Consider the following 245,381-nt stretch of genomic DNA (forward strand, 5'->3'; position numbering starts at 1 on the left):
TATTTGCCTAGATGTGGGGTGGTTAGATAAGTGACCTTGAAGTCAACAAGAAATGGATTCAGATCCCACTCCAGATATTTATGAAATGTGAGCCCCTGGACAAGTTACTTAACCTCTGTAAACCTTAGGTACCTCGTCTATGAAATGAAGAGGACTAGAATTATCCCTCCTGGAGAAAGAGTTCTTTGCCTTTTTTGGTATCAAGGACCCTTTTGGACAGTCAGGGGAAGTCTTCTTAGACTCCTCCAAATGAGAGGTGATGTTTTTAAAATATAAAGCAAAATATATTAGGATTGCAAAGGAAATCAATTTTATTAGAATAGTTATCAAAATCTTTTTTAAAATCAGGTTCACATACCCCTTTCTTAGGGTTATGAGAATGAAATAAGATAATATATGTGAAATGTTTCACAAATTTTAAAATTCTCTATAAATGTTGAGTATTATGCACAAAATGCATCCCAGAAGGGCAAGCCAGATGTTCTGTGAAGGACTGAAGGAATGGCTTTTGAGTGAGGTCTTAAAGAATGGGTAGAAGTTCCACATGGGAAGAGAAGAGCAAGCATCCTAGGAGGAGGGAATAGCATGAGCAAAGGTAGGAAGTGGGAGATGTGCGAGCCTTGATGATGGTTGGAATGAAAAAAAGACTGCTACTGAGGAGGAAATAGTATAAGTACATTAAAAAATTATAGTTTCTCAAACATCATAAAGAACAAAACCACCAAACCAGGCAAAGCAAGGCTTTCTCTGTTCCCAATTTCCTCTGAGAATTTATAGTCATACTGGGAACGTGACCCAAGGGACATGGGATAGGGAAGCCTAAAAGTCTACTTCTCTGTCTCTGTCTCTATCTCTGTCTGTCTGTCTGTCTCTGTATCTCTCTCTTTCTCTGCCTCTGTCTCTGTCTCAATGTCTGCCTGTCTGTCTCCGACTTTCTGTGTCTCTGTCTCTGTCCCTCTCTGTATCTGTCTCTCTGTTTCTGTGTCTCTTTGTGTTACCCTCTCTTGTCACAGTCTCTGTCTCTCTCTCCCTCTGTCGCTTTCTCTGTGCATGTGTCTGTCTCTGTCATATGTCTCTGATTATCTCTGTCTCTCTGAATCTTTCTGTGTCTGTCTCTTTGCTTCTGTCTCTCTGTCTCTCTCTCTCTGCCTCACTGTCTGTCTGTCTGTGTCTTTTTTCTCTGTCTCTGTCTCTCGTCTGTCTGTCTTTGTTTCTCTCTTGCTGTCCTTCAAATTAGCCCCACAGTAAAGGATTCATTCACGTGGTGCCAGTTAATCACAGGGAGCTAGTTTTATTTCATCTTGCTCCCACTCAGAAGGGATTCTCTACTCTTGCATTGCAATGTAGTTTAATGGGGCTTTCTGCTTCATTAACATGTGATCTTTAAGTGGCCATCCAAGTCCTAATGAGGTATCCTCCTTGTCTTTGCTATGTAGTAGAGAAAGAGCCATAGAGAAGTTTTTGCCTCCGTTTATAGCACAGGGGCTTCCTCTAAGACTTTCTTTCAAGTGTCCTTTCTTAGCAGCTTAGATTTCGAACTGTACAAAAGATCATTTAATATTACTGACTTACAAATGAGGAAACTGAGGCTAGACAAGTGACTGGTCACCAGGAAAGAATTGGTAGAGCCCGAATTAGAAGCCAAGTCCTGTTTCTACGACTTCCAAGTTCATCAGCCTTTCTATTGGGTCATTTTATTTCTATCAGAGGCAGCTCTCTGTGCAGTAGATAGAACACTGAACCTGAAGGTGGGAAAATCCGAATTTAAATCTGATCTCAAACAATGGACAAATCATTTCACTTCTAACTGCTTCAGTTTCCTTAACTGTAACATGAGGACAATAATAGCATCCACTTGCAGAATTGTTATGAAGATAAAATGAGATAATACTTGTAATGCACTTTGAAAACCTCAACATTATATATAGGTAGCATTGTATAGTATATTATCATTATTATATATCATAACACCATTATTTTACCCTATCTATATATCATATTTATTCTATAGCCCAATAATAATATTATTATTAATAATTAAATTAATGTTGTTAATAAATTAGTAAATAGAAAATAAGAATAAAATGGAATTGAATAAATAAAACCAATATAATAACATTACTAAATTAAATAACTAAATAAATAATGATAATATTAGAGTAAACCCATCTTGTTCTTCATAAGGAACAAATTTCCTTAGCAATATTGTTCCTCACATTGCTCCTAGAATGATACAATTTGACAATAATCACAATTATTTATGATTACATTATAGAGCCATGTCGTTCTTGCTAGAAGTTACAAAAAGATCATCTTCAAAGATCCTGACCTTGATTGATTGACTGATGCAGACTTTTCAAGTGTAGTTTTTGTACTGTCTATGTTTGAAGGTCTGGTAGTTTATGGTAATAATGAAAGGGGTACATATTCCTTTCTGTACCCCCCCCTTGGAATGAGACTGATCTAAAAAATCAGTTTGCCCTTCTCTTTCCTGATTTCCTTCAATACTAGCGCCTTATCAATATTATTCTTGTATTCTTTAATGTGCACAATTGTTTGTATATTGTCTCCCTTGGGAGCAGGAGCTGGTTGTTTTGCCTTTCATTGTGTTGTCAGTGCTTTGGTACATTGCTTAGCACATAGTAGGCACTTCATGGCTGCTGAATGACTTACTGACCATGACCTTCTCTCCTGTCACCATCTTCAAATCTGCCCCTACAGAGATTTGTCTGCATATGAATAGGAGGAGAGAGGAAAAAGGAGCCAGAATTCTATCAAATAGTAATACTTTCAACAAAAAGCTCCTTACATAGCTTTAACTACTTTTGGGGTGTTTGCAAAAAAGAATAAATAAATGTCATTTTTTTCCCTCAAAACTTTCCTGAACCCCTGACAATATCCAGATTACCAATGATTTACTTTAACTTGTAAATCAAGACCAGTCATTGTTCTTTTCCTTCATACAGAATGAAACTTGCACACCTCAAAAGTTGTTATGATACAATTATATTTTTTATCTAGAATATGTCACTGTTAAAGTAGGAATTAAATTAGGAATTATGAGCAATCCTGGCACATGTCATGAGTGTTTCTTGATGGGTTGATTGAATTGCACCTCCAGAATAGAATGGGAAGGGCAGGTACTTTACCAGCTAGAGAAATTCTGAAAAAATTCATCAATTATTGAAATAGCATCTTGCTTGAGTTTCAGTTGTGCCATCTGGCCACAGAGAACAAAGGCAGCCAAAACCACTTGTTAGTGTTCAGTGTCAGTCATGGTAGTCTGCCATTCTGTCTTCCATCTCTCCATTATCCATCATCTCTTCATTCTATTTTACTTGACTTCAATCAAACTGTGTACCCAGGCTCTTCTCAGGCTTCTAAGAAGGCTGCTTTAGCAGTAGTGGCCATGGGCCTCTCTACCTCCTTTCTAACATCTCTCTTTTATATTCTATGTTGATATCAAACATTCTACACATGTACAAACCTTATTCCAGAGATCCATACACCCCACCTTTCTTGATAACATCTTTATTTGGGGAAACAATGCTATCTCTGATAATTAGCACCACTTTGGGCCATGGCTATGTCAAGTCAAAGATTTCCCTTCTTGTCTTCATGACTTCATACCATAATGTAAAATTCTTCATGCCCGAGACAAACCATGGGTTACACAAAGCTATGGGGAAAATTGGACAGGTTACCAAAAAAAAAAAAACATAGCTCCCATCAAATCTCTAGAAATTTCCAATCAAAATTATTGAGTCAAAGTATACTTCCCTTCAGAAACAGTTGACAAAACTCTTTTTTAACAAATATACATCCCAAATGTCCTGCCAACTCAACAAATAAACTATACTGGAACTGGAGAAGCATTACAGAAAAACTGCTGCATATGACAGCCAGGACATAGCATTTGTCCTTAAAATTTTTTAACTTTATATGTCTATCAAATATTCATCATCTCCATGTTAAAAGTTTTTACATGTACAGACCTAGTAGAAGAAATCTAAATCATATGAAAATGAGATACACATTTACCCCACTATCATTTATTTATTTAATTACAAAGAAATAACAAAAATAAAGAAACAAAACTCTTATCCACTTATAAAATAATCTATGAAACATTATCATTGAAGAAAAATCAGAGCATTATCTTGGGTCTTAAGACTATGATCCAAGATGAGACTGAGAATAGCAATAATGATAATAACTACAAAACTGCTATAATAACAAATGATTATAACTGATATGAATATATAAGGATAAAATAACATGTGAACATATATATATATTTCCTTTTTAGGTTTTTGCAAGGCAAATGGAGCTAAATGGCTTGCCCAAGGCCACACAGCTAGGTCATTATTAAATATCTGAAGTCAGATTTGAACTCAGGTACTCCTGACTTCAGGGCCAAGCTCTATCCACTGAGCCACCTAGCTGCCCCATGTGAATATATTTTGTATTTTGGTTTTAAAACTGGAAGGGCCCTTCAGAATCATCAACAAGAATTCTCTCATTTCACAGAGAAGGAAGTTGATACTCTTTCCCCAAACCCAGATTGTAACTTCCCCAAGGTTATTAGGGAAAAAATACTAGACCTGGTATTTGGACCTATTTCTTGTGATTCCATATTCATGGATCATTTCATTATATTCTCTTTTTTATACCTCTCTCTCTCTCTCTCTTTCTCTTTTAAGTATTTCATTTTATTAACAAGCTTTTAATCTTCCCCTATCCTCATCCCACCGCCAAATTTGGTGATATTTTTTAATGAACAAAAATCTATTTTCTCTCCCATTTACCTCCCTAGCCTCCCAAATCATATGTGTATAATCAAGTCAAACAAACCTCTACCTTAGTCATATTTTAAAAAATATTCACCTCATTCCTCTCCAGGAGTTCATTACCTCTATCTACCACCAATTCTAAAAATGCATAGAACCAGAGAAGAAACAGGGAGAGGGAGAGGGAGACAAAGAACAAAGAACAATGTCTTTGTCTTCTGTTTCCTTCCTATCGCTGCCCAAATTCCCAATTTCCCAGAGGTCAGAATTGAAAGTTGCTCTTCAGAGGCCAATCCATTAAGATGTATGCCCAAAATCTGTCCAGGAAAAATAGTATGGATCCAACTTGTTCAGACTGAGGCATAGGAGTGGGAGGGGAGATTACTTTAGCACTGTCTTAATTAGCAATTAAAATCCCAAACCCCAATGCACCCAATATGACTTTTATACTTTCCCTCTCTCTATTTTTTCTGGTCTTGAGCTTGGCCAACAAAATGAGAAGAACCTCTCTATATTGTTGTCCTTCAACCTTTCATTTCTAAGCCCAGTCAAGGGGGGAGGGGTTACACGTTGGTGGGGGACATTTTTTACAGGGATTCTTTTGTCTGCATCCATCAGTCCTGAGCAAATATCTCTGTGGGAAAGCTGGCCCCTCTTGAAGTGGCCTCTGGCCCCTGTTGTCTAGGCCTCTGGGTACAAGGAGAAAAAGAACAGGAGACACTTTTAAAGGAAATAAAATCTGGGGCCAAGCTCTTTGTCTCCTCCATGGTCTCTCATATCAGGACTGAGGCTGAGCAGAGCCCCGGGCTGCCCATGAGACAATGGCAAAATACAGAAGAAAGAGAGAGGAAGAGAGGGAATGGGTGAGAAGAGGAAGGAGAAAGTTAAGAGGTGAGAGAAAATGAGATAAGAGATTAAATATTCCCTAAGGCTTTCTTGCAGTTCTGACATTCTCTGTTCAAATTCTCAGGTTCTTTCCAGCTTTAATACTCTGAAATACATCCATCTTAAGTTCCTTTCTGGTTCTGATGCATTACAATCCCTTTCAGGTGTTTTTCAAGGCCAGGCATTTTCTCAGGCTTTCCATCTATGATATATTTCTGTATACAATCTCAGATTTAGAGCTGGAAGGGACCTCTGAAGTTATCTAATCCAGGCTCCTTCTTCATAGAAAAGGGATTTGATACTCAGGAAGGCTAAAAGACCTGAGACAGAGAGATGGAAATCAAAGCCAAGTGCTCTCTTCTCAATGCAGCTTTCAGTTACAGACTGTGAGATTACAAAAAAATTGTTCCTTACAACAATCTTGTTATGTAGATGGTGTTCATAGCACTATACCTGTTCTACAGATGAGAAAACTGAATCTCAAAGAGGTCGAATAAATAAACCGAGGTCATTCTGCTAGGAACTTAGAGATTTGATTTGAGTCCCAAGTTTCTGCTCCTGAATCAATAAATCAATATGGAGGAATGGAGGCGGAGGGAGAGGGAGAGAGTGAGGAGGGAGAGAGGAGAGAGGAGAGAGAGAGAGAGAGAGAGAGAGAGAGAGAGAGAGAGAGAGAGAGAGAGAGAAATATAGAGAGAGATAGAGAGATGGAGGGAGAGAGTTGGGAGAGAGACAGAGAGACAGAGAGACAGAGAGACAAAGATTCAGAGAAAGTCAGAAATAGAGACAAAGAGATAGGGACAGAGACAAAGAGATAGAGACAGAGAAAGAGACAGAGATGGTAAGAGATACAGAGATGCAGAAGAATGAGAGAGATTGAGAGATAGACAGAGATAGAGAAAGACAATCCACAGACACACCCTCCATTTTTGACCAAAAATGGAACATGCCTCCCCTAGAGTAAGCTGAGTACCTGCAATCTCACCCCCATGATTATTGACTCAGTTTTTGATACTCAGTACCTCCCTCAGTTTCTTTTCTCCTTCCCTCCTCTCCTTATTGGTGGGATGCAAGGCAAATCATTAAATTCCTCTCCAAACTGTCCTTTTAGAGGGCTCATAACTATCCAGGTGATTTCCCATGTTCTATCAATAGTTAGGCTTGGTCTGACCCCTTGGAATATCATGTCTCACTACTGCTTTACTTTTTTCTAGCTTTCTCTTATGTATTATCTTCCCCAATTCGACTATAAATGAAGAAAGGGACTACTTTTTTTTTCTTATTTACGTCTCAATACTTAGTATATAATGTCTACCTTAGCAGAGTAGCACCTCTGCTCTGAGGGCTTGCCAAGCCCTTTGTAGGGTTGCTCATCTACCTTTGATGTCCATCCAACACTCAACTCTCACTGGAGGATTCAAGGAACTGTAGCCTAAGTATTGGCCACCCCCTGGTAAAAGCCATCACGACCGATGGGCTAAACCAGGTTGAGGACCACTGACAGACCTCAAACCCACTGGTGAGTATCCCAACCGTGTGAAGAATTCCCCCAGCAGAATGGGTGAATGTTTTCCAACAGCCAGGAAGGGGTTAAACCAGGTGTTTTGGAGCACTTAGAGCTTGGTCAGCCATGGAAGACACCAAGGTCATCCCGGCTCATTGTCAGTCACCCTGGTTTTTGTCTTGCTATTGGACTTTGACTCAGGAAGACAAAGTGAGGCTAATAACTTTATTCAGCTCTGTCTCCTTTAAATCCAGTTCCCACAGGAGTCAAGACAGGGGTCTTATGAAAATGAAGGACACCAAATCAAATTTTATTGTGTTGAATTGGGCAGAGATGGACAAAGAGAAAGAGAAATATTTATTAAGTATTTTCTTTGTGACAGACACTACTTCCTTGGTATATAGATAACAAGGAAGCAAAACATTCTAATAGGAGAAGATAACATATTTAGAAAGAAGACAAAAGGGGAGGAAGCATGGCAGGTTGGATGGGATGCCTTTGCTGATGTAAGAGTGGTGATGAGGAGGTGGAAAAGGACATTTGTTAAGTCTAACACATCAGAGGAGTGTTTTAGTGACTTGGAGCAAATCATTGATGAATGTGAAATATGCTGCTCTGAGAAAATACAACTTGGACCTAGGAGCAGCAAAACTGGAAAAACAGGAGGAGGAAATCAAACTGAAGAAACCCTGGGGTAGCGAGACTTCTTGCTACTTGCTACACACCATCTCCAAGATGCTCCTGAGTTCTTTTCCAGCATCCTTTGTCTTCAGAAGCCTGGGTGTGGGCTCAAGATACCAGTGTGGGATTAGAAGAGAGGGGAGGGAGGCACTGGCACAGGAAGACATAGATTCAAGGTTTCCCTGTGAGTTAGAGATAGGGTTAGTCCAAATATTCACATCGCACTCTTATTGCTTGGTTTGGTAGATAGGACCTTCACCATTATCTTCCATGGGTGTCTGAGACAATCTGACACAAAGTTCTTTTAATTCAAATGCATGAATGACCTCTCCTCATAGCACAGATTCTCAGGATCTTAGACCTGGAAAACATCCAGTCCATAGCTGAGCAAAAATCCCCTCTCCAACATACCTGACAGGTGGTCATCCAGTCTCCGCTGGAACACAGCCAAGGAGGGAGAACGTGCTGCTCCCAAAGACAGCCCATTTAAGCCAATTTGAGAAACTACTTTTAGATAGCTCAGATTATTTAGGCTTTTTTTCCCAAAGCCCAGATCTTTTTCTTTCTAACTTTTTTTTTATTGCTCAGAATTTTCCTTTCTGGGCCATGCAGAACAAACTTGAATCCTCTTTCATACAAAGATTTGAAGTCAGCTACACTCTTAGCATTGTATCACTGTTTGTGATTGTTGGAAATGTGGAAATGTTTGTGACTGTTGACCAGAAATCCACCTGGCATTCCTTGTTCTGTTTTCCTGGAGCTATATTAGAGCAAGCATGTTCCTTTATCTATATGGTAGTCTTTGAAATATTTGAAGACAAGTATTATGTCCTCCCCCAAGGACATACTCCCCTCCCCCCTCCCCCCATGGACATTCTATTATCTCTAACCAAATCCCATAAGGATGTCCAGACACCTTGATATCCTGAACATTTCTCTTCAGATGAAAATTACACTACATTTTTGTATATTTGTGTCCCTAATACATAGTGCAGTAAATTCTGCTTAATAAATGCTTGGAGATTAATTGATTGAGTTCCAATCAGCAAATAATTCTCATGAGCCAACAATGTGCTAAGTACTGTGGTGGACTCTGAGCATACCAAGTCCTAAAGAAACCACCCCCTATCTTCAAGAAGCTTACATCCTGCTGGCATGAGTTCAGGTATGTATCAGAAAGAACACAGTCTGAAACACAGAATCAGATACTGGAACTAGAATGCAAAGTCCCACAGAGGACAAAACTTGGGTTCCAAGGGACAAAGAGAGGAACATGTAGTGGAAAGAATCTAGTCTTTGCTCTGTTCCTTATAGTCATAAAACCATGTTTACATCAATTGACATCTTTGAGCCTCAGTTTCCTCATCTAGAAAAATGGGAATGATAATTTGTGCACTATAGTTATCTTGAGTTTGTTGTGAGGAATTTACTTTGTAGATGCTAATATGTCAAGAAAATGTAGGTTATTATTCTGATTCTAGGTTTGACTCTGATCTTTCTGTTTGTTTTTTTCTTTAGGCTTTTGCAAGGCAAATGGGGTTAAGTGGCTTTCCCAAGGCCACACAGCTAGGTAATTATTAAGTGTCTGAGACCAGATTTGAACCCAGGTACTCCTGACTCCAGGACCAGTGCTTTATCCACTGTGCCACCTAGCCTCCCCACCCTTTTTTGTTTTTATTTTTTGCAAGGCAAATGGGGTTAAGTGGCTTGCCCAAGACCACACAGCTAGGTAATTATTAAGTGTCTGAGGCCGGATTTGAACTCAGGTACTCCTGACTCCAGGACCAGTGCTTTATCCACTACACCACCTAGCTGCCCCTGATCTGAACTTTTACAGGAATTTTCTTTATGACTCACTTTTCATTTCAAGGGGGTGCATGGATAGAGAACCAAGGCTAGAATCAAGAAGACTCAATTTCTTGAATGTCAATCTGGCCTCAGACACTTACTAGTTGTGTGACCCTGGGCAAGTCACTTTACTTGTTTGCCTCAGTTTCCTTATCTGTAAAATGAACTGGAGGAGGACATAGCAAACTACCCCAGTATCTTTGCCAAGAAAACATCAAATGCAGTCACTGAGTCAGACATGACTAAAAATGATTCACCACCACCACCACCAATAATTATATCATATTCTTTCCAATTGAGATTTTATTTTATTTTTCCAATTACATGTTATGAAAGTTTCCAACATGTATATGCATATTCATAAGTTAAATAATTTCCTTTCTCCCTCCCTTCCCACCCTCCTTCCCTCAACAGCAAATAGTGGTGAACATTGTACTTATATATTTGTGTTTGCAGAGTGTATATATACAGAGTGTGTATATATTTTGTGTTTACAGAATAGTCATTTTCTGTATGAGGAATTAGGACTAAGGGAAAGAAAGAAAACTATAAGGTAGGAAGGAAAAACAGAATTTTAAAAAAACTGAACCTTAGCATTCATTCAGATTTTGTAGTTTGTTGGTTCGTTTTATTATTTTGTTTTTCTTCCCCTGAATGTGGATAGCATTGTCTGTAGGAGATCTCCCAGAATTGTCCTAGCTCTCTGAGCTTCTAAGAGGAGCTGCATCCATCAAAGTCAAACAACTCACAACGTTGTTTTTAATGTGTACATTGTTCTCTTGGTTCTGCTCCCTTTTCTCAGCATCAATTCCCTTAATTCATTCCATGCTTCTCTAGAGTCCAACCATCCATTTTTATCATATTTTTTCTCATGGCAGCCCTTCAACTACTTGAAGACAGTGATTATAATTTTCTCAGCTTTTCTTCATCTTCTTTCTTTGCCTTCTCCTTTTCTTTCCCCTCCCCTTCTCCTTCTCCTTCTCCTTCTCCTTCCCCTTCCCCTTCCCCTTCCCCTCCTCCTCCTCCTCCTTCTTCTCCTCTTTCTTCTTTTAGGTTCAGGCTAATCTTAACAGTTTCCTTAAACTATTTCTACTATGGCATGACCTCCAGTCCATAAAGCTTCCTGTATTTAATTGGGGATATTTTACTTGTTCTTTTTCTAGTTTTTTTTTAAATTGTATGTCCAATTCATCAATCTGCTCTTTTTTTTCTATTTTATTGATTTGTTTTGAGATATGAATTTTCTCCTAAGTGCCATTTTGGCTGCATCTCACAAATTTAGTCATGTTTCATTGCTGTCATTCTTTTGAATGAAATAGCTGATTGTTCCTATGATTTGTTTTTTTTTTTGATCTACTCATTCTTTAGGATTAGATTATTTAGTTTACAATTATTTACAATTGCAATTATCTATATTTCCATAACCCTTTGTGGTCTGAAAAGGATACATTTAATATTTCTGCTTTTCTGCATTTGTGTATGATGTTTTTATGCCCTAATATGAGCTTGGTTTTGTGAATGTGACATGTACAAATGAGAAAAAGGTATATTCTTTTCTATTTCCATTCAATTTTCTTCAGAAGTCTATTATAGCTAACTTTTTTTCTATTTATCTCCCTAATTTCTTTCTTTTTATGTTTAGATTTATCTAGTTCTGAGAGGGGAAAGTTGAGGTCTCTCACTAATGTAGTTTTACTGTTTTATTTCCTCCTGTAACTCACCTTTTCCTTTAGGAATTTGGATACTGTCATTTGGTACCTATGTGTTTAGTGGTGATATTACTTCATGGTCTACCATACCTTTTAACAAAATATATTTTCCCTGCTTATCTCCTTTAATTAAGTCTATTTTTACTTTTGCTTTGTCTGAGATCTCAGTTGAAGCATAATAGATTCTGTTCCAGCCACTTATTTTTACTCTGTGGGTATTTTTCAAGTATGTTTTTATAAAAGCAACATAATGTTGGATTCTGGTTTATAATTTATTCTGCTATCTGCTTCCATTTTATAAGAGAGTTCACCTCATTCATATTCACACTTACGATTGCTATTTCCCTCCATCCTATTTTCCCTGCTTTTTCCTTCTATCTCTTCTTGTCCCACCTCAAAATTCTGTTGCTTTTGATCATTCCCTCTATTAATCTTCCCTCCCTTTTATTCCCCCCCTCCTTCCTTCTCTTATTCCTTTTCTTTTCTGCTTCCTTGTTGGGAGTGATAGATTATACCCTCTTTGAAATGATTCTGATGAAAGTGAGGTTCACCCATTGTCCACCACCCCATTTTCCTCTCCTCTCTTTTAATTCTTCTTTGCATGCCTCTTTTAGGTGAGATAATTTTCCCCATTCTTTCTCTCCCTTTCTCCTTTACCCAATGTATCCTGCTTTCTCATCCCTGCATAATAAATTAATACCCATGCCATCTGCCTATGTATACTTTTTATAACTGCCCTGATAACAATGAAAATCTTAAGAATTACATGTTTCATCTACCCATATTGGAATGCAAACAGCTTAACCATTTTAAGTCCCTTATGATTTCTCTTTCATGTTTCCTTTTCTATATTTCCTTTGAGTCTTGTTTTTAAATGTCAAATTTTCTACTCAGCTCTGATAATTTCATCAGGAATATTTGAGAGTCCTCTATTTTATTAAATATCTATTTCCCCCTGAAAGATTATAATCAGTTTTACTGAGTAAGTTATTTTTAGTTGTAATCCTAGATTCTTTGTTCTCTGAAATATTTTATTCCAATCCCTTACTCTTTTAACATATAATCTGTTAAATCTTGTGTGATCTTGACCATGGTTCCATAAATTGTTTCTGATTGTTTGCAAAATCTTCTCCTTGATCTGAGAGTTCTGGAATTTGTCTATAATATTCAGAAGTTTTCATTTTTGGATTTTTTTAGGAGGTGAGCAGTAGAATCCTGCAAATTCTGTTTTATCCTTTGGATCTAAGATATCAGGGCACATAATTTCTTGAAATATACCTAAGTTCTTTTTTTTTGATCATGGCTTTCAGGGAATTCAATAATTCTTAAATTATCTGTCTTAGATGTATTTTCTATGTTATTTTTGGATGAGCTATTTCACATTTTCTTCTATTTATTCCTTCTTTGGAATTTGTTTATTGTTATTTGCTGTCTCATGGAATCATTTATTTCTATATGCCCAATTCTAATTTTTATGGAACTATTTTCTTCAATGAGTTTTTATATCTTTTTTTTCATTTGGCCAACTCTTAGTTTTTAAAGAGATCTTTTCTTCAGTGAATTTTTGTGCCTCTTTTTCCATTTGTTCAAATTTTTCAAGGTTTTATTTTCTTCTGTATCTTTTGGTGTCTCTTTTACAAAGCTATTGATTGTCCTTTCGTAATTTTCTTGTAACATTCTCATTTCTTTTACCAATTTTTCCTTTTCTTCCCTTACTTGATTAAAAAAATTTTTTTTAACTTCTTTCAGGAATTCTTGTTGGTTTTGGGTCCAAATCACATTTTTTCTTTGAATATTGTTTTTCCTTGGTAGTTGTTTTGACTTCATTTTCTTTGTCTGGGTTTTCCTTGAATTTTCCTTTCAGAATAATAACTTTGTATGATCAGGTTCTTTTTGTTTCTGTTGTTTGCTCATTTTCCTGACTGTTCTTTAACTTTATATTAAAGTTAAACTCTGCTCCAGGAGAATGGGTGGAGACAGTTTTTTTCTGCTGTTTTCCAGAACTAGCTCTTGAGTCTGTTAGATTTCAGGGCTTCCAAAGTAGTGTGATCTGGAGAGAGGTCTGGTCACTGCTCTCCTGGTCTTTGCCCAGGAAGAGCTTCTGTTTCCCTGCAGTCTCAAGTGCTAGCACTCCTCTTGGCCCTGGACTATGACCAGATCCTCTACTTTTCTGCAGCTGTAAATATTAGTGATCCTTTCTACCTTGGAGATGGGAACCTCTATTCCTTTGTGAGTGACCACAAGCACTCTTCTCCACCCTGGAGCTGTGACCAGGTCCTTTTCTCTCCTGTGGCCATGAACGATAGTTCTTTTTCCAACCCCTGGAAATGCTCCCTGAACTTGAGTATGGGAAATGCAACAGGATATTGTACCAGGGCCTGCAAAAGGGATCTTGTAAATGCTTTCTGACCAGTTCTTTGACCCCCTTATGGTTTCTGAGCTGAGAGATTCTGAAGCTATTGTCGCCACTGTTGTAGCTCTCTACATCCGAGATACTGCTGCCTCATTTTAGGTAATCCTCCACTTAATGTTGAAGATCTCTCCTGCTGATCTCCTTGGGCTGAAAAAAAATCTCATTCTGATGTTTTATTGACTCTGCCATTCCAGAATTCAATTTTTTAAAATAGTTGTTTAGAGGGGAATATTGGGAGAGTTCATCAGGATTGCTGCTGCTTGGTCATCTTGACTCTGCCTCCATTGCCTGGCTTACTTATTGTCAATGACTCCTAGCTTCAAACACCATCTTCCAGGTATTGCCTCACCAGAGCAGATAACAACTGTATTTTTATGTCTCTACTCTTGGGTCCTATGACTCTCTTGGCAGCGATAGTGCCAAATAATTTTTTTGATACTTGATAGGAAACTCCCGGGTGAGGAAATGCCGTCTACAAATATAGGTTGGCAACTTCTCTGATGGTTGCCTAGAGTACTGAGAGGATAAGAGAGTTGCCCAGGTTCACATAGCTATTATGTACCAGAGATAGGATTTTCATGTCTTATTGGTTTTGAGACTGGCGCTCTCTCTCTCTCTCTCTCTCTCTCTCTCTCTCTCTCTCTCTCTCTCCCCCCACTCCTTCCCTCTCTCCCCACCACTTCTGTTTTTCTCTATGTAATTGTATGTCTTTCTCTTCTCTTAACGGAATCTAAAAGTCACACCAGTATTCTTGGTTGCAGTGACATAATATTGCCTCATCTTGAGCTTGTAAGCCACTGAAACTATTTCTTTTTTGGATAACTCTGTTTTCTAATTAGTCTTCTCCCATCTTAAATGTAGAAAGGGAGCAAACAGCAGAGCTAGAATTCAATAGGAAATTCTCTGCTACAAAGTATTCTTTCCATAGTTTACATTGGAGCATCAAAACAAATTCTCAATTCTCCATGGTCAGTAAAGGGATTTGGCCATAGAGAATACGGCTTCTTTTGAATTGGCATTGGGTTGTTTCATTCCCACCTCACCATCCCCAATGGATATTTCTTCCTAATTCTGTTTTTTTCCTTAGCCTAATATTTCTTCAGAGAGGCAGCATAGCATGGTAAATGGAGAGCTGGCCTCAAAGATATAATGAACTGGGTTCACATCCTGCCATTTGCAGACCATTTGCTCCCAAGAAAATCACCTAAACTTTTAGTTCTCTCAGCAACTCTATTAAACGATAAATTTTGGAGAAGGTACTAACCTACATTTGAAAAGGAAACTTCTTTATAGTGGAGTTCTGTCTAAAATGAAATCATAGACCTAGTACATTTCCAAATAATATTCATTTAATCATGGAGAAAACACTGGCCCTGGAGCCTGAAATGCCTGGGTTCGAATCTCACCTTAGATAGTGGCTAGCTACATAACTCCTGGAAAGTCATTGAACCAAGCTGTGCCTCAGTTATTTCATATGAAAAATAAAGGATTGAATTTGGTGACCTCTAAGGTCCCTTTCAACTCTAAATCTGATCTTGAGATATACCCACTGAGCACATACTATGGACAATGGTCATCATTCATCCAAGAAATAGTTCTTGCGTATTTATGGCATTCACAGGGCTGAGCTGAGCACATTAATGTTTTTTAAACTTTTTGAATGCAAAAAATGGTGAACCTATGCATTAGACCAAAGAGGAGTTTCCTGCAACTGTGAATGTTAACAATCAGCTGAAGGCACCCCCTCTAAGGACTAGGGGGCAAAGGTCACACGCTACAAGAATGTAAAGAACTAAGTAAACACTTTATGGAGCATTTGTTAAGTTAAGCTTTATGTTTATGCTGCCAAAGCAGTTTTTTTAAAACTGAACATGGGGCTTTTTATTCACCTTATAATTGGCTATGCATTTCAGCAAAGACAGAAGACCCCAAAGCATCCTTTATAATCAGGTATAAATCAAGGCGAAAGCTCTGTGCTGGCTCATTAAAGGTTTCCATTTTGGGAGTGGAGATTAAGAAATGAGTCAGAAGGAAAAGAGGCAGGAGTCAGGCAACAGGGAGAAACAGGAAAGGATAAACCAATTCCCAAGAGAGAGGGGAGAGGGCACAATTCCAGTGGGAGTGGAAATGGTGGAAATAGAGTCTTTTCTCCAGGCATCTCAAAGTATTTGGTCAAACTTTTCTTAGGATGCTAAAGGAGGAATCCCATTGGGAAGAAACTCCCAAGTGGGAGATTTTAGATGGGGAAGATGAGGCACAGAAGTAAAGAACTACTTTCAATGAGAAGGTTGCTGGCAGTGGGATTCTGTCCTCCTGACTCTGTAAGTGTGAAGCCAGCATTACTCCAGAGGCAGAAGGGATTATTGTTGAAAATGTTTTGGAAATCATTTTTCCTTTTTTTTTGGTTTTATTTTTTAGGTTTTTACAAGGCAAATGAGGTTAAGTGGCTTGCCCAAGGCCACGCAGCTAGGTAATTATTAAGCGTCTGAGACCAGATTTGAACCCAGGTACTCCTGACTCCAGGGCCGGTGCTCTATCCACTGCGCCACCTAGCCGCCCCTATCATTTTTCCTTTTTTCTCACTTTAGTATATACCCTTACAATATTGAGACTGGGAGAGAGGAATAGAAAAGGGAAGAAAACATTTTATGTTAAATAGGAAGCTGTTCCCACTCAGAAAGCCTTTGATAACACCCATCTATAAAAAGAGTTTCTGAAGGAGATCTCTAAAGGCCTTTCCAGTGATAACATCCCATGTTCCTAGTGCTCATGTCCCCTTCAATGTTTTCTGATTTCAGCCCCCATCCTCCTCTAACATTTTATACTCTCCATTCAATCAACTAATCAATAAATCAATCGGCATTAATTAAATGTCCACTTTGTAGATAGAAGCTAGTGGCCCAATGGAGTCAGGATGACATTTCTTTCTGAGATCAAATCTGACCTCAGATGCTTACTAGCTGGGTCACCTTGGGCAAGTCGCTTAACCCTATTTGCCTCAGTTACCTCATTATCAAATGAGATGAAAAAGAAAAAGGCAAACACTGGTATCCTTTCCAAGAAAACTCCAAATGGAATCACGGCTAGTTGGACAAGACTGAAAATGACTCAACCACAACAATGTACACACCGAACTGTGCTAGGTTCTGAATGCACAAAACCAAATTACAACTTCCTCATAAACAAGCATATGCACCAGGCATCCAAACTGATATAAAGCTTTCCCTTCCATATTGCAGTGGTTAAAGGGCTGTGTAAAGATTTTGACTCTCCCTTTGTACCAGAGAAATCGAAGTATTATGGTATTAAAAATAAAATGTTTACATTATACAATGTTTTACATATATTTTATAAATTTCTGAGTCATCTGCTGGCCTTCACATGTTATCTGTGACTTCTGCAAAACTCCCTCCAAATTCCCATTTAATTTCTTATGTCAACCTGTAATATATCAGAACCATATGGAGAAGGAATAACCAGGATGTAAATTTAGGGGAGAAGTAGTAGAAGCCGGCATGGGTGGATCAGGGACAGTTTTGCAAAGAAGGTGGACCTTGAATGGTATTATGATAAAAAGCAAACTGAAGGTTTTCTAAAAGGTGGTATGATGAAAGAGTATATGTCCAGGGAGATAGACTCCAAAGTGGAGTGATAGAAATGAAAGAGTTAGAAAAAAGGCCATTTAAACTAAACCCAGAGTGCAGGAAGGAGGATTTTATTCTAAGCTGTTAGGGGACTGCCTCAGATAGTCTGTTCTGTAAAGTCCTTCCTTATTCTGACATTTATGTTCTCATCTGGCTCCAACTGGTCCTTAAGTCTGAAGTCAGGGAATGTATGACTATTGGTTCAAAATATTCACATATCCTTCATCTTTAATACATCCTCATTAAGTCACTTTCCATCTCCTTTTTCTTCAATGACCCCAATGACCCCAAGAAGAGTTGGTCCTTCATTCCTGATTCCCTGGGGGTGAGGGGGACACCAGGGACAGAAAAGAGAGTTCTGCTGGTGACAAGCAAGAGACTTACAATGGAGTTGCATATGCGTGCAGAGGGTCAGGACAACCCTTCCCAGCAAGGTTTGATGTGTCTCTACTCATGACTATCCTGTGCTTTTCTGACACTAGGAGATAAATCATTGAACAAGGATGATTCTCATTGCCATGGGGAGAAAGTGGGCCATCTGGTTGTCATCTTATTGCTATGTCAAAGAGTCAGGAGAAAGCAATGTCTAAGACTGTCATCCTTGGGATTTTTCATCCTGTAATATTGGGGGCCAGGCTCTGGAGACCAATAGCAGCATCACAGAATTTGAGATTTGGAAGGGACCTGGGACATTATTATATTATCCAACCTTTTCTAGGGAAGGATTCCATCCCTCCATCCATGGCAAAGAGTGGCTTCATTTAGAGACTTTGAGAGACAGCTTAATCTACTTTGGGCAGCTCTAATTGCTAGAGCTTCCTCCTCCCCCTCCAGTCCTTCCCTAAAGCCCCTGCCCTCTTCATCTCCCAGGCAATCTCCCCATCACAAAGCTGCCAGAACATCTGTAGTTCTGTCTGGAGAGTATGTATTCCCCTTTCTCCTGTGTTATTTCTACTTCTGGTAATGAAATTTCTGACAACAAAGTATGTCATTGAGATTGATGTATTTTCTTTGGGAAGTAAATGATTGGGGTGAGGCTGGCTGGGTGTTTCAGACTGGGTTGGCTAAGGGTTCTGCTTCTGCAATGAGATCATATGGTTTTGAGATCAGAGAATGGGAGCTAAAAGATATCTTGAAGGCCAGCAAATCCAACCACCTCCCTTTACAAGTCAGGAAACTGAGACCAGGAGAGATGCTCAGCATCATTCTTCACTTCTCAACTCAGTCTACCTCCTCCACAGTTTCCTTACTAGCCCCCTAAAACCTCACATAGGAATATACCTTGGATCTGAAGAAACTTCAACCCTGGGACTGTTCCCCTTAAAAGGTGTCTGCCTGTTCCAGACAACTGTTTCAGAAAGGGCTCTCTCTCTAGTTAAAGAACCATAATCTTTAAACCAACAAAACCATTTCTGTCACTACTCCTAGATGGAATGTATCAATATAATCCTTTATTGGACTGATTTTTTTCCATACCAAAATACCCCTGCTCTAAGAGTGGTGTCATCTAGGGGCGGCTAGGTGGTGCGGTGGATAGAGCACCGACCCTGGAGTAAGGAGTACCTGACTTCAAATCTGACTTCAGACACTTAATTACCTAGCTGTGTGGCCTTGGGCAAGCCACTTAACCCCATTTGCCTTGCAAAAAAACTAAAAAGAAAAAAATAAGTGTTGTCATCTTGATAAGATTTTTGTTTTGGTGCTCTTCTCTGTTTTTTTCATTTTTAATTATTTTGGTTAGGCAATTAGGGTTAAGTGATTTGCCCAGTGTCAGACTGGATTTAACCTCAGGTCCTCCTGCTTCATATTTCTATCCCCAGCACTTAGCACAATCTTTAGTGCAATCTAAAAATGTAATAAATGCTTTCTCATTCATTCATTTATTCTTTCATTCAAATAACTAGAAAATATCTGGAGCAGTTGGATGCTTCAGTGGATAAAAGCACTGGACCTGAAGTAAGGAAGAGCTGAGTACAAAGCTCACCTCAGATATTTACTAACTCCAGGACCCTGGACAAATCACGTCACCCTATTTGCCTCAGTTTCCTCAAAGCCACCCTTTGCCAAGGATGGAGGGAGGGAATCTTGCCCTGGAAAAGGTTGGATAATATAATAATGTGCCAGGTCCCTTCCAAATCTCAAATTCCCTGAAGAAGGGAATGGCAAATCACTCCAATCCCAAAAGGAGTCATAAAGAATCAGAAATGACTTAATAAAAGTAAGGATATGAAGATAAACCAGTTCTTCCTGACCTGGGGATGAGGATTGTGTTCTGGAATACAGGCGGCATGGTGTGATTGTTTTAGTAGCTGAACCGGGATTTAGAGTCAGGAAGACAAGTTCAAATGCTACTGTGGACATTTACTGGAGAAGCAACATCATCTCTCAGTGTCTCAGCTTGCTCCATGTAAAATGAAAACTAAATGAATTCTCAAGTCCCTTCTAGCTTTAAAGCTAGTAGAATTCATATTTTTCCCAAACCAAAATATCACCCCAAAGCAATTAGACCTTGACACTGACAAATATACAAAAAGGTCCCTTCCCAGGATGTCTGGTCTTTTCCCCTCATTGTGAAGATGAGGAAACTGAGGTCCAAACAGATTAAACTCCTTGCCAAGTTTGCACGAAGAGGAAATGTGAGATAGGATTAGAACCCTACTTTGAGGGAGTCAATTTTAAGACTTCTTCCCAAATACAATTTAGGTCTGAGGCCTTCCCATTTAGACTAACCCTATCTCCAGTTTTCTCATCTTATAAGTAATCAGTATTATTTTTTTAATTAAAGATATTATTTGAATTTCACAATTTTCCCCCCCATCTTAATTCCCTACCCCTACCCCACCCCCACGGAAAGCAATCTGTCAGTCTTTACTTTGTTTCCATGTTGTACATTGAGTAATCAGTATTCTTAAAGATGGAGGAAAAAAACTGTAACTAATCCACTGACCTCCTGCCGAAAATAGTTGTTAATAAGCAAAGAGAATGGACACTTCTCCAAGTACATGGTGTCCTTAGCTAATAAACAACTTATTTAGGGAGGAGTCTGGATCTTTGAGTCAGAAGAAAAGGACCCTAGAATCTGAAGTGTTAGAGCTAAAAGGTTCTTTAGAACCTAAAATATTAGGGGTGGGGGTGGCTAGGTGGCACATTGGATAGAGCACTGGCCCTGGAGTCAGGAGTCCCGGAGTTCAAATCTGACCTCAGACACTTAATAATTACCTAACTGTGTGGCTTTGGGCAAGTCTCTTAACCCCATTGCCTTGCAAAAACTAAAAAAAAAAATATTAGGGGTGAGAGGAGTCTCAGAACATCAAGTGTTAGATCAAAGGTATTTTAGAAGATAGACTGTCAGAGCCAGAAGTGGTCCTTGAATATAGAATGTCAGAGCTGGAGGGACCTTAGAACATAAAATGGTAGATCTGGAGGAACCTTCGAATATCAAATGTTGGGAGGGAACTTAGAGCAGAGAATGTCAAACCTGGGAGGGAACTTAAGGCATTTCAGAGCAGGAGGGACCTTAGAATAAAGAATGTTAGGGATGGATGGGCCTAAGAACATTTATTATCAGTTAGGAAAGACTTTAGAACATAGACTGTCAGTTAGGAAGGAACTTAGAACATAGAATATCAGCGCTGGGAGAAACCTTAGAACATAGAATGTCAGAATTGGGAGGGACCTTAGAACAGAGAATGTCAAAGCTGGGGGCGGGGGTGCTTAGAAAAGAGAATTTCAGAGCTGGAGGGACTTTAGAATAGAGATTGTTAGAGATGGAGGGACCTAAGAACATACTATGTCAGGAGGGACGTTAGAACATAGATTATCAGTTAGGGAAGACCTTAGAACATAGAATGTCAGTGGAAGGACCTTAGAATACCCAATATCAGAGATGGCATGATGTCAACATAGAATGTTAGATCCAGAACATAGAGATACAAATAATAGAGATGTCCTTCTTAAACTCTAGAAGCTTGTTTAAGTCTGATCATTGCACAGATGACAATAATATGACCATGTAAAATTCTATGCCCATCAAAAGGTGTCCAAAAAGTTATCAGGATCTTGGAGAGGGTTATAACCAGGCAATCAGATGGTATTTATTAACTTGGATTTATCAAATGAATTTAAAAGAATAAGAAAGTTTGATTCTAATCTGTAGCCAGTGTCTATGAATGCATATCTATCAGTTGCATAAACACAGATATGGAGAAAATATTGGAAAAAATGTCATAGCTAGATGAAAACTTGGGTCACAGAACATGAAATGTTAAGAACTCAAAGGAATTTTAGATATTGAGTCCAACTCCCTTATTTACAAATGAGAAAACTGAGGCTAAGAAAGTGACTTACCAAAGACTATAGGGGTAGAATTGTGACTAATCCCTTGGATTTATGAACTGTCATTCATGGGATATTTTTTAAATTTCAGTTGAGCAAGAAAAATATGAAAGACTGTTAGTGGATTTCACCCCTTCTGATAGTTATATGACTGATTCTTATCCTGGCATTATATTAAATAAGGAGACCAGTGATAATATCCACATGGTCTGTTAGCACTTTAAGCTATGGAAGTATTTTCATATCTATGATCTCATTTTATCCTCCCACCAAAACTGAGGAGTATCTCAGTCTGTTATTATCATCTCAATTTTCCAGATAAAGAAGTGGAGATTTAGGGAAAAGAGGTGGGGGACCCTGGTGCTTATCCAGACCCTTGGGGTGAAAGGCAAGAGGCAACTGAAGCTTGTGCATGACATTCACCAGAATGATTAGGAATGGATTCACAGCTTTTGTCCAGCACATTCTCTGCATAATGAATGAAACCCTTCACCTGTAGAATCCACACTCATCAGCTGCACAGTCTAAGGCTTTCAATTAGATTCCCCCATTTCACAGCCGGCTGGCACAGGAGCATGAAGTCATAAGAGCACCTGCAAGATGATGAAAATAAGTGTCTTCAAAAGTGTGATCCTGGCTAGCAGCCCCAAGTGGAGTCTTCCAATGTCTTCAACTAAGTCATATTTAAAGCAACCAATGCCCAATTAAAATATCTCTTCCCTGAAGCCTTCCCATATCCTACCCCCTCCCAATATCTTCCTCATCTAATTTCCTGGATCCATCTTCTAAATACTTCTTGCATTAGTAATTAGTATCATCATTACACCAGTGAATTCCTAGCCTTTAGAGCTGGAAGGGTCATCTAATATGCCCCTTTCATTTTAAAGATTAAGAAAAATTAAGACTTGGGATGCTTTATTCAAGTCATATAGGTAGTAAGTGGCAGAACCGGAATTCCAGTCTCTGACGTCCCATCTAGCATCCTTTTCACCACATCAGATAGGAAACCAGATCAAAATGGCTCACTTGATTCTGAACTGGGATGACATCACTAAAGAAAGTTAATGTCTCAAACCTACGAGGTAGTAGATTGTTTCTATAGATGATTTGATTTGCTAATGGAGGGGTTTGAGCAGACTCTGAGCACAACCAGTGAAGAATCCCGAAGAGTAGGAATAAGGATGTCATTAAAGAAAGAAGATGTAGCAGTCACATGACAAGAGCAAAGGATTTCAGGTAGAGAGACAGAGGGTTCTCTTGGGACCTGACTGATATTGGAAGAGATGGATGCCAGGAGAAATGTTGCATATCCTTCATAATGAGCTCCTGGGAGAACAAAAAAAAAAAAGAGTGATCCAGGATGAGCAGGCATGGATGGGTTGGTGGTAGGATGTACTATTGAAAAAACATTCTGGAATTGATGAGATCACATAGCCACTGGAGGAGCTGAGCCTCATACATAAGAAATGTATTGTTGAAAAAGGAAGTGGACCAATTACACAGCAGAGTGAAAAATGGACCCTTTGAAAGTCATACTGGTCACTCTCCAGTATTGTTGAGACATTAACTTTCTTTAGTGATGTCATCCCAGTTCAGAATCAAGTGAGCCATTTTGATCTGGTTTCCTATCTTGCTCTCTCCCTTTGATTTTGATATTTAGAGAATATCTCCAAAAGCAATCTCTATTTCCATCTTCCCCTGGTAAGCCCCCACTTCTACTTAGCAGGTCAGGGAAACTTAAGCTATGTATTTCTATGTATGTATGCACATGTATATGTGAGTATGTATGTGTATGTTCTTAGAATTCATGTGGTGCCTCTTCTTCAGAGGGCTGAAGGAATTTTTATAAAAACAACATTCCATTAGCTTTGGAACCTGGTTTTACTCAAAGTGGGAGATGGAGCCATCCCTCCCCTCCTTCCCCATTCCTAGGTTAGGTATAAACACTAATTAGACTGTAGAGACTATATATTAATACTAGAGATGGGAAGTCTTGCACCAAGTGAAAATTCAGAGTGTGTGTACGTGTGTGTGTGTGTGTGCGTGTGTGTGTATGAAAGAGAGAGGTTGGTACAGAAGACAGTTCATTTTGAGTGTGACTGGTCTAATCTAGGGGTTGGCACAGTGGTCTTCAACAACCCATCTTCTAGAGAAGGAAAGACTGGCACACCATGATATGGGATAGGACTCTGGGGTTGCCAACACAGGAAATGGAACTGATCGACTAGATCCTAAGAAGCAGAATTGTCACCTCAGGGGGAAGTTAAGCATTTCACACATCCGTTCTCGTCACTACAGCTGTTAGGATGTGTCCACTCCTCCCCAATGGCCAGCAAGCTCCCATCACCTCTTCTTACTTTATGACTCCTAGTGATAATGAATTGAGCTGCCTAAACTTAAGATATCTTTCCTGATCCCTATTTCTTCATCCCACCTATCTCATCTTTAAACTTTCCTATGTCCCACTTTAGTTCTGCTCACCCCTTTCATTGCACTCTCTTGGAATTCCTGGTCTACCATTAACAAATTTCCCTTCATTGTCAACATCTTCCTTTCATAAACTTTCCATCTCCTGGAACTTCCAAAGACTTAATCTCCACCCCCCCCCATATCCAGAATGCCTGGCAATCCTTTTAATTATTGGTTACATCTTCTCTCATATCCTTGAAATATTAATTAAGGGAAAGGGAGTCAGACTATTCCTTGTTCTCTATGGTCACTTCCAAATTCACCTTCTTCCATCACTAAAAAATATTTCCTCTTTCAGGGACTAGATTTATCAAATTTCTTCAGATCTTAAATTACTGACCAACCCTGAAGTTATTGCTCCTCCTTTTTCGGTATTCAGTTTGGACTATTTTCTGTCCCTAGGACAGCTAAGTGGTTCAGTGGATCAATATTAGAGTCAGGACGTGAGTTCAAATTTTACTTCAGATACTTGGCACCTACTAATGTGTGACCTTGGGCAAGACATTTAACCCTAACTGTCTCATATCCAAGGTCAACTCCTGTCATCCTGATTTATAACTGGCCACTGGACCCAAATGGCTCTGGAGGAGAAAGTGAAGCTGGTGACTTAGCATAGCCTCCCCCACCCCACTCAAAACCTATTCACTAGTTTGTCATGGCATCAATTCCCTGATGTCATGGCCTTCTTCAACATTATTTTCTGTCCCTATATCATTTTATATCCCTCAAACACCCAAGCTTCTCAGTTTCTCAATCTTCAGAGCTCCCACAACCTCTTTTTCCATTTTATCTTAGCCACACAGAAAATTGGTCATACCCTTATTCTCATCACCAACCACAAGTATTTTACTTTTATAAGTAAAATCTCTGAAATTTTCTCATCAGACCATAATCCCTTGTCACCTCATTTCTCCCTATGCATTGCTTTTCCTAAATCTATGCTTCATCATCACTAAAACCTCCTGACCCTCCATCAGTACTTTGCCAGGTTATCATTCCTCTTCTGGTTTCCCATTCTCTCTTACTTCCATTTCCAATTCCATCCTTATGATTATGATTATTATTATATATTAACATCAATATTATATATTCAGCTCTTGAATTATTGCTTGACTTATTGCTGATCATGGTTTGCCAAGGATTATTCCGACATTTTCTTCCATGTGAGGTTGAATAGTGTTGGAAGAAATCATGAAACTCTGCAAACTATGGTGAATGAAAATTTGTTATCTAATTTAGCTGGGCCTTCACTGCAGCATGACAATGCTGTTACTACTTCCTAATTGATTTTCTCTTCCATTACCCAAACTTCCAAACTGTTCTAAACTTCTCTCTTCATGTTTCCCATGTTACCTCTTCCTTGCCTCACATTATACTGAGAAAGTCAAGGTTCTCTCTTCTCTTCTCTGTGTCCCGTAACTCCTTTGCATTATCCTCCATTCATTATTACATTTTCTGATGAATAGAAAGCTCTTCTCACCAAGACCATTCTTTTTATACTCTTTTTCAAGGTTTTTTCTTAATTTTAAATTTATATACAAAATGTGGGGGGGGGCATTGCCATGTACACAGCAGAATATGAGGATTCAATATAAAACAATAAACATCCATTTTAGAAAATATATATATAATAAATACAACACATTGTTTTCAAAGATGTTCAGTTTTTCTTTATTGTCTTTCTTTTTTCTTTTCTTTGTTGGATACTTTTTAACCTTGCTATTTCCCTTTCCCTTCCCAAAATGACTATAATTAATTATGTCTGGATTTTTATATACATATATACATAAATAGCTATAAACATACACATATATACACATATGTAGTCATACACATCTGTCAGAATATGCTATGATTTTCCCTTCTATCATCTTTTCTCTAAAGATGGAAAGCATCTTTCTTCTTAAATCCAAGTCTCTATATTTTTCTATATCAACCAGCTCATCATATCCTATACCAGAGCAATATTCTGACCCAATCACAATTCTGAGAGATTGTTTACGAGACTTTCCCCCAATTTTTTGCATCCCTTCTGTTCTTAGCTATATAGGTTTTATTTATACAAGAAAATTTTCATTTAAAATATTCAAAATTTTTTTTATACTTCAACAATATTCTCACCTTGTAATATATAGTTTAAGGTCTGATACTGCTGAATCTGTTTCCTTTACATCTTTTTCCTCTGGTTTCTTTGAAGTTCATGACCTTTTGTTCTTCCAAATGAACCTTGTTATTTTTTTTCTGACTCAGTAAAATAAGTTTTTTGCAATTTAATTAGGATGACAATGAATAAATAGTTAATTAGAAAAATTGTCATTTAAAAATTATTGATTTTATCTACCCATGAACAATAAATCTTTCTTAAATTATTTAGACCTGATTTTATTTGTATAAAAATGTTTTATGTTTAAGTTCATATAATTCCTATGTCTATTTTGGCAGGTATATACTCAAGTATTTTGTACTGTCTGGGTATTTTAATGGTCTAAAAATGAATAATATTGCTGACACATAGAAAGTTTTTCTATTTTCACTTTTGATTAAATCTATTTTAACTTTAACATATACTAAATTCCACTCCTGCCCTTTATTTTATCTTTGTAGCTCTCATTTTTGTGTTTCCTGATAGTAACATATTGTTACATCCAAAGTTTTAATCTGCTATCCATTTAAATTTAATGGGTAAATTTGTCCCTTCACATTTTAAGTTACAGTTACTTGTGTATTTTCCACCATTCTATTTCTCCTCTCTGCCCTTCTCACCCTATTTACCCTATCCTTCCCCATTCCTCTGCTTTGCTTCTACTACCTTACCATCTTAGTTCTTAATCTACCCACCACTTTAAGAGTCCTTCCTTTATCTGCTCATCCTTCTCTATTTCCTTGCCTTGCCCTCTTTTCTTCCTGAAGTTAGAAGACTCTTTGTGTGTGTGTGTGTGTGTGTGTGTGTGTGTGTATTTTTGCCTCTTTAACCCATTCCCAGTGAGAATAAGGTTCCAACATTATCCACTCTCACACCTACTACCTTCTTCTGTTTCATTTTTTTATTCTTCATTTGTTGTGCCTTTTTATTTCTCTATGCACAGTTTTATTTTTTAGAATCACTCCATCATACATAAGCCACGACTACCTTTCAAACTACCCAAATAATTAAGACAATTTTAAGAGTACTGCTAAGATTTTCACATATATATGACATAAAAATTTTGACCTTGAGACCTTTATAATTGGTCTTTAATGTTTATTATTATTTTTTTAAAAATATCTCCTGGATGCTATATGCTGAATTTTTCCTTAAGTTCTGGGGTTTTTGCCACACAAAAAAACCCCAAACAAACTGAAAGTCTTTTATTTTGTTAAATACATATTGTTTTCATTTAAGATAAAACAATTTTTCTGCATCAATTACCCTTGATCATAACCCAGTACTTTTGCTCTATGGAATATAGTATTCCAAGACCTACTGTCCTTCGATACAGTTGTTCCTGGGTCTTATACAATCCTTATTGTAGCTTCATGATATTTAAATTGATTTTTCCTTGTTGCTTCCAATATTTTCTCCTTAACCTAGGAACTTTGAAACTTGCCTATGATATTCCTTCTGGGATAAATTTTCCTCCTGTGATCTCTTTCAGGTGCCCTTTTTCTATTTATATTTTGCCTTCTTGTTCTAGAGTTTCAAGACAATTTTCCTTGATAATTTCTTGTCATATTGTATCAAGATTCTTTTTCCAATTGTAATTTTCATGTATTCTTGTCTATTCTATTACAGGAATGATATTATCTGTTATTTTTTTATTTTATATTATATCCGGTCTCCAGATCAGGTGTTTTTCTGACAAGACAGATTGTCACTTTCTCTCTTTTTTTTTAATATGCATTCTTGATCTGTAGGGGTGCACAGAATGTACCAAATATACTCTGCATACTTATACCTTGATCTCCTATTTCATCTATCAGACTTTCCCCAAAGCAATCCTCTCTCTCTCTCTCTCTCTCTCTCTCTCTCTCTCTCTCTCTCTCTCTCTCTCTCTCTCTCTCTCTCTCCCTCCTCCCTCCCTCTCTCATTCTCTGTCTCTCTCCTTCCCTCCTTCCTCCCTCACCTTTCTTTCTTTCTTTCTTTCTTTCTTTCTTCCTTCCTTCTTTCTTCTTTCTTCTTTCTTTCTTTCTTTCTTTCTTTCTTTCTTTCTTTCTTTCTTTCCTTCTTTCTTTCTTTCTTCTCTCTCCTTGTTTGCACTCTCTTTTCTCCTTTTTTTCTCATTTCTCTGTCCCTGTCTCTCTGTCTCTGAGTCTCTGTCTCTGTCTTTCTCTCTGTCTCTCTCTGTCTCTCTCTGTCTCTGTCTCTCTCTCTGTCTCTCTCTGTCTCTCTCTGTCTCTCTCTCTCTTTCTCTCTCTCTCTCTGTCTCTCTCTCTCCCCCCTTCCCCCTCTTTCTCTCTCCATCCTCCTTTCTATTTCCTATCCCCTTACTATATGTGTTACTATATGGGTGCATTGCTTCCTTTCCTGATTCCCCCAGTTGTTAGATTTCTCTCTACCAGCAATACTAAATTAATTTCTATTTATTTTGAAAGCATCTCCTTCTTAGTGTTTTATGCATATGGCATTCTCACCCTCTTCAGTAGAAAAGAAGCTTTTTGAGGACAGGATCTCTTTTACTTTTGCATCTTAGCATCTAGCATAGTGCCTGATGCTTAGCAAATACTTGTCAAATTTAATTAAATTTGAAATATAGTCCAACTGTCTCATTTTGCAGATAAGAAAACTGAGGCTTAGAGAGGGGAATGGAAAGAGAATGGCACAGGGAGGGATCAACTTTGAATCTAGCAAAAAATGGCAATACACATATTTCCAGAGAAAATAGTTCCCCTATCCTAGAAAAGTCAATGTTTGCAGAATCAGGGAATAGTAAAGATGGAGGAGATCTTATACATAACTTTGCCCAAACCCTTCAGTCTACATATGAGGAAGCTGAAGCTCAAAGATGACTTGCCTGAAATCATATACACTAGCAAAAGGCAGAATTGGGATTTGGATAAAGGGTTTCTGAGTCCAAATCCAATATTCTTTCTATCTGTTGAAACTTTGTCCACAGAGCCTGAAAAATCTATTGACTTTTGGGGCAGCTGGGTGACACAGTGATAGAGCACTGGTCCTGGAGCCTAGAGGACAGGAGTTCGAATCCAGCTTCAGACCCTTGAGAACTGGCTGTGTGACCTTGGGCAAATCACTTAACCCTGACTGTCTGCCATTCAGGACCATCTCCCATTGTCCTGATTCATATCTGGCCACTGGTTCCAGATGGTTCTGGAGGAGAAAGTGAGATGGTAACTTAGCACAGCATGTCCCTGACTCAAATCCAAGTCACATGCTTATCATGGCATCACCTCCCTGATGTTAGGGTCCTCTTCTAGAACAAAGGACAAACATTATTATTACTTCTGACCTTCAACTGATGATAACTAGATTAACTCCCAGAGGATAATTGGGCATCTCTGATATAATTTGATATAATCCACATTTTTTAAAATACTTTTCTCAGTATGACAGGGATAGAAGAGAGAGAAAGAACAGAGAGTCCGACTTTGCTCCTCACAACTGGAGGTTTCATCTCATGGCAATTTGTCTGACTCTGGTAAGAAATCTATCAACCCTGAGAGCCATTGGGTCTGATTTTGAATTTCCAATCAGCATTAGCCCTTCAGGGCCTTTAATAATGCCTAGGATAATAACTGCCTCCAATGATGTATTGAAAGATGACTTTCTTCCTTTCTCTTTTTTAAATCTTTTTTAAAAATTTTATATCATCTTAATTTCCCAAAATGTCCCTTGTCCTTCCACCCACCCCAGTGAACCATCCCTCATGACAAGGATTAAAAAGAGAGAGAGAGAGAGAGAGAGAGAGAGAGAGAGAGAGAGAGAGAGAGGTGGGGGATGGGGTAAGCAATTCAGGAAAGTAATCAACATATTCATTGTGTTCATTATATATGCAATGTTGTTCATCCTTCCTTTTTGAAGAGGACCAGTGACATCATGGAGTGATGTCTTGACTCCTTTGTGAACTGGATTTAAATGAGGCAGAGTTGCAGACTCGTCAGCCTCATTCTCTCTTCCAGAATCCAATGGCAAAGTCCAATAGCAAAATGCAATGGCCTGATATGCAGTAGATGACCTTGGAGTCTTTAATGTTTCATCAAGCTCTAAGTAATCATAATACCCACTTCAGTCGCCTGATTGGAACATTGTCATCCTCTCATTTCTCCAAGGGAAGTCTTCACGTGCGTGGGGTAGACACCTCCCTTACTCATCAATGGGTTTGAGGTCCATCAGTTATCTTCAATCTGGTTTAGTTCCTCTTCCAAGACTGTTTACCAGGATGTGGTTGCTATGTAACTACCAAAGTTGAGAGTTGGGTGACAGGTAAACACCAAAGGTGAGTAAGCAACCCTTCCACCAGGAGTGCTTGTCCTTCCTGAACCCCCCACAATGCCTCACTCCACCAAGAGGGGAGAGAAAAGGGGACATTTTCTCAACCGTTTCTTAATTTCCATTTTCCATCAGAAACTTCAAATTTGATTTGGAATCTGAAGACCTGGGTTTGAATTCTGACTCTGCCACTTACATTGTTTCTTTGGATTGGGGTTTCTTTATCTACAAAATGGAGCAATTAGGTGGTGCTAAAGTTCATAAAGAACCAGGACTGGAATAAGAAAGATTCATCTTCCTGAGTTCAAATCTGGCCTCGGACACTTACTAGCTGAGGAACCCTGGACAAGTTACTTTCCCCTGTTTGCCTCAGTTTCCAGCTCAGTAAAATGAGCTGGAAAAGGAAATGGCAATGCTCTCCAGTATCTCTGCCAAGAAAACCTCAAATGGAGTTAGGAAGAGTCAGAAATGACTGAACACCAACAAATCTAGGAAATGAAGATATTGGACTAAAATGTCCATTAAAGCCCTTTCTAGCTCTAAGACATATCTTTTGTAAACCTTATTTTGTTACACAAATGTCAGCTGTTATCAATCTTTGGAAAATTCACTTCTGTGAATTTTCACTCCCACTCCCCTAGCTCTAGATGAGTGCTGAGCTCCTCTGGTGTGAAACTTATCCAAACCAGTTCATTCTCCAAATCCTAACTGGTCCCTCTAATCTTCACTCCACCATTAAGCTCAGGATGCTGGGTGGTCCATTGCCTTCTCATAATCTTTTCAACAAGATTAACAGTCCCTTTAGGCAGTGAAAATGTTTGTAGAATTGATGTGATATAATGGAAAGAGACTAGGGCTGTGAAGCTAGGCTCCTGGGTCTTAGACCCAGCTCTAACCCAAAGTAGCTTCCTGATGATAATCAGGTCACTTCCTGTTTTGAGTCTCTGTCCTCATCTGTAAGAGTGTTGGGCTAGTTTGTTCTCCAAGGTTCTTTTCAGGTGTGACATTTTACATTTTCTGGTCTAAGGTCATCTCTGATATTGGATGCTCTTCATATTCTTAGGTCTCTTAGAGAGAGGCAACCTCTGGTCTAAAATGAGTCAGTCTCAAAGTCAAAATTCCTAGGTTTAAAATCTATTATCTCTGATTTATATTGGCTCTGTGACCCTGGGCAAGTAGCTTACTTACTTCTCAGAGTCCCAGGAAATTTTAAAGAATAAAAGCTGGGGGGGTAGCAATCTGTATTGACTGAGGGAGTTTATTCACTAGAAGTTACCCTCAGCAATGACATCATAAGACCAAAAAAGAAATTACCTTTTGGTTTGAACATTCCGTAGTCAAAGTATCCTACTTTTATTACTCTGTGTTCTAAAGACCTCCCTGTATTCCGGAGACCTATATTATGGTTATTCTTAGTGTTTGGGGTTTTTTTTATGTGTTTGTTTGGTTTTTGTTTTTGCAAGGTAATGGTATTAAGTGACTTGCCTGAGGTCACACAATCAGTATCAAGTGTCTGAGGACAAATTTGAACTCAGCTCCTCCTGACTCCTGGTCTGGTGCTCCATCCACTGCACCACCTAACTACCCCTTAGTTATTCTGTGTTTTTGGTTGTTCTTCATTCTGGAAAAGGACCATGACTTCAGGAAGGTAACACCATGACTGCAAGTGAATTGGATTTAAGTGAGGGAGGGATGTTCAAAGTCAGCAAACTCACTTTTTCCTATAGAACCATCTGGGTTCAGTGCTAAGATATAGATGAGGACATTCTATTTGTAACCCTTGGCTCATAGGTCATTTCCATAAGACGCTCTTCCTTCATGGAGACTGGTTACTCAATGTTCCACTCCTGTGTAGGAGGCAGAATTGTTGAGAGATTGATAGAGAAGAGAGATCCTAGTCATCTGACTTTCAGCCTTGAGAGAAGTCATATGGTAACAGATTCTCTTTCAGGTCCCTGAAGGGAGAGAAAGACTAGGAAGAAGCTGATATGTAGAGGGGGCCAGCAACTTCAATCATGTCTCTGTATCCAGTTTATTACACTAGAAATTTTAGGTAATTTTCCTTTTGGGGGAATCTGGGATTCTCTCTGTCTCTCAGTTGAATTAAAAAATCTCATTCTCAGAGAGAGAGTTCATTCTTCTTGTATATTGTTGGGTAAATGTTCTTTTATGTATACTTTCTCTGATTTTAGTTTTGCTTTTGACTTGGATAAATAGATTTATCTATTATTCATTACACTTTTCTATTTGTGGAAATACCATTTGGTGGTAAGAGAGTCTAGCATTGCATAGATAAGTTGGGGTCTTCCACATTAATTAAAGTCAGGAGCACAGCTTGAACTTAAGAGTTATTTCTTGGAGACTAATAATATTTAAGGGAGCTGATACCTGATAAGCCTGATCCTCTTCTCTTTGAGGAGAACAGAAAGACTCACTTCTGGCCCCAACTTTGTGTTTCCTGTCCTGACTGGAATCAATCTCCCCTGGAAATGGGTGGGTGAAGGAGACTAAAGAGATCTGTCCTTGCCTCTTTGGGAGCCACATTTAGATAGACCCATGTGGCCATATGTAACCTTCAGGGGCAACATATACACAGCACATTACTCTTTTTTTTTACTTTTTTTTAGGTTTTTGCAAGGCAAATGGGGTTAAGTGGCTTGCCCAAGGCCACACAGTTAGGTCATTATTAAGTGTCTGAGGCTGGATTTGAACTCAGGTCTTCCTGACTTTAGGGCCAGTGCTCTATCCACTGCACCCTAGCCACCCCAACACATTACTAATATCCTATTCCTACCTCTTTTATTTGAGTCTTAATTTTTCCTACTTTCTTTAGCTGATACAAGACTAGTTTTAAGGGCTGGGGGGCAGTGTCTATTAACCTACAGGACAGCAACCAGAATTTTGTTGCTCTGATTCTTGCTAAGCACATGTTTGTGTGAGCATTTGATTTTGAATCTCAACTTTGTGATTATGATTACTTTTGTCTGTCCAGGGTCTGCATTCCAGAGGGAATGGGTTGAGTGAAATGTCCTTGGCTGGGGCCCACCGATGTTTGCTTCAGCCTGGACCTTGCAGCCCAAGTATCTGTTCTTTTAGGCTGAACTAGATAATTGAAATAATTGAGATAATTGAAAGCAGTCATTGGGTCGAAGTTCTCTAAAGATGATACTAGGGAAAGAAAGAACAGGTGTTCATCTCAGAAACTCCACATTTCTCTCTCTCTCTCTCTCTCTCTCTCTCTCTCTCTCTCTCATTTTTTGCAAGGCAGTGAGGTTAAGTGACTTGCCCAAGGTCACACAGCTAGGTCATTATTAAGTGTCTGAAATGGGATTTGAACTCAGGTCCTTCTGAATCCAGAGCTGGATCACTGCATCACCTAGGTGCCCCAACTCTACTTTCTCTTTAAGAAACACAAAATGGAATAGTTGGAAGAAACTCTAAAACTGCTCCCACAGACCGCAATCTCCTTGAGGGTGGTGACTGTCTTTTGTCTCTTTTTGCATCCCCCAGAGCTTAGCAGAAGGCTGGACAGGTAGTAAGAGCCTAATAAATGATTTTCAAATCACCAAAGCCCTGGAGAGGAAGAGGAGGAAGAGGAGAAGGAAACCAGGGTCTAGAATAGCTAGTAAGTCAGGGAGTGAAACCCATATTTAAGTGCTTCAAGTCACTAAATTTCTTTGATCTCAGTTTCCTCATATGTTAAAATGAGGGAAATGTGGACTAATATGGACTAATATCTCTTCTTGCTCTAAGATCGGGGCTCATTCTAAAACACCATTAAAAGTTAGTAAATGGGGGCAGTTAGGTGGTGCAGTGGATAGAGCATGGGCTCTGGAGTCAGGCGGACCTGAGTTCAAATCCCACCTCAGACACTTAATAATGACCTAGCTGTGTAAGCAAGTCACTTAACCCCACTGCCTTGCAAAAACCAAAAAAAAAAAAAAAAAAGTGTTAGTAAGCATAGGAAACTAGAGGGTCCCAGGCTCTTTAGGAATCTGTAGTTTAACCCCTCCATTTGAGAGATGATGAGAACCAGAGAGGCTAAGTAACTGCTCCAGATCACACAGCTAAGGGCTGTATAACTTGGACCACAGTCCACGTCCAGGTCCAATCCTGTGCTCCCTTCATGTAAGGGACCTTCCTTTGAGAGAGGAACCATTGAATAGTAAAACAAACAAACAAAACAAAACTGCAGGAGGATCTTTGAGTTCACTTTTTTATGTTATTAAAAAAAGTGCATACTACTTATGATTTGGATGACTTCACAAGGTCGTTTTGAGGAAAATGTCTCGTAAATCTTAAATTGTTATAGAAATGTGAATTCTTATTTAGGTGATTGAAATTAGCTAAGGCTGAGGCAGTGGGGTGTCTTATAGAGCTAGCCTCAGAGTCAGGGAGACAAGTTCATGTCGCCCCTCTCACAGGTGGCCCTGAGGTCACTGACCCCCCACTGGTGGCAGAGGAAAGTCCAGATCAACCCTGGTAGGGGAAGTTGCTGATTGGAAATTCCATTCAATCATGGGCATGACCCAGTACATGTGTATTTACACACATGCAAACTATATAGAAATACATGTGTGTAAGGAGTGTCTATAAGTCACCTGTGTACAGGACATGTGTATGTATGTATGTTACTTGCTGTAGATAAAGGGGATTTGAAAAGTTTTTTTGGAAGCAAGAAGCCCAGAGCCCAGGGGTGTGGAGTCTCTTGGTCCTCAAGCTCGTTTTCGAGTCAGATCGGGTCAGAGCACTGGAGGTCTGGGGCCCTAGGAGGTGAGCTGAGAGCTGGGTGAGAAGGGCCGGGCGGCCAGGAAGCTGGGGCCCTGCCTGCGCTGGGAGACGGATGCTCAGTGGTGAGCGGGGAAGAAGAGGCTGGGGGGGACTGCCTGGAGGAGGGGGCTGGGGGGGAGGAAGAGGAGGCTGGGGGGGACTGCCTGGAGGAGGGGGCTGGGGGAGGAAGAAGAGGCTGGGGGGGACTGCCTGGAGGAGGGGGCTGGGGGGGGAGGAAGAGGAGGCTGGGGGGAGGAAGAGGAGGTGGGGAGGACTGCCTGGAGGAGGGGGCTGGGGAGCACTGCCTGAGCAGGGGAGGGGGCTGGGGTGGGGGGGAGGAAGCAGAGGGGAGGGGGCCCGCGGAGGGGAGGGGGCCGCGGAGGGGAGGGGTCCGCGGAGGGGGGGGCCCGCGGAGGGGAGGGGGCTGGGGTGAGGGGGAGGAAGCAGAGGGGAGGGGGCCGCGGAGGGGAGGGGGCCCGCGGAGGGGAGGGGGCCGCGGAGGGGAGGGGTCCGCGGAGGGGAGGGGGCCCGCGGAGGGGCGGGGGCCGCGGAGGGGAGGGGGCCGCGGAGGGGCGGGGCGGGAGCGGGGGGCGGGCCGGGGCGGGGCTGGCGCGGGGCCGGCCGGCTGCTGCTGCCGCCGCCGCCTGAGCCGCGGCCGCCTGAGCCGCCGCCGCTGGCCGAGGCAGCTGGGTGTCGGGCTGGGGGCGGCCGCGGGGCAGAGCAGCGGCAGCGGCAGCGGCAGCGGCGGCCCGGCCGGCCCAGCTCGGAGGCGGCGGCCCGGGAGAGCCCGGCGGAGGCTGCGGCCGCCCCGCTGCGCCCCGCTCCGCTCGGCTCCGCCGCTTCCCCGGCGGCCCCGGCCCGGCCCCGGCCCCGGCCCCGGCTCCGGCCCGGCCCCGGCCCCGGCCCCGGCCCCGGCCCCGGCGGGGAAAGTTTCCCGGCGGCCCCGGCCCGGCCCGGCTCCGCGGAGGGCAGCGCGCGTCGGCTGCAGGGCGGCCGCTCCGGAAGGTAGGCGGCGGCCGTCCGGGGGCGCCCCCGGGCTGCCCCCCAGCCCCGACGGGGCTCCCCTCGCTCCTCCGCCCGCTCGGGGCGGCTCTGTCCCGGGCCCCGTCCTCCCTCCTCCCCGGCTTCGGCCGGCCCGGGCGGGGGACAGGTGCTCGGGCGGGGGCGCCTGCGGGGGCGCGGGGCGGAAGGGCAGGTGCATTTTTCGGGGGTTCGGGGGCCGCGACCCCTGCTGGGGCGGGAACGCGCCTTGGGGGGCAAGCCTCGGTGGAGGGGGGCCAGGATCCCCGGCAGGAGGGGGAGTGCGCGGGGCGTGTGTGGGGAGGGGGCTAGGGCAGCCCTGGCAGAGCGGCACCCCTCGCCAGGGAGGGGGCACTTGGTGATAGCGGCTCCAACTTTGTTGGGGGCCCGGGAAACAAAAGGGGGGCTCTGTCGGGGGGGCCAGGGCAGAAGCGGCAGCGGCTGTCTGAGGCCGGGATTCATGGGACTGGGGCGGCGCACGGAGGACTGTGCCGAGTGGGGAGCCCAGGGCCAGGGGGCTTTTTAGGAAGGGGCGAGAGGAGCCCGGAGAGGCTCAGATCTGCTCTTGGGCGCTGACTTCGGGGCAGGAAAACCTCCAGTTTTCTGGACTGAGAATCCTTGTGGGTCCCGGGCCACCCCGCGTGGGGAAAAGGAACTTCCGCGGAAGCCCTCCGTGGACCCCCGCTGAGTGCCCCGCGGACCCCCGCTGAGTGCCCCGCGGACTCCTTTAAGCTCCCCTCGGGACCCCCTTAAGGTCTCCGCGTTCCCCTTCTAAGCTCCCTTCCGACCCCTCTAAATTCGGATCCCCTCTAAGTTCCCCCGAACCCTCTCCAAGCTCCCATCGGATCCCCCTCTTAATTCCTTTCAGACCCCCTCTCGTACCCCCGCTACGCTCCCCTGGGATCCCTTTTCTAAGCGCCCCTCGGACCCCCCTCTAAATGCCTTTCAGACCCCCCTCCCGTAGGGCCCTGCCAAGCGCCCCTCGGACCCCTCTGAGCTCCCCGAGATTCTCCACCGACAGCCTGAACTCGGGGCCGAGCAGGGCGGGGGGCGGGGGCCCAGCAGAAGGACTGCGACTCGGGACCTCCCCCCGAGCCCGCGCCCCGGGGCTCCCTGTCCTCGGTGCTGCGCAGCCTCTTGGCCTGAAGCTTATCCAGGAGCCGGCTGGGGCGGGGGGCGGGGAGGCGCGAGAGACCGCATCGCCCGGATTCGTGGAGCCCCCTTTGACACGACCACTTGGCGTGTGTAGACTGCGAGATGCGGCCGAACGAAGGACCCTTCCAAGGTGTCCTGGGGTTGGAACTGTGCCCAAGCCCTCAGTGTCCGGCAAAGTCCCGTTTATCCCAGGCGCCAGGCGTCCTTCCTGGGTCTGCTCAGCCCCCAGCCTTTTGTCAGTGGGGTGTCTCGCAGTCTGCCCTTCCCCACCGCCCCCCTCCCCGCCCCTTTGGGTTAAGTGGCAGACGGGTCCAGTAGGGCTTGGGGAGGAGGGGCTGAGGAGGGTGGGAATTTCCTCTCCCGCTTCAGGGTTCTCTGATAGCCCAGGGCCAGTTTGCCGTGTTCCAGGGCTCAGCCTGGAGCCTTCCCAAAAAGAAGGAAAAAATGGTCGTCTGACTAGGTGACCCGGGATGGTTCCCCTTCCCCAGGCAGTTCGGGGCTAGGAGGACAGCCGGACGAAAGGAGAGTGCCTCAGGTTTCTTTTGAGACACCTGGGGGATCGAGGAGGTTGTTTATATAAACTTTTATTTCTCTTTTAAAGTCATCTTATCCAATTGGAAAAATTTTGCCAGTCCTATTGAGAGCCCCAAACAGATATGTTGTCATCTTTGCCATTTAAGGGACTGTTTAACATTCAAAAGGCTATTCTTCCTGGATTCCCGAATTTCTGTCGATTCCCAAACCCTTGGCCTTTGCCAATGAACAGGTCCTAGGCAGTGTGGTGTCTTCCTTGTTCCAGGAGGCTGCTTTTTTCTTTCTCTTCTCTGGCTTTGTATCCGGATTCCTTCCTCTGCCCTTAGAACTGCTCTTCAGTAAGGGAGGAAATATGAAACAGCCCCTAAAAGATGGTTAATATTCCTGCCTTTCTTGCAGCCAGCTTCATGTTTTCCTTGGATGTCACCAAAATACAACAAAAGTTACCATAAAAAAAGATTATTTTGAATAGATGAGGAGGAGGGAGAGAGAGCAATAGAGAGAAGGGGGAAGGATAGGAACAGAGGGAGAGGAAGGGAGGGAGAGAGGGAGAAAGAGAGAGAGAGAGAGAAAGGGGAAAGAGAGGAAGGGAGAGAGAAAGGGAGGGTAGAGGGAGAAGAGGGGGGGAGAGAAAGGAAGGGAAAGAGAAAAAGGGGGAGAGGAGAGAAGAGAGAGGGAGGGAGGGAAGGAAGGAGGAGAGAGAGAAATGGGAAAGAGGAAGGGAGAGAGAAAGAGGAGGAAGAGACAGAAAGGGAGGGAAGGAGAGAAGAGGGGGAGAGAAAGGAAGGGAAAGAGAAAAAGAGAAAAAGAGAAGGGGAGAAGAGAGAAGGAGGGAGGGAAGGAGAGAGAGAGACAGAGAGAGAAGGAAGAGAGAGAGAGAGAGAGAGAGAGAGAGAGAGAGAGAGAGAGAGAGAGAGAGAGACTGAGAGAGAAAGGGGTGGGAAGAAATACATTTTTTATACTTATTTAAGACATTCCTCTGTACCAGAAAAATAGTGTGGTTTTCATTGACTTTTTCTTGTTTCTCTGCAGTGGAAAAGAGGGGCAATATTATGGGAGGCTGAGAGACAGCCAGACTTAGCAGAAAGCAGATCACTCTTCTTCTCTGTTACCTTGAATCCCAGATTTTTAGAGATGAAGAGGGCTTTAGGGATCACCTTTTGCAAGTAAGGAAACTGAGTCCCAGAGAGAGGGAACCAACTTGGGGGAGGTCACCCAGCTTTCTCTTCCCTACAATTTTGACTTCCAAGGAAGCTTAGTGAAAGTGGAAAAGGGGGAGGGCTCCCTTGAGATGTTGTGAGATTGGTGTTGTGATGAGTGGCATGGAACGTGAGAGGTGGGAGGCCCTTGGACATCAGCTATGGCCACCTTTATGATGCAGTTCTCTGGTGCTGGAGCAGACGGTAGTCATCTGTATTTGTGCCCTGGGGTGCTAGGACCATACATTTTGGGTTGGAAGTGACCTTGGGCACAGTCTAGGCCAGTCGCTTCTTTCGTTTAGAAAGTAGACACGATGTCAGGAAGACCTGGGTTCCAATTCTGCCCCAGACATTTTCCTGTCACCCTGGCAGATCCTGTATTCTCCAGGGGGGCTTCTCTAAGTCTTTCCCCTCAGTATTCTGGTCCTAGAAGGTGCTGATTGAATTCTTTGTACTTTTTCTCCAAGGTTTAGCACACACAGTGAGTATTTAATTAATCAAAGTTGATTGATGGAAGGAAAGAATTGAACCCAGCACCCTCTTTTGCAGATGAGAAACTGAGATCAGATCCATGATGTGTAGTGGAAAGAGTTCTTTATATAACAAGAATCAAAGGATTTGTGTTTGAATCCTAGGGCGGCTTTACCCATGGGTGACCCATGGGCAGTTTCTCCCCCTCCATGGGTCTGCTTTTTCTTTATCTCTAATGTGAAGGGGACTCGACAAAATGGGCTTTAAGGTCCCTTCCAGATCTAAATCCAGTATCCTGATGCCTGAAATCAAACATCCATCTAGGGTCTGAGGCAGGGCTAGGTTTTTCTCCTTGACTCCTTCGCCAAAGTTCTTTCTAGTCCATTTCCTCCTAGGCAAATCTCAGGAGGATCCTGGGAAATTTCAGCTCTCCTTCTCCCACCTCTTCCAGCCTCTCTCCAAGTCCAATCATTCCTTCCCTATTAAAATGACTGAAGTTTTTAATATTCTTTACCTGATGTGAAGTTAAGATGGCAGTGGGTGATTGAAAGACCCCAGTTAATTTCCAGAACTTGAGGTTAATCTGGAGAGGGAGAAGGTTGTCAGCTCATTAGTTTAGGGAGGATCCGGTCCCAAGAGAAATGGAGACTTACATTATAAACCTGGAGAAAAGAGAGGAGGGGAGAGAATGGGACTTGAGAGCAGGGAAAAGAGGAAGGGAGAGGGAGTGGGAAGACAGAAGAGGAGAGAAGAGGGCTTTTACTTTTGATTTAGTCCCACAGTCTCAGATTTGGAGGGATCATGGACCTAGATCTATAATGGATCTCAGAAGTTGTCTAGTTCAGTCTTCTCTTTTGAGAATTGAGAAAACAAAGACCTAAGGAGGGCAAGTGACTTGGCCAAAGTCACACACATAGGAAATGTCAAATAGTATTTGAACTAAAGTCATTTATTTCCATAGCTAGTTTTATTCAAATAGAAATGAAACCCTGAGGATCATATATTGACTTCAAAAACCACAAATTAACTTCATCTATATATTTTTCACTTTTATTCATTTTAAAAAATTAATTTGTATATTTGTTTATTCATCCATCCATTTATTTATTAATTTGTTATTTTCAATTATATTTTAATCAGGTTCAGTAGCCCTGGGGTTGAGAATTTGATGATATCTCTGCTCTGTACTACCCCTCTTTCACTGAATGCTGAGTTGAGAGATCTGGGCCAAAATTCCAGTTTCTGAATCTAAGCCTCAGTTTCCTCTTCTGTACAATATGTAAAATAATAGTTGTCATACTTACCTCAGGAGATAGATAGGCTATGAAGAAAATATACTCTAAATCAGAGATGTTCGATACCTGGCCCATAACGCTCCCAAGCAGACCAGAACAAGATTAAGATGCAATGAACAAAACAAATAAAAATACAATAAAACATAATGTTACGTTTTAAAATTCAGTCAGTTTGCAGTTGGGATCCTTATGTAGTGCTTTAGTGATCTCATTTCTATAGGAATTTTGAAACCACTACTCTGAATGTTCAAGAATGTTAATTATGATGTTTTAACTCTCCTGTCTTCTCTACCCATCTAGACTTTATAGTCTACCTTGAGGGTACAGACTTGCCTCATTTATTTTGGTCTTTGTATTTATCCATCACTAGTTTCAAGTCTGACATATAATAAAGGTTTGTTGACTGACTTATCCCTGCTCTCTTCCCACCCCCTTACCTCTTTACATGCTTCCTTGAGGTGGGGGCCTCAGGTGGGGTATAGGTTAGAAGGGGATCAAATCCCTTCCAAGACTGTATTTTCTCCTCTCCTGCATACACTGGCTAATGGCTATGGGCAGACACCATTTCTCAGAGAGCATCATTGGTCTCCATGCCTTCGCTTCTCTCTCCCAAACCTCAGCTCCCTTCACTATTCTACCCTCACCGACTTGGAAGATGGCAGCTTCCATGTTTGAGATGCAGGTTTGGAGAACATTGCCCATCCTTCTAGCTACCTCAACCCTAATTAACCAAGTTCTTGGAACCATTTGCACTATGGTGACTTAAACTCAGTAGCATTGGTTCATCTTCACCTGAGATCTGATTCCAGACACTTAGTTTGAAAGATTGCTATAGGATTTGAACTCGTTGTTCCCTGAATCTGTACTGCACCACCTAGTGGTGGTGCCCTTATAAGTATCGTAGAAGTTTATGTACATTTTGTGAGAAGGATGGATGGCAGATAGACAGTAAAGGATTTACAAGGACCCAGGATATATTCAAGGCCTCTAGTATATGTGTATGTGAGGGAGTGGGGGAAAGTGGCTATCAGTTCATACAGAGTACTCAGAATATTGGACACCACTGGGCATCCCCATACATATGGAAATAATAATATTTATATGGTGCTAACCATGTGCCAAACATTATATTAAGTGCTTTACATTGTTATCTGATCTTTTAACAACCCTAGGAGGGAGGTGCTTTTATTATTTTCATTTTACAGATAAGGAAACAGAGGCAGACAAGTTAATTGATTTACCCAGAGTCAATTAGAAAATATGTGAAGATGACTTTGAACTCATGTCCTTTAGATTGACTTTGAATTCATATCTTCCTGACTCCAGACTCTGGTTCTTCAGTCCTCCAGGGTCTCATAGTTAACAAGTAAATGAATCTGGATTTGAACTCAGATCCAGTACTGACTCCAGTACTCTATCCAATGAGCCACCAGCTGTCTCTTAGGGGCTCTCATGAATGTACTGAAGTAGAGGTATGCATCTTACCACAAAGAATCAGGGTCAGGGATTATAGAGAATGAGTAAGTTAGTAAATATCTTTTGTAGTACAATGGATAGACACTGGGCCTTGGGTCAGAAAGATCTGAGTTCAAATCCAGCTTCATCTACTTATTAACTATGAGACTCTTGGCAAGTTACTCAAGCTGCCTCAATGTCCAAAACTGCAAAATGGGCATAATAATAATAGCACCTGTCTCCAATAGTTGTATCAAATTAAATAATATTTGTAGAACACTTTACAAATCTTAAATATTTATGTAACTGCTAAATATGGTTATTATTATATCTTTGATCATATATGTATATGTATGTATGTATGAATATATCTACTTAACAAACAAAATTCCTCAGGGGACGGGTGACCATTGTGTCCTCAGGAAACTCACAGAAATGATGACCAAAGACTTAGAGCAGGGAAGGGCCTTAGAAATCATCTGCTCTTTCCCAGTTTTCCAGAGTAGGAAATTGAGTGTTACAGTCACAACCAGGATTAGTCCACTATCTTCATGGCTTTGGAAGCAACTCTCTATCTATTATGCCCCATTACCTTTTCTACTTGAAGGTATTATAGAAATAGGAATTGATGTTTCCATACCCATTTTAAGATTTGCCGAACAGTTGACATGCACAATATCATTTTATATTCATAATAACCCTTTGAGACAGGTGCTTTTATTATTCCCATTCTCTGAGACTCAGAAAGATTAAGGAATTTGTCCAAGGTCACACAGCTAGGATGATACGGCTTTTTTCTCCAAAGGGATAGCTGCCCTTGGGGTTGGGAAGAACTGGGTCAAGTCTTACCAAGGTGACCCCGGGCAGGACATTTAACCTTCTAATGTCCAGCTTCTATGATCATGAGTTTTTAAAAAGAGAGAGTTTTTTTTTTTTTGTTTTTTTGCAAGGCAATGGAGTTAAGTGGCTTGCCCAAGGCCACACAGCTAGGTAATTATTAAGTGTCTTTGGCTGGATTTGAACTCAGGTACTCCTGACTCCAAGGCCAGTGTTCAATCCACTGCGCCACCTAGCCACCCCCAAGAGAGAGTTTTTAATAAGTATTGAATGGATGGAGTTTCATAGGTCATAGGTTTAGAACTGCAAGGGATCTAAGAGGCATGAATTATGATTCCCTCACTTTATAAAGGAGGAAACTGAGGCACGAGTGGTTCATTGACGCACCCAGGGTCACAAAGCTTGTAAATGTCTGAGATGGGATTTAAATTCAGGTCATATACAAGTCCAGTTCTGTGTCCTTAAAATGATGAGACCACAGGACTGACCCTCCCCTTCCCCACTCCCCTGTAGTCCACCATACTGCCTTCGTGTCTTTTTTTACGACTCTACCAGACAGTAGAATCCTTGAGGGCAGAGAATATGCCTCTTTGGTCATGGTAGCATGGTGGTTGGTCAGGAAGCACCTCTTGAATTCTATGGGAGGAGGGGAGTGAGATGAATGCCCTTTCTCTTTGTTTTCTCTCCCCCTCCCCCCTTGGGCCTCCTTGCAGGATTCCTGCAGAGTTAAAATATTATTACTCTCCTTCTGGTAGCCCCTTCGCTCATGGCAGGGTGCCTAATTTGACGTCATTGACAAAAAGCCCTCATTTTTGGCATTTGGTGGATGACATTTCAACAACCAGTGTAGGCCCATTCCTTCCCCCTCTTCTTTTCCCAAACTATAGTGCAAAGACCACATGTGCAGATAATGAGTTTAAGCTGATAAACAATGCACAGATTTACCCAAATAAAGACCTTTCTTCCTAGAAGCCACAGGCAACTTGAAAAGGATTTGTCATTTAAACTCCATCCATACTTTTGTGTTCTTTCTCAGATTGTTGGAGAATTAAATTGACCTGCTGTGTGACTTTGGGGCAGTCCCAGTCTCTCTCTGAGCTATTTCCTCCTCTCTCAAATGAGGGAATTGGATTAGATGGTCTCTCAAGTGTTCTGGCTTGACAATTTATTTTCTAAGTAATACAAACACAGATATTGAATGCAGAGGCCATCTGGTCTAACTTCTTTTTCCAGGTGAGGAATTAAGACCCGATGAGGTTCAATGGGCTCCCTGAAGTCACAGAGACAGGATTTGAACCCAGGTCCAAATCCGCAAACCCTTCCCACTCTATTTGAAAATTAGTTACAGTAGCCTGAGAGACATGGAGGGTTGGTTTATCTTATGGGGTTGCTTCCCTAGCCAGAGCAGGGACCTTTCTGCCTTCAGGAATTCTTCCTTCATCTGAGTTCAGTTTGAAGCTGGAATAAAGGGGGGGGGGTAGGGAGAAGCTTTGGGGGATTGTAGGAATTCAGCTTTATCTGTCCTGCTTCTAACAAAACACTTTAAGGTTCACAGTCAACAAACATTTCCCCAATGCCACCCAGGTGCCAGCCGGGCTTACTTTCTATTGGTGGAAAAACATAAGTAGGGATACAGACCATCCATTGTCAGTGGGACGTCATATTTTTGATTCAGAGCTCTCTAGTTTTACATGGTGGGACACTGAGGCAAAGGGAACACACTGAGCCTTTCCCATGTTCCCACAGGACGTTCCAGCTGAGCTGCCTTCTTCTCACTTGCGTATCATGCCACCCCTTCCCTATCATGCCACCCCTTCCCTCTGGGAGGGAAGGAGCCTATGATTTCATGGGTAGAGGGAGCTATCCTAACAAGAGACTGACACCTGCTTTTTGGTTTGGAGAGCTACCCTGAGAGACTGGATAGTTACAATCCTAGGATCTCTTAGCTAATAATGTGTTTCAGAAGCAGATCTTGAACACTCCCGAAACCATCTTCTTCCTATTCCACACTATCATCAGAGTATCATCATTCCCATTTTATGGGTAGAGAAATTGAGGTTTACTTGTGAGGTCCCACAGCTACTAAGAATTAGAATTGGGAAGAATCACATAGGGTCCAGGAGACTCCCAGCATGATTAGTCCTGTGATGGACTACTGAATATCGACTGGTTGTTTTTTCTTCTCTTTCCCCATCTTCTAAAGTGCCGGCTCCCCCAAGTCTCTTATTGACTCCCTAGCCCACATTAGGAGGGGGAGAAGTCTGGTTTTTTTTTTTCTTTTCACTCTTTAGGACAGGGGAGGACATTCTGTTTCTCCATTCGGGGCTGGTTGCCAGGAAAGGGTCATCTCACAAGGAAGCACCAGTTTATTAAAGTTGACTGTTAGGAGAAATCTAACCAGATCTAGAATTCCAAATGCTGGTCCCCCATCTCCCACACCCCCTCCCCCTTATTTCCAAAGCCTCTAGCTTTGCATCAGACTTCTGGCTGTGTTTCCAAGTGGGAGAAAAAACTTCAGGCCCCTAATGATTTCAGAATGAGGGGCGGAGAAAGATGTTAGGAAGGACAGTTTTAGGCAGTCATGCTGAAAGCTCTAAGAATTCTGGCCAAAACAAAATTGTTTGGGAAGTGCTGTTCATTCTGACTTTTTGGTATCCCCCTGCTCCCCAACCCAGAACGACACATGTTGAAAATTACAAATCTGAATTATCCTTTAGGAAGGGAATTCAGAAATATGAAAAGTCTGTCCTTGGCCAACGTGGCATAATGGAGAATTCTGGGTTTGGAATTGGGGAAAAACTTGGTTTGAATCCCACATTCAACACCAGCTGTGGAACTCTAGGCAAGCTCCTTAACCTCTCTGTCTGTAAGATGGAGGTAATCATACCTGAAATACATGAGCCATAGAATTATGAAGATCTGCCCATCAAAGAGCCTTTCTTAAGCCCCCAGGACCCAAGGCTATAATATTTATGAAATGCTCTGAAAACTTTAAAGCGTTGTGTAAATGGTAGTTATTGCTAATAAAATATTCATTTGAGGGTGGAGCTATAGAGCCAGGATTTCATTGGCATCAGGAATTCCCTGTTAGAATGATCAGCATAAGTCTATGAAACTTACAGTCTTGGAAAGCTGCCCGAGGGCACTTCAGGGCCTTGGCCAGGGACACCAGTCATTCTAAGATGAAGGCAGGACTTGCTTGACTCCAGAGCTTTCTCTCTCTGAAGTGAGCCCTTGATCCTTTATACTGTGCTTTCTTTTGACAACATTATTATTAATATTATGTAACTCTAATGATATTCAGACTGAATGAATTGACTCTAATCACTCCTGGCTCTCCAGTTCAGTTCTTTTGGGTTTGGGCATGAATTATCTACTTTCTCCTGTCTCAGATCTTAAAGAATAGCTTTGTGAATATCTCTTGTTTTTATATTGCTTGTATTTCTCCATATCTCCCTTCCCTCTCAAAGAGTTACCCTTTATGACAAAAGAGAGAGGGAGGTAAGGAAGGATGAAGAGGGAAAGGTGGTGGGGGTGGGGGAGGAAGGAGAGAGAGAGAGAGAGAGAGAGAGAGAAGATAGAAAAAGAGGAGAGGAAAGAAGAATTGGGAAGAGAGAAAAGAGAAAAAGAGGGAGAGAGAAAAAGAAGGGAGAGGAGGGAGAAAGAAGAGAAAAAGGAAGAAAGAAGAAATGAGAAAGGAGACAAGAGAGAAAAAAATAAAAAATAAGATAAAGAGGAGAGAAAAAAGGAAAGAGAAAAGAGGAGAGAGAGAAAGGGAGAGAGAAGAGAGAAAAAGGAGAGAGGAAAAAAGAAATGAAAAGAAGGAAAAGGAGAGAGGAAAAGATAGAAAAAGGGAAAAGAAATGAGAAAAGATGGAGAGAAGAAAAGAGAAAAAGAAGCAGAGAGAAGAAGTGAGAAGGAAAGAGAAGGGAGAGGGGGAGGGGGAAAAGAGAGAGAGAAATAGAAAAAGAAAATTCAGTTATATCAAAATCAACACATTTGTAAAATGTTGTGAACCCTCTCCCTCGGTAAAGGAGATTGGGGAGGTAATTCCTCATATCCTCTCTTTGGGGCCAAGTTTGGTCTTTAAAATTTCGCACCAATGTTCCACTCAGATTTCAGAGTCTTTAGAACTGGAAAGGATCTTGGGAATCTTCTTGTGTGATCCCCTCATTTTATAGAAGAGAAACCTGAGACTCAGAGAATTGAAGGGATGTTCCCCTAAGACACAAAGGTAGTTCGTTGGAAAACTAGCCTTACAAGCAAGGCTGCTTGGAGAGTCCATATGGTTACAGTGGAATGGAGGCTGTTTAGAGTCACACCACGGGTTCAGGTCATGGCTGACAAGCTCACTTCCTTTGTGAACTTGGGTAAGTTTTTAAAATTTTTCCAACTTCATTTTCCTTATCTGTAAAATGGGAGAGTTGGACTTGTCTTCTAAGGCCCCTTTTGACCCTGAATCCACGATTGTAGTATCTAAGGTTTCTCAGGGTGGACCTCCCCAGGGAATGGATTCCTCAGAACAATGGCAACCAGGTTCTGAAGAGTCCCTCACGTCTGTTGGAGGACGCCATCTAAGATGGAAACTGATGGAGTTCTCCTATTCCAAGTCGCCTTTCGGGCTATGGTCCTATAGTAAGCCGTTGTGGTTTCCATTTGAAATGGGAAAGGAATTTAGAACCCGGGACCCCAAATCCAAATTGTCTAATTACTACTCAGTGCTTGGTGAGGAAAGCTCCCTTGTGTCCCTGCCCCCCCCCCCCTTCTTCTTCTTCTCTCTTAGGCTACAGGTTTGGTAGGGAAGGACAGACTGTGGCAAACTCTCTCTGGCCAACTGGCTAAGATTGCCATCCTGATGGAGCAAGTTCCCACCTCCTGGTTTCTGACATTCATCGTCAGTACTCCAGTGGCACCAGACGGAGCCGTCAGACACACTGAACATGCATTATTGAGTTGCTGTGACCACAGTTCTTGAGGCTGTTTGTAGGGGGAGGCTCTAACATCAAAACAGAGACTAAGCAAATGTTTGTCAAAAGAAGTCCCAGAAGGCTCAGAGGAGAAAGGCTTACTGAAAGGGAAGGAGTTGGGACTGAGGGGAAAGCCAGGCTGGGGGGTGGGGTGGAGGCCAGAGGGAGGGCTGCCCCACTGAGCTCCCTCTCCTTCTGGGGCAGAGAGGGTAGGGAAGAGATGCTAATTGTCTGCCTCTCTGAGGCTGGGAAGGAAGGGAAGCAAATCCCTCCCAGTTTGGGATGCATTTATCACAGCCCTACACCATCCTGGGTGCCTGACCCTTCCTTCCAGCTATGAAGTCACCCATTACTTGGTCCTTGTTGGACTGAAAACAGCAGAATTATCACATTCCCCTGGGGAATGGAGGGATGCAATCTCCAGACATCATTGTGCCCAAGCCAGACTGGGGGGGGGGGGGGGAGAATAGAAGAGAATGAGAGGAGAGAATAGTAGAAAGAGAGTGAGGGGAGAGTAGAAAGGGAGAAGGGGGAGAGGGGGAGAGAGAGAGAGAGAGAGAGAGAGAAAGAGAGAGAGAGAGAGAGAAGGGGAGAAAGAGTGCATCTTCTGGATGTCCCTTGGGATGGTTTGGCTAGGCATATACAAGCTCTCTGATCCAGACAGGATGATGAGAATAATAACGGCTGAGGTTGCTAGCACGCTTTCAAGTTGGCAGGGTTTTATAGACATTATCTCATTTGAGATTTCCTTCAGCCTGGGGAATTAGGTACTCTCGATGTCACCTCCATTTTGTCTAGGTGAAGAAACCAAGGCTCAGAAAGGTAGTCTTGATTTTAGGGTTAAAAGGACTTCCTCCTCCTTTCCATGGTCCTCCTCTTCCTCCTGTCCCCCAACAAGTGATCTTCCATAGCTCCCATAACAGGGAGTTCCCAGCATCACCGAAGTTCAAAGAGGGAAGGCACCTTAAGTGCCCCCGCTACCACCTATACTTGCTGAGGTATCCCTACCAGAATTCACTGAGAAACAACCCTCTCTTGACCTCTGCTTAAAGCCCTTCAGCCATCCATTAGTTGATTAGCTTTCTGCGGGCAGGGTCTATCTTTGTCTTTGTATCTTCAGGACTTGGTATAAAGTAGGCACTTAATAAATGTTTGTAGACCCACTGCATCTGTCCAGGTGGGGACAGCTGTAACGTTTAGGAAAATTTGGTGAGAATCAAGCCGAGTCAGTCCCTTTGTAGTTTCTACCCACTCTTATGGATTCTGCCTTCTTTGATTTTCTCTTCTCTCCTCCATGCAGAGGCTCTTCAAGGCCTTCAAATGTTTGAAGACTGAGATCTGGTTATGGTTATACCCTTCTTCTGCCTTCTCCAACCCAAATCCTTCTTCTAGTTCCCTCAGCTGATCTCCATGGGATGTGGATTCAAGGCTCTTTCCCATCCTTGCTATCCATTTCTTGAAAGAGTCAACCTTATTAAAGGCTTTCCTAATCTGTGATGCCCAGAACCCAATACTTTGGCTTGGGTTTGTCCAGGGGTCACAGAGATGACCACAGTTTGATTTCTGGACACAGATCTCTTCCACAGCAGCCTGAGATTGTGTAAGCTTTTTTGGTCGCCATATCACACTATTGCTTCTATTTGGGGAAGGGTCCAGATTGGCCCCCTCAGTACCTTTCCACACTGAATGTTCCCTCTTCTCCCATTGATGAGTTCCTCGTGAGGGCTTCTATTTTTGGAATGGACCCAGGTCAGCCATGATTCATTCCTCTCCTGGCTGTGTTTCTTATTCTCTAGACTTCACCATCATGCCCCATGTTGGTTCCTTTCTATGCCTTTCCCCCAATACCTTCCACTTCCATTTTATGTATTATCTTTCCCTATTAGAATATGAGCTCCTCGAGGGTGTTGTTCAGTCATTTCAGCCCAACTGTTCATGACTTTCATAGGAATTTCCTTGACAAAGATATAGGACTAATTGGCCATTTCCTTCTTCAACTCATTTGACAGGCGAGGAAACTGAGGTAAACAGGATGAAGTGGCTTGTCTGGGGTCATACAGCTAATAAGTATCTGAAGGAGAATCTGAACCCAGTTCTTTCTGACTCCAGGTTCAGTACTATATACTTAACTGCCTAGCTAAGTAGGATAATGCTCAGCACAAAGTAAGCTCATAAGAAATATTTGATGCCCCTGTGTCTATTGATCATATTGAATTTGTAGTCTACCAAGGCCCTTAGATCATTTTCTCAAAGACTATCATGTACTTGTTATATTTATGTCTTTCACTCTGATGGAAAACTTCCACGTTTCCCAGAAATGAGATTGTGTCCAATGTATTTAGTTAGACTGAGAGGTGAAGTGACCTACCCAGGGTCACTCAATCAGTGAATTTCAGAAATGGGATTTGAGCCCATCTCTTGTTGGCTCCAAATCAAACATTCTATTCCCTGAGCCATGACATCTCCCACCACTAAAGTCTAAAGACAAGAAGGGTCAGGAGACTTCTATTTTCCTTCTTTTTGCTTTGCTCTAACCCCTTGAAGCCTTTCTTTGCCATTCTTTGGTTTGACTTGAGTTATTTCACTCGTTCCTTATTGTCTAGAAGGGCTGGTGTTGCTATTGGAGGGTACAGCCACTGGGTGACCAGTTCACTGAGGCTGGCAACCTCTAAGAACCTGTGCTAGCATCACTGAGATTTATCTTTGCCTTGAGAAGGAGTCAATGGGTGTGCTAAGGAAGGCATAGAAGAGATTGAGCTTCCCTCTATCTATTCACAGGAAAGCCTGGTGGTGAAGCATTGGTCCTGGAGTCAAGAAGACCTGAGTTCAAATTTGACTTCAGATATCCATAAATTGAATGACTGGGCAAGTCATTAACTTCTCTTAGCCTCAGTTTCTTCATCTGTAAAATAGGAATAATCATGACACCTACCTCCCAGAGCAGTTAGGTAGGATAGACTATCCAAACTGGAATCAGGAAGACTTCTTTTCCTGAGTTCAAATCTAGCCTCAGACACTTACTGGATGCATGACCCTGGGAAAGTCACTTGAATTTATTTGCCTCCATTTTTATTGGTCAAGTGTGCTGGAGAAAGAAATGGCAAACCATTCCAGTATCTTTGCCAAGAAAACCCCAAATGGAGTCATGAAGAATCAGAAATGATTAAAACACAACTCACCTTCCAGAGTTGTTCAGAGGCTAAAAATATAAGACAATATTTATCAAGTGCTTCTCCATCCTTAAGGAAGTATATGAATGTTAGCCATTTTTAATGATTGCTCATCTTGCTTCTGTTCTTCTCCTTGGTTCTGCCTCCTCCATGTGGCCCTCACTGTCCCTTCTCCCTGGCTGGTGCTGATGGCAGCACAACCTAAGAGCCTTTCCAAGGGAGGCCTGTTCAGGCTCCCATCCCCTGCTCTCTTCATTGGAAATCAACTTGGTTGAAATGAACTTTTCTTATTTGATATTTATTCTGGTTTCACTTCACAATTGAGAGATACAGGGGCTTTGGGGAGGCTCATGAAAAGGTCAGTTTTTCTCTGAGCATCTGAGCTGAGGGGGACTAATGGACTTACCTCAATATCTATTCAAGTGAAACAGGGGATGGGAGGGTGAAATGACTCTTGAACAGGAGCTCTCAAATCTGAGTCCATGGATAGATATCAGGGGGTCTAGGATCTTGGGGAAAAAATTGCATCTTAATTTTCATTAATGGCTAACTCAAGTTAGAACTTCTTTCATTTATTCAATTTAGTTCAATAAACTCTGTTCCAGGCCCTATGGGATATAATCAAGAAACAGAAAGACATCACTATCCTCAAGGAGCTTACAATTGAATGAAAGAAAGCAATTCGGAAAAGAAATTGGAAAGGGGGGGGCATAAATGTTCTGAGCAAAAGACCCTTGACTTCAGGGGACTGCCAAAGGTGCATGATACTAAAGAGGTCAAGAACCCTAGGGTCTTGAAGGCAAGGCTGGGCTGAGGACCTGGGCAATACTTGTCAGAGCTATGAAATTCTGTTCATCTTCTTCATTCTCAGCCTACTGAGACCTTGTTCCTGTAGGAAGTGGAGGGACATCTTTCGGGCTTTGTTCCTGACTGATGCTTCAAATAAATCTCATGAGCCAAAGAAGGTGGGAGACAAATGCTACCTTAGAGGAACTAAGTCGACCAGTCTAGTTAGATTATGGGAAAATCAATCAATCAATCAGTCAATTAATTGATAAAACATGGGAAAGGTAGGAAGGTACCAGTTAATGAAGGACTTAAAAGTATATTTGATCCTGGAACTCTTAGGGAACAATTTATTGATTGAGTGGTGATGGTGCTGTGTGTGTGTGTGTGAGAGAGAGAGAGAGAGAGAGATGGCTACATCTGTGCTTTAGTAAGCTCACTTTAATAATGTTTGTTTTTTATTTTTGAAGCTCATGACACCAGGGAGGTGATGCTATGACAAGCATGCAAATTGGATTTGAGTGGAGGGGGCTGTACTTAGTCACCAGCCTCATTTTCTCCTCCAGTGCCATCTGGATCTAGTGACTAGATAGGAATCAGGACAACTGGAGATGGCCCTGGATGGGGGACAGTCAGGGTTAAGTGATTTGCCCAAGGTCATATAATTAGTAAGTGTCTGAGGTCAGATTTGAACTCAGGGCCTTCTGACTTTGAAGCCAGTGCTCTAGTATCAGATGAGTGGAGACCCTAGGGGCCATCATCCCAGGGTATGGGGTCCCCTGACATCTATCCTTCCGCTTCATTTTATGTTCCTCTGCCATCCTGTACTACCATAGGAAAACTTCACCCCTGGGCCACCCCACCAGGGTCCTGCCATCCTCTAGGTCTGTCCAGACCCCGAATGTCCCTTTGCTATTCTTTTGTCCTAAGTGAAAACATTGCTAGTTAGAGCTCTGGTTTACCTCTCCCATGTTGAGTCAAGACCTTCTCTGCCAGCCTCCTCACTCAGCTACCTTATTACCTGGAATTCTGAGAGTAAAGCAAAATCCTTTTGACTCTTAGTAGCCATTCACCCATGCCCCCTCCTTCTTTGCTAATGAAAACCCAAGAGAACTCCCAAAGTGTGATGGCAGTGCTTCCTCAACTATGGACTACAGATGTAGGAGCTGGGGAAATGTGAGACTTCTTCCCCCAAGAAAAAGCTGAGAAGTTCAGAGCTATAAGGAATCTCAGAGGTCACTGAACCTAATTGTTTTACTGAGGAGAAAACAGAGGCCCAGAGAGGGCCATTGTCTTACCTGCGCTCACACAGCAAGTGAACAGCCAAATAGCTGTGGCCTCAAACTGAGGCTCACCTGCTGCCTATAGGACTATAGGACTCTGGAAGGGGAATTGCCAACTTGGAGGAACTGAAACTCTGTTAGCCAGAAGGAACTAGGCAGCCCCCCCCCCCACACACACTTCCTTTTGATTGTTTTTGGGAGTTTTCCATGAAGTGTCAGAACTTAACTAGTCAGATATTTTAAAACCTTGTGTTGTGTGTGTTTTCTTTCTTCTTCTTTGCCATGGTTGATGTGTATGATGGTTTTTAAATAAGATCCCTTTCTCTCCGCTCTGGTTCAAGGCCTAGAAAGTAGGAGATCCCTTGGGGCCCCAATCTTGTTTGGGTCTCCACAGTGATCATAGCAGGGTCTCTAGAGATCTCATCTCTCCAGGCAGAGATTCTGGGAGACCAGGGAGAGGGTCCTTCCTTTCCCTAAGGATGCCTAAAGTGAGAACCCAGACTTCTCAGGTTCCAGACAGATTTGTATCCTGGCAGCAGGGACAGCCTCTGCCTTGGGAAAAAAGATTTTCCCGGAGTTAGGCCTCCAAAAAGGAAGGCAACAATCCCCAGGGTTGGGCCTCATTCTTTTTTTCCTTTCTCAGGCTTTGCTTGTCTTTATTCTCTTCCCTTTAATAATAACAGGGGCGATGTCATTAAGGAAAACAAAACAAAACCTCCTAACAATTGGAATGATCTGAAAGTGGAATGTTCTGCTTTGAGAGGCAGGAGCAATAATAATAGTTAAATTCACATCACTTATGCCTTGCCTAGGACTTTAGCTAACTAGGGCAGCTAAGATACTGCTGTGGATAAAGTGCTGGGCCCAGAGTTAGTAAGATTCATTTTCATGAGTTCAAATTCAAACTTAGATACTTACTAGCTGAGTGATCTGGGCAAGTCACCCAGTTTGCCTCAATTTCCTCATCTGTAAAATGGAGAAAGAAATAGCAAACACACCACAACACTCCAAATTGGATCATGAAGAGTTGGACAAGACTGAACCTAGAATGTTTATTTTTATTTCCTTGTATGATCTGTATAACAAACCTGTGAGCTTGGTGCTACTATTTATTCGCATTTTATAGATAAGAAAACTGAGGCCAGGAAAGGTCAAATAGTTTGCCTTTTTCTCCTAACCCCCTCATTCTGCTCTCTCTTTTTTTTAATCATCATATATTCTGGAGGTAAGGCAGAATTATTTTGACTTTTGAGCAACTATTCAGCCATACTTCTCTACTAACAAAAAGCCAACAAAAGGGCTTTCCCAACCATAAATTGTGATATGGTAACTGAGAAAATAGTGTCTCCCACTCGTATAAACTGTGAATGTCAGAGATGGAAGGCATCTTAAACTGAGTCCAATCCTTTGACTTGCCCAAGATCAGGTGGCTTGTATGAGTCTGGTGTGGGAATCAAACTCCCGTCTTCTTGATTCATCAACTCCACAGGCAACTGTCTTAAGACCTTGACCCCTGAACCGGAGAGGTCTTAAATAGAAACCTGAGTACTGGGGATGTCTCCTGGATTGAATTTTGTCAAAGGGGATTGGTCAGATTGTTGGAGTCAACAGCCCTTGGACTTTATTCCTACTCTGAGGACTAGCTCATTGCTTTCTGACCTGGAAAGGACCTTAAAAGATCAACCAATTTAACCCCTTAACATTCTTGACCAGAAAATTTGATTTTTCCAAGATTTCCCTGCCAAGAAGTAGCCCGGCCAGTATTTCAACCCAGGTTTTTTGACTCAACATTCAATGCTCTTGCCCCCAGTCAAAGTTTCCCCTTTGATAATAATAGCAATAATCATAGGTCCTATTCCTTAAAAAAAAAAAAAAAAACACTTGAAAAAGTGCTTTCCCCTAGGACTCCTCAGAGGTAATGAGTTCCAAGGATATCACCCCCATTTTACTGATGAGGTTTCCTCATGAAGCTCCAGAGAGGATTGTGGACTTGGAAAGGACTTAAAGAATCATCAAGGCAACCCCCCCCCCCTTAGTTTTCAGAGGAGGAAACTGAGACCCAGGAGGAAGAATTGATCTGCCCAAGGTTGCAAGTAGCAGAGTCTGGATTTAAAGCCGTATCCTTTGCCCTCAGATCCATTACTCTTTTTGCTGTTCGATGCTCTGTGGAGATAGCAATCATCAGAACCAGGTTTTCCTGAGTTTTGTCTCCTGGTCCCTTGGTTTCATTCTACTAGTATTCATCTCCACAGCTGCTCCATCGTGAAGAGAGGAGGCACTTGAAGAGTCCAGAGCAGAGGGGCCCTTTGTGCTCAGCAAGGACAAAAGTGTCTTTGGCTTAGAGCCAGAATCAAGGCTCTTTCTCTCAAGGGGGCTTCTCCAAGGCAATGGCCAGGATGGGCACAACCACATCAGAAATGGATATTATTCTCACTGACCTCAAATTCCACATGAGCTAAAAAGGATCGCTAATAACCCACTGGCTGCCTCTCAGAACACAGTGGCTCTGTCTCTGGCCTTGAAGCGGGCGGTGCTCCCTTGACCTTTCTCTCCCCCTTACCCCATCCCTCCTGGGCTTCTGCAAATGTCTGTTTGACTCTTTCATCCCATTAGAACTGGGGCCATCCAGATGGCTTGTGACCTTGGGAAAAGGGGGCCCGGGGAAGGCCTCGAGCAAGGACCTTTGAAGATGGGAGTCAGGCTTGATAGAGGGGGGTCAGGACTCGGGGATGAGTCTGTTGTCCAAAGCTCTTGTGCTGGAGGAGTGATGATCCACCAACCAAAAGTCTTTAATTCTGTTCTCCCCCCCACCCAATAAAGCTCATATTATCACTCTACAAATTTACAGGAACATTTTCCTTATGTCCTGAGTTTAAATAGTAGGGATTATCATCTATATCTTGGGAGATAAAATAACTTATCCAGGATCAACAGGATAGGCTAGGGACTGGACCTGTGATTGGGCCTAGTCACTGATACAGGAAAATTAAAATTCCCAGTCCTTCCTATGTAGATTGATTCCTTATTTGCCAGATAAAATCTTTGAGAGCTCCTCGAGTCCTCTAAGACTCAAGGAAGTAAGCAAGTCCCAAATGACTTGCTCAGGGTCTCACAGCCAGTATGCATCAGAGGTGGTACTTGAACCCAGCTCCTCGTTTTGAGGACAGCTCTTTATCCACTACTTATAGTGCACAGGTCACAAATTTTGTTGTTGTTATTCAGTCATTTTTCTGTGTATCTGACTTTTGTGACCCCATTTGGGGTTTTCTTGACCAAGATATTAGAGCAGTTTGCCATTGCCTCTTCCAGCTAATTTTATAGAAGAGGAAACTGAGACAAAAAAAGGTTAAGTATTTTGCCCAGGATCACACAGCCAATAAGTGTCTAAGGGCAGATTTGAAATCTTGTTGTAACAGCTATTGAGCTCCCTAGCTGCCACAGGTAGCAAATAGAATAAGAAATATTATTCTGGAACAATTGCTTCTCGAGGAACAATTCCCCCCTTCCCCCATAGGACACCTTCCCTTTAAAAACAAAGAAGTCAAGTTTAGGCACATTGATCTAGTGGTAGAAGGTTTTTCTTGGATTCTCAAGCTTCTCATTTTACAGAGGGGGAAACTGAGGTCCACATGGATGAAGTGTCTTGCCCAGAGTCACATAAGTAGTGGGACAGATGGGATTTCCTAGAATCATGGGAACAAAGCTCTGACACCAACTAATTCAAACACCTCACTTTACAGGTCTGTAAACAGAGGTCCAGGGAAGTGGAGTGATGTGTCCCAGGTCACAAAGCCAGTAAATATTAGAGGTGGGATTTGAATCCATGCCTTTTGATTCAAAACCAAGTTCTCATTTTGCTATGATGTGCAAGTTAAAACTATCAGCCCACTTAAGTTTCCATTCTCAGAGTTTCCATTCAGGAAAAGAAAGGGGCAAAGGGTGAGTTCCCTTCCTTCTCCCAAATTGTTTTTGGCCTTTCTTGCTTTTTCTTGTGTTTATATGATTGAGGTCATTGTGTGTATGGTTCTCCTGGCTCTACTTTCTTCACACTGCATCCCTTACAAGTCTTCCCATGAGTCTATTAACTCTTCCAGGCTGGTCAATGTTCCTTTTGGCCCAGGAATATTCCATTCTGGTCATGCATTTCATAGTAAATGTTTTTAAAAAAAAACTTTTTTTTTTTGAATAATCTGTTTGACACACCAAACTAGGCAAACAGATTCAAACTTTCTGATAGGACTTGTTGTGGGATGAAGGGATGGTAGGTGAGGCAGAACTGAGGCTCATCTCTGATTGAGAAGGGTTGAGTGCATAGACCTGTAGTTTCCAGATGTATACTATCAACCCTTCACAATCAGGTAAGGCTCAACTCGGCTTCACCTGCTTCCCCCTCAACTCACCGTGCTTCCCTATTGTTACTCTTCTGAAGAGCATGGACAGTGACTCTGTATCAAGACTGGGGCCCGAGGAGTGATCCTCAAGCCACAACCATGATTCTTTTTGGCCATGGAGAACCCCAAAGGCGAATGAAAGTGAATTTTCTTTTTGAGAATACATTGAGTTCATTTGTGAAATGAAAGTTGAACTATAATTTATAAGTTTCTTTACCAGTCTTTCCATTGTAGTATTTTGTGAAAAAGCACAGCTATAACTAAGGTAGGGTCATTGGAACTTTGCCTGGGCACTGAAATTTAGAGGTTGCTGATGGTATCCCTTCAGCAGACTAGGCAAAACTGGATTTAACACCTCATTAACCAGAATAATTAATTAAAGTGAGAAGTTATCAGATGACTTCCTTCTCTTAGAAGTTGCATCTCATCAGCCTTTTAAAGTCTTAGGATCTAGGCAGTCAGGTTCTTTAAAATTTCAGAACTCCTTTTATATCCTTAAATATTATTTGGTTTTTTTTTTTTTTGCAATGCAATGCCCAGGATCACACAGATAATTATGAAGTGTTTGAGGCTGGATTTGAACTCAGGTCCTCCTGAGTGCCCTATCTACTGGGCCATATAGTTGCCTCCTACCATTGAATAGTATTAAGGAATCCTCTTCCAAGGAACTTTTGTTTATGTGAGTTATATCTATCAACATTTTTTGAATTATAAAGATTTTATTTATTTTGAGTTTAACAATTTTTCCCCTAATCTTGCTTTCCCCCACTCCCACCCCCCTACAGAAGGCAATTTGCCAGTCTTTACATTGTTTCCATGGTATACATTGATCCAAATTGAATGTGATGTGAGAGAAATTGTACATTTCAGGAAGAAACATAAAGTATAAGAGATAGCAAGATCAGGCAATAAGATATCAGTTTTTTCCTAAATTGAAAGTAATAGTCCTTGGTCTTTGCACAAACTCCACAGTTCTTTCTCTAGATACAGATGGTATTCTCCATTGCAGAAACCCCAAAATTGTCCCTGAATATAGCTATCAACATTATTAGGCATTAAAATATCTTGGTATTATTATGAAAACAGTTTTGAATGTATAGACCTAGGGTACCTTAGTCCATCCTGGATGGAGTTCCAGACTTAAAGTCAGAAAGGTCTGGGTTTAAGTCCTGCCTTAGACATTGCCGAGTTGTGGGATTCTGGGGAAGTCACTTAACCTTTTTTAGTCTGAGTTTCCTTACTTGAAAAATGGATACAATAGCAGGATCTTTCTCTTGGGGTAATTGTGAGGATTTAAGGATATGTGAAGTGTTTTGCCAACCTCAAAGCACCATCTAAATGCTGTTATTATCAACATCATCACCACCATCACCCCTTCTTACATGTTCTGGAGATTAACATTGTTTTTGCCCTTGATTAAGGCACTTTCCTGGAATCTCCTTGCCCTCAATTAAATTTGTCTTAAAGAACTGAGTCAAGGCTTAACTATTTGTCATGGTTCAATTTTGTGCTGCTTACCCTAAGCGTAGAAATTGTTAGTTGAGACTCCAGTGAGGATGAGTTCTGACCTCTTTCTATCAGTAGGAGACAGGTATGTGAGCCTTATAACTTCTTACCCATCTTCATAGACAAGGTTGATCATCTTCCCATTGCCTTCTTTCTTCCTGTGAAAGATGGAAATGTCTCTGCTTTGTACTTTAATGAGAGCTGATTAGATTTATGGCTCTAAGTTTGATGGTCTTTCTGAAAACTGAACTCCAAGTCATCGCTGGCCTTGGACCCAGATGTTAAACTGCGGGGCTCTGGATCTTGGACTGGATGGGAAAGAATGTTGGAGGGTGACTTTGGAGATCTGGGGTGCTATTATTTAATGAATGAATGATGAATTAGATGGCATTTTACATAGGAGATAAAGCACTAGTCTTGGAGTCAGGGAGGACTTTGGTTCAAATTAAGCCTTTGATATTTGCTAGCTTTGTGATCCTGAATAAATGAGTTAACATTTCCAGGTCTCATTTTCCTTGTCTGTTAAGATGAAGGGGTTGGATGAGACAACTTCTTAAGATCCCTTCCAAATCCAAATCTGTGATACTTTGATCCAAAGGCAGAGCAAATCTGAGCTTCAGTTTCCTTGCCTGTAAATTGGAATTCACTAACAGCACCAAATTCCCGGGGTTTTTGAGAGGGCCAAAAGAAATCATTTATGTAACATACTTTGCAAGATTTAAAGAATTACATAAATAAGAGTCATTATTATTATTACGATTTCCTTGTTTTCGTCTTACTTTCTGGTTATTGTTTTTGTTGTCATTATTGGTTTGCTGTGAAAAGAATGGAGCTGCAAGAGAGCCAGCCGGGGGTGTTTCCTCCTGCGACGGTGATAGAAGGACCATTTGCCTATTTCTTTTCATCAGTCAGTTGAAGATAGTGAGCCTGATCATTTTGAGCAGCCCCGCTAGGGAGCTAAAACAAAAACACTCCTTTTAAAGACAAAAAACCCCAGGCTGTTGCTATGTAATCTCATTTAAATAATAGGAATTTTTTATTTTGTTTCCAAGTAGCCCAATGTGCTCACAATGGTCTATTCAAACCTGTTTAGGGAGGGAGGAGGGAGAGAGAGAAAGAGTGAGAGAAAGAGAGAGGGAGAGAGACAGACAGACAGAGAGGAGACACAGGAGGAAAGAGAGAGAGGAGAGAAGGAAGGAGAGAGAGAGAAGAAGAGAAGGAAGGAGAGAAAGAAAGGAGAGGAGAGACAGAAAAGAGAGGAGAGGAGAGAGAGAAAGGAGAGGAGAGAGGGACAGAGAGGAGAGATGAAGAGAAAGGCAGGAGACAGAGACAGAGATGAGAAAAAGATGAGAAAGAGAAGAAAGGAGGAGAGAGAGGAGAGTGAGAGTGGGAGAGAGGAGATTCTTTAAGAAAATTCTCTGCTGAATAAAATCTTTTCCCCCTCAAAAAATCATGTCTGTGCATGTGCACATCCAAGAAAGCCTGCCCATGTATTCACCCCCAGGACAGAATTAGACTGTAACAACAAGCTAGATGGCAGAGAGGAAAAAGGAAGTCAGGGGGCTTGGGTAGCATTTTAATTTGTGGAAAAAGGAAGTGGGGTAGCTGATCTCAGTACTTTCAGGCAATGTGGCCTGCTTTTCTGAGGAGTTCCTGAAAAGAGGTGAAACTTGGTACAACCTCTCTTGCCTTCTAGAAGGGATTTTAGATTCCCTTGAAACCAGAGGCCTTCATTTCCTGGTGAAGTCCAGAGTGACCAAGTATTAGGATTTGAACTCATCACATAAGATCCAAGTTCATAGTGACAGAACTAGAAGGAATCTTTAGAAGTCATCAAGGCTAATTCCTTCCTTTTTCAGATAAGGAGACTAAGGCTCAGAATACTTAAATGACTTATTCAGGGTGACATTTCTAAACAGTCTCTGAGGCAATATTCGATCCTTTGTCCCCCAGATTGGGAATTTTTTCCCATGCTGTTACCTTACAGCTGAAGCTAAAAAGGATCTTAGTCATTGTATCCATCAATCTGACAACTGGCAAGACCTGAGGCTAAACACAACAGTGGACTGGGGCAGGGTGTCCCATGATCTCCATTCTTCTCTGACTGGAATGTGGGTAGAATGGGGAGGACTTTAGAGTGAGGTCAGAGGAGGGAAAAGAAGTTGAGAGTCCTGGGCAAGAGGAAGCTGCCAGCCCTGGAGCTCTTTAGTTTGGAGAAGTAAAGAATGAGGGCTGATGTCTGCAGTCATTAGAAAGATGAAAGGTTGGATGGAGGAAGCCAACTAACCTCTTGCCATCTCCTTTAAGGAAATGGGTGAGAACTGCAATGGGAGGAAATGAAATGTTATGCATGAAAGGGTTTCCTGGCTAGAAGGACCCATGGATAATGCTTAGGGGAATCTCTTCCCATGGACATGCATAAGAGGAGAATAGTTACCACCTAAACTAGAATGACTTGCCCAGAGGCAGAGGGATGACCTAGTTGGACTTCTGGGGACTTTTCTTGCTTTGATTTTATAAAAGCACATAAAAGTTGCCAAACATGTGATTAGTTTTTTTTGCGCCAAAGGTCTCAAGTCTGATATCCTCTCTCTCTCTTCCAGGTTCAATAAAAGGATTCCTTATCCGCTAATCCACTCCAGCTGGAAGTCTTCTCTATTTCCTCTGGGCTCTCAGCACCTTGATCCTTTGTACTGTATTTAATCTGTACATTCCTCAACTTCATTCCTCTCCCCATCCCCTTAAATCTGTAAATTCCTTGAGGCAGCCAAGAGACACAGTGGATAGGGTACTAGGTCTGTAATCAGGAAGACTAGTTTGGGTGACTCTGGACAAGTTGCTTAACCTCTGCCTGCCTTAGTTTCCTCATCTGGAAAAGGAGCTGGAGAAGGAAATGCAAACCACTCCAAGGGTCTTTGCTCCAAAATCCCAAAGAGCCATACGTATGTGACTCAGATGACTGGAACAATAGCCAAAGTTTTCTTCTATTTCTAAATCTGTGATCTGGGATTGCTAAAACCCCTTCTAACTCTAAATCCATGTTCCTACAGCCAATCAATCAATAAATATTTATTAAGTGAAAAAGCCAATCCTTGTCCTTAAGGAGCTTGCAAGCTAATAGAAAAGTTGGAAACAAATATGTACAAAGCAAGCTAAATACAGGATAAACAGGAAATAAATTAACTGAAGGGAGGCATTGGAATTAAGAAGGATTGGGGAAGACATCCTGGAATAGAAGGTGGGATTTTAATTAGGACTTAAAAGGAAACTAGGGTGAGCTGTAAATCAGAGTAGAAGGAAAAGTGTTTCAGGCCTGGGGGACCAGTGCTGCTTTTGGGGAGTAAGTTGTGAGAAGACTGGACAGGTAAGAGTAAGCTTTGAATCATGAGGAAGCAATTTGTATTTGATCTTAGAGGCAATAAGGAGCCTTTGGCTTTATTGAATAGGGAGGGATAGGATTGCACCTATTCTCTAGGAAAATCACTTTTATGACTGAATGGAGGATGGATTGGCCTGGGGAGACATGAGGCTGGCAGACTCTCCTACCAGCTATTGCTGTAGTCCTTATCTGAAGGAATAGGGTCTATACCAAGGGAGGAGTATTAGATGAGAGAAGGGGACCCCTTGGTTAGATAATGTATGTATTTATTGGTGAGATGATGTATGTATTGGTGAGATGATGTATATATTGGTGAGATGATGTATGTATTGGTGAGACGATGTTTGTATTGGTGAGATGATGTATGTATTGGTGAGATGATGTATGGGTGTGTTGCTGAGACAATGAATGGATGTGTTGGTGAGATGGGGCAGAGGTGAAATTGCCAGGTCTTGGCACCAGCATGGGCATGGTGGGTGAGAGAGAGTGGGGAGTCCAGAATGACTCTTAGATTGCCAGTCTGAGGGACCACTTTCTGAGCATGTTGCAGAGATGATACTCATTCATCTTTGGCCTCATTTGCTGAGCTCCAAGACCCTTTCTAACAAAAAGCTTCTGGGATTATCCAGGTCCCCAGACTGACCAATGCAGCTCCCAGCATTCTTGTCTTTGACTTCACTTCCTTCCCCTGTTACTTTAAACCAAGTCCTCATCTAAGATTTAGGATCAGGGGCCACTTGTTAACCTTATTTTAGAAATCCCTTGTTCTAGTTTTTCATGGCCGTTGAGGCCTCATGAAACTTCTGATGCCTCATGGAAAAACTTTTTTTTTTTCTCAGAGAGGCTTCATTTTGCTCTCTTACTCACATCTGTATTTCTCCTCTCTTATTTTTGTTAACAGATTCATTTGAACAGAAATAGCACTTTCTTCCACCCGAGGGAATTCACTGGTTTCTAATGCTTATGTTCCAGCCAGAGATAAAATCCTCTGATTATGACTTCACAGCTGCCTGCCTTAGGAATGAGGATGATGTCACAAACAGAGGAGCCCAGCTTCTTTAGGGGTGAGAGATAGTTAAGAGCAGGTAAAGGTCTCATAAAACCAATTTCAGATGCTGATGGAGAGAGCACTGAACATCAGAGAATGAAAATCCAGACCTTAGAATAGAGAACATAAACTGGTAGATCTGTCAGAGACCTTAGAATATAGCACATTGAAGAACTAGAAGTAACCTTAGAATAGAGATCTTAGAAGACAGAATGTCAGAGCTGGGAGCAACCTTAGAACACAGAATGTCAGAACTGGGAGGGATCTTAGAATAGGGAATGTCAGAGTTCAATTGAAGGAATCCTAGGATAATAGAACATAGAATATCTGAATTGGAAAAGAGCTTAGAACATAGAATGTCAGATTTGTAAGGAACTTAGAGCAGAATATCACATCTGGGAGGGACTTTAGAACAGAATGTCAGAATTGAAGGGACTTTAAGAATATAGAAAATAGAAGTTCTGAGCTGGAAGAAAGCTTGGAACATTAACTGTCAGACCTGGAACAAACTCAGAACATAGAATATCAGAGCTAGAAGGAAGCTTAAGCAATCAATAAGGGCTTTTTCTTCTACTCTATGCCAGTCACTGTATCAGACTCTGGGAATATAAAAACAAGCCAGAGTCTTTCCAGAAGCTTACATTCCATAAGAGGAACAATACAATTCATATAATTAGCTGCAATTTATGCTAAGTAAATATAAACTAATTTTAATGGGCAGAGGGGAAACTAGGCATTAGCAAACGGGAATAAATAAAGGTCTCTTTTGAGAGGAAACATTTCTGCTAACCTTATAAGGAAGAAAAGAATTCTAAAGGTGGAGAGAAGGAAGTAGGGGATTCCAGACTCTGAGGCTTCAGCCTGGACAGAGGCACAAAGATAAACTTAGACCACAGAATATAGAACATTAGCTCATAAAGGGACCTTAAAACCCCTCTAGTCCAAATCCTTCATTTTACAAATGAGAAAAACTCTCCAAGATGTAAAATAATAAATGGGCAGAAAAATTGGGAAATAGGTCATATTAATTCTGAACTATGTTTCCTAATGCACAGAAAAATCAGTTTGGTTTTTGGTAGTGGAAAGAACCCTGAATTTGGAGCAAAAAGCCAAGAACAATTAAGTTCCTTTCCATCAGCTGGTCTCAGTTTCCTTCTATGTGAAATGATAAGATTGGATCAGATCTGCCTTTTTTTTTCTTTTTAGCCTTTGGCAATCTGATTAAACTATGGGGCCTTTCTTAGAACCAAGTTTTGAAGTGCAAAAATAAAATATACAAAATTACAGAGGAAAGCAATTATATTGGAACACAGTTATCAAAATATTAAAAAAAATTTTTTTGAATCTCAGATGAAGAATCCCTGCTCGATGATCTCTAACATCCCTTTGAGTTCTAAATTTTTTGAAGAGGACCTGGTTTAGGTTCTACCTCTGATACTATTTATGGCACCTTAGGGCAATCACTTGCTTAATCTCCCTCAGTCTCAGCTTCCTTGTCAATAAATGGGGGGGGGGGGGTGGACACAGGCTCCAAGGTGCCTTCTAGGCCCAGTGCTATGAAATTATGACCCTCCCTGTTGCTTTGGGGGTGGTCCTTTTTTTGGTTCCCACCCTCTATTCTCCTGGTGCAAAACTTCCCTATTAGTAATTAGGAAAAGCATTCAAAACCTTTCTAGGACCCCTGGATATACTGGCAGATTGTCTTCTCAGTAGAAATCAGAAAGATTCCTATAGAGGAATAGAATTGAGAAAGGCTTGACTAAATCCAGGCTTGGGCAGGAGATGGTGTAGTCACTGGGTCAAAGGACCCTGACTGAGCCCCCAGGCTCATTTCACTAAAAATAATCTGAATCAGGACAGCCTTCAGATACTGAAGGATCTTTTTTTTTTCTTTTTTTTAGCTTGCTTTTTAAGGGTGAGAAGAGAGATCGAAGGGATTTTTCTGGTATGTCTTAGGGAGACAATGAGACTTCTTGGCTTTCATTTGCTATAAAAATACCCTGTGAGTTTTTTCTTGAGTGCTTATAAAGAAAATGAACAGTAAGACAAGCCAGGTCTCGGGGGCCACCCCTGGAAACACCTTGAAATGCAAGTTTTTCTCTGCAGTTTTGCTGGCTTATTATCTATCTCTTTGGAAAAGGGCAATTTTCAAAGATGTCAAGGCCCCAATCTCAGCTGAATTATTGAGGAGCTTGTTCCTCATGGCACTGGGAAGCATCTCAAGAAGGGCGCACACTGCTTCCCACCCCCACTCCCCATCTCTCCTCCGTATCCCCCCCCCCAATTTCCCATCTCCCAGCTCTCCCTGCTGCCTTTGCTTGCCCTCCTGGCTGAGATTCCCAACTTGTACAAAGCTGGGATCTGTCTAGACTGTTTATTGCTTTGTAAGGAAGAAGGAACAGACCTGGTCTCTTTAAGATGAGTGAAGTTACAGTAACTTTCTGCCTATTCTGGCTAATCCTACAATAGCAGGAAGAGAATCCAATTTCTTTGTGGTGTTTAATATCAGTCAAATCAACCCCTAGCTTGGAGGGTGGTCAGTTGTCCCCCCTGCTCGGACCTGGGTACCCAACTAAAGTGGACACACCCAGTCACTAGAAAGTCTAGGGCTATGTTTCTAGTGTTATGGGGGGAAAAGATCAATGTGATTGAGAAGAGACAGGGAAAGTCCTTGAACCCTAGATGGAACTTGAGAGATGAAGGTTCAGATCTGGACTCTATCCTGGGCAAATCATGACTTCTCAGAGGTTTAGTTTCCTGAACCATAAATAGAGGGGTCAGATTAGCTCAGGGACACTGAACCTATTTGGAGTCATGGACCTTTGGAAGTCCAGTGAAGACTATTTTAAATTCGTTTCAAAGTAAACCAATGATATTGACATAGTTATTAACATTTATTTCTAAAAATTCATAGATCCCAGGATTTAAAGTTCTGGACTCATGATGATTTTTTTTTTTTACTTTTTTCAAGGCAATGGGGTTAAGTGACTTGCCCAAGTTCACACAGCTAGGTAATTATTAAGTGTCTGAGGTCAGGTTTGAACTCAGGTCTGACTCCAAGGCTGGTGCCTTGCTGTTGTACCACCTAGCCACTGACTCATGAGGAACTTTAAGGTTCCTTCTAGCTGTAGGGATACATTGGAATAGTGCTTTTCCTTTTTTTTTTCTGACATAACTAACACCATTTTACAATAAGCTTCCATTTCAATAATAATGGAAACTCACATTTATCCTTATGTTTTGCTTCCCTTTCCCCAAAGTATTAACCAAAAGACAAACTTTAGTGCTCACCTTGATTCATCCCCTTTACAGCCAGGTCTATTTTGGACTAGCATGAAGGTTTTCTGAATATCAAGTCTTCTATCACTACATGCCAAATGATGCTTCTCTATGCCTTGACTTGTAACTATGAATGAAATGAAGCCTTTTGCTAAGTTGTATTTTAAATTGTAAGTGGTGGCATTACTGTCTCACAGCACTGACACTCTAAGTTGGAAGACTTCTTATAGTGCTAACATTCTATTTTATAAATATATATATATATATATATATATATATATATATATATATATATATATATATATATCCTGAGATCTTTTCCAACTTTGAAATTCTGTAGTCTAGATCCTTCCACAGTAACATTCCAACTCAGACATTCTGTGTTGTGTGCTATAAAGCATCTTCTATCTGTGGACATTCTGCATCAGGTCTGACTCTCTTTTTTTCTGATATTCTGATTTCCAAGTTCTCTTCTAGGTCTAGTTTCCTGTGTCCTAAAATTCCATCTGCTTCCAAATCTATGTTCTAAGTAACTTCCCAGCTCTGACATTTTGTGATTATAAGATTCCTGCCAGCTCTGACATTTTGTGCTCTAATTTCCCTCCCAGCTCTAATAGTCTAGGTTCTAAGGTCCCTTCTAGTTCTAACATTCTAGTTCAAAGACCCATTCCAGTTCTGACATTCTATGTTTCCAAATTCTCTGCCAGCTCTGACTTTCTAAGTTCTAAGACCCCTTCCAGCTCTGGTATTCCTTGTTCTATGTTTCCTCCCATCCTACGTCCTAAGAGTCCTTCCAGCTCTGACGTTAGGTGTTCAAAGATCCTCTCCAGCTCTGACCTTAAATGATCTATAGTCCCTCCCAGTCTGATTATCCTAGATTCTCAGATCTCTTCCAGCTCTGACATTTAATGTTCTAAGGTCCCTTTCAGTTTTGAAAGTCTTTCCTTCTCCAGGAATACCAGGGTTTAGTTCCCTGTTGTACCTCTAGCATGTGTAGGGAAGAAATAACTTTGTCAGCTTCTCAAACCTTCAAGTCACAACACAATATGCTCCCAGAAAAGAAGTGAGGAGAACACACAACTTCAATTTCCAGGCTTTTAGATTAAGAAAAGATGTCCTCTCATTTCTATGAATGGCAGTAGCCTGATTTTTTTTTTCTCACTGAAAATAAAATGATTTTGGGGAAGGAATATTCCAAATGACTCGAGAGAAATTTTCTCTTTGGAGTGTTACCTTTCACCTTTTTTTTTTTTGCTAGGCAATGGGGTTAAGTGGCTTGCCCAAGGCCACACAGCTAGGTAATTATTAAGTGTCTGAGACCAGATTTGAACCCAGGTACTCCTGACTCCAGGGCCGGTGCTTTATCCACTTCACCACCTAGCTGCCCCTATCTTTCACTTTCTGAGCATTACCATCCACCTCTACAGTAGAGCTTCAAGTTACACTAGAGAATTTGGTTTTTCCACTACAGCTTTTGTTCCCAATGTGGGATAATGGAAAAGCTATTGATCTGGATGGAAGCTGAGCAGCATTTACTATTTCCTAGGTGCTGTCCTCAGGGTTAGGGCTACAACCTAAGGCAAAAATAGCCTCTGTTCTTACTTTTATTTGATCTTTAGCTAATTTTTTTTAATTGATGATCCAAATTCTTTTCCACTTACCTTCCTCTCCCTATAGGAAGAAAAGCAAGAAAAGCAAAATTCTGTTACAAACATATATAGTCAAGCAAAACAAATTCCCACATTGACTGTTCCATGTATACATATAGTATTCACATGTAAATGTGTTCATTCATATATATATATATATATATAATTTATATATGTGAAGTTCATCTATTTGAAGCTCACATATGCATACATATAAATGTAAATGTAGATGTAAATGCATATCTATATAAATAAATATACATATGTTTCCAACTGTATAAAGTCATCAACTCTCTCTCAGGAGGTGGAATAACCTGTTTCATCATGAGTCTTCTGAGAATGTGATCAGGCATTATGTTTACTAGAGTTCCACAGACATTCAAAGTTCATTGTCTTTATAATATTTATAATATTGTTGTTATTGTGTAAATTTTCTCCTGGTTCTTCTCACTTCAGTCTGCATCAGTTCATACAAGTCTTCCCAGATTTCTCTGAAACCTTCCCCTTCATCCTTTCTTATGGCACAGTAGCTTGCTACCACATTCATAAACAACCATTTGTTTCATGGATGAGTATTGTTTTTGTATCCAGTTCTTTGCCCTTGAAAATGAGAACTGTTATCACTATTTTTGTACAAATGGGCCATTTTCCTCTTTTTTAAAAAAAAATCTTGAGGTTATAGATGGAAATTTATATATAATGTATATACATCATATATATGAAAAATATAATTATAGATGGAAGATATCTTAGTAGTTCAGGGGGAGAAATCTCTTATCCTATGTAGGATAAGAGTTTCCCAGCTATTGCAGCTACTTTGGGCAGTTTAGTGGCTAGGAGATAGAGTGCTGGGTCTGGAGTGAGGAAGACCTGAGTTCAAATGTGGCCTCAGACTCTTAACTAGCTGTGCGTCCTTGAACAAGTCACTTAATCTTGAGCTTAGTTTCCTCATCTATAAAATGAGCAGGAGAAGGAAATAGCAAACTACTCCAGTTTCTTTGCCAACCCAGGAGGGTGAGCACTAAGAGGGTGTCAGACACAACTATTGGACAACATCAGTAAGAATCTCTGTTCTGCACCAGCACCTCTGGGGGGAGAAGGAAGGACTTCCTACAGAAAGTAGAAAGCAAAACAAAGGGTAACCAAAAGGTATGTTAAGGTAGATGACAAAGAAGTGTAGGATAAAAGTAGGAATGAGACCACTGGGATGTCTGAGACACTGACTGCTAGGAGAAATTCTGCTTGTTTTCTCTTCTAAGAATACTTTTGGACTGGAAAAGGCTGAACAAAAATGGCTGACAGGGAGTTGACACTCAAGATAGATAAGGTGATACTGGAACAATGGAACTTGGCTGCCCTTGATGTGATTGTCACCTGGCCCAGGACCTAAGGACTGGGAACAAAAACACCAAAACTGGCAGCTTTGATGGCTCTCAGGGATATTTGAACATGCTGATTAAATTATTTGCTTCTAGAGAATTCAAAAATGGAAAGGGAATGTAATCTTCAAGGTAAAGACCAATGAACTTTAGTTCATTTTTTTTGGTTCATTTCCAAATTTGTTTAAGACATGGTTAGTAAATATTTAAAAAAAGAAGTAATAATCAAAGCAATAAACGCTTCCTCAACAATAAGTTATGCCAATTAATTTTCTTTCCTCCCTTTCCCCCCTTCCTCCCTCTCTTCTTTCTTTCCTTCCTTCCTTCTTTCTCTTTCCTTCTCTATTTCTTTCTTTCTCTTCCTCTCTCTCATTACTAAAATACTAAATTAGGGAATGCTATAGCTATAGATTACCTCTAGATTTTAGTAAAATATTTGATAAAAATAGCTCATGAAATTCCCATGAGAGAGTTGGAGCAGAATGACTTCAGAGCTAGCTGGCTTAAAGAATAATTAATGGTTCAGTGTCAGTTTGAACAAAGCTCTCCAGTGGAATGTCCCAGGGCTCTATGATCAGCTTTGTTTGACATATTAATAAAAGACGAGTAAAGATATTTATGACAGCCTTATCAGATTTGCAGAATTCCCCAAACTAGGGAAGGATAGTTACTATTGGAGAGATTTGGGATCAGAATGATCTTGGCAGATTAGAAAGCATTGAGCTGAATCTAGTAAGGAAAAGAAAACTACTACTACTACTACTACTACTACTACTACTACTACTACTACTGCTACTACTGCTACTACTACTGCTACTACTGCTACTACTACTAATATTGTAAAGCTTTAAATGGAGATTCAAGAAATCAACCTTAGTTTGTATGAAAATACCCAACAACATACATTTGGAAATTTTAGTGGACTTAAAGTTCATTTTGAGTCTCCCTTACCTTGAGGTAAGTCTTGGACTACATACATTATGAGAAGACTTTTCTGTGAAACGCCCCCTCTAATAGCTACTACCTTTTGTGACTGAGCAAATTGGTCAACCACTTGGCACCTCATTTCTTCACCTGTGAGACAAGGATAATAATCTGTTTCTTAAAGTGTATGAAGCTCAAACACAAGAAGAATGCTTTGTAAAACTGAAGGATAAAATGTATGTTTTTATATATTTATATATCTTTATTATAATCCATTATTAAAATGTCATACAAAGTTGATCACAGAGACCTGGAACATTCTTCTGGAGACCTTTGGTCAAATTGATATATACATATATCATGGCTCATTCTCATAGACACAGACATGCCCACATGTATTGATACACACATGCACATATGATACATGTGTGTGCATATAGACACACATGACAAACATGATATAACTACTTTAAAATTTTTCTTTTTACAAGACCTGCAACTTTTGCAGGTGTTCTCCTCATGAGAAACTTCCACTATTTTAGATTAAGGAAAAATCACTGATAATTATCATTTAATTGGCTATTGTTTTAATTGAATTAGAAAGAACTTATTCTTGGGGTGGCTAGGTGGCACAGTGGATACAGCACTGGCCCTGGAGTCAGGAGTAGCTGAGTTCAAATCTGGCCTCAGACACTCAATAATTACCTAGCTGTGTGGCCTTGGACAAGCCACTTAACCCCATTTGCCTTGCAAAAAAAAATGAACAGGAAGAACTTTTTCTTGATGCATTTATTTCTAATGTGTACATCTACATTGAGAAAATTTGAAAGAAGAGGTAATGGATGGATGTATTTGTATGTGGGAGTCTTTGTAATTTTGTAGAAAGGACATAGAATTGGGTATCCAAATAGCTGAGATAACTGACCTTGGACAAGTCACATCCTCTGTTAAGGTCTTGATTTCTTTATCTGGACTAAAATAGGGTAGTTATATTTGACAGACTTAAAGTTCTCTGCCAACTCTAGCAGAGCTGGAGTAAAGATGCATTTATTAATCGTCTTTCAGGTACTAGGGTCTATGATAAACCTGCCCTATTCTACAAGGATCTACTCAGCTCTGACATTCCATGTTCTTTGGTGTCTCCTCATCTGAACATTCTGTGTCCTGTGTTCTAAGTCATCATTCCTTAATTCTAATCCTTTCCCAGGTCTAACATTCTACATTCTATATATGTTCTAAAGTTCCTTCTAGCTTTGACACTATATTTTTTAAGTCCCTTCTAGCTGAGATGTTTGAATTTCTGCATTTAAGAGTTCTTTCTGGGATCAGCTAGGTGGCGCAGTGGATAGAGCACCGACCCTGAAGTCAGGAGGACCTAAGTTCAAATCTGACCTCATACACTTAATAATTACCTAGCTGTGTGAACTTGGGCAAGTCAGTTAACCCCATTACCTTAATAAAAATAAAAAAAATATATAAAAAAGTTCTTCTTTGTTTGCCATTCTAGAGTTTTCCCTCTTTGGTGGAATGAAGATTTAGGTTGACCATCTGTTTTTTCTATTCCAGAGACTTTTGACTCCAGTGCTTACTTTTAGTCCTATCTCTGAAATGTATCTCGGGGCTTATCCACAATGCCTGGTATATAGAGTTGGTGCTTAATAAATGCTGATTGATTGATTGATTAACCAACCCCTACTCTATCCCTTTAGTGATGGGCTTGAGAAGAAGCTAAGGTTCATAGAATGGCAGTGATTGATTAGTGGACCCTCCTGATTTTTATTAGACCAGTGTTTTTCTTCTTTCCCAAAGTTGCCTCTTTGAATGCTACAAGGTTGTAGACTTGTCATCTAAGGGACCATGTTTCCTTTTAGGGCAGCCTCACTGCCTCCTGATTTCCAAACCCAAGAGCCATGTTACCCTCAAAAACTTCATTTCCACAGTGGCTGAGCAAGCAGCAACCCCCTAGACAATGAGCTTTATTGAAAATCGATAGCTCTGTTCCCCTAGAGTGGGCATCCCTGCTGTCACAGGCCCTTCCACAGAAGTGAGAAAGAAGCATTTGAATGAATCCCCCAGTCACACTGTCTGATTTTTTATTTCTTCATTGATGACCCAGTCTGTGCATGGGTGCAACTTGGGAATGAGAAACATTAATGTGCTGTTCATTCATTAGAAGTGAGTGGGTAGAAATGTGGCAGTTGATTCTGGCTTAGAGGTGTTGCTGGAAAACAGAAATTTTTACTGAATCAAGTGTGACTCTTTGTGACCCCCATATGGAATTTTTCTTGGCAGAGATTGGCTTGCTATTTCTTTCTCCAACTCAACTACAGGGTTAAGTGACTTGTCTAGAATCATACAGCCAGTAAGTGAACTCAGATCTTTCTGGTCCCAGACTTTATCCAGTATTCACTGCATCACCTTGCTTGCCCAGGGTGAGGGAGATTCTGAACCTAACTGGCTCTGTAGGTACAGGGCCAACTTTGAGTAGTACTCATCCTCTTTGGGCTTCCATTTCTTCTTCTTTAAAATTAAGGGGTTGCATTCCCTTTGTCCCACTTCTAATAAAAGCCCTCATTCTCTCATCCTCAATTAGTCTTTTAGAATATCTGCCTGCCTCAACTCTCCCAAATCCATTCTAATCCTCTGCCAAAGTGATCTTCCTTATAGTACTGGTTTCTCCCTGTGACTGTCCTACTCAGTAAACTTCATTGGCTCCCTATTACCTCTAGGATCAAATATAAAATTCTACTCTCTCATCTGAATCTATGCCTTTGTACTTGCTTTCCCCTCTTGATTGGAGCCTTCCTTCTCACTTTCACTTCCTGGCTTCCCTGGCCTCCTTTAAAACTCAACTTATATGACATGTTCTTCTGAGGTCTTTCCCAGTCCATCCCCCTCCCTTCCTCTTCTCCCTACCTCCCCACTACCCTCAGTACCTTTTCTCTAAGATAATCACCGATTTTTCTTGTAGGTATATTGTATGCACTTAGTTTGCATGTTGCCTCTTCCATTAGACTATGAACTCCTTGAGGGAAGGGACCATGTGTTTACCTTTCTTATCTTCATTCTGGACTTGATATCTAACTGACTAGCTATCTCCTGAGGTCACTTCTAGCTCTCATCTATCGACACTGTCTTCTGGACCATATAATTTAAAGTCCATTTAGTGTTTGCTCCAAGGGCCTGTGGTTGACTTGGAATGGATTCTCCCCTCTCACTGACAGACATAGGTCATACTATGGGATATGCCCCTCTAGGGCCAGGCAAGTAATCTTGGGGAGCTGCTGAGATAAAAAATTCCCAACTTTTGAGATCAAACTGGTGGTTGTGAGTGGCTCCTAACTTACACAGGTTAGCCCTTGACAATCAGAATTTGAACTCCCAAGCTGATTCTCTTTCCATTGTACATGAATGCTCTTTGGCCAATGAATGTCCTTACTCTTTAGACAAGGAAACTATGACCCAGGAGTTTAAGTGACTTACTCAAGGTTACATAATAGTGAAGGGTAGTGGCTTGATTTTTTACTCAAGGTTCATGATTCCTACTCTTTTCATTGTGCCAAAGTAATTCAGTTCTCTCTGCCCATATTAATGACATTATGATGACCAAGACATAACTAAGGCATAGAGTCTTTAAGCTAAAAGAGACCTTGATATCACTTGCCATTAGTTTTATTCCTATGGAGCAGAGGACCAGAGAGAGGCAGCTACTTACTTAGGTTCACACAGCTCCTTAAAAGCAGAACTGGCATTGGAATCCTGTCTCCTAGTCTAAGGTTTTCTGACATCATTCTCTTCTGCATCCTCAGGCATTTTTGACCCTGATGTTGAGAAACCTTGATTCCTTTGGAGACATCTCCACATGATAACAGTCAAATCTTTCCCCAGGCAGCCCCAGAAGGACTATTCCCAAGCTCCTGATCAATCCAGATGTTACATTGTGTGATTGATATGAGGGTCTTCTTTCCTTAGGACTGTGGAGTAGAGTTTTGGGATTTCCGGTAACTTTCTTTTCTTTTTCTTTTTTTTTTTTTTTAAATCTTGTTCTTAAAAAAATGGAAAACTTCTGAGCTGTCTCAAGCTGAGTAAGAAAGTACTGTGTTTGAAGGATTAATCTTGGCACTATGAATTTTAAAGACTTCTTATAAGCTATGTTGTAGAAACCTATCAAAATGCTAATGCTTCTGCTGTCTTACCTCCAGTAGATCTTTTTTTTTCCTGGAATTAGAAATATATGTAGGTAGGGGCAGACAGAGGAGAATTATAGCTAATTGAGGGGATACTCCTTCAGAAGGCGTGTTTTGGAGTCCAGATTAGCAACCTTGAAAATTCAGTTTATTCTGTGTATCAGACACTTAGAATAGAACACAAAGAGGAAAAAAAAATATTTCCCTGCCCTCCATGAGATTCCATTCCTTCAAGGGGAAATATATTAGGTAAAAAGGTGAGTAGATACAAAGTGTATACCAGGATATACAAAGTAGTTTTGAGAGAGACGAATAATGAGGGGAAGAATCCAATGACCTCTGGGAGCTGCTACCTGAGTTGGTCTTTAAAGGGAGCAAGCAAAACTTTGGAAAACTTGGGGTGGGGGGAAGCAGTGAATGAGTTGGAAGCTTCTGACTCCTTAGGGAAATTGGTACTTTGATAAGCCTCCGTCTTGGATTTTCCTGCCAGAGGCTTTTGTATTAGTTTCAGGGTGGTCTTTTTGAAAGTTGTTCCATTTGGCATCACATAGCTTTTTAATAAAGTTACCCCTGAAGGCATAGTATCCTATGTACATATTTTGCTCATTTTCCCAGTCTCATCCACTTACGCAGTCAGTAAGACCCAGAACATTGAGGAATCCATATCCTTCTTTCTGGCCTTTTCCAGAACCAAATCTTTCATTTTTACAGAATTAGAATCTAATTATATTATGGATAGGCAGTCATGGACAGGGAGAGGCTAGAGGAAAAATATAAAATGTATTCAAAGTCATTTTGTGGGGATAGGGACCTTCACAGCTTCAGGGGTTCAAGAAAGGCTTCAAGGAGGAGGCACATGTTGACCTTGTGGATAGCTAAGCACCACAAAAGATGGAAGTAAGGGGTAGGAGTTGTGCATTTCAGATATGAGATTATCAGTGCAGAAGAGATGGAATGTTTTGTACAAAAAACTAACAAGAAGGCAAATCTGGCTGGCATGGAGCCTGGAAAGTTGGACTGAAGTCAGACAATGAAAAGTTTTAAATGCCAAACAGAGGAACTCCTATTTTATCCAAGAGGCAAGAAGGGAGACACTGAAGTTTTCTTAAGTCGGATGGAGTGAAATGGTCACACCTGTGGTTGGAAAAGATAACTTTGGCAGCCATGTGGAAGTTGGATGGAGAGGGGACGGGTAGACTGGAAAAAGGGAGAACAGTTAGGAGGCTGGGATGATAATCCAGGCAAGAGATGACTTCCCTATTATATGGAGAGACTACTTATGTCTCAATTACCCAAACTGCTAACCCATAGTCATCCTCTGCTCCTCCTTCTCATACTACTACCCCTCCCTCTGTCTCCATCTTCAATCACCACGTTCTCTTGTCTTGACTTTGTCAGATCTCTCTCAGGTATGCCCCTTTCTCTCCTCTGACACTGCCAGTACCCTGATCGTGTCTGTCATCATTTCACGTCTAGATTATTGCAGCAGCCTGCCTCAGTTTCCCTGCCTCATATCTCCTCATTGCAGTCCATTCTCCACTCAGTTCTTCCAAGTTCTCTCCCTTCCTCCCACTCAATCCTCTCTCCACTGAAAAGGCAAACAATATAATATTAATCATACAAGTGAAACTATGTAAAATATATTTTCAAATTACCAGTGTTGCAAAAAATAAAATAAAAAAAGAAAAGTTGCATCCATCTGTCCTCAGAGTCCATTGGTTCCATCTCTGGAAATGGCTAGCATTTTTCATCATTGTTGTTGTTCAATCATTTCAGTCAAATCTGATTCTCCTTGACGCTTTTTGAGTTGTTACTCAGTAAAAGTCTGTCAAAAGTAATAAAATTCAGCAGAAACTAGTCTGGAGTGGTCTGCTATTTTCTCTCCAGCTCATTCTACAGATGAGGAAACTGAGGCAAATACAGTAAAGTAACTTGTCCAAGCTGATCCAGGTAGTAAGTGTTTTGAGGCTTGATTTGAACTCAGATCTTCCTGGCTCTAGGGCTAGTGCTTTTTCTATACCACTTTTTCATCATTAGCTTTCTGGAATTGTCTTGGATCATTGTATTGATCTAAATCTTTCACAGTTGATCTTCCCTACAATATTGCAGTTACTGTGTGCAATGTTCTTCTGGTCCTGCTCACTTCACTTTGCATCAGTTCCTCTAAATCTTCCCAGGTGTTTTTGAGAGCGTTCTCCTCATCATTTCTTATAGCACAATAGTATTCCATCACAATCATATGCCACAGCTTGCTGAGCTATTTGCCAATTGATGGACATATATCATTAATTTAATTAACATCTACTTCTGCTGTTTGTTTTTTTTCCCTGTGTTTTGCCTTCTTGACTAGATTGTAAACCCCTTGAGGATAAACATCATGTCATCTATGTCTCCCCTAATTCCTAATACTAACAAACATACAGACATTCTCTTAAAATACCTAGAAGGCGTGACCCTTTAAAGGAAGAGCAGATAGATGAAGAGAAGGATAATAATTATATAATATATAATTATATTATATAATATATTGTATATAATAATTATAGCACCCTGAAGTTTACAAAGTGCATTACATATATTATTTCATTTCATCTTTACCACACTTATTTTCTTGCCTTTTGTATACTGTTTCTCAACTTCTCCACCTTCAGACTAATTCCTGCTGAATTTTATTTTATTCAAAAGACTTTTATTGAAAAACAACCCCCTTTCATTTAAGAATTGAGGAAACAGTCAAGATCGATCTCTCTCTCTCTCTCTCTTCTCTCTCACACACACACACACACACACACACACACACACACACACACACACAGCACCTCTACATAGTTTAGTCCAAACCTTCAACCTCTGAATCCTACAAGCTTTCCATTACATTATCCTGCTGGAAGTTGATTGACAATCCTTCTCTTTGGGGGTCGCATGACCAAGGGGTGAGGGAAGCCATTTCTCTGTTTTAGAGAGAAGGTAAATGAAGGAATGGGCCAAATGCTTGCCAAGGAATGTGGTAATTTCAGGATAATTTCATACAGCATTTTTGTGGCCCTGTTCTGTATAAGTGGCAGGGGGTTGAAGGGAACCAAGCAATACAAGAAATTGAATGCCTTGGCCTCATCATACATATTTTGCTGAATTCATCAGTAATTTGGATAACCTTAGAATTGACTGTTGAGAGGGCTTTTTCTTCTTCTTGGAGAAGGAGCAAGGGGCATTCATCTTCTATTAGGGGACTCTGTGATTACCACTCCAAGTCCTGGTTATCTTCCTTCATTAACCCTCCCTGCATAGCGGCATGGGACCCAGGCATCATTGCACTTATCTGTAATCATGGCCAATTTCAGGCTTCAATAGGAATCTCCCATGGCCCGGTGGAAAAGCTCTGAATGCAGCCAGGGCTTAAACTAAACTTTACTGGCCAAATTCTGTGGAGATGGAAAGAGCCAGCTTCTCATGAAGCCCCAGGTCAGCCTGACTTCTCTTCCAGATGGAATAGAGGAGGGAGGTTATGAGAGAGGAGGCAAGCAGGTGACTCTTATCAAACAACATTGCTCAGGGGACTTGATGCCTTCCATGGGTAATCAGAGTAGGTAGCCCTGGTCCTCAAGGTCAGGGTCCAGAGCTTCTCTCAGGATCAGAACCTGTGGCCAAGGTTGATGCAGGTTTATAGAAGCCTTTTCTTTGAATCTAAGTGGCAAGAGGTCTGAGAACATTTAATGACCCCCCCACATACATACACTTTCTCTCTCTCTCTCTCTCTCTCTCTCTCTCTCTCTCTCACACACACACACACACACACACACACACACACACACGCTTTAAAATCCCCTCTCCAGCATACTTGGACATTGATGATCTTTCTTCTGTCCCAGGAGAACACACAAGCCCCCGAGGCAGCCTGCTCCATTTTGGGAAGATTTTCATTGGTTGGAAGTTTTTCCTTCCATCAGGCAGACATCTGTCTCTGCAGTTATCATAGTTACTGGTTTGGGCCCCTGGGTCCAGTAATTACAATAGCAACACTAATAACAACATATATATATATATAATACAAACACATGTATACACATATACACGTGTGTATGTATATTGATATATGTGTGATATGTGTATATCATGCACATATATAAATGATATATATGAAATTGCAATATAGCATAGCCACAAGTATAACTATGAGGTACATAGGCAGATAAATAAATAGGCAAATAGATAAATTAGGCCAGTAGAAAGAAATATATTGCTATGGGATTGGGATTTTAAGACTCATAATGATCATGTTATCATTGGTATCATTCCTTAATGATGATTATTCCCATTTATAAATATTGAGAGATAGGTTCAGAGAGGATGACTCCTTTTAAACCTAAGGAACAATTCTTTTTCCTGCAGCTACCTGAAGGAAATTTATGATGTGCCCTCTCCAGTGTAAATATTCTCAATTCTTTTAACTGAGGGTCTTATGGTATAATCTTGAGGTCATTCATTCTCATAAATCATCCTCCTGTAGACATCATCCAACTTATCAATATCCTTTCTAAGCTATGATTGGACATGCCAGTGTGAACAGGGAAGAGAGAACACAGAGGAACCATCAACTTTCTTGGATATAAACTCTCTCCTAATGAGTTATCAAAATTAACATTAAATTTATGGGCTCCCAGATAAAATAGTTTCATTGTCTAAAATTCATACACCACCACCATCTAGATATATCTTCCCCCCACTATTGCCATCTTGTATTTGTGAGTTGATCTTTTGTGTCCAAGGACAAAATTTTATGTTTATCCCCATTAAATGTCCCATTATTATAATATTCAACCCAGAACTTTAATCTGTCAGCATCTATTTGGCTCTTGACTCTATTCCCCAGTGTATTAAGCAGTCTCTGGACTTTGGGTGTCTATAGATTTGAGGACAAATTTTTCCCCAGTAGTTCTGTGATGTGGGGAAATAATATATCTCTATCTCTCTATCTCTATCTCTGTCTCTATCACCTCTATCTCTCTCTCTCTCTCTCTCTATCTCTATCTCTAATCTCTCTCTCTATATCTATGTGATTGTCCTTATTTTACCTACGAGGGAACTGAGGCCCAAGGAGAGTCAATGACTTACCTATTGTTTCAAATCTGGTATTGGAGGTAGAATTTGAACCAAAGGTCAGTGCTTTCTCCAGTATCCCCCCAGTTTGGGGCACTTCAAAGTCATCTCATTCAGTTCCCTTATTTTATTATTGAGACATCTAAAGACCTTGAAGAGGGTAATAATTTTGTCCATACAGCTCATAAGTGAATAAGTCAAAATTTGAACATGTCTTCCTTCTTTCCAATCCCAAGACTAGTACTCTTTTTACTTTATGTTATTTCCTAGCCTATTAGTTGAAGGTCCCTAAGAGGTACAATGGATAGAATGCAGAACTGGAATCAGAAAGACCTGAGTTCAAATTTGACCTCAGATACTTCCTGGCTGTGTGACCCTAGGCAAGTCACTTAACTCCCATCTATCTCAGTTTCCTCATTTGTTAAATGGAAATCATAACAACAGTTGAGAATCAAATACAATATTCTTAAAGTGCTTACCATAATACCTGACATACACTAAGCACTTAATAAACACTTGTTACCTTCATTCCACTTGCATGTGCATTTTACATTCTCTCTCTCTCTCTCTCTCTCTCTCTCTCTCTCTCTCTCTCTCTCTCTCTCTCTTTTAAGGTTTTTGCAAGGCAAATGGGGTTAAGTGGCTTGCCCAAGGCCACACAGCTAGGCAATTATTAAGTGTCTGAGACCGGATTTGAACCCAGGTACTCCTGGCTCCAGGGCCGGTGCTTTATCCACTGCGCCACCTAGCCGCCCCTGCATTTTACGTTCTCAAAGATCTTTGGGTCATAGGATCATTAACTTAGAGTTCATCTAGCCTAACCTTCTATCTCTTATTTTTATAGCTAGGAAACTGAGTCCCAGAAAGATTCAGTGATGGGATTTGGTGTCAGTGACAGGATTTAATTCAGATCTTTGTGCTTAGAGTTCATCTAACCTGGCCTACTGTCTCTTATTTTTATAATTGAGGAAACTGAGTCCCAGTAAGATTCAGTAATTGGATATAGGTGTCAGAGTGTCAGAGGCAGGATTTAAATTCAGGTCTTTCTATAGAAAAGTTAAACACTTCATCTCCTGGGCCATACTGTTATGCCCATTTGTAAGATGGAAAACTGAGGATTGTTACAGCATTTTGTCCAGGGTCACAAGGCTATTAAGTATCAATTAATAATCCTCTGATTCCTTACACCAAAAAGTAAGTGTGCCTTCCCAATGTCATACTGTCTCTTCATTAAAATCATGGCAATGGAGATAAATGATGTGGTTTTCCTCTTCTGCATCTTGATACTTCCTCCCCTCTACCCGCCCCACCACATACCTGGTCCTGGTGAGGTTGAGCCAGCACCCCGCCAGGAGAGCCTTGTCCGTGGTGCTTACCTGCTCAAGGAGGAGGCACTAGGGTGCTGTCTGTCCAGATCTCTCATTTTCCTCACTCACTGCCCAGGCACTACCACACACCAATTAAACATTAAAAGCACAAAAGTTAAAATAAATCAAAACATTTCCAAGGAAATCACTTCTCCCTAGCGTAGACTCTTCTGTGACCCTGGGAGGCATAATTACCAGGCTGATCAGAGAGCACTGGATTTCCAGACTTGTTATGGTAACAGAGTTCAGTAGAGGGGCTGATTGACAGCAGGCCTGTGGGAAGGCTGATTCCCTCTGTGAGACAAGGGCAGGTGTTGAGATGGAAGGGAATGCTGCCGAAGCAGCTTCAGAAAGTGAGGCCCCTGGCATTGTTTGAGTTGCAGAATGTGGCAGGGACCCTTCCCTGGCTCCTTCCCTCCTTTTGCTTTTCTCCTACATGAATAATTCAAAAACAAAACCCAGGAACAAAGCCCAAGGTACATCTTTCTTTTTCAGTTTTGGAATGCAGAACACTCTGTCTCCTGGTCCTGGTTGGTGTCAGGAGCACCTTCTTGTGCCCAGTGGGAAGGGCACCATGATGGGAATGACTCAGAAGATCTGAGAGGTCTGAGAAGGTCTTCTGATTCTTAGCTACCTCCCTAAGGTGTCATCATCCCAAACCAAATATTTCAGACTGATGGCTGAGCTCAGAGTGGAACCACTGAAGGGATGCTGGGGCAAAGGAAAATGAGCCATGAGGCAGGGGAGGATCTCAGAGTTTTGAGCACTGTCCATCAATCAATAAACATTTTTTTAAGTGCTCTCTAGGTGGGCAGGTAGGTGGTTAGAGCGCAGGGTCTAGAGTCAAATAGACAAGTTCAAATTCATACTCATACTCTTTCTACCTGTGTGACCCTGGACAAGTCACTTAACATTTTCCTCATCTGCAAAATGAACTGGAGAAGGAAATGGAAAAAACACTTCAGTATCTTTGAAAAGAAATGCCAAATGTAGTCATAAAGTGTTAGCCAAGTCTGAAACCACTCAACAACAGCATCAATAACATATTATTGCCTATATCTACCATCTATGTCTACGTCTCTATATCTATGCCCATATCTGTATCTTTATTCATATCAATGTATATATCTCTGTTTATATCTATATATTATCCATATCTATATCTGTATCCATATTCATTTCCAAATCTATATCTCTCTAGTTTGGACTATAGAGCTAGAGCTATGCACACATATAAGATTGCATGTCTATATATGTATATGCATACATGTATGTGTGTATGTATATTCACAGTTGTTAAATTGAACTGAAAATATATTAGAATATAAAACATCAGAGATGGCAAGGACTCTAGGGCAAAAACCAAAAAATATAACATTAGAGCTGAAAGGAACCTTAGAGATCATCTAATGTAATCTTCCTCTTTGGAAAAATGAGACTGAGGTCTAGTGAAGTTAAGTGATTTACTCAGGTTCATTTGACCATTGAGTGCTGGAGCTATGGTTTAAACTGAGTTCTCTTTGAACTCCATAAGTTGCCAGTTCTCTCTTTTCACTACATCTCATTGTCTCTTAGGGTCCCATGATTCCCTGACAGTGGTGACTGTCAGTATGGGAATCATTGCTTTATATGCCTCTGTATCACCCTAGACCAATCCATAGAGTTCATTTGTCTCAACTCTCTCAACAAATTTGCCTAGGTGCCTGGGCCTTCAACTTTCCTTTTGCTGTGGCCCAAGGGATGGCATGTTTTTCAGAAGTCCAGAACCAACTACTACTATTGTTTTTTTTTTATTACATGCGGGACTTGTACTTGGAGACTTGGAGGGTGGCTTCATTAGGGGATCATGGAATGGCTACACTTGCCCTTGCTGCAGTAGCCAGCCTCCTTATATTTGAATAGATCTGTGACCACATTGATACCTGTTTTCCCTCTGATGTTAAGGAATACATCCCATTCTCATCTTTGTGTATCTCTTTCCATGCCCATAGGTGGCATAGTTTAGAAACAGCCAACTCTTTTAGAGATGTAAAGAGATGTAAAGACTTGATAACATAGAAAATTAGATCTAGTCTTGGTCTTAGTACCTGAAAGGGACTATCTAGCCCATGCTCCATATATCTGTCATATTAATAGGTAAGTACAGATCTGACCATATCTCTTCAACCAAAGTTTCTCAAAGAACTTCCCTCTTCAAGAAGCTTCACTGGCTCCCTATTGCCTCTAACAGAAATTGCAACCTCCCTGTTTGTATGTAAAGCTCTTCTCAACTTGATCCCAACTTATGTTTCTAGATTTATTTTATACCATTAGTCCAGCTAAAGTTGACTTCTTGCCTTTATCAGTCACAGCTCTATTTTCTGTCTCTATCTTTGTACAGGCCTGGAACAAAATTCTTCCTCACTTCCATCTCTTCAAATCCATCATTTCCTTGAAAATTCAGTTCCAATGCCATCTCATTCCCAAGACTTTGACTGTTATTCCCAAATGTTAATGTCTCCTCCCCCAAATTTTCTCATGTTAATTTGCTATCCATTTGGTTCATACTTATAAGTATGTATGTTTTATGACTCCTGTTAGAAGGTAAGTTTCTTGAGAGCAGGAGTTGCTTTATTTCTATAACTATTTTCAAGGCCTTATAAACAGTAGTTACTGAATAAATGCTTTTGGATGGATGGAGTGATCTACTCAAAGTACTTGGAGGCTTCCTTCAGTTCTCTTTCGATTTGCCCTAATTCAGTCCCTGGGCTATTTATCTATTGACTCACGTTCTTGTTACATGATCAGCTTACCTCCTTTCCCATATATCCATTTTCTAGGTATCTTTTATGCCAGTTTTAAACATAAATCATTGTTGCTAGTAGCTTAATTAAGAGATACTGTGCTGCTCTTCATTGCTCTCTGGGTGATCTGAATTTTGATATCTCTGGGAATGTGTCTTTTATAGTCATTGAATATCACCAGGAGAATGTAAGTTCTCTGAGGGCAGGGACTGCATCGTTTCTCTTTTTTTTTCTTTATGTTCTCCAGGACCAAAAATAGTTCCTGATATTTAGAAGGTATGTCATGAATGTTGTTGAACTTAACTTGCCTCTGACTATTTGTGTCAGAGATAAGGGTTTTTGCAGCTTGGAGCAGCTTGACATCATTGAAGGGGTCATAAAGTTTCCTAAATGGAATCTTTCCAGGCCTGCTATCTTTCTTCAGTTCAGTTCTGGTCCCAGCTCATTGTCCATCTGGAGTGCTCATGTTCCACAAGGGGTAAAAGAATCATGATTAGTCAAATAAATAACCTCCTACAACAAAAGGCAAAAGAATGATCCCTGTCCTCAAGGAGCTTATGATCTAAGCAGGGAGTCAAATGCAAACAACTATGTACATACAAGATGAAAAGAATGTAAATGGAAGAAAATCTTCATAGGGAAGACACTAGGGTTGAGGGTGATGATGGGAGACACAGGGAAAGGTCTCCTATAGAAGACAGGATTTGAGTTGAGTCTTGAGAGAGGACAAGGAAGCCAGGAGGTGGAGGTGGTGGAACAGAATATTCCAGGCATGGGAAGGAGCCACTACAGAGACACAGAATTTGGACTTGGAGATCTTAGGATCACAGAGAGTACTTAGTCTACCATATTTCAGATAAAGAAACTGGTTGAAGGACAGTTAGGTGGTGCAGTGGATAGAGCACCAGCCCTGGAGTCAGGAGTGCCTGAGTTCAAATCTGGTCTCAGACACTTAATAATTACCTAGCTGTGTGGCCTTGGGCAAGATACTTAACCCATTGCCTTGCAAAAAAAAAAAAGCACAACACCAAGAAACTGGTCTAGGGAATTAAAGGAACTTACACAGGGTATAATTTGAACTCAAGTCTGTTACCTCTAGACTCAATGCATCTTCTTGGATTGTGAAGACATTTTCTTAAAGTATTATTCTAGATCTCTGTCACCTTATCTTGTTAGGAATGCTTTGGATTATGTGTTGTGTTACTGGCACTTTTGCCAACTGGACCTTCCATGGACCTTACAAGGAAGTCTGATTGCTTGGAAATGCCACCCTTGTCCACGCAGAGACCTTGACTGACTACTACCCTTTGATCAGCCAAATTTTAGACTCCCCTAATGTTCATAGTGTCTCTGGCTATTCACTCTTTCCCTATCTCGATCTTAGCTTTTCTTAATCCTCCCTTTTCCCAAACCTCAACAATTTCCAATAGCCAAGGCTAAGATTCACTTCTGATACATACTTAATGTATAGATATTAGCAACATGACTCTTCCTGAAAACCAAGGATAATTTTGAACCAGATGTCCTTCTCTATGCAACTCAGATGTGGCTAAGTGGGAATTAGGTCTCATGTTGTATTCCAATACTCCTAGATGATCGGTAATAACTTAATCCCCTCTTATGTGACAGTGGGGCAGGATCATTCTTCCTAAGACACAAAGCAGCTTGCAACTCACATGGGCAAAACCTGGGGAAGAAGCATCAAAGGAAAGTCATTTGTTCCAGACAAGACTCCAAAAGGCTCTGTCTGGAATCACTGTGGGCTCTTCCCTCAGTTCCCCCACCCCCACCTTACCCCCCACGTTCCCATAATCACTCTAATATATGACACTGCAGTCTCTGAGGTCTGATGGGCAGGATTGACTTTAATACTCATTATATGTCCTTTCTAAAGCTTATAAAACCTTCTTCTTAGTTCCAAGTGTCAGAACATGTATTTGGGAACAGGTAAATCATGTTCTTGGGTGAGGGGAAACCTCCAGGGGACACAAAATATTTGCCCAAGGCAACAAAGCAAAGAGCCTAGGGATTGAGTAAATCCTTTCCTCTGTCTCGGAGGACTTTATCCTCCAGAACATTGACCAAATGACATTCAGAGATGTTCTTCCAGGAATCAAATTTAGTCCTTGATGGAGATGGTCCTAGCTTGTGGTGTAGGCTGGCCTAGGGTCCTTTTATCCAGTGCTATAAATAGAGATGGGGCAGCTAGGTGGAGCACCAAATCTGGAGTTAAAAAGAGCTGACAGTTCAAATCCAGCTTCAGACACTTACTAGCTATGCAACCTTGGGCAAATCACTTCACCCTTTTGCCTCAGTTTCAGTATCTTTGTCAAGAAAATCCCAAATGAGATGAAGAAGAGTCAGGACTGAAATGCCTGAACACATACCATAACAGAGACAGATGCCTAGGTATTTAAAAGTTCTGTACTTTTCTAGAGAGTTCCCCAAACATAGATATCTAGACCAGTGTGCTCTTTCTGTTTTTTTCTTTTTTTTTTAAAAGCAATCTTTCAATCAATAGACATCAATTAAGGGCCTACTATATCCTAGGTATAATTCAAGGAATTGAGGAAACATATTCAAGAATGAAAAAAAGTGGATAGAGTCAGGGAGATCCGCTTTCATGGTTTGGAGTCAGGAAGATCTGAGTTCAAATCCTGATACAGAAACTTACTAGCTATGTGACCCTTGGCAAGCCATTTAACTGCTGTCTGACTCAGTTTCCTCATCTATAAAATGAGGATTATAATACCACCCACCTCCCAGGGTTGCTGTGAGGAACAAATGAGATAACATTTGTAAAGTCCTTGGCATAATGCTTTGAGTTATCATCATTGTCATTATTACTATGGAGTTTCTATTCTACCATAGAAGATAAAAATGCATATTAAAACGTATGCAAAATAAATATTTAAAATGCACATACAGATGATATACAAGATAGAGGGAGAGAGTGCATCATGCAATTGGTGATGCTTGAGTTGTGTCTTGTAGGAAGAAAAGGATTCTTTAGATAAAAAGCCAGGAGAGAGGACATTGCAGGCATGAGACACTGCCATTGCAAAGGTTAGGAGATGGAATGTCATGCACAAAGAATAGAAAAGTGAAGGGAAATGTAGTTTGGCTAAATCTGAGTGAAGAAGGAAAAATAATATATAATGTGTTGGAAAGATTAATGGAGGCTAGGTTTTGAAGGGCTTTCAAACCTAACCTTCAGAAATTATACTCTATTCTTTGAGACAAGATGGAGCCCCTGGGATTTGTTGAGTATTGAAGTGATATGGTCCAGTTTGTGCTTAAAGAAAATCTCTTTGGTCATTTTGAGAAGGATGAGTTGGGTAGAGGACCAGGAGGCAGGGGACTCTTTGTAATAATTGAGACTTGAAAGGATGAGGGGATGAGCTAAGATGATGGTTGTATGAGAAGGGAGGTAATCAAAGGCAAGAGATGTTGTAACCATAAAAATTGTACAGTCATGCACTTGCCAGATAGAAGATCTTGTATTTTATCCAAGAGGCAATAGAGAGTCATTGAAAATGTTTCAGAATCAACTGGTATGAGGAAGTGGAATGCTTGTACCCTCACGAGACTGTGAATCTGTTGAAGTAAATAGGAAATTGGGGGGGGGGAGTGAAAAATGAACCTCATAGCTTTTCTCTGTCTCATAGATTCCCTTGTTGCTAAACTGTTCTGTTCCTGAGTCTCTCAGTTTTTGAAAATTTACATCTTCCTTTTTTTGAAACAATTATTATCATAACACAGGCATTTCATCCTACAAAAGAAGAATTAATAAGAGGATTGTGATTTTCTGTCATATACAATTTGTTCTCTTAAGTGTATGTTAAATTTTAAAAAGTAGAAACAGAATTGCCTTTTTTGGGTCCTCTTCTGGATGTTTTTTCCTATTTTCTTCTCTGTATTTTTAAGGTTTTATTGATTTTCCTAGATCATAACTATCCACTCATTTTGGTGCCTTGCCAAACAGAAGCCCTTGCTCACAAATTTACTTTATCAGATTTTCTTCAATATTTCAGGACTCTAGGATCTATCACAAGTTGCAACCCCTCTATGTGTCAGTCAGCCCACAAGCATATATTAAGCTCTAACTGTATGTGAGGATCTGTGTCAAGTGATGGGAATACAAACACAAGCAGAAAATAAAAACATCAACTGCCTTCATGAAGCTTATGTTCTAATATGAGAACACATTACAGAAAAAGATGTTTAAAAGGGAAACTGGATGACAATGCTTGGGATATTGTAGAGAAAGCCTGACACACTGGAGAGACATGGTAGACATGGCTCTGACTCCTCTTCTTGAGTTCAAATCCAACTTCAGACATGTACTAGTTGTATGACCCTGGGCAAGTCACTTCACCATGTTTGTCTCAGTTTCCTCATCTGTAAAATGAACCAGGGAAAGAAATGGCAAACCACTCCAGTATATTTGTCAAGAAAACCCCAAATGGGGCCAGGAAGAGTCAGACATGGCTGAAAAATGCCTGAATAACCATAACAAAGTCGTGGGGATTCTCCTTAAATGGAAGTTCTGGGAAGAGACATTTAGTCAGAGGGAGAGGCCACAGGGGTGGAATGACCTTCCAGGGACTGGAGGAGAGCTTTGAGGATGAAGAGATTTCTGAGGCATGGTAGGGAAAATGCTGAGTGCAGCCTAGAGAGGATTGAGAATCCTAACTGACATTTATATAGAGTTTTAAGGTCTCCAAAGATCTTTACAAATTACTCATTTAAAGATACTACTCTCTATAAATAACTAAGTGACTGGGAAGCGTGGTTCAGTGGTATAAACACTCATTTGGAGCCAGAGGGCTTGGGTTGAAATACTGACTGTGAACTCAAGTAAATCACTTCTTCTCTCTAGGACTCAGTCTCCATGTCTGTAAAATGAAGGTCTGGATGACCTTTTAGGTCTTATGTATTTCTAAATCTACGATCCTATGATGGATGGTGGGGGTTTCTAGGACCAAATAGAATTAATCTAGTGGTGAATGTCACTGAACTAAACTGGGCTGAGCCTTAGACAATAGACACAGAATCCATTCATTTTTTAGTTCATCACTAGGTCCATAGCCAAGACATTTTCAGCTTGGGAATGTCTGCCATAGTTTGTAGTCTGCTAATATGGCTTCCAAAAATCCAGGGTCATGGCCCCTGTCCCTTGAGACATTAGAGGACAAGGAAGATCCTAGAACCACAGACTTAGAGATGCAAGGGACTTCAGGGACCATCTAGACCATTTCCTCTAGAATTAAACTTCTTTTTACTGAAGGATTAAAACCAGGGGTATGTTGAAACTGACTCTAACTAATTAGTTGATGGTTAAATTTTTGAGTGTGAGCATTTATATCTTCTGTTGTTGTTTTTCCTTTTTTTTTTAAGTTTTTTGCAAGGCAGTATAGTTAAGTGGCTTGCCCAAGGCCACACAGCTAGGTAATTACTAAGTTCCTGGGGTTGGATTTGAACTCAAGTACTCCTGACTCCAAGGCTGGTGCTCTATCCACTGGGCCACCCTTTCCTTCATTTTCAAAGAAGACTATGATATCAGGGAGGTGATGCCATAACAAGTGAGTTGGATTTGAATGAGGAGGGTGCTATGCTAAGTCACCAGCCTCACTTTTTGACTCCATAGCCATCTGGGTCCAGTGACCAGATAGGAATCAAGATGATTGGAGATGGCCCTGGATGTGAGGCAATCAAATTTAAATGACATGGTCACATAGGTAGTTACAGTCTAGTGTCTGAAGTCTGATTTGAACTCAGATCCTCCAAATTCAGGGCTGGTACTCTATCCACTCTATCACCTAGCTGCTCCCCCTCACCCCCCCCACAACACACCTTCTAAACTGGCAGTAATTTAAAATGAAGGCTTTATATAATGTTTGGCTGATTGTCTAGACTTAAGAAAGTGATGGAGAAAATGTTAATAATCCTGATTAAACTTACAAGCATGTCTTACTTGCATTTTCCCCCTGGAGAACTGGTTGTAAACATTTACTAGTATACCATTGATTAAATTTCATGCTTACCTCTAAATAGCAAAAATTCAAAGCTAGATAGGTCATCGTCAGGTGCACATTTTATGCACTTGGCTAAATATTATGGGGGAATAGAGATTCCCCCCCCAAAAAACCCCAATAACTCAGAGTCCTTGCCCTCATGCAGCTTACATTCTCTGATGGGGAAGACAGAATTAAACCCCATGGAACAATAGACTATTATGCTCATCTGGCTCCAGTCACAAAAGATAGACTACCATTGATGTCAGAGTTCAGTGAAGGGGGAGATTCCTGAAAATATAGCTCTTTGGCTGTCTCCAGTGGTTTTCTTGTGCATTCTCTCTTCAGAAATCCATTGACAAAGAATAGGATCAGAAACAGTGTTTCTTCATCTTGGTGTCTGGATCTCAGCCCTTCTTGGAGACTGGACAGACCCCGCCAGACTTGTATTTACTTTGCTTAGGTCTGTCAACCTGATGGGAAAGTGAAGGAGGAGGGGAGTGAGAGAGACACAAACAAAGCTTGTGGTTTTGTGCTCTGCATTCTTTGATGCTTCAGCTGGCACCTTTGCTAATAGTCTTCAGTCTTTTGTTTGTCAACTTTTCGCCACAGTAGAATGGGAAGGGGGCGATCAAAACCACCTTTCACTGTTGTCATTGGATTTATGGACAGGACAAGGGGAAAGATATTAGAAGCAAAAGCTCTTTAGGGATCATTCATTCATTTGACACCCATCCAAGAAATATTCCTCAAGCATTGATGGCGTTTGGAGTACTGGGTTGGGGGTGGGGGGAGATGTTTGCTAAGCAGTATACTCTGGACCTGGAGTCAAGTCAGAAAGACCTGGCTTTCCTACCTGCCTTCCACTTTACCTTTCTGTGCCTCTGCTTCCTCATTTGTAAAATGGAGATAGTCATAGCAACTGACCTTATTGGGCTATTATGGGGACAAATGACAAAATGTGTGTCAAGCTTATAACACATCATACAAAAGTCAATTATAATTATTGTCATGAGAAGCAGCACAGCACAGCAGGCTAACTTCAAAGACAGGAGGACTTGAGTTCAGGTTCTGCCTTAGACATATATTGGTTGTGTGGGCAAATTGTTTAATCCCTCACTGTTTTGGAAACTCCTAAGATTATGCCTTTCTAGAATGCATTGCTTGTTATTATTATTATTATTATTATATTTTATTCCCTGCCCTGCCCTAATAGAACGTGTGCTATGGTTGGGTTGGGGGGGAAAGGAAAATTGTCTGCTGAGGAAATGGAGGCCCAGACCCACCACAAGGGTCCCAGAGATAGTGTGTAACATGTTCAAGTCTCTTGGGCCAAATCCCATGCTCTTTGAAGTCCCCTGAGTTCAATGCCTCTCTACTGAAGCCCCTGTAGGAATGCTGAATTCTCTTCTAATCTTGATTTTCTTTTGTCCCCTTCTCTGCTTTTCTCTCCCAACAGAGATTATCTTGGAGCCAGAGATAAGGAAGGGATCAGGGCTCTCTGGAGGAGTCGAGCATCCAGCACCCTAGGAACCCAGAAGGTCTCTGACGGGGAGTGTCCCTGGAGCTGAACAAGGTTGGTTGGAGAGAAATTCTGGAAACCTTAGTTTATTTGGTTGAGTCACATTTCTTTCCTGGAGGCCACAAGGCTCAGATGGCAGTCTATGGTGTGACTTCCCTGTCTTCCAGTTGGCTACCTAATCAAACTGAGGATTTGATACACCTGTTCACTGATCAGAGGAAGTTTCCTCTTCTGAGAACTGGACCTCTTGATGGGTCATACCAGTCTGTTTTAGGATTCTTATGAAGATTGACTCTTTTCAAGAGACTTTGCTTTCCAGGGAGTAAAGGCTTGGAGGGAACAATGTTCTATTTTGTTTTGGAGAAGATACATATATAATGTTGTTATACTTTGAGTGAGAGTGACCTGGATTCAAATTCTTAGGAGTGACCCAGGGCAAAACCCCTTAAACTCTCTGAACTTCTTTTTCAAAATGGGGATAAGGATCATCCTTGCAGCACTTCCCTCAAATGTGATAATGCCTGGGTAGGATTAAGTATTCATTTTAAAATGTTCTATTCAGGCCATTCACTATTCTGATAGTTTGGCTCACCCCCCCCCCCCCATGTGATGCAAATGACCTCTTAGACTGACCTCTTCCTCTCAGCCTTGGGGACTGAACCCCCCCCATTTCTAGAAGATGGTTCCAATTGGTAATATACCTTTTCCATTTCAGACCTGGCAAAACAAACAAATAAATAAATCGGAATTATTCCAGATGTAGTTTACCAGGGAGAAATGGCTTGTACACAGATATGTAAATATGAAAAACATAGAGACTAAATATGGAGGAATACAGCATAGGGACAGAACTAACTGCCAGCCATGATTTCCTTTGCTCTACCACCATCTCACCAGTTGCCCTTGATTTCTACCTACTGACCTCCCTTACAGGTCTGAAACCATTAACATTGTCACTATTCTTTAAAACAGAGATTCTCAGCTTTTTAAAAAAAATTTAAATAAAATAAAAATTATTTATTTATATTTAGCATTCTTTTCCTTTTTAAAATTTTGAGTTCCAAATTTTTTCCCACTGAGAAGAGTTCTTAATCTTTTTATGTGTTGTGGACCCCATTAGCAGTCAAGGCAACAGAGTAAGCCCTTCTCAGAATAATGTTTTTAAACACTTAAAATAATATTGACTGCAATAATAATCAAAATGATAATAACTATCACAATAAATAACTAATTTACTAGCAATTTAAGATTTGCAAAGCACTGTACAGATTACTGTACAAAATTCTTGTACTCAAAACATCCTTGTTGGGGCTAGTGACTTGCCCAGAGTCACCCAACTAGTAAGCATCTAGGTCAGGATTAGAACTCAAGTCCAACTGATTTCCAAATGCTATTTATCTATGGAACCAACAGGATGCTTTAAATCAGGGATACAGAACCTTTTTTTATTTTCCTCCCTAGGACCAAAACTTAAAAATTAATCTGTTCTTTTTGGCCAACATTTAATTAATTCACCCCTAAAAACTCCTAGATTCATTGAATTTCGAGTCCCTCCTGCAGTTGCCTTGGCAATGCCAGATCAAAGATGAAGGAAACTAATTGCATGTTGAAATACAGTTACCAAAATATGCAAAAAAAATATGAATCCCAGATTAAGAACCCCTGTCTAATGGGTGGGTCAGTCTAGTCCTTTGTTACTCTATTCACTCTCTAGAATACCCTCCCTGGCTGCCACTGAGTTAGATTTATTGTCTCCTGGAGGTGGGGGTTTGTTGTTGATTTTGTATTTATGTCCCCAGTTCTTAGTGCACATAATAAGTATGTTTTTGATTCTTCCACTTATTCATTCATTCATTCATTCATTCATTTCATTGCTTGTTCATTTGTCAATCCATTTATTTTTCCATTCCTTCCATTCCTTTCTTCATGGAAGTCACAGATGTATGGTCCAAACCTAGACCAGGCTGTCTGACTCCCAAATCTGAGCTATTCTTAATAATTCTCTCACACTGGTGAGGGAAAAAATAGCATTTCTCTGCCTCCAAGCCCCAGAGTGCCCCACAGCTGTGGTGGGGTTAATGGAAACTGTGCTTGGCTGGCTCCTTGTCCTCATCTCCTGACTTCCCGGGTGTGCCACCAGGCCCTGGCCAGTGATTTCAGGACCCGGGGCAGGCTGATGGGAGCATGGGGCTCTCAGCAGGGAGACAGGCTGGAAAGCCCTGGACACCCGCTGTTTCTCACAGTGGGCTCCAGCCTCAGATAAGGAAGCTACAGACTGGGGCCAGTGCAGACAACAGACAAGATGTGGGAGCCTGCTCTGGTTCTGCCCCACAGAGAAGTCTGCATCTCCCAGCTGAGGCAAAGGTTTCCATTCCTGTAATCACAATCCTCCTTATAGCATTCAACCTTATCTCCCTGGGAAATAGTAGCTGAGGTTTCCCTGTGTGGGGATGCCATTGTTTCCCTAATCTGGGAAAGGAGCTGAAGGGAGACAGGGAGAGCTTCACTTTGCTGGTTGTTCTGGTCCCCTCCTTCCTCCTCTTTTTCCTCTTCCCTCCCCCCAGGCTACTAGTGCCTTACTCTGAGACCACCTCCCATTAATACTGAGCATCTTATGTGGACAAGTTGTTTCCTACATTCAGTAGAAACTCCCTGAAGACCTGGACCATAATTGTGCCATACAAGGTATCTTCAATACTTAACCCAGACCTTTGTATATAGTGAGTGCTAAATAAATAAATGTTCAGTTGAATGATTGACTGACTCTGGGACAATCCTCCAAGGAAGGGATCTTTCTCCAGAGGGCCAGGCTGGAAGGCAGATAGTCTTAGAGGAAAAAAAGTCTTGAAGTGAAGAAAGCCAGAAGGTATAATGGTGCTCCGCTGTTCCTTCAGGGAGAGATTCCTTGATACTTACAGAGAAACTTAGCACTCTGTAGCACCCAGAATATGGGCACATATTTTAGATTTACAGAAGAAATATGGTATGACTGTTGAGGAATTTCTGTGTTTGTGTGGGTGTATGTGTATATGACATTGAAATGCATTTATGATATAATAATCTGAATTCTAATTTACAGTCCTGATCTGATTAGCTTTATTCAACAACCCAATTCTGAAATGAAATTTAAATTATAAAATTGATTTCTGAATGACAGTTTTTAACATAATTATAGGTATCCATATTGGGTACCCTCATTCTTTCCCCATGCCTTTCAGTTCCTTTTTTGAAACCTCTCTTCCCCCATTAGAATGTTAACTCCTTGAAGGAGGGACTGGCTTGCAATCTTTTGTTTGTTTTGGTATCCTCAATATTTGGCATTGCCTAACATATAATAATAATATGTTCTCTTTTTTCCTCCCTTCCCTTTTTCCTTCTTCCCTTTATTCCCTTCTCTCCTTCCCCATTCTCTTCCTTCCCTTCCCTCTCTCCCTCCTTCTTTCCTTCTTTTCTTCATTCCCTCCTTATTTCCTTTTTCCTCTTCCTTCCTTCATAAGACTTTTTTTGAACTTCTTATTTGTTAGTACTCTTTCACTCTTGAAATTAATTTCATTTTACTTTTTTCCAGTGGACAAATGTTTTCTTCACCTCTCATTCCTCATCTTCACTGAAAAGAAAGAAAAAAACAAAGCCCCCATAACAAATATGAATGATCAGTAAAAAAAAAAAAATCTCACATGGCCATGCCTCTTTTTGTATCTTGAGTCTATTACCTTTCTATTGGGGGATTGGGGAGAGAGTATGCTTCCTCATTGATGGTCTGAATTCATTATACTGATCAGAATTTTTAAGTATTTCAAAGCTTTTTGTCTCTACAATGTTGATGCAATTATATAAATTGTTCTTTTTTTCTTACTTAATTCTCTATCAGTTCATACAAATCTTCCTGAGTTTCTCCACACCAATTCTTTCATCATTTTTAGTTTTATAATATTTCATTTTATTGATATAGTCTATTTTTAATATCTTATTTATATGTTTATAATATTTATATTATCATTTTGTACTATTTCATTATATTGTTATATCATCCCCCCAATTGATGGGAAGCCCTTTAGTTTCTTGTTTTTTGCCACCACAAAAAGAACTGCTATAAATGTCCCTTTCCCCCCTCTTGGATTTCTTTGGGGAACAAACAGGCTGGTAGTTCTTCCCCCTAAAGCTACTTTGTGTTTCCTTACTTGTGTACCTGCTGTTTTATCAACCCTTGACTATAAGCTTCTTTTTAGTTTTTTTTTTCCTTTTGTAAGGCAAATGGGGTTAAGTGGCTTGCCCAAGGCCACACAGCTAGGTCATTATTAAGTGTCTGAGGTCGGACTTGAACTCAGGTACTCCTGACTCCAGGGCCAGTGCTTTATCCACTACTCCACCTAGCTGCCCCTGACTATAAGCTTCTTGAGGGCAGGAGCTATCTTCCTTTTCTCTTTGTTTTCTACCCATTTTCAGCTCCCCCCCCCCAACATATACACACATACACATACACCTAGTTCAATGCCTGGCAGTTCCCAAACACTTAGGAAATACATATTTTTTAAATGGTGCTTTCCTTGTCTCCAAATATCTCCGAGTTGGAAGCAGTTTTTTTGCCCAGTCACTGCCTTTAGTCATGTTGCCTGTCGTTTTGGGGCAGATGCTTCTCGGAGACCTAAACAAAAGATGCATGTTTGAAACCACTCAAGTAAACCAAACCCTGCAGGGCCCAAGTCTAATTATTTCTACCTTCCCAGAAAAATAGTTTAAAGACCAGTGGGGAAGTCAAGCTGCCTGCTTTTTTTTTTATCATCCTCCTCCAGCCTTTGGCTGCCAGCAGAGTTCTTGCCTGTCTCACTCCTATTGAGATCTGACAGTTGGATGACTGGCAGTGGGGAGGCTACAGAGAGGGACAGACAGATAAAGCAGAGATCTGTCCTGAAGGGTGGGAGAGACCTATTAATAGTCACAGACAAGGTGCTGGCTGATCCCCCTGGAGGCCCTGAGGGAGGAGAATGGCCTAGCAAGAGGAGAGTTGAACTGAGCCTGTGTGGTACAGTCATAGTCCACTCCTCCCAGGTAAAGCCAATGCACCCTTGAGGAAGGGAGCAAGAGAGAATAGGATTTTTATTAAGAATTTATAGTCCCAACCTGACGGAAATTATACATTGGAATCTCACAAAAGGTCTAGATTAAAAGAGACCCAGAACAGAGAACGTTAGAACCATAAGGGCCCTTAGAATATCTAGTGTTAACAGCTGGAAAGGACCCCTAATAGGTAGACTATAAGAGCTGGAAAAGACCCTAAACCACATAATGTCAGAGTTGAAAGAGACCTTAAAACCATAGAAAATAGAGTACCAAAACTGAAAAGGATCTTAGAGCATAGAAAATTGAATTTCAGAACCAGAAGGGACCTTAGAACTTAGAAATGAAATATTAGAGCTGGACCTAGAAACATAAAATTCTAGCTCTAAGGCTTTAGAAACCAGAATTGAATATAAAAGTAGGAAAAGACCTCAGAAGTTAAGCATGGAATTTTAGAGCTGGAAGAGATCTAAAGAACATGAAATTCTACAGTGAGTGAGAAAGAACCTTAGAACCCAATACAGGAGAGTTTGAAGAGAACTTAGAACATAGAGTGTGGGAAATTCTCTCCCTGTGTTCCTGTTTCCTATAGGCTAGTTTCTTTGAGTGTAGGCCCTGATTTCTATCCATCATCAGTGTCTGGGTCCCTTCCTTTCTATTCCCTAATTAGGGTCTCTTTCTCATCTTTCTACACTTTTCCCAGCCTTTGTTTATCCTCAAGTCCTTATAACCATATGCCCATCTGTAATAGAGGCTCTTGAAATTTAGATTCTTTTAGAATAATAGGATCATAGATAGGGAGCTGGGTGGGGACCTGAAAAGGCCATCAAGTTCAGTCTGATCATTTTATGGATGAGGAAATTAAGGCATTCTTTGATTAAGTGACCTGTCCAGGTCATACAACTAATAGGAGTCCCAGGCAGGATTTAAATCCAAGACTTGCAAGTGCTTTCTCCGTGGTACCCTATTGCCTATTCTTGGCCTTCCTCCTACTTTAGTCTCCATCCTTAACTGACCTTCTCCTGGTGCTTAACCCCTTGTTGTCTGTTCTCTTCATTTATATCTGATCCCTCTTGTTTAAGAAGACCTCTGCTCCGGACCTTTATTGACCTTGGAGCACACAGATCCCTTTTGAAGATGATTCCATGTGGGAGCTACTTCCCTTGAAGTGCTTATCGGAGCTAGTGTGGACCTCCAACTCTCTCCTTCGACAGTTTTCCTCACTATCACCTCACATTCCTGATCTGTATTATTATTATTACTATTATTTTCTCCTCTGAAGCGATAGTAATCGTAGTGGTAATGGGAGTAAGAGTAGGAGGAATAGGAAGAAAAGTCATAGGAGTAGAAGAAGGAGTTGTTTGTTGTTGTGGTTAGAGTTGTTGACTCTCTTTGAGGCCAGTTCACTTGTCTGGGTCCCTTGGTGCCTTTCTGTTCTCCTTTCTCAAAAGACCTGTACTTTCTGCCCCATGGAAGGCTAAGAGTATGAGCATGGTCTCAACTACTCCCAAAGTTAATTCATTTCTTAAGCCCTATAAATGTTAGATTAATAGCAATGTCTACCCATAAAAAGGAAACAACATCGTACACAGTGCCAAGAACTCTAGCTTTGTCTTCAGAAGACCTAGTGCTGTTCCTTAGTTCCTTTGTGGACTTGGTTTCCTCTCCTGTCAAATGAGAGCAGTTAAACTAGAGGTGTTTAAATTATTTTTTTCCAGCTATAACTATATAAACCTATGATCTTTCATAGTCCTTGGTTAGTTCTTTTATCCTGGCTTCTGTAAGTCCCAGGTAAAATCCCACCTTGAACAGGAAGTCCTTCTCAATTTCTTTTAATGCTAATGACCCGCTGGTGATTCTCTTCAATTTTTCTTGACTGAATTATGTCAAAAAGTTGTTGTCTTCTCCATTAGACTGTGAGCTCCTGAGGGCAGGCTATCTTTTGCTTTTATATGCTCAGCACTTAACACAATCTCTGGCATACAGTAGATACTTAATGATTGCTTATTAATCGAGTGACTGACTCAACATGTATAATAGTGATGTGTTTGTATTTTCTCTCCATATTAGACTAGGACATCTGTGAGGACAAGGATGTTCTCCTATTAGAATGATACCCATTTCCCTTCTAGTACAATGCTCTTTATGTAGTAATTTAAGAAATACTGATTGGTTTTTTTTATCTGGATAATTAATCATTATTAGTAATGCTAACATCTTACTAATAAAATGGGTCCGTGACACTATCAAATGGGAAAGACCAATCATAGAGGTAGACTCACAGTTTATATGCATTTGTAACAGTGGATGTTCCTGAGGATGGCAATCAGCTCTGATTGGCTAACAATTAGAGAAGGAAAATTACTATAAGAGATGGATCTATTCTAATGAGGGGTTAGGGGAGTTAACCTTGATTGTGTCATTTACTTCTAAATTACCTAACCTTGGGCAATGTAATCAAAGAATTTATTCCCACCTAAGCCTGTGTAGTGCACAGTGAACTTTTTCGTTTGAATGGGGTCTGAAGAAAATTGAGGAGAAATTTAATTCAAATTTAAACCTGTATTTCTTTCCTATACTCTTGGTATGGGGAATTCCTTCCCCTGAGACAGCTAGGTGATGCTTTTGTTCCTTATAAGGGAATAGCCTAGCAGCACCAAGAGATTTAATAATAATAATAATAATAATAATAATAATAATTATGGACATTTCTATAGTGTTTATTATGGCCAATCACTCTATTGCTTGTTCATGGTCACACAGGTCATATATATCAAAGGCAGGATTTGAAGCTAGATCCCTGTAGCCCTGTCATTAAATCACACCAGTAACATAGCATAGACAATCTTCATACAACACTTTTAGGTTTACCAAGCACTTTACTCACAATATCACCATGAGCTAGGTATAGCAGATATGATTATACCCCTTTCATAAATGAAGAATCTAAGAATCAGAGTGCTAAATGACTTGTCCTATGAGCTGGAAACCTATAGCCAAGTCAACAATTATTTATGAAATATCTACTGTAGGATTTGCCACACACCATCAGTGATATAGAGACAAAAATTAACCTGGACCTGCCTTCAAGAAACATACTTATTGGGCAGAAACAAAATCACAGTCATTTTGCTCATATAGTCACAGAGGTAATACTCACCAGAGGAGGAATTGAACCCTGGTCTTTCCTGATTCCGAGTCCAGCTCTCTCTCCACAATACCCCACTACTTCTTCAGATATGTTGTCCAAAGACCAATGTTCCTGGTAAACCTAACCCCAGCACTATGTGAGCTCCCAGGGCACCATTTTGGAAGGCAAGAACACACTAAACAGAATCCCTATCCCTTGGCATGGACTCCCATGCTCGCCCTTGTTACAGTGTCCCAAGGCAAAGTCTTTTTTTTTTTTAAATAATGCACCTGTTACCCTGCTCCATAATTCAGCCAAATATCCTGCCTGACTCACCCTGGCCTGGGCCCCTGGCTCATTTGTAAGTCCTACCATCATCCTAATCCTCTTTATTGCCCTTTCCTGGACATTTTCCATCCTAGCTATCTTTTTTTTTTGTAGGCTTTAAATTTGTACAAGATGCCGTTAAGAATAAATCACTCTGAGAGCTCAGCCCCATAGCCAGCTTCCAGCTGTACATGATAAGAATGTGAGAGGATGGGATTTCCACCCCACTCACCCCTCAAGAATGTTCCATTCGTCTTTCATTATTTGGTGAGAAAGTAGAAGCAAATATCCTTTTTTGTCCTTGAAATCAAAAGTTTCTCCTCTCTGAACATCAATCATAAAGGCTATTATTTCATGGGAGAATGGTAATGATAAACAATAATAATCCTAGATCTGAAACTGAAGGTCATCTGATCCAGATTCCTTATTTTACAGATGAGCCAACTAAGGCCTGGAACAGATTTTGGTCAACAGATTTTACTGACGTCACACAAAGTCAAGTGTCATACCTGGTCGGCCTTCTTTCCTCCAAGTCTACCATTCTTAGGACTCTTTTTGTAGTTTCATCAGTTTAATTACAGGTCTGTGTCCAAAATCAGTGTTCTATTTCCTACCTCCATGCCTTTGCATAGATGTCTCTACTGGAAAACCCATCCTTCACACTTCTCTTAGAATTTTATCTTTCTTTAAGGTTCAGCTCATGTGTCACCTCATAAGGAAAGCCTCTTCGTTAGCTACTGATGCCCTTTCAGTCCTCTTCAAACTGTCATATATAGGTTTATTTCTGTACATGATGTCTCCTCTCAATAGAATATAAACTCCCAGAAGGCAGGTATGATTTAATTTTTGCCTCCTTATCATTGGACCTCAGCTTGGTATACAGCAAATACTAAGCAGTAGAGGCTTAATAAATTTTCATTGGGCTGGGTGGGCTATGTGTTCCCAGCTCATGACTTACATTTATATTGTAGAGAGAACATGTGACTGCCCAGGTCATGTTCAAGGACCCAGGTTGCTAGATTAAGGCATTGTTGTCTATGGTGAACTACCATCTGTCCTAAAATTGATCCCTTTGGCTTAACCAACCAGTCATCACCAAGCATTTATTAAGTATTTGCTGTATACCAGTGACTGGGAAGACAAAGAAAGTCAGAAAGAGCAGTTCCTGCCCTCAAAGAGCATACATTCTAATGGATAGAATTAAACTAGATAGAATTAATAAAACAACATAGATGCAGAACACATGAAGGTAAATCTGAATGGGGAAAGGTATTAGCAGCTGGGGGACTTGGGGAAGGTCTGCTGCCAAAGGTGGAATTTGAGCTAAACCTTGAAGGAAACCAATGAAGCAGAGGTGGAGGTGATGGAACAGGGAAGTACAAGCATGGGATATGTCACTTTGATCTCTGTTTCCTCAAGTGCAAAATAAGGGGCTTGGATTATATGACATTCGAAGTCTAAATGACCCTCAAGCACTAAGTATATGACTGTATAATACAGAAAACCACAAATTCTCACATGGGGTTAGAGTCAGGAAAAGTAGGCAGGAGGGAAAAAGGAAGGAATTTAGGAAGGAAGGAAATAAGTGTCTCCTATATGCTAGACATGAAAATATTTTACAGGTATTATCTCATTGTTCCTCATGACACCCCTGAGAAAAGGGCACTGTTATTATTCTCATTTTGCCTTTGAGCAAACTGAGGCAGACAATGGTTAAGTGACTTACCTAGGACCACATAGCTAGTATGGATCTGAGGTCACATTTGAACCCAAGTCTTTGTGACTCCAAGTTCAGAGTATTATCCATTATATTAAACTTCTAGGACATTCGGGACTCCAAGGAACCCCAAGATTAAGACTCCCTGCTGTGTTGTGAGCCTCTGTCAGTTTTCAATGTTTTTCCCTCCCATCTTCCTTTTCTCCCTCCCTTTTCTGTTCTCTCCATCTCTTCTCCCCTTCCTTTCAGTGATAGAGTGTCTGAGGCTGCCGCCACTACTCTAATTAAAAATCTCATAAATAGTCTGAGATAAGGATCCTAAGATTTTGTTTTTTACTTCTACAGAGACTCCCTGGAGATTCTTTTAGGTAGGAAATGGAGCTCACAAAGCCGAGATTTTCCCCCAGACTTCAAACGTGGGCCGCCGGGGGACTTCTTAGGAATGCCACATCTGTTTAAGCTAAACTTTGAAAAACCCAGAAGCTTGGAGGGGGGATGGGGAGGGAATAGGGAGCAGAGTCTATACCTTTCAACCTCTCCTAGGCTCCTTGCCTTGCCGTTTTCTCTTTGGACCCAAGAACTCTATCCTCAAATACTCCCAAAGGCAGAATGATAGGCTCCTAGTTTGTGGGACCCCAGTATGAGCCAGAAGCCCTGCATTTAAAGGATCAGGAGACAGGCTAAGTATCATTTCCTTAATCAGCTTGGACACGGTCTAATTTTTTTCATCTTTAAAGCATCAAATGAAAAAACCATTCCTGTAACCTCTGGTGTCTTGTGTGAATGACTCCAGGATGTCAGAGAGACAGATGAGCTGGAACTAGGGACACCTCTGGGCTGCTTGGTGAAACTTCCTCTTGGGATCAGGCTTGGTTCCCCTTCACTTCGCAGACTTTTGAGTTTTTTTTTTAAATTCTTCTCTTAGGAGGTAGATCAAAGATCTTGGGACCTTAGAGACCATCTGCTTTCCTCTGTAGAAGATTCTTGAGACAAATGAAGCATCAGCAATTGCTTATGGGTCCATATCCTTTTTGTGCTGAATGACACCTTGGTGGATATCTTTATGGATCCCTAGATCCTCTGCATGTCCACTCCCACTGCTACCATCAACTGTGATTTGAATTGTCTCCATTGCCTCCAACTCTTTTGAAATAAATTTTAGTGATATCATTTGTTTTACTATCCCTGTCCTTTTCAAATGAATCCCTTCCCATCTCTTACCCAGAGAGTCAATCCTTATTACAAAAGAAGGGGAGAGATGTAGAAAGGAGGAAAGAATCGAAGGAGAACAATTGGGAGAGGGAGAACCAAATGAATTAGACTCATTGATACTGAGTCAGATGGTATCTGAAATTATTCACACCTTTAGTCTCTATCTTTGCAAAGAGAGGAGGGAGATTGATTATCTCAAATCATGTCTGGGACTAAATTTGATCATTATTGTTAAGTATAGTGCTTCATTTAGAATAGGCATTTAATTAATGTTTATTGATTAATGATTGCACAGCATTTGGGTTTTTCTCCTCCTTTTTTTCTTCAAAATTTCCATTGTTGGAGCCACTGTGTACCTTATTTTTCTGATACTACTTACTTTGCATCAATTCATGTAATTCTTTCCATGCTTCTCTGAATACTTAATATTCATCATTTCTTGTGACACAGGATATTTCATTGAATTTGCCCACTGCAGTTTCTTTAGTCATTCCCTAATCAATGTCCTGCCCCCCAGATCCCTAATCCTGTGTCTTGCCACTGCCTACTTGGTTTTAGTGGATCTCAAATGAACATTTGTTTTGACTGATCCTGCTGTGGGTGAATGAGGTGTGAATCAGACCTTCTTTTCAAGCCTACTGAGATGACATTGCCACAGTGGCCCCTTCAGTAGCTTTGGGGAGGATGTAAATTGGATTTGTTACCTAATTAGTCCAATGCAATGTGTTTGGGGAAGGTATGGAGAGAAAGAGATAGAGAAACAGAGACAGAGAGACAGACAGAGACAGAAAGAAAGAGACAGAGACAGAAAAACTGAGACAGAGTTGAAGAGAAAAGGAAGGCAGGGAAAGAGAGGAGACTGTGCTTAAAAAAGTTAAATATTTATTTTTATTTATATTCTGAGTTTTCATTCATTAGCAACTAAAGAGATTTCAAAAATCTCAAATGAAAGCAGTACATTAAAGAATGAGAAGGACACTGGTTCTGGAATCAGAGGATCCCAGTCATTAACTACTCACGTGTCACTTAGCTTGCCTCAATTTTCTCGTCTATAAAATGGGGGTATTGGACTAGATGACCTCTGAGGGCCCTTCCAGGTCTAGATACTTTGGTAAAAATGAAATTAACAGGCAAATGTTAGAATTTTTCATAGAATAAAAGGCATCTTGGAGTACTTAGAGAGAATTCTTTCTTAGATGTGACTTGCTCTAGATGGGCCCAGAGACTCCTTTTAATGATAATATCTGAATCATTTTAATAACAGTGCCTACCATTTATGGAGGACTTTGAGTTTTATGAGACACTTTTTTGGCATGATCTCATTGAATAGTCTAGGGTTCTGTGACCTGGATTTAAAACTCAGTCCTACCTTAAGAATAGGGCATAGGGGGAACTCTCCTGGCTAATGAGGCAGACCCTGGGACTTCAACTTGGCTTGGTTGTTTACTAATAAGGAACCTTATGGACTTCAGTTTTCTCGTCTGTAAAAATGAGAAGATTGTACTTCTTCATGAGAGTCACCAAGTCCCTTCCAGTTCTAAATCTATGACCCTAGGATGCTAGAATCCACAATAAAACACATTAAAAAGTGACCAGGCAATCTTTGTTTGTAGCAAAAAATTTTTTCCAAAACTTTCAATTTTATAGATGAGGAAATTAGGACCAATAAAGGGGAAATGACTTGTCCAGGGTCACAAATGTCATTGTTGAAACCAGGACTCAAATCAGGGGTCCACTGAAAGTAGTTGCTCCCCTTCTCCCACCTCAAGGACACTCACTCTTATGAACAGTGAATGTTTTCCCTCTCTGGGGCATCCCACACTGATCGGAACATCATAGAAAACACCATGCTAAATACAATCCCTTCCTAAGGAGCTCAGCCTCCAGAAGCTTTAGATGTTTATTTCTATGACTAACTTCTCCATCTTACATTTTTTTCTGTCACACTGGGACCCTAGCCCTCTTGAGAATGCTGGTATTGGAAGACCTCTTTGTCCCCCCTTTTCATCTCCTTGGCTCATCCCCAAGCAGAGGTCATCTTCCAGGCTGATGGTATTCCCAAGGAGGCGTTTGTTTTTCCACTCAGAGACATAGGCTTATCTTTGGGTGACCTCTGGACCCTTTCTGATGGAGGGGACAAACAGAGTGAAGCTCAAATGGAATTTGGGCTGGTGAATAAACAGACTGTACAAGGATCTATTTCACTTTCCCTTCTACAGCCATTTCCTTCAGGCAGTCTTGTTTTTCTAAGAAAAGGAATCATTTCATTGGGTCACTGAAGGATTAACCACCTAGAAGTCCCCAGCTCCTCTCTCTCTCTTATACTCGGCCAGTAGAATCTCTTGAGGTTGGTATAGATTTATCTATGTCTTTTCACCTTGTGCCATCCTTGGCATGTTCTCTTATTTTTAGTAAATAGCAGGTGGCACAGTGCACAGAATGTGTGAGACTTTGAATCAGGAAGATCTGAATTCAGATACTGTCTAGCTGTGTGACCTAGGGCAAATCATTTAACCTCTTTGTGATTCAGTTTCTTTATCTGGAGAATGGGGGGGGGTCAGTAATCAGTACCTGTCTCCTTAGGGCTGTTATGATCAAATGAGATTATATTTATAAAGCAAACTTTTAAGCACCCTGTGCTAGTTGCTATAAAGACTACTGTACTCGATAGATTTTTCCAGGTCTAGTAGGACTTCCTCTGGGTCTTCTGATATTTAGAGAGTGTCAGTCCAACACCCTTAAGCTGTCCATCTCTAATTTGTGACCAGGCATGTTCATCCTTCCTAATGTCTTTTTTACCACCTTTTATCCAAGTGATCATTGGTTAATGTGCTACAGATGATTTATACCCACCATGTGTCTATTGACCTCTGGATGATCAGGATTATTCAGTATTTAGATTATCTATACATATGAATTTAATGGTTGGCGCTCTTTTATAATGCAACCACAAGGAAAAACATGGAGCAAAAAATAATATGGCAATATGGAGAGCTCAATGGATCGGGCAACAGAATATCTGGGTTCAAATCTAGTCTTCCCCTTATTTCTAATGGAAACTTAAGGCCTTTACCTCCTCTCTGGGTCTCAGTTTTTCTTCTATAAAGGGAGGGGACACTAGAAAGATGGCCTTAGGGATCACTCACTTCTACTTTAAGTCTCTGATCTTCTGATAGACTCAGATTCTAAAAAGGGAGGCAATGGGATTAGGTGATTTCGGCATCTAATCGGTGATTTTCTCCCATCCTTAGTTTGTCATCTGTAAGATAAGGGAGTTAATCTAGATGACTTTAGGGTCTCTTCCATATCTAAATTATATATGTATTAGTATGTGAGTGTGAGAGTGTGTGAATGTGTGAGTGTGTGTGTGTGTGTATGTTTTGCTTGGTCATTCAAGGACCACACTAATCTTAAAGTGGAAGCCTAGCTCATTTCAAGTTGGTCCTAGGTGATGAGTTTATTTTGGTCAAAGCTCTCTCTACAACTGCCTGCTCAATTTGGGGTTAGGTGGTGACCCCCCAGGGTAGAGGAGGCAAGCTCTATCTTGATGATGAAAGCCAATGTCCCTACAAGACTTAAACTACGACTAAAACAGGCTCCTGACCTCATATTCTTGGAGGGAAGTGCTTAGCCTAGGAGAAAGAAATCCCTCTGGTAGCTTGTTTGTTTATGCATTTATCCTTAATGGGAAAGGGAAAGGAAAATTGCATGGTGTGTGTGAATATTTACAGGCAAATTACTATAGTTAGGAAGCGAATTCATTCTCTTTCCGTCTTCCCCTATTAATATATCACATTGGATGTTTATCTCATGTCTGTCTTCAAGGGAGCTCCAACTACTGACTAATTCTCTTTTTGTCTTCATGTCTGGTCAGGGAGAGACTAGAGACAGCAATGTGCTCTTTTCCTTACAGAATTAGAGGCAATATTCCTGCTTAGGACTTGAGGACCTTAGGAAGCCAAAGTCATTTGTCCATGATAAGATAATAGTCTCACGCCAAAGGTCAGCTCAAGTCCATTTCTAGAAAGTCCTGAAAGGAATTTTCAAGGTCACAGAGATGTTGCAATATCATGGAAAGAGAAAAATCTGGACTCCAAGGATACCAATTTGATTCCAAGCTTTACCATGTATGAGCCATGTGACTATAAGTCACTACCCCTCCCACCAGACCTCAGTTTCATATGTGTAAAATAAGGGAGTTGGATTAGTGTTCTTCAAGGTCCTTTCAAATTCCATAACTGTGATCCTTTGAACCCCCCTGCATTTTGTAGAAAAGGAAACTGAGGCCCAAATGTTCAAATGACTATAGTCTAGGTTAGGCTGTATTTTTAAATATACATGACTGTTCATAGAAGCATTCCTTTTTTTGTGGTTGTTGTTGGGAGAATATTTTCCCTTACTTATTTCACTCCTACCTTCCAAAAACCAAAACTAAACTTACACAAATAAAGGAAGTGGGGACTTGGTTTTTTTTTTAAGCTCTAAAGGTGCTATAGCCCTAAATTTTTTTTTTTTTTTGCAAGGCATGGGGTTAATTGACGTGCCCAAGGTCACACAGCTAGGTGTTTATTATTTGTCTGAATTCAGATTTGAACTCAGGACCTCCTGACTCCAGGGCCGGTACTCTATCCACTGTGTTACCAAGCTGCTCCAAATTTTTCTATTTCTAGAAGACTTGAAAGTGCTCAGTCCTATCCTCTACTAATAATACTTTGAATTTATGACAGTTTTGTTTTGAGTATTCCTAAAAGTTTAAAAGTTTAGGGACAGTTAGTGCAGTGCAGGGGCAGGGAACCTCCAGCCATTAGACCATATTGGTCCGGTGTTGCCAAGGCAACTGCAGGCAGGAATTCAAAATTCAATAAATTTAATTAAAATTTTCACCAATTATAGCCTGTGAATGATGTTATAAATATCCAAATGACCCTTGGCAGAAAAAAGGTTCCCCACCCCTAGTCTAGTGGATAGAGGGCTGGGCAGGGAGTCAGGAAGATCTTAGTTCTGATCTTACCTCAAATACTTGTTAATCCTGGGCAAGTCTGGTATCCCTCCCTAGGACTAAGAAGAAGCTCAGTTTCCTCATCTGCAAAATGAGAAGGAAAGCACTACAGCAAGAAAACCTTAAATGGAGTCAAAACACCAAACACTTACGTTTTGTCTCTCCTGATGGCCTCTAAGCTCCTTAAGATAAGGTTCTTATCTATTCTATTTTTTGTCTCTGCATTCCCCACAATCATCCTAGTGCCACTTGCATAGTAGACATGTCAATAAATGGTTGTGAAATGACTAATTTACTCTTCCATTTGGAGAAGTTTCCTTATCCTCTCCGATCTCAGTTTCCTCTTCTACAGAAGGAGGATTGAAGTGGATCACCTCCAAAGGCCAGCTCCAAAGGTCTGAGCTTATGAATAGTCCTGGACTTACAGGGTTAGCTTGTCAAATTTGAACCCAGGTCTCTGGACTCCAAGACCAGATGGGTCAACAGCTCTGTAGCAAGGGTTTCTTTCTCGTAGAACGTGACTGGCGATGAAGCTGCTACAAGATGGCTCCAATAGGAGTTTTAAGGAAGAGAGAATGGATAAATTGGACCAGAACAACCGGCAGGGAACCACAGAGGGGACAGGCAGACTTTTTTTAAAAGTGGCTTTTTTTCAAGTCCTGGACTCTACCGCCAAGCTCCATAACCACTTGAGACCTGTCAGATTTTATCAGAGTGGTGGAGTGTAGTAGGATTGGGTCAGAGCAGCTGACCTGTTTGACTGCCAGAGAATGAGCTCTAACACCACTATTTAGAGGACTGGACAAAAGCAAGGGCACTTATTCTCCATCCCAGCCCCTAGCAGCTATGTGTCTGTCAGCTCAGTCCTTGGAAGATCCTGAGAGCTTTGACAGTAAATTGACCTTTGAATATTTCCTGTGTTTGGGAGAGTGACTCTATCTTAGCTTTCAATTAACTTTTCTCATGATTTTAGAGCTCTCTATTTTCTCTCTCTTGAATACATTTAGGAATCTTGGAAATATTAAATAATCCTGGATGCGATATGTTAGAATCACCAGCATCATTATTGATAAATAAGCTATTACTTCTTTTCCACATCATTCCTATACTTATAATCTACAAACATTTGTTAAACATTTATTCTTTGTTAGACATTGACCTGAGCTGATAATATAAAGTCAAAAATAAAACAGAACCTGCCCTGATGTAGTTTCTATTTCAAACCATTCCATTCCATCTGCTCCATAGCATTCCATACTGTTCTATTCCATTCTCTGGTACCATCCCATCTCATTTCATCCCATCCCATCCCTTCCCATTCTGCTCTTTCCCACCCCATCTCATTCTCTGGTCTTATCACAGTTAGAGCCAGATGAGATATTTAAAAATCCCTTATTTAAATTCTGTTTTTTTTTTTTAAGAAAAGGATATTGGAGCCCAGAGATTGGAACTAAGTTGCATCAAGTTTTATGGGGAGTATGTAAATATAGTCACATTCACTCACACCTGAGTACCCTTCTGTCTATTTTTCTTGTGCATTACTTATCTCTCCCTAGTTCACTGCCACTGATATAGGATCCTACATATTTTCAATAAGAAAATCAGGGACTTTAGTCTTAGTTCTGCTATTCATGAGCCATGTATAACTTTGGGCAAGTCATGTGGCCTCTCTGGATAAACCTCTTCATTTATCAAATTAGAGAGTCGAACTAGGTCATATCTAAGACCCTTTTTAGTTCTGACATTCTGTATTCTTAGAAAAAATAATATCTTTTGTTTGCATAATTTCCTTTTAAAAATATGACTCTCCCTTCCCTTATCCTTTAAAGCAGAGGTGGGGAGCCTTTTTTCTGCCAAGGGCCATTTGGATATTTATAACATCATTCTCAGGCCATACAAAGATATCAATTTAATTATTAGTCTGCTAAAAAAAACTCCTAGATTTATTAAATTTAGAGTCCTACCCATGACTGCCTTGGCAGCCCCAGACCAAATGATTTTGTGGACCTTCTCACCGGCCAGACATTTCCTGCCCCTATTTTAAGCATTCCATATTTAAAAAAAAAATGAAAGAAGAAAGAGAAGAGAAAAATCTGGTTCAGCAAAATTAACCAACAACTCAACCTAGTTTGATGGTATATACCATATTCCTTACCGATCATTCCCATTTCTGCAAAAGGAGAAAGATGCATTTTCTAATCTCTTCTGTGGGCAAGCTTGATCTTTCTACATTTTTCATTTTCTTTGTTATTGTTGTTCTTCCATTTACATTGTTTTCATCACTCTTTATAAGGTTTATGGTTCTCTTTTTCCACTCTGCATCAGTTCTTATAAGACTTTCTTTGGTGTAGCTAGGTGGCACAGTGGATAGAGTACCACCAGCCCTGCAGTCAGGAGAACCTGAGTTCAAATCTGGCCTCAGACACTTAATAATTGTCTAGCTGTGTGACCTTGGGCAAGTCACTTAACCCCATTGCCTTAAATAAATAAAACTTAAAAAAAGACTTTCTCTGTTTCTCTGAATTCTTTCCATTCAGCATTTCTTACAGTGAATTCATATTCCTTTACATTTATTTACCACAACCCACTGAAGGACATCCTTTGATCATTGAGTAACTCTGTTGTTATCAGATCATTAGTCCCCACCTCACCCCCCACTATCAAATAAGAGGACTAGATTAAATAAGTTTTACAGTAGGAAAACAAATACTAAATGTATAGTCACAGGATCCAAGTTCAAATCCTAGTGTGACTTTTGGGCATGATCCATACTCTTTCTGAGCTTCAGTTTCTTTTTCTGTAGAATGAAGTAGATGGTTTCCCAACTCTATGGTCTATGGACTCATCTCCAAATTTCCTAAGGGACTTGCTCATTCTGATATTCTGTGGTTCTAATGCTCTAACTTGAAGCTTTCCCTTTGGATCTCAAGACCCTGACCGAAATTTCTGTGGGACCCAGACATCCATAGGCCCAAATGATAGTCTTTGAACTTTGAAGTAGAGGGGTGAAGAGAGCATGGCTACCACTCAGCATCCAGGCTTGTAGAAAGGATATGTCAGTTGTTTACTAAGTATTTTGATATTCTACAACTGAGTATCTTTGATAATATTTTTATCTTGAATATACTAATAAAACAAAAGCTGGTGTTTTTATAGGACTTTAAGATCCTTTCTCTCTGAGATTGATGTATCATTGATTCCACTTTGCAGATAGGGAAACTAAGGCTTAGGTACCGTGAGCTAAATCATTCCAACCAGAATCCCATCAATTAGTCAATAGTTATAAAGTATCTATCAAGTGTTGAGCATTGTGCTAAGGTTAGTAATACAAAAAAGAAGCAAAAAACAGCCCCTGCCCTCCAGAAGTTTACATTCTAAGGGGGGAGGGGAGATAATATGCAAAGAAATATAAACAAAGCTAGCTATATAGGAAATAATGAACAGAGCCCTGGAATGAAGAGGGCTTGGGGTAGGCTTGCTCTACGAAGTGAGATTTTAGGTGGGATTCAAGAAAAGGTAGGGAGATCAGTAGTCAGAGCAGAGGAGGGAGAAGGTTCCAGGTCTGAGAGTCAGTGGAAGAGATGGTCTTGTCTGAGGACTAGCCAAGAGACTAGTATCACGGGATCCAGATATTTCTAAAGTGTAAGAAATCTGGGGCAGGTTATGAAGAGCTTTTCAACTGAGCATTCTTAGCCACATTACCTCCAGGCAGTTCTACTTGCAGCATCTGTTTGCAAAGTGAGCTGCTAAGTGTTCCCTCTAACTGGTTGGTTTTTCTTTCCTGTTCCCTTAAGATATCAGGAGAAAGGAAAGCATCCTTGATCAAATATAATAAAAAAAAAATTGTTTTTTCTCCTAGAAGTTTCCCTGGAGGCCTGGTGACTAAGACCCTAATCTCAACTCAGTTGATGCTGAGTGTATGGCCCTAGGCAAGTCCTTTTCCTACCCTGTGAAAGTAAGATAATGATGTTAATACACTGTTTAAATGTCCAGTATTACCTGAGGGATGTCCCCAATTTATATCCATTTCTTAACTACATTTTCCAACTCTCTGGAGCTCTGTCCAAATCCCAGTCCACATTTTTGACTGCTCTGAGTTCCAACTTGTGGGGCCTAGACAGAAGGACTCAATGCTGTGTGTGTGTGTGTGTGTGTGTGTGTGTGTGTGTGTGCGCGCAAGCGTGCACGCACCCAGATGTAGAATTCTATTGGTGGAGGTTAGTGGTTCTAACATTTTTTTTAATTCAACAACTTTTTGCAGTCTTAAAAATTATTGAGGACTTTAAGCAGTTTTTCTTTATGTGTTACATTTATTGATATTTACCATATTTGAAATTAAAATGAATGCATTTTAAAAATAATTATTAATTCATTTAAATAATAAAAACCAATCCATTCCATGTTAATATAAACATTTTTAATGAATATTTTCCTAAACAAACCAAAGATAGTGAGAAGAGTGGCATTGTTTTTAAAAATCTTTTTTTTTAGTGTCTGGCTTAATACACAGTAATTGCATTCCCCTATCTACTTTTGCATTCAGAATGTTGAAATATATATATATATATATATATATATGTATATATATATGTATATGTATATATATATACATAAAACATATAATACATATAAATTATATGTGGACATCCATGTATGTGCACAACATATATGTTGAAGAACGTGAAGAAATTCCTATCTTACACAAATACATAGTTGGAAAAGGGATGACTATTTTAATAAACAAATAATGTCTTGGTATTATTACAAAAATAGGACGTAGAATGTTAAAACTGGGGAAAGATCTTAGGATGGAGTGTCAGAGCAACTATTAAGCTCTTAATATTTGCCAGACACTGTACTTAGCTTGAGAATAAAAATACAAACAAAATAACACACTTCCTGCTGCCAAGAAGATTAAATTCTAGTGGGGAAAGACCAGAAAGGGACTTGAAGAAAGAATGGGGAACAGAAGCTACCTCCATGGAGGCAAGGTAGAGAAGAAGTCTGGAGAGTATATCAGACAAGCTATTGATACCAGTGACGCTATTGGTCAGCCTATGAAACCTTCAGCATCCATAAAAGGTCTTCCCCTTCCAAGGCCATCTCTGGTCATCCTGATCCAAATCTGACCACTGGACTCAGATGGCTCCAGAGGAGAAATGAGGTTGGTGATTTAGCACAAGCTCCTTTCACTCAAATCCAATTCATGTGTTTGTCATGGCATTACCTCCCTCATGTCATGGCCTTCTTCAAGAATGAAGAACAAAGGGCAGCTAAATGGTACAGTGGATAGAGCACTGACCCTTGAGTCAGGAGGACCTGAGTTCAAATTCAGCCTCAGACACTTAATAATTACCTAGCTGTGTGGCCTTGGACAAGTCACTTAACCCATTGCCTTGCAAAAAAAAAAAAGACCAACAACATTGATGATATTATTTTAGAGATGAATCTTCCCTACCTGCTGCCCTCAACCCCCCAAAGGAAAGTGAGTAGCTGAAGAAAAGATGGAAACAGAGCTATATTTGGGAATTAAACAAGATAACTGTCCCTATAGACATAGTCTGCAGAAACCCTCATGAAGGCTGCTTCCTTCTAATTGCCTTCATAAATACACATATTTCTAACATCTGGAATTCCTGTTCTTCATGGCTCATGGGCATTTATTTTGTGATAAGTCAAGTTGTACATATAACAGTCAATGGGTCAAGCCTCCGGGACATGGTAATAGGGAAAGGTAGTGACTTTCAAAACTTTCCCAGATTGCACAGAGTTCTGGGAAGGGAGATGGGAACATGGGAAAATAGAGTTGAAAAGAAGACTAAATGACCTTAGAGGCCATTTAATCTAACTCTTCTATTTTCCAGTGTGTAAATCTTGTTCCAGTACACTTTGCCATCAGTAAAGATCTTTCTCTATTACAATCCAAGGATCTCAGAACAGTTCAGTATCTTGAAATTGGCAGAGAGCTGCCTTATATCTAAATTCATCATTACTACCAACTTACTGTCCCCTTAGGCTTTCAAGATTGCACCACCATGAATGAATAGTGAACAAAAACAACTTTATTACAGGGATTTCAGGAACTGTATAACCAGATTTCATGGTTGAAAGAGAGCCCAATGGCCATCTAGACCACAAATGACCATAGCTCAAATTCAAATAGCCATTAGTTAGTCAGCAAGTGTGTATTAAATGTGCTCAACACTGGAATAAACACTAGAAATGCAAATCTAAGACAAAGAAAGACAATCTCTCCGTGTTCAAGGTACCTACATTCAAATGGGAGAAAACAGCATACAAAAGCAGAATTGAGAAAGTGAGCTAGGGCTGATCTCCAGTCCAGTTTCTACCCATTACTTTCTTCAGGTCCCTGGGTCAAAGAGAATATGTCTAATCCTTATTCCACATGTGACAGCTCCTTCAGACAATTGAAGACTATTATCTTTCCCTCCATCTCTCTCCTGCATTTATGGTATTTTTTTAAAAAAGAAATTTCAGTTGCTTTTTTTATTTCCCAAGATATTTCTCCTCCTATACCACCAGAAAGTCATCCCTCAAACTCAAGACCCAAGGAGATAGGCTCAGTCCTTCCTATAATAAGTCTACTTCTGTCTAGAGATAGAATCAAAATTCCACAAACCAGCTTTACTTCATAAAAGTTGATCAGGGCAGTCTCCCTGTTAACTTTCTTACAGGAATTGTTTCCCCTTTTTATGTTATGATCATGGAGACTTTGGACATTCTGGTGAAGTCTATCCCTTCTCAAAGTAATTTTTTTTTGAAAAATGCATGAAATAAAATACATAAAATTGTAGAAGAAACACTGAGTTACAATCTGTAGACAGGAAGACTGCAATCATGTACAGTCTAGCAGCAGGTCTAATAACTAAAGTGATTGCAAAGTAGTTGTGTGTAAGTGATATTTTGAAATATCTATAAGAAATGCAATATTATGCAAAAAATTTGAAATTTCTGTTTTTGACAGTTATAGCCGCTGCTAATACGATTTGGATTTGTTGCTTCAATTCATAATAAAAGGAAATTTCAAATTTGGGTTAAAGGATAAGAAAATAAAGAAGTAATTTTTCCTCAGTCACATTCATGGACATTTGAAATCTGCCATGTACCCTAGGATAAGAATTCCTAGTCTCTCCTTTAAAAAATGCTTTATGTCATTTGAAGTCCTCCCTAGTCATCAGACCCACTGAACAAGTAGAAGTGTCCATTTTTTAAAGTAGCATATGGGGATAAGCCTCATGTAGCCTTTGCAAAGTTACTTGGAAGATGCAAGGCGTGGAGTGCACATTCATACTGGCATATCTATACATACAGAGAGAAGAGAAAAGAGAGAAGGAGAGAGAGAGAGAGGGAGAGAGAGAGAGAGAGAGAGAGAGAGAGAGAGAGAGAGAGAGAGAGAGAGAGAGAGAGATAGAGATTTCTATGCATGATACATTCTGTCTTACTCAAGCTTGTGAGGTCCATCCAAAAGCTTTTGACTGAAAGGCAAAACAAAAAGGCCTGGGCCCTCTGCACATCTAGAAACTGCATCTGATCATCTCCTGGACCCAGGATCTCAAAAAGTAGCTGACCAGTTGATGCCTTAGAACTTTAGCCCGGATGTTGCTGAGAGGGTTGGCCAGGACTGCCTGCCAGATACCTTGAGAAGAGAAATCACTTTTCTTCTGGAAGAGTTATCAAGCATACTTGGTGAAACTTGACACGATTGAAGCATTCAGATGGATGGCAGAGTTGATTTTCAACAGGAGTCTCTCTTCGTGGAGGGGAACAGAGGAGAGGGCTGGAATCTTCCCAGCAGAAAGAGTAGAGAGAGAGAATTCATATGTTTGCATTTTCTTGCTCTTTTTTTCCCCTTTGCCTTCTGACAAACAACTTCTAGGCAGGGGTTCCCATGCTTCACTCTACCGTGACACCGGAATCATTGGGCATCACTAAATAACGTTTCCTGGAGCACCAGCCTCCTGAGGTTTCTATCAAAGCTGGGCAGATGTCTTGTCCAGAATGGAAATGGAGTAGTTATTGGAAATAAAATGAAAGAACCAGAGAGATTTGATGTTGTGCTAACCTTGGCTCTGGGTCATTTCCTCATTTTTATTCCTCGAGCAGGTAAGAGGAAACTCAGTTTTGAAATTCGTCAATGAATTCTTTTTCGCAGCTTACAAATATTTACACTAGACAGAGCTATGATGAGAAGATCCCTCCTCCAAACAGATATGAGCTCTAGAAAGGAAAATGAGAAGAAAATGAAACTCTCCCAGGGCCCTGCCCATCTTTCTACAAGATTGAGATATCCTATGTCTTTGGAGTTTAGAGAAAAACATAAGATAATAATGACAGATGATGCTGATGAGAGCTAGCATATAACATTTTAGCAGTTGCTAAACACCTAACATATATCATCTTACTCTAGCCTCACAACAAATCTGTCAGTTAAGTTATATTCCCATTTTAGAGAGGAGAGGTTAAGAAATTTGTCTAGGATCTCACAGCTAGTGTCTCTGACAGGATTTGAACTCATTCTTCCCAATTTGAACTCCAATAGTCACCATATAATGTGATGAATCTAATGATTCTATACCTACATATGACACCTTTCTCCATTTGCAATAGAATGTGAACTCTTAAAGGGAGGGTCAAGTTTCATTTTTGTCTCTGTTTCTCCATTGTACCTGAGCACATTTTCCCCTAGCCTATAGAAGGTGCTTAAATGCATACACCTCTATGCTGATGATTCTCAAATCTGCCTCTCCTGCCTCCACCTCTCTGCTGAACTCCAGTCTCACATCTCCAACTGCCTTTCCGGCATCTTGAACTGGATGTCCAATAGACACCTGAAACTCAATATGCCTCAAAATGAGCTCATTGTCTTTTTCCCTTAACCCTTCTCCCTCTTCCCTAATACTTTTTGAGGACAGTACCATCCTTCCAGTCCCTTAGTCTCCATCTATGAGTCAACCTGAGTTTCTCACTATCTCTCACCCCCAACTCCCTCATAGCCAAGCTGCTACCAAGGTCTATTGATCTCACCTTTACAACATCTCTCAAATAAGCCCCCCTTTCTGCACTGCCACTGCCACTACTCTGGTGCTGACCCTCATGCCCTCATGCCTAGATTACTGGAGTGGTGTCTGCCTGCCTCAAGTCTCTCCCCACTCTAGTCCATCCTCCATTTAACCACTGATTTTCCAAAAGCACAGGTCCAATCATGCTAATACCACCACCACCACTCCCATTCAGGTAATTCCAAAGACTCTCTATCTTTCCCAGTATCAGACACAAAATCCTCTGTTTAATATTCAAAGCCCTTCCAGACTTCTTACACTTTACTTTCTGCCATATACTCTTGGATTCAGTGGTACTGGTCTCTTGGTTGTTCTAAGAACAAGACACATCATTTTTTGGCTCTAGGCATCCCCCCCCCCCCCTTCATGTTTGGAACACTCTCCTTCAGTTCTAGCTACTCCTCTAACTTCCTTTAAGTCTCAACTCAAACCCCACATTGCTCAGGAAGCCATGCCCAACCCCTCATTCCAATGTCTTCCCTTTGTTAATTTTCTCCTATTTATCCTGTGTACACTTATTTAGTATTTCTCTTTACATGTTGCCCCCTCTCCCCATTAGATTGTGGGTTCCTTGAGGGCAGAGATTATCTTTTACCTTTTTTTGTATCCTCAGTAATCTCCATAGTGCCTCACACATGGTAGACACTTAATAAATGTTTATTGATGTGTTGAGATTATTCAATTATATCTGCCAAAGGAAATCCTAAAAGATGGACAAAGTCTTTGATTTTGGAGGCATAGGACCCTGGCTCTTGTTCTTAATAATCTTGTGATCTTGGGCATGTCACAACCTCTTTGGGTCTCAGTTTCTTCCTTGTACAATGAGGGGATAGAAAGTTCTTAAAGTCCCTTTCAGTTCCCTACATGCAGTGTTAGATACTGAGGTTACAAAGACATGGCAAAGCACTTGACTCCCTCCCCCATTTCCTTAAAAAGTCTACATTCTTTCATTAGATTGTGCACAGTAAAGGCATAGTGGTTTTATTTTCCAAATGGGTAAAAGAAATCCCAGATGAGTATGGAATGAGTGCTTTTGTTGTCAGTGAGATTAATGCCGTGAGCATTAGAACAGAAACAAGGAGGTTCAAACCGTCCAACTCTATTTCCTGGGACCCCTTGGTGGTTAGAATTCAACTATAATATAATGTATCACACTTCTACCAAAAATCATAGATTTTCAAAGTTGAGAAAGCCCTCAACATCCATGTCATCCAACCCATAGTTGAATGTGTCTTTTCTTGCCCACACCTGAAGATTGTTGCTGTAACCATTCCTTGAAGACCTCCATCGAGGGAGAATCCACTATGTCCTATGGTTGATCTTTGACGTTTGACATAGTTCAGATCATGAGGAAGCTTCACTGGCACCATGTCCGAATCTGCCTCTCTGAAACTTTCACCACTTGTTTCTTGTTCTTTCCTCTGGGGCCAAGCTGAACAAATCTGTCTTCCAAGTAGCAACCCTTCAGAGACCCAGTACCCTTCCCCTTGGGAGTCAGATACTCCAAACATTCTGGAGAAATGGAGTAGTCGTATTGATCATACAGTCAGAGGGGTGGTTTTGTGTGTGTGTGTGTGTGTGTGTGTGTGTGTGTGTGTGTGTGTGTGTGTCCGGAACATTAGATAGAGACATGAAGAGAAATCTAATCATGAAACTTGGAAGATTGGCAAGCATAATTTAGCTATAGTGATAACAGCATCTTCATGATGCCTACATAACATGTCAGCTGTCATTCATAAACATTTCTTATGAGTGCCATTTATGGACATACAGTTAGCAAGACCTGCATTCCAATCCTTCTTCAGATATATATATTAGCTGTGTGACCCTGAAAAAATCATTTAACCCATCTTGATTTCAATTTCCTTACTAATAAAATAAGGAAGTTGAACTCCTCTGAAGTGACTTCTAACTTTAAACCAGTGAAACTATTTGCCCATAAGAGTAGACTACCTCCAGCTCTCTACTCCAATCTACCTATGCTTCCCTCTATGAGCTTTTTACTCTTCTCTACTTTCTGGTGGGGCTCTCTCCTGGTATCAGAGGATCACAGAGTCAGATGTAAAAAACCAGTTTTTCCAAGTCATATCTGGGTAGGAATTTTCTCCATGGTCATCCAGTCTGTTCTTGAAGGATTCAAATGAAGGGAAGCTCACTACCTTCCCAAGGAAGCCCGTTTTATTTTCAGACAACCCCAACTTTTAAGAAAGGGTTATGTTTTTGTTTGTTTCTCATAGATTTACATAAGCATACACATCTGGTATTGTTACCAGCATTTGAAAAAAAATGAACACATTGAACTATTCCTGCCCTGAAGGACCTTGCATTCCCCTGGGGAAGACAGTATATACATAATGAATATATTTGGGGATAGAGAACTAGACCTGTAATTTCATCATATGGGGAATTTACAGTGCAGGAAATGCCCTCCACCAATGCAGGTCAGCACCAATCCTGATCCCTTATCTTCATCTTAGAGCCCATGAACTAAAGTGACTTGCCCAGGGTCACACAACCATATGTATCAGAGCCAGGGATTTCTGACTCCAAGGCTAGCTCTCTAGCCATTGTACTACTTTGCCTTTCTTATATAAAAATTTACAGAATAGATCCAGTTTAATACAAAGTAAAAAACAAAAACATTTGGGGGTGGGTGGGAAAGGAAAGGACTGAAATCTGTCTCCCTCCAAGTGTCCTCAATAGTTCCACATGCTCTCATCTGGCTCCATGTGGACCAAGTCCAGGTTGCTTAGCCATATGAGCATCTCCACTACATGAAGGAACTAAAGTCTCTTCATCTCCACACTCAACATCTTCAGTTCCTTCTGATCAGATCAGAAGGCTCTTAATTGTTAAAGGCTGCTTCCATTCTCTTTGACTTTACATCTTTGGGTCTGGGTGGAGACCCAGGGCAATCTCCCAGGCCCCCCAACTGAGTTCTAAGAGCCAGACTGAGTCAATGGTACCCTGGATGACTCCAGTGTATCATGTGCTTTTGAAAACTGGGTGGTGGAGGGAGGTCTTCTCAATTCCACAGCCTCCCCACCCCACCCTACCCCCCGCCAGCCTGTTCAACTGGGAGCAGGGCCAGGGACTCCTCTCCCCATACCCATCCCAAGACTTTATGGCTATCACATTGGTGACCCTGCAAAAACAGGCCTGCTGAAGGTCAGTGAAGTGTGCTGATCCCATTTGGCCTCAAATTCTCTTGTTTTCTTGGAGGGGTGACTGAGGCACAGCTGTAGCAATTTTCCAACAAAGTTTTGAGGCTAATTGCTTCATATGTTTAATTAATAACTGACACATTCTGTCCCTTGAAGATCCTGGAAAGCTTCCATCTGGACCCCTAGTGATTAGAGGCTGGAAGCCATCACGGTAATTAAGGAGCATACTGTAGGAGGCCTGGTTCCATTATGAGTAATTATGGTACTTGATACATTCTCTCCTTTTCCCCTCTTCTTTCTTGGGGGATGACAAGGCAGGCCTTTGCTCCCCAGCTTATCAGTCAACTCCTCCCCTGGGCCCTCCACCTATTTCTAACTAACAGGATCTTTGGTATTGGCAGATTCCACTCCTGGTCACAGGGGAAAAACAGTTGCTTTTTTTTTTAGGGGGGGGATAAAGGAAGTCTAGGGATCAGCAACAGAGTATATGTCTATGGTCAAGGGCAGCAGAGATGGCAGAGCCCAGACTGGTGGGAGCTCTGGACTCTCTGCCAGCATCGGATTCCTCATCTGTCTTCTCCCTTATCACCTGTACTTTCCTCATATTTGACAATATCCCTCCCACCCAAGCCAAGGCTCTGGGCAGCTCTAAGACCTTCGATGAAGGCGATACTATGTCTTTAACTGTTCTGTGTGGTACTGAAATGTTATGACAGTGCATCTCACAGGGGATGCAGTTTCCACGGCAACCCCACACTAAGATAAGCAAGCTGACTTTTTTTTTTAAGGTTCAATGGTGGGGGGGCAGGAGGTGGAGTGTGGAATTAGGCTTTCTGTCAGTGTGTAAGACTTAAATGAAAAAGCCATGTCCATTCCTCCCAGGATAGTGATTGCTTGATATTTGAAGAGAACCACACCATTAGAGGAAACCCATGAAATGATTTAAAAAGATCTAGAGAAAAGCTTCTAGCCTGTCTCAACATGCGAGATGAATTGGAAGACTCGGATTGCCCAGAATGAGATGGCGGGCATGTTTGGGGGGGGGGGATGGGGTGTCTATAGCAGGGAAATCATGGAGCCAGCAAGATACTACAGACTATAAGTTACTTCTCCCCACTCAGCCCTGTTCCTCCTCCTCCTGTCATGGTTTTTTGCTTTTTTTTGCTAGCATGTTCCATCTCTCAGCATACAGCAGGTTTAAGGAAAGAAAAAAAGATCCTATTTGGTCAGTCAAATTTCTGACTCAGAGGATAGATAATGAAGCAAGTCTCCTGCCTCTACTAAAGAGATAGTGAAGTGTGGTTTTGGAGTGAGCCATGCATTCTTAGATAGCAATGTGTTGATTTGTTTGTTCCAAAGGACAGTTTTTGGTTGGGTGTCGGGGGGAGTAATTGTGAAATGACACAAAAAAGAGAGAATAACCATAAAACATTAGAACAAAAAAGAAATATTAATTCAGGGGCAGCGTGGGAGGGATGAATAGCAGAATCTCAGTTCTTGGATTTAAAAAAGTGGAATTCCTATGATCACATGTCTAAGGTGGAAGGAGTCCTGGAGGCTAGCTAATTCACCTCTTTCATTTGATAAATGAGAAAACTAAGACTCAGGTGTTTTCTACTCATTCTGACAGCTTCTTGGCTTGTTCTTCATAATTTGTCCTTCCTACAATTACATCAGTTTGCCCAGTATCACAGGAGTACTTGAATCAAAGTCATTTTCTTCTTCATTATCATGATGATCATCTATCATTTATATATATATATATATATTATATATCTACTAAATTTCAGAGACTACACTTTACAAATATTATCTCTTTTCATCTTCAAAACAACTCTGCTTAATATCCCCATTTTCCAAAGAAAAAATTGAGGCAAATTGAGGTTAACTGACTTACCAACAATCACACAAAGCTAGAAAGTATCTAAGATCTTAATTAGATTGAACCCAACAGGTCCAGGACCCATTCACCAAATCACAGAGTGACTATATGTAGATTTTTACAGGGTTGAACAGGTAGGAAGAGGATGTTTCATAGCCGAGTATGTTTTCCTGCCTAGTTTCTATTGGTTTCATCCTGAGGTTTGGTCGTAAGAAGGTGGTGCCATAGTTTTGCTCAGTTTACATTTGGCCAAGTTGCACCTTTTAGATCTTGGTTACCTGGGTTCTATGTTGAGTAGAACAGACCTGATGATCTCTGAAATTCTTTCCAATACTTTGATTCTACAGTTCTTTATCATTTTGGACAGAATGTTGGACACAGGGTCAAGGAGATTTGGATTCAAATCCTGTCTTTAACAAGAAATCTTGAAATTGAGTCTCAGTTTCTTGATTTGTTAGATGGAGATCATTGGATCATCTCACCAGAGCTAAGAAGAGTCCCTTCATTTTACAGAATTGGTGAATTGACTATGTAGGATCTAAACCTTCTGACTCCACAGTCAGTGTCTCTTCCAGAAACAAGACCCCAATCACGGGTTCCTAGAACCTTGAACTGGAAAGATTCTCACAAATCATCCAATCTAATCTAGCTTTTCTGTTTGAGGGAAAAGGGGAGATGCAATAGCCAAGAAAGGGAAGGGCTTTGTTCCAGGACCCACATGGAAGCAGCAGGTTTGGGGTTCCAAGCCAAGACTTCAGTGCCAAATTCAGAGCTTTTTTATGATGACTCTTAGATGGTATTGTTAGTTACCCATTCATGTATTTTTATCCAATAAATATTTATATAGCATTTTAAAGACTGCAGAGCACTTAAGGATTATCTTATTTGATTGCTTCAACAAACCTGTGAAGTAGGAACTATTATTATTCTAACTTTTACAAATAAGGATACTGAGGTAGAGAGAGAAGTTCAGTGACTTGACCAGGGTCCCAGCTACCAGTGTCTGAGGCGGAATTTGAACCCAGATCTTCAATGCATTTTTCCTGAGACTTGACTCCATTCTGGTAACATTGAATCTACCATGATCTCCATCATTACCTATGCCTTCTCTCACCCTGTCCCTCTCCTCATACTAGTCCTGAAGAGGGGGCTGGGTTGCTATGACTCTCCACTGACATTTACAGTCTTTCCCTTCATCACTTTTACTCAATAACCTTTCCTCTTTTGAAGGCCACTCATTCAAAATTATGGTGGCCATAAGTCTCCCCCCCCCCAGGTCATTCTATTTCCTTTCTCAAAGAGTTCAGCACCTTGTTCAGCACCTTCTTGTCTTCTCTGCCTGCCGCTTGTATTTGTTGTTGTTCAATCATTTATCAGTTGCGTCTGACTTTTCATGACCCGATTTAGGGTTTTCTTGGCAAAGATACTACAATGGTTTGCAATTTCCTTCTGCAACTCAAGAAACCGAAACCAGAAGGATCACATAACTAGTGAATGTCTTGAGGCCAGACCCAGGTCTTCCTCACTCTAGATCTGGCTTTCTAACCACTGTGCCACAGAGCTGCCTTTATATGAGACCTTAATTTCCACACAGATGCTCCTTCAAACTCTATAACTCCTTATTTCCTCAGCCTCTTGAAGTTCATGACCTAAACAATATACCTGCACATATATATATATATATATGTATATACACACATACACACACAGATACGTTTGCCAAAAGAAATAAAAATGCAATACGATATAGACAATGTTCATTTGTGGTTTTCTAAGTCAGTATGCTGTCAGCAGGGATCTGTTTCTAATTGAGTTTGATACAACTGTTCTAAGGGAACCCTTTGCTGAGCCCCTGCTTGATAGACCCACCCGGGTACTTTGTATTTATTTATATGAATTCATTTTAAATTTATGATATTAGCAGGGATATTCTGGGAAATATTTAACAAGCAGCTCTCCAAAAATGCAAGACACACAATTCAAGTCTAATGCTCATTGTAAATATTTTCTCTATCATATTCTTAAATCTCAAAATTCAGCAAAACAATAAATCAAGTACTGATTTCTAGTTTTTGTCAATCTCTGGGGTGTAAAAACTCACAAAGAATATTTAACAATTTCCTATGGAGAGCTTGTTCAAGCCAAACATTCGACTGTGTATCCCCATCCCACCTCCATTAGAATGTAAGATCATTGGGAATAAGGATTGTTTCATTCATTGTTTTTGTATTTCCAGCATCTGATAGACTAGTAGGGGTTTAATTAATGCTTATTGATTGACTCAGAACTTCGTAGTATCTCCCCCAGTGCTCAGGTGACTTTGCTATTTGATGAGAGGCCTTTAAAGTTTCTTTAGGGCGTCCAATCCACAAGCCAGAGCCAGTGTTAGCCTCTAGCCTGGAGACAGGCTGTGGCCAACCATTAACAGGCCGCCTCTCACATTAAGCTCAGTATTTCATAGACAGCATCATTAGGAACTGTGGTCAGTTTAGTGGCTGTACCTCCCCTCCCATTTCTACTGAATGCATCCATTGAGTTCCCACTAATTTACGCTCATGGGAGCCCATTGTCGATTATGAGGTTTTTCAGAAGAATGATTTAAACATGATTTAAAGGTTTGGGGGTAGGGATGGTATGGAACTGGAGAATAAGCTTCCAACCTTGGAGAGTGAACTTTGCTAATGTATTTTGACAAGTGTAATTTAATTTTAATTATTTATGATAATGCGTCATAGTACACCAGCTAATGTCCTGAGGTATGTTTTGTAAAAAATAACAATGTCTCGGTAATGTGACACTCCATTGCAGCCTGCTGCTGGTACATTTTTGCTGAGAGAAGGGTGGAAATGTTTAGATCCTCCCTTCCTCTACCACCTCCCCTCTGAAAAAAAGAATAGAGTTAATTTATGCACAGGAAAACCCAAGAACTTTAGGGATCAGGAGACTTGAGTTCTAGTCCCAAATCTACCATAATTTTCTGTGTGGACTTTGGTAACTCACTTATTTCTCTTGGTCTTAGTTTCCTCATCTGTAAAATAAAGTGTTTGGACTGTATGAACCCTAAGGTCCCTACTAGCCTGCCCATTCTATATACTTTATTCCCTCTTCTTTTCCAAATTATAATTCTTTTTTTTTTTTTTTTTTTTTAGGTTTTTGCAAGGCAAATGGGGTTAAGTGGCTTGCCCAAGGCCACACAGCTAGGTAATTATTAAGTTTCTGAGGCCGGATTTGAACTCAGGTACTCCTGACTCCAGGGCCAGTGGTCTATCCACTGCACCACCTAGCCGCCCCCAAATTATAATTCAAAACTTTATTTCTATGTACAAAACCCTACTCCAGGAGCTGGGGATAGAAAGATAGAACATAGATCTGGCTCTGAGGTTGCTTGTGAACTGATAACTAGAAAAAAAATTTAGGTAGAGAAGCTATGGGACCATAGTTTTGGAGATGAAAAGGACCTGAAAGACCACCTAGTTCATCCTTCTTGTTTTTTCAGTGAGAGAAACTGAGTCCCGAAAGATGTTAAGTGACTTACCCAAGAACACATAACAGTGACAGAGGCAGCATATACAAAGCCAGGCTTCTTTCTGTGGTCTAGTGACTTACCTGTGGTTACCCTCAAGAGCAGAGAATTCCAACTGTGGTTAACTCTAAGGTTAACAATTTTTTTCCATTGGCAAGTGGGCACAGTGCCTGGAGCCCTAAGTTTGGAATCAGCAAGATTCCTTTTCCAGAGTTCCAATGTAACCTCCAGGTACTTACAAGTTGGGCAAATCACTTCACCCTGTTTGCCTCAGTTTCTTCATCCATAAAATAAGCTAGAGAAGGAAATGGCAAGCCATTTCTTTGCTAAGAAAACTCCAAATGTTCCATTGTACATAAGTGGAAAAATAAAATATCAATTAAAAGAATAAAGAAAACTCCAAATGGGATCATGGAGACAGGCATGACTGAAACAACTCAAGAAAAGATGTTGGTTGCTGATTGTGCTGGGACTGTGGCTTTGCCATGACCCCATGGCCTTGGTAGCCTTTACCAGGACAGTCTGGAAGTCATCCATGGAGGGCAACCAGAACAGGGAAGGGCTTAGAATTCATGTTACATGTAGATTAGTTGAAAGAATTGGGAATGTGGGGCAGCTAGGTGGTGCAATGGATAGGGCACCTGGAGTCAGGAGGACCTGAGTTCAAATTTGGCCTCAGGCACTTAATCATTGCCTAGCTGTATGACCTTGAGCAAGTCACTTAACCCCATTGCCTTGCAAAAACCAAAAAAGGGGGGGGAAAGAATTGAAATATATAGCTTAGAGAAATCTAGAAGGATTAAAGAATTGCAGACATAGAGAAGGAACAATCTTGGCTATACTTTTCATTTTATAGATTGGGAAACTGAAGCCCAGGGAGGCTAAATGATGGATCCAAGTACCAGAGGTAAAAAGAATCAGAAGTGGGATTCCAACTCCAGTCCTCTTATCCCAAAACTGGTATCTTTTCATTCCTTCCTGACATGGTAGTGGTCTTCAAGTATGTGGAAGCTTTGTTCAGATTGACCCCAAAGGGTGGGATCAGAACAAGAGATGAAAGTGGCTTCATATCAGGAAAAACTTAGTCATCATTAGAGCTACCCCATAGTAGAATGGACTGCCTATAGGTGTGGTAGTTTCCTCCTCCCTGGAGGTCTCCCAGCAGAGGCTTGTTTAGGATCAATCGGATCAAGGGGATTCTAACTAAGGCACTATTTTTATTAGCAATCCCAGAGGTCCCCTTCAATCTTGAGATTTAGAAATGAAGACCCCATGTAGGGCTCCCCCTTAGGGAAAAAAGCTCAGAACAAGCAGCTATACCTTTAGTAGGGGAACAAGGTTGTCACTTCAGAAAGATGGCAGGACACAGACCATGAGAACAGTTGGGCTTATGTGGTAACTGAGAATCTTAAGCAGGAAACGGGTATAATTTTGGTCAATAGTTCAGACAAGAGGGAAGCACTGCCAAGCATGGAGGAGTCCAGGAGAAATAAAAGAGGTTTTGGGTTTCATGTTTGTGCATCGAAGGGACAAGAAGAGACATAAAAGGAGTTTTGTCCAGTTCTCTTCAGCCTCTGATGAGATTTGCTTTGACTCTGGTTTGGCATCATCATTTGCTTTCATTGAAGGGAACAGCCAAGGGAAGGAAGGGCCTCTCATCACTGTCACACCCGCCTCATCTTGTTTTGTTTTGACTTTGGAGACTGGAACACTTAAATCTCTCTTCTTGCCTTTTGACTGCTTGTCTCCCGTTACTCTCTAGTTTCCCTTTCCTCAGCCAGAGAGGACCCGAAAGAGATAAGCTGTGGAACAATATTATTGGCCCTGGTTGAAGGGCCAGCAGCTAATGATACAATGGATCTCTTGTGCTGTCCCCTAGCCTGGACTGCATTCCCCCAGCTAAGACCATCTTAACCCTCAGCACCTAGAAAGTTGAGAAGATAGGTTCCCCCAATCCCTGGAACCGACCTCTGCAGAAGCCCATTACTGGACTTAACCATTGCCTTAGTTATATATGGGACTGCTGCTCCCAGAATATCAGTAAGAATATGGAGAATTACCGAAGCACAAGAACACAATGGAGCTTCATGTGTGGGCCTGAAGGGCCCTAGAAGAGAGAATGCCAGAGCAACATGAATTAGAATATAGATTGTCAGACTTGGAAGGAATCTTAAAACCTAGAACCTCAAATATTGAGAGAAATTCGAACTGCAAAGCTCTCAGGGTCATCTAGTCAAACAGCTGAGTAGAGGTCTAGTAAATGTGATGATGATGATGATGATGATGATGATGATGATGATGATGATGATGATGATGTTTGTCCTTCATTCTCAAAGAAGACCTTAACATCAGGGAGATGATACTATAACAAGTACATGAATTGGATTTGTGTGAGGAGGTGCTCTGCTAAATCACTGACCTCACTTTCCACTCCAGAGCCATCAGATAGGAATCAGAAAGACTGGAGATGGCTCTGGATGCAAAGCAATCAGGGTTAAGTGACTTGCCCAGGATCACATAGCCAGTAAGTATCAAGTGCCTGAGGTTGGATTTGAACTCAAGTCCTCCTGACTCCAGGACTGGTGCTCTATCCACTGCACCGCCTAGCCACATCTTTTATAATATAAAATTTCTCCAAGGTTACATAGATAACAAAGATCAGAGTCCAGGATTCAAACCCAGCTCTTGTGATTTCAAATCCATTCATACTATGATTCTGTTTAAATATTTCTATTCCTCCAAGGATTAGCTCAGGGGTCACCTCTCCCTTCAAGCCTGCCTTGCTTCCCCCATCCATATAAGTATTCCTTGGAGGCCCTCTTCTCAAGTGTCATGGGAAAATGTCTGATTACTCAAATGTCCTATGTACTTTTAAGAATTGTCAGTATTTTCACTTGTGGATAAGGCTCACCCTCTTGCTAGATTGAAATCTTGAGAATAAAACTATATATATATGGGAGCAAGAGAGAGAAAGAGAGAGAGAGAGAGAGAGAGAGAGAGAGAGAGAGAGAGAGAGAGAGAGACAGAGAGAGACAGAGAGAGAGAGAGAGACAGAGAGAGACAGAGAGAGAGAATCAGTGACCTTAGGGGCTCCAGTGAATAAGGGATACAACAGGTAGCCAGGTAGCATTGACCATTTGTCCACAATAATTATAATGAAGTAAATGGGCACCACCAGAATATCTAGTGGGCAGAACATTGTACTTTGTAAGATCACAATAGCATGAATTCAGAATCAGATGTGACTATATATCATCAAATCCAGTCCCTTCATTTTTACAAAGGAGGCAACTGAGTCACTTTACCTTTAGGGTCAATAGATTCAGAAGACCCACATTTAAGTTTGGATTCTGCCTCTATTAAGCTGTGAGACCTTGGGAAAATCACTTTCCCTCTCTAGGTCTCAGTTTCCCTAACTACAAAAGGAGAGACTTGAAGTAAATGAACTCAAAGGTCCTTTCCATCCTCAACTTCTTTGAAAACTGTTTTATTTTTTTCTGGAGGCCTGCCTAGAAAATGAAGAAGGTGGTTTTTCTTTCTATTTTAATGACTAATGCTTGCATAGTGATCCTTAAAATCTTTTTCAGAATAGTATTTTTTAATATATATTTTTTTGTCCCCTTCAATTCTTATTATCTTTGCTTGTTTATGTGGATCTGGAGGCAACAGAAATTTTCAGGAAATTTCCTTTCTCTGGTTCTGGAGGCAAATTTTGCCTCGGAACCCATTTTCAAGGTTCCTTGCTCAGAGTGCTCCCGACTGGTTGGTTGGGTGGCAATAGACTTATTTCCTGGCCATCTTCTGGGGGTGGGGGAGGGAAAGAGTGTTAGCTCAAGGCTGCACGGCTTCTCTTAGGAAAAACATTCAGCTGGAGCCATAAATCCCAGTTAATCTCTTTGGCCCATTGCATAAAGAGGTGCAATGCCTCCCTGGCTCCAGGAAGGAAGGAATGCAGGCTGCCCCAAGAGTACCCAACAGACCTTCAACAGACCTTCAACATCCCTGGGTTACGGTGGGGCCAGGGAAGAAGAGTCAGGCTGGAACTTGATGACCTTCAAGTTCGAATTTGGACCCTGAACTAACACTGAGGTGGCATCTGCCCCACCAGGTCAAACCCTGCTCTGCCCCGTCTGCTTTTGGTGGAAGAGTGAACTTGCCCAAAGCCCATCTAGATAATGGAGCCAAGCCACATATTTAGATAGAGATAATGGCATAAGAGCAGGAGGGTTAGTGTAGCGAGTGCTGGCCTTGGAGTAAGAATTGTAATAAAGCCTTGTGATTGATGGGTTGGGCTCTGCCTCTGACACTGGCTGGGAAAGCCCAAGCCAATCATTTCACCTCTTTCTAGCAAAGTACGTGCTGACAAGCACTGGTGGGGAGGTCACTACTCAGTGGGAGTCCCTTATATCAATAAAATAAAAATACATATGTATACAAAATAAATGATATTAAAAGTTTCATAATATGTAAATGTATATAGATACACATTGTATAGTATATAAGTTGCCTATAGAATATCCTGCTATATCTAGACTCCCCAGGTGCAGTAACTTTCCCTATGAAATTTCCTTCCTTTCTTCCAGTCTTCCTCTTTCTTCCTTCCTTCTTTCTTTCTTTCTTTCTTTCCTTCCTTCCTTCCTTCCTTCCTTCCTTCCTTTCCTTCCTTCCTTCCTTCCTTCCTTCCTTCCTTTCCTTCCTTCCTTCCTTCCTTCCTTCCTTCCTGCCTTCCTTCCTTCCTTCCTTCCTTCCTTTCTTTCTTTCTTTCTTCCTTTCTTTCTTCCTTTCTTTCTTCCTTTCTTTTTTACTTCCTTCCTCCCTTCCTTCCTTTCTCTTTCTTTCTTTCTTTCTTTCTTTCTTTCTTTCTTTCTTTCTTTCTTTCTTTCTTTCTTTCTCCTCATCCTCCTCTCTCTCTCTGTCTCTGTCTCTATCTCTCTCTGTCTCTTTCTCTCTCTCTCTCTCTCTCTCCCTCCCTCCCTCCTTCCTTCTTTCCTTCTATTTCTTTCTGTCTCTTTTTTCTCTCTTTCTTCCTATATCTACCCAGTTATTTAAACACTGTTGCACTCATTGGAATGAGAACACCTTGAGACCAGGGTTTATAAGCATAAATAGAAATATTAACAGCCAAAGGTCCTGTTCTGCTAGAAAAGAGGAGAAAGGTCTTTGCCAGGAGAGCTTATCTGTGGGTGTTGGGTGAGAGACAGTCACTTCTCTTTGAAGCAGCTAAGATAGACTATTAATATGAACTGAGACAGGAAGAAGGAAAATTCCACCCTTCTGAAGTCAGAACACAGGAATACCCAAGACCTTATAGGACTTTAGAGCCTAAGGGGACCTTAGTGATCATTAAAATCATCCAACTCCCTCTTTTTACAGATGGGGGAACTGAGGCCCAGAGAGAGTATATAATTTATCCAGGATTGTAAAGATTGTAAATAGCAGAGTCAGAATTTGAAATCAGATGAAGTTTTGACTTATAAATCTAGTATTCTTTCTACCCTGTCCTTCTGTGGGAAAATGGCTGGTACACCAATGAATATCCAAGAATCACAAGGTTTTGGCAACTAAAAGGGACCTTAGTAACTCTTTAGTCCCAATGAGAGGCCCATCTACAACCTTCCCAACAGATTTTTCATTGTTCCTCACTGGGAACTTTCTTTGTGGAATCCTAGGCAACCTATTCTGCTCTAGTATATATTTTGTGAATAGTAAATTTTCTTTTTACTTTTTTGCAAGGCAGTGGGGTTAGGTGACTTGCCCAAGGCTATTATAAAGTGTCTGAGGTCGGATTTGAACTCAGGTCCTCCTGACTCCACCCACCGGTGCTCTATCCACTGTACCAACTAGCCGCCCCCGTGAATGGTAAATTTAAGTGAGGTTTCCCAGCATCTACTCAAATACCTGAATTAATTTTCCTTTTCCTTTTAAATGTGGTTTCCAGCACTTAGCACAGTATCTGAATAGAGTCAATCTTTAATAAATGCTTGTTAGTTATCCTTTATTATTAACGGTACTCATGCATACTCAAGCGGTCTTGTGTTTGACCGCACACATAAGCAAACCCATATACCAGTGTGTACACCTGCCAAACAATCCCAGTAGCTCTTTATTTAGGGAATTTGAAGGGAAGGTCAGAGAGGAGTCATGGAGGAAAGATGGAATTAGTAAATCACACTTAAAGCTTCAGAAAGCTTTGCATTCATTGTCTTCTTTGTTTTTCACCACAAAGTGGAGCCAAGAATGGCATTGTTATATCTGCATCATAGGTGAAGAAACTGAGGCTCAGTGAGACTAAGAGATATGCCTCAGTTCACTCTGGCAAAAAGCAGGATTCAAACCCACACTCCTGCCTCTCAGTCTAGCAGGCTGTGCCCTAGACTGTTATTCCTGTCTTAGGTTTTTATTTCTTCTCTTCTTTATTCAAATCAAGGTAATACAATGAAATAGGACCTAGACTGGGAATCTGAAATTCTGGATTTTAGTGCCAGCTCTGCTTATAAAAATAGTCTTCTGATCTTGAGAGAGTCATTTGCTCTCGAGTCTCAGTTTTGTCATCAGAAAAACAGGAAGATTGGACAAGATGATCTCTTAGGTATCTTCTAGAACTGAGTTTTTCTTGTTCTTTCTGCTAAGGCCTTCATGGTTTTCTCATTTTAAATTCTAAGGGTCCTTCCAATTCTAACAACCTGTATTTTATGTCCCAGAAGCATTCTCTCTGAAGGTAACTAGAGATGAATTCATTCACACTTTTCTCTTCTTTCCTTCCTTCCTTCCCTCCCTCCCTCCCTCCCTCCCTCCCTCCCTCCCTCCCTCCCTCCTTCCTTCCTTCCTTCCTTCCTTCCTTCCTTCCTTCCTTCCTTCCTTCCTTCCTTCCTCCATCCATCCATTTATCCATCCATCCATTCATCTCCCCTCCTTCCAGCGGTCTTCTCTTATTCACTTTCATCCTCACATCCTTTCTTTTTTCCCTTTCTTTGCTCCATCCCTCATTCCTGTTAAAGAAGTCTTGAAAATTGCACAAATTGTTACCAAGCCACACAGAGATGTTATTTAGTCTGCCCCCCCATCTCTCATGACTTCCCTTTCAGTGTTACTCATGTGTCACTGGAGAGATAAGAGGATGAGGCGTTGTTTCTTTGCAAGGCCCCCAAGGCCCCTTGATGACATTTCTTGTTGATGAAATACCATACTCTTCTTATTTGGTAGGTTTAGGTCTAAGTTTTGCTTTCAAGTTATAAAGCATTTAAATCACAGACCCAAACAACAGGATTGCATTTCGGCAATGGAGGCTGAAGCCATCCCACTGCTAATGATTTCTATAATCGAGGTTAGAGCTATAAAAACAGAGAGTGTTGTTTAAATGGGGGCATGCAATGAGGCAGGCCCAGAGGGAGTTCCTTGGGAAACAAGAAGGGAAGAAATCAGTTTATACAGAAATAATAGACTTTCTCCCGGCCTAGTCCATTTAACAATGAAACCACCATGGCCCTAGGGGGAGGGTTGGGAGTGTCTGTCTGGCACAGCTGAAGTCTGCCACCTTGTTATTAGTAGATACCGGATCCCTATAACCACAGACTGTAACTTCGCAACTCAAGGTTGGACAGAACCCAGAAAAAGCAACTCTCTTGTTAGGACTATTCATAAATGGAGACTCTGATCAATGTGCCTGCGAGGCTCCAGAGACCCCCAACCCCTGATAAGAGCTCCCCCTAAACTGGGATGTGGGGAGGGATGGAGATCTCCATCTCTGGAAGACATCCAGCTTGCCTAACTCATTCCATGGAGCACTCCCCCAATATGCTGCTCATCCCCCTATCCCCATCCCTCTATGGAGTCAGGGACTAAAGAGACATGTTTTGCAGATAGAAAAACTAGAGGCAAGGAAGGTATCAGGGACCTTCCCAAAGTCCCATCATCTACCTTGAGAAGAGAATCTTGGGAGAAGAGAATCTCTCCTAGCTCTTACTATTCAATCATTTCTGGTAAGGGTTGTGTTAGAAAGAATCTTGAACAAAGAGGTGGAGGTCTTGAGGCTCAACTGTCATTGAGGAGTGATGGGACCCAGAACCAAAGAGACAGTAGAATTTTGTGGGAAGAAGGCAGAATTCAGTCGCAGGACCTGAGTTTGAATTCCGGTTCTAACCATTTGCTTGGGCAAAATATTTCACTAATCTGAACCTCAGTTTTCACATCTGTAAAATGAGACAGTCATATGAGATAACCTCTAGGGTGTCCAATCTGTTTGGGCTTCTGGGTTCCATTGTCCAATAAAAATTTGTTAAGGGTCACATGTAGAATTTAATATTTATTTATGACTACAATGTAACCCATGCTACCAATGAGTATAATAAAAAATTAACAATGCCTCATGAATGGGCTTTGAGGGCCCACAGATCGCAGGTTGGACACACCTGCAAGTATTTCTAGAAACTGGGAGAGTGTACTAGTAAGCACATTAGTAAATTTTGTTCGATTGTGAATTGGATTATAAACCTATAAAGGAATGAATCTTTTAAATTTTGAACTTTTTCCCTAAGGAGAATAGGGCCCCTATAGTTGAAAAAAACCCCAAATGATATATCCTTATTAATTGAGGAACTGAATTTTCTGGGAGCCTTGAATACAGAGTCAGAATCAATCAACAAGCAATTTATTTATTAACCATCAACTTTGCCAAGGACAGGAGTATAAATGGAAGCATTTTGTCAGGAAACAACATGACCATAAATAATTACTTGTAGAATTTATGCAAAATAAATGCAAGGGAACTTGGGGAGAGAAGACAGTAGGAACCAGGAAGGTCTCAAATGCTAGGTTTCCTTCCTAATTCTTCTGATTTCTAGTTGTATGATCTTAGCCTTCTTATATTTTCTTGCTGAATTTCATTTGGCTCATCTAGAAAATGGGGTTAATCGTAGTTGAGCTGCTTGCTACCCAGAGTGGTTACAAAGATCAAATGAACTCGTGTTTGTCAAGGACTTGGTAACCATAAAGCCCTCTATAAATGTCAACTGTTATGTTGACATTTGGATGGGTCCCCAGTATGAGCTCTCTTCTACTAAACGTTGGGCTTTCAGAAAGTGTCAGAGTATGTTTCCTGAGTAGTAATCCAAAGAGTATTTCTGCATCTGGGACACATCCTTGGACACACCCCTCATCACTAGGGATTAGCCATGGGAGGGAGGAGACAAAGTCTGTTGAACCCACTGATGAAAGATTGGAACAAGGAGAAGGAAGGATTGATTAGAAACACACCAGAGAATACTACATTCCAAAGAAAAAAGAAATCTTAAACTAGCTTGTTCTATTTTTTACTGAAAAAATCCATTTCAGACTTGGAAGCTTTGGGCCATCTGTCTTCATGGAGAAATTGAACTGAGGATTATCACCTGGTTGCATTTCTCATTTGGTTCCTTAACATCCTAAGGATGGATTAGATGCACCAGAATTCAGGGCTCTGGGGGCGACATGATACCTTCTGAAAGGATCTTGAAACAAGAGTTCAGAAAAGGCAATTGCTCCCTTAGGCTTAGTAACTACTGTGGAATGTAATTTGGGAAACATTTGGGAAGTCATGAGAAACCACATCCACACCACCGGGATCAAACAGACTTGGGGCAGGTTATCCAGATTTTAACCATCTCTCCCATGGATGATGGATGACTTGTGGGTTTGAGGATTCACCTTTGCACCTTTGTGGAGTGGCTCTTTGGGGAGAACCAGGTTTTAAAAGGGCACACACCCATCCAGTAGACACATGGCTTGCTGAAGTAGAGATGGACTCTCAATTTGGATCCATCTGGGTTCAAATGCTGATTCTGCTACCTGGGAATCTTGGGAATCTGTGGCACTCATTTTCCCAGAGAATTTATACCATATAGATCTTATTTGTGCATAATATAATCTTGTGTCTTAATATTCTCAGTACTTGGCACATAGTAGGCTCTCAATAAATGTGCATTAACAGATTGATAGAAAAGAGAGCTTATACTCATTAAATTTAGAATTGGAGAGGGGCGGCTAGGTGGCGTAGTGGATAAAGCCCTGGAGTCAGGAGTACCTGGGTTCAAATCTGGTCTCAAACACTTAATAATTATCTAGCTGTGTGGCCTTGGGCAAGCCACTTAACCTCGTTTGCCTTGCAAAAACCTAAAAAAAAAAAATTTAGAATTGGAGGATAACTGTGTGATACACCCCCCCCCCCCCCCCCCCCCCCCGCTCTCCTTCCCCACTGATTAGATGAAAAAAGTCAAATAATTTGCCTAAGGTCAAACAGATAGTCAGCAACTGAGCAACTGAGCCAGAATTTGAATCCAATTCTTAAGAGCCAAATCCAGTACTTTTTCATTTATACCAAGTTGTCTTCTCTCTCTCTCTGGGCCTCAGTTTCCTTTTCTGTCAAGGGCAGGGATTAGACTTCAATCATTTTTAAAGTCTCTTCCAGATCTAGATCTTTGTAGTATGAATTAGGTCTATTAGTAATGTATAAATCCATATTTATATGAGTCAGCTAATGAACATGTTGGAAATATAGAATATTAGAGCTCCATAGAGACTAAAGCCAGAGCTGTGTCTTGCTCATGATTACACTTCAAGATGATTGTAGAATTCAAGCTCTTGGTTCCCACCTCACCCAATGCTACTACCCACCTTTTTTTAAAAGTTTTTTTTTATTTATTTAAGACAGTGGGGTTAAGTGGCTTGCCCAAGGTCACACAGGTAGGCAATTATTAAGTGTCTGAACTCAGGTCCTCCTGACTCCAGGGCCAGTGCTCTATCCACTGCACCATCTAACTGCCTCTACTATACATCTTTTGCAAAATTTGCTGATAATGATCCTAGAATCTCACAGCTACCCCATAAAGCTGGGGATAAAAGTATCATCATCTCTTCAATTAAGAAATGGAGAAGATACAGTTATAAGGGAGCTATTGTGTGGTAGAGCCTGGACTAAGTGCTTTATCAATATCATCTTATTTGATTCATACGCAACCCTGGAAGTGTTGTTGTTATTCATTTTTTATAGATGAGGAAACTGAGGAAATCACAGGTTAAGTGACATACCCAGGGTCATACAACTAATGGTTGTCTGAAGTTGTAAACTTTTCATTAGATCAGAAACTCCGAGAGGGTCTTCCTTCTGCCAGTTTTTGTATCCTGAGCATATAGGACTTGCCTGAATACATAGTAGGTACTTAATAAAGGTTTATTAATTGATTGAATGATTGATTCCTGATTAATGGCCTCAATTAAGTAGAAGAAAGTGGAAACTCAGTTTATTGTGATCATCATTTTAAACCATTAATGTTTAATTTTGAACAAGGGCAGTTCTTGCAACTCCCCCAGCTCCAGCCCCTTCTGCCCCTGTTGGATTTATATAAATTGAATCATGAGAGTAGCAGCTGAGATTCTTCCCATAATTCTGGATGGCCCTGGGTCATTAAAGTGTCCTCCCTCAGGATTTAAAATAAGGGCCTGAAATTTGTGGGAAATGTTCAGATGGAATAGGACTTCAAGAAAGCGATGGCTTTCCCCCAAAGCAATCTGTCCTTCCTCCAAAAAGATCCTTGGGGATAAGTGCAAGGGAATTCCAAATTCTGAAATGCTAGAAATTAGCCATTAATCTATCCCCCTGTTAGGAAGGGGCTCTGAATTGAGGGAGAGAGAGACAGACAGACAGACAGAGACACAGAGAGAGGCAGAGACAGATCGATCATGGAACCAAAAGCCAGGACTTGACCCTATCTTGGAGGATGTCTTCCTTATTGTCCATTACCACAAATTGTGGTGTCGGGGAGAGCAAAGAAGAGTGGAATTTTTGTATGATACAAACTGTTGACTGTCTATTGAGTGCCTCCTGTAGAGTTCTGTGGATTGTGGCTTAGAGAAGATGCAGTTCTTGCCTTCAGAGGACTTACAATCTATTTGATGATAAATCACGAACCCAAATAATTCTAATTTTCATTATTACATGATAATTGCATCAGAAGGTTAAAAAAAGTGTCTTCTGAACTCTGGGGAAGAGAAGGGCATTAAATACAATTTTGAGAATTGTGGTATGGGGAAGGGAAAGTCGGTATTTCCCATGTATCCCTTCTCTGCTGCTTGGAATAAATGACTTTGAGGGTCCCTATTCACAAGGTCCTGTGTTTGTCTGCCAGGAGTACAAAGACAAAAATGAGGTATATTGAAAATTTGTATATCCTGTCTCTCCCTCCACCCCATCTATGGTAACCTAAAATTCCCTACTTAGAGTTTTTATTGAAGATATCACACTCAAGCCATCACCATTAGGCAGAACTATAATTCTGTCTTATTCAGATGTGTATCTTTGGACACATTTTACATAAGTTTTATTGATGGATACTAATAGGTTGTCTTGGGCATCTGCTTTAGATTAAAGATTAGAGTTATGAATGCTCTGAATAGGGAATCAAGAGACTTAAACTATAGTCTCAAACTAGTTGCATTGCCTTCCACAAATCACTTTTCATTTCTAAGTTTAGGTTCTTTGTCTGCAAATGAAGGAGTTGGGGTAGGCTACAATTTCAGTCTCCTATATCTCTAACACTACCTGTTCTCTGATTGGAGGTAGGTAGAAAAGGAGATAAGGAAATTGATAGATAGATGACAGAAAGGTAGAGGGATAGATTGAAAGATGATAGGTAGGTAGGTAAATTGATAAACAGATGCATAGATAGGGAAGTAGAGAAATAGATTAGATGGTAGGTAGAAAAGAGAGTTAGAGGGGAGGGGGGCAACTGGGTGGTGCAGTGGATAGAGCATCGGTCCTGGTGTGTCCAGAGGACCTGAGTTCAAATGTGACCTCAGACACTTAATAATTTCCTATTTGTGTGGCCTTAGGAAAGTCACTTAACCCCCTTGCCTTGCAAAAACAGAGAGAGAGAGAGAGAGAGAGAGAGAGAGACTGAACAGAGAAACAGAGAGAGTACTTATTAAATGCTAATTGTTGTTCAAATTGTGCAAATTTCTGGGAATGCACATGCAAGGAAACAAGATTGTCCCTATTCTCCCTTACTTACTAACAGAGGAAGCTAAAACTTCTATGAGAGTCCATAAAACATGTGGGATGAAAGGGGGAAAGGAGGGTACCCAAGCAGGATTGTCAAGAAGAAAGGGAAATAAAGCATAAGGAGCCTGAAAGCCAAGGAGTCTGGTTTGAAGGGCTTTAAATGTTGACTTTACATTTGATTCTGGGGATAATGAGCCACTGGAGTCGATTGAGTAAGGAATGACATGGACAGACCTGGGCTTCAGTTATATCACTTTGGAAGGTGATTGAAGGATGGGTTAAAGTGAGGAAGAGGGACCAACCAGAAGGTTATTGTCATAGTCCAGATAAGAGGTGATGAAGTCCTATAGTAGGGTGGCAGCTGAGAGTGCAAAGAAGGGGACATCTACAGAAGATGTGAAAGTGGAAATGAGAAAATTTGACAATGGGCTGGATAGACTGATGAGAATGAGTGAGCCTGAAAAGTCAGTTGACTGATGAGAAGTTGATGATGCTTCAGTGAGGTAAGCTGGAAAGATAGAAGAATTTCAGGTGAAAGATGATGCTTGTTGAGTTTAAGATAATAAAAAAATTGAAATTTATTCTTTTAAAGCACTTTTTCCCTAAGGGCCCTCCAACACACAACATTATCTACTCCAAGATTATCATTCTATTTTTTTTTTTTTTTTTTTTTTTTTTAGTTTTTGCAAGGCAATGGGGTTAAGTGGCTTGCCCAAGGCCACACAGCTAGATAATTAAGTGTCTGAGGTCCGATGTGAACTCAGGTCCTCCTGACTCCAGAGCCGGTGTTCTATCTACTGTGCCACCTAGCTGCCCCTTATCATTCTATTTTCAGTGGTCCCTTTCAGCTCTGACTTGCGACTCCATTTGATTTTCAACATGTTTGGACATAATGCTTTCAAGTAAGACTACTTCAGGAAAGAATTAGACAAGAAATCAATTTCTGATTGCTTACCTCCCTGGGTTCCTTTATAATCTCCTTAAACCCCTCCACTTCCAGTTCTTTTGCTTCAGAAAACAAGTTAATCTTGACTCCTGGAATGTCCTGACTGGCTGCAGCCATGGTGGCTCCCTCTGGGGAAACCTCAGTGACAGCAACAACAACAAACAGCTCAGCCAATGAAAGTCTGTTTCTGTTTCAAGATTTTGTCAGCCTGCTCCCATTTATCTTTGTTTTTGATTATCCAAGGAAAAGAGAAGAAAGGAAGGCGCTCCTCATGGCAAACTAACTGGCCCAGGTAAGTATGACCCACCTATGAAGCCTTTGATGCAAATCCATAATTTTCCTGGAAGTATGTGATATGAAAAGGTTGATCAAATCTATTATGGAGAAATTAAAGACTGGAGGAGCAGGAGTCTGCTCCTTAATCAGTGGCCTTTCACTATAAATGATAGTCTATAAGCGCTAACATCCCCTCCTTGTATGTTCTAAGGTTCCTTTCAATCTGATATTCTATTTTCTGTCTTCTAAAATCTTTTCCAGTTTAACAGCCCTTATCCTCTTTATTAAGATCCCTGCCAACTCGAACATTTTAGGTGCTAAGACCTTTCTATCTCTGGTAGTCTATTTTCTGTATTCTAAGGTCCCTTCGAATTTTGACATTCTATATTGTGAATTCTAAATTACTTTCTAGCTCAAACATTTTATAGTCTAAGGCCCTTCTACCTCTGATAATCTATATTCTGTGTACTAAGGTCTCTTTCAATTTTGCCATTCTATGATATATATTCTAAGTTTCTTTCCAGCTTAAACATTTTATGTTCTAAGGCCCTTCTATCTCTGATATTCTATAGTCTAAGGTCTTTTTCAACTTTAGCATTCTATATTATATATTTTAAATCACTTTCTAGCTTAAATATTTTCTATTCTAAAACCCTTCTACCTCTTATAGTCTATATTCTGTGTCCTGAAGTCGCTTTGGCATTCTATATTGTATTCTAAATTACCTTCTAGCTTAAAGATTTTACTATTTTCTGTGTCCTGGTTCCTAAGGTCCCATCCAGTTTGGACATTCTGAATCCTATGTCCTGAGTTACCTTCTAGCTTGAACATCTTATGTCCTAAGGACCCTTCTAGCTCTGATTTTTTTTTTCCAACTGTGACCTTCTATGTTCTAATATTATATATTCTATTTTCTAAGTTCCTTTCTAGCTGTGACATTCTCTGTCATATTCTGAGGTCTCTCCTAACCCTGTCATCCTATAACCAGTGTTCTAAGGTCCCTTCTAGCTCAAACATTGAGGTTAGGCAAGTAGAATGAGGGTTAAGCTTGGTGTTATGAAGTCTTAGTTGGAATTCTGCCTCAGTAACTTCCTCCCTATGTGACCTCAGCTTTTTCACTAAGCTTCAGATTTCTCCTTGGTAAAATGAGAAACTTGTGTCTCTTCCAGCTCTAAATCTATCATCCTGTGTTCCCAAGCTCCTATCAGCTTTGGCAGTCTTCATCTCAAGGTCCTTTCCAACAAGGACAATGCTTGAGGATTTTGTGAAAAATGTAGCACCTGGAAAGTTCTTGAACCAAACTAAGGGGCAGGAAAACATCATTTCCCTCCCTGAACTAGGACACATGATGCACTCCCTGAAGAGACAAGACCTATTTCTATATATCCTCCAGGAAGCCAACCTCCTTATCCTGAGCCTCATGTTCTGGGTGATTCCTCTCCATTACTGCTCCACCGTATATTATCCAAACTGAAATCAGTGCTCAGGATTTCCTGGCTCCCAACCCCTGACTCTGGGCAAGCGTCTTTCCTATTGTGATGATTTGAGGCATGTTTCAGGGTCCATATGTTGAAGTTCCGTTTGAGTTCTAAAGGTATGTTTGTTCTCTGAGTCTCAGTTGTTGGTGTTCCCAAGCTAGGAAGGCCATTCTGGTCTGACTTGTGGGAGAACAGCTCCACTGTTCACTGAGGGGATGCAAGGTTTAATCATAGTTCATGCTGATCTAATTCTTTAGGGTTTGCAGTCATACTCCATGACTAGAGATTATGCCACAAGAGTATTGGATACTTAAAGGACAGGTTTTCATTTCAGGAAGAAGTGGGAGAGAATAACTGGATAATTTCCCCAAGGTAATATACCCCACTCTTCTCCTTTCCTATTTTGGGACCAACTAGTTGTCACTCCATTGAGACCTTGGACTGGTCGTGTTTCAGTTTCCTCCCTCTGCCATCTTCTTTCCTCCTGATTGGCCAGGCAGACCAGGAGTCATACCCTAGAGAAAGGAAATGTTTCCCTTTGCAGAACTCTCTCCTTGGGCCTCAGAATCCCTATCAGAGGTTGACTCATGTCAGGGTTCCTGTCATATTCTGATCATTCTACTGGGTATCCCACTGTAGATATTGGGAAAATGTTTAACAAAATAAGTAAACATGTAATCTGACCTTGATAATGCTAATTTGTGTTTCTCTAAGTCAACAGACAGCTGATTTGAGTTTAACCAAAGATTCTAAACCTGGGGCCCAGGATCATGTCTTTAAACTTTTTTTGATCACTCTATTTCAATATAATTGGCTTCCTGTGAAATCTTCTGTTATTATTTTTCTCACATTTCAAAACATGAGTCTAAGAAGGTTTCACTAGATGACTAAAGAGTCTATGGTACAAAAAAGATTAAGAATCCCTGATCTGGCGCAGTGGATAAAGCACTGGCCTTGGAGTCAGGAGTACCTGGGTTCAAATCCGGTCTCAGACACTTAATAATTACCTAGCCGTGTGGCCTTGGGCAAGCCACTTAACCTTTTTTCCTTGCAAAAACAAAAACAAACCTAAAAAAAAAAAGAATCCCTGATCCAGATGGATTTTGAAGAGTGTAAGATGGGAATAGGAATCTAACAATGGAAACAGAAGAGAGAAGATGGGCAAAACTGGCAGTCTTCTTTGGGACATGAAAGAATGGGGTATGACATAAGTCTAGAAAGATGGATTGGAACTTGTTAATTAAAAGAATTTAGAATTTAACCCATAAGTAACAGAGAACCATTGAAAGTCATTGAACACAGGAGTTTTCTTCAGGAAGTTCCTTTCAGCTCCATGTTATAGGATGTTACACAGGAGTCTTATGCCAAAGCCATTCTGTCTCTTTAGTCTGGGCTTTGCAGACATCAATTAGTGTTAATGAATGATTTGAATGATCCTGAAATCATCAAGTTGGGGACTGAAGGATCCAGTGTATATTTGGGACAATTAGAATGTTAGTGGATAGAATTTTAAAAGTCTCCTCTTTTGTGCTAACCTCTGCATTGGAGAAGGCCAGGGGGATCAGGAAACTCTTTTTTAAAAAAGAGAAAAAAATGTTTTAAAATTGCTAATTGTCTGGGCGAAAATATTTTCACAGGTTTCCTCTCTGGGAAAAATATTGCTACTGAAAACACTTGCAGCTTGGCAGTAGTCAAAGGGCCACCATCAACATGGAGCTCCTAATTAAGCCATGTTCTCACCGCCCTCAGGGCACTGCAGCTGAAGTAATTGGAATGCTCTAATTGACTTGTTTCTCCCCACCCTCCCCAACCTTCCATTCGGCACTTTTCCTTTTACCTAAATAGTAAGCTGGGGCAATGCTGACAGATGGGAAAATTTCCCTTTCTACTTCTGTAGCTCCCAACCACCAGGCAGATCCTATTGTGGTAAATGATGCAATAGTGAAAAATCTCTTTCTCAAAAAAATAAAAATAAATAAAATAAATCTTCCTGGGCCCTAGCTTCAGTCCCCTGTTACAAATAATATCTGATCTACATATTTCCAGTAAAATGTAAGAAGTAATCTAGATGGGGGGGGTAGCTGGGTGGTAGAGTGAATAGAGCACCGGCCCTGGAGTCAGGAGGACCTGAGTTCAAATCCGGCCTCAGATGCTTCATAATTACCTAGTTGTGTGACCATAGGCAAGTCACTTAACCTCATTGCCTAGTAAAAACAAAAAGACCTTAATAATGATGATGATGATGATGATGATGATAATAATAATAGTAATAATAATAATAATCTGAATGGATCTTTGGAATTGCTGTAAAAGAATCCTGTGATCTAGCATAGATATAGCACTTAGCACACAAAACATAGAATGTCAGAGAGATGGAAGGGCCTTAGAAAATAGTTATCCCTTCCACACCCCAGGAGTCAGGGGGATGGTGCCCCAACAATCTGGAAAATTCATGTAAATTTTGTTGGTCCTTCCTTAGTACCAGAGAAGAAACCTGATTTTTTTTCCTTTTATGTTTACAATATCTTATTGTAAAAAGTTTGCGTTAAGTTTTTGCTCATAGGTTTTGTGTCATCTGAAGACCTTTTCATGTCATCTGTGGCTTCAGCAAAACTTTGGCCAAAATTCCCATTTAATTTCTTATTCTGACCTGCAATGTATTGAAACTGAGACAGGAAAAGTCTGCAACCCCCCCCCAAAATATTCTCATTTAATGTCTTATGACCTGTGATATATTGAAATTGAGATAAACTCCCCCCAAATTCTCATTTAATTTCTTATTCTGACCCACAAAATATCAAAATTGAGATAGGAGAAGTCTGCAACCCACCCTACCCCCCAACTCTCTTTTAATTTCTTATATCAGCCTGCAATATATTGAGATAGGGAGATAGGGAAAGTTGAGTTGTAGAAAGGATAATGGTAGTATCTAGACTCCAGTCTGGAAAGGTTCTGAGATAATGGTGTTATCACCAGAAGAGACCCTGGAATGTAGAAAATAGAATATTAGAACTGGGATAGGGCTGAGCACATCGATCATAGAGTGTTAGTGAGAGAAGGGTGCTAAGAATGCTGAAAATAGATCGTGGGGGGAAAATAGATCAGGATGCAGGATGAGGATGATTGGAACTGGGAAGAATTTGAGTCCAGCCCTCTCTTTTTACAGATGGGAAAACAGAGAAGTGAAAAATAAACAAACAAACAAAACCCAAAGCAACTTGGCCCAAAGGGGCATGTCATGGATGAGCAGCCATGTGTTCCTGCTTCTGGGATAGTGAAGTCCAGCCTCAAGATTCCTTCTGCTTGCTTCCCCCCTATTATCCCATGCCATGAATGGGAAGCCTCTATTTCCATCTCTGCCCTCAGATAGGCAGACAGAATTTTGCAAGAAGTACGATCAGAGACCTCCAATAGGATTAAACTGCCAAGTCTCAGTGATTGATGAAGGCTACTTTGGGTAAATGGAGAGAATAAAAGAAGCCAGTTTATTCTGGGTTGAGGAGGGCAAGAGGGAGAATGAGACCCTGTAGGGAGGCTGGGAGGGGGTAGGCAGTCTCTGAGCTTGTTATTGCAACCACAGGCCCAACATCAAAGCCTGACTGCTCAGCCTCCCCACCATTTGTTATCTCCAGAGTGATTACTTGACTTGTGCCATCTCCCAGCAGGAAGAAGAGGACAGTTTTTTATTTTGTTTTGTTTTTTTTTTCCTCCAATCTGCAGTTTTGTGAATCTGGTGAAAATTGAGAGTGGCCACCTTCCTCCCAAACCCCCTTGATCTCACTTTTGGTTTTCAGATGTCTTTATTAGGACCAATAGGAAGGAAGGAGGGGTTGAGCTGGGTCAAGGGGCCCCTCAGAGAAGTTTTACATCAGTAGGGACTTTAGGAGAGTGACAGAGGAAATCTCTTCTAGTTCCAGAGTAGTGGTGAGACCTGAGGAGTCCCCCAACCCAACCACTGAACCCACATGGAAATCCTCAACATAAAATTCTAGACATATAATCTTCCATATAATCTTTGGTCAGATGTGTTCCTTTTAAGATCAAGAGGACCTGGGTTCTAATCCAAGCTCCATCTATTTACCTATTTGACTACCAGCAAGTCACAACTCCCTTAGCCTCAGTTTCTTCCTCCATAAAATGAGGGATTCTAGGGCAGTTGAGAGGGTTCAGTAGATAGAGCCTTGAGTTTAGAGTCAGGAAAACTCAAATTCAAATCCAGTCTTCGTCACTCACTAGCTGTGTGACCGTGGCCTCTGTTTGCCTCAATTTCTTTATCTGTAAAGTTGGGATAATAATAGCACCTACTTCCCAGGGTCATTGGGAAGCTCAAATGAGATTTTAAAAAGTGTTTGTTCATCTGTTGTTCTTCATCATGTTCAAGCAGCTGATTCTTGGTGACCTCATTTAGCATTTTCTTGGCAAAGATACTGCTGTGGTTTGCCATTTCCTTCTTTAGTTCATTTAATCCATAAGGAAACTGAGGCAAAGAGAGTTAAGTGACTTGCCCAGGGTCACATAGCTAATATGTGTCTGAAGCTACATTTGAACTCAGACCTAGGGTTCAAGGCACTATGGCAGCACCGAGCACATGAACATGTAGGTATATACATAATGATAAATATATATATATATGTATATGTATGTATACTTAGAGAAAACACTCCAATTCTCTTGCATTCTCAAAATTTACTATCCAGTTTAATTAGAAAACTTTTACATCTTTTTCCTCTTCCCACTTTTGACTATATTATCTCCAAAGCACCTTGAAGGAATGACATACTTCAAGAACCTCATCTTATACATGAATGTTTAACTAACTATATGTACATAGTGGGCTCCATATAGATGTTAGTTATGATCATGATTAGTATAGGATTATTGGGTTTTTTCATTTAAGGCAATGGAGTTAAGTGACTTGCCTAGGGTCACACAGCTAGGCCATTATTAAGTGTCTGAGGTCAGATTTGAATTCAGGTTCTCCTGACTCCAGGGCTGGTGCTCTATCCACTGTACCCCGCTAGCTGCCACTAGGATTATTGTTTAAGAGATAGGAGGGACCTTCGAGATCATCCAGTCCAATCCCTTCCTTTTACAGATGAGACAGCTGAGACCCAGAGACATTAAGTGACTTGCCCAAGGTCACATAGCTGCTAAGGCTCTGATGACTTTATGGTTCCTTCTAGCTCATATTCGATGTCCCTTTGCTTCCTTATTCCTCCTTCTGGGTTGGAATCCTATGACTTTTAGTGATAAGAAGCTCACTACCTAACAAGGATGCTTATTTATTTCAACAGCATTTATTAAATGCTTACTATATTATAGACATTGCTAAATGTATCTCCATCTAAATCATGTTTGAAACTTGTACTTCCAGATGATGAGTTCTCAGATATTTCATTACAAAGGTCATGTTCCCTTAGAATCTTCTTGAAGGTGATTCCTATTAGTTCTTCCAATTGTTCTTGTATGAAATGACTTTTAATCTCTTCCTTGTATCCTTACCTGCCCTCTCCAGATTTTCTTATGTTTTTATCATTAGGGAAAAGGAAAAGGAAATCACAGATCTGTGATTTCACTAGAATGGAGACATACTCTCTCCCAGGGCAGATGGACATCCCCTCTCCACCTTACAGTCTTGAAGAATTTCCCAAATCACTTGGAGGACCAGTGACTTGCCTTGGGTTACATAACCAGAATGTAATAAGACTCAGACTCAAGTCTGTTGACTCTATAGTTTCTCCACCAGGCTACCACCATGTGCTTGTCTCTCTGAAAATTTGACTCTGAGAACTGACCTGCTACTCTGGATGTCATATGACTGGCACAAGAATAGGACAAATTAATTTTTTTAATTAGACAGCTATAGCACATAGATATGACCCATACTATGTAGCTCTGGATTTGGAGTCAAGGCATCTGAGTTCTAAAGTCCTCACTTTACTATGTGAACTTAGATAATCACTGGCTCCCTCTGAGACTCAGTTTTCTCCCTTGTAAAATAAGGGGTTTGGACCAATTGATTTCCAAGGCTTCTTCTATTTGGCCAACATTAGGTGTGGACTTGTATGTCGTTTTCTTCTGATGTTCTGTGCTCTAGGACCCCTTCTGTTTGTAAGATTCTGTATACCCCATTTCAGTTCTGATATTTTATGCTTTATATTCTAAGAGGGCATAGGATACTTGAAACTGTATGATACAGAGTTCCTTGGAATTCCCTGTTCTAGATTCATTCCAGTCCTGACATCCTGCATTCTAAGGGCTAAAATCTGATGGACTTTGTTCTAAAACCTCTTTCAAATCTGACATTCTATCTTCTAAATAACCCTTTCATGTCTTATCTTTCTGTGTCTTAAGATCCCTTCCATCATGAACCGACTTATAGTTTCTATCATTCCAAGCTATTTAATTTGTTTTATTCTTTCAAGTCTTTTTTTTTAGTTTTTCTGTTTTTTTTTTTTTTTGGCAAGGCAAATGGGGTTAAGTGGCTTGCCCAAGGCCACACAGCTAGGTAATTATTAAGTGTCTGAGACCGGATTTGAACCCAGGTACTCCTGACTCCAGGGCCAGTGCTTTATCCACTATGCCACCTAGCCGCCCCTATTCTTTCAAGTCTTAAGAGAGATCTCTTGCCCTTGGGTGATTTTGTCTTCTTTTAGTTCAAATGTCTCAACCTTCCTGGTTAACTGACTCCATTATTGAGTAGATCTTCCTATTTCTTGTTCTCTCTCTCTCTCTCTCTCTGTCTCTCTCTCTCTCTCTCTCTCTCTCTTTGGGGGAAATATTACATAATGTTAATGTCCAATTATTTGGTAGAAAAGTATTTTTGGGAGAACTTTTTCTATCCTTTGGTCAGAAAGCCCTGGATGAGAATTAGGGAAATTGAGAGGCAAAGAGAATCCCCAGTTTTATGGGGTATGAGGGATGGTCCTTTGGTAAAAGAAGAAAGGAATAATTTCATTTCCTAAGATAGGAAGAGGAATGTCTTCTGTACTCCCTTGTATGTCTGAGTGAGCTAGCTTCACCCCTCCCAGCAAGAAAACAAAGCCAGAAGCTTGGCTGGTATTTGAAGGAAGTGAGGGAACAACAATCAGAGGAAGGAGGAAGGAGCGAGATAAAGCCTGGACCTGGTTATTGGTCAGCTTTTCACACCACAGTGCTAGGAGGCCTTTGGTGCACGCAGATGGAGGATTTCCTGGAAGGCAGCTGTAAGGAAGATTCTTACTATTCTGATTGTTGCTTTTATTGTTCCAGTTGTTTGAGTTACTGGACGGGTGGCTGGGCACTGGGCAGAATGGTGTAGGAGCATCTCTGCAAGAATCCACTGTGGTGACGTTAGTGAGATCCATCCCTAATTCTGACTCCTTATGGCTTCTCCTGGACTCAATTCTGGGGACCAACATTCCTAGACCTTCCTATGGCTATGAGAAAGTCATTCTATGATGTCATAGGGCTGTACCTGAGGAGCAAGGTCATACTCTATTGGTGAATAAACTTACCACAAGTGACAGTTTACCTGAAGAGGTTGCCTAATGGATTTCCAAAGATGATTCAGTTTGGGGAAATGTCATTTGCACATCTCATTTCTTTCTCCTTTTATCTCTTTTGGAGGCATAAAGTGAGACTTCTTTTGTATCTATACTTGGCTTCCCCATCTATTTCTTTCACATGCATTAGAGTCTGCCCTGCCCAGTGAGGACAGGATTTATATTCTCTTCTTTCTTTTTTTTTTTAATTTTTTTTGCAAGAGCAAATGGAATTAAGTGACTTGCCCAAGGCCACATAGCTAGGTAATTATTAAGTGTCTGAGGCTGGATTTGAACCCAGGTACTCCTGACTCCAGGGCCGGTGCTTTATCCACTGCGCCACCTAGCTGCCCCGTTCTCTTATTTCTTGACAGCCTTCCCTTCTCTCCCCATTCAGATTTCGGATCTGCTCTATATGACCTTGGTAGGCAACAACAGCTATAACTGACATGGGGTTATGTCCTGGGGTTCTAATTTTAGGTGAGAAATTAATTTATTCCCTAAAAGTGCCACCAATTTCCATTTTATAAATGTTGATGCTCTTGGAACCATATCGCTATAGTGCCCCTTTGGGTCTGATTTTCCTCCTCTCACTTCCAAAGAACCAGGACTGGACTCTCTAGAGGCCATGCTGCCCCATCTCTTGCTTTGATATAGGAGGCTCATCTGGCCTCCTGGTATGAGAATTCACAGGTATGGCTTTGGTATAAAATTCCTTGTCTTTTATAAGCATCATTTTCCATAGTTTAAAAATAATAATAGCGATAACAACAGTAAGAAAAATGAGGTAGGCAGTCTAATCCCATTCAGTTTAGAAAGTCTACGATCAGAAGATTATAGAATTATCATTATCTTCAAATATCAGAAAAGGTGGTCCCATGAAAAAGGGGTAAGGACTGTGTTTGGTCCTGGAATGTTGAATTAGGATTAATCATTGGAGGTAAGAGGGAAGAAAACTACACCTCCATAGAAGAGCAATCAGAGTTGTCAAACAATGCAATGAGTTACAAGTATTTGAAGAAAGGCTGCCTGGAGGTGTTTTAGAGAGAAGTTATCGTGTGTTACGGTGGAAATGACACTTGGACCCTTGAAGTCAGAAGAAATGGGTTCAAATCTTGCTTCTTTTATGTTCTGTTTGTATGATCTTGGGTGAGTCATTTCACTTCCTCTCATTGCATTTACTCAGCAATAAAACAAGGAGATTAGATTAGACTTCCTCTGAGGTGCCTTTCAGTTTAGGAACTGTGATATATGATAGCATAGGAATATGAATGGGAAAGAGAACTTTTCTTCCCCTAATGTATATCTCTTCTCCATAAGCACTAGTGATTCCATGTTCCCCTTCCTAGGGTTATTTTCATTTTCACTCCCAAAAGCAGGACAATATTTAACCTCAGAGAGAGGTAGTACAGTGGCTAGAATGCTACACCTGAAGTCGAGAAGATTCAGCTTCTTGAGTTCAAATCTGATCCCAGGTATTTACTTGCTGGGTGACTATGGGAAAGTCATTTCTCTCCACCTCAGTTTCTCTGTGTAAAATAAACTGGAGAAGAAAATAGAAACTATTCCAGTATCTTTGCCAAGAAAACCCCAAATGAATTCATAAAGGATGAATCTGAAGGGTGGAATGGTCACTTCAGTCTCTGAGCTGGTTGTGGGGGAGGAAGCCCACTCCTCCCATCTTTGAATCCCTGGCATACATGTTTTTTAGTGGATTGAATTGGACTTGGGCTCTTCCACAGTTTAGCCTGGGCCTGGTGAATTCATCCAAGAGGAATTCACAAGAGTGGTTTTTATCTCCTGGAAGGGTGCGGGGAGCTATGGAATGATGGGCTGCCATCCAACTTGAGAAGTGAGAATAATCCTGCCAGACACTGTCCAATTCAGCATCAATGCCACTGTTCTGTCTCATTAAGGGTTTCAGACTGTCGGGCAACCCATATCAGACTCCTAACATGAAATGCATTTGAAAGGAATCATCTGCTTTCAAACACTGATACCTCCTTAGTCTAAAAGAGGTAATTTCTTATTAATTCTCAGACTTTCCCTTTTTGTTCACAGAGACTTAAAAAGATGTTTTTTTGATCCTCTTTAAAAAAATCATTGTCACTTTCCCAGCATTGGTCCTGGTAAACCAATATGAAATCTGGCATTTGAATACAAAGCTCATTTCCCCTGCAGACATCTTCTCCAGGATAAACACCCCCCCCTCCCTCAAATGATGTATTTGTTCTGAATTTTAGACCTGGGCCTTCCTTTAGAATGCCTAATGTACTTGTCAAGATCACTTTTAATTGTTTTGAAAGAATCAGGGTTCACCAAAGCAAATCATTGACTCTGTTGGACAGAGGATGCCTCATTTCACACCTGTAGTCCACCACCTCTGCCCTGAGAGTGGTGGGAGGAGGGGGCTCAGCCTCAGAAGGCTCAGGTCATCACTGTCAGACTGTGGAGGTTGTGCCCACCCCCCCCTGTTCTGGAGGCTTCCAGGGGCTTTCTCGCTCGACTCTCTTTATGCGGTTCCTGTTAGCAGATTGACACGCCTTGGGATGCTGACCCGATAACATATGGCCTATGTTCGGGTTCCCCTATCTACACTGTATCTGGGCACACGTGGGAAAAGTGCACGTGGTAGGCCCTATGTGGGCCAGGGGAATAAACACGCACATGCGCAGCCCAGGAGAGGCCTAATGGCAGCTCTGGTCAGGGGAGCTGGGGAGTGTGCGCATAATTTTACATGCTCTTTGCATAAATTAGATTCTCCTGCAGAATCTCTGCTGCGGGAGGCTCCTTTGCTGCCTTCAGGAGAAGGGCTCCCAGCCTTGGCCTCCTAAGGCGTGGAGGGGAAAGGGGGGACCCTGGAGCTGCATTCCCTAGCCCTGGCGGCCTGCCCCCCTCAAAGCTCCCAGGACAGCAAGGGCCAGCTAGCACTCTCTCTTACTCTCTCCCCCCCCTTTCTCTTTTTCTTTCTCTTTCTTTCTCCCTTCCTTTCTCTTTTTCCTCTTCCTTTCTCTCTTTCTTTCTTCCTTCCTTCCTCTTTTCTCCTCTCTTTTTCTTTCCTTCCTCTTTTCCTCCCCCCTTTCTTCTTTTCTTGCTCTTTTTCTTCCTTCTTCTGTTTCTGTCTTTCTGTATCTTTCCCTCTCTCTTTTCCTTCCTTCTTTCCTCTATTGTTTCCTCTCTTCTTTTTCTTGCCTTTAGTGTCCCCATTCCCTCTGTGGAAATTGTTTTGTTCTTTGTTCTCTCATTTACCTGAATGCCTCTTATTTCTTAGACCCCCTTTCCCCACCATCTACCAATAAGGAGGGACCTTGACTCTTTGCAATCCCAATTTTGTTTCCTGTTCCCTAGTTTACTACCACAGATTATTCAGTTCAATTCACTTCAACTCAAGAACATTTATTTAATGCCCTCTCCTTGGAATCAAGTAGATTTGAGTTCAAGTCCTGCCTCTGATACATGCTAGCTCTGAGATCAGGGCAACTTTTAACTTCTCGATGCTCTGGGTCATTCTGTAAGACTGTAATTGCAGAGACATGTCAATTTGCATCAGTCAAAGGAATTTCCTCCTCCAGGAGTTCCCTGTACCATAAAATTGCTAATCCAATCCCCATGCCCTTCCCTACTCTATGTGAGGCATCATGTGGACACCAACAGTCTGATAAAAGTGAAGCAAGGAGATCCTAACTGCCAGGTTTGGATTCTGGCTGAAGGTGGAGAAGAGGAATGATATATCTATCCAAAGGAAACACTATTGTTCAGGGATATCAGACTCATTTTCTTGGCAAAGATACTGAAGTGACTTTGCCATTTCCTTCTCCAGTTCATTATACAGATGAGGAAACTGAGGCCAACAGAATTAAGTGACTTGCCCATCATCACACAGTTACTAGAGTACTTTATCATTTTCTTTTCCAGTTTATTTATGGACGAGAAAACTGAAGTAATCAGGGTGAGGTGACCAACTAGTAAGTGTCTAAGCTCATATTTGGACTCAGGATGATGAGTCTTCAGGCTTGGCACTCTATCTACTGTACCACCTAGGTGCCCCAAGGGTAAGGCAAATGCTAGTGATTATGGGAATAGGGAAGGTCTTGTGAGAAAGTCTATATTTGTGTCAAACTTTAAATGAAGCTAAACGTTTAAAGATATGGAAGTGAGAAGAGATAGACAATAGATGGATAAGTGGATGATGTTGTTTGTTCTTTGTTCTTGAATAAGACCATGATATCAGGAGGTGATGGAATGACAAGTACATGAATTAGATTTGAATGAAGGGAGGTTGTGCTAAGTCACCAGCTTCCCTTTCTTTTCTGGAATCATCAGAGTCCAGTGGCCAGATATGGATCAGGACAGTTGGAGGTAGCCCTGGATGTGAGGCAATCAGGATTAAATGACTTGTTCAAGGTTATACAGCTAGTAAATTGGAAGTATCTCAGGTCAAATTTGAATTCAGGTCCTCCTGTGTCTACCCACATATGCCACCTAACTGACCAAATAGATGATCAACAAATGAATGGATGAATAGCTAGATGATAAAATGAGAAAATGAGTCAGTATTTACTTTATATTTACTTTATACTAGGTGCAGATATAAATAAGATAGTCCATACACTCAAAGGACTTTTCCTGGGAGAACATTCTAGGAATGTTTTTCACAATACCTTTGAGTAATTAATGTTCTTATTATATCCATTTTATGGATGAAGAAAGTGAGTTCCAGAGAAGTTAAGGAACTCCCCAAAGTCAAATAGAAAGTAAATGACAGAGCTTTGGACTAGAACTCAAGGCCTGTGAACCTTCCAATCTAGTGATCTTTTCAGCTCCTAAGGTTCATGATAAAGTCTGCCAAGAATGTGTGAAATATCTGAAAAGAATTCATTATAGATTCATGGGATATGAGAATTTGGAAGGATCTTAGAACGTCAAATATCAGAGCTGGGATGGAGCTTAGAGCATGGAATGTTACAACTGGAAAGGAGCTTAGAAAACAGAATATCAGTGGGAAGTCTTAAAGCAAAGTGTGTTAGACTTGGGTGAGGCTTTAAAATATAGACTGTCAGAATGAGGAAGGCAGGCCTTTAGAACATGGAATGTCAGAGCTGTGAAGGAGCTTAGAACATGGAACATCAGAGCTTCAAAGGATCCGTCAGAGCAGAGAAGGAGCTTAGACTGGAGGATGTTAGAGCTGGGAGAGAGCTTAGAACAGAGGACGTCAGAACTGGGAGGTAGCTTAGATCAGAGGATGTCAGAGAAGGGAAGGAGCTTAGAACATGGAATGTCAGAGTTGGGAAGGAGCTTAGAACAGAGGATATCAGAACTAAAAGGCATCTTGAAACAGAATGGAAATTCCTGAGGTTAGAGTTAGCTTCATTTTAGTCTTTATAGTACTAAGTCCAAGCCTAATGTCTCGTATATAATAAGGGGCTTAATCTTCCAGAAATTGAATTGATCACACAAATGTCAACAATGGATAGACCCCAGATCCCCCATCTTTCAGTTCAGTGATTGTCCTAGGTATCCCACTGATCCTCCCAGAGAATTGGCCCAGAAGTGATTCATCCCAATTCTCGATGTCTGGTCCCAGATCTTTGAGTCTAGAAAGACTGTCTGGCTTCTCTCCTTCTTGCATTTAGTTACTGGGCGTGATGAGGCCTCGGTTTTCTTTTCCTTTCCAAAGCAGCTCCCAGGAGCCCTGGGATATTGGGCTGTGTCTGAGAACAAAGAGGCAGCCAGGCAGAGGAACAAATTCCTTACAAGCTAGGGGGATTAGGTGGGCTACCCTGGTGCCGTCTTTTCATATCTGTATAATGTGGAGCCGATTAACCTGCCTGAAAGAGGACCCACTGAGAAGCTAAATATCATGTGTGTGCAGTGATCCCATTTGAAAAGGAATTCCTAATGGAGGCTGTGAAATAATTAATTAATTAGATGCCCCCTTCACATCCCCAAGGCCGAGCAGCGACACATTGATCGGCCTCCGGGAGGGCAGGAGTTGGGTTTGTTTTTTTGATGCTTTAAAGACCAGGCAGGATGTGAGTTTTCAGAGACATTAATGAAAGAATCCGGGTGTGTTTTTATTATTCATTTTCTTTTCTGTCTTAAATAGACCCACAGGGAGCTGGGAGAAGAGGGAGGTGGGAAGGGCAAGGAGAAATAAGTTATTAGCATCTTTCCAATATGTACTGCCAGGCTCCTTGGAAGAAGAGAAATTTCTGCCTGCTTCTTAGTCCTCTGGGGTCCTTCCACCCAGAGGGAATAAACCAAAGTCCAAGAGCCTTTGGAGGAAGGAGGGATAGATTCCAAGCAGACAAGAGTCAACCCAATATTTTGGAGAGGGGGGAGAATGGGAAAAGCAAAAGCAAAGGAAGGGAGGGAAGGAGGAAAAAAGGAAGGAAGGAAGAGGGAGAGAGGGAGAGAAGAAAGAATAGAAGGAAGGATGTGAAGGAGGAAGGGAGGAAAAGGAAGGGACACAAAGAGAGGGGAGGAAAGGAAGGGGGGAAGGGAGAAGGGAGAAGGGAAGGAAGGAAGGAAAAGTTGGGAAGGAAAGACAGGAAAAGGAGGGAAGAGAAGGAGAGAGAAGGAAGGAAGGGAAGGAGGAAGAGAGGAAAAGAAAGGAAGGGAGAGAAGAAAAGGAGGAATGGAAGGAGGGAAGGGAAGAAAAAAGAAAAGGAAAAGAGAAGAAAAAAAGGAAAGGAATCTTTGCTCCAGGGGAAAACCTAACAGGTTAGATCTCTGTGGGGTGGTTTTGGCAAAAGATGAGTCTTGCTTTTCTTAGCTTTCAGGAAGCCACAGGGCCCCTAGGGTGTGTTCACTCAGCCTTGCCTCTATTAAAACCCTACTTTCCTTCCCAAATGGCTCCACCCTATCCTCAGTTCCCTCCCAGATGCTTGAATGAATTGGGCAGATGAAGAAAGCAGCCAGAAGGAAGAAGAGCGCTTCTTGGGACCAGTGGGTCTGGATTTGAGTCTTGGTTTTGTTGGTAAGGGGCCCTCAGTGACGTTGGACAAATTGTCTCTGCCCTCTAGGATTCGTTTTCCTTACCTTGATCTCTGAGGTCTAACTCTGTGATCTAAATTCCAATCCAGTTCAACTCGACTAGTATTTATTAATCACCTACTATGTGGCCAGTCAGTCAACAAACACATATTAAATGTTTACTGAATACCAGAAACAAATCGCAAAAATAGCCTTTGCTCTCAATAAGCTCACGTTGTAAAAGGGAGGCCATATTTAAATAAATGTATCCAGAGTAGATGGTTATCTTAGAAGGCACTAACACCTAGGGGAAAGCAAGCATTTTTGCTAAGCACTGGGATTTCAAGGTAACGTATATTTATAGTGCCACCCCTCGGGGAGCTTCCATTTTAGTAGAGGAAAACTTAGCTCAACAGATGCCAACTAAGCACTTCTCAGCGGCACAATGGTAGTGGAGGTGATGAGGATTTGGATTGGTTGATCTCCAAGACCCCTTTTAACTCTACTTTCTAGGTCCCATGCCTTGGGTCCAAATCCTGGTGCTAATACTTACTAGATATTACACAGGTATAATGTTCTAATTTAAACTCAGAAAGACTTGAATTCAAATTCTGCCTCAGACATTTAGCTGTTGTGTGACCCCGAGCAAAATAGTTAACCTTTCTGGGACTGAATTTATTTTTTAAAAATCAGAAGAAGGGAGTTGAACTTCCAGGGTTCTTTCGGTTCTAAATCTATGAAAAGTCATTTAAGGTATAATCTAAAGGACATTGATTGTGGGCTCAGAGCACCTGAGTTCAAATCTCACCTTTCATTCTTTTTCTTTGTTTTTGTTTTTTAGGGATTTTTTTTTTTTTTTGCAAGGCAAATAGGGCTAAGTGGCTTGCCCAAAGCCACCCAGCTAGGCAATTTTTAAGTGTCTGAGGTCGGCTTTGAACTCAGGTCCTCCTGACTCCACTGCACCACCTAGCCACCCCTCACCTTTCTTTCTTAATAACTTTGTGACATTGGACAAGTCACAACCTTCCTGGTTCTCACTTTACTTATCTATCTGTGAAATGAAGGGTGAAGATGAAGGTACCTCTGAGGTGCCTCCCAGCTCTGTGTGACACCTTTGTGACCTTGAGCAGGTTTCAATTTTCCTGCTGCTAAATGAAGGTTTTGGACTGCTTGAGATGCTGAGAATTTCTCCAAAACTATCTAGAATTCACTAGGGTCCAAGGAAGATCATGTCCCATTCCTTTGGTCTCACCAGACTCTCTAATTCTCTGGGTTTTTATTCCTTTGTTTTGATGTGATTCTGTGTTTATGATTGTGTGTGTGTGTGGTGTGTGTGTTTCCATGTCTCTGTCTCTGTCTCTCTCTCTTTCTCAGATACACACATACATATGAACAAGATTCCATTTGATTTTGAATATTAGTCTGTTTTCTCCCAGAGAGCTGCTGTAGACCTCCAGGGTTATTTTGTTCAGATACCCAATATGGTTCTTTCTTCCAAAGTTCAGCTAGAATCAAATTAACATGTAATGTTCATTTGGGGATATTTGAATGAATATTTGAATAAATAACAAAGGAATGAATGATATAAAATAAATGAATAAAAACAACACAACATAACATAGATATATTAATTATGTGGTTTCCTCAGTCAGTATGTGCCCTCAAAGGATTTTTTATATGGTTTCGTAGTCCCATTTTTATTTGTTTGACAACACTACTTTGGTCTACCCCCACTCTTCCCTCATGGAGCAGAGGAGGTAACTGGGTCCCAGGGGCCTTGCCTAAGACCACACAGGGAGTCCGTATCTCTGTAGGATTAGGACCCAGGGTGTCTGACTCTAAAATCCTTTGAAATCAATAATGATTTGCCCAAGGATACACATTCCATCAGTGGAATCACCACATTCAGCTCTGACCGAACTCAGCATGCTTGATCCTCAGCCATCCTCATGCCCCCATCCTCTGGTACTTCTGCTGCCAACTCCCACCCTGGGAGCTTGGTCTTCTGATTGATGAGCATTCACCATATCTGATTCTTGCCCAGAATACCCACACACTCCAGCTTGTGTTCCCTGGACATCTTCATCTTGTGCTGCCTCTTGAATTGCCTTCTCTTGTTTTCCATCTGTAGACTCAAAACAGGAATCAAATTGGCACTTACCTTCTTGGAAAGTATGCATTGGTCAATGATCTTATGGCATCAGTCACTATCTCTTTGATTTACCAGGTCAACCTCCCTCCTCACCCTTTCCCTCATTTCTTTCCTTTATATGTATTTCCAATGGACAGGGCAGGAACCATCTTCCTTTTTTAGTATTGCTAAACTCATAATTTAGTAAATACTTAGAACATAGTAAATAATAAATAACTTTTCTTTCATTCATTCATTCTATTCGTTCATTCATTCATTCATTCGTTTGCATTGGTATCTGAATTTTTGATGTTGCTTTTTACTCTTAGGACAGTCTCCAGAACTCAGAGTTGAATTTTTTTGGTTTTCCCCTGGATTGACCTTCTGATTGAACTACAGTCATGAAAAGGGACTGGTCATGTGTGGGCTGAGTGTGTAGACTAAGCTTGACATGGTTTTACCAATGCTGGCTAACATTGACCACAAAGAGCAGAGAAGCAATAAATTCAGGACCCTGGAGGAAAACTTCTCTCTAAGGTCCTGAAAATAAATAGGTGCCACCTGTTAAAAAATGATCATATCTGCATATTTGAGAATCTTGGAAATGGAATTTTCTAACCTAACAATCTTTCCTAACCTATTAAAAAATTTCAGAGGGTTTTGAACTCATTTGTTAAAAATATAAAAATGTAACACCTTCCAATTAGTTGGCAAGAACAACTGATTGACATTGGGAGAAATGGAAATTTACTGCTGAATTTTAGCAAAACTCTTTGCATAATTGGTGGAAAAGATTGGAGGAAAAAAAAAGAGCACCGTGATTGAGCATGTTTGGCCAGAAGATGGGCTTCTCCTTGCATCTAGAAATCATTGTGAGGGATCTTTTTCAGCTTTGACATCTAGGATCAAAATAGACTGAGCTTAGAAGCAGCCCTCAGAATTGCTGGATCACAAACACATTTAATCAAGATCTTTAAAATGAGGCATATTTGATCACATTGTTCTTACTTAAAATATCCTTGTTAATAAATTTAATGAGAACAAGAAGCTTATGCTAATGAAGATATTATTTTAAAAATACTTTATTGGGGCGGCTAGGTGGTGCAGTCGATAGAGAGCACCAGCCCTGGAGTCAGGAGTACCTGGGTTCAAATCCGGTCTCAGACACTTAATAATTACCTAGCTGTGTGGCCTTGGGCAAGCCACTTAACCCCGTTTGCCTTGCAAAAACTGAAAAAAAGTACTTTATCATATTTTTGAAATTTTATAATGTAAATGATTATCATAGGGCAGTATATTATATAATTTATTAATAAGGAAATGTAGATCTAGAAGGGTACATGCTCCTATGATTTTTATTGATAAGGGCTCAAAATCTCAAAAATTTGGAAATTCACTGGGTTAGATGGTTTCAAGAAAGGATTGTTAGGCTACTTGTTGGAAATATTATTGTACAGATTCCTTTTGGGTAATATTGCAGTATCTAGAGTGTTGCACATGGAGTCAGGAAGATCTGAGTTCAAGTCCTGACTAAGTGATACCAGACCAGGTTGCTTAATCTGTCATAACCTTAGTTTCCTCATCCATAAAATGGGGATAATAATAAATATTAGTGGTGGTCTCTGGGAGGCAGAATTTGGAGCGGTATGGGAGTAACAAATTTCCCTACCAGCTCTAAAAATATTTTCTAACCATTTGAACTATCCCGAGATAGAATGCGCTGCCTCTGGAGTAGTGAGCTTCCCATCACTTGAAGTCATCAAGAGTAGGCTAGAAGGGGATGAATCTCTGTTGGTATAGAGGGTTTATTTGTTTTCAGCCTTCAGTTGGGGTGGTGCAGTAGAAAAGAGCTCCCAATCTGGAGTCTTTGGCCATGATTTCTTCTACTTACCATTTACTTGTGACCTTAGCCAAGTGACCTAACCTCATTGAGCAAGCCTCAGTTTACTCATTTGTAAAACTGAGAGAGTATTTTGAGAAACTTTTGATTCTTTGAGTCTGAGGTCCATTCCAGCTCTGTGAATGAATCCCTTCCTTCATTCTCCCTCTCTGCTACTCATCTCTTTGAATACTGCCTTAGAGCCTGGCTTGACTCCCTGGGAGCTTGGAAAAGAACATGAAATATGGGTGTGTGATTTCCAGACAACTCTGTATATTTGCTTTAAAATTAAACAGGAGAAGAATCCTGGAGACCACTCGGCCACTGAAGGAGTCTTTGATCAGTGACCTTGTGGGAAGAATATCTGGGGGTGTGAATTGTAAGCCTGTTCTCCTGCAGGAACCCAACCAAGACAATGTAATTCAATTACATTGAGCCAGACAAGGATTGTTTTGGGATATAGTTCACATACACACACACGTGTGTGTGTGTAGAGATGTTTTTATTTATCCTGCACCCAAGTACTCAGATCTTGTCTCCCATCCTTTTCAATGACCCCTTCCCTGTCTGGTTGCTTCCAGAAGCATTAGTCTTATTTCTATGCTTCATCAGGTCTTACTGAGGCTCCTGCCTGCCTCTACTGGGGCCCCTTTCACATCAGATCTAGTCCAGTCAGGTTCAAACAACTGGTGATTTCTGAGCAGAGCCCCTCAGCCTGAATGTATCTTCCCAGACCATGAAGTTATCTTTTCATTCCATTGAAGCACAAATAGGTGACATATCAAACAACCCCTGCCTACTATTGGAAGCAGTGAGTCTCCTGAGGGCATGTGCCAGAAGCATCATTCCCCCCCCCCCCCCATGCAGATACCTCCCTTTCCATGTCAGCCACAGGCAACGTTGTGTAGCTGCAGGAGCACCAGACGCAGAATCATCAGAACTTAGTTCCTATCCCCAGGGCCAACATCCCTTTCTGAATCTCAATTGCTTCATCTGCAAAGTGGGGATAAGCACTCAGATGATCTCATTCCTCTAGTGAAGTTTTTCTGATGCTTTCTATGTGTTGAGTCCTGGGGAAGCTACACGTGGTATACCATTCTTCCCTTTGTGGAGCTCTGTCTAGGCAGCAGACAAAACACAAACATAGATGCTTTTGCAGTGGATAGAGTACTGATTCTGGAGTCAGGACAACCTGAATTCAAATGTGACCTCAGATGCTAACTTTGTGACCCCGAATAAGTCACTTAACCCCAATTGGCTCAACAAAAATAGACAAACAAAATTTCATAGTGTTACAATTATATGGTAAAAGCATTTGAGACTTCCAAAACAAAGTAGTATGTGATCCTCAGAAGGAAAATCAGAACCACCCAACCAAGGGAGGCTTCCTGGAGATGACGGCATTTGAATTGGACTTTAAAGGCCATATGGCAATATGACTAATGAAGAAGTACATTTAACATGGATTGTGCATGTGTAACTTATGTCAGAGTGTTCACCAGCTTAAACAGGGGAAGGTAGGAGAAAACTTTAGAAACATGAATGTTGAAAACTATCCCTACTTGTAATTGGAAAAAATAAAATACTATTAAGATAATAAAAAAAAAAGATGTAGGAATTGAACTGGTGATGAGGAAATGGGTTGTTTTGGTTAATTTGGAAATTTTATCAAAATATCATAGATTTAAGAATGGAAGGGACCTTAGGGCCATCAAATCCAACCCCCTTATATTACAGATAAGGAAACTGAGGCACAGAGAGGTGAAGGTACTTTCCTAAGGTTATATAGTAAGGGGTTGAGGTGGGGTTTGAACCCTGGTCTTTCTGCCTCTTAAATCTAGTGCTCTGTGTCTTATGGCATGCTGCCTTTCAAGTTTGGAAAGAATATTATTATTATTGTTGTTACTATGAGTAGTAGTAATGAAAAGAAATTATATTAGCCTGCTGAAGACAGAAATGGCCCAAGCTAAGACAAAAGCAGCATAGATTTCGGCCTTTTCTAAGAAAGTGCTTTCAAACAATCAAGGACGCTAAGTGTTCAGGTGACTTCCTAGTAGTTGAATCCTTTCTCTGGAGATGTTTCAGGTCATTTTCTTGAGTGGGTTTTGATAAAATCATATTCATTCAACAGGTGCTTATTAAATGATCTCTAAACTGAGTACTACACACTCGAGACTAAAGTAGATACAGAGTTTAGATAGGGTCCAGTCCCTATATCCAGTGACCATACCGTCTAATGAGATGGAGAATGGAAGAAGGGGTATGGGAAGGTGCAAGTACCAAACTAATAGAGACAATATTATCTGAGAAGTATATTAGAGGAGTGTAGAAAACTCTAGGATGTAAGGAGTGTCAGGTTGTTACCAGGTGGGGTGACCAAGGGAAGCTTCCTGGAGGAGGCAGCATTTTAGTTGTACGGTGTTAGCACAGCTGTGGAGGCAAGAGAATGCAGACCAATGAGGGGTCAAAAACATCCAATTTGGATGGGAGATTAGAAAGTGAGCATGAATGACTGAATGAGCATGTAAATGGATGACTTAAAGGTAGAGATGCAAAATTGTTAGAGATCTTTAATGCCAGGCAAAGGAGTTTATACTTAAGTTGGCAGGCAATAGGGAGCCCCAGGAAATTTTTAGAGCAGCTGACATTTATATATTCTAAGATTCTATTTTTTAAAATTGTTTTTCTTTTAAATGGAGATAACCATAATGTAGTAGTTAAGAATCAGGAAGATGTGTTTAAAAATTTTTTTTTAGGTTTTTGCAAGGCAAATGGGGTTAAGTGGCTTGCCCAAGGCCACACAGCTAGGTAATTATTAAGTGTCTGAGGCCGGATTTGAAGTCAGGTACTCCTGACTCCAAGGCCGGTGCTCTATCTACTGCTCCACCTAGCTGCCCTTGTGAGTTTAAATCTTAAATTCACTAACAGTGTGACCTTGAACAAGTCACTTGGCCTCTACTTGCCTTAGTTTCCTCAACTATAAAATGAAAATCATGCTCATCTGTCATGTTGCTAAGAAGATATTTATTCAGGTATAGATTGGATCTGATGGCATCACAAGTCAAGTCAATTCCAAAAGCATTTATTAACTATCTGTTATTCACCCATTACTGCATCTGGTAGAGTGGACACAATGGAAGTCTGAAAAGTCAGTCACTAACTGTGTGATTTCCGTAAGATTCTTTACTGCTCTGAGCTTCAGGCTCCTCATCTCTGAAACAAGAACAAGCCTTGTTTAATTAGAAAAGGTTGTTGTGAGGATACCTATAATTGACTCGGCCTGCTTTCTATATACCATAAATGATAAACAATCATCTGACTTTGGCCCCAAGACCTCAAGGGAAGGAGGCCAAAGCCATTACCTCTCAAGCCAACTCATTTCTCTTTTGAACTGACCTCATTGATAAGAATATTTCCAGTCACCCCCTTTCATCAAGCCTCTCTCTGTGTTTCTGCAATGTCCACTCATTGCTCCCAATTCTGCCCTCTGGGGCCAAGGCTAATCCATCTTTCACTAGACAGCCTTCCAAATAGATGGGGAGGGGAGCTAGATGACCTTCCCTGTTGATTCTTAACCTTCAAATTCTATCATTTCCAAGGGGCAGCAGTAAAAATAAATGTCTTCAATCAATAAGCTGCCCACAAATCTCAAAATAGGTGTATGGTTCTCAAAGCTCCAGGCCAGAGTGGAAAAGATCTTGACCTTGATCATTCCAAAGGTCCTCTTTTCTCCCCTGTGAGTTCTGTAAAAAGTTACCTTGCCCATACACAGGAATATTATGTACTCAGCCAGGCAGAGCCCAACTATTCCAGACAGGTTGTAGGGCTCTGGGGTTTTATGAGTGAAATCAATGGATGTTAATCACTCACGTTGCTGGCTGCTTGGGTTTCCCTTCTTCACCCCCCCCTTTTTTTTAATAAAAACAATCTAAGAAAGTAATTCATAAACAACAGACTCAAAGTCAAGAAGGTAGGCTAGCCTATTACTTTGTCCCTAAAGGAAACCCCTTCCTAGGGGAGTCTCCCTCCCACTGGAGAGTAAACTCTGGCTTCCTAGCATAGAGAATACACTTGCTTGAATTGGCTTCAGGAAGGTGTGAGTTCAGATCCCATCCTCACACTTCGAGCTGTATGAGGCCTTTCTTTGAACCTCAATTTTCCTCTTCTATTAAATGCAGATAATAATAGACTTGCCTCACAGGGTTATTATAAATTTTTTTCTTTTTTTTTTAAGTTTTTGCAAGGCAAACGGGGTTAAGTGGTTTGCCCAAGGCCACACGGCTAGATAATTATTAAGTGTCTGAGACTGGATTTGAACCCAGGTACTCCTGACTCCAAGGCTGGTGCTTTATCCACTACGCCACCTAGCCTCCCAGTTATTATAAAAATTAAATAAGATTATGTATATAGAACGGAGCTACAAGGAGGGATGTGCCTGTTCTCTTATATCCCATTTCATAATCCAGTCTGATTTTCACCACTGCCCCCCCTCCTGCCTCCAACACACACACACACACACACACACACACACACACACACACACACAGTGTCAGCACAGGCTTTTGGATGTAGGATTTGGAAACCCTAGAAATGATCAAGTCATAACTCATTTTATAGAAGAGGAAACTGAGGCTGTGTGAGAGTCAGAACCATATCCAGAACATCCTGCCTCCATGGCCAGCATTCTTTTATTTTTCCCCCAGATGGAATGCCAACTCCTTGTGGGCAAGATAGGAACTTAATAAGAGTAATTCTCAGCCCTTAGATCTGATATGTCAATCAACTTTTTTTTTTAATTCATAGATAGTGAAGGAAATTTCAGGAGCTTCATGAAGATAATTTAAACTTTCTAGATTTTAGAAGTAGGTGAATTACTCGTAAGCCCTCTGTCCTCTCAGCACCAAGGACAGGAGCCTCTTCCACTCCTTGCCCCCCCCCCACTAAACACCCCCTTCCCCTATAACCTCCAGATACCATGACATCACTGTGAAATCAAGACATGGGGAACTTGCCTAGCCTCTCTGCTGAAGCCTGTTACATTTGCTCTTGTGTGTCCTCAGAGGAGAACTTGGAGAGACATTAACTTACACCATGGCAGCAGTTAGTGCTTTTGAGTCCTGCCGAGCCAGACACCTGGTCCTTTTTAAATCAGGGACTCTGACTGTAAAATGAACATTCTTCTTCTCCAGCTGTGAGAGCTTGCCCATGTAAGGCTATCAGGATTTGTAACTGAATGGACCCTTTAGATCCCATCTAATTCAGTCATTTCATTTTTATGAGAAGGAAAGGGACAAAGAGAGAGAATTTGCCAGAAGTTGGTATAAGCTACAGAATCTGACCCCAGATTAGACAAGATGATCTCAAGTCTTTGTTCTAATATCTACACGCTCTATCATCATGGGTCACCTCTTCTCTCTACATCATAGTTTTGGCTTGTAGAATGGAGGCAGAGAATCTGCGACTCCAGCTTTATAGATCAGGAAACTGAAGCATAGAGGAGTTAAGGACTTTGGCCAAAGCTACATAGAGAGGAAGGGTTTGGTGCCCAAGACAGATGTGGGCTGACCCAGACAGAAGGCTACATTTCAGCCTTGTAATGAAATCCTATTGCTGGATACTTTTCCAGTTTCCACCTCCCCTAGACACTCCAGGATGATCCAGTCCTAAAGCATTTACAATTTCATGCTATGAACTTACTATAATTGGCTCTCAAATGATTGATTGTATGACACAGGAGACTTTGTTTCAGGACTGCCCAACATGGCTTTCCCTCATCAGAGAAGATGCAATGCTCTATGAGTAAACAGAATTGCAGTAACTCAAAATAAATGAGAGATGCACAAATTTAGAGAATCCATCCCGAATGTTCACATGGACTATTTGTGCCTAAGCTGTGGTAGAGCATTCTGTAGTGATCTGATTGGCCACAGTTGGACACCCTGTAACTTGGTTCTAACACATTCCAACATCTTGGCATTTTGGTCTTCTTCTAGAACAAAGGATGACAACAATCAATATGTATTTATTTCTTCCTTCCTTTCTCCTCCTCCTCCTCCTCCTCCTCCTCCTTCCTCCTTCCTTTTCCTCCTCCCTCCTTCTCTTCCTTCTCCTCCTTCTTTTGTTTTTTTGCAAGGCAGTGGGGTTAAGTGACTTGCCCACAGTCACACAGCTAGGTAATTGTTAAGTATCTGAGGTGATATTTGAACTCAGGTCCTCCTGACTCCAGGGCCAGTGCTGTATCCACTGTGCCACCTAACTGCCCCCTCAATGTGTATTTATTAAATAAAATCACTTTGGTAGCAATGTCTGGGTTGACTGGAGTAGAGAAAGAGGAAGGGAATCTCAATTAAGAGACTGCCACAATTATCTACATCAGAGGGGATGAGAGTCTGAATTAAGGCCATAGCTTTATGACTGGATATGAAAGTCATGAAAATAGCTTAGACTTACAATTAACTGAATATGAATCCTCCAGGATATGTCAAAATTATGAGCCTAAGACACTGAAAGGATGGTGATGCCTTTCATAAAAATAGAGAAATGTGGCAAAGGGAAAGGCTATGGGAGGGGATTATGTATTTGAGTTGTCTGTGGATACCCAGTTTGAAATGTCAATAAACACTGAATTGTTACTGAAGTTCAGGAGAGATACTGGAGTTGGATATATTGAGCTGGGAGCCATCTGCAAAGAGTTGTGATAGGGAGCGAAGACTGGCTAGATGGGAGAGTGCCTAGAGGTGATACAAGTGTAAGAACACCAGAGTTTTAAATAGCAAATGGAGGGGGGGGGTAAGAATGGGTCACTGGAACTCGCTAAGTTGGGTTGAAAGGTGTGTGTGTGTGTGTGTGTGTGTGTGTGTGTATGTGTGTGTAGGAGAGAGAGACGGATATAGAAAAAAAGAGAAAACAGCGATATAGAGAAAAGGAAAGAGGAGACAAGAAAAGGGAAGAGAGAGAGAAGGAAGGAGGGAGAGGGAGGGAGAGAGGAAAGAAAGAAAGAGAAGAAAAGGAAGGAGGGAAAGGGAGAGAGAGAAAGGAAGAAAGAGAGAGAGAAGAAAGAAAAAAGGAAGGAAGGAAGTAAATTAGACCATGAAAGAAAAAAGAATTATCTTGACAGCTGAATGGAATATAGAATGGAGTAGGAGAAGACTTGCGGCAGGGAGATCAGTTAGAAGGCTATAACCCAGGGGAGAGGAGATGAGCATCTTCACTAGAGTAATAGGTATGTGAGCAGAAAGTAGAAATTGCAAAATTTGGCAATGGATTGGATATGTGTGGTGTGTGTGTGTGTGTGAATGAGGTAACAAGGATGATACCGAAGTTGTGGGCCCAGGTAACTGTCAGGATCAGGGAATAGAAAAATTAGAAGTAGGGAAAGGTTGAGTTTGAAATGCCAACATGAGGTTCAAGATGTCCAAAAGGCAGTGGTTGATGTGGGACTGTACTCAGGAGGAGAGAGTCTTTACAGGCACACTTCAGAGATATTATATATATTATATATAAAGCAAGACACATGAATTTTTTGATTTCCCAGTATATATAAATGTTATGTTAAATTATACTATAGTCTATTAAGTGTACAATAGTATTCTGTCTGAAAAAAAAACCAAGGTATATACCTTATTTTAAGTATTTTATTGCTAAGAAATTGCTAACCATAATCTGAGAATTGAGTGAGTCACAATCTTTATGTTGGTGGTGGGTCTTGCCTGATGTAGATGGCTGCTGATGGCTCCGGGTAGCAGCTGCTGAAGGTTGGATTGCTGGTGACAAGTTTTCTATATCATCTGACTCTTCTTTTCACTTGAACACTCCAATGCCATTATAGGTTTATTAACTGTCCTAATTTCAATATGGTAGTGTCTCAGGGAACAGAGAGACCCAGGGAGAGGGAGAGAATCTGGAACAGCTGGTCAGAACACCACACAACATTTATCATTTATGGGTGTGGTTCATGGTACCCCCAAATAATCACATAATGATATCAAAGATCCCTGATCACAGATCAATATAAAAATATGGTAATAATGTAAAAGTTTGAAATATTTGAAGAATTACCAAGATAATGATTTAGAGACACGATGTGAGCACAAGCCATTGGAAAAATGGCACCAATAGCCATCACAGGGTTGCCACAAACCTTCAATTTGTAAAATAAAAATGTCAATTTGACAAATCACAATGTATGCCTATATATATAGACCTGGAAATCACTTACAGAGTGAAGATAACCGTACCCATGGTAGTTAATGTGAGGTCATATAGAGAGGGAGAGGAGAAAAAATCCCAGGATAGAGCCTTGAAAGACATATCCTTAATGCAAACAGCTTTCCTGTGTTGTGCTTCTCCAATTTATCTTGTACATATCTTCTTTGGGCATAGATTGGCATGTCTCTTCCATTAGCCTGTGTTGACACGTCTCTTCCATTAGACTGTGAATTCCTTGAAAGCAAAGACCGTTTTTTGCCTTTATTTGTATCCATGGTGCCACATAGTAGGGACTTCAAGAGAGTCTGTTGACTTGACTTGACGGCTATTCAGTATGGGTGACTTGATTAAGAACCAGCAAATGAGAGTGAGGCAGTAGGCTGACAAAGAAGAGAAGCAAGAGAACCAATGTCACAAAAACAGAGAGGATGTATCAAGGAGAAGAGTATAATCAGCAGTGTCAAATGCTGCAGGGAGGTTAAGAAGGATAGAGATTGGGAAAAGGCCAATTGATTGCACAATTAAGAGATCACTGGTGACTTTGGAGAGAGCAGTTTGAGTTGAATGATGAGAGTGGAAACCAGATTGCTCAGGATAAAGAACATAATAAGAGGAGAGGAAATGAAGGTGGCAAGTATTGATGGATTTTTGCTGGTGTCAAAGCCTGTGCAGCTTTTCTGTTCTGTTCAGTCAATGCTGAATCATCTAGCCTCCAAAACTGGGCACCTGGGCTATGCCCACCTCAAATAGCCTGGTTGTTCCCTAATAGTGCCAATGAGTGAGAGCTGGTTGCCGGCTTCTGGCTTTCCATCATCTCCCTTCCTCCCTCCCTCTCACCCATCCTGCCCTGCTAGCAGGCAGTTCAGCTTTGGGCAGACAGCAGGGGGTCAGAAACTAAATTAACAGGTAAAAAAAATTCTCATTTACCATTCTTCACATGAGCCAAGCTGCAAAGTCTGCAACTAAAGAGGACTGGGCGAGCTGGGATGTGGGTGAGGGAATAACGGTAATGAAAACCATTTGAGAAAAGATGTACAAGGAGCCTCTGATCTGTGTGAATGAAAACTTTGGAGGGATTCCACAAAAATGTTGCTGTGGGAAGGGAAAGAGAGTAAGATGGGGGGATCAGTGGGAGACTATCCAGCTCCTCCCCCCCTGGGCTGCTATCTCTGCTGCTCCCTAGCCTCTCTACTGCCCTGGGATGTCAGAGGAGGAAGCAGTGTGCTCTCAGGGCTAGGGAATGAGCTTTCTTGAGGCTAACCCTGTTGCTGTTGAGAGTACTAATGATCTGGGGCAAATCGCACTTCAAACATACCTCCCTGCCCCCACTCCCATTTCACTTTGGCTGTACAGTGAGATTGGATTAGATGGCCTCCAGATTGGGCGCCCCGTGCTGGGTTATGCTGTTGTGCTATAGAGAATTAACCAAGAAGGCAGCAGACCCCATACCTGGTCCTATTTCCACCCCTGAATGACTGATCTTTTTCCAAGTCATTTCCCTGATCAGGCCTAAAACATGAGTTCAAATTTCAGTTCTACTATGTTTAGCCTGGGTAAACTTGAGCAAGCCATTTTTTAGTCTCTTGTCCTTGAGGTAAGAAGATCAGGTAAGAGGAGCACCATGGTCCCTATTAACTGTGCTATAGCCTAAGATCTCCTCCTAGCTCTGGCATCCTATGTTCTAAGGTCCCTGCCAGTGTTCTATATCCCAGGATCATTTACAGCTCTGGCATTTCATGTTCTGAGGTTCACTTCATGTGCGTCTTTAAAGTTATATGAACACTTCTATTCAGCTTCTCCTTACCACTGTCACCTTAGGTCTAACATTCTTGGTTTTCTATTCCATAGTAAGGCAAAGAAAATACAAATGGATCTGGAGAGAGCAGACCTGGGTTCAAATCTTGATTTTGTGGCTATGGGCAAATAAATCAGAAGTCATTTCACTAAAGCAATTTGAGTGGTTTTCATTTATGGCTATGCCAGTAGGCAACTATTCAGGAAAAACCACTCAGAAAATAACGACCGTTCTGAGCCTTGAGTTTCCTTGTGGATAAAATGATGCTACTTAGCTTATAGGGTTCTTGTAAACCCTGAAACCATAGAAATGGCAAGTGGGATTCCACTTTTAACATTCCTCTTTCTAAGGGGTCTTCCAGTTCCTGAAAACACAGAGAACACAATATTTGAGAAGATCTCTCTCTTCACACACACACACACATACACACATACACACATACACACACACACCCCTTTATCTCTAGTTTTCTATCTAGAGTCTATCATATTTATCCTCCATCATCTGTATCCTTCTATCTACCTATCACATCTCTCTCTTATCTATCTATGCCTCTAGGTTTTTATCATCTATCTACCTACCTATCTCTTTTATTCTCCTCTTCTTTCTTCTCCTTCTCCTTTCCTTTCATCCCCTCCCTTCCTCTCCCTTTCTCCTTCTCCTTCTCCTCCTCCTTCCTCTTCCTGTTCCTCTCCTCCTCCTTCTCCTTCTCCTTCCCCTTCTCCTTCTCCTTCCTCTTCCTCTTCCTCTTCCTCTCCTCCTTCTCCTTCTCCTTCTCCTCCTCCTTCCTCTTCCTCTTCCTCTTCCTCCTTCTTCTCCTTCTCCTTCTCCTCCTTCTCCTTCTCCTTCTCCTTCTCCTTCTCCTTCTCCTTCTCCTTCTCCTTCTCCTTCTCCTTCTCCTTCTCCTTCTCCTTCTCCTTCTCCTTCTCCTTCTCCTTCTCCTTCTCCTCCTCCTCCTCCTCCTTCTCCTTCTCCTCCTTCTCCTCCTTCTCCTCCTTCTCCTTCTCCTCCTCCTCCTCCTCCTCCTCCTCCTCCCCCTCCCCCTCCCCCTCCCCCTCCCCCTCCCTCCCCCTCTCCCTCTCCCTCTCCTCCCCCCTCCCCCTCCTCCCCTCCCCTCCCCTCTCCCTCCTCTTCCTACTCCTGCTGCTTTCTTCTTTTCTTTTAGGTTCAGGTTAATCTTACCAGTTTCCTTAAGCTATTTCCACTCTGACATGATCTCCAGTCCATTCAGTAGAGTATGGTTCAATTAATGATGACTAGCTCTGGAGTCAGGGAACCTCAATTCTAATCTTATTTCTGATATTTACTGCCTGGTAATTCAATCTTCCTGGGCCTCAGTTTCCTCAACTGTGAAATAAGAGGGTTGACCGACCACCAAGGTTCCTGAGATCTTGCAGTTCTGACTCTGATGCTCCAGTATTCTGTGAGCAGGGCAAGTTTGTACAAACTTAAGTTGGTTCAAGTGAGCTTTTCTGTGGAATCGTGGGAAAACTTCTGAAAGTCCCAACAAACAGAGGACCTGGCCCAGGTCCTTGGAGATTCTTGTTTCTAGCATCTTCTGAATGCTTGGGATTAAAAACACTGACCACTCCCCTGCTGGCCTCTTCAAGAACCTGGCAGGGTCAATGCAGCCTCGTGGCTTTCTTGGGGAGTTGGATAGCTCACTGAAGCAATTTTCTGCCTCTGAGTGGAGTGGGGCCTGAAACATTTCCTTTTAAAGCTGGGCCTGCTGATGTTATAAATGAATGAGGAGCAAGCTCACTCTTCAACCATGGGAAATGTGCCTGGGTTAAGTCAGCTAGTAAATGGAGAGCTAGACTGTTATAAGATATGAGGAGACAAACAGAGGGAGGGGGAGAGTGTTTGTTTATTTGTTGCTCTTTGAAATTTGGGAGTCCCTTGGGATACACACGCATTATACCCACCTTTATGGAGCCTGGACAATGGTCAGATTTCATCAACCCATCATTTGTACTGGTTACCCTGGTGGCCATTCATTTCCACTGAACCAAATTATTGACCCCAATCTGCTCAATTTACACATGGAGAAACTGAGGACCAAAGAAATGAATTGACTTGCCCAGAGTCACATAGGTGCAAATCAAGTGGAATAACTCAGAATTGAATTTAAGTCCCCTGACTCCAAATCCTGCCCCATTTCTCTATTTCATCCTAATCTTTCATTTGACAGATAAGGGAACTGAGGCATTCAAAGTTGGAATGATTCACTCATAATGAAGTCATCTAAGTAGTAAGTGATATGTCATAGGAGCTTATATCTGGAGTTGGAAAAGACTTTGAAGATCATAATTACTTGCTTTGATGATAATTAGCTAATTATTATTAACTAATGACCAGTATGGCTTTAGGACTTTAGGATTTGCAAATCATTTTATATGTTCTTGTCTCATAGAGGAAAGCTAAGGTTAGAACTCAGGTCTTCCTGCCCTACACCTGGATCCTTTTCTCATTGGATCAGAATGAGCTCTGTATGGTTGAGTATGAGCTCACACACATGTTTAGGGGGAGGAAAGGACAGGAAAGGCAGGGGGAATTTATCTCCTCTGACTCTTTCACCATATATAGTCTTAGATCTGAGTCCAACAGAGGAAGGCCCCGGCCAACCCCAAGAGGAAACAAATCCAAAGCAAATCCAGGCGTGGCTACTCTTCCCTTCCCTTGCCTACCTTGAGGAATGCTCTTTCCTTTTGCTGAGGACTTGGGAAGCCCCCACCATCTGCTGAAACATTTCTGTCTGTAGCTGGGAAACCTTCAGTCTGGCTCTGGACTATAGGATTTCAGTGGACGAAAATACTAAGAGCGGTGAGGGCTTTCCCATGTCCACTGCTTCTCTGTACTCCTTGGGGAGCTGCTTGCAAAATGGGACTTCCTCTACCTCTAGGAATCCAGGGTTTCCTTGGATACTTGGCTTCAGTTTCATCTTCTGCAAAAGATATTTTCCTTCCCCATCCTCCAAGAGGCTAATGCCAACCTTGTACCCCCTCTTTCCTCCCAAGGTTACCTCCTATATTCTATATAGAAATGTATGTGTTCTATCCCTTCAGCTATAAGTTGATACTTATATGTCTACATGACACACCTATGGATAAAGGTGTATCTATATAAATATATACATTGAGAATTTTATATATACATACTTCTATATACATATATAATATATACATTATAAATAAACATATAAATATATACATTGTATTCCTGTGTGTGTATACCTATATAATCTATATACTGTCAGCATAAGCATGAATCTATTCTTAAATAAATTTATACATTATATACCCATGTAGAAATGTTTACATTGTTTACTTATGTGTAGATATTCACCTATATAATGCATACATTATACATTTATGTATCCATGTATACCTAGGTATAAATATTCACCTATATAAATGTATACATTATATACATATATGTGTCTACATTGTTTACCTTTGCATAAATATATACCTAATTAAATGTATGTATTGTGTATAAATGTATATACTGTTTACCTAGCTTTAAATAAATGCCTATATAAATGTATGCATTGCCTCCCCTAATAGAAGCTCTGTGAAGACAGAAATTTGTTCTGTTTTTTTTTCCTTTATGTCCCTAGGATCTGGTACATTCCAGATAAGCACTTTATCATTTGATTGACTGATAGTATCAGTCACACTATAAATACCTGTTGCCTCCTTCACCATTTTTGCCCAGAGGTTGCTGAAGTTCCCCTTGAGTCCATCCATCCATCCATCCATCTAGGATTTTATGAACACCCACCATATGCTGGGTATTATATGTGATACCAAGGTAAATAAAAATGTAGAAAGGAACCTTGGAATTTGAGTTGGGGACCCAGGTTTGAATTCCTGCTCCATTGGAGTTCACCTGTACAATTTGGGGCAAGCAACATAATCTGCCTGGATCTCTTAGTATCCTTTATTGTAAAAATGACAGGAATTCAACTAGATGAAGGAGCCCTAAACTTCCTGCTTTAAAATTATGATGCAGTGAACTTTGAGGACCTGGTACCTGTATTCCAGAATCTTATTCCTTTGGAGAAAATAAGCTATATCCCTATATGAAAAAGGAATAATAAAATAGGCCAACCCATGCTTAAATGCAAAATGAACTTGAAAGAGTGGGCCACAGTACAAGAGAAGGGAGTGTTTTATTATCATGTATCAATGTCAAGGGGAAGGTAGGACTTGAGTGGTCTTTGACAAATGGAAAAGTGGAAATAATAATGATTAAGCTAGCTAGGATTTACAAGTAACTTTAAGATTGCAAAACACTTTACAACTAGCCCATTTGATCCTTATAACAGCTCTGATTATTATTAGCCTAATTTTGCAAATGAGAAAACTGAGGCACAAAGCAGTTAAGTGACTTACTAAGGGTCATACAGTTCATAAGAGACTGAGGTCACCTTTAAACTCAGGTCTTCCTGCCTCCATGTCCATCATTCTTGGTATGCTGAGTCAAGAAAGACCTGGGTTGGAATCCTACCATTTCCCAATACTTCCTCTTTTCCTCTCAGAATACCTAGTTTCTTTCTTTTTTTTTTTAAGGTTTTTTCAAGGCAGTGGGGTTAAGTGGCTTACCCAAGGCCACACAGCTAGGTAATTATTAAGTGTCTGAGACCAGATTTGAATTCAGGTCCTCCTGACTCCAGGGCCGGTGCTCTATCCACTATACACCACCTAGCTGCCCCATAATATTCCTAGTTTCTATCAGTGGTCAATTCTGGTTCCTCCAGGCTATGATCAGGTTATACTTACTTTGTATGTATTTACATAGATACTTATATGCCTCTAGAATATAAGCAAGAGTAATTGGGAGTGTCTATGATATCTGGGATCTCTCATGCTGATGTACACAGATATACTTGGCTAATCTTTCTATGCCTCAGTTTCCTTGTCTGTAAAATGGGGATATAGGAATTCCCCTAGTACCTACCTCACAGGATCAATTGAGGTGATACATGCAAAGTATTGTTTGTCTGTTTGTTTTAAACTTGAAATGTAAAATAAATATCATCTTTGTCATCTGTGAATTGACTCAACATGAAGAGACACAGGAGTAGCATGGTTTCTTTTCAGAGTAGAGCACAGAAGCAGACTCCACTAATGGCAGCAAGTCTGGGAAAAGTTTTATAGGGTCTTGGATCCTAGACAGAGGAGTTTATATTTTATCCTGTAGACAGTGGGGAGCCACCGAAGGCTCTTGAGGAGAGGCGTAACATGCTGAAAAGCATGCTTTAGGAAGATTGATTGAAGCAGCCAGGTGCAGGATGAATTGCTTTTGGCTTGCACATGGCCCTTCTCCAACCCTCCCATCCCCCTACCTTTGGGACAACAGGTAGGATTTTGTGTAGTTACTCAGGGTGGGTGATGACATTTGTTCTTGACCTGCCTACCTCGACTGGGGCAACCTCTCATCTGGAAAGTGTTTGCACTAGTTCTGTAAAGTGATTATTTTTCACGTCAGGATCCCACCAGATGTGTAAGGTGCTCCCGAGAGGGCCATTGGACATTTTAGAAAGGGCTTTTGTCTTTCAGGCTCTCCAAAAGAGGAACCGATAGAAGCACTAGCCAGAAACTGGGCCTTCCATGGACTCTCCTGAATCTCCCGCTGCTAACACTCCCTCCTCTACCCGCACCTACCCCCGGCCAGACTGCCTTGTATTTATTTTGATGGGATATATCTGTGTGCTTGTTGCCCTTCCTTTCCCTTCCCTTCCCACTGTAAGCTTCTTGAGGGAAAGGAACCCTTTATTTTTGGCTTAATACCTCAGTTTCTGGGGGAAGCTGTGGACCTTCCGGTCTTGGAGGACCACCTGTACATAGGCAGATGGATGGAGGGCCATGTGTGAGCACCAGCAGGAAGGCTGACTGGCTGGGATAGAGTGGTAATGGGAAGGTTGTAGAAGGGGATTGCCAGGGGAGGCTTCCTCCTTCATGGGAAAGGGCTGCAAGGGAAGACTTGGTTTGGGATCCTAAAGGGGACCCTGCTTAATGCAAACAATAGATGACGGGGAGACAAGGTAGTCTAGGGAAAGTCTGGATACCTGAGCTCTAGCCATAGCAGCTGTATAACTTTGACCAAGTTACTTCTTCCTTTTAAGCCTCAGTTTCTTCATCTGTACAGGGACGAGACCAACATTTTCACTGCCAAGCCCTTATGGCTTTAGAGAACCGGTAAATGCAATATGCCTCTTAGCACCAAAGCTTAACCTCCTATGAGATCCTTGATCTAGAACCAGAAGAGACTTTTGAGTTATCCGATTTTTCATTTTACAGATGGGAAAATTGGGGTATAGAAAAGTAAAATGGTTTGCCCAGTGTCACAAAGGTAGTTAAACATCTGGATTCAAATCCAGGTCTTTCTAACTCTGTGTCTTGGGTTCGATCTCTTACTACTCCTCAATCTAATTCAATTGAATAAGCCTTTATTGAGAGACTGGGATACCAAGTGGATAAGGAGCCTACTTCTGGGTGCTGGCTGGGTAAGCCTGGACAGGTCACATGACCAGTTCATCTTACATGTAATTTCTTCATGATTTCTTTTCTTTTTGCTCTTCTGGTTTCCCTCATGGCTGCAGGGTGTAGCCTGCTCACACACACACAGGCCTTAGCTGGTTAAAACCAGAGTTGGATTGGGATAGATCGTGTGTAAGGACTCCCTCTCCAACTTTGATAGCCTAGGGATTATTTCTAAGATCATTTCCCCTGGCTATCAGTCAGCAGTTTGACTTTTTCATAAATCTGTGTGTAGCATAACTAGCCTGTACGATAAGAATGTGTCATACCCCCAAATATGTTATGATTCTGAAGAAAAAAATGTTTAGTGAAGACTAGCATATGCCTGGGCTGTCTGGGAGGGGGTCTAAAGGACCTTCAAGAAAGAGAGGGAGGGGAAACCATACATTCCAAGAGAGGCATGAGGAGACTTGAAGGATTATGGTGTGCTCCCTTGTTTCTTCTAGCCAACATCAGCTCCTCGGCTATTCAAGCCATAGAGGATATGTTAGAGCCAGCTGTTCACACCAGGGCATCAGGGTGAGTAGCAACAGGACAGAAGCCCTGAACTACCCAAGGGACTAGGTGGTCAAGGCAAAGCCATAGTGTTTAGTTGTTGGCCATGATTGAAAGGGAAAAGGTCTAAAAGCCAGCAGGACAGCAAGGAAACTGAGGCCTGCTGGGTCTTAGGAGTTAAAAAAGGAAAGGAAGGGATCAAGAAGGAAGAAAAGACTAGCATTTTGACAATGAACAAATCCCATTACCTGTCTGTGCCTTCATTTCCTCGTCTGGAAAATGGGGATAATATTAGAACCTACCTCTCAAGGTTGTCATGAGAACTAAATGAGATTACATAGCCTCCTTAGCATAGCCTGGTTCAATAAATACTGACTCTTTAACTCTGCAGGTGGTCACATGGGGGGTGGGTGGCTAATAATGCCTTTTTAAGATGTATTAGCTGGATTCATTTATATATAAAAACTTTCCTATTATTCATAATGCAGCGAAAGAAACAGGAAATATCGGGAGTGCGGAGAAATAAGGGAAGATTTACATGAACTGATGCAAAGAGAAGAGAACTGAATTAGCTATAGCAAAAGAAATGAAAAGAATACCAGAACAAGGCAGTGTGCTAAACCCTTGAAATGACTGGCCTTGGCCTTGGATCAAAGATGAGACAGTATTTCCTTTTAGGCATATATAGATATAGATATAGATAGATAGTTATATGTGTGTGTGTATAGCATAGATATACAGTATATAGATAGATAGATCATAGTGTTTTGAACAGTAAGGAATCTCAGAATCCATTCAGTCCAAAGCTTTCTCTTTCCTTTTCAGGAAGGTGAGAATAATATTAACACCCTATTCTCAAGGTTGTCATGAGAACCAAATGCTATAAGGTAAGTTTGAGATAGTATAGTCTCTGAAACAGAGTTGAGAGGGACCACAGATTTAGAGCTTTAAGGAATGTCAAAAGTCATCTAGGGCAACGTCCTCAATTAACAACTGAGGAAACTGAGGCCAAGAGAGTTTAAGACACCTGATCAAAGTCAAAAAGGCAAAAGCAGAACCAAAATATGAATCCATTGACTCTTCACTTCAGGACAATTTCCCATACACCTACCCAGAGAAGTTCCTACATTGAGGGAGGATGTCAGTGTCTTTGTTTCTTCAAAGAATGACTATCTCCTTTACCAGGGAACCAGAGAGGAGAGGAAGCAGTCACAATGCAAATTTATATCCTACAGCACCCAAGGGAAACCTAAGCCAATTAGAATTCGTATTAGAAAGCCCATCTGTGGGGTTAGGGGCAGGGAGAAGATGGACCTTGGGGAAATACCTCTTCTGACTGCTCCCTGGAATGTCCTTTCAACTGGAAAAATGGATCCTGGAAATTAATGAGAGAGGGGGGAAAGCAGTTTTTTGGTATTTTGTTTTGAAAGAAAGAAAAATCACCTTTAGTTTTACCTGTCCTCTGGAAAGCCTGGCTAATTAACAAACACTTGGTGATAAAATCTTTTGCTTTGGTGTAATTGCAAACTAATGGCCTGGTATGGTATGTGTATTAATCGTGTTGATTAATAATGCCCAGGTTATAATTAAGCATCTGTTTGATGAGCAAGTGAGTCCAGAAGCTCAAACATAGATAGACTTGCAGTGACCCATGAAGAGAGTTTGTTTCCATGTGTCTGTTTAGAGGGAGGGCAGCTCAATGAGTTGACCCATATAGCAGTCAACCAGGACCCCACATCTGTAGGTGATGGTTTTTCCTCTAGCTCAGGTGGTACTTTTCGGCTGATATTCATGTCTTTTTTTTTTGCCTCCTCAGCCATCTTTGAGATGGGGAGATGTAGAAAGAGTCTGCAGGTCCCTGAGAGAGATGGCTATTGCCCCTTGGAGATCATTCTGGGGAACAATTTGGAATATTAGGGAGGAGCATAAATTTAGTTAGAGGCCATCTATTCTAAAATTTTTATTTGAGAGAGAGTTGGGGGGGGGGATCTAAAGTTAAATGATCTGCCCAAAGTCACACAACTAGTAAATGGCAGGATGTGAACTCAGGGGCTGAATTCAGTTCAGTCTTTATACTGTACCATCCTATAACACTATTAAGGTTTTGCATAAGGGGAAACAGACTGAAGAGTCAAATATGTCTTTTTCTAGGAGTCCTATTCAATCTAAGTGTTTCCTCTACTAGATGCTCCAAGAATCTGGTCCCTGCTGTCTGGAGGGTGACTGGACAGGAAGGTGACTTTTACTTAGAATTTCCTGCTCTTTGACCTTGGCTTATATCTTTCCTGTCTCTGACCCTGTCTATCTGTGAGGATCAAAATTTGGTGATTCCACACAGCCTTGGACTGAGGATGGAAAGGACCTAATGGACCTGGTCTGAGTATTAACTCAGCAAATGAGGGGTCTGTAGGCAAGCTGAGTTTGCCGGTGGCTTATGATCTACCTCTACTGTTCAGCACGGCTTAGGTCCAGATATCCTGGTGATGGGGGTCATCTGGCATTCAATTTTTCAATAATAAGTAAGTATTCATTTCCTTGCCAAAATAATAATTCAAAAAATAGGATCATAGGATTTAGAATCAGGAGGGATCTCAGGAAACATCTCTAGGTCAAGCCTTTCTTTGTACATATGAGAAGAATGAGGGCTAGAGGGAGGGAAAATGATGTCTTTGTTCAGGGTCATGTCTAAGTAAGAGATTTGAAAATAGGTACCCTGACTGTAAGCCCGAGGATCACGCCTATAGCCTATAGTGATTTTCTTATTAATAGTGGTTGCGGCGATTTTAGGTAGGAAGAAGTAGAAGGACCCCAGCTCCTGTCCTGTCCATAGTGTCCATGGGAGGATAAACCATCCTTAGGGAATTTCCCACCCCCACCCCCAAGCTTCTTGCTAGCCCAACCAGGACCTGCTTCCCTGGCAGTCCACTGAATGAGCCTGGCTCTAGCCACCAAGCTCTGGACTCCCAGGCTGGCAGCACAGTCCCTGTGGTTTGGGCTCAGGCAAGGTCCAAGCCTCCCTCCTGCTGTTCCCTTCCTTGGCAGCTGTCAGGGCTGATGGAGCCAAGTTGGGCGTCTGGCCCTGGAGGCAGACGTGGGAGCCCATTAGATCCTGCCCAAGTCTCTGATTGTCACCAGTGGTTTGCTTCTCTTCCTTCTGTGGATTTCTTTTGCTTTTGTCTTTCCTTTCCTTCTCTCCTTTCCTCTTCCTTTCCTCATCCTCCTCTCCTTCCCCTTTTTTCTTTTTCTTCCCTCCTTTTTTGGACTTCTCCTTTTCTTCCTCCTTTTCCATTTCCCCCTTTTCCTCCCCATACTTCATCTGTTTTCCCTTCCTTGCCCTTCTCTTTCTTCTCACCCCTTTCTATTCCCCCTCCTCCCCTTAACTCCTTTTTTCTTCTTCCCCCTCTTTTAACTTCTCCTTCTCTTCCTCTTCTTCCCCTGCTTCACCTCTTCTTCTCCCCTCCTCCTTTTCCTCCTTTCCTCCTCTTCCCTCTTTCTTTTCTTCCTCATCTTCTTCCCCTTGATTTATCTCTTCTCCTTCCTTCCTCTTCCTCTTTTTTCCTCCCTCATTCCCCTCCTCCTCCTCTCTCTTCTTCCTCCTTCCTTTCTTTTTCCCCTCTCCTCCTCCCTCTCTGCATTATGAGTGCAGCCCAGAACCAACTTCTGGCCAACTGCATATACACCTAAGAGTTGATTTATTGTGAGTTTGATTTATTCCTTTTTTCTTTTGCCATTTAATCAATGGCATTTCTTAGGGAAGAAAATCTGCCTTTGGACTTGGTTTGACTTGTTTTTGTGAGACTCCATTCTTACCCTTAGAACATTCCAAGAAAATTGAAAATGGAATAATACATGCTTCTCTGGCATGCCCAATCACAAGAACTCTGTGAGATTTATCGTATGACTATATGGTCTTTGTTGTAGCTAGTAGGAAACTAAGGCTTAGAAAGGGGCTTTCTTGACTCTAAGTCTAGGGTGGATAGTGGGAATCCTCTGGGGAAAAGGAGACCAGAACGCTAGGGATAGAGATATTCTGAAGGTCCTGGCTTCACTGGGGCAGACTGTGGGCTGGAATGGAATAGAATCAGAAATGGTCTTCGAGGTTATGAGTTTGAATCCTGACTTTGCCACCTACTGCTTATATGACCTGAAGCCTGCCTTTCCCTTCACCAGGACTCTTTACCAATAAACTGTAGGAGATGGTCTAGGAGATACCAAAGATCCTCTCCCATCTCTGACAGTCCATGTTGTAGTTTCCTTCCAACTTTGACATTCTCTGTTCCAAGGTTTCTTTCAGCTATGTGATTTAAGTTTCAATGATCTAAATTTTCTTCCAACTTGATTCTATGGTATAATGTCCTTTTCTTTTTTTTCTTTTGCAAGGCAATGGGGTTAAGTGACTTGCCCAAGGCCATACAGCTAGGTCATTATGAAATGTCTGAGGCCAGATTTGAACTCAGGTACTCCTGTCTCCAGGGCCGGTGCTTTATCCACTGTGCCCCCTAGCCGCCCCTATAATGTCCTTTTCAGTGTTAACATTCTATGTTCTAATATCTTGTGTTCTAAGCTTCTTTCTACCTCTGACATTCAGTGTTCCAAGGTCCCTGCCAGTGGTGACATGTGTTCTAAGGTCTCTTCCAAATCTTACATTCTGTGCTTTAAGGTCTCTCCAAGCTTCCGCATTCTCTGTTCTAAAGTTTCTTTCAACTCTGGTATTCAATTGTTATTGTTCTAAGTTCTCTTCCAACTTCAATAGTCTCTGTTCTAAGGTCTCTTCTAGATTTAATATTCTGAGTCTTAATAGCCTGTGTTCTACAGTCTCCCAGTTACTCTATATTCTATAGTCCTCTTAGCTTTGAAATGATGTGTCTAAGGTATTGCCAAGCTCCCACATTCTGAATTCCAAGGTCCGTTCTACCTTTGAGACCTGTGTCCTGGAGTCCCTTCAGGATCTGACATTCTTCTATAACTTCTAAGGTCCCCTCTAGTTCTAAGAGCTAAATCTAGATCTAAAATCTGCCATCTACTAAGGTGCCTTTTTCTTCTTTCCATACTATGGCTGTTCAGATCTAAAGCAGAGCCTCCTGGGAGCTGGCATGGGGAATTTTGAACCCCATAGCCATGCAGCCAGCCAATAAATATCTCTTAAATGTCTGCCGTGTGCTGCACCCTGTGCAGTGATGGGAATAAATGTCAAAAGTGAAATATCCCCTTCCCTCAGGAAACTGGAATTCTAACTACACGTGGGTAAGAAGATTTGAGACATATAAAATGGATGCATAGTAGTAACTTGATGTTTGTCCTAAATTCTTTTTTTTTTTAATTTAAGGCAATGGGGTTAAATGACTTGCCCAAGATCACACAGGAAATTATTGTCCTAGGTCAGATTTGAACTCGGGTCCTCCTGACTACAAGGCTGGTGTTCTATCCACTGTGCCACCCAGCTGCCCCTGTCCTTTATTCTTGTAGAAGATCATGACATTGGGGAAGTGAAGCCAGGACAAGCATATGAATTGGCTGTGCTAAGTCGCCAGCCTCACTTTCTCTTTCAGAGCCATCTGGGCCCAGTGACCAGATATGAATCAGGATGACTGCAGATAGGCCTGGATGTGAGGCAGTCAGGGTTAAGTGATTTGCCCAGTGTCACACAGGTAGTAAGTGTCTGAGGCTGGATTCAGACTCCCATCCTCCAGCTTTCAAGACCAGTGCTCTATCCACTGGGTCACCTAGTGGCACCTAGGTGGTACAATGATTAGAGTGCTAGGCCTAGAGTGAGGAAGACCTGAGTTCAAATCCTTCCTCAGACACTGATTGGCTGTGAGACCCCGGATGTATGGTAACTTAACAAGGGAAGGAAGACCTCAACAATTGGGGTGGGAGAGGAGAGTTCAAGAAAGATTGGGTGATAGAAGAAAGTATTTTAACTGAGTCTTGAAGGAAGCCAGGGGCTCTTACTGGGAGTAAGAGATGAGGTATTTTTGTTGTGAGGGGACCTTTTGAGAAGGACCTTCACAATGTGAGGAGGTAACTGGGTGAGATAAGGGCAGAGGGATTCTATGGCCTTCTTTCTTTCTTTCTTCCAGAGGAGTTGAGTCTAGAACCCAGTCTTCTGAAAACCAACTCAGCATTCTTTAATGTCCATGATATTGCTTTTCATTGTTGACTTTAGCTGTTCTATGAGTTTATGGCCATGACAGACAAAAAGAAGAGAAATGTGTGGGGTGCTCTGTGACTGTTGAACATCTATATGTAAATGTGAATTATTTTTCTTGTGACTCTCTAATATGGAGAAGAAAACATTTCAGGCAGGAAGGGAATCCTACAGGAAAGATTTGTGTTTTCTTTTAGGGAATGGGGATGGACCTTGACCAGAGTATGTGTATGTATGGATTCCAACTTGAACCCTTATTCTTGCTCCCTGGTAAGACCTGGGTTGATAACTAACCAGGCATCAAAGTGCCTCTATCTCACCTTCTGGTTTACGGAGCTTGCTGTAACTCATTCAGGTAATACTGAACAATGCAGAGATCCTCAAACAATTAATTTGGAGATAGAAGATCTAAATTCAAATCCTGTTTCTATTACTTAACATTTACTTATAAAATAATGGTGCTTATTGCCACCTATAATGATCTAGCCCTTAACATAAATAATGATTTGTGTCTGGCAAATAGTAGGAGCTTAATAAATGCTAGCTGATTGACTGATGAGGTTAGATTAGATTTTTCAAAACTACTTTTTAAAGCACCCTAAGATTTACAAACTCTCTCCACATAACTCCTGTGACATGATGCAAACATCATTATTCCCATTGTACAGGGGAGAAAACTGCCCCTCAGAGTTCTGAAGTGACTGGGTAATAGCTGGGCAGTTCCCAAGTATCAGAGCTAAGTTTTGAATCCAAGTCCTTCCTGATTCATCTGCTCTTTCTATTATATCACCCTGTCTCTTTAGAGGGATCTCCAAGATCTCTTCGAGCCACAAATTCCTTGGTCTTACCAGGTGGCATAAGAGATATACATAGCCAGTCATAAAGACCTGGGTTCAAGTCTCACCTATGCCACATATTAAGCTGTATGACCCTGGGCAAGTCCCCTCCTCTCAAGGCTCCAAGCAGCTAAAACTGTAACAACTGTCAGCATTTACAAAGCATTTTAGGTTTTCAAAGCACCTTAGTTATCTTCTCAACCAGTCTGGCAGGTAGATGTGGTCCCTTTCCTCATTTTATAAATGAAAAAAAAAATGAGGCATTAACTGATTTTCCAAGGGCCACACAATTCATAAGTAACTGAATTAGGATTTGAACTCAAGCCTCCCCAACTCTAAGTACAACCCTCTCTCCACTATATGACCTTCCAAAGGGCCATTCCACAAAGGGAGAAGACAATCCTCATTGAGAGTTGTCCATAGCTATGAAATGGTAGGTCTGGTCCAGTCCAGTCCAACCCACGCCCCACCCCACACCCCCACACAGCAAAGACCGGGCAAGAAGTAAATGTTAACACTTAACTGGGAAGTTTTTGTTTGACATAGTTTGTCCTTGTTTCTTGAACAAGATCATGACATCAGGGAACTGGTTCCATGACATGCAAGTGAATTAGATTGAAGTGAGGGGAGTGCTGTGCAAAACCACCAGTCTCATTTTCCTCCAGAGCCATCTGGATCCAGTGGCCAGATAAAGATCAGGACACCTGGAGATGATCCCTTGATTCAGTTTGGACCAAGAAAAGCTGAGTAACTGTCTCAGCTCTGACAATTCCTAGCTATGTGGCTCCTGGAAAGTCACTTAACCTTAGCTGATCCTCAGTTTCCTCCTCCATAAAATGGGGAAAATAATTCTCATACTGCTTCCCACAGAGGACTTGGGTGAGAAAACATTTTGTGCAGTTAAATCTTTTTGAGAAAAAGAGATTATTTTTCTTAACCAGCTTGTTTCGTCATCAGAACTGAAGCACCTAAGGGTTGTTGGCTTTTTTTGGGAGGTGTTTTTTTAGATGCCAATTCCTTCCCAATATAGCTCTATCCACAAGACATCCCCCCACTTTCTCCTTCTCTCAGTGACTGGGGGTGGGGTGGGGTGACTTCTTGGGCTCCTTCAGAACCAGAGAGAATAATGAGATGAAAGAATTCCAAGGAAAACATGGGCAGAATGTCAGAGGCCAATTCCCTGGTGAAGAAATCTGCTCTGGAGCAGGGTTTGGAGATGAGGTTGGGGAGGATATTCCTTCTGACAGTGCCCAGGTTGGGTTGTGGTCCCTCCCCCAGGGTGCCCAGACTGAGGCTTCACTTGAGCCATAGTTGGCTAACTGGGGCTGGCTTCTTGGATCATAACATTGGAATGTTTCTCATCCTAATTGTCCTGTTTCTTGGCAGAACCTCCACTTTCCCTTTCCCTTTGGGGAGAGAATTGTGACTCTTGGACCAGTCCATATGAGAGGAGCCCACAAAACCCTTTCTGCTTTGAATCTGTGACAGAATATTCATTCAGCTTTCATTAAGCCTGGCCCGGTGTGTGGGGGCACTATGATAGGTGATGAGGTAAAAAAAAACCAAAACCCTCCCAGCCTTCTATTAAGGGACCTACAAAATACATACAAAGTAATATTGGAGTGGCCAAGAACAGATAGAAGACTGACTTCTATCAGGGTTAAGAAGGATGGAATTCAACTTATCTCTGACATGGACCCACTTAGTGACTGTGGACAAATCACTTTCCTCCTCAGTGTCCCAAGTAGCTCTCTAGGATGCTAAGTTTCAGAGAAGGGGCCCATCTGTGATGAGAGAACAAAGTCTTCCCCAGGAATCCCGTATGCTTACAAAATCCTGGCATGGTAAGGCAGTGTGGTATTTGGAAGAAATAGGACCTCAAGTCAGGGATATGATTGGGATCTGCATTTACCATCATAGGATTTGGGGCTGGGAAGGCATCTGGTTCAACTTTTTTCTTTTCACAGATGGGAAAACTGAGTCCCAGAGAGCAAAAAATGAATTGTCCACTGTGGTACAGGGACCAGAGAGAGCACAGAATGTGACCCACCCATTCAGTTCTGTTTTGCCAAGACACTAATGTGAAGTAGTGGTTTGGACTGAAAAGAGTGTGACATTTCATTTCAGGATATTTGGGTTCTTATCTGAATTCTACTGTGTTTTAACTGTATGACCCTGGGCAAGCAACTCCCCCTCTCTAGGCCTCCATTTCCTCCCCACTAAAATGAAAAGTTTGGACTAAGTGATCTGCAGAGTCCTCCTGAAATGACAGGGAGAAAGGAAAATGAGAGATAAATAAAAGAGGGAGACAGACAGACAAAGAGACAGAGACAGAAACAGAGAAAGAGATACAGAGATAGGCTGAAAGACACAGACAGAATGGGAGAGAGGGAGAAAGGAAAGCAAAAGAGTGAGTGAGGCAGAGGGAGAGAAAGAGAGACAAAGAGAGAGAGAGAGAGAGAGAGAGAGAGAGAGAGAGAGAGAGAGAGACAGAGAGAGAGAGAGACAGAGAGAGAGACAGAGAGAGAGACAGAGAGAGAGACAGAGAGAGAGACAGAGAGACAGAGACAAACAGGGAAAGGAAGGTGAAAGAGAGAGAGAGACAGAGAAATTGGGAGAGAGAGAGAGGGAGAGAGCAGAAAGAACACTCCCACTGGAAGATATGACAGCTGTATGTCACAGTGGTGTTATCACAGTCTTAGCTTTTATTACCTAACTTCATGCACTCATTTATTTATTTATTTATTTTGCTCTTTGGGAGAAAAAGCCTGCAATCACACTTCTCCAGGGGGATGAGCTGGGAGCTGGAAGAGCTGCTTCCCCCAATCTGCCCACCAGGATCCTCATCCCATGCCGTCTGGCGTGACATTAACGCCCGCCAGCTTGGGCATGCTAATCACATTTGCATTTTGCTGGCTAGTGGAACAAGTACTTTCCTGACTGGGGTTGGCTCCTTCCCTTGAAGGATTAGAGCCCAGGAGGGAGAAGGGAGGAGGAGGAGAAGGAGCCACACACACCCCTGATCTAGTCCCTTGCCTAGTCTCTTAAAGGGTGGGCATGGATCAGCTTGCCAGTAGGGAGCTGGCATTTTTGCCTCTGAGGCTTGTCTTTTTGACATAAGGGGTGTCTGACACTATGCCATTGATTTAGTTCCTCGGTCAACTTCCTCCTTGCTCCCTCTCCTCCCTATACCCAAGGGAGGATAAAAAGCATAGAAGGGAAAGGAGAAGGGGGAGAAACTGAATTGGACTGAGAATCAGGATATGGAGAAAAATGGGGCGACTGAAGGGGATGGGTGATGGAGCACCAGTGAAATGGGCAAGCGTCAGACTTACCAGTGTTTAAGTTTCAGAATCTGTGTTGGAAATGGTCATCCGATTCATCCTGGACCCGATCGAGTGTCCTCTATGCACAAGACCTGGGTGGTCATCTAGCCTCTGTCTGAATACTTTGAGTAACAGTGAACACATTCCTATGAGATGCCGCTCACTTAGGGATTGCTCTCATTATTAGAACGTCTGGTTCTTCTCTCTTGAGTTCGGTTACTTTTCTTGAGGAATGACCTTTCCGGTATTTATAGCTATGATCCCCCCCCCCCCCAAGTATTTTCTTGTCTTTTTACTCAATATCACAAATTATCCTTGTTTGTCATGAATTTCAAGGTCATTGGGATTGGATTAGGAGATCCCCAGGATTGATTGTGGGGGAGCCACCCTGAGAGTGCTGGTTGCAATCTAGAGGAAAGCTCATTGTTGGTTCTGCTTTTGCCCAACAGGCAAATTTGCTTTGGATGACCTGGGAACTGGCATAGTGGGATTCTGGTGGCCCTGAACTGAAAAACACGGACCTTTCCCTTGGAGTCCAACTTGACTGGGAGGTAAGGAAGGCCCTCATTCTGATTTTGTGGGATTTGATCTGGTAAAAGTGTTAGAGTTTTACCCAGAGATCATATCCCAGATCCACACATTTGGCCCTCTCTTACAGGGGACTCTATACTGAAATAGATAATGTTCACATTCACAAAAACGATTGATTCTTCACTTTACAAAAACATAGATACCTTTGAATTAGTATTTTTTAAAAGTGTTCTTTTTCTTTGTCACTGGCTCTACTCAGAGACTCCCTCTTACCTTTATTGACTATTCTTTTGTAACAAGAAAGTCCAGGGAAGTAAAATAACTTTGACTGTATTGATCCATGTATGCCCTATTCTCTACTTATAAGACCCTCACCTCTCTGCTGAAAGGTGGGAAGCATTCTTCCTGTCAGCTCACTGAAGTTAGGATTGAGCATTATATTGTTCTGGGATCTGAAATCTTTTAAGATTTTTAAATATTATTGTGATTATTAATATATTAATAAAACCTCTTGGTTTTGCTGACCTGGCTCTGCATCAAGTCATAGAAACCTTCCCAAGTTTCTCAAAATTATTCTTGCAGGACAGTAATATTTTGAATTGCTTTACATAGTGTTGGTCAGTTGTTTCAATTGTGTCTGATTCTTAGTGATCCCTTTTGGGGTTTTGTTGACAGAGATACTGGAGTGATCTACCATTTCCTTCTCCAGCTCATTTGACAGATGAGGCCACTGAGGCAAACAAGGTGAAGTGACTTGCCCAGGATTATACAAGGCCTAAGGGTCTGTGCCTAGATGAAGATGAGCCTTCCTGACTCCAGGTCCAGTGTTCTATCCACTGCACCACCTAGCTGCCAAGATGACATACATTTTTAAAAAATTTATTTATTTTTGAATTTTACAAATTTTCCCCTAATCTCACTTCCCTCCCTCCACCCCCACAGAAAGCACTCATTCTGTTAGTATTTACCTTGATTCCATGCTATACATTGATCTAAGTTGAATGTGATGAGAGAGAAATCATATCTGACATACACTTTTAAAATAGGATTTTTTTTCCACCTGTGGTACTTTTTTCCTCTCTTGTTTCTTTTTTGTATTTTATTTTTCCCAATTATATGTAAAGATAGAATTCAACATTGAAATAGAATTTAGTTTACAAAAAATAACTTACCTTTCAGAAATAGCTAGTATTGGGGCGGCTAGGTGGCGTAGTGGATAAAGCACCGGCCTTGGAGTCAGGAGTACCTGGGTTCAAATCCGGTCTCAGACACTTAATAATTACCTAGCTCTGTGGCCTTGGGCAAGCCACTTAACCCCATTTGCCTTGCAAAAACCTTAAAAAAAAGAAATACATATCTGTTGTCCTAAGCCTTGGACATCCATGCTGCTATGCTGCCAATTGTGATCATTTTCATCCATCTTCCCTTTAAAGAAATATTATGTTGGATGGGTTCTAGCTATCGAATTCCTCAGCTTTGTGAAGATTGTGGGTAGGTTTCTTACAGAATCAGAGATTTAGAGCTGAAAGGGATCTTGGAAGCCACCTGGTCTGAGGCACAGAGAGGGTGATTTGGCCAAGATCACACAGTTAGTAAATGCAGAGTCAAGACCTTGGTGTCCTGCGGTATGAATGGCATATTATTGGACCAGTTAGCGCTCTCCAAGCCTCATTGCCCAAATCTCCCACTTGTCGAGTAGAGAGGAGCAACCAACTGGTGCAGAGGACTTGGAATGAGGAGCCTTGAGCTTAAATCCCATCTTTGCAGCTTACTTGCTCAAGAGCTTCAACAAGTTGTTTTTCCCTCTTTGAGACTTAGTCTCTCCATCTGTCAAAAGAGAGAATTTGGATTACTAAAGTCATCTGCAGCCCCCAGTCCAGGGAGACTGGAATCCCATTGGTTCTTTACTAGCTAGATGACTCTGCTCAAGATGAGGTCGGATCTTGAGCCTTTGGTTTCTGCTTTTGTCAACCAGTCAGTTGGCACTTATTAAACACCCACTATGGAACTAGGGGACTCCATCGGGTATAGAGTACCAGATGTGAAGTCCCTAAGTTCAACCTGACATTTATTAGCTGTGTGACCTTGGGTAAGTCACTGTACCCTGTTTGCCTCAGTTTCCTCATCTGTCAAATGAACTGGAGAAGAAAATGGCAATGCATTTCATTGTCTTTGCCAAGAAAACCCCAAATGGGGTCCCAAAGAGTTGACTACAACTGAAATAACTAAATAGCTATGTGACAGTCATGATGCTAAGTACTAAGGATACAAAGAAAGGCAAAAGACATTCCTAGCCTTTAAGGAACTTGAAATCTAAGGGGGAAAATAACGTTCAAAAAAATCAAGCTGTATACAAAATAAAAAGGAAATGGTTGTATTACAAGATAAAAAGGAAAGGGTCGTCTCTAAAATCCCTGTTGGCTCTGAAAATTCTATTTCATCTCAGATCTAAAATCTCCAAGGAAAATCCCAAACAAGAGGTCATTGGGATTCATCCTAGACAGCAGGGAAGGCTGGCTGGGCCCCAGAACCCCCAGGAGTGGCATCACACCTCATGCATTCCCCATTACCTCAATCCCTCCCCCAATGGGCATAGAGCAGCCATTCATCTTTTTGGCATTGAGAAAAAAGCTCTCGTGCCCACCCATATGCCACTTAGGGGCCAGCCTCTGTTTGCCAGCTGAGATCCTCTGGCACTCTCCATCATTGGGCTGTGACAGGAGGCATCCATTGGGAGGGGCTCACTGGTGCCAGCTGGAGCCACAAGGAGAACTTGGCCCCCATCTCCCCTTTGTTCCTCATTCCCCTTCCCAGATTCATTCATTCCAGACCATTTCAGTTAAAGTTGGAAGGCCCCTTGGAGACTGTCTAGTTCCACCACTTCATTTTGCCTGTAAGGAAACTGAGGTCTAGAGAGGAAAGGGACTTGCCCAAGGATACCCAGAGAATGAGTGGCAGAGTCCACATTTGAACTCAGGGCTTTCAAACTTGGCAATCTTTCCTCTATACAAGGCTGCCTCTGGAGTACTTCAGATTCTCCTTTTCATGTATTTCTATCCTAGACATGTGATCAGGGATCAAACACCATCGAATTCACCAAGGTGCCATTGTTCAGATCATTTACTCTGCTCAGTAAAACTGATCTTCACATCTGCACTCATAAGTGGGCCATCACCGGCTTTGGGACTTACACAAATGAAGCAAGTTTGGATAGGAAAACCAGTTTTCCTTTTTGGCTGGACTTCTTTCCCCCGGACAAAAATACTCTGGAGTTATATTTCCTTCTTCCTTCAAGGCCCCTTTTCACTGTCTGACTGATTTGTGTCCTGAAAGGAGTCTGGGGATTTTTTTTTTTATTTTTATTTTTGGAAAGATGGTAGAGCCTTGAGAGGTAACATCTGCTGATCTGGCAACATCTGCCCCTGTGACTTCCTCCCTTCACACACCAGACTCCCTCCACCCCTAGTTTCCAACACCCTTCCAGGATAATGAAGGCATGACGGGCCTGGTAACAGCAGGCAGAAGCCAGCTGCTGGCAGCCCCTCAGAAGGCCAAATTCACCAGACTCTACTAGCATCCCAATCCTCAAACCTTGCTCTTAGGCCAGTAGGAACAGATGCCATAGTTTCTTAAACCAAGGATGTGCCTCTGCCCCACTGCATAGAAGCACCCATCTAGAGCTGGATGTGACCTCAGGGGGCCACCCAAGTCAAACCCCTTGTTTTAGAGATAAGGAAACTGAAGCCCAAGGATGTGAAGTGACATATCCAAGCTGACATTTGCAGCCAAGAAGACAAATCTAATGACAAGTTCAGTATTCTTTTCACTATATGGGCCCTTGTAATTCTTCTCCTTCCAGCCCCTCATTTTATAACTGAGGAAGTTGAGGCACAAGAAGTTCAAGGTCATGTATCTAGCAGATGGCAAAACTGAGATTCAGACTCAGACTCAGTGACTCCAAATTTAGTTCCTCTTTCAAACTAAAAAAGTCTTCAGAATTCCAGCCCCTCATTTGACAAATGAGGAATCTGAGACCTGGATGAGACAGTGGGCTCATAGATCTATTAGTGGAAGGGATTTCAGAGGTTTTCTAGTTCAACTGCCTCATTTCATAGATGAGAAGCCTGAGCCCTAGGGAGGGTCACACAGGCTGAAAGGGGTAGAGGAGGAGTTGTGACTTTCTGACTCCAAATCAACTAATCAGTAAGCATCTATGAAACACCAGCTACTACCAGGTCCTGGGGATATACAGACCAAAATAAAACAGCCGTTACTTTTAAAGAATGATGTATAATCTCAAGTGAGATCCCAGGTCTAAAGTGCTGTGCAAATTTTATGTTAAGTTGCATTATCAATACATATGGGGGCAGCTAGGTGGCACCATGGAGACAGAGCTGAGCCTCTGAGTAGAGAGACCTGAGTTCAAATCCAGTCCCAGACATTTACTGTGTGATCTTGGGCAAGTCACCTAACCCTGTTTATATCAGTTTCATCATCTGTAAAATGAACCAGAGAAGGAAATGACAAACCACTTCCAATATTTTTTCCAAGAAAACTCCAAACTGGGTTATACAGAATTGGATATGACTGAAACAACTGAACAACAGCAAAAATTACATAAAATGCTAACTATCATTATATTATATTGGGGAGAGACTGCAGGGACATAGCTAAGTATATGTTATATATATATATATATATATATATATATACATACCAAAAAATACAAAATAATTAATTATATTTGGGGAGAGATTGCAGGGACATAGCTAAGTATATGGAATATACATACCAAAAAAATGTAAAGTAAAATATATTTGTATCGCACAAATACAATATCATGACTATTATATATCGTATCTATTATATAAATACAATGTAATTCTATTATAGAAATACAATTTAATTTTATTATATAAATATGATATAATTCTATTATATAAACACTGTAACTGGGGATACTGCCCCTTGGAAGACAAAGATAGACTTCTGATCTAAGTTCGTGCTTCAGATGAGCTTTGGAAAGAAAGAAGGGATTCTAAGAGATGAGGATGGAGGGGAGGGGAGAGAGAGAGAGAGAGAGAGACAGAGAGAGAGACAGAGAGAGAGACAGAGAGAGCGCATTCCAGCCATCCTTTGCCAATGGCACATTCAGGTTTACAGGTCACTTTCCCCCATTTGGCAATCCAAATCTTGTACTCATTTTACAGATAAGGAAAATGAGGCTCAGAGGGATGAAGGACTTCATAGTTAGAAAGTGGTAGAATGTAGACCAGAACCCAGAAAGTCTCCTTCCACATCCAGCTTTTTTCCTGTACTCCCAAGGCTTCCTCTTACGTCTGGCTTCTCCATATCTCTTCTGGTCAAAGGCGGTAGTAAGAATGAGCTGGAGCAAGCAAGGGGCAGGTGGCTGTTCTGCTCTGCTGAGTTAGCACCTGGACAAAGGACTCCACTGGGAGAGACCCTGGGTTCAGCACTAAATGATCTACCAGGAGAAAGACTGGGGCCACAGCAGCCATATCCTTGGCAAATGCTTCCACTAAGTTCTCTGGGTATAATCACATGCATCACTGTTTCCTCCCGCTATGTTCATGCTCCCTTCATTTCCCACTCATAAAAACATTGACATCAGCAGAGCGCCTGCTCTGGGGGTTTACTAGTCTTGGGGAAGGGAGGGAATTGGGGGATGGCCAAAGCCTGAGAAATGCTCTCTCAAGTTCAAAATGCTTGTGACATAGAATTCAGAAGAGGCATTAAAAGATCATCTAAATTTACTCCCCGCTCCCCTTGCTTTACAGAGAGGGAAACTGAGGGGTTCAATTTGCCAGATTAGTAGTAGCTAAGCAGGAACTGGAACCCAGAACTAGAATCCTTGGGAAACAGCCAGAATTAATGATGGTAACTCAATAGTTCTCCAACACACTTTGGTTTATGAAGCACTTCCCTCAGTAGATTCCTATGAAGAGGGTAGAGATTATAATCACCATTTTATTGGTGAGGAAACTGAGTCTCAGAAAAGTGAAGGACTTTGCTCCAAAAATCACACAGCTTGTGGTTAGAGTCACAGCTTGAAGCTATGGCTTCTAAATCCAAGTGCATTTCTAAGCTACCCCCTCCATAAGAAGTAAATGGCATAGTGATTTAATTTAAGGTGGAAGGAGGCATTTGTAGAAATTGGCCCTTGAGCTGAACCTTGATAGAAACATGAAATCCTAAGGGGGCTTTCAAGGGGGTGTTCTTTTGCTTTCAAAAGCCCATTTATATATAGGAACCCAGTCTTTATCTGATTGAAACTTTATCATATCCAGCCCTATTGATCTTTTCCTAGAGGTGTCATCCAAATATCAGCCACCCCAATTATTATCCTCTTGTGAAGGTGGGTCTGGTGAGTGTGTCCTTCCAGGAAGGAAGTCATATGGAGAGAGGAGGGATGATCCGGGTAGCATGACATTGCACAGTCAGAAGAACTGAGTCCAAATCCAACCCACCTGGGTAAATCACTTAACCGTTCCCATCCTCAGTTTTGTCGTCTGTAAATGGGAATAGCAGGCACCCATCAATGGTTTGAAATGAAGAAGGTGAGTTCAGAGACTAGGATTTTAGTCTTCGCCCCGTCATGTTCTGTCTGACTCTCTAGCAAGTCACCTGACCTCTACAATCCTCAGTCTTCCTTTTCTGACTTTCTATATTCTAAGGACCTTCTCAGTTCTGGCCTCAGACACTTGTCACTTATTAGCTGTGTGACCTTGGACAAGTCCTGATTTTTCCCCATCCAGGGCCATCTCCAGTTATACTGATTTGTATCTGGCCATTGGACCTAGATGGTTTGATGGTGACTTAGCACAGCCCTTTCACCCCTCAAACCCAATTCATATGCTTGTCTTCTCATCACCTCCCTGATGTTATGGTCTTTAAAAATGAAGCACATGGGGAGAGAGACTACAGGGACATAGCTAAGTATATGGAATATACATACCAAAAAAATCCAAAATAATTATCTAGTCCTGATAGGGATTCAAGAAAACATCTAGTGATTGCACTAGGATTTGGAAAGGTTCATTTTACAGATGAGGAAACTGAGACAATTAAAAGTTAAGTGATGTGCTAAGTGTTAGACTTAGAATTTGGACACCTGTCTTTCTGACTCCAAATCCAGCACCATATTCATTGCATCATGTTGCCTCTCTTTGTTCAAAAATAGTTTCTCTTTGCCATCTTATGTTCTAAGTTTCTTCTACCTCTGACATTCTCTGTTCTGAGGTCCCTTCTACTTTTGTCTCAGTTCATATTTGGAGTTGTGTTGTATTCAGTTCTGGATACCACATTTTAGAAAGCCATTGACAAACTGGAGAGCATCCGGAGGAGGTCAGTTAGGATGGTAAAGGTGGGGTCACATAGGACCTTTTGAAGGAACTGAAGATACTTAATCTGGAGGGAAAAAAGAGAGGGGAAAGATAGTTCTCTGCAGGTAGGTGAGAAGCTGTCTTCTCATCTTTTATGTGAAAGATGTAATGGACTTGCTTGGGCTGCCCACAGGACAGAGGCAAAGGCACGGGTACAAGTTGCAAAGGGGACAAAGTTCAAAAATTTGTAGTTGCAAAATTGGGTTTTGTTTGTTGGGCTAAGGGGTCGGGTGGGACTTGCTAACATCATGAGCTGTCCAAAAGAGGCCTGGGTAGTCAAGATAATCAAGGGTTGCTCAAGCAGAAGCTATTATGCTGGGAATTTTTTTTGAAGATGGGGCAGTCAGGTGGCACAGTGGATAGAGCACTGACCCTGGAGTCAGGAGGACCTGACACTCAGATACTTACCTAGCTGTGTGATCTTGGGCAAGTCACTTAACCCCATTACCTTGCAAAAATAATAATAAAAAAAAATTGGATTCGATTCTATGATTTTATGTTCTAAGGTCTTTTCTAGCTTTGACATGTCCATGTTTTATATTTAGTGGCCCTTTCCTGCTCTGACATTCTTCATTCTAAGGTCTCTTCTTCTGCTGCCATTCTGAGTTCAATACTTGTGTTCTAGGGTCCCTTTCCTCTTATTCTGCGATGCCAGGAAAAACCATATCTTATCAAGAATTTTTCTGATTCTGTTTTTTGCAAGGCAATGGAAGGTTAAGTGATTTGCCCAAGTTCACATAGGTAATTATTAAGTGTTTGAGGCCAGATTTGAACTGAAGTCCTCCTGACTCCAGGGTTAGTGCTCTACCCATTCTGCCACCTAACTGCCCCTCAAATCAAGTATTTTGATGGGTTTGGAGGCAGGACCCAATTTCTTGACACAGGGAAGGAATGTGAACCCTGATTGTGAATTAAAGGATAGCAGGTTCAAATGGAGATGGGAGAATTTGCTTAGCCCCTACAGGAGGGAGCATTAGAGAGCCATTGCTACAATACTGGAGTGAGACATTATCTAGTAAGTATTTCACCACTAGATGTGACTGGAAGGCTGGCTGCCTTCCTTGAGACCCATTAACTCGATTCCTTTAGGGAAGACCCTTGCACTGGAGTCATGGTTTAGCTTCACAGGTACCCCTGGGGAACTCACCCCATTCAGTTCAAAAAAACAGGAGTCCGTGTGCTGCCCTTCCCAATGAGCTCAGTCTCACACAAACAAAACAAGGGCTGCTGTATTTCTCTCCTTGCTTTTTGGTAGCTCATCTCCACACCAGAATCCGGAGTGTGATTCTCCCAGCCTCTCTCCTAGGCAGAGCATCATTTGCAGTCACTGCACATCCTGAGAAACTGGCCAGCGTGACTTCTCAGTCCTCTACTGTCAGCAGGGACGTCTGGCGGGCCGGCCCCTGGCGACGGAGCTGCCCGCTAATTGCTGGTGGTCAGGTGTTCTGTAGTCTTTGCAGCATCAGAAGACTCTTGATGGGGTCTGTGACAGGAATACTTCTACCCAGGTCCCTAGTGGTTGACTAATGACATGGAGATCTAGGATTCAAAGTATAAATAATGATTTCCATGATCAGTTTATACTAGATTTGTTGTTGTCACTCTTTGCTGGTCCATGGCAGTGGATCAGAGCCAGTGGAAATGTACATCGTGTGTGTGTGTGTGTGTGTGTGTGTGTGTGTGTGTGTGTGTGTGTGTGTTCATGCACAGAGGATGAATAGGCTGGGGGTCCTCCTGGGAGGGGATTGGTATGTGCTCAGTTTATCTACCCAGCCAATGAACCCATGGAATGTCTACGAGGTAGAGTGAAATTAATGTGTCTTTGGGGGTGTCTTTATCCTCACTGAGAATTAATGTTTCAGACACCTTGGTGTGAATAGAACCTTTTCATACTAAGTAGGCTGGGAGGTATTTTTGCTGTTGTCGGTGTTTTAAACTTAGACTCTAACGGCAGCTATGTGTTGAAGTGGATAAAGTACCCTCCTTGGAGTCAAATCTGACCTCAGACACTAGCTATGTGACCTTAGAAGTCATTTAATCACAATTGCTTCCAAAAATAAAAAGCCATCTCTGGAGTCACAGGCCCTGAGTTCAAATCTTACCCCTGCTACTTACAACCTATATGACCAGAGGCAAAACAAAATCTTTCTGGGTTTCAGTTTTCTCATCTGAACTAGATGGCCTCGGAGATCCCTTTTTGCTGGAAATCTATGATCTTAACCATAGGGAGTTGCCTCACAAAGTAGTTATTTTCCCCATTTCACAGAGGTGAACTGATTTGACCAGGATCGCAGAGCTAGTATCAGAGGCAGGATTTGAACTTCGAGCTTTCTGATTATAGCCTCACACTTTTATCAGTCCACTACTAACTCCATATTCCTCCTAAACCAGCTGCCAATAAATTTCAAAAGGGCAACCATGTGGGATTTTGATGACGTCTGTGCTTCATTTTTAAAGAAGACCATAACATCAGGGAGGTGATCCCAAGACAAGCACGTGAATTGGTTTGAGTGGGGGGTGGGGGGGCTTTGCTAAGTCACCATTGAACCATCTGGGTCCAGTGGCCAGATACAAATCAGTATAACTGGAGATGGCCCTGGATGGGGAAAAATCAGGACTTGTCCAAGGTCACTGGTAAGTGACAAGTGTCTGAGGCTGGATTCAAACTCCCATCCTCCTGATTCCAAGGTCAGTGCTCTATCCACTGCACCACCTAACTGCCCCTAGCCATGTGTGAAGGAGGATGAATGATCGATCAGTCAGGATTCAAACTCAGGATTCTTGACTCCAAGTATGTCTAGGTTATAGGGCCATTGAATCCAATCCCCTTATTTCTTAGATAAGGAAAACTACTTCTTCGAGTGATTAAGTAATTTGTCTGGTTCTGGGGCAGGATTTCCAGTCAGACGTAACTGCATTTTCGATCCGCTAGAGACTCCCCACTTCTAGGCTCCTGTCTTACTTTCCTGGAAGGGTTTGAAAGCAGAGTGGAAGAAAGCTGAGTTCCGATTGGCCTCCAAGGGCAGCGCAAAGAGGGTGTTGGGGTGGGAGGGGGAGGGGAACTGGAGGAGGGAGCTTCAGAGGCAGATGGGACTTCACTTCATGAAAACTTGTAAGAGCTACTGTTGTTTCTGTCTAACTCTGTGACCCCAAGAAAACCTCAGGAAAAGGAGGATGTTACTGAAATACCTAAACAACAACCGAAACAATGGCAAAGATGCTGGAATGGTTTGCCATTTCCTTCTCCAGTTCACTTGACAGATGGGAAAACTGAGGCAAACAGGGTAAAATGACTTGAAGCCACTTGTCCAGGGTCACAGAACTAGTAAGTGTCTGAGGCCAGATTTGAACTCAAGTGTTCCTGACTCCAGACTCAGAGCTTTACCCACTGTGCCATATAGCGTACTGTCCTGAGAGCCAGAGATGGTCAAAAGGAGAATGGGCTGTTTTGCCTGTCACTGCCAAGGACTCTTCTAGTAGAATCTGGCGAGTGTTTCTGAGAGACTCTCCCAGCTGTGGGGACTTTTCTGACCAGATTGAGTCTCTGATTTCATCCCGGGCCAGTTGCTTTCTGGGTAGAGGGAGGCAGCATGGTGAAAGATACAGACCTAGAGGGACCCCTGGACTCCCTCAGAGGAACTTGACCTAATGCTGCTACATAAAACTGGAGAGTTAGGGATGATCACGGGAGTGGTGGCTCCTTTGAGAATTATGTGGGCCAAAAGCTCTTAATACTTTCCAGTGGTTAAGGGCAGGTACGTGACAAATACTTGTAGAATGAAATTGAATTGATGTCATTGCAATGAGTGAATCATGCTTGGATCTGGGAAATAGTAATTAGGAGCTTTTAAGTGATGAGAGAGTTTTCAGAAGATTGGTCCAGTAGCCATGTTATAGTATGGGCTGGAGCCAAGGACAGGCTGGAGACTGAGAGGCCAGCTGGGAAGCTGATGCCGTAACCCAGGCAGGGATTCCTCTGAGACATTTGACTTAATTAATCAATTAATAAAAGAAAAACAACTCAGTAAACACTGACTTATGTAATAAGGCAGTTTAGCTGGGAGCCACTGTGAGCTGAGTATGAGGAACAGCTACAGTTGAGGCAGTATCTGCCCTCGAGAATGGACCTCCTTCTAGGAAGAAATAACAGTGAAAAATGGTAGCCAGGGCTGGGCATCAAAGTGATAGAGTTGATCCATAGGGCAGGTCTGCCACTGTCATACCCTTTCGAAGCAGTATACCTAGTGGTAGATAAAGCAAAAGATCTGGTTTCAGACCTGGTCCTCAGATACTTCCAAACTTTGTGACCTAGACAAGTAGCTTTAACTCCTCTATTCCTCAGTGTTCTCATCTGTAAAATGAGGAGGCTGGAATCATTGGCTTGCAAGATCCCTTCTGGCTCAAAATTTGTGATCTCTGGTTTTTTTTCAATCACAACAGTAGCACTGATTTGATTGCTATGCCCTTTTTGGGGATAGGGGCACAGTCTCTTCTCTAGATTTAATCTCTACAGTTCCCTTAACTGATCTTTGAATGCCATGATCCTCTGAGCCCTGTGGTTAGCCTCTTTTGGAGGCATCTCATTTTGTCAGTTGCTGTCCCCTCATTTTTCAGTTGTATCCAATTCACTGGGACCCCTTCTGGGGTTGTCTTGACCAAGATCCTGGAGTAGTTTGGCATTTCCTTCTCTAACTCATATGACATTTGAGAAAAACTGAGGTAAATGGGGTGAAGTAACATACCCAGTCACAGATCTACTAAGTTTCTGAGCTCAGATTTGAACTTAGGTTGATGAGTCTTCCTGACTCCATGTTCCATACTCTTTTCACTGTACCACTTAGCTGTCCCTCAGCTTATCAAAGTCTTCCTAAAATATATTGTCTCCTGAACTGATGCAAAATCAAATCTAATGTGACTGGGACAAACTTACAATGGAAGGGTCACCCTCTTTGTTACAGATGCTCACTAGGTTTATTTTAGCTGCTGTGCTATTCTTTTCAAATAAATTATCTATTTATTTATTTATTTATTTAAGGCACTGTGGTTAAGTGACTTGCCCAAGGTCACACAGCTAAGTAATTATTAAGGGTCTGAGGCTGAATTTGAACTCAGGTCTTCCTGACTCCAGGGCCAGTGCTCTATCCACTGTGCCACCTATCTGCCCCATTGCTGTGGTATTCTGAAGATAGGATCAGGGAAAGGGTCAGGAAGGGCAAACAGTAGAGGTTTCTAGAAAGGCATAGGCCATTCTTGAGACCCACAGGGCAATGATTTCTTACTCAATTCACATAACTTGAATGGGGGGATCTTTGTATATCCTTAGGCTATTTGTGACCCTATTCTGAGGTGGTTCAGTTTAAGGTAGAGGAGCCTCAAATTCCAGCTCCTTTCCAATAATTAGAAGCCATATATCATATATGTGTGTGTGTGTGTGTGTGTGTGTATGTGTGTGTATCTCCCACAATAATAAACATAGCCACTCACAGGGAAATTAATGGACCCACCTCTGAAGTGTTAGAAAACACAGTGAGGGGGGGACAGCTAGGTGGCGCAGTGGATAGAGCACCGGCCCTGGAGTCAGGAGTACCTTGGGTTCAAATCCGGCCTCAGACACATAATAATGACCTAGTTGTGTGGCCTTGGGCAAGCCGCTTAACCCTATTGCCTTGTAAAAAAAACTAAAAAAAAAACCCCTAGAAAACACAGTGAGCCCCATACCCGGAATGGAGAGAAAAGAATTCAAAAACTGTTTATTTTGCTCTTAAGAGTTTAAAAGAACCTCAGAAATCTTTTTAATTCAATGCTGCCATTTTACAAACAGATATACTGAAGCTGAGAGAGAGGGAGAGAGAAAAGACTTGGCCAAGGTCACCCCAAAGCTTCATCTCCTGGTCTTTAAATGTATTCTCTAGGGTCTGTCAGCCCTGAATGATATATGGAGAAGAATCCATCTTAGGCCCAGTTTAGACAAGTTTAACTCGGAGATTCCTTGGAGGGGAGCTCAAGCTCACACTTTGCTGGAAGCAGCAGGTTGTACTGTTAAGAACTGGGGTCTGAGCCCCAGCTCTGTTCCTGACTTATATACCTGACCCCCAAAAAGGGGTTTTAGAACTCTTAAAGTGTGAGAAGAGTGGTCAAAATAAGACAGTCACAAAATAGCTGATTTTAGTTCTATACAAGGAAAACCATCTTAGCAATTGCACCTGTCCAGGAGCAGATTCGGCTGTCCCAAGAAGGAGGTGGAGTGTCCCTTCCTTGCAGGCCTTCAAAGCAGAGACTTTGTGGTTGTTGAATTATTTCAGTCATTTCTGACTGTGTGAGTCCATTTGGAATTTTCTTGGTAGGGATACTAGAATGGTTTGCCATTTGCTTCTCCAGCTCATTTCATAGGTGAGGAAACTGAGGCAAGTGGGGTGAAGTGACTTGCCTCAGTCACACAGTCACCAAGTGTCTGAGATCAGACTTGAACTCAGGAGGATGAGTCTTTCTGGCTCCACTGCCCTCAAGCAGAGACAAACTTGTCTTAACCTACTTCAAAGGAGTCAAACTAAATGCTTTAACAAACATGAGCTCGTCTGATCCTCACAAGAACCCTGGTGCTATTATTATCCCCACTTTGCAGTAGAGGAAACTAAGGCAAGCAAAGAATGTGACTCTCCCAAGATTTGTAAATGTCTAAGACTGAGCTAGAACTCAAGGGTTCTTGACTGGAGACCCAGTGCTCTGTCCACATCACTCCTGAGAGGGAAGTCTTCAGAAAGTCGAGCTGTCCTAGATGGAGACTGACATTCTGTGATTGGATGGGGGTCCCGGATAACAAATGGCCAAAGCAGGAGGGATGTGGGAAGAACCAGGTAGGAGCATAGGTTCTGGAATCCCTTCTTTCCCTCTTGGGCCCTTGACCTTCTACAAGACGATGGAATTGAATGCTATGACTTCCGAGCAGTCTTTCAGCTCTGGCTCCTATGACTCTAGATGTCCTGAGACCCAGACAGTGAGATCTGCCAGTCTGTGTATACCATCAGAAGGGCGTTATGGCTGCCCAGACTTTCCGAATGCCGGCCCTTCCTTTTGGCTTCCCGGTGCGGCCCGCCCCTTGTATGGTGGGTATTAAAGTATCAAGTTTAGCTGTAACCAACAATCAGAAGTGGTTTGTGGTTTTTTGGAGGGAAGGTAGAGGGGAGCCCTGAGCCAGCCAGCCTCACAGCCCTGGTGCTCTGGGCTGCGCCAGTCCCTCCAGATATGGGCTTCAGTGCCCTTAAAGCTGGCAGAGACTTTAAAGACCAGAGGCCCATAGAGTCTGAACCATGAGTGGCTGTGGAAAGTCACTGGTCCAAAGCTCCTTAATCTGCAGATGGGGAAACTGAGGCCCAAAGAAGTGATTTATTTAAAGTCACAGAAGTAGTAATAGCAGGACCTGGATTCAAACCTAAGTTCTTTGACCTGGGGTGGGGTCCTTTCTACATTAAACTTGGCTCCCCTTGATGCTGATATAGGGGAAAGGGAAGAGTAGTAGGAAACAAATACTCAGAGATAGTTTCAGTGATTTGCCCAAGGTCACACAGTCCATGGGTTAGCTTGAAGTCATGAGAATTTTTATAGGAATCCAGATTTGTGTCACACTTGTCTTGGGTAATAATAATAATAAGATCCACAACCAAAATTTGCATTTAATTACCCCCTTAAAGTGTAAAGCACTTTACACACACACACACACACACACACGCACACGCACACACACACACACACACACACACACACACACACACACACACACACACACACACACACACACCCCGTCTTTGCTGGAGACTTACAACATCACAGGAAAGTAGATTTTTATTATTGCCCCCATTTTATAGATGGGAAGACAGATCAGAGAGACTTACTCAGAATCAAATAGCTAGTTCACATCTGAAGAGGAATTGAAACCTTAGTCTTCCTGGATTCTGATTCCTATATTGATCAATCAGCCTTTTAAGAAGCCTCTTGGGTAGTAAAAAGGACCTGGAATGGGTAGATCCAGGTTCAGGCCCTGGTCCTGCCATTTAATAGCTATGTGACCTTGGGCAAATCACTGAAACTATCTGTGAGTATTAGTTACCTAGCATGTAAATTGATAATATTCCTTCATACCAGTGATTTTTATGTATACCCTGGATCCCTAGGGCTATCTGGGAAAGACTATTGTCAGAATCAAAGTTTTACCTATATAAAGTAAAATATATAGGATTACAAAGGAAAGCAATTGTCTTGAAATACAATTGCAAAAATATTAATAAAACAAGTTCATGGATCCCAGGTTAAGAACCCTTATTCTGCATTATCTCTAAGGTTCCTTTCAGTCAGTTAATCAATAGACACTGATTAGGTATCAACTTTGTACAAGCACTGGACCCAGGATTGGAGGCGAATAGCCAGTCCCCTACCCTCAAAGAGCTTATAATCTAATGGGCCAACAACCCACAAACAAATATACACACACAGGATATTTATATGTATATCCTTTTTTATATGTGTCTATCTATCTCTATATTTCCTGGTTTGTACATAATATGTGTGTGTGTGTGTGTGTGTGTGTGTGTGTGTGTGTGTGTGTGTGTGTATGTGTGTGTGTATGTGAGTTCTATCTATACAGGTTCAAAAGGACATAATTAACCAAGGAGGGGCAATGAAATTAAGAGGGCTTAGGGAAGGTTTCTAGTAGCAGATGATAGCATCCTGTTTTTATGTCCTAACCTTCTATGTTCTCAGGTGTCTTCTGCCTCTGGTATTCTTGGTGCTAAGGTCCTCTTCTAGTCTGGCCATTTTACATTCTGTTCCCCAAGTTCCTCCAAGCTGTATGCCCTGTGATCTCCCACTTAGAAAATAAGGTCCAGATTCAGGCCTTGTCTGTCATCACATTTTTTTCCCACCCAACATTCCCTCTGGGGATTCATTCCCTATGTAGGGTCCCCGATCCCAGGAGACAGACTCTCCCTCACTTGACTCTGTCTGTGGGGCTCTCCTAGGAGCATCTGTTTGGGGCCTTTCCCTCCATTCCCCCCACCCCCAGCTGGACATAAAGCAATCCACAGAGGAGGTGGCCTACAGCCAGCCCAGCATCTGGGCAGCATCAATGATTCACTCTCACTCCCTAAACCACTTTGTCTCCCTCCCCTTCCCTTACTGCTACCCACCAACCCCCCAACCAGGACTGGGAGTTTGAATTTGTAACCTCAGTGTTTAAATAATGTCAGCAGGCTGGCTTGTTTAATTTGCTTACAGTTAGGAGGGAAAGAAAGGGGAAAGGAAGAAGAAAACGCCAGAGCTCCAGCCACAAGACCTGAGGAATGAGAAATGGAAAGTAGTGATGGCGTCAAGCCTTTACCCCTTCCCCCCCACCAACTCCTTTCCTTTCTTTCAGGCTCCCTTTTCAGGGTTATTGCTGATGTGACAAATTCTCCCTGTTCCTGGTCCTTTCTGAGATCCATTGGACATCTCTATTCGTGGTCTTGTAGATGTGAATCAGAATTGACTTCCCTTACTTGAATGTCATTTCCTCCCAACGGGCTGGCCAGAAATAAAATGGGGAAGCAGAGAGCTTTCTTCCTCTCTGCCCAAAGATGTCACCTCCTGGTACCCTGAATCTACCTTTGGGGAAGCTGACCCCAACACCTGCCCCTTCCCAGCTCACACATTTGCCAGCCTCTGTCTCCATGGTCCTCACAAATCCAAACTCACCATCCTCTTTTCTGTTCCCTAAAGGTCTTTCAGTGTGACTGGGTTATTGGACAAACTAAATCAAGCTATGGTATTAATGGCTAGCAATAGCATCATTTTGTGTCCCTTCCAGAATGTTTGCATCTGAATAAGAGGGGGCAATCATTCCATCTAAAGATCATGATGATGCCACTCACTGAAGGGACAGTGGTCCCAAAGGAGGCAGAATAAGGGGGGAGGGGCTTAGTTTTATAAAGTGCCCATGAAGATGAGATCATACACAGGCATCTAAGACATAACTCAAAGTTCTGCTCCAAGCCACTAAGGGCAATATTAAAAGCACTGGGTTTGGAGTCAGGAGACATGGGTTTGAATTGGAGAGCTGATGATTGTTAGCCATGTAAGCTCTGGCAAGCCTCTATTTCCTTATCTGTAAAATCAGCTAAAGAACAGTTGCTTTCTCTCCCTCAGAGGTCTGTTGCTGGGGAAAGTCATGGGAAGCATTGACAATAACCTGCTCTTCCACAGGGTTTTAAGATTTACAAAAAGAATGGGGCAGTGGTAGGAAAACCCATAATTGGGCCAGCCTTGGGACCAGGAAGAATTGGATTCATCTCCTAACTTTGTGACCCTGGGCACATCATCCAACCTCTAGGTTGCCTAATATGGGCAGAGCTGCTAAGAAGAGCCACCCTCATACATAGTCAGTGAGCCTGGCAGTAGGCAAGAAGAATGACTGGGTGTTGACCTACATGGGTAAAGGGAGTATCCTCACCCACCGATTCCTTAAATCAACTAATTTCCATATAACTGTGATTATAGGCTTATTCTTTGCAACAGCTCTGGGAAGTAGGGAGAGTGCCAACCTTATTCTCTTTATATGAGAGACATAGAAATGTGAAGCACCAGATAGAAAATTGGCCTTGGAAGACACAAGACCTGGGTTCAAATTCCACTTCTGACGTAGACTGACTCTGTGATTCTGGGCAGTCATTTAATCTTCTCTGTGTTCCTAGGCAACTCAGAAGGGACTCTAAGGTTAGTATCCAGAAGTTAGGGAAAAAAAATCTTTCCTCAGAACTACCCAGATCAATGAAATTGCAGGTCTGATTATAAAACAAAAAAGAAGTTGTAATGGAAAGAATCAATGGACTTGGGTTTGAATTTTGGGTCTGTAAAAGGATAATGTTAGATTTAGATACTCCTAAATCTAAAAATGAGGAAACTGAGACTGAAAGCAATTTAAGGGACTAGGGTTACACAGCTAGTAAATATCTACTGGCAAGATATTTAGACCTCACTGGCTTAGGAAAGAATCTGTGTGAAGATTTGGGGGAGGTAGTCTTTTCAGCATCCCTTTAAATGATGCCAACTCAATGGTTTTCCCAAATTAAAAATTAGTCCTTGAGGAATGAATGACAAATTTAAGTTTCTGCTTGTTCCATAGCACTGAGAGCACAGTTACATTTTAAAAGGTGGTGATGATGCTGATGCTGATGATGATAATGCTGATGATGGTGATAATGAATGATGATGGGGGGGGGGTGTGATGACCATGATGACAATTCTTGCTGTTTGATGCAGTGACCTAGTAATATAGATTTAGAGGTGGACAAAAATGTTATCATTCATCTCTTCATCTCACGGATGAGAAAATGAGTAGTTAAGGGCCCAAGATCCCACAGTTAGTAAATGTCTGAGATGGGACTTGCCCTCAAATCTGGCATTCATATCTATTATGGTACCTGTACTGCCTCAACCAATCAATAAACATTTATGATGGCTCATCCCAACAGAGGTTATTCTTGTAGAACAGTAAGTATCATATATAATCAGTAGGACCGACCACTTCTATCACCTATTAGTTGTGAGCCTTAGAGCAGTCCCTTCCCCTCTGAAAAGCTCAGTTTCATCGTCTTTAAAATGGGGGGGTTATGAAAAAAAATAAAAAAAATAAAAAAATAGGGGGTTATGATGCTTTTTCTACCTCCCCCACAGAATGCCTATTTAAGGAATGTTTTGTAAATGTATAGCTCAATTATCATGTATGATGTCATAATCAGTATTAGCTGTGCAAGGAAGAAACAGAGTACCCAGAGAGAATATGCTCAATTTGGAAAAACTAATATTAAAGGAAGATTCACTGTAATAGATGTGGTTTTGATGGGGCTTACAGGGGATCAAGAGAAGCCCCTAAGAAAAGAAGAGGATAGAAAGAAAACAATCCTTCCCATCCCCCAACATGCATCCCTGAGGAGAGAAGAGAGTAATGGTGCCTTCTTTATTTTATTTAGTTTTATTTCATGCTGGAAAACTGAAAATTAATCACCTTCCTGGGGTCTGCAGGGAGATCTGCCCTAACTTGTAGTAATGTGAATTGAGTTGGTTTTGAGATCCATTTCCCAAACCTGTTGCCTGGATACCAGCCTGCTCTGCTTCCCCAAACCCCTGGTGAGGGGAGGGAGGCAGCTTCCAGTGCCCTGGGCCCCAAGAAAGGCTCTGCAGATGCTTTTAGAGGAGCAAGTAAGGTCACAATTTACAAAAAGCAATTTTTCCACCACCACCCCCATTTCTATACCCCATCCTTTTGTCCACTGTGTCTATTTAACTGAAGATGGCAGTGAGACCACCAGGCAGCTCAGATTGCTACTGGAAGAGAAGGTTTTCTGATTATGGACAAAGTGAAGCATTTGTGCCTGCCTTCCAAAGAAAGCATCTCATCTCCAGTAGCAGCTTGGAAGGGCCAGCAGTGGCCACCGAGGATAGGGCTGGGCTGTGGAGGGGGCTATTATTCAAGGCTCTGGACTGCTTCTTAGCTAGCCAAGAGACTTAGATCTAAACAGTACCAGGGGCAGGATGGGGAGGGTAATGAGGTGGGTTGAGAGGAGTCTCAAGAAAGCTCCCCTAAGAGATGATGAGACTTCATACAAAGGGTGCTAGGTTTCAAGGCAAGAGAAACTGTGGGACAGTCAGGAAGACCTGAGTTCAAATCCCACCTCAGACATATAAGCTGACAGACCAAGGGTATGTCACATTACCTCTGTTTGCCTCAGTTTCTTTCTCTGCAAAATTGATGACCTTCAAGGTTCCTTCCATCTCCTCATCTATGATCTAAATCTCTTCAGTTATCTTGAATAAATCTCTTTATCTCTCTGTCTCATTTGTGAAATGGGGAATAATAATTATTATTTATTAGAATAAACCAAGTATTCTCACAATCCAATCCATGTTATAATTATATGCAATATTAATAGTTACAAATTTCATATTTTTGTTTTTTGGTTATATCAATTATGTGTGATGCTTCATGACCCCTTTTGAGGTTTTCTTGGCATAGTTACTGGAGTGATTTGCCAATTCCTCCTCCAGCTCATTTTGCAGATGAGGAAACTGAGGCAAACAGGGTTAAGTGACTCATGCAAGGTCACAAAGCTAGTAGTGTCTGAGGCTGGATATTAACTCAGGAAGATGACTCCATGTCCAGCTCTCTGTACTACAGTACCACTTGGCTGCTTCAATCAAATCCTATCTTCTGCAAAAAGTCCTTCCCATCCTCCTAAATCTTAGAACTTTCCTCTGAGACCTGTGGCTTGTCTATACTTAATTATTACATTTAGAATCAATAGATTATAAGCTCCTTTGTATTCCTTGCTGGCACATAGTAGGTGCTTATTAAAATACTTGTTGCCTTGACAACCCACAGTTAAGGGGTCTAATTTGAATTAAGACCCTTAATATATGCTTGTTGTTTTAACTCCCATTTTATGGATGAGTAAAGTGAGGCTCAGAAATGATTTGCCCCAAATTCCATAAGATTCTGGAATTGACCAAGTTGTAATTTGAATCCAGATCCCCCAATACTATATTGAATTGTTCCCCCCGCCCCCCCCCCCCCACTGCATCAGCCTACATAGAGTGAGGGCAAAGACCAGGACTGGAAAGGTGATAGATTGCCTGGGTCCTGAACCCCTACCCCCTCTACAACTAAGCAAATTAACCCCTTGGTGGAAGGGTGAAAAGTGTACCAGAACATTCTTGTAGGAAGACAAGAGAAGGAGGCCAGGACTTTGTTCATAGGCACTAGCGCTGGGTCTGGGGAGGGATCAAGGTCCAGCTGAGAGTGAATACTCCAGATTAGCAGAGGGAATGTGAGCCAGGGCAATCCTGGACCCATTCTATGTGAAAACTCCACTATTTGGGATTGGAATCATTCACATGTGAATCTTGATTCTGCCTTTCTCTACTTTTCTGACCCCAAGCAAATCATTTCACCTTTTGGAGATCTCAGTTTTCCCCTTCTGTAAAATGATTTATTTATATGTGTTGGGAGTGTGTTCTAGATGATTCCTAAGCTCTTTTTCATTTCTGATGTTCTATTGTCTAAGGGACCTTCTAGTTCTGACATTCTATGGCCCATATACTTTCCCCTTTCTGATATTTTTGGTACTATGTTCTACGGTCCCTTTCAGCTCTGATATTCTATGGTGTATGTATGTATGTATGTATGTATGTATGCATGTGAGGATATGTTTTATGCATGTGTGGGTATGTATGCATCTATGTGACAATTTGTTGAAGAAATTGGAAATATTTAGCCTGGACAAAAGGAAACTAGGAGAAATATGATGGATATAGAAAGTATAGGTTTTTGGAATCAGTAGACCTGGATTTAAGGTCTATCTCTGGTCATTACCATCTGGGTGATTTTGGACAAGTCATTTCATCTTGGACTTCAGTTTCCAGATCTATAAAATGGGGAATGGGAATAGATAACCTCAGAATTTCATCTTAGCTCTGCCTCTATAACCTTGACCACTCTTAGGGTTTTCTACCATATATATAGAAAGGGAAATTAAGCAGACTTCTACCCCAGAGGGTAGAAGCAGGAGCATGGGTGGAGGGCAGGGGAAGGAAGACTTCAATTCGATAGAACACAGAACTTCCTAACTGTCAAAGCTGTTTAAAAAGATTGTGCTGGAAGTCTATGAGTCCTTCAGGGAATACCTTTAAGAGAAAGTTGAGTATCTCCCTTTTGGAGATATAGAGAGATATTTGTGATTTAGAGTGGAGGAACTCTGAAGTCTGTTCCAAGCCTAAGTTACGATGATTCTGAAAACCCCTTACCAGAGGTAGGAAGGTCCTGTAATATCCCTTGACATGTTCTCTCACTTCCTCCCAAGGTGACCCATTCTATTTTTGGAAAACTTGACTGGTTAGGAAGTCTTTCCTGATGATCCCTGAGCCCACGCATGCCTTCCTGTAACTCAGCTCTAGGGTTCACCTTAGCCTTACATCTGGCCAGGTCCTTCACATCATAGAGTCTCAGAGGGTCCACAGGGGAAATGGGGGGGCGTTATTTGCCTGAGGCTTCATAAATCCTGTTCAAGTCCAGGTCATTCAATCCCACAATTGTGTAAGAAAGAAAGGCATTCTCTGCCTTGGAGTAAGGAGGAGAATGAAGAAAGGACTGCAAGAGAAAAAATAGAAATAGAGGAAGAAGGTGAGAGGGAGGAAGAGGGGAGAAGTATAGAAAGAAGGAGAGGAAAAGAAAGAGGAAGACAAGATAGAGAAGGAAGGGAAAAGAGGCAGAGGGGAGTGAGAAGAGAGAGGGAGGGAGGAGAGAAAGAGGGAAAGAAATAGGGGATAGAGTAGAGAAAGAGAGGAAAAGAGAAAGATAGAGGGAAAAGAGGAGAGGGACAGAAAAATAAGGCAGAAAGGAGAAAAGGGGAAAAGAAGGAGGAGAGGGAAATAGAGGGAAAAGAGAAGGGGAGAGAAATAAGGAAGAAAGGAGAGAAGGGAAAGAAGAAGAGAGGGGGGGAAATCAAAGAAGAGAAAAAAATTGAGGGAAAAGAGAAGAGGGGGAAAGAAAAAAGGAGAGAGGGAAGAGAGGAGGGAAAGAAAAAGGAGAGAGCAAGGGAATAAAAAGGGGATAGAGAAGAAAGAAAGAGGAGAGGAAGGGACTAGAGACAGAGAGAATGGAGAGAACGTGGAAGAGAAAAGACAGACTGCTTGCTCTTGAGGCCCTCTGGTGAGAAGGGGGGGGTTATGCTAAGGCCTTCAGGACCTATTGCTATGAAGCCCCTGCCCACACCCCCACCCCCTGCAGCTGAGCCCAGGCTACCTGAAAAGCCAAGTCTTTAGGCCTCCTCAATCAATGTAGGGTAATTATACTCCTCTGATTTAAAGGTGTAATGGTTTCTTAATCAGTCCAGTTTGGGAATATGGCATACAACCTATCCGTAGGGAGGGGAGGTGAAGGGGGAAGGTGGTAATAGCATTAATAAGGGTAATTGAAGTCAGCACTATAATCTCATTTATTCCTCAGTGTGGTAATTGAAAAATGATTCTTCTTAATGGGGACTTGGGAGGAATCATGGGGCTAAGGCAGCCCCCCATGGCTTGGGAGGTGAACTTACGTATATGTTGGAGATGAGGGGCCGCTGTATGTGGCTGGGTCTCAGAAGCCCAGTCAGCATTTGCAATAGACCCTGATGTCAAGGCTAGAGAGGGGCATTCTGGGAGGAGAGTGAGAGTCCAGGTTTAGGGGATGAAAATTTGGAACATCAGTCTCCTCCCCACTTCAAGGAAGATTAAGGGAAGTTTGTGATCCCCATTTCCAGAGGTAGAGATGTTGTTCAGGTACAGAAAGACAGAGAACAAATTTTGGGGTCAAACCCTGAGTCTGTCAGTGGCTTACCACATGACCACTGGCAAATTCCTTATTCTTCTGCTACAGGCCCCAGTTTCCTCATCTGTAAGAGGACAAAGTTGGATTAGATGATTTCTAAGATCTTTAAGGGTCCCTTCTAGGTCTAAATCTGTGGTCCCGTATATAGTGACAAGAACTCTGGGGTCAGGAAATCTGAATTCAAATCCTGACTCTGACACTATTTAGGTAGGTGACCCTGGGCAAGTCACTTCAACTCTGAGTCTCATTATCATCATCTGCAAAATGACAGTAATAATATTGATGTCAGACTTGGATTTGAATTTCAACTCATCTAACTTACTAACTGAGGAACTTTGGGAAAGTCATTTCTTTTCTGACCTCATCCTGTGCCTCAGTTCCTTCTTCTGTTAAATGAAAGGGTTCAACTTGCTGATCTCTGAAGACCCTTCCAACTCTGGAACTAGGATCTAGAGATCCTTTCTGGGGAAAGCCCTTAGTCAACTTGGAAAGACTTAGAGAGGTGGTACTTCTCAGCCATATCATAGTCTCTCCTTAACACTCCCATTCCCAGTCAACCATAATGAAAGAAAATGTTCTTCCAAAGTCCATCAAAATGGTGCGACTGAAACTCTGAAATTATCATGATTTTATTTCTCTCCAGTCCTATGAGTTCATGAGTGTAGGAAGTTCCTAGTAAGAAGATCTCTCAGTGAAGCAAAGCAGAATCTACCTTGTACCATAAGAGTCTCAGAGAATTACCTGTGCTGTTGAGTGGTTAATTGACTTGTCCTAGGTCACACAGTCCCTGTGTGACAAAAGTAGCACCATAAAAATATACCTCTAACATAGTAATAGTGGAAAATGATAAAATAATTATAATATTTATTGCCATTGATAACATTGCAATATAGTACATTATAAGAGGCAGCTAGGTGCTACAGTGGAGGCACAGAGACATAGTCTGAAGTCAGGAAGACCTGAGTTCCAATCCAGCCCCAGTTGCTTATGACAATGGTAGTTACTCAAGCTTTTATCTGCCAGTTTTCTCATCTGTCAAATGAGAATAATCACAGCACCCGCCCCCTGAGGATTGTTGTAAGGATTAAATTTGTAAATTGATTAAAACAGGTTTGATACATGGCATAAATTTAACAAACTACTTGTTTCTTTTTTCCTTTTGACTTTATTGCTATATGTTGTATATGTAATATATATGATATATTTTATGTTATATATGCTACCTATGATATGTTACATATTATATATGAGATATTGCATTAATTTAAAATATATATTATCATATATGTATTTATAGCTCTGCTTCTCTGTATATGTAAATGTGGATGAAAGTATAAATATGGAATTGCCTGTGGCATAAAGTGACTGTGTGACCCTGGATGCTTAACTCCTTAGTACTTAAAACAATTTTTCTATGTTCTAAGGTTCCTCCTAGCTCTGACCTTTTATGTTTTTATGCACCCCCCATCTCTGACATTCTGTTCTAAGGTCTTTGCTAATTCTGACCCTCTCCATTCTCTGGGCCTTCTCATATCTATTATTCTGTAGTCTGTATTCTGTATTCTAGGTGTCTTCTAGCTTTAGATCTTATGATTCTTCTCTCTAAATAATCTCTCTCTCTCTCTCTCTCTCTCTCTTTCACACACACACACACACACACACACACACACACACACACATTCACACATTGTAGCCACTCACACCTACACGTCCATAATAATCACTTACTTTCCTTGTGTCCATAATAATCACTTACTGTCCTCCTTAGTCTCATGCATATACTGTTACCCAGGGGCAGTTAGATGACGCAGTAGATAGAGCACCCATCCTGGAGTCAGGAGGACCTGAGTTCAAATCCAATCTCAGACACTTAATAATTACCCAGCTGACTTGGGCAAGCCACTTAACCCCACTGCCTTGCAAAAACCAAAAAAAAAAAAAAAAAATCAAAACCAAAACCTACACGATTACCCAGATTATAGGCAAACATTAGTTATTCTACTCATATGCAAGTTTATATATCCACCCTACATATGTACATGTGTAGAGCCGTTTTATAGATATACATATTCCAGTTACAAACCATCCCATTCAGCCCCCCACCATGTTTGCATCCATCTTTTTTCCAGCACTCACAGTCATACATGCATGTCACTAATATCCTGTGCTTGCATGCACCAGTTAGACTCACATCCCACCTCCATCCCCCATCCTGTACCCTCTGTCTTTTCTGTTATGGATTAAGTTGTCATTTTTCAATGAAGGTACCAAAGGCCAAGCAGGCTTAAGGCAGGGCCTCCAGCTCCCCAGATTAATATCACCAGAGCCGGCCCTTCCCCCAGAGGCTGTGCGCCAGGCTCCCCAAATTAGACTTTATTAACAAGCCATTAAGTGTTCAAATGAGAGCTGCATCTGAGCACTTGTAATAATGCACCTTTTATTCCTGCTAATAGAGTTGGGCTCATTTCTCTGGGAGGGGTAATGTATGAATTGCTGGGGCTCCAGGAGCAGGAGTGTTATGGTAATGAGGCCCAGCATCTTGATCCAGAGTGTTAAGCAAGGTTACCTGGCAGCAGGGCCATCTGGAGTACCGGACCCAGAGGGGCCCCAGCAGGGCTGCTACAGCTTCCCAGGGATGCTCTTCTGTGGACATAGTGTGTTGGGAGCAGAACTGGCTATCTATCTATGTCTGCAAAAACAGAGCATAATCAAATGTCCTGCTTTTAGAACCTGACCCCAGGAGGTACCCAAGGGACTCTTCAAAATATTCGTGTCATATGCATTGACTCTAGGAACTGGAAGACCAAAAATTCTCAATGTGAACATGAAATGGACTAGAGAAAAATAGAACCTAGAAAGTTAAATCTGGGAGAGATTTTAGAATAGTCTTAGAACATAGAATGTTAGTGGTAGAAGTGGTCTTTGAACTATAGAGCATAGAATATCAAAACTGGGAAGAAACTTTAGAACATGGTGTATAGAATTATCAAGGTTAGAAAGAATCTTAGAACTAGGACACAGAACTGAAAAGTATTTTTGTTTTTGTTTTTTCCCAAGGCAGTGGGGTTAAGTGACTTGCCCAAAGTCACACAGCTAAGTAAATAGTCAGTGTCTGAAGTCACATTTGAACTCAGCTCTTCCTGACTCCAGGGCCAGTACTCTATCCATTGCTCCCCCTAGCTGCCCATGAAAGGTATTTTTGACAGACTGTGTAATATAAGCACTCTCTTAGATTCAGAAGACTTGACTTTGAACTTACTAGTTTTGTGTTAGACTGTGCCTCAGTTTCCTTATCTGCCAAATGGAGATATTGTTCTTTAAATGTGACTATTATTCTCTTTCTGAACCTCAGCTCCCTGGAAGGTTAGGAAGGGTTCTTTTTGAACTGTTCAGAGAACATTTGCTTCCCTCCTTTTTCACTTATTCTAAAATTAAAGACTAACCACTCAGGGAGTGGGGTGGGATTCTGAAACTGCATCTATGGCAATTAAATTCTGATTTTGGCTCTTCCCCTTTCAATAGATCAGTGGTGGGTCCCTTTCAGGTTGTACTGAATCCTAGAGGCATGATGGCCATTGGCAGAACCTTTCTCTGGTGTTGCTGAAGGCAGACTCCTTAAATGGGAGATGGAGAAATATTATGATTCCTGGGGGAGTCTCTGCCCTCTACTCCTCCTTCTTCCATGACCCCAAGCTATTCACTCTTTCTTTATAACCTTCTTCTGAACCCATGGAAACATAAGCCACTTCCAATTTCCCAATTTCCATTGCTTGTCTTAATGTTGCATTATTGTTACTGTTAGTGGGGATGGAGGGTATATGTGTGTGTGTGTGTGTGTGTGTGTGTGTGTGTGTGTGTGTGTGTGTGTGTGTGTGTGTGTTTGAATCCAGTGGACTCAGGCTAACTCTTCTCACAATGTACTTAGTAGTAGTACACCCTGGAGAGAAGGGGTAACTCAAATTGGGCTTCATAAACCCCCAATCCCACCCCTGTGGTCTTTAAATGAACTGAAATGTTTATAAAGTAATTCTTCCAGAATAACAAGAAGGTGTATGATCCCAGCCCCACATTTATTGGACCGAAGTCCCTCTGGAGTAGATTTGTCCAGTTGGGTAACTGCCAACAAAGCCAATGCCTGCTGTTCAAGGCATAGAAATCCCTGCTAATGATCCAAGCCCATTGAATGGATACTAGAGAGTACCAGAGCCCCACCTTCAATGGGTCAAAAAAGCACATCCAATTTGGAAGAAGGGAGACCTCAAAAAGGTAGAAACAGAGCCATAGAAAGTCAGACCTAGTACATGGTTTGAGAGAATATAAAATCTTGAAACATAGAATGTTAGAAGGAATTTTAAGTGTTAAGCTGGGGGAAAAAAACTTGGAACACAGAACATATGATATCAGAGAGGTGAAAGATCTCAGAAATTAAAAGTCAAAGTGGAAAGGATTTATGAACATAGAACACTTAAGAGTCAGACTGGAAGGGACCAAGTTCTATAGGTCTCTTGCTGTTCCCTCCATGTTTACTTCTGCTATTTGAGGGCTAGACAGAACTTTAGAGACCATCTGATCCAGTACCTTCATTTTACAGGGGAGAAAACTGAGACATATGTAGTTTGGTCAGGTTCATACTGAAAGATCTTTAGACTTTGGTCTAATGTATGAATTGCTGGGGCTCCAGGAGCAGGAATGTTATGGTAATGAGGCCCAGCATCTTGTGGGTGAATTCTAACATGGACCCTCTAACTCCAAATCAGTACTACTCTCCCTATCCAAATGTGACTATCCTTGGCACACTCTTCTTGTCTCTTCTGAGGACTTCTAAGGGAAAGGGTTTGTCATCACTTTCTGAGACATACCTCCCTTCTTCACAACTCCAGCCATGAGGCCATTTGAAGTACAGTTAGATAGGATTTCATTTTGTCTCACTAATAAAGTTTGGGAAGTGATTTCTGAACTCCCTGCTAAAGAAAGAAACAGGACTCTAATCGGCTCTAGATAAACAACCTTTATCTTTGGCAGGAAGATTTGGAATTGAAGGAGCTCCCAGCTTTCTTCCTTCTCTCAAGTTTTTAATAGCCCTGGTTGCCAAGCTTTGGATCAAGAAGGGTGTTGACAAAAACCACCCCCCCTGAGCAAGCCTGTTGGTCCAGGAAGTCTGGCCAAGGGTACAGGTATAATAGGACCAAGGGATCCATGGCAAGAATGAGCCTCAAAGGCCAATTAATTCAACGCTTTTATTTTACAGATGAGGGAAATGAGGGTCCTTTTCCCCAAATGAAGTGACATATAGATAGAAAGATAGATAGATACATTTAATAGTGGCTTTCTGAAAGTGTGTTGACTTGGCTTGTCCATTTTCATTTAGCCAATGAGTAGCAAAGATGAGAATTCTAAACTAGATGTTCAAATGACAGCTCCGCGACTGGAAGGGTTCAGATGTCTCAGAGGCATCTGGGTGATTGAAGAAGAGCAAGCAATTATTAAGCACCAAATAAGCATCAGAAACTGTGCCAAGTGCTTTACAAACATGACCTCATTTGATCCTAACAAAAACCCTAAGTCCCTTAGTTAAGGAAACTGAAGACCTGGGGAAGTTACGTGATTTTCTCAAAATAACACAGGCATAAAAATCAAAGACAGGATTTGAACTCAGATTTGAATTCAGAGCCAGGGTTTTCTTTTGTGTCATGCCAACTCCCTATTCCTTTTTCTGTCCTCCTCACAATACTAATCTGAAGATAAGGAGCCATAGGAACTGTCTTCGAATGCAGCTTCTGCTGATTCTCTTCTCTAGGCCATGTCTGGGCTAGCTCCATTATACTAGAATTCAGTGACCTTTGGCGTGTCTCTCCATGGACTTTAGTTGGCCACCCAAAAGTTCAAGAGTAGTTTCCCCCAGGTAGTAGGTTCCCCCTTCACCCTAGCTGTCCCAGAACAGGTGAGATAACTCCCTGTTGTCAAACAGGTGGCTGTTCAGTTGTGGGTTAGACTAACTATGATCCATGCCCTCTATGAAACTCTTTTTGAGCCTCATTTTTTCTTCTCTGTAAAATGGGCAGATTGGACTAGGCATCCTTTCCTAGTTCTGCCTCTATTTGGATTCCAGAAAGCTCTTATTGCAGGATTGCTCTTTGGATCTAGAAAAGGAGTTTGGGCAAATACTTTTCACAAGGAAAAAATAGCATTATTAAAATGCTCTATCTCTCACACCTCCCTCATGGTCAGTTCAATGTCTTTTTCACTCGTATATTTATTTAATGACATCCTTTACTCGGCTGCTCCCTTGTGATTCCATGTTTATAATGTGCTGTAGCCTGCACATGCCCACTGTACACCTTTCTCTGGCCCCTGGGGTGAGCTTTAGATTAAGTTCTGTAGAGATCACAGTATCCCTTGACTCACAACTATCAATCTGGTCTGACAAGAAGCGTTATTATTATATTAGGTAGGTTCCTGAGCTTTAGAGCTGAAAGGGTCCTTCGAGACCACCTAGTCCAACGCCTTTCTATTGTGTCTTCTTAAGACAGAAACCAGCAGATTGTGTGTATGTGTGTGATACCTTAATTGCCATTCACAGCAATGACAGTGAGCCGCCCTCCATTATTAGAATCTGACAATACCTGTGATTTGGCATTCAAGAGGGTAAGGAAGAAGGCCTGCTCCTGGTTCGCCTAGAATTCACAATTCATTGGATTCCTCTTAGGCTCTGACCCTTTTATTCCACCACAACCTTTTTTATTCCATGGTGTAGGGTGTTAGGTTTCCTTCACACTATTTTTTAAGGGGAGAAAAACAACTAAAAAAATGGAGGGCTTTTTGTTAACTCTTTAGAATGCAGACTTACATTTAGCTTGTAGCAAACAATCCCTGAGAACTTAACCAATCAGAAATAGATATTTTCTCATAATAGTCTAATTTGGGTGTAAGATATGATGGACCTAGATGACATAGTGGAGAGGGCACTGGCCCTAAGTCAGGAGGACCTGAGTTCAAATTTGGCCTTAGATATTTTCTGAGTTCAAATCTAGCCTTAGTTACTTACTAGCTGTGTGACCTTGGGTAAGTCACTTAACCTCACTGCCTCACAAAAACCAAAAAAAAATTGTGGTTCAACAACAGATGAATGTAGACATTCTAATGGACTGTTTTTCTGGATCAAATCTGAGTAAAAAATATAAGAGCACTTATCTATAAATGGGATAGACCCAGCCAAAAGATGATGGTGATGATGATAACAGCAATAATAAAGTTTACAAAGTGCTTCACATACAGATTTATATTTTAATGAGGTACTATTTTAACCTCCTAAGCAGCCAATAAGACAGGGCAGCTATGTGGTGTAGTGGATAGTACACTGGCCCTGGCAATAGGAGGATGGGAATTTGAATCAAGCCCCCAAAACTTGTCATTTACTAGCTGTGTGACCTTGGACATGTCTTGTCTCGCATCCAGGGCCATTTCTAGTTGTCATGATTCCTATCTGGCCACTGGACCCAGATGGCTCTGGAGGAGAAAGTAAAGCTGGTGACTTTGCACTGCCCTACCTCTCTCAAATTCGATTCATTTGCTTCTCATGGCATCACTTTCCTCATGTCATGTCTTGCAGAACAAAGGACAAACATCATCATATAAGAGAAAATGTTGTACTTGCTAACAGGAAGACCTGAGTCCAAATCTCGCCTTAGATACTAACCCCTCATCATGCTCAGAATCACTCCCACTTTATTTAATCAAGTGGTGAGCAGAGATAGTTGTTCAGCTGTTTGTTTTTTCTTCTTTTCAGTCATTTCCAACTCTTCCTGATCACATTTAGGTTTTTCATGGTGGAGATACTGAAGTGGGTTGCCATTTCCTTCTCCGGTTTATTTTACAGATGAGGAAATTGAAATAAACACAGTTAAGTGACTTGCCCAGGGTCACATAGCTTGTAAGTACCTGAGGCTAGATTTGAACTCAGAAAGATGAGTCTTTCTGACTCCACTGTACTACCTAGCTGCCCCTGAGTGGAAATAGCTCAGATTCCAAAATTAGCCAGATCACCTATCCCTTGAATGGAAGCTTTTAAATGGTATTTGTCCACTAGTGTATTGGGTAGCAAGGAAGTTGTGAAAGTTGCAGCAAGAGAGGAGAGAGAGAAAAAGAAAGCATGGGAGGAACTTTCTTGAAACAGTATTTTGTAAAAGGCCATCAGTCATTATATAGATGAAGGAACTAAGACTCCGGTTAAATGACTTGTCCAGGACCAAACAGCTGGCATTTGAGGTAGAATTTGAACCCAGGTCTTTCTGACCCCGATCTAACTTTTACCAACCACACCACACTGTCTCTCAAAATTCAGTATGTACCAAATGGAATAAAAATAGCCCATTGTCCATACAGAGATCAGAATCGAGCATAAACTCTTCATTTCACAGATGAGAAACGTGAGAATCAGAATGAGGGATATTCTCAAGGTCACTCAAACGGAAGGAGGGTAGAGCTAAGATCTAGACCCATATCCTCTGATTCCACAGCTAATATTCTTTTTTATTCATATTTTATTTGTTTTCAGTTATATACAGTAGTAGTTTCTACCTATCATTTTTTGAAAGGTTTTGAATTTTACAATTTATTTTTCCCTCCCCCTCCCTTCCTCCCTCATCCTCCCACAGAAGGCAGTCTGATAACCTTTACATTGTTCCCCTACAGTACATTGATCAAAACTGAATGTGTTGAGAGAGCAAATTATGTAGTACATAAAACACATTTTTTATTGACTGATTTTTTTTAACAAGGCAATGGATTTAAGTGACTTGCCAAAGGTCACACAGCTAGGTAATTAGTAAGTGTCTGAGGCTGGATTTGAACTCAGGACTTCCTCACTCCAGGGCCAGTGCTCTATCCACTGCACCACCACTTTTTTTTTTTTTTTTTAAGGAATTGAAGGTAATAGTCTTTGGTCGTTGTTTAAACTCCAAAGTTCTTCCTTTGGATACAGATGGTATTCTCTGTTGCAGGTACTCTAAAATTGTCCCTGATTGTTGCACTGATGGAATGAGCAAGTCCATCAAGGTTGATCATCACCCCCATGTTGCTGTTAGGATGCACAATGTTCTTCCAGTTCTACTCATCTTGCTCAACATCAGTTCATGCAGATCCCTCCAGGCTTCTCTGAATTCCCATCCCTCCTGGTTTCTAATAGAACAGTAGTGTTCCATGACACACATAGACCACAGTTTGTTCAGCCATTCCCCAACCGATGGACATTCACTTGGTTTCCAATTCTTTGCCCCCACAAACAGGCGCAGTCAATATTCTTTCCACCACATACACACTATAGAGCTTGAGGGAGTCCCAGTTATCTCTTCTCTCTTCCCCGTCCTCTCTGTGTCTTCATGGCTACTAGACTGTCACAGTTCCCATTGGAGAGAGACTTTTGTGAACGATATGTCATGCGAAGGTTTCGTTTCCAGGTTTTCATATGTGCTGAGTGGGTTTATTTGTAACCATTATGACTTCAAAGAGGGAATGAGCAAGTGAGAAGCAAATGGGGGCAGGGAACCATCAGGATATCCAACGGCAGCAAGAACATCAGGGAAAAATAAGAATCATTTCACAATCCCCATCCCACTTAAATGTCCTCGACTCAGCAGCAGCTGCTGTGGAGGTCAGCTGTTCCCCAACCCTGAAACAATTAGCCTCTGCCCAAATCTCTCTGCCAGGTAGCGCTTGGGGCAGAACTAGGGGACTGATCTTCCTATCAGAAATAAAGATAGCTGAATAAGGATGTGTTACTCAAGGGGTCCAGATTCAGCTTTAGGGTCCTTACATCCTCACTAACCACCAGCACTACCACCATCATCGAGTGGGTGAGGTAGGAGTAAGAGAGCTATGAAGGGGACTAAATTATTTGCAGGATTTCAAGACCAAACAAATGATTTCAATCCATTTAATCACAAGAATTTATTAAATGCCTATTATGTTCTAGGACCTGGGGCACAAGCACAGAGTAGGAAAACAATCCCTGCTCACATTTTATTGGGGGGAAGAAATAATTACAAAAGTCTCTATATTCAGAAAATAGAAGATTCATATAATTTTTAATAACCAGTTACCACGAGTATATAGTTACCAGTCAGCCTTAAATTATGACAAGTAAAAAGTTCAATTTTATTGCAAAATATGATCTCATTTGATCCTCACCCCAGTCCTAGAATAGACACAGTTATTAAGCACATTTTCTGAAGGAAGCCCATAGAAATCAGAGAGGGAATTTGAACTCATGTCCTTTGAATCTCTTTTCACTATAAGCTGCCTTCCTGGATGGCGAATATCTAAGATAACATTCAAACTCAGCTATCTCTGATGCTAAGTCTGTCGAACTAGTCATGATACTAATCCTTCCTCCCTGGTATAGACATATGGACATATAAAATAGAATCCAGTCTCAGGAATTTACTAGCTGGGTGACCTTGGGCAAGTCACTTTGCTTTAATCAATCTCAGTTTCCTTATCTGTAAAATTAAGACAATAGTATTAGCACCTATCTCTCAGGGTTGTCATGAGCATAAAATGAGATATTTGTAAAGCATTTGGCAAACCTTTGAAGGCTCATAAAAATATTTTTGCTATTATTAGAAGGAATCTTAAATTATATAGGATGTGAGAGACGAAAACTTCTTAGGTAGAATGTCAGAGCCAGGAGGACTTTATAAAATGTCAGATCTTGGGGAGAGGAGGAGAGCTCAGAAAACATCTAATCCAATCTAAAGATATAAAAGGATAATTGGAGACATAAAGTGTGTTGCCCAGAGCCTCCCAATTTGTCACAGGAAGCCTGGAGACATGACCTCAAAGCCTCTTTCTCCCATACCTGGGCCATAAACCCAAGAATTCTACCAACTGTGGGTTTCATAACCTTTGCCTCCCCAAAAGTTGACATTGTGGGGACTCCCTTTAATGGACTGCCTGCCTCCCTTTGGACCCCCAGGTCAGGTTGTTTGGGCCATCTTGGTTTCTATTAGCCCAGATGTCTCTTTTAAGGAGAGGGAAGACAAGCAGAATCATCGGCTCTCTTCTCACCCATACATCCAATTCAGGGGGCTCTGCATTCCTCCTATCATTTGCCCTGAAGGGTTTCTAGAGCTGTACTGAGGACGCCAGTAATGGTTATCTCTTTTCTTATTTATCTTGCCTGACATGAGATGGAGATACCTACAGTAAATCCTCTTCTGGGACAGGGTTGTGGCCTTGGCTAATTCAGCCCAGGTGACAAGAATCAATTGCAGTTGCCCCTCAAAACCTTTTGTCTCCAATATTTATTACCAAGAAAATTTAAAGGAGAACCATGGTGGAATTGGGTGGGGGCGTAGGTAGGGAGAAAAGCAAGGTTTCCTTGTCTATTTTGTGGCTGATTTATGTTCAAGGCTTGGATCATAGGACAATAGATTTAGAGCTGGAATGGACCTTAGATATCATCAAGTCCACCCCTCCCATTTTGCAGATGAAGAAACCGAGGCCTAGAGAACTGACTCATTCGGGGTCTGAGGAGGGATTTGAACCCATCTTTCTGACAGTCAAGTCCAGCACCCTAATCACTCTGCCATTTTGCCTCTCAAAAGATAGAACACCCAGAATTCCCTGGTGGTCTTTCAGTCTCAAATAGGACTGAGATCTGATGAGATTAGGTACCTTGACCAGGCTTGTGTCTCTAGGTCTTGGATGCCGGAGCTCCCCTACCCCCAGACAATGGAGACATAGAGAGTCCTCCAAAGTGTGAGTCCCTTTGCAAGTATTTATTAAGCAGCTACTATACTAGTTCTACTAACAGAAAGAAAGGTCATAGCCGGTGCCTGCCCTCAGAGAGCTTACGGTTAATTCAATTTCTCCAACCTGGTGGTCTGCCAGGCTGATGAACCTCAGCTGTCATCTGGTCATGGGGCTTGGAGGGGACATAAAGGAGCAGTGCCCCAGATAGCCATGTCCAGGTCCTAGCACCACTACTGGCTCTCTGAGTGACCTTAGACCAACTCCTCCCCATCCCTGATCCTCAGTTTCCTCATCTGTAGCATGGGGATAATGTTGCGTCTCCTATCCCCAGTCATAAGCAGCAAATGGGAGTTTGTGTTTAAGACACCCTTTGTAAGTCTGAGTTTCTTCACCTGGATAATGAGGGGGATAAAGGGCCCGATCCCCAAAGATACCTTCCAACTCCACATCTTTGGGATAACCAGGATTTATTTCAGCAGGAGATGAAGAAGAAAGCAATGTGGAACAGTGGAAAGAGGCATCCAGAGTCAGAGGAACTGAATTCCAAGCTCATCTCTCTCTTTACTCTCTGGGTGACTTTGGGCCAGCCACCTGATATATTCCTGGATCTTTGTGGCCTCATTTATTTATTTTTCTTTTTTTTTTTTGTGGTCTCATTTATTAAAAAAAAGTCTGGATCTGATGCTTTCCAAGTCCCCTCCCAGGGCCAGATCCTCTGAGGCCTGCGAGCTGACTACATGTGTCCTTATTCAGATCTGTTCTTCATGGAAGTTGAAACTAGAAGGATTTTTTTTAAATTAAAGCCCCCCCCCCCAAAAAAACCCCAAACATATTTTCATTGATATACATTACCTAGGTTTCTCCTTGTTTCTCCTGCCTTCTCCAAGAGAGCCACCCTTAATAAAAGGAAAAAAGATAGTAAATATTAAACAAGACCAATGAACAAGGGAGGTGTCAGCATTTGGAAATCTTTCCTTCCCTCCACTGTACTTTGAAGAGCACTCTGCTTACCAGATTTTTGAGTGACTACTTGAATGGATAGATATGGAGGGTATTCAAAGCCAAAGGGAGCTCAGGTAGATGTCAAGAATGCCCTTCTTCACAATGTACCATATGTATTGGCCTAAAGATGTAGGTGCTTCTCACCAGTGTATTATGAGCCCTCCATCCCCACCCCACTCAGGGATGCTGAGAAACAGCAGTATCCGGATCCCATAGATCTGATGACCTCTGACAATGCTTTTTCAGTCCCAAGATTCAGTGAATTAGAGTTACTAATGGGCTCTTTGGGAACGCCAGATGGGGGCGGTTTTGTCAACTTCTCTCTTCAGGAAAGTGATTCTATAACTAGTCACTCTGGCCCTGGGGCCAAGTCCAGGGCAGGCAGCAAATCAACTTTTTAAAACAAAACAGCTGGTGCTTAGTGTGGATGAGAAACCCTAGGTTCATGAGAAAGAGACCCCAGGATGCTGCTGATGCTACCAAAGAAGCCCCCACCAAGTTGAAAAACAAGATGGGAACAGACTGGGAAGGTGTTTGCCTATAAAATTCCTATTTAACTAATTATCTTTAATCTCTCCGACCCAAAGCAATGTTCTAAGATAGGAAGGAAATAATACATTGGAGAGCAGATATGAATTAGCATCAGTAAAGGGACATTACTTCTTGGGAGTACCCTACAGTGTGGGTGATGTGTAGAGACAATACAGATGGTATCAAAGAACAGGTTCCTGCCCCTTCTCCCCTTTCCCTGAGATTATTGCTAATAACTTGCTAACCTCCATCATTCCTACCTGCTAAAAGAATATAAAGGCTGTCAGCACCCTCTAATGTCAGTTCCCTGAAGTAAATCCCAGATGGCTTCACCCTAGTTCCTTCTCTTGAAAGATCTCATATACCTGTTTCTATAGGGCTCAGTTTCCTCAGCTGTGAAATGAAAGTATTTGATTAGATGAACTCTAAACTGGCTATAATCAGAGGATCCAAGATTTGCGCTTGGAGCAAGGGAGACTTTAGAGATTATTTTGTCTAAATTCCCACCTTGTAAGGATGAGATCCCAAGTGAGGAAGTGACTTATCCAAGGAAACATGGTTAGTACTTGAAAATCGGGGATTCAAACTCAGGTCCTGGAATTCTAGGACCAGTGTTTTATGCCCCAGTCTAGGCTGAGCATCGTGATTGGTCCATGGTACACACTTAATAAATGTTATTGATTGACTAGGTCACCTGTCCAAGGCCATGTCTTTCCTTGGGCACATGATGTTGTCACCCTGGTGCCTCTTTGGTTCCTTCCATGTGCCCTGGTTCTGCTCCCCCCTCCAATACTTAGCAAGCCCCCATACTCAGCCTCCAGCTGCCTCATTCCTGCCATTCACTCTGTCTTTCCAGGCCAGGGGGTGATTAGATATTGAGATTTAGCCACTTCAGCCTAAGCGGCCATTTCTTCCTTACTAATGCACTTGGAGCTCATTATAGACACACTGATTGCAGTGGAGTCCTGCAGAGTGTTTGAGAAAGGTGAAGCCTGCTTCAGTCTGCCCTACGTGGTCTTGCCCTGTACTGAGGAGTCTGCTGGAGAAGGCCCCTGGGCTGACCCAGTGCCAGGGCTGGGACATCAAAATAACCTGAGATTAGGAAGGAAGGGTCCTCAAGTCACAATGTCTCTGGGCCTGCATGCCCAACTCTATAAAAAAGAAGGAATCTTTTGAAAAGATCCCTCCCTGCTCTGATATCCTCTGTTCTATTTTCCACCCAACTCTGAGATTCTATGTTCTAAGTCTCTCGCAGCTCTGACATTCTATGGTCTTTCTTGGACTCTTTTCCTGTTTGGATTATTTATGTTTTAAGGTATCATAGACATTCCATGTTCTAAAGTCTTCTTGCTCTGACATTCTGTGTCTAAGTTCCCCCCACCCACCCAGCTCTCTCATTCTCAAGGTTTTCCCAGCTCTGACAGTCTGTGAATAGGTGAGACAGCCTCATTGTTATCTAAGTGTCAAACCAGGATGTGGTCAGAAGTATAGGGTGGGAATCGAATGGAAAGCTGGAACCAAGAAAATTAGATCAGAGACTTGCAAGGTCACACATCTATCAAGCAGAAGTCATAGTGGAGAATAGGTGAGCAAGGAAGAATTGAGATGGACACAAGGGTTCAAATAAGGGCTGAAGCCTAGGTTTTTTGTTTGTTTGTTTGTTTGTTTGTTTTTGTCTGGGGGTGGTAGCAGTGAATGTCCTATTGACCCTCGGAGGAGGAGAAGAAGGTGTGGAGGGGGCCTGAAGATGATCCATATCTTGCTTTGGTTTTGGGCCTGAATCCATACCAGTCACATCTCCAGTGGGGAATTCTGACCTCAAATCTTGGGTTTATTCATCATTGTTCAGTCTCAAAACTGACTGTTATATTTCTGGACCCCTCAGTGGGACCTGAATAAATTTTCAGACTTATAAGTTTCCCCTGCCTCTTTCAGGGATAGGAATAAATCCTAAAAGAAAGATGGAAGAATCCAGTAAGGAAATGCCCCCTCTGGGAGGATACTGTTGGAATCCTACCAGCTGGGTCTCTTGGAGTTAATCTTTTCTTTCCTTTCTTTCTTTCTTTCTTTCTTTCTTCTTTCTTTCTTTCTTTCTTTCTTTCTTTCTTTCTTTCTTTCTTTCTTTCTTTCTTTCTTTCTTTCCTTTTCTTTTCTTCCTTCCTTTCTTTATTTCTTTCCCCCTTCCCTCCCTCCTTCCCTCCTTCATCTTTCCCTCTTCTTCCCCCTTTGGCCTTCCCTCCCCTCCCCTCCCCCTTTTCACCTTTCCTTTCTCCTCTCCTTTTCCCTTTCCTTTTTTCCTTCCTTCTCACCATTTTTGAATGGGTTCAAATTTTAATTCTGTTATTTTTGTGTCCTTGGTCAATTGATTTAGTGGATAAAGCAGTTGTTAGTTCCTAGCTCGTTCCATGCTAGGCTACTAGCCACAGACTTAGATGCGAATCGGGGGAGGACTCACAGAAGAAGATTTGAGATGTCATCAGAATTTGGAGGGCTGACGAGGAGAAGAAGGTCTTGACTTGTGCCAGGTCCCAAAGAGTTAGAACAATGGGTTGAAATTGCAAAGGAGAAAATTTAGACTTTATGTCAGGTAAAAATTCACATGTGCATATAATAAACACAAACATATATATGCAAATATACTCATACATGTACCCATTTACACACGTGTGTATGTGTGTGTGAGTGTGTATATCTTAGCTGTCCCTAAGTGGAATAAGTTGTCTAGAGAAAGACTACTTAGCCTCCTTCAAGGTCTTCAAACAGTGGTCTACGACATCTATGACCATCCCATTGGCATGGGATCCTTTTCAGTATGTGGTGCACTGGATGACCGTTAGCTCCCTTTCCACTATCATATTTCTGTGGTTCTGAAATTAAACCATAGGTAAACAAAACTACACAGGATTGCAATGGAATGTTATTCCCTTGTAAGAAACGAGAAGTAGGGTGAATCCAGAGAAGCATGGGGAGATTCATATGGACAGATACACACTGAAATAGATCCTGGAGAGCATTCCATACAATGACTGACACTACACAAACAGAAGGAATAGTAGCAACAACAGTAACAACAAACATCAAGATAGGATTGAAAGCCTGGCAATGATAGTGTTTAATCTTGAAAGAAATGATGGTCCTCTCTCTCTCTCTCTCTCTCCTATGTGGAGGAGGCCAAAGAGGAGCAGCTTATACCCAGTCAGACTCTGGAAGTGTTGTGTAGTTTAGTTGAATTGCTATTTTTTCCTTTTTTACTCCTTATATGAGATGTCAGGAATAGTTTCTCAAGTCAAGGAGGGTTCTAGGTTCAAATGGGATCTTGGCCAAGCTAATCTCAATCGCCTTGTTTTCTCATCCTTAATGTGAGGATGGACTGAGCTTGATCTTTCTTGGCAGGGGAAGGGTGAGTAGGAGGGTCTATGGGTACAGAATGTTGCATAGACTGTCAGACACAATTGATGTATTGGCTGGTTTTGCAGAGATGCTTTTAAATATCTTCATTCAGGGGTGGCTAGGTATTGCAGTGAATAGAGCACCGACCCTGGAGTCAGGAGGACCTGAGTTCAAATCCGGATTCAGACACTTAATAATTGTCTAGCTGTGTGTCCTTGGGCAAGTCACTTAACCCCATTGCCTTGCAAAAACCTAAAAAAAAATATCAATAAATATCTTCATTCAGAAGGACTGACTTTCCACTTTAGAAAGTGTGGGAGGATATGTTTTAAAAAATGAAGGTGATATTAAAATAAAGCATATCAATACAAAATTAAAATATATCAGAGGAGGGTATGACCTTAATTATCTCTAAAGTCCCTTTTAGTTTCAAATCTGTGATCTCTCCCTCTCAAGTTAAATATTTAAGATGGAAACAAAATCCTGGATATTCTCACTGCCCTGAGTGAGTCCCTTACAAAGTACCCTTCTTATGTGCTGACTTCTCCTTCCAGAGAGCAGGCCTGTATACCTCAGGGAGGTATAACCTCTGACCCTGTTAGCCCCAGACCTCTTCCCAACTCTGGGGTCTACAGAGCTCTATAGTTAGAAAGCCAAAAGTATTGTGGCATAGCCTAGAGCCTTCTGCCAAAAAGACAAGGGTCCTTCCCCCTCCCCCTCTTCTACTCACCATCCCTTTCCAGACCGTGGCTAATATTCATAAAGTCATTAAATATTTAAATCCATGGTCTGCGGTGGGCAAGATTACCATGGCAACAGCCCAATATATTTTAGGATGGATTATTGCACCTTTCACTCAGTCACATGGAGCAGTAGCTTAGGGGCTACAGCAGTGTTCTATGTCAAGAGGGGGAATGAATCAGGAGCATGTGAGGGCAGAAGGCAGAAACTAGCACTATTCAACTAATTTTTGCTGAGGATAAGAAAATCAGAGAATATTAGAATTAGAAGGGATCTAAGAACACAGGTCAGATTTAGAAAGGGTCTTAAAGCATGGGCTATAGAATATTCAAATAGTAAAGGCTCTTAGCCTGTAAAGAAACTTAGAATATAAAATATAGATTAGAACCAGAAAAGGCCCGAGGAGTGGTGTGCTGGAGCCAGCTCTGACCAGCTTTGTGAAAGCTGATGGTTAAATTTTCAGTGTGAATATTTGTCTCAGATATGGCAAACATAAATCAAGACTGGCTTTATTATTCTGTTGATTGTCTAAGAGTAGACTTGAAAAAATGATAGAGAAAATGTTAATGACAAAGATTAAACTTAAAATGATATCATACTTGCATTTTTTTCAAAGAGCAAATTGCCAGACCATTTTACTAGTATACTCTTTTTTTTTAGGTTTTTTTTTTTGCAAGGCAATGGGGTTAAGTGGCTTGCCCAAGGCCACACAGCTAGGTAATGATTAAGCGTCTGAGGCTGGATTTGAACTCAGGTCCTCCTGACTCCAGGGCCAGTGGTCTATCCACTGCTCCACCTAGCTGCCCCAAACAGCATACTCTTAACTGAAGCCTCAGAAAGCCTTTGCTGAAGAGTCTTTAGAATGCAGAAAGTTGGAGTTGAAGGGTTTTTAGAGCAGAGAGTGTTAGAACATAGAAAGTCAGTACTACAAAGGAGTTTAAAATAGAGATTCTAAAAGATCAGAAAAATAAATTCTAGAATCCAGAAGATCAAAATTTAGATAAGAGCTAGTCCGATTCCCTCCTTTACAAGCTAAGTCATTTCCCTTGGGTCGCGTAGCAAGTTAATGGCATAGCCAAATTTCCCCAAAGACCTTGCCTAAAGTTGACTACATGATAGTTTCCAGCCTAAGTCCAAACAGGGACACTCAACTAATTTTAATTGACTTCACAAAAATACCATGTCCGGTGAAATCTTATAGAGGGTATCCATGCAGAACAAATAGAGTGCTGGACTTGGAAGGAAGAGGGTCTGGGTTCAGATCCCACCATTGCTGTTTTACCACCTAGGCAACCCAGAGCAAATTCATTAAGTTCTTTTTATAAATCAGTATTTGCTGATATGTTTTTTTTCTCATCTATAAATTGGGCAGTTACCGCAGAAGAGTTATTGCAAGAATTAAATGAGTTAATGTCTGTAAAGAGCTTGGCCATGTCATTAAGCGATCCCATCGCTGTTTTAGACAAATAGAGATTTTTGTCCATAGAATCTTAGGGTCTTCTAGTGGAAAGGGACCCAGGTGATCATCTAGTCTACTCCATGCCCAAACTTCGATCTATCCTTTATAATATCCCCCCAAAATGTTCACCAACCCTTTACTTACAGATCTCTGGGGACGAGGAGCTCACTTACTGACTAGGCAATCTACTTTCCTTTTAGATGCTCTAATTATGAGGAATTTTAATATCATCTATTTATTACAAATAAATTCCCTGAGGGTAGGAAGAAACTTTTTTACTTATCTTTACAGTGTTTGGTAAATAGCAAACACTTAGATGTTTTGTCTTGTTTTTTTTCATTCTTTCTTTTATCCACCCAAGTCATTCCTAGGTCCTTGATGTATTATCACCTGGATGCCAAATATTAATCATAAAAGATTTATTGGCCTCCTATTACTAACCTAGGGCATGCTAGGAACTGTGAGGAATGCACAGGAGGAAGAATCATGTGAGTGAAGAACTGGAAGGAGCTTAGAACATAGAATATCTGATCATAGAACATTAAATTTGAACTGGTCCTTAGAACACTGAATGTTAAAACTAGTACAAACTTTAGAACATAAAACAGAGTATCTTGGAATTGGGAGAGACCATGAATATAGAAACTCAAAACTGTGAGAGATATTAGACATTATCTGGTCCAAACCTTTCATTCATAGTCTCACAGAACCAAGACTCTAGGCTATGTCCAGCATCTTTTCTTCTCTGCCCCATAACCACTTTATAATGAATAGGTAGAAGTCACAAGGAAGCAAATCTGAGCTCAGTGACAGAAATAACCTTAATTACAACTGTGTAGAGGGGATTCTGTGTCTCTGTGAGACAGTGAGTTTTCTGTTCCTGAAGGTCTTCAGGAGGATCAGTGGTCACTTGTCTGGAATGACAAGTGAGGGGAAGGGAATGTATTAGTCAGCCCAGAGGACCTCTGATTTCTTTTCTAGTCTTAAGATTCTGTGAGCATAGTCATAGTAACCTGGCCACTCCTAAAGTCCCTCCTTACTCTGACATTCTGCATCCTAAGATCCCTCTGAGCTATGACATTCTCTGGTCTGTTCTAAGGTCCCTTCTAAGGTCTAACCTTTTATGGAATATATTCTTAGGTCCATTCCAACTCTAACATCCTATATTTATGTTCCAAGGCATCTGCCAATTCTGTCTAATATTCTCTGCTCTTTGTTCTAAACCCTTTACAACTCTGTTCTAAGGTCCCCTCAGCTTTAGCATTCTATCTTCTAAGAATTGTTACATTTCTCATAGTCACCCTTCTACTTGTAAGGTCCCTTCAAGTACCAATATGTTATAGTCCATGTTATATTGTCTTTTTTCAGCTTTAACATCCTGTATATAGGTTTTCAGGGCAGTTATGTGGTGCCATAGTGCCTAGAGTACCATCCCTGAGTTCAAATACAGCCTCAGACACTTTTATTAATTGTGTGACCCTAGGCAAGTCACTTTACCATGTTTGCCTCAGTTTCCTCATCTTTAAATGAGCTGGAGGAATCTTTACCAAGAAAATCCCAAATGGGGTCACAAGGAGTGAGACATGACTGAAAATGGTAACAACAACAAATATAAGTTCTAAAATTCCTTCCACTTGACATTCAAAATCTGTTAGGTCCCTCTCAGCTCTGGTGCTCTGTGTCCTAAGGTCATCTGGAATGTTCTGTTTTCCAAATTCCTTGTCTTCTCCATGGTTATCTTCAGTTCAATTCAACTTAATCCAAGCATTTATCGGGCATCGATTATTCATCTTGTCTTCTGCTAGGCCCTGAGTCTATAGAATACATTTGGTGATGCATGCACAAATTGAAAACTGTCATTCCTTTGAAGCCCTCAGGCCAGGAAGTTTGCCAGAGCTCATGAAAACTCACTCTCCCCCAGTCCAGGTAGGCATCCACTCCATGAAATGGAACCCTCCATGGGAGACGTCAAGCAGACAGCTGGTCCTCCTGTGGCGTAACATTTCAATGAGGCCAGGAGGGAATGAAGATGTAATTTGGGATTTTATTACACACACTGGTGATGCCTCTTCAACTTAGATCCTCCAGACCTGCCCCTCCGGATGCTGACTCCTTAGGAGTCTAATTGGAGTTTTTCTACCATGCAAGCATGTGTCCATGTCACCGTGTCTACTTGGTAGGATTTTTGAGAGGGGAGGAGCAAAGGATTGTCTGTTTATGTGCCTCTGGACTAGCAAGGCTCCTTGTTTAGGGATAATATCATCACTCTGCTGCCCATATCCTCTCTTTACCTACTGAGTTAGCAAGGAATGGTTGAGCTGCCCAACTGTAAGTTTTTTCCCTTGGGCCTTATTCTCCAGATTTTTGGTTTTTTTCTGTTGGCTGCTTCAAGCTCCCCAGGCCTAACTGAAAAAAAAAACCCAACTGCCTTTCATTGTAGTCCCTCCAAATATATTCTTCCCCATCTCCTCCCCCATTCTCAGCTCCACCTGCCTCTTTTTCTTTGGCTCACTGCAAAAAAGGGTCCTGCAGGGGACCTGGGAGGGGAAAGAAAAATAAAAGGAGGTGATTTATGAGTTTAGCTGTGTCATCTTAATCAAAGGACCCCTCCTGTGCCTCCCCTTCCCAGCTCACTGCAGATGAGGCCTGGGAAGAAGGGAGGAGGTAAGATGAATAAAACTGTCAAAGGCTGCTGCTAGGAGCTCCCTGTGTGACTCCAGCCAAACCTTGCACCTCTGGAGCCTTGGATGGCCCAAGCATTGATGGAGATGGCAGTTTTTTACAGAGGTAGATTTCAAACTCATTTTACAGATGGGGAAACTGAGGCCCCAAGAATTTGAGTGACTTGAAAAAGTAGTACAACTAAGCCGAACAGGTCCCAGATTTGAATGTGTGGCACCTGGACTAGAAGGTCTCTGATTTCCCTCCCTGTTCTGATATTCTGTGTCCTTAGGTCCCTTCCAGCTCTGATAATCCATGTTCTAAATTCCTTTCCAGTTTTATATTGCTTTCTGGCTTAGATATTTGATTTGTAGAATACCTTTCCCTTCTGACTCACATAGTCTATGTTCTAAATTAACTTCTAGGTCAGATATTCTGTTCTAAATTCCTCATCCAACTCAAATATTCTAGGTTCTAAAATCCCTTCTGGCTCTGACATTCTTTATGCTTAATGTAAATGGTGGGATGTTTGATATGACCTGCAAAAAATTCTTGTTTGTGTCCCCTAGACTAGGAGAGTTTCCTCTTTTCCCATGACCTCAGTCTGGATGCAGACACTGGATCAATCATCCCTTCCTTCCAGCATCCTTTCAGCTTCCTCTGGTGGCGCTAATCAAAAATGTGGACTTGCCAGCATCACAATCAGCTTAGTCACTTCACTTGTTAAGTAGGAGGTGAGGGCAGATCAGGAATGGTCTTCCCCTCAGATTTCATGGACGGCCATAATTATAGTAATGGTATTGGATCTGTGACTTCATTAGAAAAAAGGAATTTCTGGAGGAGGAATTTCTTCCACCAAAGCAAGTTGATATTTCTTCACAAGGTACCGTCTTAGAGTGCTGCCTAGAGCTGGGAGAGGTTAAGTGACTTAACCAGGATCACACTATTATATGTCAGGATATATAAGGTAATATTATGTTATGACATGTGTTACTATGTGTCGGGACATATAAGATATAGAGATAATAGAAACTCAGGAGATAATTGGAGATATCATAGAAAAGAAAAGACATTAAGAAGGGTCACAGCTTCTTATAGAAGGTGGGACTTTAACTGAGACTTGAAGGAAGCTAAGGGATGGAGAAGAGGAGGGAGACAGTCAGTGAAAATGTCCGAAATTGTAAGAAGGATTGTTCTTTACAGGGAACAGCAAGGAAGTCAGTGATGCTGGATCACAGAAATTCATTATGCTTAATGTAAATGGTGAGATGTTTGATATGTCCTATAGACATGTGGGGAGAAAGGTAAAAGACTAGAGAGGTAGGAAAAGACCACATTATGAATGACTTTGAAATCCAAATGGAGAAATTTATATTTGACCCAGGAGGTAATAGGGAACCACTGGAGTTCATGAATGAGTGGGTTATAGGGCCAGATGGATGCAAAATGAATATCAATTTGACCAGTAAGTGGAGGGTCAGCTAAGGTGGGAAGAGATTTGAGGCAGGCAGACCCATCAGCAGTTATTATCATATTCTAGGTATGAAGTAATGAGGCCTGCCCCTCATTATTGGATGGGGAGCAAATGAAAGCTGTAAAGTTAGAATCAACTGGATTTGGTAACTGATTGGATATGGGGGTTAACAGAGTGAAGGGTATAGAATGACATCTAGCTTGTGAGCCTGAGTGACTGGGAAGATGACTGGAACCTTGGCAGGAATAGGGGAGTTACAAATAGGAGAGGCTTTGAGAGGAAAGCTAATGAGTTCAGTTTTAAAGGTGATGAATTTGAGATGCTTATGGAGCATCTGGCTGGAGGTATCCATGAGGTAGTTGGATATACAAGACTGCAGGTCAATAGAGAGTTTAGGATTGGATAAGTAGATTTGAGATCCATCAACAGAGAGAAAGTGATTGAATCCATGGCAACTGATGAGATCACCAAATGAAGTAGTAAAGGGGGGGGGAAGAGAATGGGGCTCAGGGCAGAATCTTGGGGGACATTATCTCTCATTTGGCCTGACAACAACCTACAATGCTACAAACATTTTACAGATGACAAAACAGACTTGATTGGAACTTGAACCTTGACTCTTCCTTCCATCAAACTTAGCAGACCATCTATTGGTATTGAGAAGTTATTTCAGTCATGTCCAATTCTTTGTGACCTCATTTGGAATTTTTTTTTGGCAAAGATACTAGAGTGGTTTGCAATTTCCCTCTCCAACTCATTTGACAAATGCGGAAACTGAGGCAAACAGGTATAAGTGACTTGCAGAATCACTCAGCTAGTAAGTGTTTGTGGTCAGATTTGAACTCATAAAGATGAGTCTTGCTGGTCCCAAACCCAGTGCTTCTTGTGCTAATGTTCACTTTAGTGATCTATTTTCTTGTCCTGTCCATCTGCTTGATGGTTAATTCCTACAGACACCTTGGGTGGCACAGTACAAAGAGCACTCGTCTGGGAGTGAGGAAGACCTAAGTTCAAGTCTGACTTCAGATGCTCCCGAGTTATAATGACTTTAGGCAAATAAGTTACTTGATCTCCCCCTGCCTCAGTTTCCTTGTTAGTAAAATGTGGATAATAATTGCACCTACCTCCCAGGGATGTTGTGAAGATCAAATGGGATAACATATGAAGCACTTCATTATTATTGTTGTTGCTGTCTTTCCTATATATATAGCAACCTTATCTTTTTGTCTCTCCTAGTGGCTGGCACAATAAATACTCTGTACAGAGAAATGTTTGTTGAATGAATCAGACATGGGATTTATTTGGAATGAGTCGGAGAGAGAATATAGTTGACAAGCTCCCTCTCTGCCAAGCCTACTCAGAGTTCCTGTCTTTTATTTTTCTTTACACTCACTGTCAGCCTCTCTCTTTGGCCCCTTGGTACAGAGATTGAATACATGAGGTTCCTAAGCCCCTCCTTTTCATGTCCTATCTAATGGAGACTGTGCTGTGACTTGGGTATATTGGATGAAAAGTCATCTCTTCCAGACTGCTGCCTCCCCTTATGTGATGCACAAAGGGAATCTAGGAATCGGGACTTGGAAGGTTGGGGGGGGGAGCAGAGGCAAAAACAAGAGGTTAATTCAGAAGATAAGTGGAGATGATCAAGAGGGAGACTTCTGGAAGGACACAAGCTGTACAAAGATCAGGAAATGAAGGAGGAAGAGAAACTCCTCAGGGAGCCTAGCAAAAGACTCCTGGAGTGGACTGCCACACTACTATCATCAGAGCCAATGCATTTAAATAGTCCTTTAATGGTTTATAAAACATTTTAAATCTCTTATCTCATTGGATCCTAACAATACCTGAGGTCAGTTATGCTAGGATCCATGTTACTTCCACAAAGAAGTGTTACTGTGTCCAAAATACACTGTTCTTTCCACTATATTGTAGCTGTTTATAAAACAACACAATGGCAACAATACATGAATGCACAAAGTGTCTGTGATATTATAGTCCAATGGACTCCCTGGAGAAGTCCTAGATGATGGGGTCCTAGATAGAATAAATAACACAGATCATCCCACCAATCTATGGCTTAGTAGATAAGTAAGAGGGAGTGTACCTGAGGCTCAGAAGTTTGGTTTTTGCTGTTGAATTGTTTCAGTCCTGTAAGACACTGACTCTTTATTAGGTGTGTATGGGGGGGGGGGAGTTCCTAGAAAAAATACTGGAATGGTTTGCCATTTCCTTTTCCAGCTCATTTTACAAATGAAGGACAGAGGCAAACAGAGTTGAGTGATTTGCCCAAGATTACCCAGCTAGGAAGTATCTGAGACCAGATTTGAACTCCTGAATATGTCTTCCTGTTTCCAAATTCATTGCTCTATTCACTGTGCCACCTAGGTGCCAGTCAGAAGCTTGCTAAAAGCTCAAAATAGCAGTCCCACGTTCATTGCACCAATAAGCAAGAGACTCTTGGACCCTGACCTGGGATTCTGGGTTTATATTTCAGCCTTAGACAGCTTCTTAGATTTCCTTTGCATCCCTTGCATTTCAGAAACCCAAGACCCCTACTTCTGCAATCCTCTCTTCTTTCTCGCTTGTCTGTTTTTGTATGTCATGTCACAGTAGGTTACATGTTTGCAATGATGCCCAACATTTTCACAAGATGATGCACTAATTCATTCAACCTCTGGCTTATAGTATCAGCTCCTGGCTGATGGCAGTCCCCTGGACCACTGAAACTACTCTATATGCAGAAAGATTTTTATTAGTGTTACAGGAAGTTTTCATAAACAATATGTTGAATGGCATGACTCTTTATTGTCTTTCTGTATTGAAAATAACTGAATATTTTCTCTTCTAGGTCAAGTCTGCCCAATAATACAAATAGACCAGGATCCCTTGGACTGTTTGGAGACAGTTGTTTCATTGTCGTCTGAAGACCTCTAAAGGTGGGTAACCTGATTTTTTACCTTGGTTTACTTACTTTTTCCTTTCCAATATGACAGTATTGTCTAGTGGGGAGAACACTGACTGAAAAGTCCAGGATATTGAGTTTGATTCCCAATTCTAATGGTTCTACAGTCCTACTGTCTATATATAGTACATTTGGAAGTCTGCAATAACTCTGATATTCTATGTACTGATATTCTGTGTTCTAAGGAGTTCCCCACCTCTGACGGTCTATGTTCTAAGGGTCCATCCAGATCCAGTATATATTTTATTTTCTGAAATCTGTCCCACCTATGAAATTCTTTGTTCTATTTTCTAAAGTCTGTCCCTACCTTGACATTCTATGTTCTGTCTTCCCTTGTGCTGACAGTTCCCCAACTCAGACATTCTGTTTCCTAAGGGATTCCCCAGCTCTGGCAATCTATATTCTAAAGGCCTGCTCAACCCCAATAGTTTTAATATTTATATTCTAAAGTTAGTCCCTACTCTGATGTTCTTTGTTCTATAGTCTAAAATCCATCTAAAGTCCATCTGTAGTCCATCTAAGCTATGTTCTAGCTTTCCTTTCCAGCTCAGTTGGCTCTGTCATAGTCTGTCATTTTCATCTTTCTATACTAAGATTTTTTCCAGTTCTAATAGTCTATGTTCTAAGTCCTCTTACAGTGAGGCCATTGTATTCTGTATTCTCAATCTCCTGCAGTTTGGATATTCTATTTCAATGACCCTCTCAGCTCTGAGATTATACTTTATAAAACTTTCTTATAATCCTCTATCTGAAATTCTAAAGACTCTCCTCCCTCTGACATTCCATGTTCTGTATTCTAAGGTCCCTTTCTAGCTCTGGTGTTCTGTATTCTAAACTTTCTTTTAGGTTTGCCAGGCAAAAGAATTGGGGAGGAAGACATTCAGGATGAATTGTGAGATCAGAATTGTTCACACATATCTATCTCTTTGTGATCTCTTTTGGGGTTTCTTGGTAAAGATACTGGAGTGATTTGTCATTTTCTTCTTCAAATTCATTTTACAGACGAGGAAACTGAGGCAAACAGGTTAAGTGACTTGTCCATAACTAGTGTCTGATTTAAACTCAGTTTTTCTTGACTCCAGGCCCCACACTCTACCCATTGCAACAGCCTAGGTTGAAAATGAGAGGCATCAAATGAAAACATAATCTGAATATAAATTGAAGCATGCTTTTTTTAACTTTATTTTTCTTGAGGGTTTTTTTTGGGGGGGGAAGAGGATCTGTGTTTTCTGTCACAATGTGTGACTATTATTGAAATGTTTCACATGGATAATTTATATATAAAATTGCTTACCTTTTCAATGGGGGTAAGTGGAAGGGAGGAAGAGAATTCAAAGTGTTAAAAATAATTCTAAAAATTGTTTTAACATGTAGCTGGGGAGAAATATAATACTAAATAAATAAAAAAATGAAAACACAAATGAATAACAAATAAAGTATCCTGCCCTCTCTGGCATCCTATAATTCTCTCTCAGATTCCCATAATCCTTTTAAATGTTCCCCCAACACACAAACACCTCCACCCATCATAGAGTCTAAGCTTTGGAGAGTTAGCCCATGGTTGACCTCTTCTGGTTCTATGAAGTCAAATTATAGGGAAGGAAACCCAGAAATAACTTGTTTTCCTGGCTCAGAAGATGATGCCCTACCCCTTTTTAAAGTCCTTTTTGTCCAAGACCTTCAAACTATTTGCTCCAAGGTTTTCTTTCATGTCCTCTTAGGGAACCCCTCAGAGGATCAGGAGGTAAGAATAATTGACAGACCCATTTTCAGAATGAAGAAAGCAAGAGCCTGAAAGGCAAAGTTCCTATAAGGGAGAGAGGGCAGGCATCCTTCTTGCCACACTGCCTATTAGACTAAGTCATCTGCCCATCCACCCATCCATCACCTATCCACCCCACCTTCCTTTAAAATGTAAAAAGCTCCTGCATGAGATTTTTTATTGCCCTGTCTGTGAGCCCAGAAGCTAAAAAGGAAGTGGCCCCTCTAATAAATGCAATCCATAATAAATGCATGCAATGGATTTGTACAGCTCAGTGTTTATTATGCCTTTCAATTGTTAAGTGTTCAAAGTGGGGGAAACAATTCTTTACACTATATGTAGAGTGGTTTGGCCCAGGCAAGTCAACAATGAAGACACCCTAGCCAGGATGAACATTCTCCAGTGTTCATTCAGCCAAGTCTGCTGGGGACAGCTCATCCATCCTCAATGGATGACCTCAATGAGAATCACCTACTAGGTGGTGAATATTGTTCAATATTTGGAGAATGTTGAATTCACTTAAAACCAATGAGCTTTTATTTAAGTACCTCCTCACTTTGTATAGCATTCAAACTACAAAGATCAAAGCAAGACAGTCCTTGGCCTCATGGGACTTCCATTCTACTCAAGGATCCAATGTGTGTCAATAAAGTAATAGGATATGAAATACAAAGTCATTTTGAGAGGGGAGGCACCAGCTCCTAGGGGACTAGAAAAAGGGGAGTGGGCACTTGAGTTGAGAAGGGAAGGGAAGCTATAGGTTCCAAGACACAGAGGTAAGGAAGCAGAGCCCGGAGATGGCAGATGGAATCTTTTATGTGAGGACACTGTAAACAAATCCATTTAGTTGGCGTACAAAATGTATGAGGTTGGGGAGCAAGGGGATATGAGAGGGTGGAGTTCAGTTGTAAAGGGCTTTAAATACTCACCAGAGGTGTTTGTTTTTGATCAGAGTGGAAAGAGGGAGCTTTTGAAAGTTTCTTGAGCTGGGTTCTAAGGGAATATCAGTTTGGTGGCCTTTGTAGAGAGCTAGAAGAGGCCTTAGAATGTCAAAGCTGGGGCAGCTAGGTGGAGCAGTGGATAGAGCACCAGCCCTGGAGTCAGCAGGACCTGAGTCCGAATCCGACCTCAGACACTTACTAATTATCTAGCTGTGTGACTGTGGGCAAATCACTTAACCCCATTGCCTTGCAAGAAAACCAAAAAACAAAAAAAGAAAAAAAGAATGTCAATGCTTAGATGCATGCTTACGCATCATCTTGTCTCCCCCTCCTTTTATAGGAGAAAACTGGGGTTTACCCAAACTGGGATGAAGAAAATGGGGCTTGCCCAAATCGGAATTCGAACCCAAATCCACTGGGCCCCAAATTCATTGTTCTTTCTCAGATGAAGCAAAAAATACTGAGACCTGGCAAAGACCTTTAAAAAACCAAGGTCTTCCATTGCATCCAGGGCCATCCCCAGTCATCCTGATACCTCTTTGGGCCACTGGACACAGATGACTCTGGAGGAAAAAGTGAGACTGGTGATTTTACCCCCCCACACACACACACACTTAAATCCAGTTCACCTGCATTTCGTGGCATCACTTTCTTGATATCATGGTCCTTTTCAAGAACAAAGGACAAACAATTACAACCACAGCAACAACAACAAACTTTGCCAGATGTCATTTTCCAGGTCAAAAAACTCAAAAATGCTAACAGCTTGATTCTGGGACTGATGGAAAAGGATCTGGGGGGAGATAGCAATTCAGAGTATCCTAAATGAAAATAGGACATGCTCAACCCATTTTTCCTTCCCAGCACATCTTTAAATGACAACTCTGGACATTTGAGGCAAAAATTCCTAAAACCTAAATTAATGGGTTTACCAAGAGCAAGGAGATGGCCTAGAGGACAATAAGATGCCCCTTCCTGTTTTAAATCTTTGGGCCTCCTCCTTCAGGCTCTGCCTTTCTTGTATATCTGAGCTCCTCTCCTTCCTTCCCTGCTCTCCCCACTGGACTCATATTCTTTTATTTTTAGAAGAGGGAAAAAAATAAAAGCTGCCAGGGTTTATTTAAAAAGGGAGCATTAAATGGCCTTTAATTCTCTGGCAATAGCTCTAAGGGTCCAGGGTTACTTAAAAGTGAGGGAAGGGACGGGAAAGGAGGGAACTTGTAATTCCCACCAAAGAAAACAAAGCTCTCAGCTCCTTACTCGAAACTGAGCTAAAACCCAAAGCAACACACACACACACACACACACACACACACACACACACACACACACACACTCTCACACAAACACACACACACACACACACACACACACACACACACACACAATCTTTTATAACACAAAATCTCTTTCTTTAGGAGTAAGATACAAAGCAAATGCCAGCGGGTCCCCACCAGAGCTACCCCACTTTTCCCTTAATTTGTTATGGAGTGAGGGAAGGGGTGATTGACCCCTACAGGAACGTTTGGTAGTTTAGCAAAAATAATTTTGGACCTCACATTCGATATTTCCAGATGTCACTCCCTCCTCCAGCCCCTTCGACCCTGTCTACCCTATATTCCTGGGATATTTAGTTCAAGTCAAGGTAGAATTATCCAGAAGAAACCACAGTTTTCCCTTTTAGAGAGCCAGAGTTCTTCCTTTCCTCTCACTTACCTCATCCTTATTGAAAAGTTACCATTTCCCCTAATAGAATATAAACTCCATGGAGGCAGGGAATGTTTGGAGATTTTCTTTGTTTCTCCAGTAAGCACAGTGTTTTGAGCCTAGATGCTTATTAAATATTTACTAATTGATTAACTGATCTCCCTCTTGTTTCCCAAGAAAGACACAACACATGTCCAAAGGGCCTACAAAAAAAGGTCCTGTCTCTTTCATGGAATATATAAAGGAGTCAGACAAAGCAGCATGAGAATTTCAGGGAATCCTTTCCTGAATCTGATAATAAAGCATTTTTTGTTTGTTTTTTTCAAGGCAATGGGGTTAAGTGACTTGCCCAAGGTCACACAGCTAGGTAATTATTAAGTGTCTGAGACCAGATTTAAACTCGGGTTCTCTTGACTCCTGGGCTGATGCTCTATCCATTGAACCACCTGACTGGCCCAATAACATTTCTTTATTCCAAATTTATTTACAAAGAATCTTGATTGGGACAGCTAGGTGGCACAGTGGATGGAGCACCAACCCAGGAGTCAAGAGATGACCTGAGCTCAAATCTGACCCCAGACACTTAATAATTGCCTAGCTGTGTGGCCTTGGGCAAGTCATTTAACCCCATTGCTTTGCACCCCTCCCCCCAAAATAATCCTGATCATAAAAGATATTTATCTGATTCCAAAACTTAAGTCTGTCATAGAAGGTAAGTTCCATGAAGGCGGGGAATACCACTTTATTCATCCTTGTACTTCGCTTTTGAACTTTGTGCAGTAGATGGCACACAGTCTGCCTATATTGTCCATAATGCTTTTTAAATGATGGATCAATCCACCAATCAGTAAGCATTTATTAAATCCTTACTGAGTTCTACCTGTTATGCTGGGTTCTAGAAATACAAACATAAAAGGGAAACAGACCCTGCCACCGGGGAACTTACGGTCTATAAGGAAAAGCAATATGTGTACATAGATGAATATAGAAATATGTTGAAAGTAAATTGGGAAGGAGACACTGGCAGCTGTGGGGAGAAGTGAAAAAGGAAGGGGTCAGGAAAGATATCTTGCAGGCAGTGGTATTTGCATTATTTGTTGAAGGGCATCAGGCATTCTGAGGGGCAGACAAAGAGTGAGTGAATTTCAGACATGGCGGACTGCGTGTCATAGACATGGAAAAAGGAGATGGAATTCTGTGTGAAGAATAGTAAAAAGGCCTGTTTGGTTGGACCAACTTATATGTCTGAAAGAGAATAATATGCCATAACCCTGGAAAGGCAGACCAGAGTTGTAAATGCCAACCTCAGGTGTTTATATTTGATCCTGGAGCCCATAGCTCAAACCACTGGAACTGCTTGAAAAGTGGAAGGACGTGATCAGATTTCTGTTTTAGGAATATCACTTTCTCAGGCGTGTGAAGGACGGATTGGAGCAGGGAGAGACAATGCAAGGAGAAGAACAGTTGTTTAGATTTTTCAAGTCAAATCTTCCAGACCCCTTTTGGGGTATCCTTGGCAAAGATACTGGAATGGTTTGTTATCGTCTTCCCCAGCTCATTTGATAGATGAGGAAACTGGGACAAACAGGGTTAAGTGACTTGCTCCGGGTCATACAACTATCTGAGGCCAGATTTGAATTCAGGAAGATGTCTTCCTGACTTCAAGCCAATGGTGCTATCCAATGGGCTCCCCCAGGGTGAAGAACGAGGAAATGATTAAACCAATAACAAGTGATGAACACCTGAACTGGGGATGGATGGATGAATTGTCAGGGCTTTGGTTACCTCTCGTATCCTGGGAGAAATGCAGGACTTCCCAATTTGAGAGTAAAATGGGGACCTTGGTCCATTAAATCCAAGTTGTCTCTGAGTAAAAATCCCTTTGATAGCATCTTGGGGAAGTGATCTTCTGGCCTTTGCTCATAGACCTGCAGTCATGTGGAACTTCCTCTCTCTCTCTCTCTCTCTCTCTCTCTCTCTCTCTCTCTCTCTCTCTCTCTCTCTCTCTCTCTCTCTCTCTGTCTCTCTCTGTCTCCTTCTTAGGAAGTTTCTCCTTATATCAAATCTATACTTCCAGCCCTTCTTCCCAGCTGGTCCCTCTGAGACCAAGCAGATCATGCTAATCCGTCTTCCATAGACTGGACATTTCGAGTTCCTTCAACCAATACTTCGATGGCATGATCTCAGATCTTTTAGCCGTTCTGTTTGCTCTTCTGTGGGCACTCTCTCACTTACCACTGCCTTCCTTTGCCAGGTTTGAGAGTGCAAAGATCTATTCCTGAGCTAATTTATAGCTGCCAGTGAAAGCCTTCCAATACCCTTTTCTAATCCTGCCAATAATCATCATTTTTCTCCCCAGATTCCTGGTGAACAGCCACCAACACTCTAAGCAGCTGAGGGGCTCCCATCCACAAAAGTCTCCTTGCACACTTCCACCAGGGGGCGTTACTCAGCTTTTTTTCTTTCAGTCTCATTTTTCAATCATTTTATTTGTGTCTTTGTTGACCCCATTTGCGGTTTATTATTTTTGCCGAAGTGGGTGGTCATTTTTGCTGGAGGAGGTCTGTCATTTCCTTCTCTAGATTTCCTTTAATAACTGTTCTCAAAAAAAGCTCTAGGACCCCCAGATAATACGTCTTATCTAGGGACTAGGAAGGACATCCTGAACTGTGCCCACTTTAGGTGACTGTAGGACCAGGCAGCCGTTATATCCAGGTGGTTTTTCTGCCCTACACAGAGGCAGGTGGATGGGGTCATAGAGAGGCAACTGTTGTCAGGTGAATTATGGCAGGCAGGACAGTGTGCTCAGTTAAAGTGATCA

At 41.5% G+C, this 245,381-nt stretch overlaps 1 long non-coding RNA gene across 3 annotated transcripts; it reads left to right on the forward strand.

Annotated features, from left to right (window-relative positions):
• The first annotated feature begins 35,483 nt into the window (after nucleotides 1-35,483).
• Nucleotides 35,484-238,264, forward strand: LOC141518479 (uncharacterized). Of its 3 annotated transcripts, none has more exons than XR_012477203.1 (4): nucleotides 35,484-35,555; nucleotides 92,110-92,226; nucleotides 188,305-188,406; nucleotides 238,037-238,264. It is a non-coding gene; the product is annotated as an uncharacterized LOC141518479 (long non-coding RNA). The 3 variants fall into 3 exon arrangements; XR_012477202.1 differs by lacking the exon at nucleotides 35,484-35,555 and adding an exon at nucleotides 36,373-36,477 and having other exon boundaries at nucleotides 238,037-238,257; XR_012477204.1 differs by lacking the exon at nucleotides 35,484-35,555 and adding an exon at nucleotides 48,975-57,452.
• The last annotated feature ends 7,117 nt before the right edge of the window (nucleotides 238,265-245,381 follow it).

Source organism: Macrotis lagotis, chromosome 3, assembly GCF_037893015.1.
Source record: "Macrotis lagotis isolate mMagLag1 chromosome 3, bilby.v1.9.chrom.fasta, whole genome shotgun sequence".
NCBI classification, from domain to species: domain Eukaryota; kingdom Metazoa; phylum Chordata; class Mammalia; order Peramelemorphia; family Peramelidae; genus Macrotis; species Macrotis lagotis.